Source organism: Crotalus tigris, unplaced genomic scaffold, assembly GCF_016545835.1.
Source record: "Crotalus tigris isolate CLP2741 ecotype Arizona unplaced genomic scaffold, ASM1654583v1 scf7180000018107.405212, whole genome shotgun sequence".
In the NCBI taxonomy this organism is placed as follows: domain Eukaryota; kingdom Metazoa; phylum Chordata; class Lepidosauria; order Squamata; family Viperidae; genus Crotalus; species Crotalus tigris.
The window spans coordinates 70,553-358,910 of NW_024096828.1; the positions used below are offsets into that span (position 1 = coordinate 70,553).

A 288,358-nucleotide genomic window follows, 5' to 3' on the forward strand; every position below is an offset into this window, starting at 1 on the left:
TTGTCAGCCTTATTTATTCCTTGATTCATATCCCATCCATCCTCTATGAAGTAAAATACTCCCTACTCCCAACAACAAGCCGGAGAGGTAACTTGGGTTGGGAGAGAGTTACTGGCCTAAAGGCATCCAGTGATCTTCCCTGGCAGAGGAGAGACTTAAACCTGAGTTTGTGGAAGGCATTTTTCTTGTTTTCTTTACTTCTACTAATAAAACTTTATTAAGCTGGACCACCAGTTAAGAAAATACACTTCTGTTACTTCAGTAAGAGGGATCTTAAAAAAACAAATTCTTGTCCTCATGTTTGGTTTATACAATAATTAATCCCCAACAAATCATATCTTTATTTTATCCATAGACCAACCAAGTAATGCATACACTGTACATGGTTAAACATGTTTAAGGAAGAAGATTTTAAACATAATGGCTTGCCTAAATGGGTGGATGTTTTTCTGCAGACACCCACATCAAACCGGGCCCCATTGTGAGAATGTTTGTCTTTTGATCCAGTAAGTGCCAGGTGACATAGAAATCATGCAAGCATCTCAGAAACTTTCCCAATAAGAGACACTCATTTCCTAAAGGAGATGAGGTCAAAGCGGCAATATAAAAATATGTGCCCCATGCTTTCTTTCATGCTTAAAGCACCCCTCACACGAATCCATGGCCAACTGGGGCTGTTTATTGAGCAATTCGGACTCTTCTCCACCACCAGCAGGACCCCTGATGCTAGCAATGGTCTGCCTGATGTGGAACCAGACAGAAAAATGGAACTGATCTGAAGTAATTTCAGCAGCAGCACAATTGGCATAGGGGAAATGTCAGAAAAGACCCCCAACCTTTGTCTCCCCTTTGTACCTAGTATCTCTCCACTTTCTAAAGAAGAAATTTCATGCTTTAACTGACAGATTGGCTGACTGCAATTGTCCCCTGCCCTTGTGCCCAGAATCAGAGGGACGGAGCAGAGAAACCTAAAAGTTATTTAACAGAGTACAGTATTTCGGAAGTATCTGAGGATATAGGCCCCAGGCTACTGCAAAGTTTAAAACAGCAATTTTCAAACTAAATCATTTAAGGAATTCCCAAAATTCCTCAGGCTTTAAGAATTCAGCAGGCATTACGATGGGTGACCTTCAACTTCTTGTCCTGCCTCAGATGCTTTGGAAAATAAATCACCCCTCTCTTCCCTGTGACAGCCCTTCAAGTATTGGAAGATGGCTATCATGTCACTCCTAAGCCTTCTGTTCATTAAGCTAAACACACCTAGTTCCATTACCATTCCTTCATACAATTTATTCTGAAGATTCTTTATCACCTTAGTTGCTCTTCTCTGCAATCTTTCTAGGGCCTCAGCTTCTTTTTTGTATCATAGCGACCAGAAATGGATGCAGTATTCCAAGTGTGGTCTCCCAGGGCACTGGAGGCTAAACCATATGATGAACAATTGCAGGAGGTAAATATGTCTAGTCTAATGAAGAAATGGATCAGGGGTGACACAGAACATAGAATAAGAAGATTGGAAAGGATTGTGGAGATCTTCTAGTCCATCCTCTAGCTCAAGAGAAGACCCTGTATCATTCTGGACAAAAGGCTGTCTAGTCTCTCTCTGAAAATTTCCAGCATTGGAGCACCCACAACTTCTGGAGGGAAGCCATTCTACAGATCAATTGTTCTCACTGTCGGAAAGGTCTCCTTATTTCTAAGTTGGATCTCTCTTTAATGATCTTCCATCTGTTACTTCTTGTCCTGCCCTCAGGGGCTTTGGCGAGTAGGTTGACTCCTCTCTTCTGTGTAACAACCCCTCAAATATTGGAAGACTGCTATCATGTCACCCCTTGCCCTTCTCTTTGTTAGAATTGGCATACCTCATTCCCTCAATCAACATATGGTTTAGCCTCCAGACTCATCATATTTGATGCTTTTCTCTGAACTCTTTCTAGAGTCTCTATATATTTTTTGGATCATGATTACTAGAACTGGACACAATATTTCAAATGTGGTCTCACTAGTGCATTATAAAGTGGTACTATCACTTCACATGATATAAATCGTTCCAATATTTTAGGACCTGCCAGAGAGAAGAGGGGTCAACCTGTTCTCCAAAGCATCTGAGGGCAGGACAAAAAGTAATGGATGGAAGATCATCAAAGAGAGATCCAACCTAAAATTAAGGATAAATTTCCTGACAGTGAGAGCAATTAACCAGTGGAACAGCTTGCCTCCAGAAGTTGTGGTGCTCCATCAATGGAGTTTCTCAAGAAGAGATTGGGCAGCCATTTGTCTGGAAAAGTCTCATGCTTGAGCAGGAGGTTGGCAAGAAAACCTCCAAGGTCCCTTTCAACTCTTTTATTCTGTTTCACCTTTCCCAAGGCTTCCAATGAAGCCATCTGTCCTTTGCTGAGACAATATTTTTTTGCATCTCAATTAGGGAGAAAGTTGGGTGCTGTCCAAGGTGCTGTCTGATGTTTACTGGTGATTGTTTTGACCTAATATTTTCCTGCTGGCAGATATACTGATCTAGGTGGTTACATCTTCCTTTCCTAACGTACTTAACTGAATCTGATTTATCAAAATTTGACCTACTTGCCTTGTCTTATCATAATATGATTATCAATTTATTTAAACATATCCATTGTCTTTTAGTTGAAAGAACTTCACAATATTTTATAATGTATTGTAAAAATATATCAGTTAGAAATAAGTTGCTTTTCACACTCAAGTTTTGGTAAAGTTAGATTTTTTTCTCCACCCCCTCAGAACATATTTAGGAGGTTTAACATTTTAATATGTTTCTTTATTAAATTTCATTATAAAATGAAAATAAAGAAAAAACAAAAGTTAGAAAACTAAGAGAAAGAAAAATTGCAAAGAGTGAGAGAGAAAACTAGTGTTGACTTCTGACATTTTTCAGTGTAGTAAAATAAAAAAAACCTCAACAGCTGGCTTTACCTTTCCCAAAATTTAAAGCCATTTCTATAACAACAAAGTCATTCTAGTCATCAAACCCCATAACCAAAGTTTCAATTTTTTTCAGTTTTGAGCAAAAAGTCCAGAAGTGGTTTCCAAGAAGAAATGAAAGTAGTAAGTTCTTGAATTAAAACACATCAATTTTGCCACTGTGCTTACTGCCTCACCTTCATCAGCCACTCTTCTATTGTGGGAATTAGTATTTCCATCTTTGTGCATATAAAATGGTTGCCTGTGCCAACATACACATGTGGTGCAGCCCATGTGGTCATTAGTATCTTTGTATAAGAAGCAGAGTATTTAAAGAATTGTGGAAACAAAAGAACAAAGAGTTTTGATTGAATTTTAAATTCTTATAATACTGTATCTCTTAGGGGGAGCCTGGAACCCCCACAGAGTGTGTCCCCGGGTGGCGGATGGGGGGGCTACCCCTTATGGCTTTATGCTGTAACTGCAGGTTGGAGGGAATACCTCCCGTAGACCAACAGGCCTGGTGATTGGCAGCTGGCTCTCCAGTATCAACTGAAGGCGGAGACCATATTGGTTGGAACGGATTCAGAAGAACAGCACATGGTGTGGTGGCAGCCACTTGAACAGCATGTGCACAGCGGTATAGAAGCAAAGGGAAGACTACTACACTATATATTTCCCAGGAAAATCATGTTAATGGCGGCAAAACCTAACAATGGCCCCGAATAATCCTCCAGGGAAAGATTGAGGGCAAACGAGATCCAGGCAGAAGAAGAACATCGTGGCTTCAAAATCTAAGGGACTGGTTTGGACAAAACTCAGCAGCACTTTGTCGTGCGGCTGCTGATAAAAACAGGATTGCCAACATGATCGCCAACGTCCGATAACGGATATGGCACAAGAATAATAATAAGAATACTGTATGTAACTTAGAAAAGTTCTAAGGCTCACTTACAAATCAATGGTGAAATACTTGGAACAAGGCAAAGGTTGCATCATTAAATTAATGCAGAATTTAGATGTGCAAATAGATGTGTAATAATGGGAATTTCAGTGGAAGAATAATATTAAATTTCTACCAAATATTAGAAAAATCAGTATATGATATTCTTTCTTGACTTTGACATTTCTTTGTTGTTATATTATCCCAGCCCTTATTGCTAAAAGCAATCATTTATTTTCTAAAATTTGCTGTAAATGCAGCAATTGGTCAGATTATGCTTTCATCTTCAATTGTAATATTATAAAGCTCAGAAATTTTGGAAAATGATTCATGTCAGAAAGAAACAAGTATAAAAGTTGAATTCCCATATCAACCTGCAATATTTTTTACTAAATGATAAAAAACATATTATATTAACTTTGTACATACTAATATGCCTTCACTGATTTCATTCCATTACTCACATTGACTGATCCTCTATCTGTTTGAAAAAATTGCAGGTCTTTACTGATAATCACAGTAAAGTTTGCAGTTACAATGGTGATGAAAAGTGTTGTTTTGCAACCATTTTCTGAAAGACAACCTTCACAGATCTATAAAACAAAGGAAGGAAGATCATATTATGCAAGCACAAGCAATAGAACACAGTCAAACTAGAGTCTTGGAGTTTAAGAGAGCTAATTTCAACAAACTTAGAAGAGAGCTTGGGAAGGATTCAATGGATGAGAATCCTTAAAGGGAAAGCAACTCAAGCTTGGGAAATTTTGAAAAATGAGATTATAAAAGCCCAGTCTAGCACAATACCAACAAAGAAGAAAAATAACAGCTCTCAAAAGAAACCAGCATGGCTGCATAAAGAACTCTCTGATAAATTGAAAGACAAAAAGGACAAGTATAAAAAGTGGAAAGAGGGACAGGGAGAAAGCAGAACTACTCAACTCATTTTTTGCATCCGTATTTACACAAAGGGAAAAAACAGACCAACCTATCAAAAACAGTACCATAAAAAACAGATTAGAAACACAGGTTACAGCAGATAGGCAAGAAAATGATAAGTGAGCACCTGTCCACCCTAGATGAGTTCAAATCATCAAGACCAGATGGACTACACCCCAAGGTTCTGAAGGAACTGGCAGATGTGATCTCAGAACCACTGAACTATATCTTTCAAAGATCCTGGAGCACTGGGGAACTACCAGAGACTGGGAAAGAGCTGATGTAGTTCCCATCTTCAAAAAAGGGAAAAATGGATCCACAAAACTACAGATCTATCAGGCTGACCTCAATACCTAGGAAGATCTTGGAAAAGATAACCAAGCAACGAATCAGCGAACACCTAGAGGCAAACAAAGTCATTACCAAACGCCAACATGGGTTTGTCAAAAACAGATCATGCCAGACAAATCTTACTGCATTCTTTGACCAGGTGACAAAATTAGTGGCCCAGAGGAATGCTGTGGATATAATTTACTTGGATTTCAGGAAGGCATTTGATAAAGTAGACCACAACCTACTACTTGATAAGATAGAAAAATGTGGGTTAGATAGCATCACCACTAGATGGATCCATAGCTGGCTGACCAGCCGTACTCAGCGTGTGGTCCTCAATGGAACCACATCTACATGGAGGGAAGTGTGTAGTGGGGTGCCCCAGCCTCTGTTCTAGGCTCAGTGCTCTTCAACATCTTCATCAATGATTTGGATGAGGGGATATCAAATTCGTTATCAAATTTGCAGATGACACTAAGCTGGCAGGAATAGCCAACACTCCAGAAGACAGGCTTAAGATACAGAAGGATCTTGACAAACTTGAACATTGGGCACTATCTAACAAAATGAAATTCAATGGTGAAAAAAGTAAGGTTCTACATTTAAGCAAGAAAAAACAAATGCACAGGTATAGTATAGGTGGTACCTTGCTCAATAGTAGCAGCTATGAGAAGGATCTCAGAGTCCTAGTGGACAATCACTTAAATATGAGCCAGCAGTATGCTGCAGCTACCAAAAAAGCCAACATAGTGCTAGGCTGCATTAACAGAGGGATAGACTCAAGATCACGTGAAGTATTAACACCACTTTACAATGCCTTGGTAAGGCCACACCTGGAATACTGCATCCAGTTTTGGTCACCACGATGTAAAAAAGATGTTGTTGTTGTTAATTGCGAAGTCGTGTCCGACCCATTGCGACCCCATGGACAACGTTCCTCCAGGTCTTCCTGTCCTCTACCATCTTCTGGAGTCCATTTAAGTTCACACCTACTGCTTCAGTGACTCCATCCAGCCATCTCATTCTCTGTCGTCCCCTTCTTCTATTGCCCTCAATCTTTCCCAGCATTAGGCCCTTCTCCAGTGAGTCCTTCCTTCTCATTAGGTGGCCAAAGTATTTGAGTTTCAACTTCAGGATCTGGCCTTCTAAAGAGCAGTCGGGGTTGATCTCTTCTAGGACTGACCGGTTTGAACGCCTTGCAGTCCAAGGGACTCGCAGGAGTCTTCTCCAGCACCATAGTTCAAAGGCCTCAATTCTTTTGCACTCAGCCTTTCTTATGGTCCAACTTTCACAGCCATACATTGCAACTGGGAAAACCATGGCCTGGACTATACGCACTTTTGTTGGCAGGGTGATGTCTCTGCTTTTTAGAATGCTGTCTAGATTTGCCATAGCTTTCCTCCCCAGGAGCAAGCGTCTTTTAATTTCTTGGCTGCAGTCCCCATCTGAGGTGATCTTGGAGCCCAGAAAAATAAAATCTGTCACTACCTCCATTTCTTCCCCATCTATTTGCCAGGAATTGAGAGGGCCGGATGCCATGATTTTGGTTTTCTTAATGTTGAGTTTCAAGCCAACTTTTGCACTCTCCTTCTTCACCCGCATCAAGAGGCTCTTTAGTTCCTCTTCACTTTCTGCCATTAGAGTGGTATCATCTGCATATCTTAGGTTGTTGATATTTCTCCCGGCAATCTTAATTCCAACTTTTGATTCATCTAGCTCTGCCTTTCTCATGATGTGCTCTGCATATAAGTTAAATAGGCAGGGCGACAGTATACAGCCTTGCCGGACTCCTTTTCCAATTTTGAACCAATCAGTGGTTCCATGTCCAGTTCTCACTGTTGCTTCTTGACCCGCATATAGGTTTCTCAAGAGACAAATAGATGGTCTGGTATCCCATCTCTTTAAGAACTTGCCACAATTTGTTGTGATCCACACAATCAAAGGCTTTAGCATAGTCAATGAAGCAGAAGTAGATGTTTTTCTGGAACTCCCTAGCTTTCTCCATGATCCAGCGTATGTTGGCAATTTGATCTCTAGTTCCTCTGCCTCTTCGAAATCCTGCCTGTACTTCTGGTAGTTCTCGATCTACATACTGCTGGAGTCTAGCTTGTAGGATTTTAAGCATAATGTTACTAGCATGTGAAATGAGTGCAATGGTGAGATAGTTTGAACATTCTTTGGCATTGCCTTTCTTTGGAATTGGAATGTAAACTGACCTTTTCCAATCCTGTGGCCACTGTTGAGTTTTCCAAATTTGCTGGCAAATTGAGTGTAGCACTTTTACTGCATCGTCTTTTAAGATTTTGAATAGCTCAGCTGGAATACTGTCACCTCCACTAGCTTTGTTGTTGCTCAGATTTTCTAAGGCCCATTTCACTTCACATTCTAGGATGTCTGGTTCGAGGTCAGTGACCATCTCATTGTGGTTATCTGGGATGTTAAGCTCATTCTTGTATAGTTCTTCTGTGTAGTTTTGCCATCTCTTCTTAATCTCTTCTGCCTCTGTTAGGTCTCTGCCATTTTGGTCCTTTATCATGCCCATCTTTGCATGAAACGTTCCCTTCATATCTCCAATTTTCTTGAAGAGATCTCTGGTCCTCCCTATTCTGTTGTTTTCTTCTATTTCTTTGCACTGTTCATTTAAGAAGGCATTCTTATCTCTTCTAGCTACTCTCTGGAATTCTACATTCAATTGGGTGTATCTTTCTCTTTCTCCTTTGCCTTTCGCTTCCCTTCTTTCCTCAGCTATTTGCAAAGCTTCCTCAGACAGCCATTTTGCTTTCTTGCATTTCTTTTTCTTTGGGATGGTTTTAGTTGCTACCTCTTGTACAATGTTGCGAACTTCCATCCATAGTTCTTCAGGCACTCTGTCTATCAGATCTAATTCCTTAAATCTATTTGTCATCTCTACTGTATATTCATTAGGAATATGATTTAGTTCATACCTGAGTGGCCTAGTGCTTTTCCCTACTTTTTTCAATTTAAGCCTAAATTTTGCAACGAGAAGCTCATGATCTGAGCCACAGTCAGCTCCTGGTCTTGTTCTTACTGACTGTATACAGCTTCTCCATCTTTGGCTGCAGAGCACATAGTCAATCTGATTTCTATGTTGATTTCTATGTTGAAGATGTTAAGATTCTAGAAAGAGTACTGAGAAGAGCAATAAAGATGATCAGGGGACTGGAGGCTAAAATATATAAGCAGCGGTTGCTAGAATTGTGTATGTCTAGTCCAGTGATGGCAAATCTTTTAGAGACCCAGTGCCCAAACTGCAACTCAAAACCCACTTATTTATCCTGGGTGCTGGGTGGGCATGGCTGCGGTGGTCATGGCAGGGGCCAGGGTGGCAGGGGCCAGTCCCTTGCCATCTCCGTGGCACAGCACACGTGCCCACAGAGAGGGCTCTGAGTGCCGCCTCTGGCACGCGTGCCATAGGTTCGCCACCACAGGAAGAGGACGAGGGGTGACATGATAGCAGTGTTCCAATATCTCAGGGGCTGCCACAAAGAAGCTATTTTCCAAAGCGCCTGAAGGCAGGACAAGAAGCAACGGATGGAAACTAATCAAGGAGAGAAGCAACCTAGAACTAAGGAGAAACTTCCTGACAGTTAGAACAATTAACCAATGGAACAACCTGCCTCCAGAAGTGGGTGAATGCTCCAACACTGCAAGTCTTTAAGAAGAGACTGAACAGCCATTTGTCTGAAATGGTGTAGGGTTTCCTGCCTGAGCAGGGGGTTGGACTAGATGACCTCCAAGATCCCTTCCAACTTTATTATTATTATCTTTTATTTATTAGACGTGAACCTCAGTTCACTCAAATTGGCTGGCGCTGATGGTTGACACGGGTTGCTACCAGCATCCTAGGTGTCAACCAGGTATCTCCTTAAAATATAAGATGTTCTGAGTAGCACAGTTTTTTGTAACATTGCTGGAGTTATAGCAGGAAGCTGCAGTTTCTTGATGTATTTTGCAATGTTTTTGGACATAGTTCCCAGTGCCCCGATGACAATGGGTACCACTGTTACACGTTTCATCCATAATCGCTCAGTTTTGATGGCCAGGTCGCGATATTTCGTAATTTTTTCCAGTTCTTTTTCTTCGACTCTGGCATCTCCTGGTATAACGATATCAATCAGCTGTACGCTTCGGTTCTCTACAACTGTGATATCCGGAGTATTGTGTTCCAAATGGCGATCTGTCTGTATTCGAAAGTCCCACAAGATCTTCACCCTCTCATTCTCAACTTTTTCCACCCTATGTTCCCACAACTTTTCAGACACAGGCAAGTCATATTTTTTACACAATGCCCAGTGGATTAATTTAGCAACTTGGTCATGTCTAGATTTGTAATCAGTTTGCGCGATTTTGCTGCACTCACAAATTAGGTGTGAAACAGTTTCAACTTTGTAATTGCAAAGTCGGCAATTTGGATTGTCAGTGGATTTTTGTATCTTCGCTTTTATGGCATTAGTTTGTCATGCTTGTTCTTGAGCAGCCAGTATTAGACCTTCTGTTTCTTTCTTGATGGTTCCCATCTTAAGCCATGCCCATGACAAGTAGTTATCACATTTTCCTTCAATGCTTTTCAGGATGATGATGATGATGATGATGATGATGATGATTATATCATATTCATAGTTTCATGTAACGATCATTTCATTTCATTTAAAAATCGAGCTGCTGGTCCCAGTTGTGGTTGCTAAACAAGGATTACCCATATAGTCTCATTTTATACTGGCTCGAATTTTCTTTTCTAAAACTCATGATCTGAGATAGTAATTCAAACAATGTAATGATTCTCAGGTAGAAAAACCAATAACTGAAGTGCTAAAAATAATAACTTCTCTTCTTTAATTTTCTTTTTTTTAAAATCAATGAATTGACTAGAATTTAATTGATTTAAATATAATTACAACAACAAATATAATTAAAACAAGGGACACATAACTAAGACAGAATATCAGCAGGTAGCCCGAATCTGCAAAAGATGAAGTCAAGAAAGCAAAGGCTCAGAATGAAAAAAGACTTGCAACAAAAATCAAAAATAATAATAATAAAATTAATATATAAATAACAAAAACTGTGTTAAGGAAACAGTTGGTCTACTAAAGAGAGAAGACAGCAAGGAAGTAACAGGCAGCAGAGAGAAAGCAGAGCTGCTTAACTCATTCTTTGCATCAGAAACATAACCCAACCTACCAAAAACCTAACTGTAAAAGACAGACTAAAAATAAAAATTAAAATAAGCAAGAAAATGATTAGAAAACACCTGTTTGATCTTGATGAATATAAGTCACCGGGACCTGACGGATTTCCTCCCACAGTTTTGAAGGAGTTGGAGATGTCATCTCAGAACCATTGTACCAGACCTTTCAAAAAATCTTGGAGCACCAGGGAACTGCCAGAGGATTGGGAAAGAGCTGATGTAGCTCCCATCTTCAAAAAAAAGGAGGGGAGGAAAAAAACAGACCCAGGAAACTTCAGATCAATCTGTCTATCAATACCTGAGAATATACTGGAAAAAATAATAAAAAACAGATTCTTTGACAAAGTAATTAAATTAGTGGACCAGCGAAATGCTGTGGATATAGTATCCTTAGATTTCAGCAAGGCATTCAACAAAGTAGACCACAGCCTACTTCTTGATAAACTAGAAAAGAAATAGAGGAAAGAAATACTCATGTGCATATGCTGTTTGTCGACTTCAGTTTGTCATTTAACACAATCATTCCCCAGCATCTAGTAGACAAACTGGGTCTTTTAGGCTTAAACACTCCTTTGGGCAACTGGATTCTTGATTTTCTTATTGACAGACCCCAGTATGTTCAAGCTGGAACAAATATTTCTAACACCATTTTCTTGAGTGCAGGTTCTCCTCAGGGCTACATCCTAGGTCCTGTTCATCCTGTTGACTCATGACTGTTGTGCTACGTTTGTCACCAACCATATTGTGAAGTATGCAAACAATACAACAATAGTAGGTCTTATTCAAGATGACAATGAGGGTGCTTACTGCAAGGTGGTTGAGGGTTTGGTGAACTGGTGTAAGAAAAACAGCCTGGTTTTAAATATTGGTAAAACCAAAGAGATCATTTTTAACAAACTCAGAGAGAACCTAGGAAAGATTCCATGGATGAAAATCCTAAAGAGGAAAACAACCCAAGAAGCGTGGGAAACTCTGAAAAATGAGATCATAAAAGCTCAAATCAGCACAATACCACTGAAAAAGAAAAACAAGAAATTCAAAAAGAAACCAGCATGGCCGCTGGTCTCTCTGACAAACTGAAAGACAAAAAGGACAAAAAAATGGAAAGAGGGGCACATAATTAAGGCCAATTATCAGCAGACAGCCAAAACATGAAAAGATGAAGTCAGGAAAGCAAGGGCTCAGAACGAACAAAGACTTGCAACAGAAATCAAGGATAATAAAAAAAAGTTTCTTCCAACATATTAACAAGAAAAAAAGTTGAGGAAACTGTAGGTCCACTAAAAAGAAAAGATGGCAAGGAAGTGAAAGGCAGTAGGGAGAAAGCAGAGCTGCTTAACTCATACTTTGCATCAGTCCTCACACAAAAAGAAACTATAGCCCAACATACCAAAAAAAAACCACTGCAAAAGACAAACTAGAAACAAAAATTAAAATAAGCAAGAAAATGGTAAGAGAACACCTATCCAACCGTGACGAATATAAATTACCAGGACCTGACAGATTACATCCCAGAGTTCTCTAGGAGCTGGCAGATATTATCTCAGAACCATTGCACCATATCTTTCAAAAATCCTGGAGCACCAGGAAAAAACGGACCCAGGAAACTACAGACCAATCAGTTTAACATCAATATCTGGGAAGATCCTAGAAAAGATAATTAAAAAACAGACCTGCGAACAACTAGAAGCAAACAGAGTTATAACTAATAGCCAGCATGGGTTTGTTAAAAACAGATCATGCCAAAGCAATCTTATTTCATTCTTAGATAAAGTGACTAAACTAGTAGACCAGCAAAATGCTGTGGACGTTTTATACTTAGATTTCAGTAAGGCATTTGATAAAGTAGACCACAACATACTCCTTGGTAAGCTAGACAAAGGTGGAATAGACAACATCACCACCAGATAGATCTGTAACTGGTTGACAAACCGTACTCAACGAGTATCCCTCAATGGCACTTACTTACTTAGTAGGGAGTGATGGGAAGGAAGAAAAACTCAGAAATAAAGTAGGAGATATAGGAAGCATAGCCAGGGTCAGCCACACAGGACTGAGATGCCCATACGCAAACACTCAAAGTTTGGGATCACTACATCTCTACAGAAATGCACAAAACCAAGAATGAAAGCCTCGTAGAATGCATATGGTCAATATAAAAGGAAAAAAGAATGACATTGCTATAGGCATATACTGCAAGTCACACAACCAAGCAGAAGAAATAGATGAACTTTTTGCTAAATCTATGTAGGAAACAGTAGTAATGGGAGACTTTAACTATCCTGATATCGAATGGGAAACAAATTCTGCAGCAAGTGGGAGATCGAACAGATTCCTGACCAACCTAGCTGACAACTCTGTCATCCAAAAGGTAGAGAAGGGAACCAGAGGAAAAGCTGTATTGGACCTAATTCTTACTAATAGAGAAAAAGTGACAGAGGGGGTTGAAGTTGCCGGAACTTTGGGCGAGAGTGACCATATTGGAAGACCTCCCAGTTCCCTTTCAAGTCTGTTATTCTGTTATTTCGGTGTTCTGGGTACCAAGGGTGGCATCACATCTCTTGGCCCCCGCCAGGTGACTTGGTTAAGTGATGAGGCTCATAGTGGCCAACCTGGTCAGGTCTCACCAGATGGACAGAGACAGCAAGGAACAGGCGGTCCGACCAAACCAATCCAGGCTCTGAACCATGAAAATTGCTAAATTGCCACACACTTGCATGAAAAGCATGACCACTCTGAGATTTTGTTTTTTTCTAAAGTTTTCTTGAGAATTGGATCTAAAACTAAATTAAAATTCCAAACTGCAATAATTTGGCCCACCTGTAAAATCAGAAAGATTTGTAAAATACTTACATAAAAGGTCAGGCTAGTTTGACCATATAAAACTTGATTTGGGCCATCCAACTCTCTCCATTATCAATCACCCAAAACATCCATCTTTGCTTGCTCAGCTGTAAAACTGGAGGAGTTCTTAATTCACATTGTCATTCCTCTGGCAATTTTTTAATTTCTAATTGTATAAATCTATTCCCCACTTCCCCCATCCTCGACAGCCAAAATATGTTTCTCATCAGAGCAAATGTGAGGATGAATTTCAGATAGCAATTGCAACCCCAGAATAATCCCCTAGAATTACACAAGGTTAGCTTCTTGAAAGGGGGGGATTCCTCCCCATTGTTGTTGGCAGAGGGTTGCCATCCTTTTCCTTGAATTTATTCTTTTATACTGAGACATCCAGAAATGTTGGCTTTTTGTTTTGTTCTGTTTTGTTTTCATCTGGCATGACTGTGATTGTATCAAGTCATTACTTATTTTAATCGCATTTTATAGTTTGTGGCTTTTATATTTCATTTCCAGATCAAATTTTTTTTTCTCAAACTGTTTTGCAAAAGAAATTTCAATGTTCTGCAACTTTGCATTTTAACTTGCCCCATTATCACTTTCTCTTTTTTCTTTTAAATAATTCTAAATGTAAAATTAAATATTAATTTATAATATTTATATTGGTTATATCAATTATATATTTTTCTTTTACCAAAAATTGGATTTGTACTGTGAATGTTAAAGATTTAAGCAGTATATCTAAGAAGAAAAAAATAAAATGAAATATCTAAAAAAACAAAAAATATAAAATTAAAGTATAAATTGAAGTTGTTGAAGCTTGCAGTTGCTTTTTGCAAGAAATTTCCAACAGTGTAATGCATGCTTGGCAAATTTATTCATTGTTTCTACAAATGCTGGAAGAGCCCCTTCTACACTGAGGACAGATTTACTTAGAACTGGCCTCAGAAGAGGGATATGTATATATTATAAAAGGAAACAACTTAGAATCACAGAGAGAAAAAGGAGATTGGAGATACTGCCACTTGCTCAGCAAGATGTAGGGTGAAGGACAAGAGAAATAGCAAGGAAAAAGTGACCCAAGGTCAGTAAAAAATGTATGCTAATTAAAATGACCGGCCATGGGGATAATATTCCCAGGTTTCAGAAGGGAAAGGAAAATATAGGAATAGTTTACCTGTTCTGAAGAAAGAAGAAGGAAGGAAGGAAGGAAGGAAGGAAGGAAGGAAGGAAGGAAGGAAGGAAGGAAGGAAGGAAGGAAGGAAGGAAGGAAGGAAGGAAGGAAGGAAGGAAGGAAGGAAAAGTAAGAAAGAAAGAAAGATTTAAATTTCTGATGGGTTAGAAAAATGTTATGCACAGAGGTATATTGTCACCCCCTCAGTTTTGGAGGCATGGCAAAGAGGCCATGATGTTACACTGAGTTGGATCTACAACCATCCTTGCAACTACTCATCAAATCAATCCAGCCCTTCCTTTTTATTCTCGTATAGTCATACTTTGATACTCAACTGCTTTAAAAATTTGTCGAGTTTGGTACTTGACGCATTTTGATGTGGAAATGTTGTCCTGGTCCTGGTTGTTTCTTGGGTGCTCCTGGTGCAAGCTAGGACTTGTTGGTGTCAGTTACCTGCTGACTCGCTACCCTTCCCTGCTGAAACAAAGGGTCACACCTTGAGTCAGGCAGTAGCTCTAGCCCTGTGCACATCACCTTGCAGTCTTGCCTTAGGTTCTGTGGTCATTTTGTGTATTTTTGCAGTTCTGTGAAAAAGTTGAAAAGCTGTTACTAATTTGAGTACCAGGTGAGCGTATCAGAAGCCACGATATGTGAAAAAACAAAGCCTCTCTTTGGAAAAACAAACTGGCACCAAGTGATGAGATTGCTAAAGTTTTTAAGGCCAACCACAGCTGGTTTCATAATTAAAAAAAAACTCATTTCAGGTAAAGTGAAGTTTTTTTTAGAAAGTATTAATTTTTAGTTTTATTTCTCATGTAATGATGTACAACCTTATCCTTTTACATACATGCATTGTCTTTGGTTTGGGAAAGCATTAAATTTATTTATGTCTTGTGGGAAAAGTTTGTTGGGTTCTTGTTTTTGGCACTGTGTTGCGTGTCTCCTGGAACCCATTAACGATGAATTCTGAGATACCACCGCACTTCCACTTGGCTTCTCATATGGGCAGAGTTATTTGCAGGACCAGCTCGGTCCACACAGACTGCTCTGCTTTTCAGCTCATCTGTGTGTCACCTTCAGCACAACAATTAATGCTCCTTTTTTCTATGGGCGCATCTATAATAAGGGATAAACAACCACTAGAATTTATAGTATAGTTATTTGAGGGTAAAATGAAAAAAATGCATGCCTTTTAGGTGCTCAATTGATCAATATTTATATATATATGTCACATATTCCTAAAGAGTCCGACAATCACCAATATTGTAAAAAGAACCTTTCTTCAAACTCCCAGCATCGTTAAGGAAAAAGATGCAGACACTTGGGCGATTTGCCCCTCAATGGATGCCAACCGTCATCGCCATCTGTGCCACCTTCTGGGTGTGTTTGCAGCCCAGATTTGACAGCTTTAAACAACAATGGCTGATGCCCAAAGGCACAAAACGGGTGACCTGAAAGGCTGAGCTAGCATTCCGTGCACAGGCTGACCCAGGTTTTGGGTCTCGCCCGTTTGGGGCCCGGGCGGGCAAGTCGGGACGTCGTTCCCCAGCTGCTCGGGGCGAGGGTTGGGGGGAGCAGCCAGGCGGGGGTGAAGGGCGGAGTCCGACCCGGCTCCTCGGGAGCGCCCGGAGGGGGCGGCCAGCGGCAAGGAAGGAAGGGCACCCGGGGGGGGGCGAAGGGGGCCAGAGAGACTTCCTCGGCCAAGGCGGGGGCCTCTGGGCGGCTGTGGGGACCGCGGAAAGGGGCGCCTCAGCTTCGGCGAGGGGGTGACCCCCACGGCACGCGGGCCTCCTTCTTGCCTGCTTGGCGGGAGGGGAACGCGAAGGTTTATTCCCAGGTCGGAACAAACGCGGCCCGCAGCCCAGAAACAGGCTCCGCGTTCTTCCCCTCTGCGCCGGGGACGGGGCTCGGCTGCCCTAACGCCTTTTGCGCGCCTAAGGCCCCCGCCCCGACGTCACCAGCGGCGCAGCCCCGCCTGAGGCCACCTTCGGCCTGCGCTTAGCCACCATCGAGGGACCGAGCCACGCTCAGCCGGCGTCTGCCCAACGCGCGGACCTTCGCACGAGGCTCCGCGCGCGGAGCAGCCGGACAGCCGCGCACCGCTGCGACCCCCCGACGGGCCCCCGGGCGGGGGCGGGGCGCGGGAGCCGCCCGAGCCTTGAGCGACAGCGCCGCCTAGTGCCCGAGCGGGCAACGGCACCCCGCCGGCGCTGCGTTGCCGGAGGGTCTCCGCCGCCCAACCCTGCGCCGTCCGGGCGGCTGCTGCCGGAGCTGCGGGCTCCCGGGGCCGCCACAGCCCGGACGCGCCTCTTCCCGCCGAAAAGAGCCGCCGGAGCCTCGCCGCGCCCTCGCTCCGACCCACCGCCCCGGCGTGGCTGATGGGGAGCTCAGTCCGCGGCGCCCGAGCCGGCTGCTGGGCAAGGGAGAAGCGCTTCGCCGCGCCCACGGACGGGGCCGCAGCGGCTCTCCGATGCCCCCCTCCAGCCACAGGGCGGTCTCGGGCAGAGGCCGGCCGGGCCCGCCCGACGGCGACCGTCCGCGCTCTTGCCCCCGAGCCCACCCCGAGCCCGGGAGCCGCGCCGCTCTGCTCTGCCCGCGCCGGGCAGCCGGGGCCGGGCGCGCCCTCCGCTCCCCCCCCCCCGGAGCCGCGGGGCCGGCCAAGGGCGGCGGTGGCGAGGTGGGGCTTGCTCGCAGTCGGCGCGCGGGGGGCGGGGGGCGGGCGCCCCGCGGATATAAGGGCCCCGCCGGCTGGGTGCGCCGGCCAGAGCGAGCGCCATGCCGGCCGCAGCCCGGGCGCCCCGTCGGCGGCCAGCCCGAGGAGAGCCGGCGCGGGCCGCCTGAGCGCCGCCTGCCGCCCCCGGCCGGCCGGGCCATGGCCGAGGTGGGGGGCTTCCTGGGCTCCCTGGACCTGCACGGCTTCTCGTCGTCGCTGGGCACCGCGCCGCTGGCCGACTCGCCGGGCTTCCTGACCGAGCGGCTGGGGCAGATCGAGGGACGGCTGCAGCGGGGCTCGCCCACCGACTTCGCCCACCTGAAGGGCATCCTGCGCCGGCGGCAGCTCTACTGTCGGATGGGCTTCCACCTGGAGCTCTTCCCCAACGGCACCGTGCGCGGCACCCGGCAGGACCACAGCCGCTTCGGTGAGCCCGGGGCCCGTCGGCGGGGGGGGGGACTCTGGGCCGGGAGTGGCCGGGGGAAGGAGCGGCGCCCGCGGTCTCTGCGCAGCCGCTGCGCTCCTTCGCCCGGCGTGGTCCCTTTTCCCGCCGCCTCCCGGACTGACCCCGCGTCCTCCTGGGAACCGCCGCCCCCCGGCAGGTGTCCCGGCTCCGCGTCCCCGGCCGCGCGCCCCGAGGGCCGAAAGGCGCCGCGACGGTCGGCCTCCTTCCCGGCGTTTGCGAGGCTTCGGCGGCTCCAGGCGATTTGCCGGCGCGGACCGGTTGGCCTCCCTTCCGCAAAGCCGGGAAGGAGCCGCTGCCCAGAACGGGAGGCCCGAGTGCCGGAGAAGCAGCAGGTGCTTCGGGGACGGACGGACGGGGCGGACGCCGAGCGTGGGCGCAGCGCAGCGCTTCTCTCGCCCGGGGCGTTTCGGAGTTCGCAGGCCCCGGGGAGGGGGCAAGGCGTAGCTCGGGGTCCCTTGGCCTCCGCGGGCGAGTCAGTTGCAGTGCTGGAAGCGCTGCGGGGCGGGGGGGTGCAGGTGTCCCGTTTCTGCCGCTGTCCGATGCCGTAGAGAGCCTGGGAACGGAGGTCCAGGCGGCTCTCGGCCCCTGTTCTGACCGGGCGCTCGGACTCCTCTCCCCGCCTCACGGTTTCTGGTTTGTTCTGCCTTCCTGCCTTGCAAGACGCCCCGTTTTATAACAGCTCCACGATTGTTTGCAACAAAGGGGACCCACGTACAGCTCAGTCTTGAGTTGACTGACTCAAAAGTAAGTTATGGAACAGAGTTTACCTCCTTATTAAGACTAGGTCGGCCTTGTTTGGGTTGTTTGAATTCTCTTTGAATGTTTTCAGCCCCTTCTTTTCTCCCGAATCAGTTTCTGAGCAGGAAACACGCACACACAAACACAGAGAGGGGGAGAGGGAGAGAGAGAGAGAGAGAGAGAGAGAGAGAGGTTTTAAACAAGCTTTTAGGGATGAAGAAAATGTTCCTGTCTGCAACCTGAAGCAAATTTAGCTAGAAAAGCAGGGGAGGGGGAATGGCTTTACCTCCCAGAACACGGAGTTACTACCTGGCAAGGCTACCAGCTCCTCTCCACTTTCCCTTCCCTTTTGTTAAAGGCAGCAGCCATGCCTTGGCAGGCCGGCCTCATCTGTTTTCCCACAGCCCTGAGTAGTTCAAAGGAAGTAGTATGAATTGCTGAAAGTCTCCAGGTGTTTGTTCTGGATTTCTTGTAAGCCAAGTGGGGAGAGACAAACCACAAGGCAGGACTTCAATAGATCTTAATTATATCTAAGATTAAGCGTGATTTCAGATAAAACAATGTTGTTGATAAAGTGTAAAGAACAGAGCCACAACTTTTAGGGGTCAGTGGGTGTGATTGGAACTTGGAGAGAATGTTATGAACACACTTACAAAATGGCAGCCTTGGTCAAAGTGCCAGTCAAAAGGGCACTTTTGCCAGAAGACAAGGGGAAGATTGGGCAGTCTCTCATTTTATTTTCCAAGAAAACTTTTCAAGGATCCCTGTTGGGAATCAAATGAATTATTAGAAATACAGTAATGCCTGAACCAGATGTTTTACACCTGGCTAACTTCCCCTTGACCCCAACCTGAAGGAGTTTCATATTTTGATGTAATGGTAGACAAAACAATTCAAAGAAGATTGGCTAAATCCTTGCCATCTGTCTTGCCTTGCCTGGATCCAGCCATCTGTTAAAAGAAGGAACTAGGTCAGGTGTTAGCATAGACAACGTGCCGCCTGTTTCTCCACGAGGGATCTGGGAAGGGACCCTTCAGCCAGAAAAGCAGGCTCAGAGACGCCAAGCCTGGTCTTTAGGCTTACTTGCTGCAGAGTTCTGGATTTGGATTCTTTGTGGAGAGGAACAGATGCTGCTTATAACTAAGTGGAAGAAGGAAGCAACCTGCAGGGAGTTGCCAATCAGGCTAGCAGGATAGAGTTGGATAGGCTGAGTCTGCACAGGTAGCTCTGCGGCCAGCTGCCCTTGACTGAAGGACCAAGCGGCACCATGTTGGACCAGGACTGGGAACTGCCTCCTGCCGTCTGGGCTTTCTGTGCAGAAGGAGAAGGCCTGCCAAGCCACAGCTGTGCCAGAGACGGCCTAGATAGAAGCTGCCCCATAGACCAGCATTTCTCAGCCTCAGCAGCTTCACTACTGGTGGATTTCAGCTCCCAGTATTTCCCAGCCAGAATGGAATTCTAGGAGCTGAAGGCTGCAATTCTTAAAGCACCCTGGCTGGAGAATTCTAGAATCTCAAGTCCAGAAATTTTGAGTTGAGGTTGAGTTAAAATTGCTGAGGTTGAGAAATTTTGCTGCAGACATTGGCTCTATATAACCATATACCATAAATGCCGGCGTATAAGACGACTTCCGCGAGCGCTGAAATCGGCGCCAAAGATGGGGGTCGTCTTATACGCCGAGTCGTCTTATACGCCGGAAATACTGGTAGTTTCCGGCATATAAGACGACGTTCTAGGAATGCGGCCCGGCTATAAAGATGGGGGTCGTCTTATTTATTTATTTATGAGACTTATATACCGCTTTAAGTGCAAGCACTCTCTAAGCGGTGTACACCAGTAAGCAATGTATGTATATATTTTACATTGCCCCCAACAATCTGGGTCCTCATTTTACCTACCCCGGAAGGATGGAAGGCTGAGTCAACCTTGAGCCGGTGAGATTTGAACCGCTGACCTGTTGAACACAGTCAGCTAAAGTGGCCTGCAGTACTGCACTCTAACTGCTGCGCCACCTCGGCTCATCTTATACGCCGGGTCGGTATATAGCTTTGATGTGTCTTTCAAGAGATCATTTATCACAGAGGATTGGTACATGGACTCACCCATTCACCTAGATGCATCATTGTTCCAACCAAGGGCTTATGTAGACTGGAAGGGTTGGACCTCAACCCCACCAATGCAGAAATCCATCAGCTGTCCCTCCCCAAGTCCTCCAATAAAGCAGAGTCTACCATTGTCTGAGGCAGTCTGTTCCATGGTTGAATAGCTTTAGTTTAGGAAAAGCTCATGTGGAACATTTGGATGAAACCAGCCCCCTTGTTTCTGGTCCTGTCTCCTGGAACAGCTCTGAACAATCCTGCCCTTTGTCTCCATCTCAGCCTTTCAGATCCTTGGCCATCCTGTCTCCCCAGCATCTACTCTTCTTCAAGCTGAGCCAACCTCTCTAACTGTTCCTCTTCAGTTTTCCATCCAGGCCCCATTTCGTCTTGGTTACTCTCCTCTGACATGCTCCAATGCGCTAACATATTTCCTTACAATATCCAGAAGTGCACACAGTGTTCTGGATGTGATCTGACTAATACTAACTTCCTCTCTTTTGGAGGGAAGATGGTGGCCAAGCTGTCTTATGGAGATTTTTTGCCATGATTTTATTTATTTATATCTCATCTTTATTATTTTTATAAATAACTCAAGGTGGTGAATATATCCAACACATCTTCCACCTCCTATTTCCCCCACAACAACCCTGTGAGGTGAGTTGGGCAAAGAGAGTGACCAGCCGAAGGTCACCTGGTCAGCTTTCATGGCCGAGGCTTGATGGCTTCTTGCTTTCTAGCCTTGTGCTTTAACCACTAGACCTGACTTTGATTTTCTCTGATTGATTTTCTTGAGAGGCATCTGGATATAGGTAGAAAACCACATCCTTAGGGGTTGAGGGGGAAAAGGAGTCTTGCAGAACGCTTTCTCAAGGGCAAGATCCAAATGGTGGAAAGGTCTACCAACCAAGCCCAATTCTTAATCTGTTCTCCCAGCAGCTGGAAACTCAAAGGAGTGGTGTTCAGGGAATATAGTCTTTCTGTACAACCCCCAACTATGTAGATGGCAGCGATGCCAACCCTGAACTGATTTAACACCAGTTGCAACTGTTGAAGATATTTCTCATGTTCAGGCACCATCATGCTGAGAGCTTTATTGCACTAAGATGAGTGTCTCTCTGATCTGGTCAGCAAGATAATATTATGTAGATGATTGCCATCCAGGTGTAAACTTGCTTTTTAAAATAGAACAGCCCCAGAACAGCTTGGGGAAAAATCTATTAATCATTATATCTAGCAATGGTCTTCAAAGTTGAGCTATCCAAGCAACCCTTCTCAGTATGAAGAGCTAGGGAGGAACCCATTAACGTATCTTCTCATGCAATGCAAAAGAACGTTACAGTTATGTTGCAGTAATGCATTTCGTACCCTTTGAAACAACTGTCGTGTTGAACCCCTGAATGATTCTCAAGGAACCCTTCACTTCCCAAGAACACCATTTGAACACTGTCAGTCTAGAGGAGGCCTTTGGGGGATGGCGCTGCTGCTGTGGAGTCCTTCGGCTGCAGCTGCCCAGCTGATCTCCCATTGCCTGTAGTGCCATTGGGACTCGGCATAGGTGGGGGCATTTCCTTGGGAGGCAGATAGGGCAGCGACCCTGAAAATTAGCAAGTGGGGAATACAAGGAACTGCCTAATAATCCTAAACAGTAACGGGTAGTCCTCAAGTTATGGCTGTAATGGAACCTGCCCATCATGGTCATAATTCATGAAGTTAAAAAATCAGGTGACTGACCCAATTTTATGGCCTTTTTGTGGTGCTTGTTAAACGAACACAGTGGTCATAAAGTAACTGAAACAGTTGTTAGGTAAACATCACATTAAATGCACCAGTGGTTTGCTCTGAGCTGGAAGTAAACAATGGTTTGGGGCAAAACTGTCATAAAACATGGTTCCATAATTGTGGGACGCTACAAATGGCTATAAATGCAGCCCAGTTGTCAAAGGCAACTGACTGGGTGTGTGTGTGACCATTGGAACTTCCAATCCAAGTCCTAAGTATCTCCAGGGAGGTTGTTTATAACTTTGAACACAGCTAAACGCCCTGTCATAAGTCGGGGACTATCTGTATTTTCGCCTCTGTCACTGCCTTGTCAGATCAGGGATGGTCAAAGCTCTCCAGGGATGCAGATACTGTTTCCCCAGCCCCTCCAAGAAGGCAGCCGTTGAACTTGAGTTCTGTGACCAATGAATCTTTTCCAGGGCCACTAAGCCACATTCTACTCCGGCCAGTCCCAGCTACTGCAGTGGGAGAGAGGAAGTATGTGCCATAATTGAGAACATGGCTGCTCTAAGCTGCCCTCTTTGAAAAGAGCTGGGGGAAACATGCCTTGCAGCCCTCTCTTTCGTTATATGCAGCCATTTCAAAGTTGGGGGATCTTTTAAAGGTCAACTTGCTACTCTTTTGAAGCAGTTTATCCTCCTGGTTCTTTTCTGTGTTTTAAACAGAAAGGTTCTGTTGTTAGTTTTTGTGCAATTGTTTTTTGTTTTTAACTGAATGCAGGACAGAGTGATAGTAATAGAAAACTAGGAAGAAGCGGTCCCCAAAATATAAATGACTGGCAGATCCTTGAAATGGGCAATTGTTGCTTGGACAGAAGACAGACTGAGAAGATAGAAGCTGGGGTGAAGCTGCCCTTCTATTGTGGCCTTTCTTTTGACTACCCTTGCCCCACTGTTGGAGGGCAGAGTTGGCTCTCCTGGAGGAGGAAGAGCAGGGGAGATCCCAAAACCCTAGTGGAAGCTTGGTTGTCTATGGGCAAGTCCTCTCAGGGAACATCAGCCAGTGGCGGTGGAAGCAGAAGCAGGGCAGATGGTTGGTAGCAGTCATATGTCTATGTGTTCTAACAGTACAACATATAGGTATACAACAATTCTGCAAGGCGGGCCAGGGTATGGTTCCATTCTGTGAGATAAAGGCTGAAGCTGAGGTCACCTGGAGACTTGACGACAGACATTAGCTTTGAGCAAGGAGGAGCATTTGCCAAGATGCGCTCTTTTGTGACTCAGCACAGAGGATAAAGACGAGGGGCTGAAGGTCCCCTCTGCCATGCCTTTCTCCTGGCAGACCTTCAAAGGCAGCAGGTGATCGAGGCGGCTGGCGAGGGACTTCAAAACATAAGAAGGCTTCTGGCAGAAGCAAACGTCTGGGAACACATTTGTGTGTCTGTGTGTGCGTATGTATACATGTTGCTCATGCTGCCTTGTACTTCTCATCCATGCGCAGAAAAGGGTTTGCACCAGCGCTGGCCTTGATTCCCCAGACTTGAGAAGGTGTCCTCCTTTTGCCCGAGAGAGCCCAATTCCTCACTTGGGACGAGAATTTCTGAGGCTGCTGCAGTCCTGATCCACAGGTGGTGGGGAGGCCTATGGGGCCGTTGTTTGAATTCCTCTTTTCTCCAGCAGCCCCTCTGCTGCTGGGAAGATTTCCTCCCCCCTACAATCCCTCCAGTGTTGACATGCAGCCCCTGTGCACCTGTTTCCAAGCAGCTGTTGAGTGGGGGTGGGTGTTGAAAGTTTAGATATGCAGATCCGAGTACAACATCCAGCTTGTTCAGAAACCCCACTGCCAGCGCCTCCCCCTCCGGGCTGGCCCGGCCTGGGACTCAGCTTGTACAAGGAGAGACAGGTGCAAGTGGCTGGCCGAAGTGGTCCTAGTGCCGGGACAATGACTGGCAGCTGTGGGGGAGGCTTTCTAGGCATCAGGAATCCTAGAAGCCAATCCAGAGAGGCTCCACAGAAGAAACAGAGCAGTGGATATACAGTAGTTGGCTGCAGGAGGAAAGAGCAAGAAGGGCTTGGGAAACAAACCCCATTTGGCCACTGAAACCATGAGAAAGTGGATTCTTGATCCTCTCCCAGTGGCCACGCCCAGAGCAGCAAAAGCAAGAGAACACAAGTTTAAAAGGCACCTAAGCTGACTTTGATTTGACTGTTGAATGTTGCAAACCCCTAGGAATCGGCCTTTCCCCCCAGGTTGGCTGCAGGGTGTAGTCAAAAAAGTCAAGATGGCAGCCATGGTGATCCTGTTGAAGCTCGGCCTGTTTTGATGTCCAACCAGGTGGAGAACTTCGATCATATCATCACAGTCACCATCTTGATTTTTGACCAGACCCTGTAGAGACTTCTGTTTCCCTTCTTGAATCTGAAGCCTGCTCTGGGTATGACATTATCCCATTGGGATCTGGAATCTTAATCACCAAGGTTAGCAATGAGTAAGGCTGCCTCAGACTATCCATGGATTTGTTTTAGGACCTTCAGAACCTCTCCCAAAACTCAGAGCAATATAGGCTGATTAGACCAACATTGCTCAGAATGATTTCAAAGAAAATAGAGAAGAAATTACCTGTACATATGTGATGTGTGTGTATGTGCTTGTATAAATTTATTGAAGAAAAGCTTTTCAGAAACAATATAAAAATGTTCCCAGCAATTGAAGTAGCAGACTGATGTTCCTTCTCTGGGCATCCTCCAATATGGGTTTAGGGTGCTGTTCGGTGACCCAAGAGCAGCGAGTTTGTTAAAAAATAGGGAAACATTCAGTTTTTTATTAGTTGGACTGCAGTGTTTCAGTTTCAGAAGCCAAAGAGTGCTTCAGAGTGTGAAGGAACAAAGGCTTCCCTATCCACAGCTCCTTAAAGCAGCTGCATCTTTTCCCAGGATCACATAGCTGCACACTACCACAGTGCCAGGAAAGGATTTCAAAACTGCCTTTCCAGATGGGCTTTCTTTGGACCGGGTGCAGAGGCTGTAAGAATGTCAGACAGGTGCTATGTGGGCATTTCCATGTGCCCCAAAGTATACCATTCTGTAAAGCCTTAGTAAGACCACACCTAGAATACTGCATCCAGTTTTGGTCACCACACTATAAAAAAAATGTTGAGACTCTAGAAAGAGTGCAGAGAAGAGCAACAAAGATGATTAGGGGCCTGGAGGCTAAAACATATGAAGAATGGCTGCAGGAACTGGGCATGGCTAGTCTAGTGAAGAAAAGGACCAGGGGAGACATGATAGCATTGTTCCAATATACGAGGGGCTGTCACAGAGTGGAGGGGGTCAACCTATTTTCCAAAACACCTAAAGGCCAGATAAGGAATAACGGATGGAAACTGATCAAGGAGAGATTCAACCTGGAAATAAGGAGAAATTTTCTGATAGTGGGAACAATCAACCAATGGAACAGATTGCATTCAGAAGTTGTGGGAGTTTCATCATTGGAAGCTTTCAAGAAGTGACTGGACTGCCATCTCTCAGAAATGGTGTAGGGTCTCCTGCTTGGATGGGGGGGGGGTTAGACTAGATGAGCTAAAAAGTGCCTTCCAACTCTGTTTTTCTGTTCTTTTGTGCCTTCAGAGGTGAAGTTCAGGTCTGCTTTCTAGTGTGCCTAGAAACACAAAAACTTTGATGCTTGTTGAAAGACAGGAGATCCCTCTCTGAAGCAAGGCAACTTGGGTATCGGAACTGTTCCGGGACAGTGAGGCAATGGCAGTCATGGTTTGAAGTCAAGAGGGTGCTTTGGAATGAGCTTATAATAATAGATTCCACCCCTGCAGGGGATTGGACGACGATTCACAAGGTCTCTTCCAGTCCTGATATCCTATGATTCTCTCACCTACCAAGGGTTCATTTAGCCCGGGGGTAGGCAACCTTGGCTCTTTTATGACTCATGGACTTCAACTCCCAGGAATTCTGGGAGTTGAAGTCCATGAGTCATAAAAGAGCCAAGGTTGTCTACCCCTGATTTAGCCTGATGATGTTTTTGTTTGCCCAAGGATTCTTGTGCCTGCCTCATGAATCTGAAAGCCTTGTTATATATCTCCTGAAATATATTGCATTAAGCCCTTCCAAATAGTACTCAAAAACCTTAGAGCTGCAAAAGGAAAGCAGTAGTGCACTCTAATGATGCTCTCAAGAATGGCTGGACATCCTAAAAACTCTGCAAATAAATTGGTGTTTCTTTATTTTACTGTTTGAATAAATACGACTTTTGCCAATTTTTCCTTAACTCAAAGTTTAGTAATTTCATTCTTACAAGTAGGAGATTCTGGGTTGAGGTCCTCCACAGTCTGTAAGGCTTTTTCAGAAGTCTACAAACAGGATTGGAGGAATAGGGGAGTAGTGGTGAACCGTAGATATTTCCTCCAGTGAAGAGAAGCATGCTTCATCGTTGTGTTTCGCCACTGAAAAGATATTAGGATAGACTCTTTCCTTGCTATCTAGTGCTCTGGGCAGGTACTAAGTCATTGCAATTCCTGACATTTATCAAAAACCAAGAAAAAACTATCAGGGATAGGGAGAGAGAATCTCTGGGCTTCTAGAAATTTTGTTCTTGTTAGTGATGGGATAGAGGATTTGCCTCTGCTCATCACACCCTTTACAAGAGCCAATATATAAAATGCCTGCTATATAACAGAGGGATAGAATCAAGATCACGTGAAGTATTAATACCACTCTTCAATGCCTTGGTAAGGCCACACTTGGAATACTGCATCCAGTTTTGGTCACCACGATGTAAAAAAGATGTTGAGACTCTAGAAAGAGTACAGAGAAGAGCAACAAAGATGATTAGGGGACTGGAGGCTAAAACATATAAGGAACGGTTGCGAGAATTGGGTATGTCTAGTTTAACGAAGAGAAGGACAAGGGGGGACATGATAGCAGTATTCCAATATCTCAGGGGCTGCCATAAAGAAGAGGGAATTAAGCTATTTTCCAAAGCACCTGAAGGCAGGACAAGAAGCAACGGGTGGAAACTCATCAAGGAGAGAAGCAACCTAGAACTAAGGAGAAACTTCCTGACAGTGAGAACAATTAATCAGTGGAACAGCTTGCCTCCAGAAGCAGTAAATGCTCCAACACTGGAAGTTTTTAAGAAGAGACTGGACAGCCATTTGTCCGAAATGGTGTAGGGTTTCCTGCCCGAGCAGGGGGTTGGACTAGATGACCTCCAAGGTCCCTTCCAACTTTACTACTATTACTATTACTATTACTTACAAAGAAGCTGAGAATTTTAGGTGCTGATACACACACCCTAAATTTGGTTTGGCTTATGTGGATGGGCTTAGTGTGTGTGTGTGTGTGTGTGTGTGTGTGTGTGTGTGTGTGTGTGTGTATGAAAATTTTCAAAATGAAAGGACTGTGCCTCACACCCTCGAGAAGATAGTAAGGCTGTACAATCTCCAAAGTGATATGGTTTGGGAAAGTTCATTGCTCAAGAAGAGTGAAGTTTTTTCTCCCTTTTTCATTCTTCAAGTAACTCTCTTTTTTATTATTTCTAAAAGGAATTTTGGAGTTTATAAGTTTGGCTGTAGGACTGGTTAGCATCCGTGGAGTGGATTCTGGCCTTTATCTTGGAATGAATGAGAGAGGGGAGCTGTATGGATCGGTAAGTGTGATTCCTACAACTTTCTGACTTACCAGAACTTGATGTTATTCAGAATGACCTCCCTTAAATAACCTGGATCTGTTGGGCATTTGAAGGAGTGCCTGGATTCTAAGTGATGGGACAGCTGGTGTGCTTATGGCCCTGGGAAGAGCCACGAGTTGCAGGCACCTTTTTCCTGAGGAGAAAGGGAATATGTAGCAAAAACCAAAATTAAAACTGCAAAAAGAATTCCAGATTAAATTGCAAAGGTCCAGAGCCACAATGGAGATGACGTAACTCCTTTTCCCCTCACCTTGTATGAAAGGCAGGACTTTGAGCCACATCCTCACATGAAAGTACTATGGGGAGAAGGGTGCTCATTGAGGGAGCTTCCTACTACAAGGAGGAACTTCCACAGGGACCTTCAGTGGCACACTGGGGATTCATGAGAGCATAAATGCCATTTTCAACATACCTCCAGGAAAAATATACATCTGAATTTCAGAGAAATGCATACAATATTTGAACTTGTATAGAACAGATTCACCAAATTAAGTGGGAGTTAAATTGGCTGTAAATAACTTAAATCCAGACAAATTGGAATGATTTATTGCTGTGTTTACAAATCTTAACATAGTGAAATATGGAATAGTCAACAGACACAGAGACATGTATCCAGATAACACAATAAACTATGTTAAATATCTGTCTGAAGTTACACCACCAGTAAATTCACAAATAGTTTAAGGGCTAAGTCATAAAACTACAATTTAGCCAAAAATTCTATAAGAGGGAACTCTCTTTGAGTAGCATTACTTTCTTCTTAAAAACTGAACCACCATCATAAATCAGTTCATTGTTTTGTTTTGTTTTGGAAAGTTTAGGGCAGGGGTAAGCAAACTTGGCTCTGATGGCAACCACTACCCCTGTGCCCCCTGGTGGGGCAGTAAAAGTCATGTGACTTCAAAACAAGAGAGGTTGCCCACCTCTGTTAATAACCCCAAGTCTGGCGACTTGTCCATTTAGCCCTTTGAATGCTACACCTCCCTCCTGCTCCTGGAGTATCTTTTGGCAGGAGAGATTAACGGTACCAAGTTGGAGGTGATGTCTGGGGAGGCTGATCCTCAGTCCTCCCCTTACCACAGGCTTACTCAATAGGGAAACCACCTAAGCTGCCTTTCCTCCTGGTGGTCCCAACAAGTGGTGGTTTGAGGTGGTTTCTCCAGATGAGATTTCCCGCTGATCTACCCAGGTCCCTTCCGTGTAAAGTTAAGTAACATGTAATATATTTCCCTGATGGAGGGGATGCCCACCCTCCCATTTTTGTTGGTGCCGTGTGGTCCTAGGAACACCACCCCAATGTCCAATACGAAACAAGTTGGAATAGAATAGAAACAATCACACAGATATAATGTAAATAAAATATAACATCAAACACTAAGTCTTTAAAATAAAGCTAAGACTAAATAATTAATTCAAATTGAATAATGTGAATACAAGGGCTCAGTTTCAATATTTTCACAAGCAACTAAGCAGTTATTCCTTTGGGACTTGGTGGACCTAGAGTAGTATTTAGAAACAACAGTGTCTTACAGTTTAATATTCACACAGCATAACTTGCTCCGTGGTGAAACAATTCTTATTTCTTTGATCCTGTCTCTGGATCACTTTAGTTACAACTTGCTTTTTAAATTTCTGTAATGGGAGTACAGCCCCCAAAGAGGAGGGCGAAGAAGCGACTTCCATCATCTCCAACAGAGGCACATTGCTGCCATTGATCGTTGACTGAGGAAGATGCCCGCTCCTAAGCCGTACCGACCACATTAGAAAGTTTCAGTAGGATCAAAGATCACGATAAGCCAAGGGATTTTAACCACAACTTGCTGTTTAAGCCACATTGGACTGGGCTGGCACAACATGCAAAGCCAGAAGTTTAGAAGCCATAGGAGATGTGTTGAACTTTGTGCCATGTAGGGTTTTGGGTCAGCTTCCATTCCTTTAGCATGATATTGGGACGGGCTAATTTTTTGCACAGAACTGCAATAATCGAACAATAATCGGCCCTAATACAAGAAGTTCTGGTGAACAAGAGAAAGAAACAATGTAATCTTCCATCTCGATCTTGGAAGGAGGGCAAGATAGAAATCACTCAATCATAGTTATTAGTCATCTTTGGGCTGAGTCAGTGCGATTTTTCCTTCCTTTATCAGGATTGTTTTTCATGTCTCTCTTTCTTTCCTTCCCACCTCCTGCTCACACAGAAGAAGCTCACACGGGAGTGTGTTTTCCGCGAGCAATTTGAAGAAAACTGGTATAATACCTATGCCTCGACCCTCTACAAGCACACTGATTCTGAGCGACAGTATTATATTGCCTTGAACAAAGATGGGTCTCCCCGAGAAGGATTCAGGACTAAGAGACATCAAAAATTTACTCATTTTTTACCTAGGCCAGTAGATCCTGCTAAGATGCCTGCAGTGTACAGAGACCTTCTCCGCTACAGGTGATACTCCCTGCAGCTTGAGAGCCTTATAGGGGTGTGAATGCACATGATGGTGTAGCATACACACCATTGGGTTTCCAAAGTTTTTGCTGGAGCACTACAAACCTATTCCTTTCACCCCTCCTGCAAGCCTAGTTAACGCATAGAGAAGCCCTTGCCTTGAATCCCTTCGTTTTCAAAGAAGGCTACAAGAAGGATGGATTGAGTCCCCAGGGAGCACAACAGGATGGGGCAGAGCTTGGAACCCTACATAGGATCGTTTTCCAATTACATGTACAATTTGGTGGGCTAAGAAGAGGAAGCCATTCACTCTGAGCAGAAGAGATTGTGTTTGACAACCACCACCAGCAGCATTGATCCTGAGCTATGCAACCGGGCACAGAAGAATTCAGAAATAATTTGCATTGTGCTCAAAAAGTTGGAAAGCTTGCTTGCTAAGCTGGTCCTTTGCGACTTGCCAGATATTGGTGATCCAAAATCTGAGAACTCATGGGCTTGCATGGTAATAAAAGTGGAGAATCTATTGGATGTTTGGCTCCTCAGGAAGATGTGCGTGAATGTGGCTTTATATGTCCAAGCGCACACTTTGATGTGCTTGTGTTTCCTTCCGTTGGAGTCTGATAGCAGAAAGGAGGAGGTGAGATCAAAGAACAAGCATTTTTAAGATGGAAACACAACACTGTTCGTAAGGACAAATCTATTTATAAAGTGTATAATATATTTATTTTATATATTTATTTATTTCAAATATATATATAAATATATATATATGTGTATTATTTTTTAAATGAGAGATATTATGACCCAACTTTCTTCAGAAAGAATAAGGTCCTACTGATGTAGGAAAAAGAGGAAGGGACTTTAAAGAGCTTTATCAGCAATAAAATGTCTTTATATATTGCAGGTGGCTTATTAATTTATTGTAATGATACTGATTCATAATTTAAGATTTAAAACCATGAATGTGGAAGAGACCTACAATTACAGAAAACATCCTATGGTAAGTGATGGAAAGAGGCAGAGATACACTTGGTGGATGGTTCTGTAGCTATTTCTGCAAAACTAGCCCCATTCAGTTGTTATACTATACTAAAAGAGATGAGTTTAGAATTGTAGCCAAATTTGAATTAAATTTGTGACAAATCCATTTCTCCCATGTAGGAAATCTTGTTTCTGAGCTGCCCAGAATTTGCTCCTCTAAGGAAAAAAAAAGTTAAAAAAAACAACAACAATTGGATCATTTTCACAACCTGGGAAATGACATGAGTGGGAAGCACAGAGCTTCCCCATATGGTATTGCATCATAGTTCCCAGCATGCTAACCTGGTGAAGTTACTGGGATTCTGGAGGGCAACCAGTTCCTGGTATCCTGCCCTAAAAGATGGCAGCCATCAAATCACAAGCCAGTGTGACATTTTCTATTAAGAATTTTTACCTCATATAACACATGTTACCAGGACATTTCTACTGCATTTGTACAACAGGTCCCACTTTATTTCAAAATGAAGAATTGAGAAAAGCCATAGATAAGTGTTTGGATCCAACTATCCCAGGTTTCTTCTTGCTACCGGTCTTAGACAAGGACAAACAGAAATTTCTCCCTAAACGCCATCATTGCATGGTTGGCGCATGGACTTCCTGCTCAGGATGCCTCTCTCATCCTGATAATTCTCCTCTGGCCATCATGTGGCTCAGGTTAGCTAGGAAAGAACCCTCTCCTAGACTGCCCTTGGCTGGGTTGGGGTGCTAAGTAGGATCCGACTTGCTTGGCATGGATTGGGAGGCCCTCCAGGGCAGGGCTTTTCAACCTTGGCAACTTTAAGATGTGTGGACTTTCATTTCAAGAATTCAGTTTGGGAGTTGAAGCCCTCACATCTTAATGATGCCAAGATTGAAAAATTCTGTTGTAGGGAAACACGGCTGTAGGCTAGACTGAGAAGGCAAAAACAAACCAGAAGAAGGCAAACTGCCATTGTGCCATTGCCAAGAAAACATGCCAGGAAAGATTTGTATAATCATTTTTAGAAGAGCTTTAGATTTCAATCCGTTTCCATTTGGTTCCTTCTCTGAGCCCCTGGCATGTAATTGTAACCGAATTATTAATCCCTACTTATTTTTTGACTGTAACAGAATTAAGTGGTTCAAATGTTGTATCCCAACTGACATTGTGGTCCTATCTTTTTTGACTGAGAGTCATTCAGATGGATTAGGGTTCTCTTTGCATCATCATAGCCTTCAGTCATACTTAGTAGAGAAAATAGGGGATTGAAATCTCACACATCTGGAAAATAACAACTAAGAAAACGACTGTTTTAATCTCTTGAACACAATCTAGAATTCTCCTTGTTTTCCACTTTGATGATTTCCCTAAAAAGGGCTCTGGGAATTCTAGGGCCAAGATGAAATCATGTTTTTTCATTGCCTAAAACATTATCTAGTGTCCTGTAAATAATTTGCTACATATGTGTTATTTTTTTACCTTTAAACTTCCACTTATTCCTCGGGGGGGGGGGGGATCTGCTGAGAAACACATCCAACTTTTATAAATGCTGAATTAAAGGTTTCAGTTGGAGTTTGGCCAGCCCTCCTGCGTTCTGACAATAATAGTCTTGCATAAGAGTATGCACTAAATTGTTTTGATCCTTTGTCATAATATGGATGCTCCCAGTGGACGTCCAACCATGATCTTTAATACATGAACCATGTCATTTCCCACCATTTTGAGATACGAAACACCCCAACACCCTAGTGAAGAAGAAAAGATCACTAAAATTCCTGGCTTTCCTCAAGAAACCTCCTGGCCACAGCAGGCCCGGGTGGTCAGGCCATCCAAGGAGATCCCAAGACTGGGTGGGTGGAGCAGATCTGTTCCCTGTAATCTTTCACCTCCCTTGTGCTCTGGAGCAGGCTCGGCGTCAAAGGAGGCGTAGGATGTGCTTGAACACAGCAATAAAACCAACCATTAGTATTTAGGTTCATGAAAAGGTTCCTGGCTTAGTAACTTGAGTGAAATGGCTTTGTTTCACTGTACCTTGTTTTTTAAAATTTAATCAATGTACATTTAATGATATATCAGGATGTGTCTGTCCCTTTTTCAGCTTGCTAGGGACTTTGCGAAAGTATACGAGATGTACAAAAAGGCTTTGGCACTGCAGCTCTGGAGCTGGCGAACGAGTCCTTCTGCAGCAGACACAGAAGGATTTCAGCTGGAACTCCCTGCCCTAAACTTACCTCCAAATTCCTCTTTAATCTTTTGTTAAATCCTAAAACTATTTCACATAAATGTAATTCTCACGCCCAGCAAATGCAACAGGCATCTATCTTGAAAATCTATAGGGGATTTATGGCAAATTTTAAATCCTTGATAGCTTTTTTTCAACTACACATCAGAGATGATCCTTACTTTTTTTATGTCTTGCTTCTAATTTGATCAAGTGGATAAATGTAATACAGGAGACATAAATGTAATACCAATAAAACTCTCAACTACTGTAAGACAATGTCATCCTTTTTCAATAAATAGTCTTCATTGTTGTATTATGGTTATGGTCATATGCTTATGGTTCATAAAACCATAAAATAAATATTCATGAATTTTTGTTTCATGAAAGAAAATAAGGAACTTCTGAGAGAACAAATGCAGGCAACCTATCAAAAGTAAATAAAGCCTTTCTGTCTACTAAATTGGAAAGAATTCCTTCTGTGCACCGATGTACAATATTAATTGAATGGCATAAATCAAAGTTACTATTAGTGAGCTACAGATACTATTGAATTATGAAAAAAGGAAAATCTCTTCATCCTGATGGCTATTCTTTTGCACAGCATAGAAAATTTTTTTAGCCTATATTGTTAGAGGTTTATATAATCATGCTTTTTTGAGTAAAATATTTCCAACTTCCTTTGTGAGGGTTACATAACCACAATTGTGAAAATTATTAGGCTTTCTGCCAACTGTACAATTTCATTCAATTTTCTTGTTAAACATGGAGAAAATTTGGAGAGCAATCTGTCCATCCAGCGCAATCTAGCTTCATTAAAAAAAAAAAAACGGGATTTCAGCAAAGCATTTGATACAGTTCCACATAGTGAACTCACAAGAGGCTACGATTTAACCTGTGGGTGGTTCAGAAGATAGGAAGTTGGTTCAGGGATAGATCCCAGTGTGTGATTGTTAATGGAGCACTGTCTGAACAGAGACAGTCTGAAGCCTCAGCCAATTGCTGGAAAACTGATCAATACTGAAGTCCAAGTATACTATGTTCACAGCATTTTACTGGTCCATTAATTTAATCACTTTGTCAAAGAAGGCAATAAGGTTTGTCTGGCATGATCTGCTTTTGACAAAGCCAGTAATAGCTTTGTTGTTTCTAGGTGTTCACAGATCCGTTGCTTGATTATTGGGCTGACCTTTTATTTAATCCCAAAGAGGCCGTTGGCATCAAAAGTCCTGAAAGGAAGAACATCTGCTTTCTCTCTGAAGCTCGTTGTGCCAAAGGAGGAGGAAGCAGACACCAACAGAGGCCAGCAAACCTTAGAAAGCCAACACCTCCCACGTATGACCATCAAAGTTCAGCTGTCCTAGGAATTGTCTGCTGGGATAGACATTTGGGAGAAGTTCAGTAATTTAGATAGCTTTTTCCAACCTTGAGCACTAAAATTATATGGAGGATACAATAGAGGATTTGGGGAGCTGAATCCCTGGTGACCCAAGTGATGCTGTTGCCGCCTTAAGAACAAATGCATATAAAGCCAGAATTGAGATGACAGCAACAAATAGCAAATGCCACCCCTGCAAAGAAACTGATAAAGTAGTGGATCACCTCGTTAGCTGTTGCAAGAAGATTGCACATACTGGCTACAAACAATGGCATGATAAAGTAGTAATGATGGTGCATTGGAAGATCTGCAAGAAATACCATTTACCTGCAAACAAGAACTGGTAGGACCATAAATTAGAGAAAATCATAGAAAATGAAGAAGCTGAAATGTTCTGGGAGTTTAGAATTCAAACCGATAAGACACCTGCCACATTATATCTGAGACTTAACAATTGCCAATAAGAAAAACAAAAAAATCTGGATAGTGGACATGGCAGTATCTAGAGAGAGCAAAAGAGAAAGACTTAGAAAAGATAACAAAATATGAAGAGCTGCAAATAGTACTAGAATGACTGTGATAAAAAAGCAAACATAGTATCAGTAGTAATAGGTGCCTTGGATACAATCCCAAAATAATTGGAGCACCACTTGAACACCACTGGCATTGACAAATTCACCATCAGTCAATTGCAAAAGGCAACTTGGAACACCTTACATCTTGTGATGATATCTGTAACACCATCAAACATCTACATCTGTCTATCCCACATTTTTGGGAAGGACTCATTTGTCAAACAAAAATGCCAAATCCAGTCTGAACACCTGGCTGACTGTGATGAACCATATCATCATCATCATCATCATCATTATTGATCGGTTGTACTTGCCAAGATCTCAGGGTGGCAGAGGACTCTTACAGGTGAAACAAACTGTGGAAGAGGAAAAACACGGCTTAAATGACTACATAAGTAAAGCAAAAGAGCCTCTGGTGAAGGACGTGAACAAGGGAAATTCCTTGAAAAAAACAAGATTGAAAGCAGAGTTTCGAAAGGAAACAACTGAACATCAAGTTTCTAACTGGTCAAAGAAGCCTATGCACAGTCAATACCTGAAGGACATTGAACGAAAGGTAGATACAAAGCTAACGTGGAGCTGGTTGAGATCAGGGGTGCTGAAGAAAGAAACTGAAGACTTCATTTTGACTGCTTTAAGAACAAGCCTTGCAGACCAATTCCATGAAAGAGATTTGGTACATCCGTGATGATTATTGATAGCTTTAAATTAAAAAAAAATAGCAGCATTAAAAGGAGCCAATGGACTAGAAGTAGGACAACCTTTGGAATTCTTTTATACCTTGAGCGAGGACCAGTTGGTTTTATACTTCAAATACCCATGCAGTTCTAAAATTTGTTTGTCAAACAGTAACTGAGCGGTACAGTATATGAAACTCAACCACTGATTTTAAACATGGTTTTGTATTCAAATGGAGTGGAAGGACGTGCATGAAGGCATGTCTTTGAGCCTTCATCTGCCTGTCATTCTGCTGCAAATTGGGATTTACTTGCAGCTCATATGCAGTCATCTGAATACTACTGAAATACTTTGCAAATATAGAATGTGTGTATGATATGCGGGAATGACCTTGGGAGACAGGCCAAAAAAGATGCTGCCAAGGGGATGCTCAGCTATCTGCATAATGGGAGGAGAAAGAGACCCAAAAGGGGACTCTCCTCCAAGTGATTGGACTGTACTGATGGCTGTAGTTGAGTAGACTGATCTGAAGAGCGATTAAATGCATCATCGGTTTAGGGTCATTGCAGTCACAAGAAATTGGAGTCTGCCCCCCTCCCCCGAATTCCATTGATCTTCATCTAGCAGCACTTTAGCTTGGACCATTAGTTTCTCAGATTCTTGTCTTTAAGTGCCAAGAATAAACTCTTAGTGCTTTGAACTTAACTACTGTTCTTGATTATTTGTGCCTGACAATGGCAGGAGAACTGCACTTTTACACTTGCAAGATTCTGTTAATATAGCCTTATAATAATGTAGAATTAGCTCATCTGGTGATGTTTCTTGTCTGGTCCACCTGGTAAGTTGCTACGTGACTACTCCTGATTTGGGCTACCCAAGACTAACAAAGCTGTTCTCCTCCCTCAGCATCCAGTATGTCTCTTGCTGATTCCATAGCTCCTCCGTGGAAAAGTCGGAGACTTAAACATGTAGCTCATTCTTCTAGTTCAGTCAAAAGCAGAAAGTCAAGAATTTAGTTCCCCCCAATCTGATTTCTTAACAGCATCAAATCTTTATTATAGTGACAGACCAGCATAAGGAGGGTGGGATGCACTTGATTAAAAAGCACAAAAGATACCTTAGTCTAAAGAAATATAAAAAGCTGGAAAATATAAATATGCATTAAAGCATATAAAAAAGCAAGACTAAAAATGGTGTGGGAGGGTTAGATGGGTACAGAGGAACCTAAGAGGTTAATATACAGAATGCCATCCATCAACTTACAGAGCACTAGTAGATGCTCACGGTTCAGTTTATGGCACAGGTTATCATCCAATGAATTTTGAGTGCTGCTGCACAGAACGGGCCACGCTGTATGTTGGTATCTGAAAGTGGCTGGACGTGTGATTCTGGGCCTCCTGGGCAGGGGTGCAGAAACGATGAGAGGCTAGTATGCGTGTCTCGGTAATACAGGCATTATTGGGGAAGCACATGCTCTGTGGCCCAGGTTGACGGGCCTTGACGATGTGCCAGAACATTAACCATATTTCTTAGTCAAAGTTAAATGAATCTTCTGTTGCATTGGCCTCAGGGAAACATTTTTATGCTTATCTTCTGCCAGTGAGATTCAGAAGAGGCGGTATCAACTAACTAGGCTGCACCCAGGATTGGGGGTGCAGGTGAGGTGAATCATACGATCAAGCCAATTGGATAATGCAAGAGCATTACAAGCAATTTCCCCCCCCCCCAGTAATACATTTTTTTTTAAAAGAGCAGTGCGGTGGCTCAGCGGTTAAGACACTGGACTTATCTGGAAAGTCGGCAGTCCAGGTTTGAGACCCGAGCGTCACACGACAGCCTGAGCTCCCGTTACTTGTAACAACCTAGCAATTTGAACGCAAGCAAATGTGAGTAGATAAATAGGCACCACTTTGGTGGGAAGGTAACAGCACTCCATGACATCACGTTGGCCACATGACTACGGAAATGTCGTTGGACAGCGCTGGCTCCATGGCCTTGAAACAGAGAGGAGCACCACACCCGAGAGTTGGCAACAACTAACGGAGTAAAATCCACAGGGACTGAATACAAATTTTAAAAACTGCAACGTCCTCCTAAAGTGCATTTCTCTATCGCTGGTGGAACCCAAGGGATCTTAAGAGCATCAGGCAGAGAAAATCCACTAGAGGTGTTTTACGGGGGCACCTGGAAAACACTTGTATTAATAAACTTCAAAATAACTGAAAAGTAAGCATGCTAACATCCTGCTTTCCAGGGGCCACAGATCCAATAAAACTATAGTGCTAATGCATCCAGTGATACATCTTGAACTCTGGTTCAAGATTTTAGTTTTACACAATATTAATGATTTGTTTGGGAGAATGAAAAGTTGTAAAAGTCTTATCTTCAAAGTTTTTGATTGCAAGAATGTTCAAATTGTGCTGGATGATGGTTTTTGTTTTTAAAGTGAGGTTCAAGCCAGGAAATTGTTTTATGTGCTGTTTCCTAATTTTTACAGGAGATTCACCAGGGAAAAATTCCTAGTAAGGAAAAATCAATTGCAAAACTGAGCTTTACAAAATCATAAGTCTTGTTCAGATTTGTGACCCAAGTTATGCTTCTTTTTTTAAAAAAATATCCTGATTGGGGAACTAGAATGGATGAGTTAATCCCTAGCTGAAACTGAAAATATTTGGGGCTATCTTTACAAGTATTAATTTAAACAAGACTGTTTAACATCTCAAGCAGTGTTTTCAGTTTATGAGCATCTGGGGGCAAACTGGGGCACAAAATTGGGAAAGGGATGCTGCTGTGCCTGAGAAACCTTTGTGGGGCTGCCAAAGGCATCTAGCTGGGTCACTACAGAAGCGGGGGAGGGGGGAGGTCCTGATTCAACAAGGAAGTTCCTATGTCTTGTGCCAGATAGGGCAGCAGCAGAACCAAAACAGTACAGTGAACATGGATGTATTTTGGTCACTTTATTAAATGAGATATTAAATATTTTAAGTTTCAACTACCAAACAGCACTTTGAATGGTGAAAACACAGATAGCATACTGTCTTACTTGAATGCTTTTCTTTAAAAACAATTTCCAGTCCATAATATATATTTTACAAAACAGCCTTATAGGAAGAAGTGACATCTTTTCTACAGTACTTTTATGATATTTAATACATAACTGAAAAAGCCATCTAAACAGAAATGAAGGCCAAATTTTCACAGCTGTATGATTCAGCAGCCAAAGCTGGTCAAGGAACTGAAACATTACTATACAACTGGGACAAAAACATGTACAGGATCACAATACTAAGCAAAAACGCTTTACATCCAAAGGAATAAACAGGTTACAAAATGTGGAGAATTTAGCAGGCAAAATTGTATTACAAGCAACATTTTATTCATCATCTTATATAAGCCATTTCAACTAGAGAAAACATCTAAAACAAATATAAAAATGAGTTTTTGTTTTCTGTCTTTAAATATTGATTAAAGCTTGATGTTATACTCAAAAGCACATTATTGTGCAGCTATAATGTTGTGAGAAATATGTAAGTGGTCCAAGTCTCGAAGACATCCTCATCCACATCGGGTATCTCCTTGTTGTGGGAAAAATAATGGGATTTTAAAATGTTGCCTAAATTTCATATTAAATCTTTAGAAATTCTCAACTCAGAAAATGTAGGAATGTTCTGGACAGATATATTTGCTTTCAAACAATTGTCTCAGAAAGTCTGTATTTTGTTTCTTCCGAAGTAAGCACAAATTTTGGAGCATTTCCTTTTTTACCAATTTAAAGTAAAGTAATAAATTAACTCCACTGGATGAAGTTGGGCTGAAGATTCACCCCACTATTTCACTATGAAAAGAGAACTAAAAATAACTCACAATTATTTTTTCCCGTAAAACAGATGTTCCAATCACCAATCAAGAAGTATCTAGTTAAAAATAAAAATGTTCTCCAAAATCAGTGCTGTCTAAATTCTAAGATTCAGGTAAGAGAAGAAAAAGGCATTGTTCCTCAAGAATGATATAGAAAGCCAAAAATTTAGACTCCCACAGATATTAGTAATTCTCACTTTTCATGGTCTGTAGTCAGTTCTTCCATCTGTACATTTTCTTCTTCTGACTCCAGTAGCACAAACACACCTGTCATTTTATTATCATGCTCGCATTCCAGAATTTCTTCTGTTTGAAAAAATCAGATGGACTAATGCATGAAAAAAGCTTTATGTTGCCAAAACAGAAAATAGATGACAATTCCATTTTTATGCTGAAAAGTAGCCGTTAATGCTGTAATTAATCGGACATTCTTTTTTCCTCCTAGGGTTGAAATTAAAAAAAAAATCTGTTTTTTTCTCCCTCACCTTCATATTCTTAAAAGAATGAAAACTAGGAAAGAAATGTGAGATAGCCAGAGATACCTATCTATAAAAGGAGGAATTGTTTCACCACTCCAGCAGTGCTGCAGGTTGTGAAAGCCCCTTCCTTCACACTCGGAGAGCGATGGCTCTGCCAGTTCAAAATTAAGGCTGGAGCTGGTCTCCCTCCCAAGGGCTCCTGCCCCTGCTTTAAACCACCAAGGTCCCTGGAATTCAGCACGCTTCCTCGCTCACCCTACTGACCGGCAACAGGATGGGACACCAGCACCAGGATAAAGGTGTCGGTAGAGATGTGCTTTGCATCAGAGTCGGTGCGAGATGAAAAAACATTGCTGAAGGATAAAAAGGTACTGGATGTCCCGTCCCCAAAGAGGAAACAGGAGTGGCAGAAGGCTAGAGAAAAGAGAGTTTCCTCAGCCATAACTTAAGGCTGCAAACAGTTTCCAGAAAACTGTAATTCAGACATTTTAGAGCGGTAGTTTTTTAAAAATATTGCACTGTCTCTAGATCATTTTCAGTTCCTATGCTTTATTTTTCCATCACGAATCATAAAGAGTGGAACAGACTTCTGGGTCAGTCTTGTGTGCCGCGTGGGAAGAAATAGAAAAGAGTCCCATCATCTGAGGAATCAATTCTAACCAAGAACTCAGCTGTGTACATGGAGGTGTGAGGACCGAAATATACAGATCTGGGTGAAGTTCTCAAGGCTCTTCTCGTCCGACGGCTGTTTTCATGGCAGTTGGGAGAGGAAGCCCGCAAAGCCCCTTCCTGGGACGGAAGGGGCTGTTTTCACTGAAAACAACTCCGTATCTCCTGTACTCAACACATGTAAGAAGATTCTCGCCAATGTCACTGACAAAGATTGGGACAGGATAGCACATCATATCAAAACAATATGAAAATAATAAAATAGAAGGTATGGCTAAGAGGAGGGGAACTATTTATACAGTTGAGTTCAGTTAAGCCACTGATTCCTAAAAAAATAAAAAAAAGTTCTCTCTCTCTCTCTCTCTCTCTCTCTCTCCGATTTTAACAATCCTTCAAGTGGCTAGTGCAAAATCACATCGGTTTCCCTTGGGAGGGTCCAGGGCTCTTGCCACCGATGGGGGGAGGCGCTCGCTGCAGGGGCGGGGGGTGCAGGGCGCCAGCAACCGACTGGTACATTCCTCTGAGGTCGATCTGCTGGAAGTTGGAGGGGTTCATCATCAGGCCGGGGGGCTTGGGCATCATCAGGTGGCTCATGGCTGCCTGCTGAGCCTGCTGGTAGGCGAGCTGCGGGTGCTGCGGCTGCTGTGGCTGCTGGTTGAATTGCTGCTGCAGCCGCCGATTCATCAGGATCCTCTGGACGCAGCTGATGAGCTGTGGGAGGAAAGGGCAGCTGTGAGCAGGCCGGAACGCACCTTCCTTTTCGGCCGGGCACCCGGGTGGAGGGTGGGCCCCCGCCTTGGTGAGCCGGGCAGGAAGCATGATCTGATGAGCTCATGCTACTTTATTGTAAAGCTGCATTAACAGAAGTATCTGTTCATATCTGCAGGACAAACTTCTCACCGCCACTTTTAACCATCTAAATCAACCAGGACAGGCCCTTGCTCAGTTCCTTCCTCTAACCCTGAAGCCTCTGGAGGCTCCCGCCCCTCTTCTCTGATCCTTTCCTAAGTAGCATTTCTTCCCCTCCTCCCTCAAGGTCATTCTCACATACCATTGCACTAAGGGATATCCCCCCCTCCAGACTGCCATCGCCATTGCTAACATGGGGGCATTGGCAAACTGGTGACTGGAGGGGTTGCTAGGTGATCCCAGTTCAGACCACGATTTTCTCTGCCAGTGGCCTTTATCCGAGTTGCCAGAGGAATGGGCAGCCTCCGTTTCGGTCAGCTGTCACCTTATGCTTGCTGTGCTTGGCTGACAGACTGCCGTGAGCTGTGGGGAGGGGGATGCTTGGGGAATTGAAAGTAGACACTCTCCCTCCTTGAGACACTGCTCCAAAGTCACCCAGATGGAAGGAGGAGGGAGCCCTCGACCAAGCTGCACTTGGACTGACGGTTATGAAAACATCTTGCATGGACTTGATTTGGGACAGTGGGGGGGGGGCAGCGAGGGACAATGGGGGGGGACTAGGTCTTAGGGATTTTGGTGCACAATTCTGAGTTCTGGCTGTGCAATACTGCAATACACTTGACCTCTAATACAATTATACCTTTCTCAACACATGGAGCCATGGACCGTTTATATTTAGAGGTTTTAGGTTGTGGCCAGTCTGACAGTTTCACAGAATGTCTCATCAGAAATGTCCAAGTGCAATCCTTTAACTACCAATCCGTTTTATTATGCATTAATTCCTTGAGAGGTGGCACTTTCTAGGGGGTAAAGCCCCACTGAAGCATAAAAAAGTCTGACCCCACACAGCTCCATTGTTGTCTTATCCCATTTTATATTTCAAAGGCTATTTCTAAAGGCATGCGATTTTCACTCAATTTAAACTTATAAATTAGATTGACTTTGAAGCATGGAAGGGAAAAAATGCAAGTGCGCATTCTCTTTACATCCATCTGAAATAGAAGACCAGGGCCAAAAATGGCACTGACCCCGGGCTACCATAAAATGCTATGCAAGGTTTACGTGCTGCTGTTCCTAGGTTGCTCAAGAGGAGACTTCCTGAGAAATCCTTCCAGGAACCTGACCACATTATTACCCCCATATCACTATAGCTGGTTGGTTTTAGAGGCTAGAAACTGAGAGACCCTGAGTTCTAGTCTTGTCCCAGGCACAAAATCATCCTCTCTCTCTAAGAAGGATGTCAGGGCAAGCCACTTCCAAAATCACACCCCACAAAACTCAATGGATCTGTCTACGTAGTCACCAGGAATCAATAATACTTGATGCTCCCCTCCCGCCCCAAAGGGAAAGGAGGTAAGAGCAAAGTCTTCCAATGTTCCCCATGAAGCATTTTTCTTAATACAAGCTTTCCAGCTACGTGGAAAGGGAAAATAATGATTTCACATTTTGGGCACTATGCCAGACTAGAGATCTTACACCTTAGTTCTCCCATCCAAACGTTGTCTGGGTGCTTCCAAATCAACTGGGAGACAACTCGGGATGGGAGCGATCCTACAAGGTCCATACAAAGAAGTCACTTTCTACATCCCTACACGAACCACCAAGACTGAGTTTTTTTCCTCACCATTTGCTGCTTGGTCAAGACATCGTTGTAAATAGCTTCCCGACGCTTCACATCCAGCTCCTGACTTGCCTGGCGGCTCAGAGCCAAAGCCTGGACCTGAGACTCTGTCAGGGTGAGGTTCTCCTTCCACTGCAAAAGAAAAGCATCACAAGGGCCTTCAGAGAGGTTCCCAAGAGGGGCCCTTTCTCTGTGAAAAGGGACGACTGATCGCCACGCATTCCAGCTGCTCTTCAAAGGAGAGCAAATCCTCACATTTTCCCCACACAAATACGGGTGATTCTCTCTGACAGAAGCAACCTGGGATCAGCAGTGAAATGCAGAGGGGAAACAGAGTTGCTGCCAATTCTGCCTCTCCAGGGATGGCGTCAGGAAGCACAGAAGCAGCAGGCCATCTGTGGCCTGGCCACGGGCAGGAATTCCCCTTCTCCTGCCAGACCTGGGGCCTTCCCGCCCAATACTGTAGCAGAGTCAGGCAGCTGCTTCCCCTGAAGGACTGCCCTGCCAAGATTTCGCATCCCCCCCCCTTGAACAGGCGTTGCCATGAGTGGGGAGCAGAGTAAGGAAGGGCCAATTGCAAAAGGGTCAGCACTACTGAAATTGGCTCAGGCTGGGCTTGAAGGCTCACTGAGGAAATATACATCATTGTCCTCTGTTCTCCTATGAAGTCAGCCATGTCCAGAGGAGTCTTCCTTCCACTCAGTCAATTGACAAAGAGAGTCTGATGCCATCCACAAATCAGATCACACACAAACTGAGCATCATCTGGTCAGGAACACCAGCTCCATATTACAAGTTATATCTTCATCTCTGCTTTCATCATTGATGCAACTCCCAGACTTTATTCTGGAGATTCCAAATAACTGGTTGTTGTTATTAATGAGAATCAGTGACATTTTTGAATAACAGTCTAACATATGCTCATTAACAATTATCTAATCTAGACAACTCCAAACAGTTGTCAACTGACTTCAGTGCCAAAATTTAAATCTTTCCCGACTGTATTAACAACTCCTCCTTCTCATTAGATTTTTACCCTGCCTTTTTATATAACATTACACTGCAAAAGAAATATGTGTTTTTAAAAGACCTGTTAAAAAATCAAAGTTTTGAAATAAAACTAGACAAAAGAAATAGCAATTTATCATCTAAAGTTTGAACATGACACAACAATTTGAAAAAAGTATACAATTTCAGAACAAAAATGGATGATCGCATTTTCTACCACACTTACTATAGAGGAAACAATGTCTTCAAGGGGTTGAATTCTTGCACCAGTAACACTGTTAGTTGCTTCCACAACTTTTTCTCTGCCTTGATTAATGAGGTCCTGGAAGGAATTTTGGAAGTCATCAAAACTGGTTGAACAGTCAGAAATTGAGGTGTTCTTAAAGATAATGAATTTTTGTATCCACATGTCTACATACGCTTTTATATATCTAAATCATGCAAAAACAGGGTCTCATTTCAAATCATGCTATGAGGCACTAGATTAGGGCTTTTCAATCTTTTCACCCATTGTACCACTTTTAGGATACAGCAACATCCAAGTACCACCAGTCGCTTAGCAAGCTGTCAAAAACTTGATCAAAAAAAAAAAAGGAAAAAAGTGATAAAGTACAGGTAGTCCTCGACTTACAACAGTTCGCTTAATGACTGTTCGAAGTTACAATGGAACTGAAAAAAGTGCCCCCCAAGCACAGTGGAGCAAGACACCTGCCTACCCACCTGGCCACGCTCTTCCTCCTCTCCGAGGTTTTCATTGTTGTGAGCATTTCTGTTGGGGATTGGCAGCGGAGGTGGGGTGGGGGGAGGGTGTTTGGTTTTTATTCCTCCCGTCTGCTGGATGGTTGCGCAAATCACAAGACCCTGGAGATGCTGCAACATTCTAGCTGATTGGTGCGTCTTCAGGGCTCAGCAGAAGTGCCAGGATCAGTGCTGCTTTCCAGCTGGAGCCTGGCGCTGATCCTGGCACTTCCACTGAGCCCTGACAGCCCCGAAGCGCCAATCAGCTGGAAAGCAGCACTGATCTTGGCGCTTCCGCTGAGCCCTGACAGCCCTGCAGCTCCAGCCGTCTCTCGCTCAGGCTTGTGCGGTGCTGCCACTGGTTCAGCTTATTTCCCTCCCCTGCTACCACTTTTCTAGGATGGTCGCGTACCACCTGCCAGGTGCCAATGTAGCACAAATGGTACCTGTACCACTGGTTGAAAAGCCCTGCACTAGATAGGAAAACAATTTACCCATCCTGGAGACAGATGTAAAAACATAAAACATTTTCACTTAGGAAAAGCTTTGCTTCACTTAGCAATGGAACATGGAATCAGCAGCTTTTATATTCAAACTAATTTTCCTGAAAACAATTAAGTGCTCATGATTTCGTCTTTAATAATACAACTCACAAATTCATACTGCACAAAAGTGTAACACTTTCAGTATGAAACAACAGTAAGACCGAACAAAGATATAAACTATGGAATTCTTTAAAAAATGCTATTATCTACATTTCATCAAGGGCCAGATAAAAAAATAATGCTCATATTACTCTAACAAATAACAAGCAAACAAGCAGATCAGACAGAGCCTATGATCTTGCCACCTACCTCCAGTTGCTGGTTGCTCATCGCAGACAAGGCTGCCAAGTTGAAAGGAATATATGGAGTCTGAGATGTGAAATTGGGGGGGAACATGTTTGGCCCCACTGGCATGTTGATGCGCATTGTCAGACCCTAAAAAACCAGAATGGCACTTTTGAGTATTCAAGCTGAAAGTCTGGCTACTGAGAAATAATGTTAACAGTTTAAGTCTCAAAATGATAATAAGGCCTAGCACAAGAAAGTGGAATTTGGTAAATTTATTTTGCCTGAAAATATGGATGCCTAGCCTAAATTCAGCTGATGAAAGTGGTACTTAGTTAGCATGTATTATCCAAGCCTTGGAATTTTTTTAAAAAAATAATAAACAGAACTGATTTCTCAAACTCAAAGAAGCTCCTATATCATCATAAATGAAGAAAAACACTGCCACTCTTGATCTGGAGAAATTATACAACAACTCTCTACCCTAATTTGTGAAAGCAAAACAAAAATGCTAATAGCATTCAAACAAAACAAAGGACACAAATATATGGTTGGCTTAAATGTCACCCTGCAGTTTTTAAAAAACACGTTCTGAAGCTTCCATTGCAACTATAAGCTGGCCCTGATGTTCTGCAATGATATCTGACAAGAGTTACAGCACTGAGAAAGAAGCCAACAGAACAGCACTAACTAATTAAATATAGGAAAGTCTGTTCAGGGGTCAATTCCAATGTTAGAGCTATTTGCAACCAAAATAAGGAAACGCAATTGGCCTAAAAAGACCAGGAATGCAGCTATCTTAACAGCTGGAAGGGAGGGGGAAAGCCAAGAGAATTCCTCCCAACCCAGCCCCATCTCAGAATAACAGAATAACCAAGTTGGAAGGGACCCTGGAGGTATTCTAATGCAATCTCCTGCTCAAGCAGGAAGCCCTATAGACCAGGGGTAGGCAACCTTGGCTCTTTTATGACTCATGGACTTCAACTCCCAGAATTCCTGAGCCAGCACAGCACAAGTCATAAAAGAGCCAAGGTTGCCTACCCCTGCCCTAGACCCTTTCAGACAAATGTTGCCCAATCTCTTCTTTAAAATCTCCAGTGTTGGAGCATCCACAACTAAAAAGAGAAAGACTGCAGGGAAAAACCTTTCCGTGCTGCTGTTTGCCCGTCACCCCGTTTATCCAATTGCAATGAGGAGAGAGACAAGTTCGTAAAAAAGTTTTCCTGGAAGTGTGGAGTCGTTCTTTTCTTCAAGTATTTTTCCTGAGCCTTCTAGTCAGTACTAGTTTTTTGGCCCAGGCAGCAGCTGTTGAATCCAGGGACAAGAGGCAGCTGCTTTGGGGGGTTGCACCCCTGTGTGCTCCAAAGTCCTTCTGGGGACTTGAACTCACAGTGCTGGGCACCCTTAGCGTTCACATGCTCATTTCAATAAACTCAAGCCACAATTATGAAGTGCTGCGGTTGATTTTTGGCCTCTGGTAAACTATGAGAAAAATGCTTTAATTTAATTTTGTCCCTGTGAAGACAGAATCAATGACTTGAGTTGGTATATAATTGTCACAGAGAGCTCAAGACGATTAATAGTATGAAAAAAAAGCAATTAAAAGTCAAAATAACTGCTCAGCCTGAAAATGCCTGGCTAAAGCAAGTTATCTTGTACAACAAACAGACCTCAGAAAGATCATATTCACAGGCAGAAAGCTCTTTCAGTGTCCTGTTTGCCTGTTGTAGTTTGCACAAATGGAAGCTTCTGGATCTCCCCCAAGGGTCAAGGGACATTGCTCAGAGTGCACGGCAATAATCAAGTCAGGATGCACCCAAAACAAGGATAACCATCAGCAAATCTGACCAGCTCTGGAACACCTGGACACATGCTCTCCTTGCAACCATCCTGACAGCTGAGGATCAAGTGCAATCCCAACTAGACCAGTTGAACCCCAGAGCCCAGTCCTCTGCTAACAAATTCCCATTTGTCTTTCTGAGATTTCTCAGAACACAATTGAAATGGGACATAAATGAACAGCCACAACTTCCTGTTCATATAAAAATCACAGGCAACTCTCTGGCCTCTGTTTGAACATGTCCCTCACCTTCCCTGGAAATTCAGTTCAGCCCCATCTGGCCTGGGATGAAGTTCAGAATTAGTTAAGGGAATCAGCTTGGAGTTAGATGCAAAAAAATTCATAGAACCCAGAGGTTTTCTCAGAACAACAAAACATGCATCACAGCTATTGCCATGGAATCCCTCCCCACTACATACATGCGTGCAACATCCTAAGGCAGTGGTGGTGAACCTATGGCACGGGTGCCAGAGGCAGCACTCAGAGCCCTCTCTGTGGACATGCACGTTGTTGCCCCAGCTCCGCCTCCCCCCACGGCCCCCTCCTCACCAGCAGCCCCCCTGGAGGAGAGTCGCCCCTGGGCAACAGGGACAAGACTCCGCCCTTGCACCCCCATAGCGTGCAGATGATGCTGCCGGGTGTGGGCAGAGGGCATGGCTGCCATGGTGCTGCAGGGCTGCCTGGCAATGTGCTGCAGCAGGCCACGGAGGGGGTGCATGGCCCTGCAGGCGGGTGGGGCAGGGGGTGGGTGGGGGCGGAGAAGGTAGGGTGGGAGGCGCAGTGGGGGAGGGGGGTGGTTTTTAGGGCAGCTGATCTCTAAAAGGTTCACCATCACTGTCCTAAGGCATGTACAAAAGGGGTGTAGTGTTGTGATGCACATTTTGGCACTCCCTCACCCTTTGATGGCCATGGGGATAGGGCAAAGAACAGAAAACTAGGCACGGTCTACATCTAGGACTGATAGTATTGCCCCCTTCCAGCTCCTTATTCCGAACACAGCTTGACAGAAAAGGTGGAAACTATTGCAAAACACCCAGCTAAGTCCCAGCCCTACAAATTGGTCCAGAAGAATAAAACTGCTAATGGTATCAAAAACTGTCAGGATATCTAAGAGAACTAGATGGCTGCATTCTCTCTAACCAGTTTTAAAAGTCACCCACCAAAGTAGCCAAAGAAATATCTCATCTGAAAATCTAACTAAAGGAAATAGGTCCAACTAATCAGTGTTTAGAGTTGGGAAGCTAACACTTCCTTAATCAACTTAAGAGTCAATAATGGTACATTGGAGTCCAGCTGCATTTCCAGCGTTTCTGAGTAAAGAGAAGATTTAATAATTTCTTGCTATCTTTTTGCACAGAGAGAGCGTGCCCCACCAAGAAACAAACTGAACTGTCTCCACAGAACCAATCCTCCCCTGACTTGATATAAATTGTCAGGAAGGGGATGATCAAAGAAGCACGTGGAAACATTACTTTTCTAGATGTAGGCAACCAGTGTGGTATATCGATTCATGTGTTGGACTGAACATGGAGAGACCCAAGTTCAAGCCCACCCTTAAACGAAGCAGCTTACTGGGTGACCTTGAATTAGCCAATCTCTCTCATGCCAAGTGACCTCACAGATAAAAGTTTTTAAAAGGTGGAGAAAGAAGTTATTATATTATGGCACTTTGAGCTCCTGAGAAAAGATCAGATATCTTGAAAGTTTCTAGGATCATAAAAATCACAGCAAAATAGAAGTTCATCACGTTTAATGGAATTCCACTGTAATTTCGTTAAAGACATCCTACAGTAGAAGACTATTCATGCTAGAAGCAATTCTTCTGTCTTTAGATAACTGAAAAAACAAGGATCGATGGCTTTCAAGAAGTTGTCAGAACTGCAGTTCCCATAAATTTTCATGATAAAGGATGATGCTATCATAAGCCAATTTTTAGACAGGTAGACAGGCAGGTTCCATATCTCTGATACAGAATACAGGCTTGGTTGTTCTAAAGTATACTACCTAGAACTTGATTGTTTAATACAGCCTACCTTCTTTTCAGCTTCATATTCAGCCCAAGCTGCCTTCCTTTCTTCTTCAGTCAATTCTTCTTCCTCTTTGTGGTCTAGAAGGGAATCGTGTTCATGATAACCCACTATATGTTCTTTCTGAATCTGTAGCAGTTCAGCTAGAACTGTGTCCTAGTAGAAAACAACAGAATATAGTTATGAGCCTATGAGAGCGCCTCTGGTAAAAGAAAACTCGTTTGCCTTAGCAAAGTCCTTTTTAGAAGTGGGCTTAGTAATGACTGACAAATGTTTTAAATTTAATAGGTCATTCAATCCTATTTGCAAAGCTGATTTCAAACCAGAATTCACACTTATGCAGTTCTGAGGCTGAAAAGCAATAAACTATGCCATTTGCACTTCCAAAAATGATCCTATGGCATTTTACATGTAGAAATACTTTTTTAAAAATGCATAAGTAGTCAATATTTTTGCTCCTTAAAATTCTGAGTCTTCGCCTTGACTATCTAATGCCACAGTTTGAAACTTGGGAATGGTCAAATGTGAACTATGTTTGTATGGATTGACTAATTGAAGGCAGACACTTTGGGAGATATTTTATTATGATGTTTTCAATCTGTCATGGAAGGACGGATATGGAAAACATGCACTCTATATGACTTTCTCTAGTTTGGAACTGAATGTGTTCTTTTATCTACAACAGAGGTCCCCAAACCCCGGTCCAAGGACCGGTAGCGGGCCGCAGCATGCCAGCAACCGGTCCGCACAAACAAGCAAAGCCCCATCCGTGGGATACAGGCAGCACACAAAACCACACCCCTCTGGTCTGCGGAAAAACCTGTAAAGGTAAAAGTGAATGGACGTGTGTGTGTAAAATATTCTAACTTATGAAGTGAGGGATGAGCAGCAAATAAAATAAAAACAATAAAACAGTTTTCTCATGCTTTCTCAAGAATCTCAAGCACAAGACCAAAGACATCAACCCAGAGAGACAGAAAACAGTTTAACAGCTCCAAAGCTCACTTATGTTAAATTGAAACTCTACTTTGGTATGAAGGTGGAAAACCATCAACCTCCCCAACCTATCAGGCTCCAAGATTTCCCAGAAATGCTTAAAATAAAGGTAGGATACAAGTCAAATCCATCAATAAATGTTTTTAAAAACTGCCTATGCTTATTACGAATTGCGGAGGTTGCATTCTAAATCAACAGCCCTGGAGGGTGCCACGTTTAGGGGAAGGCAATATAAGAAGTAAAACTGGGATATCTAAGACGGGGAGACAACTAGTAAAATAGAATTTGAGAATATGCCAACTAAAAAAAAGTCAGATCCAAAAGTTCAGTTAACATAGTTAAGATCTTGTTTGTCCTTTGTACAACAAAATTTAACTGACTGCAGAATTATTAAGACATACATGTACATTAGTTCCTATGGAAACAATACTATTGAGCACAGTGCAATTTAATCCATGCACACCATGCCAATATATTCAGAACAATATGGTTTAGATTATAGTCAACTGGATAAATCTGTATTGCTTTGTCTGAAACGCGATTTCTGTTCAGTATACATTAAGAAAAACAAGTAAAATTTCTACTTTCATGAAATCTTAGTCCAATACTCGCTCATTCAATTAAAAGTATATATTTCTGGCTGAAGATGCGAAGACTTATTTCAAAAACAATTCTGAACAAAATATAACAAACAGACTATTACATGATAATACAAATTGTCTCCTAAAATAATCTTTCTAATAGTATTATGTCCCAAAGAATTTGACAATGGACACCAAATGTGTAGAAAAACACAAAGAATGAATATATCTAATAAGTGAGGTTTTGTAAAAAATCAAATTAGGACACAACAGCTCATTGCTTTTTCTTTTTAGACATTTCCTATGCACAGAGCTGTTTATAGGAAGAATTTCATAGGTATTCAACTAATCCTCCCCAAATTTCAAGACATTTTTCATATCTTTTTGAGCATCTGATAAGGCAGAAATATTGACAACGTATTCAACTACTGCATTTTAGATAATACTCAACCTCTGAGTCTATGGAGATTCTCAGGCGTCCACGTCATGGTTGTTTTTAAAAGGCAACTGGACGTTTTGCTTCTCATCCAAGAAGCTTTATCAGTTCAGACTGGATGGTGGGGGAGAATGGAAGAATGTTTCTTCGCAGTCATCTGGTCTTTAGCACTCTCTCTGAGAGCTGCTGAGGCCACTTGAGGGTTTATGTGTCCTCAGGGTCACCTGAATAGTGCAAATGGGCATGGATCTTCTTGAAACTGCTGAAAAGACTGTATTTAGACAGGGGATAGAGGGTGTCCTTCCCTTCTGTTGAGGAAGGTCTATTCTTGAATTCTTGGGTTTAAAGTGTGCATGTATGTTGTGTTGATTGAAAATCCTCCTGAGCTTTTCAGATATTTCTATAACATATGGAATCACAATTTTGCTTCGTTTGTCACATACATATATGCATTCTTGCCGAGAAAACTAAAAAACCTGTTTGTTGTCACGTGCATACATTCACACTTTAAATCCAAGAATACACTAAGGCAAAAGCTTGTCCACCCCAAGGATAAAACACCCCGACACAAACTGAGCAATATGATATGTGCAATACAATGCAGCGAGACATGTGCCGTTGTTAAGTTGTTGGCTACCATTTGCTTGGGCTGTCCAGCCCTCGCCTTCTAAGTACTTGATAGGCAGGTGGTAAATCAGCACCCCTGTTGATTGATGAGGGGCCGGTTTCCCTGTCTTTAATCACGTCCCTGGCTGTTTTTGTGCCTGCTCGTCTAACAATCTTAGTAGTTGCAAAACTGAATGTGTGTCCTTGTTCATTGCAGTGTGAGGCTACCAATGAGTTTGGGTGTCAGTTCCAAGACGGTTCACCTTGGGGAAGTATAAACATCCTCACTCTAAAGCACCATAGCTCATGAGAGAAAAACCTCCCTTCCAAATCCCAGGGCACACACTTACACACTAGCACGCTTCCCACCCCAAATGCCCAACCCTCCTCCCCATTTCCATGGCAGCTGAGAGCAAGCAAGCTTCAAAGATACACTGGAGAGCTGGCTGACATTCAGCTCTCCTTCAACAGCGGCTTCCGTTGGTGTCACTCTCCAGGCCAGGAGGGGCTGGGAACTGATAGCTGCTGTCGGTTCTTTCTTGCCACAGCCGGGCAAGACCCCCAAGCAGCAAGACGTCCCTATTTATATAAAGTGAAAGAGGGCCATGTAATTAAAACAGATTAAAGCAATCCCCCAAAGTTGCCGGATCCCCAAAGTTCCAGCACTAGGGGTGAAGTTCAGGGGAGACCCTAAAACGTTGGGATTCTTCCTAGCGCAAGTGCGCAATTACATGCAGGAGTATGGGGGCAAATTGGGATCGGAGACTGTCAAGATGTGTGACCATGGTCCGTGAAGGATCGGCTGTGGAGTGGATGGTTTCCCTCCACAATGATAACGCCCCCCAACTGCAAAACGACAATCAGTTTATGGCAGCTCTCCACCAGTCATCTGAACCTTTAGCAGAGCGCAAAGCCCAAACCCGGATGAAAACCATCACCCAGGGCCGGTGTCGGTGGCAGAATACACCAGCTGTATTTTGTGAGCTGGCATGCCATTTAGCCATCCTGATCAAGTGTTTTACACCACACCTGTATCTCACTGGGGGGGGAGGGGGAACAAAATTTGCAACACTGGTATATCTTGGCAGACGAGGTAGAGATAGACCTAGCCCAGGGGTAGGCAACCCAAAACACTCAAAGAGCCACTTGGACCCGTTTCCCACCAAAAACAAAACACCGAGAGCCACAAAACCCTTTTGATATCTAAAATGAAGATAACACTGCATATATCCTTTTTTACCTTTATTATAGGTGTGTGTGTGTGTGTGTGTGTGTGTGTGTGTATGTATATGTGTATATATATATATGTATGTGTGTGTATATGTATGTATGTGTATATACACACAAACACACACACACACACATACATTAAAAATAAAAGTAAAAATATGACTCTTGGGAATATCCATACTATTAAAACAATGATCACCAAGAGAATGCTTTAAGAGAATAAAATTACATACACACAGGTAAAAAAAGGATATATGCAGTGTTATCTTCATTTTAGATCTCAAAAGGGTCTCTCTCTCTCTTTCTCTCTCTCCCTCCCTCCCTCTCTATCTGCCCTTGGTCTGCCACTCCTCTTCCCCCACTCTCTTTCTTTCTCTCTCTCTCTTTCCTCTCTCTCTCTCTCTCTCTCTCTCTTTCTCTCTCTCTCTTTCTCCCCCCCCCTATCTGCTGCTCACCTGGCAAGCTTCAAGCTGTTGTCCAACAAGATCAGGGGTAGACAACTTCGTCTCTTTTATGACTCATGGACTTCAACTCCCAGAATTCCTGAGTCAGCCTAGCTGGGCTAGCTAGCTCTCTCCTGCCCTTCCTGCTTCCTGCAGAGAGCAGCAAAGGGAGGAGCTCCGCCCACTAAGCTTCTCAGCTCCAAGGAGAACACTGTGAGTCCACTCTCTTTTACACACACACACACACACACACAGAGAGAGAGAGAGAGAGAGAGAGAGAGAGAGAGAGAGAGAGAGAGAGAGAAGCAGGGAAGCGCAATTGCCTCTCTCTGTCTCTGTCTCTCTCTGCAAAGGCAGAGGAGGCTGGGAGCCACAGGGGAAGGCCCAAAGAGCCGCATGCAGCTCCGGAGCCGCAGGTTGCCAACCTGTGACCTAGCCAGAGATGAACATCGGAGTAGCCAAGGCTGGAGCAAACCTCTGCCCCCTGCCCATAAAGAATCCCCAAAAGCTGCGAAGGGGGGGAGGTCTACAGCACGCTTCAAGTGAGGGAAGGAGGGGCACTGAGCAGCAGAATGCTGCTCCACCAAGCCCAGCCTAAAGTCTGCAACCACCGGGGGAAGAAAGGCTGAGAAGCTGCCCTCACGTTTTCGTGAAACAGCACTAAAGGGAGTGGAGGTTGTTGAGTTCGCCCTCCTCGCCAGATGGGGCTGGGAACTCCGAACCTTCCGGAGGAGAGTGACACCGAACCCCTGGTAAGTTAACGCGTAATCCCTGTGACCATCTTGGTGGAGCTAGTGCTGCCCTCGTCAGGCACCCAGAGGAAGATGTTGGATCTACTGGACTCGGGATGCACCAGGTGTGTGGTCAGTCCAGAGGTGGTGGAAATATTGGGTCTGAGACTAAAGGTGCCCATAGCTTTTTGCCAATTTGATGGGTCTGTGGTGGGGGGGCAGCCTATTTTATGACTGAGTCGGTGGAAATGAGAACGGGGAGTCACACAGAGTTTTATAGTGGTGCCCGGAATGGAGAGACCCCTCCTGCTTGGACTGACATGGCTTCACAAGTGGAACCCTCATGTAAACTGGAGGGGACTCTTAAAAATCTGACCCCAACCAGACGAAAAAAAAAATTGGGTGCCACTGTGCAGGAGTGCCCATGGGGATACCGGGATTTAAGGGACAAATTTAGTGAACGGGGCTCTGATGCACTGCCACCACATTGCTCCATGGACTGCAGCATAGAGATCCTCCCTGGAGCAAAGCTCCCCAAGCCTAGGATCTATTTGATGACCCCCCAAGAGCTAGACAAACTTCGCACCTTTATTGATAAGAATTTGAAACATGGATTTATCCAGCCAGCTAGACCTTGAATGGCAGCCCCAGTGTTGATCTGGGAGAAAAAAGATGAGACTCTTCATCTCTGCATTGATTATAAAGCAGACATGTCAAACACAAGGCCCAGGGGCTGGATGCGGCCTGTGAAGTGGTTTCATGTGGCCCGCGAAGCCATCCTGGAAACAGTGAGGGAACGGCCCCCTCTGCTTTGGCCCTGGCCCAAGCCAGCCGGGAGCCAATGTACAATTTTGTGGTGGCCATCTATGCTGAAACACATTTAGTGTTAGCTCCACAAGACTATCTAGAAACAGCGAGGAACGAGCCCCTGCCGTGTCGGCTCTGCCCCCTGGGTGCATGCTTTGTGAGGAATGAAGAAATGGACCATGCCTTGGTGCTTGCCCTGTCCCACCCCCTTCTACCAGAGACCCTCAGATCTGTCCCACTCCTGCCCAGGGCCCCACAGGCACCCTTGACGCGAACGATGTAGAGTTGACCATGCCCACTTAGTAGGCCACACTCACTCCATCCACACCCACCCAGTAGGCCACACCCACCCTGGCCACACCCACCCGGCCCCCCGAGGGCAACTGCAATGCTGATGCGGCCCTCAATGAAATTGAGTTTGACACTCCTGTTATAAAGGCTTAAATGCTGTGTGTTTGGAAAATGTCCCATGCTGGTGCACCTGGCAAGAGGGGAATTTTTTACTAAACTGGACCTGAGGGAAACTTATTACAGGGTCCGCATCAAGGAGGGTGATGAATGGAAAACTGCTTTTCACTGCCCTTTGGGTTGTTTCCAGGTCCGTGTGCTCCCTTTGGGGCTGCAGGGGGCTCCTGCTGTTTTCATGCAGTTAATCAAATTCGGTTCCCTAAGCTTTGATGGCTGTATTTTGTCGGTTGTAAGGTGTATTTTTGTATTGTTTTATTCTGTAGGGCTAAAGCAGCTTTAGAAGGAGGGGTGAATGTGAGCCGGATCTCCAGCGCATTCTTTGAATCTTGCGGGGTTTGGGCATTTGGGGTGGGAAGCGTGCTGGTGTGTGCCCTGGGATTTGGTGTGTAAGTGTGTAAGTGTGTGCCCTGGGATTTGGAAGGGAGGTTTTCTCTCATGAGCTATGGCATTTCAGGAGTGAGGATGTTTACACTTCCCCAAGACACTCCGGAGGGAAGAAACGCCTATAGAGAAGCTGTTCCAATAACATTTTCCTGGACGGCAACTGGACTCTCTGTGCTGGACCCTGGGGGGAGGGATTTGGATTGACTTTCAATTTGTACTTTTCTCATGGGTTTGCCTCAGATCTTGCCTTGCTTCAGCTGCTATCAGTTCTTTCTTAGTAAAAGTATCTCTTCTCTAAATTACTGGAGTTGGGGGTTTTGTTTCTTAAGGATTGAATGGAGGCAGTCATGACATCAGGTCTTCTCATCGCTCGCTTGTGTTCTTGCAATCTAATGGTTAGCTTCCTCCCCAACCGTCCTATATAGTCACAGGGGCAATCCATGCAGGGAACTCGGTAGATTACATTGGAAGTATCTCCCACCCCAAGTGATCTTTACAATGCATATTAAAGCATTTTAATTATCATGCAAAATCCAGAAAGAGTAATTTGGGTAACCTTCCCCCTTTCAATTACTGATAGGTATTATATTCTTTCAGCAGTATTTAAACAATAGAAAATGTAAATTTATGTGTGATTATTTAGAATGAAGATCCACGGAATTTAACGAGACTTACTCTCAGGGAAATATGAGGAGAAACAAGACCTATGTATCCTATTAGTGATCTATTAGTCACATACCAACTCGGGACTTCTAGAATTTTGTATTGCAAAAAACTGTCAACTTGAAAGGAATTATAAACCATAAATGATTTAATGTCCTCCTTGCAATTAAATTTTTATGAAGTGCTCACGAGGCCAAAATTTCATGGTTTCCATTTTTGCTCTTGTACAGAAATATAATTAACATGTTGGTACTTTAAACATTCTAATTCAGTATTAATGGCAACCCACCAGAAATCATGTGAATTCTGATATAAAAAGACATTTTATACAAGCTCAGGATACAAACAGTTAGCAGAGAATATAAAGCCTGTGAGCGAGCCAAAGGCTCTCTCTCTGAAAGGAATTTACAAACATGGAATAAGGATGAAACCATTTTAAATGGGTCTTTTGAACAGTGGAAATCAAAGGATTCAAGAGTTTGTATCCTTGGATGCCTGCAGTTAACATGCCTGGCTAATCTAATCCTGGACCTAGGGCTCAATGAAAAATGAAAATGAAATCTGGCAAGAGACAAGTTATAAAATCTAGGAAATTTATTTCATGCATACCAGAATATATTGTAGTGCTGTTAATAATAATAATTTGGATATCAGCCTCCCACAACTATGATAGGAGCCAACCCTTTACACTCTGGGTTGCTTGCTTGCTGTTGGATGGGAATGAATTGCAAAAATGAACAGAAGCAGAGTAGGTGAACAGCAGACAAGAGACAAGCAGGGGAACAATGTCTTCAGTTGATATTTTTGCAGATCATGCATGACCTGCCAATTCTGAAGATCAGATTTCTGGACTTAAAAATTTATAGTGCAGAAAGCATCATTTACATGGAAATATTTTAGAACTATTAAATTCTTTTCCACGTGTAACACTCAGTTTGCCAGAAGAATATTTGAAGTTTTTAAACATGGGAATTCAAAGGTGAGAAATCTTAAAAATAAGCCTTTAGGGTAAATCTGAGTTCAATTGTCCTTTGCTATCTGTATAAAATCCCATTACACCCATTTTGGTAAATAAACGCCCTTAATGACTAGAGGCTTTCTACTGATGCTCGTTTTAGTTCTTACTCAAATGCTCCTAACTATGAGAACACAGACTGGCCTTATAAGAACTCTCCAAGAATGCACCTTAGGAAATAATTTGGTCTGCTGCCAGAACATGGAAAAATAAAACAATCTCAAAAACAAAATAATTTGGATTCAAAAGTTTTAAAAACCATTACCAAGCACTAATTCCTCATGAAATAGTCTATGTGTCTCAATGTTATGCTTTAAAATAAAATTCTACAATGAAAGCCATAGTCTGCACTGGTTCTTTTTAAAAATATAAAAGGAACTTTCACTGACAATGTGAGAATAAGATATTTTATGTGATCTCAAAGTTTACTAAAACCACTGAAATGAGGTGCCTGAATTTCACCAGAGCTGCATGGGCAAATCCATCCGTCTTCAAGAAGGTCTTCAAAAGGTTTACAGTGTGCAGTTTTACTGAAAAAATTGAAATCCCTTCATGATAAGAACTGAGCTCTATAATTGGGTTCTATATTGGTTCTACAATCTCCCAGGACTTGAAATGGACCCCTAACATCAGAACAGTCATTAAAAAGACACAACAAAGAATGGTCTCCCTGCATCAACTCAGAAAGCTTAGACTGGCCAAGGAGATGCTGAAACAGTTCTACAGAGAAATTACTGAAACTGTAATCTATACTTCTATAATTGGTTTGGCACTACAACCAAACAGGACAGATTCAATGGATAGTTAGGACTGCAGAAAATACAAGTGCAACCAGCCTGCCTTCCACTGAGGACCAGAAAGGGGCTGAGAAGGTATCTATAGACCCCTCACATCCCGGACATAAACTGTTTCAACTTATTCCCTCGGGATGCTGCTATAGGGCACTGCAGGCTAAAACAATTAGACACAGAGACAGTTTTTTTCCTTGTGCCATCACTCTGCTGAACACCTAGTGCTCACAGTATTATCTTATATCTAAGTATATTTACCCATATAGTAGGACTGTATTATCATCATCATCATCTTCCCTACTACCCCCTCTTAATTGGTATCATTTTTATGATTAATATTACTCTGTTGCTTTGCATGCACACTGAGAGCTTCTGCACCAGAGACAAATTCCTTGTATGTCTAATCATACTTGGCCAATAAAGAATTCTAATTCTAACAAAAACTGATTTCCCACCAAATTCTTCTATTGAACTGCCATAATTTTTGCCTTAGCAAAAGGTGCCATCCAACAGTATACAGTGAGGGGAAAAATTGTTTGATCCCCTGCTGATTTTGTACGTTTACCCACTGACAAAAAAATGATTAGTCTATAATTTTAATGGTAGGTTTATTGTAACAGTGAGAGACAATATAACAACAAAAATCCAGAAAAACGCATTTCAAAAAAGTTATCAATGGATTTGCATTTTAATGAGTGAAAGAAGTATTTGACTGCTTCGCAAAACATGACTTAGTACTTGGTGGCAAAACCCTTGTTGGCAATCACAGAGGTCAGATGTTGCTTATAGTTGGCTACCAGGTTTGCACACATCTCAGGAGGGATTTTGTCCCACTCCTCTTTGCAGATCCTCTCCAAGTCATGAAGGTTTCGAGGCTGATGTTTGGCAGCTCGAACCTGCAGCTCCCTCCACAGATTTTCTATGGGATTAAGGTCTGGAGACTGGCTAGGCCACTCTAGGATCTTAATGTGCTCTTCTTGAGCCACTCCTTTGTTGCCTTGGCTGTGTGTTGTGGGTCATTGTCATGCTGGAATACCCATCCACGACCCATTTTCAATGCTCTGGCTGTGGGAAGGAGGTTCTCACCCAAGATTTGACGGTACATGGCCCCGTCCATCGCCCCTTTGATACGGTGAAGTTGTCCTGTCCCCTTACCAGAAAAACACCCTCAAAGCATAATGTTTCCACTTCCATGTTTGACGGTGGGGGTGGTGTTCTTGGGGTCATAGGCAACATTCCTCCTCCTCCAAACACAATGAGTTGAGTTGATGTCAAAGAGCTCAATTTTGGTCTTATCTGACCACAACACTTTCACCCAGTTCTCCTCTGAATCATTCAGATGTTCACTGGCAAACTTCAGATGGGCCTGTACAGGCCCTTTCTTGAGCAGAGGGACCTTGCAGGCGTTGCAGGATTTCAGTCCTTCACGCGTAGTGTGTTACAGTTGTTTTTTTGGTGACAATGGTCCCAGCTGCCTTGAGACCATTGACAAGATCCTCCCGTGTAGTTCTGGGCCATTGTCATGATCATTGAAACTCCACAAAGGGAGATCTTACATGGAGCCCCAGACTGAGGGAGATTGACCGTTATTTTGTGTTTCTTCCATTTGCGAATAATCTCACCAACTGTTGGTCAACTTCTCACCAAGCTGCTTGGCAATAGTCTTGTAGCCCATTCCATCCTTGTGTAGGTCTACAAACTTGTCCCTGACATCCTTGGACAGCTCTTTGGTCTTGGCCATGGTGGAGAGTTTGGAATCTGATTGACTACTTCTGTGGACAGGTGTCTTTTATACAGGTAACAAACTGAGATTAGGAGCACTCCTTTTAAGAGGATGCTCTTAATCACAGCTCGTTACCTGTATAAAAGACACCTGGGAGTCAGAAATCTTGCTTATTGATAGGGGATCAAATACTTATTTCACTCATTAAAATGCAAAATTAATTTATAACTTTTTTGAAAAGCATTTTTCTGGATTTTTTTGTTGTTATTGTGTCTCTCACTGTTAAAATAAACTTACCATTAAAATTATACACTGATCATTTTGTGTTTGTCAATGGGCAAACGTGCAAAATCAGGAGGGGATCAAATAATTTTTTCCCTCAACGTACAAAACAATATACAGGTAGAACTTGACTTACAACAGATCATTTAGTGATGTTCAAAGTTACAGAGGCACTGAAAAAAGTGAATTACAACTGTTTTTTACACTTACAAGCACTGCAGCATCCTCGTGGTCAAAATTCAGACGCTTGGCAACTGACTCATATTTATGATGGTTGCAGTGCCCCAGAGTCATGGGATCACCGTTTGCAACTTTCAGAGAAGCAAAGTCAATGGGGAAGCCAGATTCACTTAACAAGTAAGAAGAGGGAATTAAGCTATTTTCCAAAGCACCTGAAGGCAGGACAAGAAGCAACGGGTGGAAACTAATCAAGGAGAGAAGCAACCTAGAACTAAGGAGAAACTTCCTGACAGTGAGAACAATTAATCAGTGGAACAGCTTGCCTCCAGAAGCAGTAAATGCTCCAACACTGGAAGTTTTTAAGAAGAGACTAGACAGCCACGTGTCCGAAATGGTGTAGGGTTTCCTGCCCGAGCAGGGGGTTGGACTAGATGACCTCCAAGGTACCTTCCAACTTTACTAATATGAACATCTGTATTCATATTTGTATCTCATGCCATTATATTTGCTTTTAAAAGTTTTTTTAAAAAAATTAGTACTGAAACTTGGGCATTTATGAAGTCTGAATAGGTATTACTCCACCTTTGCACGAGGAGCTGCTGGGAGTAAGGAGCAGTGCAATGGTTCCCGTTCCCAGCCTTCCTTGGAGCGGGCAGGATTCTGCAGGAAAGCAGGGTCCAGGGAAAGATGTCTTCCCTTTTCATTCTGGCAACCCCGATAATGGCAAAAATAAACTAGGATCCTCACTGTTGGGAGAACAAAGTAATCCTGCCTCCGCCTTCCTCCATTTCTCCTTTTGTTCCCTCTGGTTGATCAGATGGCTTACATACAGCACAATTAGTTTATAGCAATTGGAAACAGGTGATATCTTTTTGTCAACCAAGTGATCAACTGGCTGGCAAACCTCAAAGATGATTCTAAAGGTTGGGCAAAAAGCAATGACCATCTATCCCAGGGGTTCTCAACCTTGGCAACTTTAAGACTTGTGGACTTCAATTCCCAGAATTCCTCAGCCAGCTTTGCTGGCTGAGGAATTCTGGGAGTTGAAGTCCACAAGTCTTAAAGTTGCCAAGGTTGAGAACCCCTGATCTATCCTGTCTTAAGCAAGCACTCATTTCAATATAGACCCTCGGAATAAAGCTAAATATGTTGAAAGTCTAGAATAGTATTATATTTTCACATACTTCTCAAATTGGAGCCAACGTTTTGTATAAAGTAAAAAACACATCCTCTGCATCAAAATAAGGAAGATGAATTATTAACCATAACTTGATTATCAAGTGACCAAAACAACAGGATCTTCGATGACAACAAAGAGAGGATATTATTCTTGGGCTTACAAATGTGGCCACCATAGCTAACTGGCTGTGGTCAGAAACAAACTAAAAGAGTAAGTAGCCCCCTGCCTTCACCCTCCTGGCTGTTCTGGTTTCCTTTTTCTAGCAAGGACAGAAGGCTTACGTATTTTGCAACTAAAGGTGATAATTGCATAGAGGAGCTTACTTTGGGTAACATGGGTGTGTCTCTTTTCTTCTTCTTTTCTGAATTGGGATCATCCAGTAAATCTGGTTCAAATGTGTAAAGTTCTGTGAGTTCATTCATTGTAAAATGGCGTTCAACCTGTTGCTGATCAACCACTCGGAAAGACAATGACTGTTTTGTTACCTGTCTATCATAGATCTTGTCTTCCATGGTTCCCTTTAAAAGAAAAATATATTAATGCAGGCAATGGTATTAGTATTTTGCTGTGCTTATTATTAGTTCCACCAAGCTCATAAACCCTTCAAGAATATTTAATCTCACTCACTCACGTAATATTGTAGTTATTCTGATTAGATGAATAGCCTTTCTTCAAGTGAGCATGCTTTTAAAGGCAGGTAGAAAGTTACTACAATTTTAAGATACCAACTTCATGCAGGGTGGCAGTAACAAGAATTATGCAAATGATATTATCATTTCCAGAAAACTAAAAGCAGAAATTTATCTTGACATAACACATGGCCAAAATCTAAGGGGTACCTGAAGATTTGCTTATGCTCTTTCAATCTACTCAGCCCCTCAAATTGGCAAACTAGAACCTATTCTCTGATAATGTCATTAGCAGACATCATTTGGCTGCCAGGAAACGGACCTTATCTTTGATGATATCAAAATTCTTGATCCTCCTCTTTAATCTTGGTCTAGCTCTGAAAACATGCTAAAATCAAGGCAAATCCCTTTTACAGAGAAGAACAGGCTACGCAGGGCTTTCGTTCCTCCTCCCACAGGAAAACCACCTGCAGCAGGAGTTCCCCTGGGCCGCAGCTTGTTCAGCACCAGGCCACGGAAACAGCAGGCTTGCATGGGACCCTCCCCTTCCCCCCCCCCAGTCCGCAAAGCCGGAATGGTTGGGGACTGCCAACCTACAGAATGGCACCTCAAGGGGCGGTTACCGTATTCAGTCTTTCAAACGCATAACAATATTATTGTACTTTATGCCATTTGAAATCTTTCAGAATGTGAGAGCGCCCCACTAGATCAGGCCTAAGGATTCGTGGTCCAGCATCTTCTCTCATTACATTTTCTACCTTGGTGTTTCTCAGCTTTAGCAACTTTAGGATGTATGGTCTTCAACTTCCAGAATTCTCCAACCAGTATGCTTTTTAGATTCTTATTTAAAAACTAAAACATATTGGGGCACCCAAGACTTGTCTTACTTTTTGAACCGGCACACTTAATTTCAAAGGCCATTTCAAAGAGGACAGAATATTTAGATCAGATTGGGGTCAACTAGATGGAGTGACAACTTAGTATGAACGTGTCCTATTGTTTTCTTTGTATTTGTATATTTGCACTAGTTTTATGCTTCTGATATGGTTAGATGACGAAATAAACTTTCTAGTCTATTCAAAAGAGAAATATATAGCATCTAACAGTTTGAAAATGTACCTGAATGAGATTTAAAAATAAAGATTATGCCTTTTGAAAAATAACTTCAAGCTACAATGAAATTAATAAATATGACAATATATTAGACAAGTGTCATCCTTGTGATCTCCTCTGTAGAATGTTAAAAATTTGAACTAGAAGAGGTGTTGTAATCAATGATTCCAAATATACTTGAAAAACAGACTTCAATTATATGGAAAAGATTCAGTTCTGACTTACCTGAGCTAAAAATCGGTACACATATACTGGTTTAGTTTGCCCAAAACGATACACTCTGAAGATACTCTGAATATCGTAAGATGGGTTCCAAGAAGCATCAAAAATAATTACTCTATTTGCTGCTACGAGATTTATCCCAAGGGAGCCTGCTTTAGTAGAAATAATAAACAAGCGACCTCTGCAAAAATAAAGAGTAAAATAAGGTATTAAATAGGTTAATAGGCTAAATTTAATAGGTTTTCTCCACACTAAGTGTGTTCACACAATAATGTTCTTTTTAAGGCTGAAAAAGTAGCATGAAATCTTTTTGAAATGATAATATTATGACTTGCATTGAGTTTGTGTCTTGTAAAAACTATTATGTCAGAGATAACGCATCTAGAATAGAAAAGTAAAGTATCAGCCTAATTCAGCCTACAGAATATTATCACAAATTATGTATAACTTATACTTCAACAAATGATTATTGAAGAAATAGAATTGAATGTTTTGTTCTTCAACTGCACACAACTCATGACTGAAGAGAAATCATTTCACTAGGACTATTAGTCCCTTCCTCTAAGAGCTTTTGTAAACTGACCCTCGTGTCCTGAACTACGATGAACAGCTTTTTGTACCAATTGCATATTTTCTTCAAGATGCTCTCTGTCCTCCTCTACTTCATCTGACAGAACAGTCTTTCTCTCCCGTAGCCCTTCCGTACCTATATTCACCACACTGTGAATCTGTGAGCCCAAGAAGAAGAAAAACTCAGTTTCTGCATCAACTGCTTCTCTAGTTATACTGGCTGGCATTGTCTTCTGAAGTTTTGTTCCTTAATATTTAAGCAGCAGGCCTATCCTGCGCTCTCTGCTTTCTTCTTTAACGAGTGATTCCTTAAGTGTTTCTCACTTTCAGCCATCAAAGAGCTATTATCAGCATCTCTCAGGCAGCAATTTTAACTCCACTTTCTCTTTTTTCTAATCCAGCACAATATATTCTGCATATACATTAAGCTTATTATATATTAAGAGCTATTATCCACAGCTTATTGTGTACAATCAAAAGCTGTTGTATGATCAGTAAAAGTAGGTAGCTTTTTGCAATTCCCTTTCTGTTTCCATCATCCATTGGATGTAAGGAATATGATTCTGAACGCCCCGTTTCTTCTGAACCAGCATGTACAGTGTATCTGGCAGTTCTTGATGCAAAGACTGTTGAAATCTAGCATTAACTTATTAGCACGATGTAAGACAGTTGTTTAATGTTTTAAACATTATTTAGCAATGCTCTTTTTTGGAATATAGATTGATGTTTTCCGGTCTTTTGCCCACTGCAGTATTCTTCATATGAGCATTTCAAGTTGCATAAAGCATTTAAGGGCATCATTTTGTATGATTTTAAACAGTTCTGCTGGTAATTCCTGCAGATTTCCTATTTCTAATTTAATATTCCAGAACATATGGTTCTGATTCAGTGGTCAAATTTAGAATCATTCTAGCATATTTGGGTTGTATACGAACACAGGCCTTAATGCTTTTTAGATATGGCATTTCTTCTATGATTTTCATATCCACAATCTTTCATATTGGCTTATAAATCTCATTTCAATGGTTGGAAAAAGAGGCAATTGATTAGACTGCCCCAAAGTCATGGGCTACTGGCCTACAGATAACCATTTTCTTCCTATGTTTTACTCTTAGAGTTAGAGTTAGATGATGCTGGGGGGAGGAATGTGCATGAAAGTTTAGTTAGACATAACAATACTGGACTTAGTGTGTGAACCAAGGTTATTGAAATAAGAGATGATAAGAATTGGTGGGCTGGAGAACTGGAGGGAAAGCCTGCATTTCAAACTAATTGGAGAATGTGATTTATGACGGTTAATTGGAGGAGGGAATTGTGCTTTGATACTGTGTACTCAGGGGAGGGGAATTCAGTTTTTGGCTTCATTATGTTAGTGCCGATGCTATGCTTCTTGAATAAAGATCCTTTAAGGTAAACAATGCCTCAAAGTTCTTTGAAGATTTTCATCTGTCGGAACCATGACACTCCCTTACATAGCCTTTCATTCTTACCTGATGTTGGTTACATCATTAAACTCTTCTGCCCACTTTTTTCTTGACTGAGCAGTAGTAGAACCATCCAACCGATAATAATCAATATTTCTGAACCATTTTCCTTCACCTAGGAGTTTAAAAAGCATGGGTTGAAGTGTATTTTACAAGAAAGCAAGTGTTTATCATCCTCTGATAGTTTCCATTTCTTTTTAAAATATTACTTATGAAATTCATGAAAGCTTCTAACTTTTAACTGACTCTGTCTGAAAGGTGCCACCGGACTCCTTCTAATGATTAGATTTGACATAATGGAGACATGTAGCAGACTTTTCCCAGATATCCACACATTTCTTGGGTGATGCACTCAAGAAATATATAAATAGTACGCTGTGTTTTCTCAGTGAAAAACTATATTCTTGCTTTAAAACGGTATTGTTTTTTTCTGCCCCTTATTTAAACGCCTATGAAATACAGAGAAAGAGGAGGCGTTAGTCATTATTTAACGCACAAAGGCATGTTTTATCATTCTTATAATAAATTCTATTTTTTATATCTAACAATAATTTAGAACCTAAAGTTAGGGTTAACATAGATCGTCACAGACTAAAACTAATGAACTGAAATGTAACTTACAGAATGTGATGTACTCAACTTCAATTGTGTTATTAAGCATATGGCTAATTTAAACAATTTGCATTACAACTTAAACAACTTCATTCTGAAGGATTTCAAATAAAATATTAGTTAAGTATAAATTTCGCAGAATTAATTAAACATATCTTTAAAGATGGTTGGTTGGATGGATGGGTGGCTAGATGGATGGAGGGATGGATGCTTGTTAACTGTATTTTATCACTGAAATTTTCATTTGAGGAAATTGTTTTCTGGTTTTTGTACTGATTGATTTGTCTCTTGGAAATTACATTTTGTAAGTAAATTTTAAAATTTAATGCTTAATCACTGTAGACAATATTTACAACAGCTAGTTGCTCTACTTTTTAAAAAATTTGCTTGCTATAGTCTCTGTAAGTGCCAAAAAGGATTTTAAAATATGGGTGATGAAAGCAACATCTATTTTTAACAACTTTGCTTTCAAAATAAAGCAATGTAGCTATCCTAGAAGTAGAGGATTTGTGTTGTTATTTCAGGGAGTCCTGAATGCTATAATTTTTCAAGAAAAAAAGGCCTTCCCACCCCACAGGATAGATAATCACTTAAACCAGAACTATTAATCAAACAAATTAATTCCATGGTTAGATTAGATCAGTGTTTCTCAACCACATTAATTGGCTGGGGAATTCTGGGAGTTGACATCCACCTATGTTAAATTTGACATAGTTGAGAAAAACTGAATTAGATTCTTCCTGAATTGCTGTGAGAATAGAGAAACCTCACATTTTTCTCCCAAATAAGAAAATCACTATTGATCTGTGAAAATATGAATACAAAGAGAGACTTTACAAAAAGCACTTCTTGCTCTGAGCATAATAGTATAGGCAATTCCTTATCTCTGCCTCTGAAAAAAGAAGAACGAATAGACTTATTGAAAGTACAAATAATAATTGAAGGGAAAACTGAAGATATAAAGGAAGAAAAAGGAAGATGACAAGAGCCTCACATTGCTTTTCCCACAGCTCGTGATGGGTGAAAGAGCCAGAGAAAGAGGTTTTAACCAGAAGATAAGGGTCTTGAAGACACCACTGCTCATAATGCTCTTTTATTTAACATGCCAGCTCAGAGATAGAATTTTTTTTCTCCCCCCCCCCCCAATCTTCACTTTCCTTAACTTCAAAGGGAGACGCTCTTCTACATTTCTGCTGGCTGGGTATTTTTTATAAAGTTCATCATAAGCTCATCAGGCAGGGAAAATGAGCCATCTATACAGTTGGGGCAAAAAGAACTCAAATGCCATAAATCTGTGCACAACTGCTCTCCAGAATTATAAAAGCTGCAGAAAGCCAAGGATGGAAGAAAAAGTATATATCAAAAGTTCAAATATTAAACCTAAGATCACAGCAGTGTGATTTGTAGTTTAGAGTCTGCCCCGAAGAGACTTCTGACTGAACAATTTCAACAGCAGCAGCTGCCGCTGCAGATCACACCTTAGTCCCAAAGGACAAAGAAATACTGGGTGACTGTGCCTCCTTGCACAGTGTTCCTGATAACAGAAAGGCACTTTCACAAAGCAAAAATATCTTTACTCACCTAGGAAAGGAAAAAATCAATCTCAGAAGACAGATAAAGGGATAAAGCACAAGGTTTTAAAGGCTGTGTGTTACGCTGCATTGTGAAAAGAATATAAAAATGGGAAATGTGGGTGTGGAAGATTTGCAGATCTCTAAGTGAGTATTTGCTTACTTACCTTTATATATTACTGGCTTTCCTTCTTCTTTGTCCCGGCTTGCTAACTCAAGAAAATCTTCTATCAAGTCAAGTGATATCAGAGATTGGCTGAACACTAAGCTGAAAATAGGAATTGGAAAAGATTATCAGTTTTCACACCTGTAATTAGCGTACCGATGTGTTGTGCTTGGTACCCTCAACTCAGTTTATAAACGGAAGGGGATATTAAAAAGCTTGTTTTTCTGGTCAGTGCAGAATGAGGATGGCAATTTTATGGGGAAAAGCCCACGCCACTGTTGAAGTCTTGTCCCCTTGGGTTTCTGGACTGCAGGTGTTCTATCACCTAAGAAGGGAATTTCATTGAGTTCAGGAAATGCAGGCTAACTGTTGCACTCATGTTACCCAGTAGAGCAATGAAACATCTCCAACACAAAACCAAACTCTCACGACACCAGCCATAAAACATACCAACCCTGAGCTGCATATATTTGCTACCATTGCAAAGAAGATTATAGAAATGTAAAGTACACAAACACAGATTGTTCTTGACTTACAACCAGTCATTTAGCAACAGTTCAAAGTTACAACAGAAACGCCCCCCAAGTTCCGACAGTCTTCCCCCGTGGTCACATGGTTGCATTTTGGTTGCTCAGCAACCAATCTAAATTTATGGCTGCTTGCAGCATCCTGTGGTCACATGAACACGATTTATAATATTTTTTGCTACGTTTTGGCCTTCCAGTTTCTGGCAAAAAGCACCCATAGCTGCCAATGGGTTTGCTTAATAACCACCCCCTTCACTTAATGACCATCATAAAAAAAGTTTTAAAATTGGGCATAGTAATAGTAATAGTAGTAAAGTTGGAAGGGACCTTGGAGGTCATCTAGTCCAACCCCCTGCTCGGGCAGGAAACCCTACACCATTTCGGACAAATGGCTGTCCAGTCTCTTCTTAAAAACTTCCAGTGTTGGAGCATTTACTGCTTCTGGAGGCAAGCTGTTCCACTGATTAATTGTTCTCACTGTCAGGAAGTTTCTCCTTAGTTCTAGGTTGCTTCTCTCCTTGATTAGTTTCCACCCGTTGCTTCTTGTCCTGCCTTCAGGTGCTTTGGAAAATAGCTTAATTCCCTCTTCTTTATGGCAGCCCCTGAGATATTGGAATACTGCTATCATGTCCCCCCTTGTCCTTCTCTTCGTTAAACTAGACATACCCAATTCTCGCAACCGTTCCTTATATGTTTTAGCCTCCAGTCCCCTAATCATCTTTGTTGCTCTTCTCTGTACTCTTTCTAGAGTCTCAACATCTTTTTTACATCGTGGTGACCAAAACTGGATGCAGTATTCCAAGTGTGGCCTTACCAAGGCATTGAAGAGTGGTATTAATACTTCACGTGATCTTGATTCTATCCCTCTGTTAATGCAGCCTAGCACTGTGTTGGCCTTTTTGGCAGCTGCAGCACACTGCTGGCTCATATTTAAGTGATTGTCTACTAGGACTCCGAGGTCCCTCTCACAGTTACTACTATTGAGCATGGTGCCACCTATGCTGTACTTGTGCATTTGGTTTTTCTTGCCTAAATGTAGAACCTTGCTTTTTTCACCATTGAATTTCATTTTGTTAGTTAGTGCCCAGTGTTCAAGTCTGTCCAGATCCTTCTGTATCTGAAGCCTGTCTTCTGGAGTGTTGGCTATTCCTGCCAGCTTGGTGTCGTCTGCAAATTTGATGAGTTCCCCATCTATCCCTTCATCCAAATCGTTGATGAAGATGTTGAAGAGTACTGGGCCCAGAACAGAGCCCTGGGGCACCCCACTACACACTTCCCTCCATATAGATGCAGTTCCATTGAGGACCACTCGCTGAGTACGGCCGGTCAGCCAGCTACGGATCCATCTGGTGGTGGTTCTGTCTACCCCACATTTTTCTATCTTGTCAAGTAGTAGGTTGTGATCTACTTTATCAAATGCCTTACTGAAGTCCAAGTAAATTATGTCCACAGCATTCCTCTGATCCACTAATTTTGTCACTTGGTCAAAGAATGCAATAAGATTTGTCTGGCATGATCTATTTTTGACAAACCCATGTTGGCTTTTAGTAATGACTTTGTTTGCCTCTAGGTGTTCGTTGATTCGTTGTTTGATTATCTTTTCCAGGATCTTCCCAGGTATTGAGGTCAGGCTGATAGGTCTGTAATTTCCTGGATCACATGGTCCATGTGCTTAACAACCAGCACAACGTATGACCGTAATTTTGGGCTCAATTATGGTCATAAAAAGGACTACCTGTATTGCAGCCTAAAACTGGAAGATTTTTTTTCTAATCACCAAGAGTCACTTACACTTTCTCTCCACGTTCTTCAGCCATGCGCAGGATTTCAAAGAGAAGCATCATCTTCCCCGAATGCTCCAGCACTTCAGCATCACCATCAACCACAAAACCCTTATACCAATCAGGGGCGGGGCTGCCTGGATTGGAGGAAGTCGTTTTACCTTAGAGAAGTTAAAGAAAAAAAAGTATCACTTAAAAAGGCAGAGCACAGGCTCTTCTCAGAGTGGTCAAACAAACCATGAAAGTACAGTTTCTTAGTTAAACTTACACTTTGATTATAATATCATAGTATTACAGCCTATCCTAAACCTAAGCTTTAATCCTTAGGTTTAGGGAGAGAAGGGGAAAATATCGCTTCCTCGCCAGGGAAGGAGTAGCTAAACAGCTAAAATATCTATTTGCACAGTTTATCTCTGTAATCTCTACACAGTATTTCCTTTCCCTACGTAGGATTGACCTCTGGACTGGCACCTGGCCCTGCGACCCTTTCCTTGTCTTCCTGAAGCTCCTGCTGTGGAGGATGACTTTTTTTTACACCCAGCTCTTCCTGTGGCTGGTTCTGACCTTCACGGCTCTCTAAGGAAGCTCCACCCAGGCTCCCACCCAAGTCTGGCCGTTCGCCTCCGATCCAGAGTGAAGTCTGGACACACTGCTGGACTGAGCTACCTACACTGGTGATGAGGGCCATTATCTTTCGATGACCCCACCAAAAGACAACTCTCTTAGGGAGGGGTTGACTTGAATCTGTACTGTGGTTTTTAAAGCATAAACTACGGAATTCTCCAATTGCTTAAGCATTTATAAATCCTGATTCATTTTAAATAGCTTAAACCGATCATTGGTTGTGATCACATATTGTGTATGCATATTTAAGCTTATTCAATCGAATGAAATTCCCTATGCAATTATTAAAATGATATACAATCTGACTTTAGTAAATTAACCAGGCTAAACAAATAAATCTGCAGCCAGTTATTAAGATTTGTTTAGGAAATAAAAACAAATTTTTTTAGCTAAAATCCTGGTACTAAAGTCTATCAAATAGCTATAAATAGTAAATTTTTATACCTCAGTTAATGTAATATCTACCTTGGCTCAGCTGGATTTCAACAAATGGGATATTATCTGAAAATTTACATTTCCAGGAAATACCTTGAATTGCAAAATACTCTATTCCTTTGTAACTAAAAATATATATTCTGTCTATATTGGTGCTATTTAAATAGACTGTTTTATTGCACATTTCAAATTTAACTTATTTTTGCTTCATTTCTCACTGAATGGCATGAAGCATCCCCATATCATTTAGTGCACTATTGTAGTTCATTAAATATACGATTCCACAGAGTTGAAAATATTTAAGTATTAATTTTTAAGACTCTCTATAAATGTATGTCATTTGTGCAATATATTTACCATTAGCTTAAACAGATAAAGAATTACCAATCTATTTGTATGAAGAAATTCTACTAGATACAGGCAAATTACCAATATAAATTTTGTCCTTCAGGAGCCCGCATGGCATTTTTAGTACTGGAAAATGCTATAGGATACTACAGTGGTAGTATGCAATAGCTTTACACATGCTTCAGGCCCTAGACATGATTATGATGGTTTTCTTTCAGAAAAGCAAAGTATTCTGGAACGTATAGCTCTATGTAGCCCTAACTAGAGAGCAGGTATCAATGTGTTGGAGTGTCTGGCAGTTATTGGGTTAAATGCCAGGTATGTGGATGGGTCAGTGGGAGGAGTTCCAAAGAGTCATTGGGAGACTTCCTGGACACAAGCCACATGGGAATCTCTTTGTCTGTAAGAAGCATGGGCCATGGAAGATCACACAATAAGCCTGAGTCGTTATAAAGATGGTATGGAAGAGCATCATACTTTTACCTAAAGAGATGGTCTAAAGAAATGGACAAAGGATGTATTTTCCAGGAGTATCAACCACAGCGTGAATGCAAGCAATCTTTCTAATAAATATATTTTTTGTTTATTATAAGATCTTTTCTTTTGAGTTATCTATCTGACCGGATTTAAAAGAAGGCGCTTTTTATTTCTGAGTCAGAATACAAAGGCCAAGCTAGGATATACCACTACTGAATAGGAAGAAGACCCTTGGTTAGAGAAGGCTGGCATACATAATAGCATCTACAGTCTTACAACATTCTGCTGGATTCCAATGTTATCTTTATTTATGTCACTTACATTCTTTAGACAGACTAGGTCTGTGGCTTTAATCTTCATTTCATTATATATATATTATATAGAGAATGATTTATTTTAAATACAGAACAAACTTTCCTCCTTTTGGAACTTCAATTTTACTATTAATTACAGCATTTATTTCCATGGAATTTTCTTCTTGTACTATTTTACAGGTGTTACCACATACAGAACACAAATTTGCTGAGTGCAGTATCTATTGAGGAAGTGAACATTTAAACAAATGACCCATCATCTTACAATAATATACTTCAGAACAAGAAAATACATGTTTACATCTTTTGCTTTGGTAGAAAAAGTTAAATAGAGGTGAGATCACATTTTCATTTTGCTAGCATGAGCAGAGTAAACTGACAGTGCTGCATTCAACTCTCCGTCTAAAACTGTGTTCAAAAAGCCAACAAGAGAAACTGTTTTAACTCAGGCATTTACCAACTGCAGTTTCCAAACTGCCTTCAAGGGTTTTTTCTTTGTTGCCACCATTCAATCACTCCTGGCCCTGGTTCTCCCATGCAAACGTTGATGTCCAGCTTCCAGAATGAGTCCCGCCCCCCTGTTCAAGTGCAGCTTCTCGCTACCTTCATGCCTCCAGTCCCTTAGAATCTGGTGGACATCAATCCTGCGATGTTAAATCCTGAGCTTGCTGAAAAATAACAGTACACTTTCACTACACTTCCTGTCATTTATCCTGATTTTTTTCTCACTATCTTCATGCTTTTAAAGTCTGGTACCACATTAACCTTGGGATATGAAATTCTGAGCTTTCAGAAAAATAGCAGTACATTTTCACTATTTCTCCTGTTAATTATCCCAATTTTGGGACTTCCTCCCAAGAAACCTTGTATTGGGCGGATTAAAAATTATAGTTTACAAATTCACTGTTTTAATTTTTTTTAAAAAAAAAAAATTGAAAACTACCTTGGGATCCATTGGGACTTGAGAATATAGAAAAATTTAAAAATAAAAGCCACATTTTCACATCAAATATATTACACACAGTTCATTTTTGAGTCTTTAAAGTAGGGATTTTTAACCTTTTTGTGCCATGACTTCTTTTTCATGTATGGTGAAGCCTCCCCATTCTTTCCCAGAAAGATGTGTTTAAACATCCATGTAAACTATCTTATAAAAGGAAGCCAACCATGTTCAAAGAATTATTAGCACTTGGTGCTTGCAGATGTTTCATTACCCACCTAGATGACTGTACTGTCTACAATAATATGTGGCTTTCATTATTAATCCACTAAAGCAGGGGTGCCGGCAATGGCAAAACAGTCCCGTGACGTCACATGACGTCGCGAGTTTGACATGTCTGCATTAAAGCAAAACCAAGATAAACTAAATGTCTGTTAGAGATTAGTGAAAATAAATTTGTCTTTTTTTCCCATCCACAGACCCCCTGAAATCTAACCCCAGCTCTCAAAGATCTGCAGTCCCCAGGTTCAGCACCCCTGGGACCAGGAAAAGGAGCAGAAGCAGCACTGGGCACAAAACCCTTATCACTACACGGGAGGCGGAGTGGTGGACTTAGTTGCCCTTGACCGCCCACTACAAAAAGCCCTCCACATCCATTAAAAATCTTACTTACCTTCATCTTCTGCCTTTAAAATGACTGGAGGGTTGCTTATTGGCTCTTCCACAGCTCCTTCTCTACCTCCCCGAGATCTTGAATTCCAGACTTTAATCACTTCAACGTCGTTGTCACTCCCACTTCCACTGGAACTGCTGTCTTTCTTAGATTTCTTGCCCTTTGTTTTCTTCTTTCTAAAAATATATTTCAACATGAAAACTCTTCAGTCGCACTAATTTTATTCCCAACTGCTTTAACATGCAATTCCATCAATAAATTGATTTATTATTTCAGAGGAACAATTCAACTTACTTAGTATATTCATCAGAGCTTAAGCTCACTGACGTTTCTTCAGAATCAGAAACTATGAAATCATCAAGACTGTCTTCATCAAAATAGCCCTGAAAAATAAGGCCACATCCATCCTTTTTTCAAACTTTCAGAACACAAATTAAAACATACAGAAACAGAAAAAAGTATGGAACCAGTTATCAAAAAATGAAACTCTCTAGAATTTGGCATATCTCACTTCAGAGCTGCTATGAGAGACACAAAGACAGAGAGATGATTACCTTGTTTTCCTTGCTAATATAATCCAGCTGCAAACACCAAGGATGAGTCCAAATTCTGCTTAGCATCTGGAAATCTTGGAAGAGTTTAGCTCCAGCTTTGCCTCTTCCACCTTCACCACTGTTGCTGACACCTGACAATGGAGTTCAATTACATACTTGAAATAAATTAACCAAACTGTAGGTTTAGCAAAATCAACTCACTTTTGTACAATGCACCAGGGATTCACTCTCTTTTTCCTAGTCACTTATAAGAGAGGGTTCTCCCATTGGTGCAACACTGCTACCAGAAATCAGATAATTCAAGCAACTGAATTAGTATTTTCTTTCTTTCTTAAAATTGCTAAAAATTCATCATTCATCTTGTTTTACAGCTTTGACAGTCTATATTATTTATAGGCATATGTTATTTACATATGCAAACAGCATTTTTAATTTATTTATATGTTATAAATCCCATTTTTTTAAAAAAATCACAATATTTTCCTATTAAGGCCTTAATAGTTATTGCAAATCATACTTTAATATCTTTTTATATGCAATACTAAAAACAGACAACTGCAGAAACTTAACTTTTTAAGTGAAGTTCTCTCATTCAGCCTCAGTCCCATAACATTAAAATAGTCGAGGAAATTCAAAACCATTAAAATTTCCAAAATTTAAGCATATTTGACAAATTAAATTTTTATCTAATACTTAGTATACCTGTCATACAGGAATTTATCCAATCCCCTTTTAAAATCATGGAAGCCAGTGTCCATCACCATGTCTTATGGTAATGAACTGTATAGATCTGTGTGAAATGCTCCTTTTTGTCTGTTGCAATGTCTCCTCCCAATCAGCTTCAACGGATGGCCCGGGAATATTTGGAGAAAGGGAGGTGGCTTTCCTTTCTCTGTGCCATGCATAATTTCCATCCATCTCCTCTCAAAAACCCTTTTCCAAGATATGCCCCAACCTTTTCTTGTAAGGAAGATGGTCAAGCTCTACAGCTGTTCTCTCTTTTAAACTTTTTCCAGCTCTGCTAGAGACTTTGTAAAATGCAGCAACCAACACTCTAGTTGCAAACGTACCGCCAAGCGGTATAGGAAGACCCCCATTCTCTCTGAATACCAAGCCAACAAGATCATCTTCATCTAGGTAAAAAAAGTAATTAACTCCACAGTGCAGTTTGGCTTTGCCTACCCCATATGCAAATATCCGCTGGTTCTTTTCTTTTCTTTTTGACAACAATTAAACAGTGAACTATCCTTACCTGTTAGGTGATCCAAGTAGTATTGGTACAGTTTACACTGAATGGGAGTCATTCTGACAGCTAAGACATACTCATATTTTGGTGGCAGGAACTTTGTTAATGCTGTATAATCTTTCCTCTACAATTAGATCAAAAAAAGAGAAGCTAGAATAGTGCTAAGATGTCATTCGAACATCAAAGTACCAATCCTGATTCAATAAACTTTGTAACTTAAAATACAAAGAACAACTAAACTGCTAAGGAAAAAAAATTACAATTCTAAATAGTGAGACTGTTCAGCGAGACCAGGGTGCACAGAAATCTCTCTGTACAGCGAAAGGACCCTGGGACAGAGGTAAGGTAGATGCATTGCCTGATTCAGATCTAGGGCTAAGCGGAAGTGGCTTTGGGGTTCCATAGGGATAAGTTTCAAAATGTTCACCATTTTTTTTTAATTAACTTGTGCTATTGGTTATTTTAAATATAGCTTTAAGACACAAGCCAACTTTATGAACATGGTCTGTTTCAAATGAACATTTGAAGATGAGTCTAATTACAGTTTAAGCAAGTTAGGACCCATAACTATACACTCTTCTGCTCTGGAGAAGAAAAGGAAAAGCTGACAACCCCACTTCGGCAGCTGAAATGCAACTATAGTAATGCGCCTTACACGGCCTGTCTACAACTGACATGTACAATTAAGTTACCACCATTTTTTGCAAACGATTTTTAAACGGGGCAGGAAGGAGAAAGTAGAAACACAAATAAACAAGGAGAAAAAAATTAAAAGGTTAAGAGACTCCCATGTCATAGCTTGGGGTGAAATGTGGGTCACAAGTCTAAAAAGATTAAAAGTTCTGCCCCAAATTATCTTCCTTAGATATTATCCAGTAATTGCAGGCCACCCTGAGTGCCCGTGCCTGGTGGGGTTTACATTTTAAAATAAAAGAAAAATAATCAAATGGCTGTGGGCAAATCAAAGCTTTTAAAATATTTTCTTTCTTGTTAATCAGCAATAATGGATTGCTTGTTAAGAGAAAGGTACAACTTCAGTTGACAGGAGAGCAGCAAATCAAAACACAAAAGTTTCAGTTTCAGAGGTAAGGAATTTTTAATTTTCACAATGGAGCAAAATAGCACAAATCAAAATCCACGCACCTGAACACATCCAGCTAGCATTTCGTATAAGATATGTGCCCGCTTTTTCATCACCCTCACATCTACTAGAGTGGAATCAGCACACTGGCCATTCTGAATTGGATTTATAAATCGATTTCGGAACTCCTTAATCGATCCAAGTAAATTCTCCTTGATGAAATTAACCATGCAGTGATCTGAGGAAGGGAAAATTTAATTTTTAGTTCCTTTAATCGGAGTAATCTTGTTACAAGTCTTTAATAAAGATGGACCAGTATATATTCATTGCGGCCTTCTCTAGGTGGGTGGCCTTGATCCAGAAAGGCAACTTATAAATATTTAAATAAAATAATGTTTGGAAACAGGTTCGGGCTATTCTCTGTTTTAAAAGAAAGGGACCATTAGTTCAAACTGGGGATTGGGCTGGTGCTTTGCACCCAATCTGTACAATAATGTGCCAAGTGCACGAAGCACAGCCCTTTCCAGCATCCTGCAATTCAGCATGCCATTTTCAGCCAGGCAAAGCCTCCTGATGCCTTGCTATCCTGGATGCAGTGTTTTGAGATGCAAGATACTCTCTTCCAGAAGAAGCAGCAGAACTGGTGAACAACTGCGCCAGGTTTCTGACTGCTTTTTAAAAAAACACTGATGCAAGACAAGACAGCTGCCATCGCTGAAGGCACAGGTTTGCAGTCCTAGCAGTCAGAGACTAGGCCAATCCTTGTATGAGGTTTTTTTTTTTTAACACAATCATATGAAAATTGTCACGCTACATTACATAAATTACAGGGAGGGAAAAAAATTCAAGGAGAGCCCCAGCAAAAATATCTTTAATAAGTGTGGAAACTGTGTGTATAGATTTACAATAATAAATGCAGATGTTTGTTGAATAATCAAACTATGACTATATTTAAGGATCACAAGTGGGGAGAAAACCAAAGATGCATGGAGCATATTATTCCAAGTTAGCAGAACTATTTTATTTTCATTTGAAACTGCAAGCAGATATAAAACATATGTTTGGCTCCCTCTTAAAACGTACTTACATTCTATGAGATTGTTTTGCAAAGGGGTTCCTGTAAGAATTATCCTTCTCCTGGATCTGATAGAATTCATAGCTTTAGAAACAGCAGAAGCTTCATTTTTTAGTATATGTCCTTCATCACAGATAACAAAATCTGGGCCTGAAATTACAGAAGTAGCATCTCACAGATGTCTGTGAAGTATGGAACATTGCTTAAATGCCAAGTCATGAAGGAGCTAAGTGTATTAACTCCAAATAAGCATTTTCTGCCAAGGTTTACCTGACAATTTACTCTAAACTGATATTCATAGCCCTATGTACAATATAAATGCATGTGCACCCTGTGCTGCTGGCCTGCTCATAAATGCTGTGTGGGATCTTACAAAGGGTTTTCCGTGAGAAAAAATTATTCTGTACATGTAGCATTTTTACTGGACCTACTCTTTTGGATGGATTCTCTCAAAAGTAGCCAGACAGGGCTTTGCCGTTACTTTGGATTTACTTTGGAAGAGATGATTCAGGGAATACAAAGTAGCAGAATTTCCACATCTGTTTGAAATTTATTGAAGTAATTACAGCACAGCACTTTTAGGAAAATGATGCAGCCGCTTTAAAAAGTTGCAAACCAATGTTGAGTCTGCATTCTCATAATATCTTAAACCTCTTCCAAACTGAACACTCTTTTACCAATAGAAGAGAATATGTGTAGCTCATATGGAGGTTTTGGTGCTCTCTGAAACTGATTGTTTTCTTGTAGACATTTCATTATCAAACTAGGTAACATCATCAAAGGGGGCTTTGCTGGGTAATGAAACGTCTACAATAAAACAACCAAGAATCCCACAATACTACTTGTTTACTTGTCATCAAGGACTATGCACTTTCTGTATTTTAAAAACTAATTTAGTATCAGAAATGCAGAGTCATAGGGCACTGAACAATTCCCTAGAATTTAAGAAGCCAAACAACTACTTCATTAGACATATGCAAGAAACAAATTATTTGATACATGATAAAATATTCTGTTAATACTTAAGAAAATGCCTCACTAAGAAAATATACACACAAGATTTCTCAAGTAATATTTTTCAACATTTTTTATAAGCACAGATCACAGCACCATCTTCTGGTAAACTGAAAATAAAGTCAAAGTTGAGTATGAACGTATGGAAACGATGCTCCATTACTGATTGACAGCAATGCACAAGAAAGTTATCACGATGGCAACAATCACTATCAACTGGCCAGCCCTGCAATTAGCTTTTTTCTCTTTTGGCTGATTAAAAGAAAATATATCTGTTATCTTCATGATCTTCTTTAAATAAGAAGTTGGGTAACAAACTTCACTAATGTTTGAAAAGGAACCATTAAAGCAGGGGGCCCCAACCTCCGGTCCGTGCATTGGCCCCAGTCCGTGGCATGCCAACAACCAGGCAGCGCAAACAAGCGAAGCCCCATCCGCAGGATGCAGGCAGCATATGAAACCAGGCCCCCTCCGCACCGCAGAAAAACCTCTCTCCACGGAACCGGTCCCTCATGACCCAAAAGGTTGGAAGCCACTGCATTAAAGGACCATTAAAAGGGGAAAGACTGCCTACGCAATAAGCATCCATTATACAAATAGACCTTTAAGGGAACAATGTAAATAGATAGTTCTCGTGTCATAATGGTATCTGGGACTGAAATCTCTACTCTTAACTGATGTGGTTATAAAGCAGGATGTCATTTGACTGCCTCATTTAGCAATGGCAATCATGGCAGTCCCAGATGCAATCGTTGACTGAATCCCACAGGTCATTAAGTGAGGATCCACCCTGACCCAAGTCATTCCTAGCTTGGTCCCTCCCTTCCCTGAGCCTTGGTAAGGTAAGGGATTGCCTCTGCTTCAGCTCCCATCCCACCCGCAAGTCTGCCCCCAAGCGCCATCTTCTGCTTCTCAATTCCCCCTCCCCGACTTTCACTCTCTCCCGCCTGCTGCTGACCGAGTGCGCCTGGCCTGGCCCTATATAAGGGAACTGATGGCTGCTCCAGGCCTTTCTCCCGAGGCTGCTCATAACGTTCTCCAAAAAGTGTGTCCCTTTCTTGGGATGCTTCGGAAAGCCTTTGGAAAGCTCCTGAGAACTTCTGAAGCATCACGAAAACAACACGCGGAATATTTCAGAAGGCCTCGGGGGACTTCCAAAGCATTGCGAGAAGGGCTCAGGCTATCCATGGCTGTGTGGAGTGGCTAAAAGGGCAGAGACGGCGGGAGACATGCAGGTGCAAGGACTTGAAACGCCCCTGCAGTCCTAAGTATAGGTGAGCTACCAAGTACCCAAATTTTGATCACATGATCGCAAGGGGACTGTTAACAGCCATAACATCAGGGATCATTAAGTACCATTTGCTCAGTTGTGTCACCATAACTTTGAATGCTTGATGAACAAATGGTCATTAAGCAAGAACTATCTGATTAAAAGATAAAGCCATCAAATAGATCCACAAGTATAACTTCTCAGAAAACAGACTGCTGAAAAAAACACAGAAAGAAACAAGAAACGAGTCTTATACAAAAGGTTTACAGTAGGTGATCTGAAGGCTGCCCCCAAAGCTGAAGTATATGCGCACGCACGCACACACACACACACACACTTTCTACCAGTTGTTTTCAATGTAACAGGGTGGACTTCATATTATGTTAATTTAACTTTTTTCTTCCTGACTACATTCTGAAGCACAATCTCTGCCAGGTGCTACCCCAAGGCAAAGCATGGTTCTCAGCCCAGAAAAGGCTGTGCAGGTCTGGAAGGACAGATTACAATGGGGGTGTTTCATCATCTCCATATTGTAAATGGGAAGGGGGTAGGAGAAATTGCTTGGAATGCCCCTTGTCTACAGCCCATACAGGTTTGATGGGAGTTTTCATTTGCTTACTCACAAATTTCCCAGAATTCTTGCTCAAGTGTTCAAATGGACATGCAGGATGACTTCAACTGACTGCTTAAGCAGTCCTGCCTTTATTCTCTGCAGCCTCTACAAATTCAGCTGGATAGTTGCAACTACACCTAGGGAAGCTAGACATAATTGACTATACAGTCCAGACTTATCAATCATGCACGGATTCACACAAATAGAAAAACAACACATCCTCTCTTCAAGAGGTCATAGTTGGACCTAATTATTTTGATAATTTCCATTCTATCCCCCACTCTTCCCTTGTTAGGGAAGATTGTTGAGATAGTGGTAGGCAAACAGCTTCAGAGGCTGTGTCAGATTATCTAGACCTATTCAGTCAGGATTTATAGAGAGCTACAGTATCAAGACAGCATTGGTTACATGTCCCCCCGACCCTCTGGGGTCTCTTTATGGCATTTGATACCATTAACTATCCTATCCTTCCAGGCCAGCTTTATGGGTTCAGAGTGGGGGATCCATTTTGCAGTGGTTCTCCTGCCTTTATGACCAGTCTCAATCAGGGTTGGGATGAGAGATCCAGTTGTATGCCCCTTAAATAGGAGGGGTGAGAGATTCAAGTCCTGAGCATCATCTATAAAAGGTGGTGCCTCAAGACTTGGCTCTCTCACCTCTCCTATTTAACATCTACATGAAACTGCTGGGTCAAGTCATTTAGTGGCATGGAGTCTAGTACACTAATGATATTCAATTGTACATCTCTCTCCAATGTCAGGCAGATGATCCTGTCCAGTGCTTACCCAGTGCCTGGAAACTCTAAGGACCCGGATAAGGAGGAACTGGCTGCTACTCAACCCTAGCAGGATGGAATGGTTGGGGGTTTTTGCCTCCCAGGTCAGGAGAGACATTATCCTGGACTTGTAGCGCTTGCTGGAAGAACAAATGGCAAATGTGGCTGGGGTGGGATGGGGCTTTGCACAAATTCCATCTTGCATCAGTTGTGCCCATTTCTGGACTGGAGCCCTTGCTTACTGTCACTCACACCTTAAGTCATTTCCTGATTAGACTATGCAACATGCTCTATGAGGAGCCACCTTGGAAGACCATTTGGAAGCAGCAGGGAGTGCAGTTCTGGGCAGTTTGCAGTTCACTTGTATTATATTTTTGTTTCATGACCTGTACTAGCTTCCAACTATCTTTAAAGCACTATCTGGCACAAGGTATCTGCGGGATCACCTCTCCTAGAGGCTATCTGCCCAACCCACTAGGTTCCATCGAATGTTGTCAAATAGTGGGACCTCAGGTGTGCTTTCTCAGTAGCAACTCTGGCCCTTTGGAATAGCCCCCTCCCCCCAACTGAGAACTAGAGAAGCCCTACTTTTTTAGCCTTCTGGAAAACTGACTGTTCCCCCAAACACTGAGTAAAATGAGGTTGATTCGGGGGTCAGTAGTATAGATGGTTCTGATGGTTGATAGGAAGGCTACGGTGTGTTTTATGTTGTTTTTACTGGCTGCTGTGAGCCACCTACAATCGATGTGTGAGTTAAGAGGCCATGTACGTTTTTTAAATAAAACAAATAAAAAGACAGTACAAGTGCCATGCTATTTCATTAAGCCAGATGTTACAAAAACAGAGAATGCAAACTTTTTTCTGCAAGCTTTATTCAATTTAACTGGATTGTTATTTCTCTTGTGATGTATCAATGCTTTCCAACATCCTAATGTTTATCAAAAATAAAAATAGAAATTTGGAGGATCTTATCTTTAGACCACACAGGGAATCACAATAGTTTGGAAGCTCCAAATATGTTGTTTTCAGACTGGCTTTCAGAATTTCTCTTCTGAACTTTGTTAAAATGATTAACTAGAGTTTTTGACTTACAGCAACTACCAAATACTACTTTTCTTTCCTTTCTTTTTGGGTGGCTTTTTTTGGAGACGGCATATACTAACTACATAATTAATCATCTGGATTTTTAAAAATGTAAATCTGGATCTCATGTCTTGAGAAATCCAACAGTATTCCAAAGCATGTCCAGTTTTACCATTCACCAATCAAGTTATCTGACATATACCTTCAGAAAGATTACATTCTGGTTACTGCTGTTACTTTCTCCAGTTTGAAGAGTGATAATGCCTTAACCTGCATTCTGCTACACATTGCTTTGTATATAGAATGTGATATCTATCTACTCAAGAACATCCTCTCCTCTACATGACTTGCTTACTTGTCACAGAAGGAATTATCTGCAGTGTTCTGGCTTACCAGGATCAACCAATGCTTTGTTAAATATTTCTTTCAGTTTTCTGCTCTTCACATTTCTCCCTTGTGCAAGGTTGCGATACATTTCATAGCCAATGATCATGACACCTCCTTCATCCTGCCACCTTTGCAACATATAGCTCCTCTCTTGAGGGCGTTTCACTGTTGCTAGTTCAGAGACCTTGGGAAAGCAAGGAAATAAATGATTTTTATTTTTTTAAGTCAACATTTGTTATGTGCTTTCAACATATAAATGTGGATCACATACTGAAAATCAAGAAGTTCATAATTCTAAACATCAATTTACTATTCCTGAATGCAGATACACTCCACCTATCCATATTACACATTAAATACCTCAAGTTTCTCATCATCTTCTAGGCCTTCTTGCCATTTTTCAAATTCATTCATCCAGTTGAGGGCTGTATTCAATGGACACACAACAAGAGCAGTTCTGAAATCCAGTTTGTCGCAAAGCAAAATAGCGTGAAGGAAACTAACTACCTTCAAAAGAAAGGCAAGAAAATCAGCATTAGAACAAAACTACACCTGGAAAAAACCTTTTTTTTAAATAAACAAAAAATGGGAAACAGAACATGAATGATTTTTTAAACAGAAAAAGAATATATATTTTTAACAATATTTTATTGAGTTTATATACATAAGGAAAAAATAGGAACAATACGGGTATGGTAAGGAAAGGGGATGGGGAGAAGAGAATAGGGGATTTAGGATAAAATAAGAATAGGTACAATCACGTATTTTAACGAACAAGCTACTGTCCGGATCATAATAATGAGTAAATATCATAAAGCATTTTTAAAATAAGCTTAGTTATAGCCATATTACCAACAATTATTAAACATATAAATTCATCTATTTGAATAAACACGAATAATAAAATCTCAAGAAATCCTGTCTATCAACATTAACGGATAAGAATCACTAAATCACTAAAAATAAAAATGTCATCAACCTATTAATTAAAACTCGGTTAAAAATCAATCATCTACTCTAAAATATTAAATCCTTTTCAAATTCTAACGTGTCTCTAACCATTGATAAAAATTTTCCCAAGTTATAAAGTAAACTGAGTCATCTTTTTCTTTCATTTCCAATGTTAATCTATCCATTTCTGCACACTCTAAGATTTTAGTTAATTATAGCCTGATCAGATGGTAGATTCTCATTTTTCCAAAATTGGGCAAATACTATCCTCGTGGCTGTTAAAACATGCAATATCAAATAATCATTCTCTTTACCATAATTAGGTCTTAATATTCCTAACAAAAAAAATTCCGGTTTAAATTCTATCTGTATTTTCATCATCTTTTCCAACCATCTATGAATCTTAGACCAATATTTCTTAGCATTAGGGCATATCCACCAGGCATGGTAATAAGTGCCTGGCTGTTGTTTACATTTTCAGCAAGTATCCGAAACATTTTGAACATTTTCGCTAAACGAACTGGTGTCATATGCCATCTAAAGAGCCGAGGTGGCGCAGCAGTTAGAGTGCAGTACTGCAGGCCACTTTAGCTGACTGTGTTCAGCAGGTCAGCGGTTCCAATCTCACCGGCTCAAGGTTGACTCAGCCTTCCATCCTTCCGGGGTAGGTAAAATGAGGACCCAGATTGTTGGGGGCAATGTAAATATATATATACATTGCTTACTGGTGTACACCGCTTAGAGAGTGCTTGCACTTAAAGCGGTATATAAGTCTCATAAATAAATAAATAAATAAATCTATAAAACATCTTGTATACGTTTTCTTTATATGGTACTGCTTTTGTAAGCTTAATATTTTTATCCCAAAGTTTTTGCCAATCTTCTAAATCTATAGAATATCCAAAATTCTTTGCCCATACTATCATTGTTTCTTTCACTTGTTCTTCTTCCATCTTCCAGTTTAAAAGAAATTTATAGAGTTTCTTAATCAAATTCTCATCTGTTTTTAACAAAATTTTATCTAATGGAGTCTGTTCTTTATAAAATCCTATTGATTTTATATCTTTTTCGTGTCTTGTTTGAATTTGCAAATAGGACCACCATGTCAAGTCAATACATTGTTGTTGAAGAGTTTGCCTGTCCTTAAGTTTTCCCTTTGTCCAAAATGTCTTTATAACTAACCAGTTTATCATAGTTAATCAGGTTTGGATAAGCAAATGCTTTCATTGTTGAAAGCCACTCAGGTATTTTCATATATATTTTATGTTTGATTTTCTCCCATTCTGAAAGTAGTACGTTTGCTTACTGCATGATTTTGAAAATATTTATGTGCTTTAGTTTTCTCATACCATATAAAAGCATGCCAACCTAGTTGAAGATCATGTTCCTCTAAATAAAGCAATCTTTTATTTCTCAATACAATCCATTCTTTAAGCCAAAGCAGAATAGCTGCTTGATAGTAAAGTCTCCAATCTGGAAGTCCAAAGCCCCCTCTATCCTTAGATTCTTGTAACAATTTACATTTGATTCTAGCTTTCTTTCTTCCGGTGACATCTTTGGTTGTAGACCCTGGGACACGAACTCTCCGTGCCCAGGGTCCGAATTTCTGTCACTGGCGGGCCGAGCAGGGCTGAATGCCACCCTGGAGGGGTGGCCACCAAGAGGTGAACTCTTTGAGGAAAGGGAGCCGCTGCCGGCTCTCCAAACTCAAAATAGCCTCTGGAATCAGCGAGAGAAAAGCAGAGAGCTTCGCGTTTGCCGCCATCTTCAACAGATCATCGGAGACAGGAGTCAGCTGTTTCAGGAAACAAGCAACTGGTCCGGGTGAGATGATATCAGTTTTTGTTGCAAAGTGGACCTTTGAGAAAATTGCCTGCCATTAAAGTTAAGCTGGAAGCCTAATGGGAGGAGGAGGAGGGGATTTTTGCTTCTCCCCCCTCCCGAAAAGCAGCGGTTTCAGCGTTTTAAAACTTTTGAAAATTTTTTGAATTGAAGCTACATTGTAGTATAATAGACAGATGGTCTGACCAGCACTATGGAGTCAAATGTTCAAATTCAAGCCCATCCAGAGTCAACTCAGCGACCTGATGTGTCATTCTTTCAACTTATCTCACAGAGTTCTTCTGAGAACTGAATTCCAGTCCTACAGATGAAGTAGCTGAATTCCTGAAGAAAGTGTAGTAAAGGTGCCTAAACTATTCATTCTTCTCTCCAGGAATTATATATAACAGCAATTGGAATATGCATTAGGTAACTTGGAAAAGTTTCACAAGTTTTCACAAGACGTGGTCATGTATCTTTTACTGGAAGAAGCTGGAGGGAGCAAAGCCCGTCCGAACCACAGATTCTCAAACATACCTGCAAAGTCTTTCCCAGACCCATACAGTGAGCCAGAATGCATCCAGAGCCTGAAGATTTCTTGGTTTTTCTCACAGATTCACAACAGCAATCCCACATAAACTGAACACCTAGAAGCAATGTTTTTAAAAAGATCCTTTAAAATTTAACAGTGGACAATTAAGCGCTTATTTTTGGCTCTGAAGTGCAATAGCTATTACAGAAGACAGACGTTTCATTGCCAAACGAGGTAACACAATCCCTCTCTGATGGTATTACCTAGTTTAGTAATGAAACGTCTGCAAGAAAACCACCAAGCTCAGAGAGTACCAAGGACCCCACAGAACACTCCAATGTGGCTTTAACCCAATTGATTCAAAACATAAATCTCCTAAATCTAGCATTTTTAAATACAAAAATTATTGTGTCAGCTTACCATCTACTTGATGAGGTTTAAGTTTTGTCACCATGTTTTGATGAACTTGCACTATTGGTTCTTTGGTTTCTTCATCTTCATCTAAAACCAGCTTAGTTGTAATTGGACATTTCAAAGGTGTATCTTCTAGTTCTATCACCTGGAAAGATTTTTTGGGATGTGTGCATTTAATTCAAGATACTTAACTCTCAAGCTACACAAGGCACGTATACATTGAGTGCTACAACCAAACAAGGTTTTTTTTTCAGATCCCATTTAAGTCGGAGAAGAACTATAAACCAATTCAATGGGACAATGGTTCTCTCTTTTAAATTAACAGTGGGGATTGCATTGTATTTTCTGCATATTTCGAGGTGCTAAACACATTTATAACAAATATATATATTTTAAGTCCATGCACATGTGATGATTTAAGATAGAAAGAAACATTTTTCTTTATTTGCCAAAAATCTGACAGGCCAGAATAAAATATGTGCCTTAGAAAACTGTAACAAAATATGCTTGATTAGTGGGCAAATCACAGATAAAATCTTATGTGCATGTATCTGTCCTTATTGGACATTTAGAAATCTATTTGTTAATTATTTCTATTTTCTATTTCTCAATTATTTCTGTTTGTTTGGGGTTTTTTTTGAGAATTTCATTTTAATGTGTGCTGGTGTGCCCACAGTAAAAAATGACAATAAAGGTTATCTTATCTTTTTACTAGCTTCAAAGTGAAGTGCTATAGAATGTTGCAGAAACAATTCTGAGAACATATGGAATATTATTAACTTTAGAAGGATATTGCTGAACCCAAATAGCAGACAGCATCATGCCCAATGCATAGCACAGAGCCTGGTTTGACATAGGGTGTGCCATGGTCTGGGGAGGGGAAGGATGGGGTACTTATTCAAAGCTATGAAGTAAACAAAGCCTCATGTTCCAGAAGTTCTCAAGGGACTGTTCTGGAGGCGGTGTGTGGAATTATAAAATTCTAGAAATTCTAAGAAAAGGGCAAAGGCTCAGAAAGAAAATTAAGAATTAACTGTCCAAATGATAAAAGAAGAAAACATATTCTTTGTATTCTGGCACTTTATTTTATCTGCTTTCAATAAAGATTCCTCTGTGGATCTGCTGCTCCCAAACAATGGGTTAAATATTTTGGTGCTTTATTTAGTGATAATAGAGTATCTTTATTGTCATTGTGTAACTCACAACGAAATTAAGTAATGCTGTCAACATAGGATATTTGCTTTGAAAAACATTTGTTCCTGAATCTCTTAACATTTTCATCTTAAAAATAAAGGCTGCTTGGGGGCAAGGGATTTAATTCCAACAGAATTACAGCTATCCAATATTGGTGAACTTCAGTATTCACAACTGGCACATATTTATGACGTAGCACATTTGTGAAATTCACAGCTGGCTTCCAATAAGCAAAGTCAATGGAGAAGCTGGCAGTAAAATTGCAAGTCATGGTCATGTGGTATGTCACTTAACAACCACAGGTGATTCACTTAACAACTGCAGCAGAACCAACATTGTAAGTCTGATGTTTCACTTAATATACACAATGCTTAGCAACAAAGTTGCCAGTCCCAATTAAGGTTGCTGCCTGTAGTAAATACGCTAGCATGTTATCAGTCTAACCAAGAAGTCTAATGTGCATTGCAACCTTTTATACTTTTTCTCATACTAGCAGAATGGATGCTTCAAGTTACGGGTAATCCTCATTTAGTGATGACAACTAGGATCAGCAACTCAGTCATAAAGTGAAGTGATTGTTAACTGAAACCAGGAATTTGCTTATGATCTTATTTCAGCTTTCTTTGAATTACAGACCTATGAAAGTCGCAAATGCAAGGACTGGTCGTAAAGTTCCTTTCTTTTTCATCACTGCTATAGCCATGAAAGATCCCTAAATGAGGACTTCCTGTAGTTAGAAATTTTGGCTAATTTGGTGATTTTTATCAACCTCTACTATTATCATTATCTGATTCTTATATCATTTCTTAAAAAGCTACACTGTCACCTGATTAGTTCTTAAAAGCAGCATATGAGCATACCTATTTCAACTAATATAGTCTTTTTTCAAAAGTGACAACTTTAAGATGTGTGAACTTCAACTCCCAGAATTCTCCAGTCAACCGTGCTGGCTGGGGAATTCTGAGAACAGAGACGTAATGTAACTTTTAAAAACGACTTTTAAAAATTATCTTTGACAAAATAAAAGATAAAAAAAGAATAATATAATGTAATCCTCATGTATCCAAATGGTATAAAAAGGCTTTAAAAGCTTTTAAGCTCAGGGTAATTATTCACATGCTTTCGGCTAAATCCAGCCACAGCTTTTTGAAGGGTGGACCTTGCCTTTCATTCCAACCACAATAGTCAAGACAATTTACTGCTGTTAAAACGACACTAATAAAAGCAAAAAAATAAGTATTAAAATATGAAAGCAGGGCAAGAATCCCAAATGATTACATCCGGTAAGAGAAGGGGCGTTGTCCTACCTGAACGCCTTTTCTCAGCATGAGGAATGTAGACTCCAAGGATGGGTTGATTTAGTCTTCTAGCCCAATCAGACCAAACAATCAAAGTTGCCACGCCTCTGCAGGGTCTGACCATGCCCCAGTTTCGAAAGGGCGAAGCGAATGATTGTGTGACGAGATGGCTCCGAACTGCTGACACTAACCTAGCTGCTAGTAATAATCAGGGAGGGGGTGGAGTCTACATTCCTCATGCTGAGAAAAGGCGTTCAGGTAAGACAACACCCCTTCTCCAGCATGTAGAGGAATGTAGACTCCAAGGATGGGACATAGCAAAGCCCCTATGATCCCTCGGGTGGGAAGCAGGTTGGTTAAGTGTCGGTGCTGAAATGGACCACTTGTTGTAAAACCCGACGGCCAAAAGCAGCCTCCGCAGAAGCAAACTTGTCGAGTTTGTAGTGGTGAATGAATGGTGAAGGGGACGACCACGTAGCCGCCTTACAGATGTCCTCTATGGACGCCTGAGTCTGCCACGCCGCCGATGTGGAAGCGCTACGAGTAGAGTGCGCTGTTAGGTGGCTTGGGACAGGTAAAGAGTAAGCCTGGTAAGATTGAGCGATCCACCTGGCTATAGTAGAGGAGGAAACCTTCTGTCCCTTGGAAGTTGAGTGGAAAGAGACAAACAATGCCTCCAATTTGCGAAAGGAAGCTGTCCTCTTAATGTAATGACGTAATGCCCTACGTACATCTAGGTAATGCCACTGCTTTTCTAGTGTGTGAGAAGGATTGGGACAAAAGTTTGGTAGTACAATGTCCTGAGCTCGGTGAAACAGGGTATTCACCTTGGGAATGAATGAGGGATCTAACCTCAGCACCACTCTGTCCTGATAGAAGGTACACAGGTCTTCCCTAACTGAAAGAGCAGCCAGCTCTGACACGCGTCTCGCTGACGTGATGGCTACTAGGAAAGCCACCTTGTGGGACAAAATGTGAAGAGGACAAGACCTTATAGGTTCAAAGGGAGACCTAGTGAGTGTCTGCAGAACACGAGGTAGTTCCCAAGATGGATACCTGTGTACTACCGGAGGTCTGGTGTTGGAGACTCCTTTCATAAAGGATCGGACCCTGGGATGATGGGACAATGGAGTGGCGTTGGCACAGGTGAACACCATGGAAAGAGCGGCCACCTGTCTACGCAAGGTGTTGGGCGCTAAGTCTTTATCCACTCCATCCATGAGGTATTCAAGAATCACTGGAATAGTGACAGAAAAGATAGACAAACCCTTACAGGTACACCAGTCACAGAAGTTCTTCCAAGTGGCATCATAGATTCGGTTCGTCGCCGGCCGTCTGGAAGCTTGGATCATAGCTATCACCTTGAAGAGTAAGATCCGCACATCAGGAACTGGCGCTCAAATGCCAGACGGCTAGTTGTAGCCACTGTGGGTCCGGATGGCATATGGCCCCCTGTGGTAGAATTATCCTCTCTGGAGGGATTTGCCAAGGGGGGGCTACGGCGAGGTTCACGAGATCCGCGAACCATGGACGCCTCGGCCAATACGGGGCCACAAGGATTAGCTCCGCCTGTTCCTGTAACAGCTTCCTGATGACAGCCGGGATCAAGGGAAGGGGTGGAAATGCATATAGAAGGCCCGCCGGCCAAGGGCTGCGGAGGGCATCTGCTCCTTCCGAACCCTGGGATGGGTACCGAGATAGAAACCGGGGAAGCTGGGTGTTCTTCGGGGATGCAAACAGGTCGACTTTGGGCCGACTGAAACGGTGAGTTATCTCCTGAAAGAGACGGGGATGTAGACGCCACTCTGAATGATCTATCGTAGATTGACTCAGAAAATCTGCCTGGTCGTTTTCCACCCCTGAAATGTGTTCCGCCTTTAGGGACAACAGATTCTGTTCCGCCCATGACCCCAGACACTGGGCCTCGGACATTAGAATCCGTGATCGAGTGCCGCCCTGCCTGTTGACATGGGCCTTTGCCGCCACGTTGTCTGTCAGAACCAACACGTGGCGGCCCGCCAACTTCTTGTGGAAATGGCGAAGTGCTAGGTGTATGGCTCTGAGCTCTAACCAATTGATATTTTTCTTGAGATCCCGTTGAGACCACCATCCCTAGGCAAATTGGGATTGCAGATGTGCCCCCCATCCAAACAGACTGCGTCTGTGGTCAAGATTACCCGAGTCAGTTCTCTGAACAGGGATCCTTTGGACAGTGCTGGGGACAACCACCAGATGAGGGACGTGAGTGTCTGTGGTGGGACTCGCACCCTCTGTGGAAAACATGCTACACCCCGTTTCTGGTAAGGGAGTAGAAACCACTGTAGTTGTCTCGTATGAAGCCTGGCCCAAGGCACTATGGCAATACATGAGATCAGTTTCCCTAACAGCTGTGACAGTAGGAGCAGGGTTACACGTTTCTCCTTGCGCACCCTGGTGACCATCGTACGTATGCTGAGCTGACGCTCCTGAGACAGGAAAACTCTGGCACTGGCTGGTGTCTATTATTGCGCCTAGGTGGAGCAAACGGTTTGTTGGGATCAGATGGCTCTTTGGGAAGTTGATCATAAATCCATGATCCTGGAGTGTCTTGATCGTCAGTGCCACGTCTGAACGGGCGTTCAGTGCCGAGGACGACTGGATTAGGATATCGTCCAAGTAGCACTGAACGCGAACTGGTACTAACCTGAGCTGTGCGGCGAGAACCGCCAGGATTTTGGTGAAAACCCTTGGAACTGACGATAGGCCGAATGGCAGGGCCCTGTACTGATAGTGATGGTTGGAATACCTGAATCTGAGGAAACGCCTGTCATTTGGATGTATGGGAATGTGCAGGTAAGCTTCTGTCAGATCTATGGATGTAAGAAAATCCCCCGGCCGAATACTGCTCAGAATAGAATGAAGAGTTTGCATCTTGAATTTTTGGTAAATTAGGTACTGATTTAGAGCCTTGAGGTCTAGGATCGCCCTCCATCTTCCTGAGGGTTTTGGTACCACAAACAGGATGGAGTAGAAACCCAGTCCCCATTGATCTGGGGGTACCCGCTCTATTGCCTCTATGCTTAACAGATGACAAATGGCCTCCTCCATGAGACCTTGTTTCATGGGATTTCTGGATAGGGGGCAGGAGATGAAGTGCCAAGGGGGGAGTTTGAGGAACTCCAGAGACAGTCCATCTCTGATAGTGGTTAGAACCCAATTGTCCATGGTGGTACTTTCCCATTTGTGGAAATATAGTGCCAGTCTTCCGCCAATGGGAGGAATCCGCCTCAAGTCACTTTGACTTTCGAAAAGGACGAGCTCCTCTGCCGTGAAAGGGCCGCTTAGCCTGGAATTGTGGCTTTGGCTTGTCTCTGTAGCCGGACCGGTCCGATGAGCGGTCCGGCCCTGCTTGAAAGGGCCGATACCTGCTCCATGTAGTTCGGTCTGAGCCAGACTTCAACGACGGACGCCGGTTTTATGGAGAAAAACATCTGCCCGTTTTTTTGACAACTTGAGCTAGTACTTTCAACTTTTCTTTGTTTTCAGTCAGGTAAGGAGTGAGAGCCTCTCCAAAAAGGCGACCCTTTTGATATGGTGCCACAGCTACTCTCCATTTGTGCCTGGTATCGGCCTTCCAATTTTTTAGCCAGAACTGGCGTGCGGCCACGTTGGAAGCTATGGCCCGAGACGAATATTTGGCCGACTGCAGAGACACATCCGCCATGTATTCCAGTGCGGCCCTTAGTTTAGTGACATCCTGGTGAACCCTTACTTCGTCTGGGGATAATCTGGCCTGTAATTCCCTGAGCCAGATTAATGCAATTCTGGCGAAAAAGGAGTTAGATGTTGAGGCTCTTATAGCCCAAGCCGATGCCTGATGGGTCCTTTTGAGGGAAATCTCAGACTTCTTGTCCTCAGCCTTAAGGGCCTCCGACATATCTCCTGGGATTTTGGTCTGACAGTATGGGGGCAAGAGCCTCGTCTACACTCGGAACTTCGAGGACATCGTTGAGGGAAGGGACCGTATCTAAGAGCTTATGATCTAATCCCCCAAGAGCAGAGAAACTTCCAGGAGATCCCCACTGATCCTGAATGGATTTGAGAAACATGGAGGGGCAAGGTATCTGTAGGTTCTTCTTGACCGGTTCCAGAAACAGTGGGTCAGAACTCTGTCCAGAATCCTGATCGGTCGTCTGTGGTTTCACGGGTTCAATTTTTCCGGTGACATAGGCCTTTTGTAAAAGAGAATAGAAAGAATTTGGATTAAACACCCCTACATAGGAGTGGCCTCTGCCTGAATGTCTTCCCCGTCTGACCACATGCCTTCTTCCGGAATCTGAGCGGAAAAATCCGATATCTCGCTCCCTTCAGATTGAGGTGGAGAACCGTGATCCGAGATCACATACTCCCTGGGATGCATAGTTTCCGTGGGTGTAGGGGGGGTTGACGGTCCTTGGACCGGAATGGCCCTCCCTGAAGCCGCCATTGCCTGAGCCACCGCCTGTGAGATCATGGCTTGGAGCTGGACAGTAAATGAAAGATGTTCGGGGCCCCAAAGACCCGCCGCCGTCGGCATGAAAGATGCTGACGGGATTGGGGGAGGGACGACTGTAGTAACCTCCCCCTGAGACCCACAGGACACTGAGGAAGGTCCTGGCTCAGCAGCTGGAATTGAATCTTGGACCTGTAATCTCAATTCTCGGTCAAAGAGGGACAGATGGTCCCATTCATATCCCAGCAAAGAACCCTGGTCCAGGATCTGCTCGGGAGACCAAGCCCGTGTAAAGGGGGAAGGTCGATGCTCCACTGATGTGGATGCAAGGGGAGGTGAGGGGATAAGCTGCGTCTCTCCTGTCTGCCCCTGGGCTTTGGAGAATTGTCGCTCCAGCGCCTATGTCTGCTATCTGTTTGCTTGTCATCGGCCTTAGAGGTCCGTTTGACCTTGGCCTTGGCTTTTGCAGGTGTACCCAGACTGGATGGCTTGCGTTTTATATTTCCACTGGAGGTGGAAGCCTGTGAAACGGTGTTATCCGCCATATTGAAATAAACAATAGGAAATAAACAACAGGTGTTCACCAGGAGATCCCTGGATCTGGCCTGTACTACAGTAGAAGAAAAGACAGGTTTTCACCAGGAGATCCCTGGATCGACCCTTGGTCTGCAGGAGAAAGGAAGGCCACGGCCCACCTGGGTGGTACAGGCCTGCACAAGGGTTTGTGAGGTCCGGCCCGCCGTTAAGCACGGAGTCACTACGCGATATAAGCCGCGCTACGCTCAGGGGCTGTCCTCCCCGTTCAATTTTTCAGGTCCACTGTAATAGAGACAATTTGGCCGAAAAGGTATCAAATATCAATTAAAGAAGTCTATATATGAATATAGATATATATCTTGTTTATTTTAATTCTGTTTTATTTTAATTTATTTTTATTTATTTTTTATTTTATTTTATTTATTTTTATTTTTTGACCCTCATGTCTCACTTAGTGACGATTAGGACAGTAAGTGCCGACCACTATGCAGACAGCGGAAAACAGGCAAGGCAAGCAGCCGTCCACTGGATATTTAAAAGGTACTGGTAAGTCACACAGTCTGGAATATTACCAGATAAAATGGAGTGAGAGACTCAAGATATTTTCCCTATGTCCAGTAGGTAACCTGAGATGGTACTTATTAAGCAGCTGAAGCACGAAATAATGAAGATCTAATGGAATGTAATTAGAACTCCTATTCCCCCCCCCCACTTAGGGAGAATCACCAAATAAGTAAGTTACTTTGTGACTGAGAAGACTGTAATTAGGACAAAGCAGTCAATTTAATGTGTGCAATCGGGCGGAGCCCAAAATGGCGGCCAGGATGATCTAATGAGAGATAAAACAAGCTGAGAGAAAAGATCCTCTCCTGCAAGTAATCTGGTAATAAGCTCTTTTAGTCAAACAGTTCACCTGCGGGTTTTTTTGGGTAATTTACAGCTGACAATCAACAGTAACAAGGAAGTACTTGAGTAGTGTGAGGATCGAGCCTTCTAGAAGCTCAAAATGGCGCCCGCAGGTTGTTTGAATTGGTAATGAACCCAGGAAGGTGATTTCAGTTTTCAGCCGAAAATTAGTAGTTTAAAGCTTCGCATTCACAGCGAAGTTCCTGGGAGGGGGTGGGGGAGGTGGATTGTAATGAGGAGGCAGCAATCTACGATCAGCTGTCTGCCTCTGAAAAACTCACGGAGAAGGGACTTGATTAAGAGAAGAAATGGTGCAGCATTGAGCTCAGAGCTGAACCAATCCCCCCCCCCCCAAAGAAGGGAAAAAAGGATAGAGAAACCACGAATGGCAATAACTACCTTTCTGAATCTAAATTAGGAGCCAAATTCTCATGTGTCTTCAGGGCTGAGATCAAACGAAACTGGGGCATGGTCAGACCCTGCAGAGGCGTGGCAACTTTGATTGTTTGGTCTGATTGGGCTAGAAGACTAAATCAACCCATCCTTGGAGTCTACATTCCTCTACATGCTGGAGAAAATCAGGGTTCTGCATGTATGTCTTATATGTCAATTTAAGAAAAGCAATTCTATTTTCAAACATCTTGGAAAGTATTTTTGCAATGAAAACACTTAAAAGAATCATGTTCAAGAAAAATGCTTCAGTATAATCAATTGTTAGTCAGGTGGAGTTTAGATCAGAAGGTTGGTATTACTTTAGATGACGTGAATCTGGTAAAACAGATTAAAGATCAAACTCAAGCCCATATAAAGAGAATTTATAATGTTTTAATAGAATTGGATTCTGAAACGGAGTTAGTTAAAGATTATATGGTAAAATGGGCACAAAATATTCAAGAGCCGATTCTATTGGACCCATGGGAGACAATTTGGGTTAGAAATGTAAAATTTACTAAAGCTCAAAATTTAAGAGAAAATTTTTATAAAATGTTTTATAGGTGGCATTTGGATCCTCAAAAGCTGTCTTATATGTATCCTAATTTACAGCCCAAATGTTCGAGATGTGGAAGCTTAGATGCAACTTATTTTCATATTTGGTAGATGTGTAGAAATATAAAAGCTTTTTGGATTAAGATTTGGTGGAACATTCAAAAGATTTTTAAGAGAAAGATAAAGTTTACGCCACAATTATTTTTGTTAGGTGTTATTGTAGATTTTGATGTTAAAGAGATTAATTTGATGTTGAATCTTATAACAGCAGCAAGATTATTGGTGGGGCAATATTGGAAGAAAGATTCTTTGCCAGTATGGAAGAATGGATACTCAAGGTGTCTAATTTAGCAGAAATGGCAAAGATTTCCGTTTATTTGAAGGACTACTCACAAGAAAGATATATTTCGGTTTGGAAAAGATGGATAGATTATATTCAGAATAAATATGAGACTAAAAAGTATTATCTAGCTTATGAGTAAATTTTAGATTTTTATTAATAGTTTAATATGATTGAACTTATATTAGTTTTAGTATTATGTTTAATTAATAATGACTTGTTTATATTATTATTTTTGTTTTTAATTTGCTAATATTTTGAAAGGGAGTTAAAGTACGTTATGGATTTGATTGTTTGTATAGTTGGGTAATGTTAGTTAGATTATGATTGTTTATTTGTAACCCTGTAATCAGCTCTGGGAAGTGGGGGACGGGGGAGGGATTTGGGATATATATTGTATAAAATTTTTAAAACTTTTAATAAAAAAAAAGAAAAATGCTTTCAAAGTAAAATTACATAAACAAAGCACTGACTATCAGATATATTTCTATTAAAATTCTCTTTTAGCAGTTTTAGAGTTTTGCCTTTCCTCAAAATGCTTGTTTAAAAATCCTGGTAATATCCCAATTAAAAAAATATAAATACTTCTCTGAGTTTCTCTCTTTCACGCTCCCTTTCTGCAATTCGTTTTCTTCTCTCCTCTTCTTCTTTCAATGCATTGTGCGTTTCTGTTCTGAGTTTATCATCTTTAATAATCTTCCTTATTTTTTTCCTGCCTTTTCCAGGAGATTTAGAATCATCATTATCGTCATCTTCAGTATTACTCTGTAAAAATTCAAAAAAGATATATTCTCAACATGATTTCAAATAAAACACAAAACACTCTTTCAACAAGCTTAACAATTAACTGTTATTGCCTTTTATTGTTTAATAATTTCAAATACTAATACTGGCTAACCAAACTGCATAATGCAACTTTTGTAGGCGGGGCGTATAGGTTATCACTTGCACTGAGATAGTACAGTAAGCATTTCCCATGTGTATAAATTAAGATCTCAAAGACTAATTTCTATTTCCTTTCCATTATATCTCAACTGGATTTGAGATTTCCTGTATTTCCAAAGCCCTTTACTGTATTATAAATCACACAGGAGCAAAGTACAAAAACAATAGGTGTAAATTTTTAAATTTAATTTTAAAAATGCCATGATTGTCACACAATGAAGTGAGATTTGGTGTGATTTTGGAATAATTTGTCCAATCCAAAGTAAACCTATTGAGAATGAGTATGCTAACATCAGAGAATAGGATGTAACAGTTTTGTATGATATAAAAGCTTACTCAGAGTTTAGTACTATTTAGAACTGTTTCATATTTAAACAGCAAACACAGAACCTCAACATTTAGCCATTGTGTCCAAATTTAAGCATTCCTGACTGATACATTATTCAGTTGCCCCTTGAGTATATCTAGTGAAGGGAAGCCCATCTTCACTTTAAAGAAAAAAAACACAATCAGGGAGTTTTTCCCTTAGATAACCTTCTTAAAAACTAAGTTCCTTTATTCTATCAGGACATAGTGTATAAGCGTTGCTTGAGCAGGGTCCGTAAGATTGTCTGGGATGCTACACATCCTCTTCATGACCTGTTTTCTTTGTTACCTTCTGGAAAGAGGGGCTTCGTGGTATCCGAAGCAGAACATCAGTCATTGTTTTGTGCCATATCGTATTAACCTTGTGAACTCTAAAGCTTCTGCCTTCCGTTATGTATTCAAGATGGACAGTGATTAATATTTATATGTTGCTTATATGTAAGGGTGTAGGTCTATACATATGTTGTATATAGTATGTTTAAATGTGTGTTATGTATGTGTACACTTTGAGAGCAAGCAAATAAATTTCATTTTTAATATGTGCCATTGTACCCAAAGTAAAAAATACAATAAAGGTTATCTATCTATCTATCTATCTATCTATCTATCTGTCTGTCTGTCTGTCTGTCTGTCTGTCTGTCTGTCTGTCTGTCTGTCTGTCTGTCTGCCTGCCTGCCTGCCTGCCTGCCTACAGTACCTACCTACCTACCTACCACATGCACTCTGGGCTGACAAAGATGAGGCGTTGGTCTCCTTTTAAAGAATGCAATCATTTCCCTATCACTCATTTTTCTCAAAACTAAGCTCCTAGCTGCTCTTTCCAAGGAGTCTTAATTTATACTTCCCTGATCAATCTTATTATTCTTCTCTAAATCTATTCCAATTTTGTGAATAGAATTGGCCATAATACTTGAGTTGGAATTAAACTAGAACATCTATCCTTATGATGGGATGGTATGTGGGAATGACCTTGGGAAATAGTCCCACAGATAGGGGAACACCCTGGCAGCCTAGCCCATAGAAAGATATGGGTATAGGAAACATCACAGACAGTAAGTAAAGGTGATGTAGTAAAGATTTACTAAGCAGTAAATGTGATGGGGGAGAAATGTATTTTCAGATTTGCAAGATTCTATTAATATAAGCTTACAATAAAGTATATTTAGTTCATCTGGGCATGCTTCCTGTCTGCGCTATCTTGCAAGGTTGACAGTTGCTATATCAAAGTTGTTTGGAAAGTTTCTTTAGTTTCAGAAACATCTCATTGTAGTTGGGAAGGTATTTGTAAAGGATTTTTAAAATCATGGAAATTTGAAGACAAAAACAAAACAAAAACAAAAAAGTGCTGGCCTAACCAGGCAATACCTTGCTGTTTTCACTAGATGAATCTTCTTGGACCTTTATGCGTCGCCTTTTCTTCTTCTGTTTATAACTCCTCTGATTTTCTTCTAATTCTGCTTTCTTGGCGGATCTAAAAAATGGAAGAGGTACTGTTCTAAAAAAAATTATTCAGTTTATTTATGATTTTATTTATTTATAATTTTTTAAAAATATTTTTTAAATATTTTATTTATTTATGATTCAGTTCACTCTTGTTTCTTCTGCATTGATATTTTAGAATGAAGGAACGCAGTTGGGGGATTTCACATTGGGTTGAGTTAGGAATTTAATGATGGTTTATTGCTTGATTGGCTGATCTGCATAACTAGCATAAAGCATGATTTACAAACCATATTGTAACACCCCAAGCCAAAAACAAAACAAACCACACTGCTCCATGCTTTGTGAAATATGTGAAACCAGGAAAAACCACAGAAGTATCCCAGATGCTTATATTTTTTTAATAAAAACAAAAATAAAAAATGTCTGGATTTTAGGAAACCGGATTTGTAGAAAAAACATGATAATTCCAAAGCATTCCAGATAGTAAACAGATTTTTTGTTTCTTTCTCTTCAAAAAGCAGATTATAAATCTGAATTTGGTGTTCAGGTTTTAATGGCTAAAGCAAGATTTAAAAAAACTTGAAATGAAATTTCTGGGTTGGGAATTGCTTTGTAATTTTATCTCTACTGATCTCTGCAGAGGTCTTTCTGCAAAATTATTAACGTTAACAAAATATGACCTAGGACAGTGGTGGCAAACCTATGGCATGGGTGCCAGATGCGGCACTTGGAGCCCTCTCTTTGGGCACACGTACCATTACCCCAGCCTTGCCTCCCCCGACCCCCCCCTCTCCAGCAGCCCCCCTGAAGGAGAGTTCCCCCCCCCCGAGCGTGGCCCACACGGAGCAGCGCAGCCAAGGACACGGCAGCCAGGCAGCGTAGACAAGACTCTGCCCTCACACCCCCTCATGCAGTTGATGCTGCAGGGCGCAGACAGAGGGTGTGGCCACCATAGCACTGCTGGACTACCTGGGCAATCTGCGGCGGGTCCTGGAGGCGATGAGTGGTCCTGTGGGCAGGCAGGGCAGGGGGGTAGAACGGGGGCGGGACCAGTTTTGGGGCACTCGGTCTCTAAAAGGTTCGCCATCACTGACCTAGGACCTTCCGTCAAAAAACATATGCTACCTTGTTCTAGGACGTTGATCATCTTCAGATTCACTCACTTCTTCACTAATTCCAGATTCACTGGCTTCTGAATTACCCGAATCCTCACTGCTGACTTTAAGATTAAATAATTAAAATGTATCAAGAAATTGTACATTTTCAAAGTTAGCACAATTAGTTAAATAGAAACCCAAAGTAACAGCAAGATAGCAAGAAACTATGAAATGAATGAAAACTATCTCCTATCATGTAAGAAATGCAAACCTGTCATAAAAAACTGCCTAGTAAAACAAATATTATTTAAATAATTATATTATTTGTAAATTTTATTTGCAATAATTATGTGCCATCAAGTTGTTGTTGACTTTTAGCAACCACACAGATTTTCTTTATGATGATCTGTCCCTAACTTGGTCTCTCAGGTCTTCCAACAGTAATGAGTAATGAGAGAAGCAACCTAGAACTAAGGAGAAACTTCCTAACAGTTAGAACAATTAACCAATGGAACAACCTGCCTCCAGAAGCGGTGAATGCGCCAACAATGGAAGTTTTTAAGAAGAGACTGGACAGCCTGAGCAGGGGGTTGGACTCCAAGGTCCCTTCCAACTTTATTATTATTATTATTATTATTATTATTATTATTATTATTATTATTATTATTATTATTATTAACATGTAGTAAAACAATATAAGTGAAAAACTAGGCAAAAATTGATATACAATTGTGATTTGCATGATGATTTGAATGTAAAATTTCTAGGTTTGAAAACTACTCCAATCCAGCTCAGTGTTGCAACTGTTTGATTAATCCCAGAAGCATTCTGAATCCAATATTTCTCATTTAAATGCTTCTAGAGTTTTTAGAAGAGCAGTGTGATGCTTCTGGTAAAGTGGGACAGCTCATTTCAAGTTTGACACAGAAACTGAAATGTTTGCATCTGAAATGTCTTGCAGTTTTGATATACAATGTTGTCTGAGAACTATTATTAATGAGTGCTAATATTAATACTTTTTAAAAATATACCGATAAAATGAAAGATTGGTAATTTTTATGAAGGTTTGTTTCCATTTTAGCCATCCAACAATGGATTCTATCTTCTAACTCTTCCAAAATGAAAAGTCCCAATATTTTAAATCTGTTTTCCAATATTAAAGTCCTAGTAGTGCCTCTCTCCAATTCTGTCCCAAGAGCTAAGATAAGGCTATTCTGAAACTGAGGATCCCAACAGAAGGAGAGAAAAGTGACTACCTGACTATGAGTAAAAGAGATCTGCTTTCTTAAGACAAAAAAACCCTCATCCTTTGGGCATGCTCTTGGATACTTATTCACACAAGGATAACAATATAGGTGGAAAGACATGGGAGCCAACAATCAGAGAGAGTCTGATACTATCTTTGCAGACTGGCAAATCTTACAACAAAGCATTAGCTTTTGTGAGTTGCATCAGATGTGAGCTGTTGTGCATGAAAGCTTGTCTGTGAATCTGTAAGGACAAGAACAACAAATCTTTTTGGTATTGTAGAGAGGCACCCAATGAAGTTAGGTAATCAAACTGAATGGTTGGAAATAATTAGCCCAATTCCCAAGTGGCAAGAAAAATCTGCAGTAATACATTTCTTCCAAATGCCTTCTCAGACGCATTTAAAAACAATTTATAACGTGCTCTCTATCTTGGCTTATTAAAAGGGCTAAAGAAGAAAAAAAGAATAAACCTTTTATTCTAATGAAAAAAATAATTAACTAACTTTATAGATAAAAGGGAAAAGATGATGGTATATTTGGTCAGGTATGGAGAAAACTTCAGATTCTGCAACATTCCATCTGTCAGAATCCAATTATATTTCATCTTTAAATTATCAAATATAGAAACTCCCAATTCTGCCTTCTCTGGATTCTGCCATAAGAGGGAGAGAAGGGGGAGAACAAAGGGGCTTTATGGCCCTCACTTCCTTCTTTACACTTCAAAGAGCTAAATGCTGAATGTGTGTTTATTGTAACCTCGAAGTGTTAGCATACCAAAGGAGAGTAATTGCCTTTCATGTAGTTATCTGAAGTCTCCATCCAGACGGAAGAAAGAAGAAAGGGAGTGGAATTGTGATACTTGAAACTATCACTGGAAGGGGGGTTGATTGGGTGGGACTACTGGGGAACCCCTTAAAACCTTGAATGGGAGAGCTTGGACCCCAAGTCCTGTCTAGCATGCCTGCAACCATTTTCTCTTAATAAAGGATTCCTGTTGGAAGAATTATTCCAAGAGTTCTGTCTTCTTAAGATGCAAAGTGGGGTGGGTCCTTACACCATCTCTGTACCCAACCCCATTACTCTGGCAGTTTTCAAACTCTAGACTCTAGTTTGAAATATTTTTCCTGCTTTAAAAGAGGAATTTCTCTAAAACTATTAGCCCACCTCCAGAATAGCCAAATTGGCATAGTCCTTAGGAGAAACTGAACATTCTGGATTTCTTCAGAATATTTTGTTCCTGGAATATTTTTTGCTCACAGGTAGATAAGAAAGAGAATCACTGACTGAAAGGACTGATACTTTTGATACCCTTCTTACAGAGTTGATTGCTATTAATAACCCCTTCTACAAGTCATTATGGTTTATTTCTTAGTGATGCAGAAAGAGGAAGGCAAGGTCTTGGAAACAGCATAGATTCCAAATGTGGATGTTATGTATTATTAGAAGACTGAGAAGAGGACAAAATATATCTTAGACAGAATCTTTGACTTAGGATGATGCCTACCTATGCTTCATGCTGGCTTTGATCAGATTTACTTGAGAAAAAAAAGCCTCCCTGAGCCTTGTCTATATATAAATATAACTATTCTGTCTAAACTATTAAGCGTGCAAGTTGGAGCAGCCAAAATGGAATTGGTGTCACAAGATCTGTCTGTTGCAATTTTGCTCATCAGAATTCCCTGAGCCTCTCATGGGGGGGGGGAGGAAGAAGATCAGCTGGAGGAGGCAGGGAAGCCATAAGGGAAGAGAGGGGGGGAGAGGGGACTGCAGTTGTAAATCTGGGCAGGCTGCCCAAAACCCAAATGTTGGCACATGACTCTAGGGGTGCTGCAATGGCCATAACTTTGAGGACTATCTATCGTTAACTACCATTTGATCAGTGCGATTGTATCTTCAAATGGTCACTGAATGAATAGTCACGAAGTGAGGACCACATGTAAGCTATCCACTTCACATAAGAGTGTTTTTTTAATGAAATAGGAAAACAAGGATAGGATTCAGCGATTAAAGAAATTGTTTTAGACATATCCCAACGCCTTGGGCCACATTTAAAGCAGCTGTGAAAAAGTGAGGGGGATTTTATTATGCATCATTAACAGTAAATGTGTAATAAAATAATTAAGCCAACAGAGTTCTTGTTAGTCTGCACACACATCAATATAAACAGACTTAATACCCTTCCTCCTATTTCTGCGTTTAACTTCTTTTGCCTCTTTAGATTTTCCCTTTTTCTCTTCCTGGGACTCTCCATCACTCATTGTTAATTTGTGTCTTAACAAACGGTGCCTGTATCTAGGTTTCTTGGCCTCTTCAGCATCTGAATCCGAGTCAAAGTCATCTTCTTGCTCATTCTCTCCTGTTGCAGGAAAACAAAAAACATAAGACTTACATGCACAAATTTTTCAAGCTTATATCAATATCAGATTTATATCAATATAATAATGAATTAACTGCATTATAGCAGTCTCTGGAACAAGTACCAAACAAATCATTATTTTTACTAATGTTATTAAATAAGCAAGTTATATTTAAGTGGTAAAATAGCTTTTTAGTTACCCTTCTCCAACCACCTCTCAATCCAGCAGCTGGACATTTGGGCTCCATCCATTCAGGGAGGGATACTCTTAAAAACTAGAAAAATGCTGCTGAGGCAACATTGAATCCAAAGATTTAATTTTCAGATAAATAAAAATCCTCAGGGCAAGGTTTGAGTGGCCTGTTCAGAACCTGAGGAGTGCCACATGGGTGAGAATGCTGCTCTATCTAGTCCAGCAGTCTGGCCAACCAGTTCATTTCCAGGCAGAGAGGCTTCAGAGGCCGTCCCGCTGACTCCCATGATTTTTATGAATTCCTCCAAGCCTTTTATGAAGCCAGCCAAGCTAGTAATCACCCCCGCATCTTGGAACTAACCTAATAAAGGATTCAACATCATTTACCATTTAAGGTTTAGCTGGTTATATTTAGTAGCAAATAGTATGTTATTGTAGTGGTAGAGGTAGTAACAGATTTTATTTTTCTGGGCTCCAAGATCACCTCAGATAGGGACTGCAGCCAAGAAATTAAAAGACGCTTGCTCCTGGGGAGGAAAGCTATGGCAAATCTAGACAGCATACTAAAAAGCAGAGACATCACCCTGCCAACAAAAGTGCGTATAGTCCAGGCCATGGTTTTCCCAGTTGCAATGTATGGCTGTGAAAGTTGGACCATAAGAAAGGCTGAGCGCCAAAGAATTGAGGCCTTTGAACTATGGTGCTGGAGAAGACTCCTGCGAGTCCCTTGGACTGCAAGGCGTTCAAACCGGCCAGTCCTAGAAGAGATCAACCCCGACTGCTCTTTAGAAGGCCAGATCCTGAAGTTGAAACTCAAATACTTTGGCCACCTAATGAGAAGGAAGGACTCACTGGAGAAGGGCCTAATGCTGGGAAAGATTGAGGGCAATAGAAGAAGGGGACGACAGAGAATGAGATGGCTGGATGGAGTCACTGAAGCAGTAGGTGTGAACTTAAATGGACTCCAGAAGATGGTAGAGGACAGGAAGACCTGGAGGAACGTTGTCCATGGGGTTGCGATGGGTCGGACACGACTTCGCAATTAACAACAACAACAAGTATGTTATTGAGGAACTGTTACAATGCTCTTTGATGTGAAAATGCATTTTTTTTTTCTACCAAGTGCTTACCACTGTTATTTATGTTTTTTGCTCGCTTTCCTTTCTTTTTCTTCCCATCGTTGGATTCTTCATCAGAAGAAGCATCCTCCTCTGAGGAAATATTGGCTTTGATTTCATCTAAAAGCATTTTCTTGGCAATTCTTTGAAGTAAAACAAAAAAGGTGTATTCCATTGGTTCACCAATAACAAACAATAAATATAAATGTAATTATGCAACTATATTAAGCAGATCAAGCATTATTTAAAAAAATGAGCAAGATTAATGGATGGCCATCAGCAATGGAATTTGTGGAAGCATGAGTTGTTAAACATTTTCAAATTCTATCAACTGATCAATTTGTTATAGAAGTAGTCCTTGACTTACAACCATTTGTTTAGTGACTGTTCAAAGTTACAAGTCACTGAAAAAAGTGACTTATGACCATTTTTCACACTTCTGACCACTGCAGCATCCCCATGGCCACATTATCAATATTCAAACGCTTGGCAATCAGCATGTATTCATTATGACAGTTGCAGTGTCCCAGAGTCATGGGATCACGTGTTGCAACCTTCTAACAAACAAAATGAACGGCGAAGGTAGATTCACTTAACAATCACGTTACTAACCTAACAAATGCAGTGATTCATTTAACAACTGTAGCAAGGAAGATCATAAAAGGGGGCAAAATTCACTTAACAACTGTCTTGTTTTACAATGGAAATGTTGGGCTCAATTGTGATCATAAGTCAAGGACTAGCTATAATTTCTGTGGCTGTTGTTAATACAACCACAGTGCTAATTTCCATTTTCTGCTCCCTTCAGTATTGTGCTAACAATCTTTATACTACAGCAATTTTAGCTGAATATCAGGATCCTGTATCAGGCATATTTCAATATGAAATATCATTTTAAAGAGAAAGTTTAAAAGCCATTTCTTGAGTGCTAATTTTTAGAATTGTACAAGATAACAAACCTTGAAGCCCTGGCTAGGAACTTGAAGGAGATTAAGCCTAGTCATATCTTGTGATATACCTTATAATGGACAGAGAATCAGTGGTCCATCAACACTGCCCAAAGGAAGCGCATATATATATTACTCATCCTAAGCACTAGACTGGCTTTCCTGGCTTAAGAGTACTTGTAGACTGTCAACTCCTTTTGTTTTAATCATAGTACAAAAAGCACAAACACCAGTGGGACCTCTGCAAAGGAATCTCACTTCCCCCTCATACCAAGGCAAGCCAGGCAGTTCAAAACAGACGGCAGTAACCCAATAATGATAAAGGCAAACTTGGTCCTTTCCTTCTCGTGGGCAGAAGATACAGAAGACACAGAAAAGACCAACTGCAAAAGCCTTAAATTGAAGGCAACCATACTAGAACCTAAGACTGTGCTGATGGGTCCAAGTGGTACAATTTAAAATAGAAGCAGTCCATCTCATCCTGAGGTGGAATAGTAGTAGTAGTAGCAGTAGTAGTAATAATAATAATAATAATGATGATGGTGATGATGTTTTCCAGATTCTCGGCCCACATTCAACACAATAACTGGTTTTCAGTGACAGAAATTAGAGCAAACTGAGCGGGCTTGCCCATAGTTTTCAAAGAATCTCAGCTGAATGTTTTCCCAGATATATGTAAGTAATAACCAGAGGTAAGAAAAACAGGTGTCTCTCAAAAGCCTATTGAATAAAACTATAAGCAGTTTTCGCTAATCTCTGAAATGTTTACGTGCACCCAGTTTCAAATATGCACCCAGATGTTTATGAATTGGTTTAGTACGAATGCCCTCACCATACAGACTGGTTTGAAAAATACCCTTCGACCTTCCTCAAGTTTCATCAGTCTTTTTCAGTCTAACGTATTTCTGGACTAAAACGGATCCAAAGAGCAAGATTGGTATCTACCATTGTATTGGTTTCCCTTAATAAAACCAAAAACAAAGAAAATGCCAATCTAATATAAATCTTCAGGGAGCACTTTTTTTCTGCAATGAAATTGAATGGTAAGGAGAAATTTAACACAAAAGAAAACAACTATTTAACCATGGCCATCCTTTTCTCCAGTGCTGTATCAACAATATTTGGATTTCTCCAAATCAATGAATTAAACTTATAAGCAAACTAGAACAGCAGCAAGGTAAATCTGAAGAAACTCTGCTAGCAAGAAACCAAAGGGATTGCAACAAGGAGAGCTTCAAGTGGAAGGCTTACTTACTTCAACTTTTGACATAGGTTGTGATTCAAAGTTCACCAAACCCTATAAAAATATGCTTTTTCTGATAAAGGAGAATATTTGTAGCTCAGGGTTGTGTTCTCTGAGCTTGGCTGTTTTCTTGCAAACATTTCATTACCCAAACTAGGCAACATCATCAGTGCTGTTGAAGTGACCTAATTAGTGTTAACATACATTTTCCATACCTAGCTTTTATCAAGTGGAACAAAGAAGCAAACCATCTCAAATTATGCTTAGGTTTCAAAACATGTAATATCGAATAGTTGGACTTCCAAAAGGAGACACATATTCTAAGTCATACTGATAGTAAAATGTTTTGGTGTTTCAAATAAAGTCCATTTTAACTGCTGTGAAGACATAACATGACATTCAGAAAATGCTAATTAACTAGGTAAGGAGATGCAGACATGGGAATGAACTTCAGAGAAGCTGAACTCTCTGTTCATTAAATCTTTATTTAGTAAACACAAGTACTATTGACAAATACTAGCGTATTTACTCGCGTTTATCATCCAGCCTTCCCATACTGTGATATAAAGAATGTGAAGCATATGCTCATCACAATATAAACTATTTTAAAATGCCTTTAAAAAGCAACATTATGAATTAAATCCAAAATACATTAGTCACAACTAATACAGTTGATTGATTGTCAATGAAGCTAAATCTTTGCTGATGTTTTCTGGATTCGACCATCTTAAAATGACTTAAAATGACAGCCAAGATGGTAGTTATCTGCAGGCCCCATTATCAAAGCTAATACTGTCTTATTTTTCTTCAACAAGATTGTTGGTGACATCATCAAATGTTTATTCAATTTATAGTGCTGAGGTGAGAATAGTTTTTACTCCTTTTCAATTCTACTGTATCCTGATCTATCACAGTTTCAACTGCAAGACTAAATGCACATATATTTGCAGAGCCACATATGTATGTTCTATCCCCCCCCCTCAATTTTTGATATCAGCTCTGGACATGGTCTACTGTACCCACAACTGCATGAAAGGTGAGTGTTAAGCAATTTGGAAGGGCATCATGCAGATGGTAAGAGTTCCAAATTCATGTACGTGTTTTCTGAGATGTCTTACCAACTACCATACCAAGTATGTTTACAATTACATATTTGACATATTCTGAGTATGAGAGTAAATTAAAAATATTACATACTTTAATTCAGTTTAGTTGGTATAACATGACTAAATAGTGTTAAAATTTGAAACTTCAAAGAATGGTAAGCTGCATATTATGAGGACAATATAAATGACAATAGCTAAATAAATTGTTTCCTATTATATCTTAGTAGAAAAAATGTGTTTCTTAAATTAAATGCTTGGACGAGAAACATGTTTTACAAAAATTTATTGCATCCATCAAATACTTCAAAGGCATTGTGCATGAATACACTATCTCTTAATGAACAAAATAACTCCAAACATATTAAAACAGCACTATTTAAAAATTCAGACAAACCAATAATAAACAAATACACGCCACAATGAAAATACAGCACTGTCTGTTATATTAAGACTCACTAAAATATTGCAAATTGGCAAAGTTGATTTTAACATTTTTAACAAGAGGCATGTTAAAATAGTTTCTTCAGAAAAAGAAAGTTGTAAATACAACCGTCTAAATTGTAACAATACTACAGATCTCTAACATCTTTCTTTGGCCTGGTAGAACTGTTTCATCCATTAAGCAAAAGCAAGCAACAGTCAAATTGCAAGCCTAAGCACATTTCCTTGAAAGTTTGGATTGATAGATCACAGTGCAACTCCCAATGGCAGATCCCACATGCAGGCCAAATCAGTTCAGCTTGCAAATGGAAGCAGGGATGATAACCACAGCTGCATTTTTGTGCTGCAAGAGCTGCTCTTCAGAGTGTGGGATTGAAGATACCACAACAGAGAGGAGAAGCAGAAGAGTCCCCATGCTCGGGGGTCTTTCTGCATACAACTCTTGGGACACTTTAATTGCAGCTTCCTGATTCTGAAGCAAAATGATGTATTTCAATACATGTTAACCAACATGCATCTTGGTTAAGATTATTTGTCTATGAACACCAACTCCATGTAAGAGAGGTAGATCAATTTTATTCCTGGATAATACAGTATTCTGGGATTTTCCCACATTAAAGCAATTCCAGGAATTTTATGAGTAAAATTATATTTGATGATTAAAAATATGATTTAAGATATATCTACTAAACATTGCAGATTTTTTGAAAAATCCAGCTTTTGATTTTCTATATAATTTTTCTACTAGAAATTATTTTTTTAAACTTAACAAGGAAATAAGGAACTCTATTTTGACTCTTTGAAAGTCTTAACAGAATGTTTGAACAATTTCCTTACCACTGTTTCTTATAGTAATCCCTAAACAAATATTAAAGTTCATTTTCAAACATTTTTAAACATTGTATATGAAAAGCAAGTAATAACCTAGAATAGCAGCATTTTATCTGTACCCAGGTCCACATTGGAGAACAAGTGTTAAAACTCATTTCAGGTACAAAAAAATAGGTTTTGTTTTCTCTAGGTAAAAACCAGTTAGTTTACTTAGTAACAAACAATTCTAAGCCCCACAAAGCCAAATGCATATCTATCACTCCCAAAATATTCTATTCAGTTTGCTGAAACAGCTCCCACAAAGAAACTGCTTGATAACCAACATTAGGCATAGATGCCTTAACAAAAACATGTTGTCAATTCTGTAACAGTGCAATCCTCTGCATATTTTCTTAGTTTTAAGTTCCCCTGTGTTCACTGAGGCTTCATGCCCTGTTAAGTTACTAAAGATTGCAACCTGTTCTATTAATTTAAAAAATTCCTTCTATTCTATTGTTTCCTGGTTTACATCAGTTACAGAATTCATGTACTATGAACTTTATAAGGCCTACAAAGCTAAATCCTTAACTACAGTGATATTTTAACATTAAATGTTAACAAATAAACATGTATGCACATGTTCAATTTAACATGCGACTGTCGTCTAAACAAAGCCAATAAAATTTCAAATGATTAAAGCAATTCAAATCATCATATCACTACTACCAAGTATTCAAATTTTGAAATTATAGAAATTTGTAATTCAGGATACTGGGAAATGAATTTCTCCAAAAGCATGTTCTACTTCTGGCCAGTTATAATCAAGTTTTTGTAAGAGCTAATTTATACTCTGGTTGAAAAGGCATTCAACTGCCATCAAAATGCTATCAGTATTGAATAACTGCTCATCTCCCATTCCTGTGGAGAGCTGTAATTATCATTTTTTTAAAAGAGTGAGTTGTACAATTTACACAAAATTCACATTATACATGGAAACTTAAAATGGACAGTGCTGCATTTATAACGCACCCTATGCAAGGTGTGTGACTTAACACTTAAATCGTATTTTCTTTTCATTTCTGGATTGGGGGGTTTGTTTTCTGGCCTCTCGTTCAAGCTGGCGGGAAGCCTGTGAGCGAGTCTGTACAAGGCAGGCACTTCTGGTTTTTACAACCTGCTTGCTGTTCCGTTGCTCTGGCTTGCGCCCACGCCTAGGGTGTGTTATAATCTTTTTAAAGTCCTTACGGATGGAATCATACCTATTCTCGGGATCATCATCGTCATCTTCCTCTTCTTCCATTGGCACAGCTGCAGATTTGTGCTCCCCTTCATCTCCTTTAGAAGAAAAAAGGGGAGACATATTTGGCACAAAGAGAAAAACGTCTGCTATCACTGCTATGAGATACCATCTCCCCTATTTGGGGAATAGATGTGTACAGCCACCCAAATCCCATGCGCTATAGAAGAGTTTCTGCATTTCAACCTCGTGAAGAGGAAGAATTATACAGACTTACAACTATTTTTCTAACATCAGAAAGACAATAGGGGATTAGCATCTACAGATCTTACATTTTGGCACTGGTCATTTTATATACTTAGTCCATTCAAACATATGGCAGAGGACTGTCATCCTGTACTAGATTTATTTACTTATTCATTTATTTACTTTATTCGTTTATTTATATCCCGCCTTCATTATTTTCAAAATTACTCAAGTATCCAACATACTTTCTTCCTATTTTCCTCACAACAACCCTGTGAAGTGGGCTAGGCTGAGAGAGACTGACTGGCCCAAGGTCAATTTCAGTCTATTCTATATATTAAAGCAAATATAAATGGAATTAACACCATGTATACCACTTTTCAAAAAGAGCACACTACAAATATAATGAACTATCTGGCTAAAGCTACATATCTACTCAAGACAATGCACAGAACTCAAATGACAGTCACCCAATAACTGTTCCTGGTACAATTTGACAAAGAATTCCTAACAAATTCTAAAAAAAATAGACCTCCATAAAATTGGGAGTACAATTTACCATGGGCATAATACTGCACTTCTTCCAACAACATCAATAAACAGATACTACATTACAAAGTTTTCTCATTTGCATATGTTCAATCACTTTTCTCTAGGATGAATTCCTCTCCATCCACTTCATTTAAACACTATATCAATATCAGGAATGATCATGATTTCTAAACCTAGTTTAGGCCATTCCTCATCTTTATATGATTTGCGTACGAACTCAAAGGCATTGTAGACAGAAAGCCAGGTTCGTCTGTGCTAGGCAAAAATCAGGGGGAGTCTGGAAGCACCTTTTCCAACGCAAGAGTTTTATTAAAAGGCCTAAACTTTCATGCACTGCAAAGTATTTCATCTCTATCTAATGAAGTGAACTGCAGCGCATGAAAACGTAGGCCTTTTAATAAAAATTTAGTTGGAAGAGTACTATCAATAGCACTATGCTGATTTTTGGCAAATTCAGTGTAGAAGCAATGTAAGAACTATTAAAGTCTAATTCTCATTCTACAAGGCACCCCTTGGATCTAGCTTGGAGTGCTGATAGTTCGGGGCAAATGTTCCTTGCAGTGTGAAATTTGAAGGAGATCAGTATCAAGGCAACCACTTAAGTGTTGGGTGGCTAGTTGATAAGCAATCTGGCAGGAAGCAATACAATACTTAGAAATGGTCAGCCGTTGGGATCAATATTATGTTTCTTCTCCTAGTTACAGAAACCTGGGCAACTTCTCAATTTCATGGGCATAGGAAACATTTATGAATTGAAAATTTTAAAAGAACATATTAAAAAATTCTAGTGGTTCTAGTAAAAGCCCCACTTGTAGCAACTATTGTAAGTAAATCTGCATATAGGAAGTCATATAACATCCAAATGATTCAAATACACAAAGTCTACCAAAGAAAAAGCAACAAGGCCAAGTAACACACAGCTGGTCTCTTAAAACTGAGGGCTTTAAAGGTGTTCTCAAAACCCAGCCCAAAGCTCAGGGGTTACATTCTTGCATCCGAGGGGGCTAATCCATTGCTCAGGTGTTCTATTTTTCAGTAGACCTACCTATGCTTCCTAGTGCTGATTCCACATAAGAGGGAGGACAAATAGGGCTTTCTCTTAAGGGTTTTAGAGTCCCCTGTCCTTCATCAGGGTCTCCTGGAGTATCTTGCTGCCCACAAGCTCACAATAAGTTTTAGAGGTTCTTCTGAAGAGGATTTGGGCAGGGGAGGAAAAGAAGGTACTGTATGTCAGAAGCATATCCTCTAAAAGCTTCTGCAAAATCAGTCTATACCAGAATCAAAAATCCCAAAGTGAAGTTAAATTTTAGACCACAAATCACCAAGAAGTTGGAAAAAAATGCTGTAGCTCATAAAAGTGTGAAAAAGTATCAGACACCTCTTAGTGGAATAATAAATCTGTCTCCCCCTTTCAATGTTTTAGAAAAAGTATAGAGGACATGAATACTTTCATTTCTCTTCAATGTGTATTTTCCAGTGAGAAAGAGAAAGGGCCTGGATTCCAGAGACTCTGCCATTTCCTCCTTATAAAAGCCATCTTGCTCCAGTTAATCCAGGCCATTTATGAGCCGCAGAGCACTCAGGAATGTCTTGGACTTGCTCAGGGCCAAGCTTAACTTTTCCAACGTTAACATTTGAGAGCATCACTAACTAAATTCTATTGCCTTAAGACTGTGCTATGAAAACACCCTCATAAATGAAATTACACAGGCTCGGTATTTTTGTGGGCATCTTTTTCTTTGTTTCAACCACATTACTTTCTTTATTCAAAAGGAATTCAAAATTTTAAATCAAGTGAATATGTTGATCTTTTTTAAGCCAAAAAACAAACCTAGCTCAAAAGAATTACTGGAGACAAGACCAAGAAATCTAATATTTAGATTTATTTAGATTTATCTATATATTTAGATATTTAGAACAGAAACAAGGAATTTTTTAGCATGGCATAATCCCTACACTGTTTCAAGCTAATCACAAAGTATACAAAAAGCAACTGGAAAGCATAAGGATATAATTACACTAATTATAAAATATTAAAAGCATTTTTAAAAAGAAGCATATGGCAAATAAAAAATATTATTATTACTATAAAGAAAAATATATCAAATTATATCCATTTTTTCCAAATACTGTTAACAATATTAGAATTCAACATTATAGAAGCACAAGGAATAGAACACAGTCAAACTAGAGTCTTGGACTTCAAAAGAGCTAATTTCAATAAACTTAGAGAGGGCTTGGGAAGGATTCCATGGATGAGAATCCTCAAGGGGAAAACAAGAAGCTTGGGAAATTTTGAAAAATGAGATAATAAAAGCACAGTCTAGCACAATACCAACAAAGAGGAAAAACAACAGCTCTCAAAAGAAACCAGCATGGCTGCATAAAGAACTCTTTGACAAATTGAAAGATAAAAAGGACAAGTATAGAAAGTGGAAAGAGGGGAACATAACTAAGTCAGAATATCAGCAAATAGCCCGAGCCTGCAAAGATGAAGTGAAGAAAGCCAAGGCTCAAAATGAACTAAGGCTTGCAACCAAAGTCAAAAATAACAAAAAAAGCTTCTTTCAACATGTAAAAAACAAGAAAAAAGTGAAGGAAATGATTGGTCCATTAGTGGGTGGAAGTGGCAAGAAGGTGACAAGCAACAGGGAGAAAGCAGAACTATTTAACTCGTTTTTTGCATCTGTCTTTACACAAAGGGAAAAAACAGACCAACCTATCAAAAATAGTGCCATAAAAAACAAAATAGAAACACAAGATAAGATAGGCAAGAAAATGGTAAATGAGCACCTGTCCAGCCTAGATGAGTTCAAATCGCCAGGACCAGATGGATTACACCCCAGAGTTCTCAAGGAACTGGCAGATGTGATATCGGAACCACTGAACTATATTTTTCAAAGATCCTGGAGCACAGGGTAACTTTCAGAGGACTGGAAAAGAGCTGATGTAGTTCCCATCCTCAAAAAAGGAAAAAAAATGGATCCAGGAAATTACAGACCTATCAGCCTGACCTCAATACCTGGGAAGATCCTGGAAAAGATAATCAAACAACGAATCAACGAACACCTAGAGGCAAACAAAGTCATTACTAAAAGCCAACATGGGTTTGTCAAAAATAGATCATGCCAGACAAATCTTATTGCATTCTTTGACCAAGTGACAAAATTAGTGGATCAGAGGAATGCTGTGGACATAATTTACTTGGACTTCAGTAAGGCATTTGATAAAGTAGATCACAACCTACTACTTGATAAGATAGAAAAATGTGGGGTAGACAGAATCACCACCAGATGGATCCGTAGCTGGCTGACGGCCGTACTCAGCGAGTGGTCCTCAATGGAACTGCATCTATATGGAGGGAAGTGTGTAGTGGGGTGCCCCAGGGCTCTGTTCTGGGCCCAGTGCTCTTCAACATCTTCATCAACGATTTGGACGAAGGGATAGATGGGGAACTCATCAAATTTGCAGACGACACCAAGTTGGCAGGAATAGCCAACACTCCAGAAGACAGGCTTAAGATACAGAAGGATCTGGACAGACTTGAACACTGGGCACTAACTAACAAAATGAAATTCAATGGTGAAAAAAGCAAGGGTCTACATTTAGGCAAGAAAAACCAAATGCACAAGTACAGCATAGGTGGCACCATGCTCAATAGTAGTAACTGTGAGAGGGACCTCGGAGTCCTAGTAGACAAGCACCTAAATATGAGCCAGCAGCAAAATGGCCAACACAGTGCTAGGCTGCATTAACAGAGGGATAGAATCAAGATCACGTGAAGTATTAATATCACTCTTCAATGCCTTGGTAAGGCCACACTTGGAATACTGCATCCAGTTTTGGTCACCACGATGTAAAAAAGATGTTGAGATTCTAGAAAGAGTACAGAGAAGAGCAACAAAGATGATTAGGGGACTGGAGGCTAAAACATATAAGGAACGGCTGCTAGAATTGGGTATGTCTAGTTTAACGAAGAGAAGGACAAGGGGGGACATGATAGCAGTATTCCAATATCTCAGGGGCTGCCATAAAGAAGAGGGAATTAAGCTATTTTCCAAAGCACCTGAAGGCAGGACAAGAAGCAACGGGTGAAACTAATCAAGGAGAGAAGCAACCTAGAACCAAGGAGAAACTTCCTGACAATGAGAACAATTAATCAGTGGAACAGCCTGCCTCCAGAAGCAGTAAATGCTCCAACACTGGAAGTTTTTAAGAAGAGACTGGACAGCCATTTGTCCGAAATGGTGTAGGGTTTCCTGCCCGAGCAGGGGGTTGGACTAGATGACCTCCAAGGTCCCTTCCAACTTTACTACTATTACTAATTATTTGGAATTTAGCAGAGATTTTACTTGTCACATATGTCACAAAATATGGGTAAACCATTTGTAGCATTTTTAACTAATATGTGACAGTTGTATGTTGTTGGTATATTCTTCCTTTAGCAGCACTGTTGCCATATATAAATTAGAAGGACAGCAAATCCTGTTCATTATTTTTTTTTTTAAAAAAAATCCAGTGCTGGGAATGATCATCCTTTAATGCAGTGTAAATGTCAATATGACCAATAAACATTATGCTATATTTTTGTTAAATAAATTATTAAGATAGTTTGAAACGGAAGATATACTGGTTGTCTTGCTGGAGTTAAATAAGGTTAATCTAATGGACAACAGCTGATTCTACCTCTGATTAGAATCTAATCGATGTTTAATACTGAAATATAAAAAAGTAAGATTTTACTGATTTAAAAGTAGGTTTTGATTTGATCCCCAATCATTATTTAGGATCAAATGTGCTACTATTCTTGTGAATAACTTTTCCTTTGAAATACTATCAAACAATGTTAGTAAAAATTAGATGAAAAAATTATGCCCATCTTATAGCAGTTTTGGTTACTGGAGAAAACCAGCATAGCTGTTTATTAGCCCCAATGCATTAAATATAAATAATTAAAAATGTTATAATTAAATATTTATAAATTTTATTAATACAAAATTAAAAACACATTGGACATAGATATGACGTCACTGGTTCCATACATCTTCCGTCACTTTACAGAAATATTAGTACTCATATAGACATATAGTTCTTGAGTTTGCTCGCTATTTATAATATAATATTTTTTAAAATGTTATAATTAAAATAGGCATGTCATTATAAAAGTGCTTCTTCTTTGGCTCTACAAATTTTGACTGCAATTGTTAGATTACATTTTCCTAAATTTACCTCTCATATATTACTTTAGCTAACCTGCTGCTTAATTAATGGCTTGTTTTTTCTCCAATGATATTAGAGATGGCATGTTTGAAGTCAAATACCGTATATGCCGGCGTATTAGGCGACCCGGCGTATAAGACGACCCCTGTCTTTATAGCCGGGCAGCATTCCTAGAACGTCGTCTTATACGCCGGAAACTACCAGTATTTCCGGCGTATAAGACGACTCGGCGTATAAGACGACCCCCGTCTTTGGCGCCGATTTCAGCGCTCGCGGAAGTCGTCTTACACGCCGGCATTTACGGTATTTTAACCAAGAGTTACTGAATATTATTTTAATAATTTAGTAGGGTAAACATATCAATTTATATTGAGTGATAATTTATCAATCTATGGTTAATAAAAAGTACAAACTAAATATGTTCATTATCAAAATCAGGCAGTAATTAAGGTTCCAGGAACTGAGTGCATATTATGACCCAAGCAGCTCCAGCCTAACACAGCCAAGCAAGATTAGTAATAGTAATAGTAGTAAAGTTGGAAGGTCATCTAGTCCAACCCCCTGCTCAGGCAGGAAACCCTACACCATTTCAGACAAATGGCTGTCCAGTCTCTTCTTAAAAACTTCCAGTATTGGAGCATTTACTGCTTCTGAAGGCAGGTGGTTCCACTGGCTAATTGTTCTCACTGTCAGGAAGTTTCTCCTTAGTTCTAGGTTGCTTATTGTTTGGCAAACCTAGAAAGAAAAGGAAGATTAAGGAAACTCGCTTGGTTTTGGTTTTGCTGCTGCAATCAAATCTGGCCAAAGAAAAAAGTGACAGAGCTGAGCCAGGTACTGTTGTAATCAACACTACAGAGGTAAAAAAAATGCTCTGTGGTCATTTTGAAAGTCAATAAAATAAGTCACAAGTCATCATTACTTGGTTCAGAGGAAACAGGTTTTAATTCTGATGGGTCTCCCTAAAATCAGTAAGAAACTATGGAGGAGCACTGAAAATATTTGACAGCTACAGAGTGGAGTTCCAACTCCCTTTGGTATACAGTATATAAAGTGCTAAAGTTTGTAGACAGCCAGCAAATCCATTAGTACAATAAGTGAGGAACAGTGGGACAAAACACCATGCTATTAAGAATGGTTTACTTATGCTAAATTTGATTACAGAAACCATGTTCACTGACTAGACTCAGAAACGCTTGTAACAGAAAATGAACTAAAAGGCACTAATTTTAGTTGATTAAAATTAACTATAAGCCTTGGAGTTATAGAAAAAGAATTAGCATAAAGCACAATACTATTTTACCTTTCTTATGATTTTGGCAAATATTCATTGAGATCATTTACTTTTTTTCAAAGCATTTATAAAGTAAATGAGCAGAGATAAAACATAGAGGGCTTTCCTGTGAATTGCCTGATTACCACATCTAACTTGGAAGAAATCTATTACAAACGGTCCTTCATGGTTATAACTTAAGGAATTTTATACTGCATTTTTTCTTCTTGATGAGGACTGACTTCACAATTTAAGTAAATTCAAATAAATCTTCATGTGAATGGCACTCTGTACTTCTGTAGAGAAATTATTTTAGTATATTGTTTAATGAAATACTCCAAGAAAACTGAAAATATTACAAGTTCTTATTCAGCAATACTATTGAATATATCAATCCTAATGCTGATGAAAATGCCTTAAAACTATGCCTATTGTATTTTACATACAGTGAGGGGAAAAATTATTTGATCCCCTCCTGATTTTGTATGCTTGCCCACTGACAAAGAAATGATCAGTCTATAATTTTAATGGTAGGTTTATTTTAACAGTAAGAGACAGAATAACAACAACAACAAAAATCCAGAAAAACGCATTTCAAAAAAGTTATCAATTGATTTGCATTTTAATGAGTGAAATAAATATTTGATCCTCTATCAATCAGCAAGATTTCTGGCTCCCAGGTGTCTGTTTAATACAGGCAATGAGCTGAGATTAGAAGTACCCTCTTAAAGGGAGTGCTCCTAATCTCGGTTTGTTACCTGTATAAAAAACATCTGTCCACAGAAGCAATCAATCAATCAATCAGATTCCAAACTCTCCACCATGGCCAAGACCAAAGAGCTGTCCAAGGATGTCAGGGACAAGATTGTAGACCTACACAAGGATGGAATGGGCTACAGGACTATTGCCAAGCAGCTTGGTGAGAAGTTGACCAACAGTTGGTGAGATTATTCGCAAATGGAAGAAACACAAAATAACGGTCAATCTCCCTCAGTCTGGGGCTCCATGCAAGATCTCACTTTGTGGAGTTTCAATGATCATGACAATGGCCCAGAACTACACGGGAGGATCTTGTCAATGGTCTCAAGGCAGCTGGGACCATTGTCACCAAAAAAACAACTGTAACACACTACGCCGTGAAGGACTGAAATCCTGCAACGCCTGCAAGGTCCCCCTGCTCAAGAAAGCACATATACAGGCCCATCTGAAGTTTGTCAGTGAACGTCTGAATGATTCAGAGGAGAACTGGGTGAAAGTGTTGTGGTCAGGGGACTTCCGGCTGTGACGTCATCGTGGAGCGGGTGAAAGAACAGACCTCTGTTCCTAAATCTTGAAAAATCTTCGCTAAGAGCCCAGCGAGGGCTTTGCCGATCCCGGAGAGATTGGTAAATTAAAGAGGAAGCTTCAGAGAAGCCGGGTGGAAAGCAAACACCCGAGCAGAAAGGAGCAGCACTTTTAAAATTGGCAAAGAAGAAACCGGTCTTTAAGGCTGGCCTGGAGCGATGGCAGCAGTCTGAGAGGGAGTGAAAAGTAGAACTGACAGCTTCGTAACGGAGACGAGGAAAACCCCTGAAGGAGGTGAGAACATTTGGCTGAGAGAAGACGCAGAAAAAGCAAAGCTACAAGAAGAGAGACACAGCGGCAACTGAGTTGGAATAGAGCGGAGAAGGGAGCAACAGAGCAGAACGAGAGCAACGTGAAGAAGCAGAGAGCTCACAGTAAAGTTTATAAAATGTGAGAGACTGGAATTTAAGAACTGCAAGAAGTAGAGACTGAAACCAGAGAAAGGACTGGAGAAAGGACGGTTGGAGGCAGTAAAGGGTAATTAAGAAAGAGTTTGAAAACTTAACATAAGAATTAAAAGGTGAAGTGAGACAACGGAGAAATTTAATACTACTTAGTGGAACCTATTTTTGAAGAACAAATAGCACTGAAATTTGGACTTTAACTGACATATATCTGGGTAAAGTGACGAGCGGACGTTTTGGAAATATTGGATATATAGAAGAAGAAAGAAGAGGTGACATTTGGTGGAACGTTGGATACATTAAATTGAGACAGAGAGAAAAAAGGATGATGCAATATTGTAGCACTCATATACAAGCAGTGACTAAGCTACAAGTAGAAAAGGGGCATCAGGCAATGTATTAAAAGTAATGAAGTAAATGAATTGTATTAACGAAATAGAAATAAGCGTAATAGTGTAATTGAACTAAATAGAAGTGAGAAAGTAATTATAGCATTGTAAAGAAATATAGACAGGTGATTATTCAAATAAGAGCGATAGTGAATGAAATTAAGAGTGGTGATAATACTTAGAGAATAGTATATGTATATGCAGCGTGTGTAGTGCTACAGAAATATATATAAGAGGTGTTTAGAGTATTATAAATTGCACTAGATAATACTGGGATAAGGAAAGGTACAACTCTACTTGTAATTTTACTTTTCAACCTTAATCCTAAGAATAACGTTCTAGAAAATTTGCAAGAAGATCTGAGAGAAGTGGTGGCCAAAGATATTGCTCCCATTTTGGGATGTGAACCGGAGAAAATACTGAGAGAGATTGAAAAAATATTTAGGGTTAATTCATGGATTGCGAGACAGAGAAATTTACCTAGAGATGTGGTCATTTATTTTTCTAGAAGATCATTTCGCAATGAAATTATTCAGGCTTTTTATAAACAAAGATTTCAAATTGCTGCCCAAGATGTTATAATTTTAAAGGAAATACCTCCAAAAATTCTTAGAAAAAGAAAAGATTTTGCCTTTTTGTCTGAGGAGCTTAAACATCGACAAATTCAGTTTAGATGGGAAATACCTGTTGGAATAGTGGTGAATTATACTGGAACACGCTATAGACCTAACACAATTTTAAAAGCAAAAGATTTCTATACTTCAGTTTTGAAAGCAGGTTCTCCCCCATTTCCATGAATTAAGAAAACAGAAGGGAGGACAGAAGAACAATTACCTGAAGGTGCAACCTCATTGGCTGATGGAGACTTACAGATTGAACCTATTGAACAGATTTTGGAGGTAAAAGATGACCCAAAGGAACAAAGGATGACTCTTGCTGTGCATAGACGTAAAGAAAAGGAACAGAAGCAGAAGGTTGGCATGGGAATAACAGAAGGTTTGGTTACTACAGAGCCTGTGTGAGGGGCAAGACCGAAGAGATCTTCAACAGTTGATCTCCAAGTCATGTTTCAGAGGCTTCAGGCCAGTAAGAATGTAAGTTTCTGACATGGAATGTTAATGGCCTGAATTCACCACAGAAAAGAAAAAAAGTATTTCACTATTTGAAACAACATAAAAATGACATTGTTTGCTTGCAGGAGACTCATATAGCTTCGAAGGACTTGAAGTATTTGATAAATCTTCGTTTGGGATCGCATTTTATAGCTTCTGCTCCAGGAAAAAAAGGGGGAATAGTAATTTATGTGAGAAAGGACTTATCGGCTAAATTAATTGATTCTGATATACAAGGAAGATACGTTATTATTGATTTAGTATTACAAGGCAAGAAATTCCTCATTGTTGGATTATATGCTCCTAATCAACAACAAAAACAATTTTATAAGCTATTACAAAAGAAATTAATTCAATTGAATTATAAATCTGTTATCTTGATGGAGATTGGAATGGTGTTCTGGACTCAAGGAAGGATAAGAAGGGTTCTTTTAAAACTTTTAATCATGCTAAATTACCTAAAGGTTTTTTTTTTTTTTTGATATGAAAGATGATTTGAAACTTAGTGACATTTGGTGAGAACGGAATAAAGATGACAAAGATTTTACTTTTTTTCGGACAGACATCAATTGTTTTCTAGAATTGATTTTTTTAAATTACTTCTGATCTTTTTTCTAGGGTCAAGAATGTTAACATTTTTCCTAGAATACTGTCTGATCGTAGTCCTGTATGGTTGGAGTTATTTGCGGAAGATGGGAATAAAAACCCTGGAGACTGAATGAAAATGTCAGAATCCAATTATATTTCATCTCTAGTTATCAACTATAGAAAACCACATTTCTGCCTTCTATGGATTCTGTCATATGATGACGGGAAGGGGGTGAACAAAGGGGCTTTATAGCTTCCTTCAGTACACTTCAAAGGGACTGGATGTGGATATCATCAAAAGGACTAACCATAACAATGGGGCTATTACCTTTCATGTAGTTCTCTCTGAAGTCTCCATCCAGCCGGCAGTAAAGAAAAGGGGGTGGGAGTGTAATGCCTGAGACTGTTCCTGGAAGAAGGGGGTCACTGGGTGGAGCTACTGGGGAACCCCTTAAAACCTTGAATAAGAGAGCTTGGACCCCAATTCCTGTCTAGAACGCCTGCAACCATTTTCTCTTAATAAAGGATGCCTGTTGGAAGAACTATTTCAAGAGTTCTGTCTTATTAAGATGCAAAGTGAGGTGGGTCCTTACATTAGACAGGACTTGCAAAATTAATCCACCTGGAAGGGAGACCCTTGCCGGGGGATTTTGCAAAAGATTACCATGTCAGACAATGGAGCAAGAAAGGGGGAAAACTGCCCAGGAAGAGAGATGCTGCCCCGACTGGAACCTTGCCGGATGTCGGGATCCGAGAGGTCAGATTCCTCAGGAGAAGAAGTGATGGAGACACGGGACCACAAGCCTCGCTGGTCAATGGGCGTTGGAAAGAAAAGCGAATGGGGAAAGGAATCAAGAAAGGTGACCCTGAGACGGGGGACCAAGCAACCAGAATGGAAGCAGGAGATGGAGAAATCCCTGCACGCAAGTGAAGAGGGAGAAAGCTAGGCACCGTACTCGGACTGGATCCTAGAGAAAGCTATTGACCTGATGAAGAGAACTCTCAGCTCCCTAGGAGAGGAGAATCCTGAGCCCTACGGCCGCCCCAGCTCCTGGAGCCGCAAAGAGAGAGACACCGAGGGGGAAGTGGAACCTGCAGCCCTGGGGACATCTGCTGATCCAGTAGTCCCCACCCCGCCGAACCAAAGATGGCGATCTGGACGGAAGACACTACCACCAACAACGGAGGCACCGATCCATTCCAAGACGTCCGCCGTTGGAGGTGAAATTCAAAGGGGAGCCAACATGCTTGGGGTTTTTCCTAACCCAAGTTCTCAGCTACATGGAGGAATAAGGGCGGGACATCCCCAGCGACAAAGCCCACATCCGGAGCGTGCAATCTGCCCTGGATGGACCGGCTGCAGATTGGGTGGTGAACTTGCACGACTCCAATGAGTTTCTTGGATGTATACGCACAGGGATTATAGGGCCAGGAATACAATCAGTGAAAGCAACCTATACCCTCTGCCCCTCATGAAAGACATGCTGTCACACCTCTCAAAAGGGACATTTTTTTCCAAACTAGACCTAAGGGAAGCTTTCTATCGCGTGAGAATTAAGGAAGGGGACGAATGGAAGACCGCATTTAACTGCCCCATGGGGTGCTATCAATTCAAAGTCTTGCCATTTGGGTTACAAGGGGGCCCTGCAGTATTTATGCAATTAATCAATGACGTTCGAAGGGCACCTGTTTAAGGGGTCCTTGTTTACTTGGACAACATTCTTATCTTCATCGAAACAAAAGAGGAACATGTCATGTTGCTTTTTCTATTCTTGATTCTATTCTTACAATACTTACAATCAATACATTTTCCTAGATTTTCAAATGGACAACAAAATGAGATGAATTGTTTAATTACTTTGGAGATTATTTTTGCAATTAAGCAGTTAAAGGCGGGGAAGGCATCGGGTACAGATGGATTAACGGCAATTTATTAAAAAATGTTATTTGAAGGAATGATAGAGCCATTAAAGGAACTTTTTAATAGTATTTTGTTGGGAGCCCCGGTACCTCCCTCTTGGAGAATGGCTTTTATATCATTGATTCCAAAGGAGGATCAAGATCTTATTCAGGCTAAGAATTACAGACCTATATCTCTTTTAAATACAGATTATAAGATTTTTACAAAAATACTGGCAAATAGATTAATGCATGTTATGAAGCAATTAATTCATAGTGATCAGTCTGGATTTATAACTGGAAGATATATGAAATATAATGTGAGACAAATTCTTAATTTAATTGAGTATCTGGAAAAGAATAATCAAATCTCAGCTGCTTTTATATTTTTGGATGCTGAGAAATCTTTTGATCAATTAGATTGGCAATTTTTACTGACAGTTATAGATAAAATGAATTTTGGTGATAAATTCTTATATGCTCTTAAAGCCATATATAAACAACAATCGGCACAAATTATAATTAATGGGGGGTTAACAGAAGCTTTCAAAATTGAAAAGGATACACGACAAGGATGTTCATTATCTCCATTGTTATTTGTTTTAACAATGGAGATTTTATTAATTCAGATTCGTGAGTCAACTATAATAAAGGGAATAAAAAAAAATAAGAATGATTATAGGTTGAGCCCCTTTATGGATTACTGCCTTGTCGTGGCGAAGGGGCTTGCGTAACTCAATGAAGCTATAAGCTATGCCATGCAGGGCCACCCAAGATGGACAGGTTATAGCAGAGAGTTCTGACAAAATGTGATCCACTGGAGAAGGAAATGGCAAACCACTCCAGTATCTTTGCCATGAAAACCCCATGGACAGTACTAAAAGGCAAAAAGATATGACGCTGGAAGATGAGCCCCTCAGGTCGGAAGGTGTCCAATATGCTACTGGGGAAGAGCAGAGGGCTAGTACTAGTAGCGCCAGAAAGAATGAAGCGACTGGGCCAAAGCCGAAAGGACGCTCAGCTGTGGATATATCTGGTGGTGAAAGGAAAGTCCGATGCTGTAAAGATTTTTTCTCCATAGGAACCTGGAATGTAAGATCCATGAATCAAGGCAAGCTAGACGTAGTCAAAAAGGAGATGACAAGACTGAACATCGACATCTTAGGAATCAGTGAACTAAAATGGACAGGAATGGGTGAATTTAACTCAGATGACCATCAGGTATACTACTGTGGGCAAGAATCCCTCAGAAGAAATGGAGTAGCCTTCATAGTCAATAAAAGAATAGGAAAAGCAATACTGGGATACAATCCCCAAATGACAGAATGATCTCAATTCGAATCCAAGGCAAACCATTCAATATCACAATAATCCAAATCTATGCCCCAACCACTGATGCTGAAGAGGATGAAATTGACCGGTTCTATGAAGCCCTACAGCACCTTATAGAATTAACACCAAAAAATGATGCCCTTATCATCATGGGGGATTGGAATGCTAAGGTAGGAAGCCAAAAGATAATCGGAATAACAGGCAAGTTTGGCCTTGGAGTACAAAATGAAGAAGGGCACAGGCTGATAGAATTTTGTCAAGAGAATACGATGGTTATAACAAACACTCTTTTCCAACAACCCAAGAGACGGCTCTACACATGGACATCACCAGACGGTCAACATAGAAATCAGACTGACTATGTGCTCTGCAACCAAAGATGGAGAAGCTCTATATAGTCAGTAAAAACAAGACCAGGAGCTGACTGTGGCTCAGATCATGAGCTTCTCGTTGCAAAATTTAGGCTTAAATTTAAAAAAGTAGGGAAAAGCACTAGGCCACTCAGGTATGAACTAAATCATATTCCTAATGAATATACAGTAGAGGTGACAAATAGATTTAAGGAATTAGATCTGATAGACAGAGTGCCTGAAGAACTATGGATTGAAGTTCGCAACATTGTACAAGAGGTAGCAACTAAAACCATCCCAAAGAAAAAGAAATGCAAGAAAGCAAAATGGCTGTCTGAGGAAGCTTTGCAAATAGCTGAGGAAAGAAGGGAAGCGAAAGGCAAAGGAGAAAGAGAAAGATATACCCAATTAAGAATGCCTTCTTAAATGAACAGTGCAAAGAAATAGAAGAAAACAACAGAATAGGGAGGACCAGAGATCTCTTCAAGAAAATTGGAGATATGAAGGGAACGTTTCATGCAAAGATGGGCATGATAAAGGACCAAAATGGAAGGGACCTAACAGAGGCAGAAGAGATTAAGAAGAGATGGCAAAACTACACAGAAGAACTATACAAGAATGAGCTTAAAGTCCCAGATAACCACAATGAGATGGTCACTGACCTCGAACCAGACATCCTAGAATGTGAAGTGAAATGGGCCTTAGAAAATCTGAGCAACAACAAAGCTAGTGGAGGTGACAGTATTCCAGATGAGCTATTCAAAATCTTAAAAGACGATGCAGTAAAAGTGCTATACTCAATTTGCCAGCAAATTTGTAAAACTTAACAGTGGCCACAGGATTGGAAAAGGTCAGTTTACATTCCAATTCCAAAGAAAGGCAATGCCAAAGAATGTTCAAACTATCGCACTATTGCACTCATTTCACATGCTAGTAAAGTTATGCTTAAAATCCTACAAGCTAGACTCCAGCAGTATGTAGATCGAGAACTACCAAAAGTACAGGCAGGATTTCGAAGAGGCAGAGGAACTAGAGATCAAATTGCCAACATACGCTGGATCATGGAGAAAGCTAGGGAGTTCCCGAAAAACATCTACTTCTGCTTCATTGACTATGCAAAAGCCTTTGATTGTGTGGATCACAACAAATTGTGGCAAGTTCTTAAAGAGATGGGAGTACCAGACCATCTCATTTGTCTCTTGAGAAACCTATATGCGGGTCAAGAAGCAACAGTGAGAACTTGACACGGAACCACTGATTGGTTCAAAATTGGAAAAGGAGTCCGGCAAGGCTGTATACTGTCGCCCTGCCTATTTAACTTATATGCAGAGCACATCATGAGAAAGGCAGGGCTAGATGAATCAAAAGTTGGAATTAAGATTGCCGTGAGAAATATCAACAACCTAAGATATGCAGATGATACCACTCTAATGGCAGAAAGTGAAGAGGAACTAAAGAGCCTCTTGATGCGGGTGAAGAAGGAGAGTGCAAAAGTTGGCTTGAAACTCAACATTAAGAAAACCAAAATCATGGCATCCAGCCCTCTCAATTCCTGGCAAATAGATGGGTAAGAAATGGAGGTAGTGACAGATTTTATTTTTCTGGGCTCAAAGATCACCTCAGATGGGGACTGCAGCCAAGAAATTAAAAGACCCTTGCTCCTGGGGAGGAAAGCTATGGCAAATCTAGACAGCATACTAAAAAGCAGAGACATCACCCTGCCAACAAAAGTGCGTATAGTCCAGGCCATGGTTTTCCCAGTTGCAATGTAGGCTTTGAAAGTTGGACCATAAGAAAGGCTGAGCGCAAAAGAATTGAGGCCTTTGAACTATGGTGCTGGAGAAGACTCCTGCGAGTCCCTTGGACTGCAAGGCGTTCAAACCGGTCAGTCCTAGAAGAGATCAACCGTGACTGCTCTTTAGAAGGCCAGATCCTGAAGTTGAAACTCAAATACTTTGGCCACCTAATGAGAAGGAAAGACTCACTGGAAAAGGGCCTAATGCTGGGAAAGATTGAGGGCAATAGAAGAAGGGGATGACAGAGAATGAGATGGCTGGATGGAATCACTGAAGCAGTAGGTGAGAACTTAAATGGACTCCAGAAGATGGTAGAAGACAGGAAGACCCGGAGGAACATTGTCCATGGGGTCGCGATGGGTCGGACACGACTTCGCAATTAACAACAACAACAACAATAGGTTGAGAGCTTTCGCTGATGACTTGGTTGTGACACTATCTCAACTGATTCAATCAGTCAGTCATCTGGTTGAAATTATAACTCATTATGGGAAAGTTTCTAGTTTTAAGGTAAATAATAATAAGACTAAAATATTATCGAAAAATATGACTATGAAGGAAAAGGAACTGTTAGCTAAACTTACTGGCTTTGAAATAGTGAAAAAGGTTAAATATTTGGGAGTATATATAACAGCTTCTAATGGAAAATTGTATAAAAATAATTACGAGATATTACGGGCTAAAATACAAAAGAATTTAAATGATTGGAAAAAAGTACAATTATCTTTGTTGGAGAGAATTTCAGCTGTAAAAATTAATGTTCTATCAAAGTTTCTTTTCTTGTTTCAAATGATACCCATTTTGAAAAAAGATGCTAATTTAGATCAATGGCAGAAGGATATCAATAAATTTATATGGGCTGGGAAAAAACCAAGGGTCAAATTTAAGATCTTACAAGATGCTCGAGAAAGAGGTGGACTTAAAGTGCCTAACTTGAAATTATATTATGATGCGGCTGCTCTAACGATGATTAGTGATTGGGTTAATTTAACAAATAAAAATATACTTTCTCTTGAGGGGTGGGATTTATTATATGGATGGCATGCATATCTAATTTATAATAAAAAAAGTAGATCAGGCCTTAAGTTGCATATTTTAAGAATTGCTTTATTCCGTGTCTGGAAAAAGTATTATTATCGGTTAAATTATAAAATACCAATTTGGGGGATTCCTGGACATGCGATAGAGGGGATATCTAGGGGTGTGAATTTTGATAGGATTTTTATAAAGAATTACTTAGACCGTTAGGCAGCGATTGGCAATTAAAATCTTTAGTTAAGGCAAGAAAGTATTGTACAGTCTTGGTTCCAGTATAATCAATTAGTGGCTAGGTGGAGTATAGATCAAAAGGTTGGTATTACTTTAATGGATGAGATTTTGGTAATACAGATTAAAGATCAAAATCGAGCGCATATAAAGAGAATTTATAATGCTTTAATAGAATTGGATTCGGAAACGGATTTAGTTAAAGATTGTATGATAAAATAGGCTCAAAATATTCAGGAACCAATTCTGTTGGATACATGGGAGATAATTTGGGTTAGAAATGTAAAATTTACACAGGCTCAAAATTTAAGGGAAAATTTTTATAAAATGTTTTATAGGTGGCACTTGGACCCTAAAAAGTTGTCTTGTATGTATCCTAATCTACAGCCTAAATGTTGGAGATGTGGTGGTTTAGATGCAACTTATTTCCATATTTGGTGGACTTGTAGAAATATAAAAGCTTTTTGGATTATGATTTGGTGGAACATTCAAAAGATTTTTAAAAGAAAGATAAAGTTTACTCCTCAATTATTTTTGTTGGGTGTTATTGTAGATCTTGATGTTAAAGAAACTAACCTGATGTTGAATTTAATAACAGCGGCAAGATTATTGGTAGGTCAATATTGGAAGAAAGATTCCTTGCCTACTATAGAAGAATGGACGCTTAAGGTTTCTAATCTAGCAGAAATGGCAGAAAATTTCTGCTTATTTCAAGGATCATACACAAGAAAGGTATATTTTAGTATGGAGAAGATGGATAGATTATATTCAGAATAAATATGGGACTAAAAAGTTCCATTTATTTTATGAGTAAATTTTAGAGTATTATTTTTATTAACAGTATATTATAGTGAAATTATTATTAGTTTTATTATTGTTTTTAGTATTAGTATAGTTTAATAACTTGGATATTGTTTAATAATATGGAATTGTCTATATTATTATGTTTATTTTACTTGTCTGTATTTATGTTAAAGGGGAGTTAAAGTATACTATGAATTTGATTATTTTATAGTTGGTTAATGTTATTTAGAGTTTGATTATTATATTTGTAATAACCTTGTATTCAGCTCTGGGAAGTGGGGGAGGGGGAGGGGGTTAGGGTGGGGGGGGGTTGCGGTGTAATTTTTTTATAAAACTTTTTAATAAAAAAAAGAATAACGTTCTGTAAAGGTATTATAGTCATATATATTGATACATAATTAGAAATATTATATATATGTATATGTGTATATATATATATATATGTATGTATGTATATTCTTTACTATCTATATTATATATATATTTGCATATTTAAGCTTATAGATTGAAAACCAACTTGATCAACAAAAACTTGCCATAAATTGGTATATGCAAAAGTGGAGAAATATTATTCAAATAATAAAAATGACAAGTACCACCACAACAACTAAAGTTGGCAAAAAACAGTTACAAATCCCACACCTATAATGGCCTCACCTACAGGTCAAAGAATGATAGTGACCATGTTGGGGAAAGAAAAAGAAAAAGCAGAATCGGCAATGAACCCACAGAGCATGCAGATAACACTACAAACGATTCAAGAAACAATGATGATGACCCAAGAGGCAATAGCAAACAATCATGAAGAAACGAAAATATATCACAAAGAAATTAAGAATGATATTGGAGAAATGAGAGATGAAATTAAAAACATGAATGATAAGATATACAACAAACAATGATGGAAAATGAGCAAAGAATCCAAAAAGTTGAAACAAAAATGGAGCATGTTGATAGCAAAATAGAAAGGATGGTACAGAAATCTGAGCAGGTAAATAGGGTGTTGACTGAATCTATTGCCTTTTTGGAAATGAATAAAGCTTTGTTCTTTCTAAATTTCCAAAATATATTGGAGGAAAAGGAAGAAGATTTGGGAGAGAAGATGGCGGAGATGTTGGCGGAGATATTAGGCAAGGAAAAACAGGAAGTAAGAAGAGACATAGACGAAATATATAGAGTATATACAAATTATGCACGAAGGCATAGATTGGTGAGAGAGGTCCATATAAGGTTTACTAGAAGATCAATAAAGGATGAAATATATAAAAAAACAAGAGACGAACCAATAATATATAAGGGTAAAGAAATAATTGTATTAAAACAATTACCACGTAGTATACAAAATCAGAGACGAGAATACCAATTTCTAACGACCCAATTAATTAAATATAAAGTTATGTTTCGATGGTTAATACCTGAAGGCATGTTTCTAACTTGGCAGGAAAAAAAATATAAGATAGATACACTTGAAAAAGTGCAGGACTTTTATGAATGTTACTTTACACAGGGAGAAGAACAAGAAAGTAGGGAAGAGTCGGAGAATAAAAGTCAGGCTGAAGAAGTATTAGAGGAAGTCGAACGAGAGAGAGAAATACAAAAGATACAAGAAAGAGAAAGGTTAGAAAGAGAAGGAGCAAAAGGAAGAATAATAGAGACAAGAAGCATAAAAAAAACAGATCAAGTAAAAAATGGGAGACGTAATTAAGCTCTTCTCTGTAAACATTAATGGATTAAATATACCAAGAAAAAGAGCACAAACGTTTAACAAATTAAGGAAATTGGATGCAGATGTAATATGTCTTCAGGAAGTTCATATAAAAAAGGATTATAGAAAATTACTAGAGAATGTAAAATTACGAACACTATACACAACATTAGCACAAAACAAGAAAGGAAGAATTGTTATATATGTCAAAGAAAAAATAAAATCAAAATCAATATACTCGGATGAAGAGGGGAGAATTTTAATGTTGGAAATAGAATTAGAGCAAAAACAAATCTTATTAACAGCAGTACCATATATGCACCAAATAATAATCAACAAGAATTTTTTAAAAAGGTACATAAGAAACTAGTGGATCTGGACTACGAAAATATTTGTATGATTGGGGATTTAAATGCAATAGTTGATGTTAAGAAAGATTATAATAGTAGTAAAAAGAACAAAAAGAAGAAAAATATTACCAAAATCGTTCTTTCACATAGATCAGACAAACAATATACGTTCCATTCGTATCCACATCAGTCTTGGTCTAGGATCGATATGGCCTGGGCAACAACAGACGTACAAAAAGGGATAGAGGAAATTGAAATAGGGCTTAATGATTGGGCGGATCACAACCCAATAATAAAATGGAGCGGCCAGAAACAGGGAAAAAGATGGTCAATGAATCAAAGACTGTATAAAGATAAACAATATATACAGATGCTAGAAAAGGAGTTGACATTATTTTTTCAGGTAAATAAAAAGGAAGAGACATCAACACAAAATTTGTGGGATACTACAAAAGTTTACATTCGGGGATTGACAATTGCATACAACTCTAAGAAAAACAAAGATAGGAGACTTCAACAAGGAAAATTACAAGAAGAATTAAAAAAAAATAGAAGGTGATCTACAGAAGGACCCACAAAATAAAAAGATAAAAGAAAAATGGAATATTATAAAACACAAGATTAACCTGACAACACAAAAAGAAATGGCACAGAAAATCAGGATGGCGAAACAAAATTACTTTAAAAATGCGAATAAAACTGGTCAATGGTTGGCCTATAAATTAAAAAAAGAAAAAAGCAAAAGAACAATACACCAACTACAAGATGAAAGTGGAACAGTACAATATAGACGGGAAGAAAAAAAGAAAATAATACAAAATTTCTTTTCAAAGCTATACCATCAGGAAGATATACCAGATGATAAAGTCAAACAATATACAGAGGCAGCAAAAATGAGCAAAATTACTGAAGAACAAAAGGAAATGTTGAATAGACCAATAACTGCAATAGAATTAGAAACATCATTGAAAAAACAAAAAAAACAACAACAAATCACCAAGCCCAGATAGAATTCCGGTTGAGTTTTATAAAAATACACGAGTTACTACAATGGATAATGTTGGAGATTTACAATGAGGTGTTGGAAGACGCGAAGATACCGACAACTTGGACTGAAGCAATCATCACCCTCATTCCTAAGGAAGGCTCAGACCTAAATTCAAAATTATAGACCGATTTCTTTACTGAATACAGATTATAAGACATTTACAACAATAATAGCAGAAAGGATAAAAAAATTTGAATTACATCCACCCAGATCAAAATGGATTTTTACCAGGATGACAAATAAAAAATAACATGAGGATAATACTGAACACTTTAGAATTTTACCAAGTCCATCCTGAAAGACAAGCTACACTGGTTTTTCTTGATGCCCAGAAGGCGTTTGATAATCTGAATTGGATTTTTATTATAACACAATTAATACTATATGGATTTTGGGACAAAATTTGGAAAGATGGTTGAGAAAATATATACTAAACAAACAGCTAGGGTAATTATAAATGAGGAAATGACAGAAAAATTGATATAACCAAAGGGGTAAGACAAGGATGCCCACTTTCCCCTCTTTTATTTATTTTATCATTAGAAATACTCCTTACAAAAATCAGAGGGGACCAAGAAATAAAGGGTTTAAAAATTAAAAGGGAAGACTATAAGGTCCAAGCCTTTGCTGATGATTTGGTATTTATTTTGGAAGATCCATTAGAAACCGGCTTTAAATTGATTCAAAAAAATAGAAGAATTTGGTGAGGTAGCCAGACTTAAGATTAATAAGAATAAATCCAAATTAATAACAAAAAATCTTACAAAGGTACAAGAAAGGGAATTGGAAGATAAAACAAAGATAAGTATAACCAAGAAAATACAATATTTAGGGATCTGGCTTACAGCGAAATGCTCCTCGATTAAGGAGGACAATTATGATAAAATATTAATATGGAACAGAAATAAAATTAATTAGCAATTTATACAAATACCTATTGAGATATAAAATGGAAGATGAGGTTGTCAAAGACACAATGATTAGATGGGCAAAAAATTTTGGATATAATATAGAATTGGAGAAATGGGAAAAAATATGGGAAATAAATATAAAATTGACTATATCGGCAGCATTCAAGGAAAACCAGATGAAGATGTTTTATAGATAGCATCTTCCACCAGCAAAGCTTGCCAAGATGTTCCAGAACAATTCATCAACATGCTGGAAATGTAAAAAAGTACATGGAACATATTATCATTTATGGTGGACATGCCCAGTTGCAAAAAAATACTGGTCTACAATAAGAAAATGGATCAAAGAAATAATAGACCAACCCGTAGATTGGAAACCAGAGATCTTTTTGTTGGGTATTTTAAACAGAAAATATAGTAAAGAAATATGGTACTTAATTTTACATATAATAATGGCGGTAAGAATAGCATATGCACAGTGCTGGAAAAATGAGAATATACCATCTGAGGAAGAAGTAATAAGAAAAATCCTGGACTGTGCTGAGATGAACAAATTAACAAAAGAGATAAAAGAAAAGGAAGACACAGAGTACTATATAACATGGAACAAGTTGTATGTCTGGTTGGAGACTAGAAATAATAGAGGAGAATAAATATGGAAAGGTCAAAAATGAAAATATGTGTATAATAATGTATAATAATAATAATATGAATTATTCTTAGTAAGAAGTAGAACATGAAAAAATAAAAATGTAAATAAGAAATAACGGGGCTATAAGGACAAATATTCTAAAGAAGAATAAGGGGGGAAATGTAAATAATAGATTACCGTTACGCAATTGCTGTAAAAAAAGGAGGAGTATATATATATTGTGTGTGTACGTATGTTATGTTTTGCTTTGTTTTGTCTTGTTGATTAAAAATAAAAAAAAAGAAAGTGTTGTGGTTAGATGAGACCAAAATCGAACTCCTTCTCTCAGCCAGGACATTGAAAATGGGTCATGGATGGGTATTCCACATGGCCAAGGCAACAAAGGAGTGGCTCAAGGAGAAGCACATTAAAGTCTTGGAGTGGCCTAGCTAATCTCCAGATTAGCCCCCTAGAAAATCTGTGGAGGGAGCTGGAGGTTCGAGCTGCCAAACTTCAATCTCAAAAACTTAATGATTTGAAGAGGTTCTGCAGTGGGACAAAATCCCTCCTGAGATGTGTGCAAACCTGGTAGCCAACTACGAGCAACATCTGACCTCTGTGATTGCCAACAAGGGTTTTGCCACCAAGTACTAAGTCATGTTTTGCGAAGCAGTCAAATACTTCTTTCACTCATTAAAATGCAAATCCATTGATAACTTTTTTGAAATGCGTTTTTCTGGATTTTTTTGTTGTTATATTGTCTTTCACTGCTACAATAAACCTACCATTAAAATTATAGACTGATCATTTCTTTGTCAGTGGGCAAACATACAAAATCAGCAGGGGATCAAACAATTTTTTTCCCTCCCTGTATTCTATCCCAATAAATGCAGATCCTACTGAGGCTGGATAATAGCAAAGTTTCCAAGGGAATTGCTTACAAAAACTACCACAAAATTCTTCAATAGAAGTAACACCTATTCAAATCCACTGCCCCAATTCTCAAGAAATCTTACTGAACGCTAAAGCAGTCCGTTTCAATATTTATTCAGAGTTCTTGCAATGCAAGCCTTCAGCAATTTTAGAACAGGATATGTTCTTACAAAATTAAAGTTGCCACAATATATAGCATCAATGCACAGCAGATGATACAACAGTCATTAGTCTCAAGACAATGATAAGTCTGCATACAGACAGGAGGTTGAACAACTGACCCTGTGGTGCAGCCAGAACAACTGACCCTGTGGTGCAGCCAGAACAATCTGGAGTTGAATACACTTAAAATTACGACCTCTTACAATATTAGACAACATAATATCAACAGTTGAGAGCTTCATGTTTCTGGGTTGTATAATCTCTGAGGACGTGAAATGGACACCTACCATTAGAAACATTAAAAAGTCTTATTATTATTAACCTTAAAGCCAGAGACTTGCCCATACTGAGCTATAATCTGTAATAAATCTAAAACCGAATGAATCGGTTGTGATAAAGTAACAACCAAATCATCAGCAAAAGCTCTCAACCTATAATCCTTATTTATTATTATTCCCTTTATTATAGTTGACTCCCAATTTTTTATTAATAAAATTTCTAATGTTAAAACAAAGGATAAGGGAGACACCCCTGTCTTGTATTATTGTATTCTCTTATACCTGCCCTGGAGGAGTGCTGAGGGAAGAATGTTAAATCTGGCTCTGAACCCTCAAGATGCCATTATAGGGCATTGCATGCCAAAACAACAAGACACAGGGACAGTTTCTTCCCTGGTGCCATCACTCTGCTCAACACCTAATTCCCACAGCACTGTCTTATGTCTTAGCCACGTAGTAGGCTTGTATTATTATTAACCTTCTCATCTTTCCTTTTACCTTCTACTGTTGGTATCTTACGATTATATTATTTTGTTGTTTGCATGTACACTGAGAGCTTATGCACCGGAGACAGTCTTTGTGTGCCCAATCAAACTTGGCCAATAAATATTTCTATCTGGAGAATGAGTTTTATATGACCATTCTATAACTGTTTCCCAATGTGATACATATGCAACTGTATTTTTCCCTTTTTATCATATTAAAACCTTCAGTTTCCTACTATACAATCCTAGTTTTTATTAATTAAATGCAAGCCAATTTAGCATTTGAGGGTGGGTTTTTTTCTTACATTCAATTGTATCTGATTCTGGGAAACTGCCTCGACAGGTCCGTTTTCTTGGCACGGTTTTTCCTAAGTGGCTTGTCATTACCTCCTTCCTAAGGCTGAAAGTGACTGGCTCAAGGTCAACCAGCTGGCTTTGTGCCTAAGGCGGGAGTGGAACACAATGTTGCCAAAGTTCTGGCCCAGTGATGGCAAACCTTTTAGAGACCGAGTGCCCAAAAACTGGCCCCGCCCCTGCCCCACTCCACTCCCTGCCCTGCCACCACTCTGTCCCACCCTGCCTGCCCACAGGGCTACTCACCGCCTCCAGGGCCAGCCGCTGATCGCCTAGGCAGCCCAGCAGCGCCATGGCAGCCATGCCCTCTGCCCACGCCCCGCAGCATCAACTGTGCATGTTGGGGCGTGAGGGCAGTCTTGTCTACGCTGCCTGGCTGCCATGGTCCTTGGCTGTGCTGCTCCATGTGGGCCACGCTTGGGGGGCGACTCTCCTCCAGAGAGGTTGCTGGTGAGGAGGGGGTCGCGTGCGGAGGCAAGGCTGGGGCAACGGCACATGTGCCCACAGAGAGGGCTCCGAGTGCTGCCTCTGGCACCCGTGTCATAGGTTCACCACCATTATTCTAGCCTGATGTCTTAACCACTACATCAAACTGTTTCTCTTCTCTAAATATGTTAATGTGTTTTAAACAAACAAAACTTGAATAAATAGTGAATTTTGAAATACTTGAGTATGTAACTTCAAAACTGTACAGCTGTTTTACAGCTTTCAAAGCTTGTCCTCCAGCCTCCAGCCCATGTTTTGATCCATTTAGCACCCAACTGACCTACAAAATGCACTTCTAAAAGCTGTTTGGATGACTAGCAACTTAAATGCCTTTAAAATATAATAATCTATAGTTGTACGTTTCTGGTAGGATGAGCAATAAAAATAATCATTATTATTATTCACACTATAACAAATTACTAGCCCTTATATTAAGTAATCAGGATATACACATTAATGTTAGAATATTAATTCTGCCTGAGGCCCAGCATATATTCACATCAGTGGGAAGGGTCTAATATAAGATTTTAAGAGAGATTTCCCCACTGAGAGCTATGCAGTTATGGAATTTCTTCCCTTATAACTTAATAAATGGATCTGAAATCTAGATTTCTCTATAGTCCATATTTCAATTTTAGAAGACATCTACATTAGAACAAAATTTGGACAACATGAATTAAATTTACTGTAGCATATAATCTCACTCAGTGATTTTTATCCTGCTGACCTGGTTTTTGATATTCATGTTTAATTTAGAATTTAATATCACCTCCTAAAACTTTTTAAATGATGTACTATATTTAGTCATTCATAATTAACTAATGATATATTGGAAAATAAATCTGCATATTTTTAAGTCCATTTTTTCTTCAACTGTTACTTTATTAACTTTTCTTGATTGTTTTCAGACTTTCTAATAAAATACAAACATTTTAAGTGTTTGTGTGTATATGTATTGTAATTGTGTGCATGCGTGTGCACTTGACGTGCAGTGGCTCAGCGGTTAAAGACACTGAGCTTGTCAGCTGAGGAGCTGACAGCCCGGGTTCAAGACCCGAGTGCCGCGCAACAGGGTGAACTCCTATTATTCACCCCAGCTCCTGCCCACCTAGCAGTTTGAAAGCATGCAAATGCGAGTAGATTAATAGGTACCATTTTGGTGGGAAGGTAAAAGTGTTTCATGTGTGTGTGTGTGTCTGTGTGTATCCTTCCTCCGCCCAGAGGAAAAATAAGTAGCCCTATGCTGTGGCATTTCATTGTCAACTGGCTCTGAACTTTTGCCTTAAATGCACTTGTCTCCATGTGCATGCCATTATGTGCTTCATTTATAGAAAATCTAGCCAACTTTTCATGAAACATAATCTTAAATTGTGATATAACTATAGCTTTATACCTGATTGTTTTAACTGTTCTGTTTTGCAACTGTTGAATAATAATTTTATATTTTCACTGTAGCCTTGAGCAATTTTGGGAAGAAAGACATTAAAAACTCTGAATTACTGCCTCTACCAATAAACTGAATCAAAAAGCTCATATATATATATATATATATATATATATATATATATATATATATATATATATATATATAATATATATATATATATATTATATATATATATATATATGTTTCTGAGGTTTTCGCGGGTGTTTGTATGTAGGTCTTTGGTTATTCGGGTTTTCTCCCATGTAAAATTGGAAGTGTCTTGGCGACGTTTCGACGAAGTCTCATTCGTCATCTTCAGGCTGGTGCTTTCGGCTTTGTGCTTCTAGGAGCACGAAGCCGAAAGCACCAGCCTGAAGATGACGAATGAGACTTCGTCGAAACGTCACCAAGACACTTCCAATTTTACGTGGGAGAAAACCCGAATAACCAAAGACCTACACATAATATATATGAACTGGTATAGCTATTTCGAGTTCCGTTAACTCTCTTCAGCCAGACTTACTCTTCTGAAATTCGAACCTGGGCTTATCTGCATGTTAGGCAGTTGTTATAACCTCTAAGCCACAGGCTCTCTCCCACTCTGTTAGCTATCAGGAGAGAGACAGGGGGAGGAGATTTTTATATATAATACTAAAAATAGAAGCATGATTCCTGGGTGTGTGCATATTGTGAATAAAATTTGATCACCAGGAAAAGTTAAAACGTTAAAAGTTTTAATATAAAACAAAAGTTTTAAGTATAAAACGTTAAAAGTTTTAAAAAATTAGCAACCTAGCTTTCATTGGCTCCTGCCAACTTCATCAGGGAGTACATAAATCAATGGGAGTAAACATTTATATGTGAGTTAACGCCTGCGCTCAGCTTCTGGGGGAAACGACTTGGTGGTGGGGATGACATCTCAAGTTGGAATAAGATTGAGGATCCTCCTAGACCACGGATATGGATGAGTGGAGAGTCGGAAGCTTGTTTTAACTTTGATGAGGGACGCGTGATACAAGTAGATGAGTCACTCAATTATGCAGCAATCACAACTAATGCTATGATTGGCCGACCTGGGCCCATTATGCGGTCCAGAAGCCGAGCGCAGGTGTTAACTCACATATAAATGTTTACTCCCATTGATTTATGTACGCCTTGATGAAGTTGGCAGGAGCCAACGAAAGCTAGGTTGCTAATTTTTTAAAACTTTTAACATTTTATACTTAAAACTTTTGTTTTATATTAAAACTTTTAACATTTTAACTTTTCCTGGTGAGTATTTTTCATTTTTCTTTCTCCCTTTTTATGATGGTAGATATACATCAAGGCAAAGTTTAGCAGAAAACAAACATTGAAAGAGAAAAGACAAAGCAACTATGAAATAGCATTGTTCGAGGTGAATTTTCTCACCCTGGTATTCCTCCATGTACCTAAATGTATCTATCTGTGTACCTAAATTACAGCTTTCAGAATTTGTAGTCAGCAATGTTAGTGGCGTACTAAAAATGCTAGAAACTTTAAATTTAAATGCAATTATATTTTGAACAGTTCATCCTCCTAAGAAGGCACCTGGTTAACTATTATACTGAATTTCTTCTTTTTAACAGTCGTATCAACAAAACCAGCAATTCAGCAATGATCCAAATAACATCCTTGAAACCTAAATGCAAAGCACCCTAAAAATGAAAATTTTCCAAGAAATTAGTAAAATGTATGGATTAGGCTCAAAAACGTATAGGTTATTTTTTTTGTCTAAAGAACTAATTAACAAAGGTTTAAATTTAATTATCTGCACACCTGAAGACTGAAAAAATCCCAGTTTTGTATCCACCAACAAACTTTCTGTTACTGGCTTTATTTTCTGCTCATCACTGCTTTCCTCGCCTGCTGAATTCAAATTTTCATTTTCGGCTTCGTTTGATGACGATGAGGTGGCCCCACTGACAGACGCGTCCTTGGCTTTTTTAAACTCAGTTTTCCCTGTTTCTTTACGGCCAGCTTTGCTATTTCCCTTCTTGGCTGTCCCTCTCTTTTTGTTCTTTTTCTCCTCATAGAAGTCTTCATCAGAAGAAGACAGTAACTCGCCTCTTGGTTTTTTTGAATTCCTCCTTTTAGGGCTTTTCTTTTTTTCTTTAGCCTTCTCTCCCTTTTTATTTAAATTGTCTTCCAAAGGGTCACCGCCCACTTTGTTTGAGGGAGACTTCTCAGCATCTGAAACATTATCTTGGAGTTTCTTAGAAATTCTCTCTCTTAAGTTCCTTCCTATTTTTCCTTCAGGTGTTTTTTGGTTTTTACTGATACTTCCAGAAGCACTACAGCTTTCTTTGCCAGGAGAAGACTTCTCAATTTCAGAACAGGAATCACTTTGCCTCCTTTCAGAGGTCTTTCTCTCATTTATGCTTTCTTTTTCTTTTTTGGCTTTCTTCATCTCATCTGAGGACTCACTGCTTTGTTCTTGCTTTGGGGACCGTCCTGCATCATCAGAAGATAAATCCCGTAATTTCCCCCATAGTTTGCTTTGCTGGCCTGATGTGCTGCTGTTGTCTTTTCTTGATGAAACATTCTGTTTTCCTTTCAAGGAGCTCTCTTTGAAATCTTGCATTTGCTTTTCTTTAACAGATGCCTCTTTACCAGGTGTATCTGCCAAAGAACTGCCTGCCTTCTCCATATTTGAAATTAAAAGTTCTTCATCAACTTCACTGGGCAATTGATTTTGCTGCTTCTGGTTTGATTCTCTCGTTTCTTTTTCAGGTAGTTCCTCTTCCATAGAAACGTAATTCTCTCTCTTTGGAGTTTCTTTTGTAGTTTTCCTTGTTTGCTCTGTTTTCTTTGTATTTTCTCTTTCCAACTCAGAATCATTATTAGAAGAATCTGAACAGTTCTGGCGTTTCTTTTTAGCAGTAGCTAAATCTTTATTTGAATTACCTTTCTTAGCATCAAAATCTGAACCAGAGCTAGAACTTTTCCTTTTCCGTTTTCCATTCTCCTCCTTCACCGTTCGCTTCTTTAATGTATTTAGCACATCCTTGGGTATTTCATTGCTGCTATCAAGATCTGAAGAATTATGGCTCATCATGGCTACCTCTTGGAGAACAGCGGGTATTTCATCAGAATCAGAACTCTGGTCTATAGTAAGCCCTTTGCTTGACTGAGGACTACAAATAGTGCCACTCGGAGAACTCGGCTTTTCTTTTTTCCTTTTGGACTTGCCATACTTTTCACCATATGGTTCATTGCTATCTTCTTCAGAATTAGAAGTTAAGGTATTTATGTCTGTTGGACGCCTTAAAGGTGTAGTTTTAACTCGTGGAGACCTTCTGAGATCATGATCTTCTACCTGTGGAACGAAATCTTTTTCTGGTATACATTCAGTATTACAATTTTCTTTTCCATCTTCTTTGTCCTCTCCCTTTTCCAGTTTTTCATCTGGGTCCTCAGATTTTACAGAAGAACAAGAGAAGGAAACTGGTGTCAATTTTACAACCAATTCCTTCTTAACTTTGGGAGAATGTATCAACTTAGTCCCACCTTTACTATCTTTAGATTTATTAGTATTTACTGAACCAGGTTCTGTTCTGTTTACAGTACTTTGTACACCTGCTTTCTGCACATCCATACAGGACTCAAAAATATCCTCAGGAACAGATGAGGGAACAGAAACAATATCCATATCTGTTGCTTCAATGTTATTAGGGTTATATTGAAGGTCTTCACTTTTGCCAGACTTTTTATCTTTACAGTTCATTTTTTTGTTTCCCGTCCGTTCTGTTACTGGCACACTCTGATCACTGGAATGCTCACTGATTTCTGATACAATCTTAGTTTCTTTGAATTCTTTTCCTTCTGTTCTTTTCATTTCACTGTTACTCGTTTTAATTTCTGTTTCTTTCTCTTTGCTATGTTTCTGTTTGAATTTAGCACCGAGATTTTGAATCTCCAGGTTCAGACTTTCCTCCAATGCTGCATGAGCCTTTTTTATGTCATTTAATACAGATTTAAAAGCCTTCAACTGACGTATATGTACTGTTCTGTTTATTTCAGAATTTTCAGTTGCCTCCTTGAGAAACTTTACAAAACTAGCATTCATGTTAGTTGTGGTTTCAACAAGCTTTTTTGTTTTTTTCAACAGTACTTTTGGCACCATTAATGCTTTATAAGAATAAGTGAGAGCACCAGAATATGGATGATCTAATTTCTTTTCTTCTCCATTACAATTTGAACTATTTTTCTTTGAAGAATATTTAAGGGAATTGTCATATATTTTACTTTTATCACTGTCGACTCTGATTCTCTTCTTATTTTGCTGTAATAATTGTTCCAAATTTTCAAATACACTATCACAAGCAGTGACCAAGTCCAATAAAGGTTCTGGTTGACAGATATAGCAATGCCATTGATTATTTTCATCCATTATGGTTGACAGCTCCTTTCGGCCTAAATTGCGCAATATACATTTTTTGCAGAATGCGTTATGGCAAAAGTCACAGCAAATTAAGTTTCCACCTTCAGCACACCATCTGAAATTAAAGTTTTAACATTTTTAAAATATGCTCCCATGAACAAATGACAGAAGTTTTTCATTAATATATAATAAAACTGGGATACAAGGAGCTATATTATTTTCAAAAGATAAGTCTATCTCCATTTTCTATTATAGGAAATCAAGCCAAATTAGCATTAACCCAGATACCTTGGAGGGCAGCCAATAATGCATGAGGCTGAAAATTCAGAGCTGTTCTCAAAGCATGAGTTCAATGGGACTGATGCACTTGTCTCACACTATAAAAGGCTTGGCATCCCATAACTCATTAACTTCCCTTCAATTGTTCTCCAGTTACTTCTGATTTAAATGCAAGTTAAATCATACAGATTATAAAAATAAAAGGCAAGATGAATGAGGTGAACTATTTCTCCTATTTAAAGATCAATTAACAACTTTTGTAGGAACATGTTTTCACTAACTCTAATACATCAAATCCATATAGGCATATTAACAAAACTTTAATATTGACAAAAATCCCTATGGGGGTAAATAATTAGTTGCATTATTCTCCAAAAGAAGATAAAGCAATCTGCTTTCTGATCACTTTCAACAATGCGAGATAATTTCTATTCAACTTATCAAGTTTAATTAAATGATGGCACTTTTATACACTTACCTACACTGTTCATCCATTCCATCTGCATCACGGCTGATGTCATCACTCATATAATATTTGAAGCAAGTCTATCAAGAAAAACATTTTTTTTTAAGAACGCTTGAGTTGCTGGGTTATATTGCTTAACACCATTATTACTTATCTATAAACAAATTTGCTTTTTTTAGGACATTGAGGTCTTTTTTTTAATTTCATCCTTGCAAATATAAAACACAAATTTTGCTCCAAAGTAATTTACAATATTATTTCTCCACTAATACTAGGCAGAACTTAGCTGAAACTGAGTCAAGCTTTTTTATTTATGAAATGTATACACTGCTTCAGTCAAATTGGTCTCTAGATACTTCATATCCCCATCCTGCCATACTATATATAGTATGTACCAAAGTTATGTTCCATAGACAATTTATTATTTAAAATTACATTAAATGTTTGAATTATCATTTTCTTCATTTCTTTATTTGATGCATGCCTAAATACAGAAGACCTTGCTCAGTAGCTGCTTTGGGCAACAACTGTGTGAAAAAATAACTTTGTGACCAATGTTCACATTTATGACTTTCATGCATCTCTGTGTCTCTCAGTCATCAGTTTGCCATAACAGTCAGTTAGTACAGTCTCAAATTGCAATCTCTCCCTGGCCTGCTTTTCTCTGCAGTGCAGCATTTCCCCAAAAAGAGCAATGCAAGTTAAGAAGCTCAGCTCTGTGACCTTAATTAACCAACTGACAGCTGCTACCTGTAACTGAGAAGACTTTGTTTCCTTCCTAACCAGCTTAGGGTTGGAGCGCCAAGCACACTATGCAAATAGCCAGCACCAGCGCATTGCTTTCAGTGTTTGCTCCCCATTGTGTTTCTGCTTAATTTCTTTTAATCTCCAATGAATGTAAATACAAACATTAATTCCCTTCTTGCTAATTATCCCAATGCCAAGCTTTCCAAAGGCAGGGGAGTAAGGAAAAAGTGCTATAAGATTTGCCCTTTAATCTGGCTTCTTTGTGAACTGAGCCCCAGAAACAACGACCACTGTTGGGCCTCACCTAGCTGTTTGGCATCATATCCTTCTGACGCTGTAAATCAAAGGAAAGCTAAAGTAAAACCGTAAGCACAATCAGTCATGTGATTTTCCACTTAGTGACTGTGTCACTTAGCAACCGACTTACTGGTCCTAATTATGGTTGCTAAACAAAGACTACATAGTAAATAGTAAATGTATAGTAACATTTTCTCTCACAAAATTTAAAATTAATAAAGCATATTGTGATTGGCCTATAGGCCCTGACTTTGGGTACGTGGGTTCTTCCTTGGTGGATGCATCAGGTCTCCTTTGACATGAGATGGATTAATTATTGATATTTTCTTGGTTCAAAAGTATTTTTGTCTTATTCCAAAATCCGTATCTTCATGAGACAAGAGATGGTGCTTTTTTATAGACCGCAGAAGACAAAAATCGGTGCATGAGTGCAAACAAGCGCAAAATGGATTTCATCAATACATTTATCTTCAGCCTATTGATACATTCATGAGAATGCTGGTACATAGAGATAGAAAGAGAATATAGATATATAGATATAGATGTATATATATATATATATACCTTACATATAAGAACCTTCAATGTAGGATGTCTGTAGATAGAATCTTTTTGAAAGTGATTCACCTGCTGACCACAAGCTGTGCAGCTAACAATTCCATGAAGCCCTTCCTCTGAGAGAGAGAGAGACAGAGGGGGGGGGAGGGAGGGAGAGAATGTATTAGAAACTCTTCATTTTTTCTGTAAAATATTATTTTAACACATTTTATCCAGTATAGTTTGAAAAAAGATTCTTGATGGCACCATTTGTTTCATATTATCAAGCACAAATGGAAGACCCTGAATTGGAGGTTATTATAAGGTATGTAGAAAAATATTATTAAACAAATAAATTATTACAAGATAAAAATTATTAGCTTCCATTTCAAGACATTCACCTACACTTAAATTAATTTTATAGTTATAATTCAGTATCATAAAATGAATAAGATTTCTAAGTAGATATCAACTATATCTTTTAAATTATAATTTATAATTAATATAAATAAACGTTGTAAAAATTACATATAAATACTATATGACTTATAAAGACAACAGGATTAACAAGCTTTCAAGGAAGATCCCAAATTGAACAAAAAAGAAGCTTCAACTTCTAAGTAAAACTGTATTTCACATTTTCAAAATAATTAATATTTATATATCAAAATTTCAAGCCTACATACAGTTCTGCTGATTTACCTGATTTCCATTAGCACGGGAATTGTGCATCAGTCTCACAATTGTTTTTGCAATTCACAAAACATTTTTAATTTACCAACAACTTTCTCAAGTTGCAGATTCTACACACCCCTAAGCCATATTATAGGACAATAACAAAGATTTGTGGCAGTTGGTTCTTCCTTTAAGTAGCAAGAGCAAACAATTAGTGAGCAACTATGCTCAATTTGTTTAGTACATCACATATACAGGAACTGCTTCTCCAAGAAACATTTTGCACGCCATTAAAATCTTCTATATGGCATGAATAAGAAACTACATCATCCAATACACACTTCCTAACAGCAATTAGCTCACTAAAAGTTCATTAAGCGGTTGGTAAAATAGTTCTCTTTTCTTGATAGCTTTTTCTGAACCAACACCTGATACACTAAGCTTCTGCACACTGAGATTTCTTTTGGGTTTTAAAATGACACAGAATGGGAGATGATGTATCAGAAAGGTGGACAGAGACAGGATTTTTTTTAACTTGAGTTGTTAATTTGGGGAAACTAGACGATCTTGCTTTTTAAATTATTTTAGATTACTTTACCTTTTTGTGTTCTTCTCACCTCAAAATGTAAAGGAAGTTTGATGCTGATTTCTAGCAGCTATGAATGGCAGGGCAGCTGGTGCCACAGGAAAAGAGTTTGTGGTCTTCTTATATCTCTGGGCTATCAGATTGCCCACCCTAACTCCCAATTGCCAGTTGGCAATACAAGTAATGTAACTCTTATTAACCTATCTTGTCTATTAAGAGATCAGAAGACATTGAAATCAAACATACAATATGCACAAAGTAATGACCAATGCGGAACATTTTAAAGATGGAATTTAACGTAATTCATAATGCATTTACCTCCTCGCTTCTTCTGAGCTTCTAGTTTTAGTTTAGCAGTATTTCTGTTCCTAAATTCAGGTCCTTTAAAGTCATCTTTGTCTTCATTAAGTACTGGCTCTGGTTGTACAACAATAGTTCCTAGGAAAATTATAGTTAAAAATTATAATAAAATTTATAGAAATCAGAAAGAGTTATTGGGCTCTGAGAATTAGCCACTTTATCTAACCTTTGTGTTGACTCTAAAGCAGGGCTTTTCAACCAGTGGTACGGGTACCATCTGTGGTACATTGGCACCTGGCAGGTGTTATGTGACCATCCTAGAAAAGTGGTAGCGGGGGAAGGGAATGAGCTGAACCGGTGGCAGCACCGCACAAGCCTGAGCGTGAGATGGCTGGAGCTGTAAGGCTGTCAGAACTCAGCAGAAGCACCAGGATCAGCGCTTCTTCGGGGCTGTCAGGGCTCAGCGGAAGCGCCAGGATCAGCGCCAGGCTCCAGCTTGCTAGGCGACTAGTGGTACTCGGATATTGCCATATCCTAAAAGTGGTACAATGGGTGAAAAGGTTGAAAAGCCCTGTTCTAAAGGACTATAATTCCAAAGGTTTTTTTAAAAAAAACCTTCAATAGAAGGCTTTGCCAATCCTAGTTTGGCAGTCTTTTTCAAGTCTCCTGATATTTTCATTGGGTGCCAATTTCTCATCCACATTCTGGGAATCATATCTAATGATTATAAGATAATAACTGATTTTTTCCATATGCAACATGTGCTGGAATATTCCTGGGTAAACCTTTCCACCTTTTTGGCCTGCTCTGAATGAATTTCACATACTTCATCTTTCCCATGTGTACATTCACACTAATACAGGGCACAAATAGTGTCATTGTAGTAAGGTATTAATGATTAGCATTATATATTGGTGATAAAATACTGACATTAATATATGGATTATATAGTTCACTAATAAATGTGATAATACATGATTAAGGTACTCAAATATAGTGCAATATAATTTATATGTGATCTGCAACATCCAGTGTTGCTATACTTCAGTATACCAATATTAGTTATATTATGATTTATTTATATATGATCCACAAAGTGACAGAATTTTAAAATACAGTATACTATTAATACAAGTATTAACAGTACATACATATATAAAAGAGAAAACTGTATAAAATTATCAATATACATATACAATGCACCAAACAGTTTCTGTAAGCTAAGGCTATAAATAAAACTGTTGCAACTGCCTTCAAAAATCTGAGTATTGGTTATTTAATAAGAATACATCAATCGTCTACCAGGAGTGGAGTGGAATTATCAGTCAAGAGAGATCTATTAACTCTGCCAATGCAAGCACAGTGGGCACTATAAAAGGATACTTATGCTGGATTATACTAAAGAAATCATATCAATCACTTTTTTAAAAAGGTATTTTAAATTCCTTTTTTAATAGTATTAAATTATCTAACTGAATGTACATTAAATCTACAATTCCCTGCTGTTAAACTCTCCTACTAAACTGTTTTTTCTATACAGATGTACTATTTAATCATTTCCACATATGGATTATCTATGTATTATCTCCCTAATACAGGTACGTGAAGATTTATCTGATTAAAATTCTTTAGCTTCCCAAATAGTAGATTCTCTTTCAATTTATCAATTATGTGCCTTTAATTTGTTTGCTATTCTGATCATCTTTATCCAGTTGCTTTCCCTCAGAACAACCCCTCTCATAGGTTATTGTTGTGGGAAAAATAAGTGGCAGGAGTATAGGTTAGGGGTCCCCAACCCCGCCCCCCCCCACCAGCCCTGACCTAATACCAGGCAGTGAGCCGCTTGGAACCTGGCCATGGAAACGGCAGGAGAGCGTGCATATCCCCAACTGTGCAAGTGGCTCGCATGGAACCATCCCTTCTCCCCTCCCCCACCTGTCCGCAAAGCCGGAAAAGTTGGAGACCTCTGGTACAGGGAGTCTTCAACGTACAATTGGTTGCTTAGCGACCATTCAAAGTTACAGCAGCCACCCCCAAAAGCTATTGATGACTTAGTTTGAAGTTACCGGCACTGAAATACCTCGCTTATCCCAATCCATCCCACCACCACCATGGGCCTGCTTCCCACCCCACTGGGCCCCACACCTGAATCACCCAATCACTCTTGCTTACTTAACCCTGTTTGCTTAATTGGGGCATTTTAAAAAAGTTAAAAAGAAATGTTACAAATATATTCTTTTAATTCCTCCAAAACTTTAATTTGTTACATTTGTATGCAATTTGCTGTAATATACATTTAAATTAAGGAACTGCTTATCCCCACTTCTTTATATCCTGAAATTAACTACTGCTACTTGAACAAGAATCCATTATTTTTATCAGTAGCAGCCAGCATTTTCAAAGTGGAAGAGAAATGAAAAAATAGGGAAGCTTATTCAATGATTAAGAAAATATTCTAATATTGATAGTAGATCTGAACTAATAGATTAATTACCTTTTGGCAAACTTTTCATATCAACTTCATTTTCCGAGTTTTCATTTGAAATATCTTGAGTCATGGTTTCATCTAAAGTTTGTTCTTCATCTGAACCAACATATTTTGTTACAACTGTGGGTTTTCTGAATGAGCAGCAAAGACAAATGTTATGTCATGTGTACATATTTTAACAAAATTACAAAACTTCAGCAAACTCCAATTTTGCACAGAATTACTGCCTGAAATTATATTTTTATGTGAATCTAACACAATTTATGAAGAATTTAAACAATCAACTAAAATAATTGTAATTGATAATAATATATAATTCCATATTGTCAATTCTGTGCAACTGGATTTCAGATCTGAGAATATTTGTATTCAATGGGTAAATTAATATGAATTATTTTAAAATTGCAAAAAAATATTCTCCATCAAGTGCCCCATAATATTTCTGTCAAATCACCTCTGAGCATAATTATAAATTTTTATAGTCAATCAATTCAGACAACAAGCCGGCAAATTAAAAATTTAAAAACACACCAACTGACCTTTTGGAGCGTGATGATCCTAATGATTTGGATCTTTCAGAAGAGCTACTACCCTATAAATGAAAAAATGCAAACCTCTTATACAGAATCTAAAGAGCATTATTCCTCTGTCTGTGCATATCATCTCAGATATTACTTTGAATGCAAATTACTTCTGTATTTCAATCCTTAAGACACCATAAAAAGTTTAGCTATAAATATATTAATTCATTACTACATAAAGGTATGCTCCAATTACTGGATGTGTTAAAAAAACTCGGAAAGGCAAAATATGTGTAAGTAAATATTTGCCTTGAACAGGGAAAAATATTTATAAATAATAAATAAATGTGTCTAATTTGTATGCTGGATATTACTAGAATCATTGTATAAAATAAGCAAAAACTGTGGGTAAAATTATTGAAAAGAATCAAGCTAGTTTCAGTCACAAAGAAAAAGAATTTTGTGTCAAACTAAATATTTCACAAGAATATATCAACAAACCAAATATTAGCAGTCCCCCAGTGGATGGGGATCTTGGTCACCGGGTGATACAGATATAAAGCGCAATGTCATGTGATCACACTAACTTAGGATGGCACATCCAGCAGTCCCTGTTGCTGTCTTTAGGCAAATTCCATGCAGTCGCAGCATCACTATTTATTACCACCTGCCAGCTTTCCCATTGATTCTGCTTATCAGAAGCTAGCAGTGGAAGTCACAAATGGTGATCATGGGACTGCAAGATGTTGCAACAGACACAACTGAGAATTCCATTGTAAGTACCCCTCATTCAACACTATCATATTGGTTTCAAATATTTCAAATATTGGTTACTGAAAGAGTAGACATTCAACAAGGACTACATATAGAACTTATATCCACAGTCAGCTAGAATAGTTTCGCACATCAGAAAGCTGAAAAGCATGGAGTACAGTGAACTCACATGAAATGGATATTTGATGTATGGAAGCACAGTGCCTAACTGCTATTATGACTCCCCTGAATGTCTCTGCACCCAATGCCTAGCAACATACAGTGTTCAAGACAAACATTCTTAGGCTACTAAAGTCCTTGATAACCCCTCAAAATTGGAAATGAGTACTGCATGTACATGAAGTATGTAAGGACCCACCCCACTTTGCATCTTAAGAAGACAGAACTCTTGGAATAATTCTTCCAACAGGAATCCTTTATTAAGAGAAAATGGTTGCAGGCGTTCTAGACAGGACTTGGGGTCCAAGCTCTCCCATTCAAGGTTTTAAGGGGTTTCCCAGTAGCCCCACCCAATCCCCCCCTACTTCCAGCAACAGTCTCAGGCATTACATTTCCCACCCCTTTTCCTTTCTGCCGGCTGGATGGAGACTTCAGAGAAAACTACATGAAAGGTAATAGCCTCCTTTGTTATGATAAGGCCTTTTGGTGCTATCCACATTCAATCCCTTTGAAGTTGTACCGAAGGAAGTGAGGGCCATAAAGCCCCTTTGTTCACCCCCTTCCCTTCCTTGTATGACAGAATCCAGAGAAGGCAGAAATGGGGTTTTCTATAATTGATAACTAGAGATGAAGTATAATTGGATTCTGACATCCGGCCCCCTCAAAAATAAGAGAGATCCACCTGAAAGAAAACAAAACAGGTGTAAAAGTTAGTCAGGCTTGTTAGGATACTCGGTGTGAAACTTCTTTAATAGCTTCGGGGCTCTGACATGACGTTTATGGACCCACTCATTTTGTGAGGGAGGGAGGTGTTTCCAGGCAACTAGGTACTGAGTCGCTCCATAATATCTCCTAGAGTCTAGGATTTCCTTTATTTCAAAGTGTTGTTCGCCCTCTACCATGATTAGAGGTGGGGGGGGGATTTTTGGTCGGAAATCTGACTGATGCTCTCTTCAGCAAGCTGCAATGAAAAATTGGGTGTATTTGCCTGAGATTTTTGGGTAATTCTAATTCTACTGTTACTGGGTTTATGATCCTTTTAATTGGAAAAGGCCCTATATATTTTGCTCCAAGTTTTATACAGGGTTGTAGGGACTTTAGGTATTTTCTAGATAAGTACACCATTTCACCTATAACAGTGGTTCTCAACCTTTCTAATGCCGCGACCCCATAATACAGTTCCCCATGTTGTGGTGACCCCCAACCACTTATACATCACCGGGTGCCAGGGGCGTGGCCAAAGAAAAGGGGAAAAAATGGTGGACAGCCTTGTTTGGCGAACCCCGTGAAATGGTCATTCGACCCCAAATGGGGTCCCGACCCACAGGTTGAGAACCACTGACCTATAATGAATGGTGTAGGCTCAATCCTTTTTTTATCGGCTTGTGCTTTGTATGCCTGCCTAGCTTCATCTAGTGCTTTTCTAACTATTGGCCAGGTGTTTTGTAGTTTTTCCATCCATTCTTTCAGTGATGGGATTGTTGGTTCGTTTGGGGTTAATTCTGGCATGGGGTTGAAACTTTGACCGGTGGCTATTTGAAAAGGAGTGTAACCTGTGCTGGAGTGGACTGCATTATTGTAGGCAACTTCTGCAAAAGGGAGTAAGTCCGCCCACTCGGTCTGCTGGAAACTAAGAAGACATCTTAAATATTGCTTAAGTACGGAGTTCATTTTTTCAGCGGCCCCATTTCCTTGTGGGTGGTGGCTAGATGTCAGTCCCTGAGTGGTTCCTAAGAGGGATAAAATTTCCTTCCAAAATGCAGACGTAAATTGCACTCCCCTATCAGAGATGATGCATTGGGGTGCCCCATGCAATCTGTAAATGTGCTGGACAAAACGTTTTGCTAAGGCTTTTGCAGTGGGAATCTTTTGGCAAGGGATAAAGTGCACCTGTTTGGAAAACAAATCCGTGACCGTCCAGACAACAGTATTCCCATTGCTTTCTGGCAATTCCACTATAAAATCCATGGCTATTTCTCTCCAGGGGGCTGAGGGACTTGTCACTGTTTGTAATAGTCCTGGTGATTTCCCTTGCAACCTCTTTGCAGTGGCACATTTTGGACAACTGGCTATATAACTTTCAATGTCCTTTTTCATGGATGGCCACCAAAATTGCCGTTTAATTAAGTGTAAACTTTATACAAATCCAAAATGCCCTCCTGATTTTGTATCATGGCAAAGGTGCATAACTTTTCCCCTACCCAAGGCAACCCGTCTCTCATTGTGCACACATTTTTGTTTTTTGGGAACCATTCATCTGTTTCCAAACTTTTTCTGAATTCAATTCCAGTTTGGCTATCCAGTTGTGGTTTTAATTTGGCTTGGGTTCTTGTGGTTACTGGTGCTGCCAGTTGTGACTCTGCCATTATTTGTTTAGAGTCTGTGGTTCGTGCGCTGTTATATTGAGGCATGCGAGTTCTTTTTCCCTGGTAAATGTTTGAACTTAAATTGGAACTAGTGAAAATGCTGGGACCAGCGGGCTTGTTTGGGATTGAGTTTCCTGGGCATTTTCAGGGCTTCCAAATTTTTGTGGTCAGTCCACACCTGGAAGGGGATTTTGTTGCCTTCCAGGAACTGTCGCCACGTGAGTAATGCCCAACGTATCCCATATGCCTCCTTCTCCCATACGGGCCAGCGCTGTTCTGTTTCCGTAAGTTTCTTGGATGTATATGCACAGGGTTGCAATACTCCATCATCATTTTCCTGTAATAGAACAGCCCCCACTGCCACATCACTTGCATCTGCCTGTATCACGAAGGGCTTGTCCATGTCTGGGTGTCTTAGTACTGGTTCGGCAGAAAAAAGTCTCTTTAGTCTCTCAAACGCTGCTTGGCACTCCATTGTCCATGTTAGTGGCTGGCTAGGTTTTACTGAGGATGCTCCCTTCGTTTTTAGTAAGTTAGTGAGGGGCAAGGCTATCTGGGCAAATGAGGGGATGAATTGGCGGTAAAAGTTTACAAAGCCCAGGAAACTTTGTAGTTGCTTTCTTGTGCGGGGTGGTGCCCAATCTAATACTGCTCTGACCTTCTCTGTGTCCATCTCAATGCCCTGGGGGGATATGCGATAACCTAGGTAGTCTATCCTTTCCTGGTGGAATTCGCATTTTGAGAGTTTGGCATATAGGTGGGCGGCTCGCAGCTTCTTTAAAACCGCTCTGACAAGGTTGACATGTTCCTCTTTTCTTTCGGTGAAGATAAGAATGTCGTCCAAGTAAACAAGGACCCCCTTAAACAGGTGCTCCCTTAGAACGTCATTGATTAATTGCATAAAGACTGCAGAGCCCCCTTGTAATCCAAATGGCAAGACTTTGAATTGATAGCACCCCATGGGGCAGTTAAATGCAGTCTTCCATTCGTCCCCTTCCTTAATTCTCACGCGATAGTAAGCTTCCCTTAGGTCTAGTTTAGAAAAAAAAAATTCCCTTTCAATAGGTGTGACAGCATGTCTTTCATGAGGGGTAGAGGGTATAGGTTGCTTTCACTGATTGTATTCAGGGCCCTATAATCCACGCATAAGAGTAAAGAGCCATTCTTCTTCTCTCTAAAAAGGACCGGGGCAGCCAATTTAGGCTTGGCTGGCTCAATGAAACCTCTCTCCAGGTTTTTTTTTATGAATCTTTCCATTTCCTCCTTCTCCTTTGGGCTCATGGAGTATAATCTGGGCTTCGGGAGTTTTGCCCCAGGCTTGAATTCAATGGCACAGTCTGTGGGTCAGTGGGGGTGCAGCTCATTCGCCCTCTCCTCACTGAAAACTTCAGCAAGGTCTCTGTGTTCCTCTGGTATTTCTGTTAGTCTCTTTTCCTCTCCTATGGATGCTTTTCCTATTCTTGATTCTGGTAGCCCCCCTTGGGATTTTAAGTCCATTGGGGCCCCCTTCGGGAATTTGATTTCTGTCATCCTCCAATTTACCCAGGGGTTCCATTTTTTTTACCATTCCATCCCTAGGATCATTGGGCATTCCATGCCTGGGGTCACCACAAACGTTATGTCCTCCTCATGTTTGCCCAGGGAGAGGTGTATTGGTAGAGTGGCTAGGGTAGCTGGCACCTGGTTGTTCCAGTCTCCCCGACGGGATGCCCAGATTCCCCACTAGTGTTGGGCTAATGAGGCAGCGGGTGCAGCCAGAGTCTATTAAGGCTTTCACCTTCACAGCTTCAGGCATGGGGGGAATTAATATAGTCACTGTCTTGAGGATGGGTGTGATGTGTCCACTTACCAGGGGTTCACCCTTCGAGCTGTCTTCTGAGGCGTCCAACGGACCTGTGGTGCAGGCTGGAGTTCTTTCCCCTTGGTGAGTAGACGTGGGAGGTTCCGCAATTTCCATCATTCTCATGGCAGTTTCTTTTGGCTTAGCTGAAGACTTTCCGGATTTGCCGATTGGGGATCTGTCTGGGTTGTGCTGGGGGGCTTTGGAGCGGCATTCTACAGCTCGATGCCCTTCTCTTCCGCACTTGAAACATCCCATTTGCTTCTTGGCTGTAGCCGGTGGTTTCACTGGTTCGTATGTCAACTCAGGCGGGGAGCGGCTCCATTGTTTTCCTCAGTGGTGTCTTTTCAATATGTCGATCTCTGCTTCCTCTGCCAAGATGTACCATTCCTCAAGTTGGTGTGGATCCCCTCGGGGCAGGCAAGCGTCATATAGATCATAACTTAGTCCGTCTTTGAAATGGCTAAGGAGGATGTCTTCTGGCCAATTCAGTTTGCTGGCAATGGCCCAGAATTCTTTTGTATATTCAGCCACTGGGCGTTTGCCTTGCCTCATCGTTTTTATCCTTTCACGGGCTTTGCGATCAGCCAGGGGGTCTTCAAATCGTCTTCTCAGAGAGGACATGAAACGGTTGAAGTTGCTGAGTTCTGGGGCATTGGAGTCATGCAAGTTCACCACCCAATCTGCAGCTGGTCCATCCAGGGCAGATTGCACGATCCAGATGAGGGCTTTGTCGCTGGGGATGTCTTGCCCATATTCCTCCATGTAGCTGAAGACTTGGGTTAGGAAAAACCCCAAGCGTGTTGGCTCCCCTTTAAATTTCACCTCCAACGGCGGACGTCTTGGAATGGATCGGTGCCTCCGTTGTTGGTGGTAGTGTCTTCCGTCCAGATCGCCATCTGTGGTCCGGTAGGGGGTGGGAACTACTGGATCAGCAGATGTCCCCAGGGTTGCAGGTTCCACTTCCCCCTCGGTGTCTCTCCCTTTGCGGCTCCAGGAACTGGGGCGGCCGTAGGGCTCAGGATTCTCCTCTCCTAGGGAGCTGAGAGTTCTCTTCATCAGGTCAATAGCTTTCTCTAGGATCCAGTCTCAGTACGGTGCCCAGCTTTCTCCCTCTTCACTTGCGTGCAGGGATTTCTCCATCTCCTGCTTCCATTCTGGTTGCTTGGGCCCCCGTCTCAGGGTCACCTTTCTTGATTCCTTTCTCCACTCACTTTTCTTTCCAACGCCCATTGACCAGGGAGGCTTGTGGTTCCATGTCTCCACCACTTCTTCTCCGGAGGAATCTGACCTCTCGGATCCCAACATCTGGCAAGGTTCCAATTGGGTCACCGGCTCTCTTTCCAGGGAGTTTTCCCCCTTTCTTGCTCCATTGTCTGACATGGTAATTTTTTGCAAAATCCCCCGGCAAGGGTCTCCCTTCCAGGTGGATTAATTTTGCAAGCAGATCTCAAAGAGACAGTCTTATTGAACATAAGATAGCAACATACTATAGTTATGGTATTGGAGTCCAAATGGGAAGGCCGAGGTTCCAGTCCACCCTCAGCTACAGAGCCGCTCTCTCTCAACTCAACATACCTCACAGAGTTTTTGTGGTAGCAATAAAATAGAAGGAAGGAACATTACATATATCTTCTTGAACTCCTGATTTAAAGGTAGAATAGAAATTTAAGAAATAAGTGCAATTCAAAACTGTCTTTATCCCCAGATAACAGAGGAATGAAAGAAATTGTATTCCATCATACCTAGAGAATGCTCAGCAGTAAATCTGACCCAGCCATACTCTCACTTCTGTGACATCAAGTCACAGCTTAGCCAAATCAATTGAAAGATACAGAAAATACATGCCCATAACATGCTTAGCCCAGTTAGAGGGTTTTTTGTATTGCACAAACCTAACTTGTTTTGTTAGCCACTTGGACTGTGTAGAATCAGAAACTTGTTAATTTAATAACTGAAATTAATCTTGTGTTATGTAATGACGGCACTCAGAGCCCTCTCTGTGGGCACGTGCATCGTCATACAAGCCCTGCCACCCCCTCAGCAGCCCCCCAGAGGAGTCACCCCCGGGCGCGGAGCAGCACAACCAAGCACATGGCAGCTGGGCAGCAGGGACAAGACTCCACCCTCGCGCCCAGCACACGCAGATGATGCTGTGGGGCGTGGATGGAGGGCGTGTCCACCATGGCACTGCAGGGCCACCTGAGCGATCTGTGGAGGTGATAGGTGGCCTGGCAGGTGGGGCGGGGTGGAGTGGGCTCAGTGGAGGGGTTGGGCACTCTGTCTCTAAAAGGTTCGCCATCCCTGCCCTAGACTGAATCCAATTTGAAAGTAGCTTCTTATTCACTACCTTTGTCACAAATGGCTCTGAATTGCTCCTGTGGACAAGAAAAATATCAGGAAAAATATGTTTTGCTATCTTTGCAAATTTATTCATTTAAATATATACAGAGACAGATATATAGGTATATGGAAATATAGATTATGGAGAGAGATAAAGAAATGCAAGCACACAAAGAAAGGGCACTTCTTTGTCTGGAGTTGGAAGCTAAGCAAGATCAAGCCTAGTTAGTTATTTCAGGGCAACTAGACTAGATTGGGAAGTTGAAAAAACAACTCTGAATAAGAACATGGTAAACCATGTCCATAATGGTGCCAAACAAATTACATCATTGTGTCCACAAAGTCATTAGAGTTCAAAGACAGCTTGATTGGAAAGAGAATCTAGTATACATAGTATTAGAGTACTTCAAAACTGACTCAGAAGAATTGCTTTGGACTTCTTACAATAACAATCCCTTCCTAAACTTTTGAAGGCTACCAAGTGACCTGAAAACCAAAGGTACAACTTTTCATATTTCTGCTCTTAGTCGTTTTTAAATACTTGATTATAGGTTTAAGGCAGACATTCATCCTAATTTCCAAAGGTAGTATTACTATAAAATATGTTCATACCAGATTTAAATTACAAACACAATAGTAATAAATAGGGATGCACAATGTTTAACATTTGAAATGTCTCACTTCAATCATTTACAAGTGTTTCATGCCTAAAAACAAAGATGGACAAAAAGTCTGTTTTGCATTTAAGGTGAGCTGTTTGGTACTTAGAATAGAGTGTTTAAAACTTAAAAGACGTATTTGGGATACACAATGTACACAATTTGAACATATTTAATAAAAGTAATCTGAAAGATCTGAACTATCAAATAATTTCCTATGTATTATTATATCAATACAATTACTACCTTCTATTCTTACCTCTTCCTTGTTGTTTTCCACTGGAGCTGGAAGATTTCCAGGCATTTTGTCACAATCTACAAAAAACATACAAACGTCATAACATTTAAAAAATTGTAATTATTGTTCAAAATACTCAAATGATCTTATATTTATAAGGCTATTCACTATTACACCATGTTGATGGGGGGGGGTGCATAAAGCCATGCAGAGGAGGTAGGGGCAAGGAACACCAGCCTTGCACTAACCACCATCTAACACCCCACTAGGTGGTTTGGGGGGGGGGAAGAATCAAACTGTAGTACAACTAACATGATTACCAATAGAAGAAAATACTTGTAACTCAGGGTTGAATTGTAGAGTCCTTGATACTCTCTGAGCTTTCTTGCAGACATTTCATTACCAAACTAGGTAACATCATCAGTGCTAGAAGGGAGTGGGATCTGCTCTTATTTCTATATACTAGTGGCTTGCCCTGTCAGTGTTGATGGGTGTGTTCTTAGTAGTTTCTTGATTAGACTGTTGTTTACTGTTGGCTTGTTTGTCTACCTTGGTAGTTCTTTGGTTACAGTTGTTTACTTCTTAAGATTGTTGTGCTAGCATTAATCTTGGTGTTAATCTCTAGTCATACAGGTGTTGATTGTTAATGAGGTGGTATTCTGGTCTTCTGATTTCCTTTTGGGCTTTCTGACTGACTCTTTTGAATGGTATAGATGATTTTTAGCACTATGTACCTGTTGATGGCCAATCTGCCTCAGTGCCAAATCTCCAGGAATTTTCTGGGTTTTTTGGACTTGGCTTGATCTAGGATGTTCAGTTTCCCAGTTGAAACTATGGTCAAGTCTATCTATGTATTGTGAAATTAAGAAGTTTTATTTATGTCTTCTGTCTGCTAATTGGTGTTCATGGATGCACTGCACTAGTCTTCTGCCTCTTTGTCTTACAATAGTGTCTGTTACAGTCCTTACACTGTATGTTTTAGATTACTCTTGTATTTTTGTCTGGGGCTGCTGGTTCTTCCCATAAAATGGATAATCACGTAACTTTATCAAAAAGTGCCTGATCTGAGACTTCCAGTTTTGTGTGGTAGCAACCAGTCGCGGGCTTGCAGATTCTCCGCACCCACACAGCTAATTTCACCCTGCCAGGGGACCCTAAATGGGTCTAAGTCGCCCCAGAGAGGCGGCGAAGAAAGAAGGGTGCTCTGGCGATTCTGGAACAGCAGCCATTTGACTTGGGGAAAGCCTTCTAACCCGACAGGAGAAAGGCTGGCCGTATTTCATCGACCAGCCCAAGCTACTTGCAACCGAAGTCCAAAAGTACTGACCAGCACAACTGTGAACAGCGTGCTTGAAACTGGGTGAGGAATGTGATCTTCTCTTTCCTATTCTGTATTTAATTTCCTGGAAAAGATCACCAAGAAGCAAAATACCTTTGAAAGAGAAGGATGGGGATTTCCGCCCCTTCCTTATACTAACAGAAGCGGCGAATTAATCTTTTTATGGAGGATCAAAATATATGGAAGCGAAATAAATATAAAACCTGAAATTTAAAACTTAAATCTCTCATTCTAAAGATAATTGTTCATTTTGGAAATTGAAAAACAAATAGATGCTGATACCTAGTGGTGGATGAAGACTATGATAGCTATGACTTTAATAAGACTTGGCAAAACCTGTGAAAAGTTAATCTCTGCTTGTGACCTTCAAAGTTTTAACAACAAAGAACAGCTGTGACAAAAAAAAGATAAAAATCTGTGTCAACGCTGTTAATATAGGATATTATTGCTTTGACAAGATATACAGAACTGTCTGGTATTTTTAGAGTTAATTCAGATGACAGAGAAAGGGAGGAGATTTATAAGAAAAGCCCGGGAAAAGGAACGGAAGTGAATCTTTGCCCTCCGGGCTAATTAGAAGATGTGACTTATGACTGCAAAATAAGGGAGGGGTTTAGCAAGAAAAGTTAGACGCAAGCAAGAGAAATTCAGATTCTGTCATCCATTCAATATGTGCCGATAATGTATCCATGATTACAGACTTTTTCAGAATAAATACGCCTGCAATTTCCTTGAAGTGTTCCATTCGTCGGAACGTTGACATCATGCCAGAATCTAAAACCTTTTCAAACAACTGGGGATACATTACCTCCACCTCTTTCTCCTAGGCTGGAGTGAGAGTAACAGAGTTCAGGAGGAGGACAATCTGTCATGATAAACGGGAGTTTGTTGAATACAGCCCGGCAGCTGCTGATAACCCAGAGGGGGAAGTAACAGACAGCATGCTGTGGGAAAATGAATTTTGGCAGACAAATGCAAATCGGTGGACGGAGAATGGACAAACTGCCACTCAAAGCCTGGGTGAGTTACTGGAAATATTTCAAACCCCAGAGGAGAGAGACAGAAATCTACTCCTGCGGAGGGAAGCTTGCAGCCCCTCAATTGCAGATCAGAAAGCCTTTCAGATCCTGTCTTCCCCTGCCAGGGACTCCAGCCCTGAAGGCCTCTGCAGCAATGGGGAGATTGGCAAACCCAGCAGGTAGATGGTCCACAATCTCTGAACTTGACACAGCTAATAGAGGCCTTGCAACAGCTTGGGGTGGTACAGAAGCAAGGATGGGGCCAGGAGCAAGGAGATTGGTCACAGCTCCCAAACGTGCAACCCCTGGGCATAAATCTGCAGCCAGGATGGGGCCAGCAGCAACAGCCACCGTGGGGGCCCCAACAGCCTATAATTGCACCACTTTTCAGACCTGCGTAAAAATCAGTTGATCTGCGCTTTGTTTGTGCGGGGGGGGGGAATACCAGAGCCTTGTGATGCCTGGGGCGAGGAACTGTCTGCCATTGCAGTCTAGATAATCCGGGTAGGAGATATCCAGAAGTGGGGGAACCCAAACACGCAGATCTAGTTGTCAGAGATGGAAAACGATCCTTGCTCTGAACAACAGCAATGGCAAAAAAACAGCCAGACAGTTCCCTAGAACTGCCTGTCTAGGCCTTGTGGCACAGTGCCACAGACTAATTGGAATAGGTGGTTCTGAAATAAAATTCGCCTTCACTCAACTCACACAAGTAATGAAGGATATGTAACCTGAACCTCAATGAGTAGTTAGAACAATAATACAAATACAATGAGGCGATCACTCCTGTGATTCTCCTGATAACGCACCAAGTTATCCTGAAATGATGTTGATGTTGATGCTTTCCCCCGGTACAGGGCTGACACAGCAGTCCAAGGCAATAATAAAAGCAGGCCCCATTAAAGCTCAGAGGAACATGAGGTCCCTACAAAATGGCGTCCGCACCTAATACGCGCTCAAAATGGCATCCGCGCCCTGAACATGCATTCAAAATGGCGGCTGTGCCTGTTCAGTGCCTCCTAAAAATGGCGACCGCGCTGAAAATGGGGAAGAAAAATCAACAAAGTCCCCTGCTAGGGAAAAGCTTTAAGAATCAGGCAAACTAAATAAAGCCCTCTTCCCCCCGTTCGCAAAAGGCACTTGCTGTTGGTCACGCAGCCTCTGCTGCGATCCAAATTCGTTTGCTGCCGAGGGAAGCCTCGTGGCCTCGACGAAAGTTGGAAAGGGAAGCCCTCCGGTCTGCCTGAGCTCCAAAAAAACTCCGTTCGCCCTCGGATCCGCTCGATCAGAACTAAAAGCCCCACTTGAGATCGGCCTGCAGCCTTCTCCACAGGAGCCTGTTAGGCTCAAAGCCAAAAGGCCTAAGTAATATTCCAATGCCAAATTTTGTCAATTTGAGTGCAAATTTAAATAAGGAAGATTTAGAGACTGTAGAATGAAATAAATTCAATTAGATAATCAATTAACCTAGTCTAACTGAGGAGTCAAAAGATTTGCACCCTACTGAGCTGAGACTAAGTCAATAACTGGGAAGACACACCCAGAGGGAGGCATGGCTAAAGTTCTGACTTAGTCTCATCTGAGCAGGAAGGCTGAGATTACCCACCGGTGGATTCTATATTCATCATGCTGGAGAATAGCTTTCCAAACCTATGAGGTTTGAGCAAGCCGATGGCTCCCTGATGGGAGGGACTCGTCACACAATTAACTGAGCCCTTACGCTTAGAAATAGATGTGCACTGGGAGTTTATTCATTTCTTAGTGGCTCCAAAAATGACTGAGACTGTGACCCTAGGGCTAGCCTGGTTGGACAAATGGAAGCCGTTTATTTGGTGTGAGAAAGAAATGAGAACTGTGAGACTACCTATAGGAGCTAAACCTCCTATAGGTAGTGAGTGATTCACCGCCAAGTGAACCACTCATCCCCTCTGTCTTAATGCTCTCAAACACAGCCATGATGTAAAACAGGCTGGACACTTTGGATATTTGAAAACCCTACATCTCTCCCGCCGGCAATTTTGGTGGCCGGGGCTGAAACGGGATGTGGAAAACTATGTAAAAAGTTGTACTGTATGTGCCACAATGAAAAGAATCCCAGGGAAAACCCCCGGGTTACTGCAGCCAGTGGTAGACCCTTTTCAACCCTGGGAAGAAATAGCTATGGACTTTATAGTAGACCTACCTGAAAGTAGAGGAAATACTGTCATCTGGACTGTGATAGACCTGTTCTCGAAGCAGGCTCATTTCATTGCCTGCAAAGGACTCCCATCTGCCCAACGACTGACCAAATTGTTCTTGAAACATATCTACCGGCTGCATGGCGCCCCTAAGCGAATAATTTTGAACAGGGGGGTGCAATTCACAGTGAAGTTTTGGAGGAGTTTTCTTAAATTAATTGGATCATCTCAAAGTTTATCATCTGCTTTTCATCCGGCCACCAATGGGGCTGCAGAATCCGCTAACAAAATGGTGGAGCAATATCTTAGATGCTACGTTTCTTACCAACAGACGAACTGGACTGATCTCCCTTTTGTGGAGGTGGCATACAATAATTCTGTTCACAGCAGTACCGGCTACATGCCTTTCAGAGTGGCCACACAAAAAGAGTTCAGCCCAATACCTGAATACCCTCAGGTGCCCTCTGCTTCCCAGACACTTGAGCAATAGGTGAGGGGGTGGGAAGAAGTTTGGAGAAACACAAAAATTGCTTTAAAAAACACTTTTGAAACCTATAAAAAGCAGGCTAATAGAAAGAGGGGTCCCCAAAGGGCCCCTTGTAGTTGCGGGACAGACCCACTATGAAGTGAAACGTATTCTTGACTCTAGAATTTTTAAAGGGAAATTGCAGTACCTAGTACAGTGATGGCGAACCTTTTAGAGACAGAGTGCCCCAAAACTGCCCCCCCACTCCACCCCCTGCCCCGCCCCCCCGCCTGCCCTCAGGGCCACTCACTGCCTCCAGGGCCCACCGCAGATCACCCAGTCAGCCCAGCAGCGCCATTGCGGCCACGCCCTCTGCCCGCGCCCCACAGCATCAACTGTGCACGATGGGGTGTGAGGGCAGACTCGTTTACGCTGCCTGGCTGCCATGTCCTTGGCTGTGCTGCTCCGCAGGGGCCACGCTCGGGGGCGACTCTCCTTCAGGGGAGCTGCTGGTGAGGAGGGGGTCACGGGGGGAGGTGAGGCTGGGGCAACGGCACGTGTGCCCACAGAGAGGGTTCCGAGTGCCACCACTGACCTAGTACAATGGAAGGGATACCCATTGTCTGAAGCCACCTTGGTGAAATCTAGTGAGGTGAAAGGTGACAGGCTCGTCAAAAGGTTTCATGCGAAATACCCCAACAAACCGAAAACCAGTCATTAACATATGCTTTTATTTACATTACAGGATCTGTCCTGTAAGGGGGGGCCGGATGTCAACGCTGTTAATATAGGATATTATTGCTTTGACAAGATATACAGAACTGAATGGTATTTTTAGAGATAATTCAGATGACAGAGAAAGGGAGATTTATAAGGAAAGCCCAGGAAAAGGAACGGAAGTGAATCTTTGCCCTCCGGGCTAATTAGAAGATGTGACTTATGACTGCAAAATAAAGGAGGGGTTTAGCAAGAAAAGTTAGACGCAAGCAAGAGAAATTCAGATTCTGTCATCCATTCAATATGTGCCGATAATGTATCCATGATTACAGACTTTTTCAGAATAAATATGCCTGGAATTTCCTTGAAGTGTTCCATTAGTCGGAACGTTGACAATCTGGGCTGTAGACAAAGAGAATTATAAATTTCAGGAAAAAAATTTTTTTTTGAACTATTTGGATTACAAATATCTATTTAATCGGGACTCTAAAGCTATTTGCAGAGAAAAGAAAAGAAGAGAAAAACTCAAATTCTTGGCCATCACGGATCAGAGACATGTAGAAAGAAAAGATACATACTCTACAGGAGGAGATATATAGTATACTGCAACTAATTCAAACAACAATGACTTTAAACCACAAAGAAATCCAAAATAACTTTGAAAATATAAATCAATCTGTTTCCAAGTTTACAACAAGGAAAATCCCAGAAAACAACAATAGAGAAGGAGCAGATAAAACAGATAAATGGATACAAAATTGAGAATAGAGACTTAAAGATGGAACTTAACAAAACAAGGAAACACAATTTAATCCTAGTGGAAAAAAATTCCAAAATAAATCTGAGGACAAGAAAACAGATTGGATAAAATGGACTGTAGAGATGTCAGGAACATCAGAGAGAAAGGAAATGATAAGAGAAGCGGAGAGAAAGAAAAAGATTTTCAACAAACATGTAAAGGAAGAACCCCCTTACAAAGACACTTCATCTGATTTACTTTTTATATCTACAGTACATTTACAAACATATGGAAAAACCTTTTGACTCAGCAAAATACATTGATTAAGAAAGATATTGGGCAAAGGAAAAAGACCAAAGTGAAAATCAAGAAAATAGATGATGGGACTTACCAGAGAGAATACTTAAAAAAGCAGTTGTTTGAATATGGTTAAAGAAATAGAAAGGATTTAGAATATAAATGTCATTCTAAGAGGGGTGAATCCCCTAAATAATATAGTATGCTTTTTTCCCTTTTTATTCTCTTTCTTGATATGAGTAAAAAATAAAAAAGTTGAAAAGATTTAGATCAGTGCTTCTCAACGTTTGTGTGACGGCGACCCCCGTCACACAAACGTTCTGTGCATGCGCCGGGCCGCGCGCATGGGGGCGGGGCCCCCACGCGCGGCGCGCATGCGCGGCGGTGGCCCCACGCGCGGCGCGCATGCGCGACGGCCTCCCCACACGCGACACGTATGCGTGACGGCCCCCCACACGCGGTGCGCGTGCACGGTGCCGCCCCCATGCGCGACGCGCGTGCACGGCGCTCCCCCCATACGCGACGCGCATGCACGGCGGCGCCCCATGCGTGGCGCGTGTGCGCGGCGGCACCCCCATGTGCGGCGCGCGTGCACGGCACCGCGAAAAATGGCGGATCGTCACCTTTGGCGACCCCCGAAAAATGGGCGATCGACCCCAAATGGGGTCGCGACCCATAGGTTGAGAACCGCTGATTTAGATACAGGAAATGTTTTAGATGTTTAAATGTGATTGAATTTAAGAAAATTATAATGGATAAAAATGTTTTGAATAAAGATTAAAGGACTAGATGTGTTAAATGGAATATTTAAAGATTAAACATATTTTTAATTATAGTTAAAAAAAATAAGAAATCCTGGAAACAAATATATATTAGCTCAGGAGGGATATATATTTTAAGTAGTATGTTATTTTTTATGTTTCTTTACTTTTGCTTTCCTTTCTTTTTTTTCACTGTTTTATCTATTCCTTAAGAAATGTAAAAGTGCTGAGATGGTTTATATTTTTAAATGTAATTAATTTTTTTGAGAAAATCTTAACCAGTAAGAATACTCAGAATTTTGTGGGAGAAACAAATTTAAATAAGGACTATAACAGGATCTATGATAAGGCAACCAGAATGATTGGATAGAAAAGAAATATTATATTGATGTGATTATTATTTTTAGGAATATTGGGAAAAATTATATATTTGTTATCTATCAAAACAAAAAGAATTGTACTAACTCAATGTTTGCAAAAGAGGATATTTTGGGGAAAAGAAGAAATCAACTAAAACTATTATGTGGATTATGGATTATAGAAATCAATTGCTAGTGATTGTTTTACAAATGTAAACCCATTAATTCACCAATTATTAAGTGATTTATGATTAAAAAAATCAATAAAATATATTACAAAAAAGTGCCTGATCACTCAACCTACCATTGCTCAACCAATACAAGCTTTGAAAAGGATGTCATACATAAAAAAAAAAAAAAATCTCAGAAACCACCAACACTCTATTACAACCACATGGCATCAACCATGGCACACAAACCAACTGAAGCTCTGCAAAACTTCCTAAATAAATCAAAAGAACCGGCAGCCCCAGAAAAAAGGGGCGTTGTCTTACCTGAACGCCTTTTCTCAGCACGGAGATGGAGAATTCACCGATGGGTTGAGACTGTATTCCTGCCCAATCAGATCAGTCAGCCAAAGTTGCCACGCCCGTCCCAGACCACGAGATCCCAGTCTTGACGCGAGCGAAGCCATTGATTGACAGCAAGACGTTGTGGCTCACAGAATTACTAACCCTAGAGTTATATGACCTATAAGGGTGGGTGTGGATTCTCCATCTCCATGCTGAGAAAAGGCGTTCAGGTAAGATAACGCCCCTTCTCCAGCACTGCAGATGGAGAATCCACCGATGGGACATACCAAAGCCTATTGTCCCTGAGGGTGGGAAATAGACTGGTCCCGTGTGGAACTTTGGTTTAAAACCTACTGAAGAACCCTCCTACCAAAGGAGGCCTCTGCAGAGGAAAATCTATCGATTTTATAGTGACGGATGAACGGGGAAGGCGAGGCCCATGTGGCCGTTCTGCACACTTCCTCGATGGAAGCTTTTGTGGCCCATGCCGCAGAAGGGGCTGCACTGCTTGTAGAGTGTGCCGTAACCTGTCTGGGGATCAGCAAGGTCTCCGCCTGATATGCCCCGGCGATGCATGCTCTGATCCACCTACCAATAGTGGAAGAAGAGACCTTCCTGCCCCTGGAAGAGGAGTGGAAGGATATAAAGAGAGCTTCTGAACTGCGGAATTCCGCTGTCCGTGAAATATAGTACCTCAGAGCCCTACGGACGTCTAATGTATGTGTTGCTCCAGGTCGTGTGCTGGAGTTGGACAAAAATCCGGTAAGACTATCACCTGTGACCTGTGAAATAAGGAATTGACTTTTGGAATGAAAGTAGGGTTTATTCGCAGGACTATTCGATCCCTGTGGAAGCAACACAGATCGTCCCATATCGAGAGCGCAGCTAATTCAGAGATATGACAAGCCGATGTAATTGCTACCAAGAATGCTACCTTGTGGGTTAGGTGGCGGGTGTCACGTTTTCAGGGGCTCAAAAGGTGCCTTGGTAAGTGCCCGTAGGACCCGTGGTAGATCCCATGAAGGGTACCTGTGAATGGTGGGGGGCCTGATATTTGCGGCCCCTTTGAGGAATGAACAAAGGATGATGACCCAGAGACTTCCCAGAGTTACAAGACAAAACCGTGGAGAGGGCGGCGATCTGTCTGAGTAGTGTGTTTGGAGCCAGACCCCTCTCCAGGCCGCCTAACAAGAAATCCAAGATGTTGGGGACCGTAAGTTCCCCGATGGTGAGGTGCCGGTAGGAGCACCATAACTGAAAGTATTTCCACATGGCTTTGTATATACGGTTTGTGGAAGGACGGCAAGAAGCCTGAATTACCCTGATGACCCCTTGTGAGCAGAGTCCCTTTGTCAGGATCGAGCTCTCAAGTGCCAAACGGCTAATTGTACCATTGGGGCTCTGGATGGAGGATCACCCCCTGGCTGAGTGAGACCTGGTCCGGGGGGATCCGCCAAGGGTCTGCGATGGAGAGGCTCCTTAGGTCGGCGAACCAAGGTCTCCTTGGCCAAAATGGGGCTACCAGGAGAATCTCGGCTCGCTCCTGTAGGAGCTTTCGTATTACCACCGGGAGGAGAGGCAGAGGTGGAAAGGCATAGAGCAGACCCTGTGGCAATGGGCTCCGGAGTGCATCTGTCTGTTCCGCTCCCGTAGATGGGAACCGGGAGAAGAAGCGGGTCAACTGGGCGTTGGACGGTGATGTGAAGAGATCCACGAGTGGGCGGCCGAATCGGTGACAGATTTCCTTGAAGACCCTCGGGTGAAGTCGCCATTCCGAGTGATCTACTGTTATCCTGCTCAGTAGGTCGGCCTGAGTGGTTCGCTTCCCTTGATATGTGGTCGGCCTTGATTGAGGCCAGGTTCTGTTCCACCCAGGAACCCAGCAGGAGGGCCTCAGACCATAGGGAGCGGGATCGAGTGCCCCCCTGATGATTTATGTGGGCCTTGGCTGCCATATTGTCCGTTAGGACTAATGTGTCGCCATGCCAACGAGTTTTGGAAGTGCCGTAGGGCTAGGTGGATGGCCTGTAGTTCGAGCCAGTTTATGTTGTGCCGGAGGTCCAATGTGGACCAACGGCCTTGTGTCCACTGCGACCGGAGGTGTGCTCCCCAACCGAACAGGCTTGCGTCGGTCATGAGTACTAACCTGTCCGGTTCCTTGAAGTATAAGCCTCTGAGCATGGCTGGAGATATCCACCACGTGAGGGAATGCCGCACTCAGAGTGGGAGACTCACCGTTTGGCGAGATGCGCTGAGGTTCTGTCTCTGGAAGGGAAGCATAAACCATTGGAGTTCCCAGGAGTGAAGTCTGGACCAGGGAACAATTGCTATTGTTGAGATCATCTTTCCAAACAGTTGCGAGAGACTGGCTAGAGTTACTGACCGGTCTCTTCGTATTTGTAGAACAGCTTCTCTTATGCTGCTCCAGTGTTCTTGGGATAAGTATACCCAGCACTCCAATGTGTCTATGATGGCCCCAAGATGTAATAGTCTTATCGCGGGGGCCAGGTGACTCTTGTGGAAGTTTACTGAAAATCCGTGGTCCTGGAGCAGTTTGACCACCTGTTCGGTGTCCCGCCGAGCGGTCTGTTTGGACGACGATTGAATTAGTATGTCGTCCAGATAACATTGGACTCTGACTGGTATCAATCTAGATGGGCTACCAGGACCGCCAGGATTTTTGTAAACACCCGGGGGGCCGATGAGGCCGAATGGGAGCGCCCTGTATTGGAAGTGGTGCCCCCTGTACGCGAACTGTAGGAACCGGCGGTGGGCCAGAGATATAGGGATGTGAAGATACGCCTACGTGAAGTCGATAGACGTCAAGAAGTCCCCTTTTCTTACGCTTCCCAAGATGGAGCGGAGCATTTGCATTTTGAATTTGCGATATGCCAAATAGAAATTCAGACCCTTGAGATCTAGAATGGCTCTCCATCCCCCTGATGTCTTGGGGACGACAAAGCGTATGGAGTAAAATCCCTGACTTCACTGGCCCAGACTTCTATGGTCCGTATACTTAGTAGATGTTGAACGGCCTCATTCATGAGTCTTTTCTTGGTTCGATTCCTGGGGTATGGGCAAGATAGGAACCGATTTGGGGGGCTGGAGAGGAATTCTAGGGATAGGCCGTGACGGACGGTGTTGATCACCCATGCATCCGTGGTAGTGGCTTCCCACTGGTGGGCAAACCGGGAGTCTGCCCCCTATGGGAATTGCTGATGAGGAGTCATCTGGAACGGCAGAATGGCCTGCGTTCCCGCGAAAGGGCCGCTTGCCTTACGCTTGCTGTCTGGGCCTGGAAGTTTGTCTATCTACCTGTCTCTCCTGCCTATCTTGCCTGGCCTGAAAGGGTTGCGATGGCTGGGAGTAGCCATACCTAGCTCCTGCGCGAAAGGACTGTCTCCTTGAGTAGTGACCGGGACGTCTGTCCGGTTTCTTAAGGAGATGATTGAGGACCCTGCGCTTGTCCTTGTTCTCTGTTAGATAAGGATTTAGCGCATCCCCAAATAGCTTGCCTCCCTGGTATGGTGCGGCTGCCAGCTTCCATTTGGATTTGGCATCGGCTTGCCAGTGTTTTTACTAGAGCATGCGCTGGCCAGTGATGTTGGAAGCTATGGCTCTGGCTGAGAACCTGGCCGCTTGGAGTGTTGCGTCTGACGCATACTCCGTGGCCGCTACCATCTTACTGAGGACCTGGTGTGTGCGGGTGTCCTCCGCTGGGATCTGGGTCTGTAATTGGCGAAGCCAACGGAGTGCAGCTCTGTTGAAAAAGAAGGCGGATGTTGCGGCCCTGATTGCCCATGCAGTTGTTTGGTGTGTTCTGCGGTAGGTAGACTCGCATTTCCGGTCCTCGGCCTTAAGGGCCTCAGAGAAATCCCCGGATATCGCGGTGGATGATACTAGGGGCCCTAAGGGCTCGTCCACTGTTGGTACTTCCAATGCTTCCTCAAGTTCTTTGGCTACACTGTATAGCCTTTTGTCGGTGTTACCTGGGAGAGGAAGAGAGGCCGGGGAGACCCATTGTTTCCGGACCGTGTTCAAGAACAAAGAAGGGCAGGGGATACGGTGCTAAGCTGTCACCGGTTCGACGAAGATCGGGTCAGCCTCCACATCAGGAGAACAGGAACCGGTTCTGCTGGGGTTCCCGGTCAGAGGTGAGCTGTAGATATGGCTTTGCACAGTAGGGTAACAAAGAAGGAAGGGTTAAAGAGACCGCTGAAGGAGGGCACCTCAGGTGGAATGTCCTCCTCCTCAGACATTTGAACCTCCTGCTCTATGACCGCCTGGTCAAGGTAGGAATCCTCAGAAACAGATGATCCTGATGGAAAAGAGGAATATTGCTGAGTCTCTGACCCCCGTTTTCTTGCGGAATGTGAAGGGGCCATTCCTAATTTTGGAGCCTGAGCCCTAGCCTCAAGGGCCCAGTCTACTGCTTGTGCGATTAATATCGCTAAGCGGTCCTCCGAGGGTAAGGGTGCTGCCTCGCTGGGGCGTAGCCCTGCTGCTGTGGGTGTGAATGTAGCCTTGGGAACCCCATGGGACACCCGCGGTGAAGGGGATTGGGAGAGAGAAGAGAACTCCCCTGTCCCGCATCGTGTCGGGGACTGCAAGGATTCCCCCGTTGACCAGATTCCCCGGGGTGAAGTTTGGGGTCCCAAAGGCAATTCGGGAACTAAGCTTCCAGCCTGCAGTCTTTCTAGCCTGGTCCTCATTTGTGCCCTGGAGAACTCCTTTTCTAGGGCTTGGTGTCTCCTGCTGGCCAGTTTGTCAGTCTTTCTAGATGATTTCTTAGTAAACCTAGGCTTAGGGGCCACCGTCTTATCAATGCCTTCTGGACCAGGTAAGCCTGATGAGGATGGCAGGGCTCCTGTCGAGGGAATGATGTCATCCTCACGGTAAGGGGCCCCTGGTATCTGGAGAGTATACACGCTGGGTAAGGACAGACGTACTACTGGAGACGCCTGGAACCCAGGTACAGTCTCTACGTGGATGATAGAAGGTGCACTGGGGGGCGCCTGAATCTCACAATGGCTGTGCACGGATAAGGACAGACACACTACTGGGGGTGCCTAGAATCCGGCCTGGTATGCTGTGGATAAGGACAGACACACGACTGGGGGGACCTGGAATCCACGCAGTTGTTAACCGAATAAGGACAGACACACTACAAGGGGTACATGGAATCCGGTTTGGAGCCAACCTGAAATTTGACAGAGTAGGAGCGAGGAGACACCAGGGCCTGAAAATGAGGTATTGGTATTGACTATACTATGACTAGTAGTTCAAGATGGTTAATCAGCTTATTTATCCTGTATTTATTTCACACTAATTACTAGTTGCTTATTAAATCAACATTAATTAATTATCCCTATTTATTTATCCTTATTTGAGGCTAGACCTCGATCTGCCTTAAGTGGCTAGTCCCTATAAAGTAACCGGCAGACTGGATTTGAGTCTGTGCCTGCCTAGTTTAAATGTGGTGCTTTGTCCTCTGCTGCCACCTGCTGGGCTTTGGCTGCAGGCTCTTCTCCCCGCGGTGGTGTGAGAGGCCTATTGTATTATATGGGACTCACGGGGAATGTAGGCCGCGCATGCGCGAAAAGACGGCCGCGCATGCGCAGTGGTTGCGTCCTTAGCCTGTCCAAGCCACATGCGAAGAACAAAGGAGTTGCGCATGCGTCAAGCGACTCCAAAAATGGCGGCCCGCGTGGGGAAGGCTGCTCGCTCGGAGCCCGCGGAGCTAAGTTTAGAGGAGGAAGGGTTCCCCGGTGGCCGCCTGTCAGCTGGTCCGCGCTGTTCCGTGTGTTGTTTTGCGCGAACACACCTCCCCGCTGGTTGGTCCACACTCCTCTGAAGAGCACCCCTCTTCGAATTCTTTTTGTGGGTCCGGAGCGGCCCACAAACAGCTGGCTGAGTTGGGGACTTTCCTACAAGCGAACTCTTCAGCGGAGCTGCAGCCGCAAGCTCCACTCCCGAATGCGATTATTTTGGCTGGACTAACAGCGTTAGTCCAAGCCGCTCGTTAAAGGGTCCCTTCTTGGGGTAATGGGAGGAGATGTGGGGAGGGGGATGGGAACCCTGTCCCCAATGAGGCCTGATACCTCCCAGATGAAAGGATTTAGATATCTCTAGCTTTTACTTGAAAGAAATTTAGAATTTGCAATGATCTAGTTTAAATTAAATAATCCAATTAACTAAACTACTGGAAGGGAAATCTACCAATGGTAGACTGTACTGGCCTAAGAGCCAAGCTTGCACGTCTGTCCCATGGGCGAGATCAGTCAAGACTGGGATCTCGTGGTCGGGGACGGGCGTGGCAACTTTGCTGACTGATCTGACTGGGCTGGAATACAGTCTCAACCCATCGGTGGATTCTCCATCTCCACTGCTGGAGAAACAGGAGTTATCTACAACAGGACTTTTCAACCTTTTCATCGACTGTACCACTTTTAGGATAAGGCAATATTTGAGTACCACCAGTCGCCTAGCAAGGTGTCAAAAACTTGGTGACCAAAAAAAAAGGAATAAAATGATAAAAAGTACAGGCAGTTCTCGACTTACAATAGTTTGCACTGAAAAAAGTGACATGACCATTTTTCACACTTATGACCATTGCAGCATCCCCAGGGTCATGTGATTTACATTCAGATGCTTGGCAATTGATTCATATTTCTGATGGTCACAGTGTCCCAGGGTCATGTGATCCCCTTTTGCAACCTTTTGAAAAGCGAAGCCAATGGTTGGGGGATGCTTGTGGGGGGCATAGTCCATCAGAGGAGCCTCACTGTCCCTCTTGAGCTGCGCGTGGGACTCCCAGACAATGGTGTGGGCTGCCCAAATCCCTGGGCAGTGGAGGGCAAGCACCCAGCCCGGCCCTCAAGTTCCCAGAGCACTAGGACCCTGCAGCCCAACCCAGACCAGCCCCACTTCCCTGAGGGGGCACCTGGCTTACCTCCTTGGCCAGGTTGCTCATAGTGGGTGCAGTGGGTGCGTGGGTCAGAGGGAGGCACACTCCCTCTCCATGCAAGGAGACCTGGCTTTGTTACCAAAGCATCCTTTGCAATAGACCACCAGAAGAGATCAGGAGGAGGGGACAAGGGGATGGCAAAAGGGCAGCATGGCTGCTGGTGCCAAGTGCTAAGGCAGGACTTCCCTCAGAGCCTCCCTTCCTCTCATTATAATCTCCTTCCTTCCTTTCTTCCCTCTTCATTCTCCTTTCTTTTTTCTTCCTTTTCCTCTTTCCTTCTTTTTCCTTCCTTGCTCTCTTCCCCTCTTTCCTTCTTTTTCTTTGTCTTTCCTCTTCCCCTTTCTCCTTTCCTGTCCCTTCTTGGATGCTCAAATGCAAAAGGGGAAACATTTCTCGATGCCTCCTTGCCTTGTGATCAAATGCCACTTTTGCTACTAGTTTGTGGCTACTTAAAAGATTGAGAAAAACCAGGCTCAGTTTATCCCATGCTTCCATTTAGCGGGGTCGTCCACACACAGAACAGTACAGGAAAACTGTCAGAATGGTGGCTGTGATAGATCAGAGCTCCTCTGTTTTTCTATGTGCAACAGCTTTAGCGTTCCTCTGTTTTTGTATGTGCAACAGCTTTAGCGTTTAGGAACAGAGATAGTTTACTTGCTTTTCTATTAATACATAATCCTAATACATAGCCTTGGTCTAATTCGGACTGGAAATATAGCAAAGGAAAATATTTTCCCCACTGGAAATGGCTGTTAGGAAAGCTAAGAGCTCACAATTCAAGAATACCAATGTTAACTTGGATTGCCAACAAAGTTCTGTCTGTAACAAAACAGAACACAAAATTGCTTTCTCCTTTGAACTTCCAACCAAATTGCCTCTCCCTCCCTCCCCTTTTTAAAAAAAAACTGCCAGAGGCTCTGGGCAGAGGTGGCAACAGGCAGGCAGATCAACACAAAAATGGGCAAAGGCTTTACATTTTGACCCCTCTCCCGTCATTGCCTCTGCGTGGCTCTCAGCTCATCTCACCCAGACTTCTGTGTGTGTGTGTGTGTGTGTGTGTGTGTGTGTGTGTGTGTATGTATGTGCGCGCACGTGTGCGGTCTCACCCCTTACAGCCCCACGCCCTCAACAGAGACCTTCTGCGATGGCAGGCTGCAACTAATGAAAGCTGTTTTTGGGAGTACTTGTTTCTTTTTCTCAATATGCTGCTGATCACATCGTGCTCTGCCCCCCCTCAGCTCCCACCCCCAGCCCCATCAAAGGCTGCAAGAAGCTCCCATTGCAGCTTCTCTTACCTCTCCCGTTCTTTTCCTCCCCAATGTCACAGCCTGAGGCTGCAAGGAGACCCCCGCCTGCCCGCACTTGCGCGCGCGCGCGCACACACACACATACACACACATGCATGGGTCTGGGACAGGTGAGCTGAGAGCCATGCAGAGGCCCTTCAGGCACAGAGGGAATGATGAGGGAGAGGTCAAAATGGGAAACCTCCTGCCCAAAGCCTCTGGCAGCTAAAAAAAATAAACCTGAGAAGTAGTCAGAAGGCAGTCCCTTTCCCAGCTCCCTCCCTCCTTCCTTCCTTCCTTCCTTCCTTCCTTCCTTCCTTCCTTCCTTCCTTCCTTCCTTCCTTCCTCCGTGCTCAGGAAGAGATGATGGGAGGGGGAGAGATTGCCAGTGCTGCCAGTGGCCATGCTGCCGCCAGCCGTCACTATCCAACGCAGGCTGTGGCAGTTCCAGTGAAAGGGAAGCCTGCTGGCTGCAAGGCTAGGTCAGCAAGCAGGCGTGGTGTTGATCTACTGGTAGGGGCCATCAAAGCCAGAGTACACTCAGCCTTAGATCCATAGGGCAGCCTTGCCCTCTGGGGGTGCATGGAGAAGGCAGCGAGTGCACGAGTGCTGGCGTCCTGGGGGAAAAGGAAGCACTTCACTTACCTTTTTCTCTTTCTCAGCGGTCAGCAGGGATGCCAGGCACTCATCGCCTCCTCTTCACGCGCCCAGGGCGCAGGGCGGGGACAGCCCCTTGTTGGCCCTTTCCCGCCAAAAACTCCTTTTATATCCTCTCCCCCCCCTTCTCTTCAGCACACCTCCAGCTTCTGGAAGCATCGATCAGCTGGCTCTGATCCTGGTGCTTCTGCCGAGCCCCGATAGCCCTGCAGCTCCAGCTATCTCTCCCTCAGGCTTGTGCGGTGCTCTCACCGCTTCAGCTCATTCCTCTCCACCCCGCTACTTCTCTAGGACGGTCATGTACCACCTGCCAGATACCAAACTATCACCAGTGGTACACGTACCACCGGTTGAAAAGCCCTGATCTACAACACATAGTGTAAAGACTATAAAGACTATAACCCCACTCTCTTCTAGCACTAATGGTATTACCTAGTTTGGTAATGAAATATCTGCAAGAAACTCACCAAGCACAACCAACATGATTACATTTTATTGCAACATGATCCAAACTTTTTGGCTTATCTAGGAGTCAATACATTTCTTGCTAGCATGAAACAAAAATGTTTACCCTTCTGTACCACCCTTTTTTTTGATATTATATGAGTTTTAAAATAGCTGCTATATTTTTAAAAAGAAAATTAAATACACTGGATATGCAGTGTATGAGAAACCAACGCCCACATGCAAGTAACCCATATTTTGATCCATATCAACAAAGTTGTTGAGATTGACAGCTGGGTAGTAATATTAATAAAAAAAATCATTGCTACAGAGTGTGAAGTATACATATAGTTCTCCAAATCTATTCAAGTGCCAGAATTCCAATTCTACATTCTCTGCAGCTATTTGTTTCATGATGCTAATGCTGTGGAGATCAAGCTAGTTCCTGCTTTATTAGTTTTTTATAAATTTCTGAACTATTTCAGAGTTCTTTCTATTTTCAGGGTTTGCATAGTTGATGTGATTGTATTTTTCTATATAAGCTGCCAAAAATTTTGATTTTTGCTGCACAGAAATAAAAGTAATAAGAAAGTAAATAAAGAAAGAAGAAATTGACATAAGCAAAAATAATTGAAAATAAATTGGCAGAAAAACAATGCAGCACATTATGAAATTCAAAGAGACAATGGAAATACCAATAAAATTAGTCAAAAACATTTCCTCTTTCCCAAATATTATAAAGTTATTTCAGTTATAAGTTTATTTATTATATTTATTAAAACAAGACAGCAATAACTCTGTCATGCTGCAACAGTATTTCCTAGCTATAGAATTCTGTGTGATGTCAGAAAATACATATTTCAAAAACTACAACTCTTAACAGCTTTACAATGGTGAGTTTTACCTGTATTTTTACTCATAGATAATCTTGGAGGAGAATTTGCATCCTCCGATTCTTCTGATGAGTGAGCCAAGAAGTCATGAAGCTTCTGCACCAATGTATTCAACTTGCTTTCACTGTTAAAAAAAGATGCACCATTGAATATATCCCTTTTGGTATTACAGAATGAAGCAAGAGCTCTGTATCTCAACCAACCAAAACAAATCTGATATGCATAAAATAGGGGGAAATGGGTTGTTCTGAGATTGAAAAAAAATGGTCCCCTTCAAAATGTCCTTGTGGAAGTTTAGAATATTCTATGTTATGGCAAAACAAAACTCAAAATGTTTCTATTGTTCTACCAAGGAACAATGGAAACTTAAAGTAAGCTTTTGTTCCCATATTATTCAGTCCATGACCCCAGAAATACAGTAAACGAGGGGACAGATGACATTAAATATTACCTGTTACTGAATCTACAAAAGAATTATTTGCTACGTTTCACTTTAGCCAAGGTAATGACTTTTTAAAATAAATGTTAAACAATGTCCAGGCTGCAAAAGTATGCTTGTTTCTATTTAACTATCACTTCCATTGCTTGCAATTAGGTTCCAATATTATTCTATTGGCACATATTTTTATACAATAATCAGCGAATAACATTTAGCATGAATTATCACACTTATTTTACATACTTCTTAGTGTGCAAAATGAGAAATTAAGCTTGCGAGTTACCATTCTTTGTGGTAGAACATGCAAAATAAAATGTCCCACATTGTCCTTATCTGTGGAATGTTTTATTTCAAATTCAGAACCCTCAAGGTATCCAAGTTGATAATGTTTTCTATTTTTCTAGTAGAAACGATTATTTATGCACCTCTATCTGTCAAAATCTACATATCTGATCAGGCACTTACATATTGATTTTATTTAAACAATTTGTATGAATAATTATTTATGCAAACAATTTGTATGGTAACCCATCTTGAATACAATTCTGATCAGTTAACAACAATAACAGCCATAAAACCAAAAGTTCTGACATCTCAGAATATAGAATAACAGAATTGGAAGGAAACGTGAAGATCTTTGTCTTTACCCTTTGCCCAAGCAAGGGATCCTCTATAATTCTGGACAAATAGCTGTTCAATTTATTAAAAATATTCACTGATGGGACTTCTGAAAGCAGGCTGTTCCACTGATCAATTATTCTGTCAGGAACTTTCTCTAGGTTCTAGGTTGGATCGCTTTCATAAGTTAACATCCATTACTTGTCTTACTCTCAAGTTCTCTGGAAAATAGGCTGCCCCCCCCTTCTTTCTGAAAGATTGCTTGGGCAAGGACTGGATTAAAAGGAAAACAGAAAACAGTTTCTAACCTTCCTTTCTTAGGGAAGGCGATGGAGAAGGTGATTACTTGGCAACTTCAGAGCGTCCTGTATGAAATGGATTATCCTTCCAGTCAGAAACAGCATTGGTTGTACTTATTTATTTATTTGTTAAATTTATTGACAATCTATCTCCCCATGCGGCTATTCTAGGTGGCTTAAAAAGGAAAAAATAAAAAAATGTAAAACAGAAGTAAAATAATAGTACAATAAAATAAACATAAAAAACAACAAGAATACAGTACATCAATATCATAACAAAAGATATGGATCACTCTAGCCGTAAAGACTGCATTTGCTGCTGCAGTCTGAACCAGCTGCTTCCAAATAGATTTCAAGGTAGCCCCATGTAGAGCACATTGCAGTAGTCCAGGCAAGAGATGACTAGGGCTTCAGTGACTGAGCACAGAAAGTCATGATCTAGGAAAAACTACAACTGGTGCAAAAATCAGAGCTGTGCAAAGACTCTTCTAATCACATCCACTTCCTGCTCTTTGATCCAGAGACATGAGTCCAGGAGAATTCCTAAGTTGCAAACAGGGTCTGAACAGGGTAGCACGATCCTGTCTAGAACTAAGGATGATAAAAACCTGGATCCTGAGTCTCCATGCATTCAAAGCTACTCAGTCTTCCCAGGATTCAATCAATATCTGTTGTCCCTACAGCCGTGGTGGCGAACCTATGGCACACGTGCCACAGGTGGCACACAGAGCCCTCTCTGTGAGCGCACATGCCATCGCCCCAGTCCTAGGCCTTCAGCTGGGTTTTATAAACCTTTTCACTTTAGGCCTCCGCTGCCGTGTGCAGAAAAAAAAAAGGTTCAATTAATCAATTTCAACTTCTCACGGAAAAAAAAAAAGATCTCGCAAAGTTGGAATTGATCGATCGAACTTTTTAATCCCACCCAGTCTGCCGTTACCACTGTAGCCACGTCCACCCAAAGGGCCACACCCACCCGGCACCCAACAATACATAAGTGGGTTTTGGGTTGCAGTTTGGGCACTAGATCTCTAAAAGGTTTGCCATCACAGCCTCCAGGCGTCATGAGAGAGCAGAGACAACATCACTTGGGTCACCAGGTATACAGATGTAAAGCTGAATATCATCAGCATATTGATATCTTAACCCATGATGATGTATGATGTCACTCAACAGCCTCGTGTATGTTAAATAGGAGGAAAGAGTACCAAATCCTGCAGAACAGTGCAAATGAAAAGTTGGGAGCTGGACTTCTCACTCTCTATTAACCGATTGGGACCAGCCTTGGAGAAAAGTAAGATAAAATAAAATAAACTATATTAAATGGTGGGTAGGGTAGGGGTTTTATATTCATTTTTTAAAAAAACAAGTTTTATTGATTTTTTTATTTTTACAACAAGGTGCTTAAGAAACAACGTGGTGATGGAATAATCAATCATCCAAAAACAAAATCATACAATTTGAGATTCAATCTGTGATTCAGAGATGTCATCTTTAATGTTTCTCCAGGATTTCATATATACTGTTGCTTCCAAAATTGCTTCTAATATAAGTTCATAATAAAGCTGTGGATGAAATTCCTTCATTTCAGTGGTGAGATAGTCTTTTACTTTTTTACAGGAGACTATATTTACTAACAATCAACACATACAAACAGTCAGCACTTATCCACCTCCACAATTACTAGTAAGCAACTTCACCACCCAGCTGTTTTAAATCCTTTATCTTTTCACTTTTATCATCATTTGAAGGTCAAACCAACCTCAAAAAACAAAGAGGAAATGTAGTTGCAGTAATAGTTTTCGCCACAAGATGCCCTCAGTAGGCTGTGAAATCTCTTTTCCGGATTCCAATAAAGTTTTTTTTTTCAAACAATAAAGATTTATCCCTTTAAAAAAATAAATCCAAGAAATAGGAAAACAATATTCTCCAACTTAGAAAATAGATATAATAATAAAGTTCTATGATAGGGCTTTTTCCAGGGCCCCAAAGTGACCAAAAATAAAAATAGTCAATAAAAAGTTAACTTTTTTTTCCTTTTGTTAAAGCTCTTTTTCCCAGATAGACAGAGGCAGCTCTTTCAAAGCAGGGAAATAGATCCAGAAGGCTTTTAACAGGAGAGTAGTTAGGGCAAAGAGAGAGGGAGAAAGGTCTCACTCAGATCATCCACGGTGGTTTCTTGACACTTAGATGTTCTTTTGACTTTCAGCTGGTGCAGCTAAATGATTGGTCATGTTATTGGCCGATCTTTTCTCCGTCGGCCCTGAGGAGCTGCCTTGGACCGCGGAAGGAGCTGCCGCCTCCCCCCGTGGTTGACGAGAATCCTCATCGGTAGTCACCCCTCCAGTGCGACTTTTTGACCCGATTAAGGGTCTACCAGCAGAGGGAAAGTAGCCAGCGAAGAATCTGTCTGCGCGACTGCATACCCCGCAGCCCAGAACCGGAAGTCACATACTATTCATTTTTAATGTTGTAAGCTGCCCAGCATCATTGTGAATTGAGCGACCATATAAATTTGTTTAATAAATAAATAGATTCTTTAAAATTAAAAAAAACCCTACTATTAGTTCCTAAAGATATTTGTTATTAATAAATCAATTGATAAGCTGCTAAGAAATGAGTGAAATAAAGAATTAGCATTTCCTGTACGACCTAGACCAAAGGTCGGCAACCTGTGACCCGGAACTGCATGCGGCTCTTTGAGCCTTCGCCTGTGGCTCCCAGCCTCCTCTGCCATTTGCAGAGAGAGACAGAGTGTGTGTGTGTGTGTGTGTGTGTGTGTGTGTGTGTGTGTGTGTAAAAAAGAAAATAGCCTCACCCTGTTCCAACGAGCTGACAAGCTTATTGGGCGGGGGTCCTCCCTTTGCTGCGTCTCTGCAGGAAGCAGGAAGGGCAGGAGAGAGCTAGCTAGCCCAGCTATGCTGACTCAAGAATTTTGGGAGTTGAAGTCCATGAATCATAAAAGAGCCAAGGTTGCCTACCCGAGCTAGCCCAATAAGAATGTGTGTCAGCTTGTTGGAGAAGGGGCAGTGTCTTACCTGAACGCCTTTTCTCAGCATGAGGAATGCAGAATCCACGAATGGGTTTAAGAAGTCCTCTAGCCCAATCAGACCAAACAATCAAAGTTGCCACGCCCCTGCAGGATCTGACCATGCCCCAGTTTCGAAAAAGGGCGAAGCCAATGATTGTGTGACGTGATGGCTCCCGAACTGCTGACACTGACCTGACTGCTAAATGAACAGGGAGGGAGTGGATTCTACATTCCTCATGCTGAGAAAAGGCGTTCAGGTAAGACAACGCCCCTTCTCCAGCATGTAAGGAATGTAGAATCCACGAATGGGACATACCAAGCCCATATGATCCCATGGGTGGGAAGCAGGCTGGTTAAGTGTCGGCGCTGAAATGGACCACTTGCTGTAAAACCTGACGGCCAAAAGCGGCCTCTGCAGAAGCAAACTTGTCGAGCTTGTAATGGCGAATGAATGGTGAAGGGGACGACCACGTCGCCGCCCTACAGATGTCAGCTATGGAAGCCTGAGTTTGCCACGCCACAGATGTGGAAGCTCTACAAATAGTGTGTGCTGTCAGGTGACTTGGAACTGGTAAAGAGTAAGCCTGGTAAGATTGAGCGATACAGGCCTTGATCCACCTGGCAATAGTAGAGGAGGAAACCTTCTGCCCCTTGGAACCTGTGTGGAAAGAGACAAAGAGTGGCTCCGATTTACGAAAAGGAGCGGTCCTCTTAAGGTAATGACGCAGTGCTCTGCATACATCCAGGAAATGCCACTGCCTCTCTAGTGCGTGAGGATTGGGACAAAAGTTTGGTAGCACAATTTCCTGGGCCCAGTGAAACAGTGTATTCACCTTGGGGATGAATGAGGGATCTAACCTCAGCACCACTTTGTCATTGTGGAAAGCACACAGGTCTTCCCTAACCGAAAGAGCAGCCAGCTCTGACACGTGCCTTGCCGACGTGATGGCCACCAGGAAGGCCACCTTATAGGACAAAAGGTGAAGAGGGCAAGCCCTGATAGGTTCAAAGGAAGATCCTGTGAGAGCCTGTAGAACTCAGGGGAGCTCCCAAGAGGGATACCGGTGTACCACCGGAGGTCTGGTATTGGTGACTCCTTTCATAAAGGACCGAACCCTCAGATGATGAGACAATGGAGTGGAGTTGGCACAGGTGAACACCATAGAAAGAGCAGCCACCTGCCTACGTATAGTGTTGGGCGCTAAACCCTTATCCACTCCATCCATGAGGTATTCAAGAATCCTCGGAATAGTGACGGAAGAGGGAGACAGACCCTTGTGCCTACACCAGTCACAGAAGTTTCTCCAGGTGGCCTCGTAAATCCGGTTCGTTACTGGCCTCCTTGAAGCCTGGATCATAGATATCACTCTTGGAGAGTAAAATCCCTGCACCAGGAACTGGCTTTCAGATGCCAGATGGCTAATTGGAGCCACTGCGGATCCGGGTGCCATATAGCCCCTTACGTTAGAATTATCCGCTCTGGAGGAATCTTCCATGGGGGAACTACAGCGAGGTTCATGAGATCCGCGAACCATAGTCACCTCGGCCAGAGTGGGGCCACAAAAATCAGCTCCGCTCGTTCCTGTAACAGCTTCCTCATGATAGCCGGAATCAAGGGAAGAGGTGGGAAAGCATATAGTAGGCCCGCCGGCCAAGGACTGCGGAGGGCATCTGCTCCCTCCGAACCCTGAGATGAATACCGAGAAAGAAACCGGGGAAGCTGGGCGTTCGCTGGGGATGCAAACAGGTCGACGTTGGTCCAACCAAACCAGTGAGTAATCTCCCGGAAGAGGCGGGGATGCAGACACCACTCTGAATGATCTACCGTAGATTGACTCAGAAAGTCTGCCTGGTGGTTCTCCACCCGATATGTGTTCCGCCTTTAGGGACAAAAGATTCCTCTCCGCCCATGACCCCAGTCGCTGGGCGTCGGACATTAGAGTCCGAGATTGAGTACCGCCCTGCCTGTTGACATGGGCCTTTACCGCCACATTGTCTGTCAGAACCAGCATGTGGCAGCCCGCCACCGTCTTGTGGAAATGGCGAAGTGCCAGGTGTATGGCTCTGAGTTCTAACCAATTGATATTTTGCTTGAGATCCCATTGAGACCACCACCCCTGGGCGAATTGAAGTTGCAGATGTGCCCCCCATCCAAACAGACTGGCATCCGTGGTCAAGGTTACCCGAATCGGTTCTCTGAACAGGGATCCCTTGGACAATGCCAGGGATAGCCACCAGAGAAGGGACGTGAGTGTCTGTGCTGGGACTCGCACTTTCTGTGGAAAACAGGCTACACCTCGCCTCTGGTAAGGGAGTAGGAACTACTGGAGCTGTCTTGTGTGAAGCCTGGCCCAAGGCACTATGGCAATGCAGGAAATTAATTTTCCCAACAGCTGTGAAAGCAGAAGTAGGGTCACTCGTTTTTCCCTGTGCACCTTGATGACCAGCGTGCATATACCGACCTGACGCTCTTGAGATATCTTGAGATACAGGTTGGTATCTATTATTGCGCCCAAGTGTAGCAGCCGGTTGGTTGGGGTCAAGTGGCTCTTTTGAAAGTTGATCATAAAGCCATGATCTTGGAGCGTCCTGATCGTCAGTGCCACGTCTGATCGAGCATTCAGTGCCGAGGACGACTGGATTAGGATATCGTCCAACTAGCACTGAACGCGGACTGGTACCAACCTGAGCTGGGTGGCGAGAACCGCCAGGATTTTGGTGAAAAACCTGGGAGCTGATGATAGGCCGAATGGTAAGGCCTTGTATGGATAGTGATGGTTGAAATACCTGAGAAACCGCCTGTGACCCGAATGTATGGGTAAGGTAAGCTTCTGTCAAGTCTATGGATGTGAGGAAATCCCCCGGCCAAATGCTGCCTAAGATGGAATAGTTTGCATCTTGAATTTGTGATACACTAGGAACGAATTTAGGGCCTTGAGATCGAGGATCGCCCTCCATCCCCCCGAGGCTTTGGGCACCACAAAGAGGATGGAGTAGAAACCTAGTCCCCATTGATCCAGTTGTACCTGCTCTATTGCCTCTATGGTTAGCAGATGATGAATGGCCTCCTTCATGAGACCTTGTTTTACGGGATTTCGTGATAGGGGGCAGGTGATGAAGCGCCGGGGGGGAAGAGCCAGGAACTCCAGAGACAGACTGTCTCTGATGGTGGTGAGAACCCAGGTGTCCGTGGTGGTGCTTTCCCATTTGTGGAAGTAAAGTGCCAGTCTGCCACCGATGGGAGGGGTTCGCCCCAAGTCACTTTGTCTTTCAGAAAGGACGACCTCCCCTGCCACGAAAGGGCCACTTAGCCTGGAATTGTGGCTTTGGCCTGTCTCTGTAGCCAGACCGGATCGAAAAGAGCGGTCCAGCCCTGCTTGAAAGGGCTGATACCCACTCCAGGAGATTCGGTCTGAACCAGACTTAAATGATGGGCATTGATTATATGGACAAAAGCATCTGCCCGTCTTTTTGGAGAGGTGAGAGAGTAGTCTCATCTTTTCTTTATTCTCAATCAAGTAAGGAATGAGACCCTCCCAAAGAGGCGACCCCTTTGATACGGTGCAGCAGCCACCCTCCATTTGGGTCTGGTGTCGGCCCGCCAATTTTTAAGCCAGAACAACCGATGTGCAGCCACATTGGAAGCTATGGCTCGAGCCAAATATCTGGCCGATTGCAGAGACACATCCACCATGTATTCTAGTGCAGCCCTCAACTTAGTGACGTCCTGGTGCACCCTCACCTCATCTGGGGATATCCTAGCCTGTAGTTCCCGGAGCCAGATTAGTGAGATTCTGGTGAAGAAAGAGTTAGATGTTGAGGCTCTTGTTGCCCATGCCGATGCCTGGTGAGTCCTGCAGAAAGAAATCTCAGATTTCTTGTCCTCAGCCTTGAGGGCCTCCGACATATCCCCTGGAATCTTGGAGTCTGACAGTATGGGAGCGAGAGACTCGTCTACTCCTGGAACCTCAAGAACATCATTGAGGGAAGGGACCATATCCAAGAGTTTACGGTCTGTTGGTTCTTTGTGACCGGTTCCAAGAACAGTGGATCCGAACTCTGTCCAGAGTCCTGATTGGCCGTTTGTGGTTTCACCGGTTCAATCTTTCCAGTGGCGCAGGCCTTGCGCAAGAGGGAAGAAAAGGAATCCGACCAGAGGAGTGGTCTCCATTTGAATGTCTTCCTTGTCTGACCACAGCCCTTCCTCGAGGACCTGGGCAGAATATTCAGATACCTCGCTCCCCTCAGATTGCCTGCTGTCTCCTTGCTTGTCGACCATCTTAGAGGTCCATTTGACCTTGGCCTTGACCTTTGCGGGTGTTTCCTGGTTGGGTGACTTTCGTTTTGCATTTCCACTGGAGGTGGAAGCCTGTGGAACGGTGTTATCCACCATATTGAACAACAAATGACAGGACTTTACCAGGAGATCCCTGGATCCGTCCTGGTCTGCAGGAGACAAGGCTACGGCCTACACGGGGGTCTGTGAGGTACGTCCCATCGTTAAGCGCAGAGTCACACTGCACGATATAAGCCGTGCTGCACCCAGGGAGCTGTCCTCTCCCCGTCAATCGTTCAGGCCCATTTGTGATACTGAGACAACTGGGCCAATATTATATCAATGCCAATTAATGTTGAAATTTTTTTGGGGGGGATGTCTCACTTAGTGGCGGCTAGGACAGTAACTGCCAATCCACTAGATGCAGACAGCGGAACAGGCAAGGCAAGCAGCAGCCCAATCTATTGTCACTGAATGTTTATGAGGAACAGGCAAGCAGAACCATGTGGTATTTAATACTGTAGAATCAAGAAATGAGACTCAATAATAGCTTCCCGCTGTAGAAGTTAATTGAGGAAATAAACGCTGGAGGAGTGACTCAAGGGATTCTCCCTGCCAGCCACGAGGTTGCCTAAAATGGCGTCTTGCCAGGAGGAGGGGGGAGGGAGAAGAAAGGAAGAAGGTCCTGACTCAACGGGGGGAAATAGGAGCCCCTATGCCCCCCACGCGAGGTTATCCCTCAATAAATCAATTAGTGTAGAGAGAAGGAGCCCCCCCTCAAGAACTGGGAAGCAGTCAGGCAAGCTATTTAGAGAGGTGCAATCGCGCGGAGGCTCAAAATGGCGGCTGCAACGATCCGATCAAGTAAGAAACTTGAGGAATGAAATGAAGAAGTTATCTTGTGTAAGGAACCCAGCAGAGTGAGGCCAGGAAGGCTACCTTATGGAATCTGATCAATTTGAAAATTGAAGGAGTAACTGGCAAGAATCAAGGTATGTGTCTTAGAGGAAAGTGTGATCGTGCGGAGAGGCTAAAAATGACGGCTGCGACGATCTGAGTAAGTAATAAATCCAGGGATGGCATTACAAAGTTTCCTTGGAAAGGAAACCAGCAATTTGAGGAATTTTGATCAATTGCTTGAAGAAGCTGTGACAAATGTGGGGGCGGGGGGCAATCGCCGCGTTGCGTGGAAGGCAGCGATCATTACCATCAGCTGGCTGTCGGCTAAAGGCTTGCCTGAGAAGGAAATTAAATTGAAATAGGAGAACTAGTGCAGCGCTGAGCCCAGAGCTCAACTATTCCCCCCCCAAAAGGGTGAAGAATCCACAAATGGAAATTACTACCTGTCTCAAAGCTAAATCGGGAGCCAAATTTTCACGTCTCTTCAGGGCTGAGACCAAACAAAACTAGGGCATGGTCAGACCCTGCAGGGGTGTGGCAACTTTGATTGTTTGGTCTGATTGGGCTAGAGGACTTCTTAAACCCATTCGTGGATTCTACATTCACTACATGCTGGAGAACAGCTTGAAGCCAGCTTGCCAGGTGAGCAGAAGATCGGAGAGAGGAAGAGAGGGGAAAGAGAGAGAGAGAGAGGGGGGGGGGGGGAGGGAGGGAGGGAGGGAGGGAGGGAGAGGGAGAAAGAGAGGGGGAGAGGAAAGAGGGAAAGAGGAAAGGGAGAGAGAGAGACAGAAAGAGAGGGAGAGGGAGAGAGAGGGAGGGAGAGAGAGGAAAGAGAGAGAGAGAGACTCTTTTGACATCTAAAATGAAGATAACACTGCATATAGCCTTTTTTACCTATCATAAAGGTAAAAAAGGATATATGCAGTGTTATCTTCATTTTAGATATCAAAAGGGATTTGCGGCTCCCAGTGTTTTGTTTTCGGTGGGAAATGGGTCCAAGTGGCTCTTTGAGTGTTTTGGGTTGCCTACCCCTGACCTAGACCAAGAGTGAGCAATTAAATTTTCCTAAGCAGCCATATGTTGTGATGCCATCACCCTGCCCCCCAACACCACTGTCCTACACCACCACCCCCAAAACTGACATCCAAAATGCCACTGGCCACACACAGGAACAACTGAAGGATTGGATATGGCCTGAGCATCATAAAATGCCCAGGTCTGGCCTAGATAATGGGCAAATATCTTAACTTATATATCAATGGATCTCAAATTATGACTAATGCAACAAAAATAATTTGGAATTCATTGAACTCTATTATGTTTGTATAAAAAAGGACTCTCAAAAACAATATTTTGTTGGAGATGTAATAAACATAATGCTTCTTTTAAAACACATGCTTTTACATGTTTCACACTTTCTAAGTTTTAGGAGAAACTACTGAATTATGCAGACTTATAATACAGGTAGTCCTTACTTATGACCATAATTGACTGCAAAATTTCCATTGCTAAACAAATAATTACTAAAATGGGAATACAGAAGAAAAATCAGAAAGAGGACTTGGACTTGGAACTGCTTCAACAAGACATTCTGGATGATGCTTTTTTATGAGATTTACAAAGTAGGCTGGTGAAAGCTTTTTAAAAGATTCTTTTTAAATGTTAGAAAGTGATACAATGTCAACTCTTATAATGCCGCAAGAATGATTTAAAGGTTAAGACTGTGCAGAGAAGAAATATAAAGTTGGAGCATTTGACCAGAACAGGTTGTCCTCAACTTACAACTGGTTGCTGAACAACCATTTAAAGTTATGACACCCACAGAACAAATTACTTACAACTGCACTACCTGCTGCACCACCCTTGCAATCATGTGATTGCGCTTTCTGATATTTTTTGCCATTTTCCAACAAAAAATATCCATTGATAAAATAGGTTTGCATTTAGTGACCATCATAAAAACGGTCATAAAATCAAGATCAAATTTTGGACTCAACTGTAGTCTTAAGTTGAGGACTACCATGTACTAGTGCAGGGGTGTCAAACTGCTGGCCCACAGGCCGGATGCGTCATGCAGAAACCACATCCACTCCATTGGCAGCAATGGAAAAAGTCATGATACGTCGCGACACATCACGTGACGTTGCAAGTTTGATACTCCTGTACTAGTGTATTTTATAGTAGTGTATACTTTTACACTATCATATGACTAAATTGAAGAATGGCAGCTCTGGTCTCAGACACAAATAACCTTTAACAAACCTGATTCCGTATTTAAATAACTACATATATTCACAGAAAAGACAATAACCTGTATATTCTCATTAATCAGGCTACTTCTGAACATGTCACCTGAACATATTGCTTCTAAAACTTTATACTAATATTATAAATAAGGAACCATTTCACTGTTTTGCAAGGAGTTCCATATTCGTGTAAGATGACAACAATCTGTCAGAAATGTTGTGAATTTTTAGGGAGTAGCAAACTATGCAGTTTAATATTGATACTTTGAAAAATTTAGAGCAAATGATAAAAATAGTGATTTGTAGCATGTGAAAAACAACACAAATGGGTTCCAGTTTGGCGTTGCAGTGTGATGGACGCAGGAAGACGTAGATTATGCAAAAACAAAATGGGTGCTCCATACTTAGCCACAAATGGTAAAAAAAACATCTTTAACATTTTGTCTCCGAAGCCTCCAGCTTGATATACTAGCAAGAAAATGTTAATTGGATTGATTTCAACATAGAAAGAATTGAATCTCAAAAAGAAATTCTTTCTATGTTGAAATCAATCCAAGAGACAATTGTTTTATTTCATGATGGGACTAAAAATAAGGCAAATGAGATAAAAGAACAATTTTTTAACCTAAACTTACAAATCCAGACAATGACTACAAAAAAGGAATTAGTAACCCAGAAAACAGAAGGAAAATTAGAAGAAACAGATCCAAAGATGGAGGACCTAAAGGAAGGAATTAACAGATACAGACAAATGAAAAATTAGAAGATGCAGTGATAACATCGGAAATGGAAAAGATATCTTAATTGTCAAGATCTCAGAACATATTTAAGGATGAGGAAGAAGAGCTGATTGAATGGATGATAAAGCTGTTAGGAGAAATGCTGAATATTAACAAAAACTGAAAAACTGAAGAAGGATGGAGGCTGTTTAATGAATATAAATAGGTTGAGCGTTCTTCCAAAAATACTTCAATCAAATTCTTTTCCTCATTCTAAACAATATATACAAAAACAGAGGAAGAATTACTTGATGATTCAAATGCACTAACTTGGAAAAGTTATTTGCAAAGGAAGAAAGCTAGTGTAAGAATGAAGAAAATAGAGGTTTTGACCTATTAGATGGGATATTATACTATTAAACAGATGTTTGAATATAGTTAAGAAAATAGATGTTAAATAAGTATTATTATAATTAGAAGGATAGGATTTGTAACTAGAATATTATACTTTGTTATGAGATGGGAAATACGAAAATTTAAATGGGTTTATAATAATAATAATAATAATAATAGTAGTAGTAAAGTTGGAAGGGACCTTGGAGGTCATCTAGTCCAACCCCCTGCTCGGGCAGGAAACCCTACACCATTTCGGACAAATGGCTGTCCAGTCTCTTCTTAAAAACTTCCAGTGTTGGAGCATTTACTGCTTCTGGAGGCAAGCTGTTCCACTGATTAATTGTTCTCACTGTCAGGAAGTTTCTCCTTAGTTCTAGGTTGCTTCTCTCCTTGATTAGTTTCCACCCGTTGCTTCTTGTCCTGCCTTCAGGTGCTTTGGAAAATAGCTTAATTCCCTCTTCTTTATGGCAGCCCCTGAGATATTGGAATACTGCTATCATGTCCCCCCTTGTCCTTCTCTTCGTTAAACTATACATACCCAATTCTAGCAACCGTTCCTTATATGTTTTAGCCTCCAGTCCCCTAATCATCTTTGTTGCTCTTCTCTGTACTCTTTCTAGAGTCTCAACATCTTTTTTACATCGTGGTGACCAAAACTGGATGCAGTATTCCAAGTGTGGCCTTACCAAGGCATTGAAGAGTGGTATTAATACTTCACGTGATCTTGATTCTATCCCTCTGTTAATGCAGCCTAGCACTGTGTTGGCCTTTTTGGCAGCTGCAGCACACTGCTGGCTCATATTTAAGTGATTGTCTACTAGGACTCCGAGGTCCCTCTCACAGCTACTACTATTGAGCATGGTGCCACCTATGCTGTACTTGTGCATTTGGTTTTTCTTGCCTAAATGTAGAACCTTGCTTTTTTCACCATTGAATTTCATTTTGTTAGTTAGTGCCCAGTGTTCAAGTCTGTCCAGATCCTTCTGTATCTGAGCCTGTCTTCTGGAGTGTTGGCTATTCCTGCCAGCTTGGTGTCGTCTGCAAATTTGATGAGTTCCCCATCTATCCCTTCATCCAAGTCATTGATGAAGATGTTGAAGAGTACTGGGCCCAGAACAGAGCCCTGGGGCACCCCACTACACACTTCCCTCCATATAGATGCAGTTCCATTGAGGACCACTCGCTGAGTACGGCCGGTCAGCCAGCTACGGATCCATCTGGTGGTGGTTCTGTCTACCCCACATTTTTCTATCTTGTCAAGTAGTAGGTTGTGATCTACTTTATCAAATGCCTTACTGAAGTCCAAGTAAATTATGTCCACAGCATTCCTCTGATCCACTAATTTTGTCACTTGGTCAAAGAATGCAATAAGATTTGTCTGGCATGATCTATTTTTGACAAATATTTTTGAATAAGGGAAGTTTTTGGTTATCCAAATATAATTTATTATGAGAAAATTATAAGTGATAAGAGATATTTTGAACAATGATGGGAAATTAAAATTTTAAAAAGGCAGGAAAAACAGAAATTGATTGAACAAATAGATTTTAAATGCAAATACAATTGAGATATGTTCTGGCTAGAAAAAACATTATAATCTGACACTATCGATATTATGTATAATACCAGAAAAATATGATGAAAATGTCTATATTTAATTGTAACAGTAACAAGAATTGTATTTGCCCACTGTGGAAAAATGCATACCACTGGAAGAAGAGAGGACCAAGGAAGCACTGGATGTGTATCTCATAGTATTGGAACTAGACTGAGAAAGTTAATATGTACCACTGAATTAGCAATGGACCCAGACAACATATTGTTTATTAAGTACTCATGATTGTAAAATTAGAAAATTAATAAAATATTTATATTAAAAAAACCAACACAAATGATTATTAGAAATCAGCATATATCTGTCAAGAACAAGTCTTTTTGATTAGGCAACTTTCTCAATAAAAATAATGTTGTACACCAAGAGGTAAAAATGATATAAAATATAAAATTTGAGGAAGATATTAAGTCAGATGCCACAATGTCCAGAACCTCCTAAATCCAGCACTGTTCAACATTTTCAATAATAATTCAGATGGAGGGAATGTTTACCAAATTTTTACATGACACAAAACTGGGTGAAACAAATACCAGGCGTATGTGGCAAGGGATCCTGGCCATTACGGATTATAAGGTGGTCCATCGCAATGCAAAGACGACACAGACTTCCTAAACAAACTGAATGTTTTGGTAGATTTGAGGCAACAAATAGCACTCCTGCTAGGAAAGCTGTGGCCCATCCTGATGAGCAAGTGTCAAGCTTTGATGTCACCTCTGTCCGGAAAACACTACAGACAGTTAACATTCAGAAAGCAGCCGGCCCAGATAACATCCCTGGACGTGTCATCAGGGAACGTGCAGAGGAGCTGGCTTGTGTTCTCACAGATATTTTTAACTTCTCATTACAGCAGGCAGTGCTCCCATCGTGTTTTAAGATGGCCATCATCTTGCCAGTGCCAAAAAGGTCCACAATTACAGGCCTCAATGATTACCGTCCGGTTGCAGACATCCACCATCATGAAATGCTTTGAGAAGCTGATAAAGGACATTATTGTATCTAGCCTCCCAACAGCATTTGACCCGCTTCAGTTTGCCTACCGACCAAATTGCTCTACAGAGGATGCTATTTCTTCCGTTCTCCATCTGAGCTTGAAGCACTTAAAGGAAAGAAATACTTATATGCTTTTGTTGTTCGGTGTTTAACACAATCATTCCCCAGCATCTAGTAGACAAACTGGGCCTTTTAGGATTAAACACTCCTTTGTGCAACTGGATTCTTGATTTCCTTACCAACAGGCCCCAGTATGTGTGAGTTGGAACAAATACCTCTAATACCATTTTCTTGAGCACAGGTTCTCTTCAGGCTGTGTCTTAAGTCCGCTGCTGTTCACCCTGTTGACCCATGACTGTTGTGCTAGGTTTGCCACCAACCATATTGTGAAGTTCGCAGATGATACAACAGCAGTGGGCCTTATTCAGGATGACAAGGTGGAAGCTTACCTCAAGGAGGTTGGGGGGCTGGTGAACTGGTGTAAGGAAAACAGTCTAGTTTTAAATATCAGAAAAACCAGAGAGATCATTGTTGATTTCAGAAAAGGCAGGCACAGCCACACTTCTCTGTGCATTAATGATTCACCTGTAGAGATGGTTACCAGCATCAAATTCCTGGGTGTGCAGCTAATGAGTAGGCTGACTTGGTCGCTCAACAGTAAGAAACTGGCGAAGCGGGCACAGCAGCACCTGCATTTTCTGCGTCACATGAGAAAAGCACATCTTCTGTACTGGATAAGGATGGAAAACTTAAAGACAGACAAGTTCTTCAACAACAAGGTATTGATTTAACATGGTGGTCGTATTTGCAAATTCAAACAAGATATGAAAAAGATGTAAATTTAACGGGGTTTTATAAAGAACAGATATCAATTTATAAAATACTCCTAACAACAGATGAAAATTTGATTTAAAAACTTTATAAATTTCTGTTAAGTTGGAAGATGGAAGAAGAAAAAGTAAAAGAAACAATGATAGTGTGGGCAAAGAACTTTGAACATTCTATAAACTTAGAAGATTGGCAAAAACTCTGGGATAGAAATATTAAACTTACTAAAGCAGCCTCATATAAAGAAAACTTATAAAAAATGTTTTATAGATGGCATATGACACCAGTTAGATTAGCGAAAATGTTTAAAAACGTATCGAATATTTGCTGGAAATGTAAACAAAAAACAGATACCGTACCTACTACCATGCCTGGTGGACATACCCTAAAGCAAATAAATTTTGGTTTAATATCTGTGGATGGCTGGAAAAATGACTAAAATACAAATAGAATTTAAGCCAAAATTGTTTTTGTTAGGATTATTAGGAACTAATTACGGAAAAGAGAATGAATATTTAATATTACATGTATTGACAGCGGCGAGAATTTTGGAAAAATGAAGATTTACCATTGATCAGACTATAATTACTAAAATTTTAGAATGTGCAGAAATGGATAGATTAACTTTAGAGATCAAAGAGAAAGAAGACTATCTACTTTAAAACATGGGAAAAAATTTATCAATAGCTAGCAATAAGATAGAATGAGAAAAGATTTTGAAATTAATTTGGATGAATGTGATTTTAAGCATTAGTGATTATAACTAATTAATATCTTATTAATTATGGTTATTTAGTAAGATGAATATTTATTTACTATTTTTTATTCTTATGATTATTGTTAACCCAGTTTATTATAATTGTTTAGTATTATATAAGTGATGTTTATTTGATTTTGGTACCCGGACGGTAACTTGCTTGTTAAGCGTGGATTTTTTGCTGTACCCATCACTGTACCCATCCCCAATTCCCTTACGTTTACCCTTTCCTATACCCTTACTGATCCCATCCCTTTCCTATCCTTATAAAACCCAATAAAATATTTATAAAAAAAGAAAAAAGAAAAGCACATCTTCCTTCCCCTGTCTTGACCCCTTTCTACAGAGGGACAATCGAGAGCATCCTGTCATACAGCATCACAGTCTGGTTTGGAAGCATCCCTGCTTCAGACAGGAAGGTGGTGCAGAGAGTGGTGAGAATGGCCAAAAAGATCATTGGCAGTTCCCTCCCTTCCATCCAGGACATGGCACAGAAGCGCTGCTTGAGCAGGGTCCGCAAGATTATCTGGGACACTTACACATCCTCTTCACAACCTGTTATCCTTGTTACCTTCTGGGAGGAGGCTTCGTGGTATCCATAGCAGAACATCCAGATTCAGCCATAGTTTCATTCCATACAGCATTAATCTTGTGAACTCTCAAGCTTCCTCCTTCCGCTATATATTCAAGATGGACAGTATTTAATATTTATTTGCTACGTATATGTAGAGGTGTGGGTCTATACATATATTGTTCATAGTATGTTTAGGTGTGTGTCGTGTATGTGTTTCACTTTGAGAGCGGGCAACTAAATTTCATTTTTGATGTGTGCCGTTGTGCCCACAGTAAAAAAACGACAATAAAGGTTATCTTATCTTATGTTTAATAACATAGAAAAACAGAAAACAAAATGAAGTTTAACAGTCAAATGCAAAATTCTTACCAACATACAAAGTGCAATGATATAAAGTGGAGAAAACAAAGTTTGGTGATAGTATAGCTGAAAAAAAATCTTGAAGTTGTTCAAGCTAAATATGAATCAGCAGTGCAACTAAAAGGGTAATTGCAGTTTTAGGTTGCATTAACGTAATTATAGCTTTCAAATCAATAGAAAAATGTTCTATTAAATTCCATCTTGATCAGATCCCATCACAAATAAAATGCCCAGTTTTTGGAACTACAATTTAAGAAATATTCAGAAAAACTAGTGCAGTTCAGGGATTGAAACCTGCCATGAGAAATGATTGAATAAATTCTGTTTGCCCTTGGGGAAAAAAACCTGAAGGCACACATCACCATTTTTCAAGTACCTAAAGTGATATGAGTCAGAAAAGTGACATCTTCCACAAGTCAGAGAATATTCTTCTCAAGGTAGAGGAAGGTATTTGAATTTTAGCGCAAGCTTCCTAAAAAAAATTGAGCAGTGAAGTAGCAAACTCCCTTTGCTGGATGTGTTCAGATGAAGGATGGATAGGCATCCGTTAAGGATGCTCTAACTAGGATTCCTGCACTAAGTAAAAGATTGGGTTACTTGAACAAAATGTCAGCTTCCAACTTTATGATTTTTTAAAAATGTCTTATTGTTAACAAAAACATTCAGGAACTAAGGACCTTTCACAGCTCCTTAATCACTCAAGCAATTTGTATGATATTCCTTCTTTTGCATAATGCTTACTCCCTTACTTTTTAATTACCTGAAGTCCTGCTTGCACCGTTCAGTAAAAAAAAATTCTGATGAAAGACAACTAGAAACTTGGAAGGGTAATTATTAAACTGTTTAGTAATCTGTAATGACCACTGAAGGGCAGGGAAAAATCAATGCAAGAACATAAAAGTGTAAAAAGTTAGAAATCATTTGCATTTTCTTCAAACTTTTTCAGAGTAGTAATACAAAAGCACTATTGAACTGTTTCATAAATGAAAATGGAGACAAGGCAAGAGTCTTATTCCTCCAAGAGAGTAAGAGTACAGTCAATATAGACTACATATTTCACTGATTGAAATAAATGAGTGAAGGACTACATTTGGCAGTATTCTCTTTAAAGTTTTTCCTTCATAAATTTTAAATCACTGGTTCTGCCCATTATCATGAGATTCTCCTATTCAAAGATCATTTGTCAAATGTATGATTACCAAATGAAACATTTGAAGAAATATTCTATAATGTTACCAGAATGGAAGATAAATCCTTTTTGTATAAGGATAGTAGACAAGGAAAACTGTTGATAGTATAAAATAAGAACTCACCAACTTGATTTGCAGAAAAAGGCAAATTAAAATATGATTAGAGGACCAGTATAACATTCAAATTTAGACCAAGAGGTAAAGTGATTAAAGAGGAGCAATCATATTTTATCCATGGTTTGCTTAATCATGATAACTTGTGTAAACACAAATGGTTCATGGAAATCATAAACTATGATCTACAAACCACAACTGGAGATTTCATATATCCTGAATCAACAATATATGTTTTAACAAAGTGTGAATTCTGTTGTTGAAGAAGCACAAAACAATCCCTGCTGTTAAGAAACACAGAGACACTTAACTTAACCCTGTGTCATAACAAAGGCTATATTCACACAGCAATCTAATCCAATGTTTCTCAAACTGGGAAGCATGAAGATGTGCGGACTTCAATCCACAGAATTCTGGGAGTTGTAGTTCACACATATTGAAGCTGCCAAGGTTGACAAACACTGGTCTAATTTTCAACCAAACCACAATTGTCTCAATTTTAACCCCCGTGATGGATCTACAGAACAGACTAAGCCATAAATAAAACTGACTGCGTTTACACAAAGGACGAACCCACAAAGAGCTACTACCAAGCGTCGGGGGTGATTCCATCCTTTATTTGAGGTCCCAGCAATCCCCATCTAGATACCGGATGTCTCCGCTAGAAGCCATTAAACGCCAGGATTATGATCGGAAGTCAATCCCGATTTCCACCATCGCCGCCAAGGACAAGGCTCACGGGGCAACATCGCCACAAACACACCGGGCACAGGACTGCGAAAAGCTCCTTCCATATGCCTAAAGATGGGCAGGTAACTATGCACCTGTGCAGCGGCCATCCTTCTCGGTCACATCATGCTGCACGACCGGAGCCGCGGAGCGAGGCCCAAAAAAAAAAATAGGTGGCAAAGACCACGCCCCCAAGTGGGGAGGGCAAGTGCGGGTGCCCGCCCGGGGGTGCCCAGGAGCAGACAGCCCGTCCCGCCCCCACTGCGCATGCGCATAGGCGGGAAGCGCGAGGGGGGGAGGGCCCGTCCCGTCCCCCAACCCTACCTCTAACATCGTCGGATAACCCGCAACACGGTGTTCGCGCAACAGCCAGCGGGAAGGAGGCTCCCGCTTTCAGTTAGGCGTGCGGCGAGAGTGCCGGCATCGGGGGTTTTCCCGCCGCCGCCCCCGCCTTTTCTCCGCCCCTCACCCGGCTGAACTGCCTCACAAGAAGGCACGCGCACCCGACTGCCGCTCCCGCCGCCTACCTCGCGGGCTCCGTGGTCATGTCTCCGTCGCTGTCCCTCGCTCCCGGGCCGGGGGCGGCCAGCTTCAAGCGCTGAGAAGAAACAAAGCCGTTGGCGCCATCAACCCCACCACAGTCGCCACTGCCGCCATCTTGTCGGCGAGGAGGGAAGGCACCTCCTCTCCCCCGCCTTCCCTCTTTCGCTCCGCGTCCCGCCATTGGCTCTAGGGGGCTGGCATCTTTTTTTCGATTGGGCAGGTCGCGCCGGCGCTGTTGCTAGGGCGGTTGGCGTCATCGCTCCTCTCTACCGCTTCCGATTGGCTACTATGATGGCTGTCGTCGGCTGTTATCACGCCGTATGACGTCACTGAAATAGATCGGATTGCAGGGCCCCAAGTCTCTCCTGCCGTTCGACCAAGTGCAAAACGCTGCTTCTGCCTCGTTCAAGGCAGGCAACGGGGACGCTTTTGACGTCCCAGCCGCAACAGACTGTGTTGCACACCTAGTTTGCCACAGAGCTTAACGCATCTATTTTTCTCTGTTATTCTAAAACACATTGTATGACTTTATAAAGTTTTTTACATTTAACATTACTGTTAAGAAAGCATTCTACCTTCAGCATGGAATCCATAGCTAATCATCTCCTCTATGCTTCAAGGACAAGATGTAAGAAATTCTCCAGACAAATTAGATCGGAACTTAAGCAATTGAAGTCGCTTGTCTGAAATGGTCAGTGCCGTGGGCCGGTTTCATCGTACCGAAGCTGCGCCCACCCCATTGCCGGCAATGCAAAAAGAGTCACGTCACGTGGTGTGGCGAGTTTGACAGCCGTGGCACAGGTTCTTCTGCAGTGCAGTTTCAGAACCATAAGCTCTCTGAAGTCCCTGGGGATAACGCTGGATGGATGATTAACCTTCTGGCAACTCCTGGAAAAAAATCTGCAAAATTGAAAAGCTGCAACAATTTACTGCACAGACTGGCTGGAACATCCCGGGGTGCTGATGCTAATACCCAAGAACAACAGCTTTGGCTTTGGCTTATTTCACAGCTGAATATTGTGCCGGCGCCCACACCCAAATGATCAACGTTCAACTCCACCGGACAACGTGTATCATCTCTGTTACATTGCATCCCACTCCTTAGCACTGGTTGCCAGTACTTAGCAGCACTTCTAATGCCCTGCATTAGAAGACAACAAGCTCTCGTTCAGCTATGGTCAAGCATGCTGAACAACAGGGCCCTCCCTGTCCACCAGGACAACGCGCAGCCCATCACAAGATTGAAATCTTGCATAAGGCCAGCTTAGAAAACAGCCATTCCCTTAACCCCTACCCAGTTGAATCCCAAGAACCCCTGGAGAGAGCAATGGTCCAAGATTGTGGCCTGACCATTAGCGCTCTACCAAACCACCTGGTTTTGACCTATCTTAAGTTGAACAGGATTAGGTGTGATACTAGAAGAAGGGCCTTGGCCCCGTGTCAGTGGGGATGGAGATTCCCTTCCTTGTGATTGTGATGTTGATGTGCAAACTATTAAACATATTGTGCAAGACTGCCCATGCCATGCGTTCTCTGGTTCCTTAGAACAGGGGTCTTCAACCCCCAGGCCGTGGCCCACTATCAAGCCGTGGTCTATTTGGAATTGGGCCATGCAAGTGGTGGCTGGAGCGTGCAGAGCTCAACTTGTGTGGCGGGCTGGTAGGCACTCACACGTGTGCACGCCAGCCTGCTGTTCATGTGGCCAGTTCTCCCCCCCCCCAACTGAGCCGCAAAGGTTGGGGACCACTGCCTTAGAAGATCTGCATGAAGCAACACCAGAGGTGAGTGCCTGGATAGCTGAATTGGACATCCAGTTATGAGGCCATACGCATATACAAGTTTTACTTGTAATTACATAGACTGTGTATATATGTTTACTTCTCTTCTGCCTTAAGCTAAATAATAACTTAATAAAACCAAAATTGGCTGCATTCTATCATTAATCTCTAACTTGTGATTTATAAAGCTGAATAGGTTCACATCAACAAAATCATCATAGCCTTTATTTCTGTGTTATCATAGTTAATAATTACAATTATTGTAATCTTGACAATCACAGTTTATAAATTTAGTGCAACATGTTCAGGAGTCAAAATATATGTAACAAATAGGATTTCTTATAAGGAACTACTTAGATTGGTAGGGAATGATTGGCAATTAAAACCGTTAGTTGAGTTAAAGAAAATATTGTACGATCTTGGTTTCAGTATAATCAATTGTTGGCTAGGTGGAAGTTAGATCAAAAGGTTGGTATTACTTCAATGGATGAGAATTTGGTAAAACAGATTAAAGATCAAAACCTAGCGCATATAAAGAGAATTTATAATGCTTTAATAGAATTGGATTCAGCAATGGATTTAGTTAAAGATTGTATGGTAAATTGGGCCCAAAATATTCAAGAACCAATTCCATTGGATATATGGGAGGTAATTTGGGTTAGAAATGTAAAATTTACCCAGGCCCAAAATTTAAGAGAAAATTTTTATAAAATGTTTTATAGATGGCATCTGGATCCTAAAAACTTGTCTTGTATGTAACCTAATTTACAGCCCAAATGTTGGAGATGTGGTAGTTTGGATGCTACTTGTTTTCATATCTGGTGGACTTGCAGAAATATAAAAGCTTTTTAGATTAAGATTTGGTGGAACATTCAAAACATTTTTAGGAGAAAGATAAAGTTTACTCCACAATTATTTTATTGGGTGTTATTGTAGATTGTGATGCTAAAGAAACTAATTTGATGTTGAATTTGATAACAGCTGCAAGGTTATTGGTAGGGCAATATTGGAAGAAGGATTGTTTGCCTACTATAGAAGAATGGACCCTTAAAGTCTCAAATTTAGCAGAAATGGCTAAGATTTCTGCTTATTTGAAGGATCATTCACAAGAAAGATACATTTTGGTTTGGAGAAGATGGATAGATTATATTCGGAATAAATATGGGACTAAAAAGGTCCATTTACTTTATGAGTAAATTTTAGAGTATTATTATTATTAATAGTTTACTATAATGGAATTTTTATTAGTTTTATTATTATTTTTAATATTAATATTGTTTAACAATTTGGATATTGTGTTGTTCAAGAATTAGAATATTAACTTGTTTATGTTTAATTTGTTTATTTTTATGTTAAAGGGGAGTTAAAGTGCATTATGGACTTGGTTATTTACATAGTTGGTTAATGTTAGTTAGAGTATGATTATTATATTTGTTACCCTGTACTCAGTTCTGGGAAGTGGGGGAGGGAGAGGGGGGGTTTAGGGTGGGTGGGTTTGGGGGTATATATTGTAACTTTTATAAAATTTTTCAATAAAAAAATATATATGTAACAATGAGCCAAAGTAAAACTAGAATAGAATAGAGCTGGAAGGGACCTTGGAGGTCTTCTAGTCCAGCCCCCCGCTCAAGCAGGAGAATCTATACTGTCTCAGGTGAATGTCCAGTCTCTTCTTAAAAACCTCCAGCAATGGAGCGCCCGTGATTTCTGGAGGTAACCTGTTCCGCTAACTAAAATGAATGATATTCAAAATACTTATATCAAGATGAAGATATTTTAAAAGAAAAAATATACATTGCCCACCTCACATCTAACCAATTCCTGGTGATTTTCTTAGACAATTTTCTTGGCAACAATAGCTTTTTCTTAGAACCAGTCAATTCCAATATTATAGTAAGAAATTATTTCATTAGACTGGGTGTTACTGATAAATTTGTTTTCAGAATTTGATTTTCTATGACAGGCTATGGACAGCAAGAGGGAAAACTAAACATTTAGTTAATTAAATTAATTAAATGTTGAGGCCATCTGATTCCAAAATGGCTCTCGTTGGGCTTAAAGAAACAAGAGAGGCAGTTTGGTGTAGTGATGAAGTTGCAGGCCTAAAAACCAGGAGACTTGAGTTCTAGTCCTGCCTTAGGCACAAAAGCTGGTGGAGTTTGGGCCAATCACCAGAAAATGATTGCTAGTCTTGCCTTAGGCATGAAAGCTCGCTGGGTGACCTTGGGCCGGTCACCCCTCTCAGCTCAGCCCAGTCCACAGAGTTGTGGGGAGAATAGAAGTATCCACCGCTTTGAGTTATTTATAAAGTAATAAAATAAAATCTAAATTTAAAAATATAAGAAAAATAACTAGAATTCAGAGGAGACACACCTTGTTTTTCCAATAACGAGACATTAATTATGGAGCCTAATAGCAGAAGTGCTCTCCAAAGAAACCAAATTAAGAAGCATCCTTCAGTTTTGAATGGGATTTCTAAGTGACAGTTCCATATTTTAGTACTGTTTTTGTTGCTGGATTGTTTTAAATATTGCTGTACTCCATCTGCATACAATATGCAGAAAATGAAATTTATTAATAAATATTAAGTAAAATGTAGAATTCAGTCAATTCAACAAATAGACCAATCTATATTTTAAAAAAGATCCTGTATCAACTGACATACAATCCATTTTTTTATTGTTTTTCTGAAGAACAGCTTCTGCAAATATATGGGGAATCTGTAAATATTCTTGGAAATAAGGCTTGACACAAAACACCAATTTTGTAATTAAAAGCATCTAAATCAGAGTTCCCCAACATTTCTGGCTTTGCAGACTGGTGGGGGGGGGACACAGGAAATAGATCTGGTGAGTGGCCGGTCACGCAAATGGGGCACGCTCACCCACTGCTTGCGTAAGTGAGGATGCCCGTGCGCATGCTGGCCAGCCATTTCCGTAGCCCAGTGGCAAGCCCCTCATCTAAATGAATGGAATCCCAATGGTGCCAATATTGAAGCTGACTGAAAGGCAGCTGCTCAGCTACCTCCTCCCCACAATGAAGGGGGGAACGATGTGCAGGAGAACATCTTTGTGTAGTGAGGTTTTCCAGATGCAGTCAAGTTCGCAAAAAATTGCTGATTCAGGCTAAGAAATTGTTTATTGAAAGCTGACAAATATCCATAATAGTCATTTCAATATCCATGCTACAAGTTGGATGCTCTCAATCATATAAAAAGATATTTTTCAAACATTGTTGGAATCAAATACTGAAAAATTGTCTAATGTTGTTAAGGCACTTGGAAAGTAATTGAATATAGGAAACCTGTGTAAGAGAAAACTAAACAGCTGAGTTACAATTGTAGCTACTTCAAGAAATACATTTTTCTTGATCTTCCACAGCCCTTATTACACCCTGCCCAAAGTAAACCAATGCTACCAAACCCTCCTCCTATAGAGAATCTGGGCCTTAGCATAAAAACCAACCAGGACACAGAGAAAAAGGGAGAATTATTCAAACGGCACACAACTCTCTCTCTCTCTCGCCTGAAGAAAACTAGCGATCACTGTCTCTACTTATTTTGGGATTCTCTCTTTCCTCTCTAAAAGGTCTTGGAAGTAGAAAAAAAGTCCACTGAATAGTATGTCTCCATTGCCATAGGTAGACAGGTTACCATGTCTAATATCTGTCAGGATTCAGAATGGGAAATGTTTCAACTTAAGTGGTTTCCCCCCCCCCCCATCAGCTACTTTTCCAATGAGATCACCCTTTGATTTTGGTACAAATGCCAGGGTTATATACAAAGCACTGACACAAGAGATAAAGAGGAGATTCTGCTTCTGTGTTCATCCTCTCAATTGCTCAATTATGAAAAGAATTTTAAGAATGCCAGTGGTATATTTTGGGAACATAGTGGAGGACTGGATATTTAGTCCTACCCACCACAAATAATGTCCATTATCAAAGCTGAGCAGGTAGCTATGTTTGATAAAGATCAGCACAATAATAGAACTTAATTGCAAAGCTAAATCTACATGGTGATGCAGATCTCAAAACTGTCCACATATGATGAAAGGGCAGCATATAATTTTAGGAAATTCTGTACAGAAAGAGGAGACCAAGTAAATAGCAATAGAAATGGCCTCACACATTGCATCATTCTTCATTTCTCTTTGAAGAAAAGTCCCAAGGAAGCCACTTTATCAAACAAATGTTTAGGAGGTTCCCCCCCTTCAGTGTTTAGCTGTCGGTTCTACTCTTTAGGCGAAAGCAAATCACCTACTGCACAGGACCAAAACACCAAAATCTGACTCTCTTCCTCTGTCAAGGGATAGCACGCCTAGGTCTTGCAAGAGTTCTCCCCAGTAAGACATCTTGCTGAAAAATAAAATCCCTGCAGGTGCTAGAAAAATGGCCATAATGGGGGCTTACCTATTAAAGAAGCATCCTTGTCTGAAAAAGCCCATCAACCCAGATAAGCCACTTCTGAAGGTCTTGCAGTGTGTAGAACTACAAACAGAACATTCCTGTACACACATGTAACGCATAAGGTGCAGGAGATGCACCGAATTAAGCTTTCGGGACTGTGGCCTGAGAATTAAGGCTCCTTTGCTTTCAGGAAAAGGAGCAATCAGATGAATGGGAAAGAGTAACGGGCTGTAATATGCATCCTGACATTTAGGGCAGTTTGTCTTGCCAAGGCACCAGGTATCTTTGGTTAGGTGTGCAATGATTTCGTTCATTTCAAAGAGAGGTAGCACGATCTGGATCTTGGATGCCAGCGCTCCGCTTTGGCGAATCGCAACACAGCAACATTCTTAATTCATCAGAAAGCTGAAAAGAAATACACATGAACAGACATATATATTTCTGAATGCACCATTATCTAATAAAAAGTGATTCTTTCCTAATCCTAATGACACCAACCAAAAACAAATGTATTTGCAGCATTCCATATGTGAATGTCAAGCATTACTTCAAAAGAGGATAAAAATATACCAAATGCCAGATAATAGAAAGCAGAGCGGGAAGGACAATGTGGCTTTTCAGTGAGTGGGGTTCTCTACCTATTAAGAAATTAGGACAACTCAAACTATGCCCATATTGGGTGTACCATGTATTGGGAAGTTGGCTGCTGCATGTCATCCTTCTATTAAGAATCTATTTCTTGGAGCAGAGTAATTTAAGATAGAAAACACACCTACCTGTATGGGTAGCCATGGTACTTGGATCTAAATATTGAGAGGAGCCAGCTGAAGAACAGCACCACGAGGCCAATGCCAGCCACGCACATTACTATGGAAGAGCAGAGAAGACTGGTTCGTGCTACCCAAAAATTATTGGGAGATGAAATGTAAAGAACAGGAGTCAGCAAAGCACTGGAAAGGGGAGGGGCTGTTTTGCAAAATGTGAAGACAGCCACTGCCTTGATTTCATTTACACAACAAACAACTTGCTGTGGACCCCACCGGAGGGAGCAGCTGCAGCAGCTGGAGGAGAGACAGCCCAAAGTCCTGCAAAGATGCCTTTCTAATGACTGGCGCTACTTTGTGCAGCAATGCTCCAGGAAGGCAAGTCTGTGAGAAAAACTTTCAGGAACACTAAAAAGGGTCCTAAACCCTTTAATTAAAAGGGATGGCAAACATATTTTATACTGGCAACGGATTTATCCTAAGAAATGCTGTGCAACTGTTTAAACACTCCCTCTCTTCCCCACATGCGTTCTAAACATGTAATCCAATGAAAGTGTTTTGCTGTCTATTTTGATACTTACTTTTTCTCTTCCCCACTTCCAAGTCAGATGTAGCAGCTTCATAAAGAAGCACAATCCCCAGAGTGACACCTGCATCTGTGAGAAGGCAGGTTAAGGCTATAGCCATGAACAGAACAAAGCCTTTAATCTTTGAGAGAAATTGAGAACGTTCCCATCTTACATAATTATTGCAAAAATTCAGATTTCTACATTAACTAAAGCAGTGGTTAACAAAACATCTGCCCATAGTTTAGTGTGTCATTTGAACATAACATAGAATGACAATTCCAACTAGGGTGCAGGGGTATGTTTACAGCTATTCCTCATTTAGTGACCACAACTGGGACTGGCTACTTAATCACTAAACACCATAGTTGCTAAGTGGAACATCATCTGGCTGCAATGGACTCATAAACTCATTTCCTCTTTGGTTGTTAAGTGAATCACAATTATTAAGTAAGACATCACATTATTTCCGCTTTCTCCATTAACTCGGATTGTCAGAAGCCAATGATGAAGTGCAGAAATGGAGACCCCATGACAAGGAGACACGACAATGGTTGTAAATGCAAGGCTTACTTGAAAATATGTTTTTTTACACCACTGTAACTTCAATGAATGGGAAACAAGGCAGTCAGTAAGCAAGGCCTACTTGAAGTAACTCAAGATAGCAATGTTGCATTTACAACACTGAAACCAGTTGCAACTACAACAGAATAAGCCACCTTCAGACAAATGTGTTTATCTCTTACCTGCTCCTACAGATAAAATAGAATACCGTAAATGCCGGCGTATAAGACGACTTCCGCGAGCGCTGAAATCGGCACCAAAGACGGGGGTCGTCTTATACGCCGAGTCGTCTTATACGCCGGAAATACTGGTAGTTTCCGGCGTATAAGACGACGTTCTAGGAATGCGGCCTGGCTATAAAGACGGGGGTCATCTTATACGCCGGGTCGCCTAATACGGCGGCATATATGGTAGAATATTTTATTTGGCCAAGTGTGATTAGAAACACTAGGAATTTGTCTCGTGCAGACGCTCTGAGTGTACTTACAGAGCGACAGAATAATAATCATCATCATCATAATACCAGTAAGACGGGGATAAGATACAAATAATAATACTACAAAGTTACCACATGGGTAAATATCTTTAGGCATAAGACAGTACGGTGGGGATTAGGTGTTGAGCAGAGGGATGGCATTAGGGGAAGAAACTGTCCCTGTGTTTAGTTGTCTTGGCACGCAGAGCGCTATAGTGGCGGTGAGGGGTCTGTAGATTCATCCCGGTGATCTCCTGCCCAGACTTGTATGACTACATTTGCAGCACATTCCCCCTCAGCCCAATGCATGCAACTTTCTAAATTGTAAAATCATCACACAGCAGGACAAGGCTGAGAAACACTATTTCTGATTGTACTTTTGCATATTCTGTTTATCGTCAAGGATACTAAACAGTAAAACAATATGTGTTTCAGCAACAAATTGTGCTTGACTGCTCCCATGGATATAGTTCTAGAAAATAAAGAGATCAAAACATGAAATTACTTCAGTGGGACAAAACTCCAAACCTGCATTTGCCTGTGAACAGAAAATCCCCCCAGACCAGTTTTTTAGAAAGTGAGGTTGAGCTCAGAACAATTTGATGGCAAGTTCTGGCAATTAATGCTCTCAGCAGCACTACCCCTCCACCCCCCCCACTGGCCACTAAATGTGAAAATTTCCCAGCAGATGAGGGCCTGAAGCCAAGGAAAATGAGCTCCAGTTTCAAGGAAAAATTAACTCACCATTTGACCTGTATGAGGATTCTTATGAGCGTATGGTGGCCCTCTAATGTGATTCCACATCTGCCCTGATGTCATAGCCAGAACAAAGCACTAAAAATGAAGAGAGTAAATTAGCTGCCGTGTGTACCACCAACAAATCTACTAAAGGAACATGGCTATATATCAACTAACCTCAAATAGGGCTTTTTTCACACTTTCGGTTATTTCAAATGTTTATTTTTAAGATAAACCTCAAAATGGGCATTTACAAACTATTCACACATTAATTAAACAATAGTATGATTTAATCAGGTATAATTTATATCCTATCAATAATAAATTTATTCTCAAAGGAACTGAAGTAGTCTAAAATGTTGATTTCATCTGCCTGTTTCCTGCAAAAAAAACCTCCCAAATAGGAATACAGAAACTTTCTTTCCTATATATGTCAAGTTCTCTCTTTAAAAAAAGGGAAAAAGAATGCACAACGCAACTTCTTAGTTCATGTTATGGGCCTGTGTGATTGAGCAGATCAAGGAGTCAAAAGAGGTCTTTGAAATGTCAGATTGCTTACCAAAGCAGCAAAAGCCCAGCCTGTCTTGTTATAGAGAAATTCTAGGTTGCTTCTTCTTAAATAGACGAGGCCACCAATGACAGCCAGCAGCAGCCCCAACATCAAGGGTCCAGCGTAGTTTGGTGGTCTTATCACCCGGATCTGTGACAAAGGCAGGTTGCAATTGTCATCTCGAATCCACTTGCCCTGAGAGTTACTTCACTGTCATCAATGGAATGTAACTTTTCAGCATTCGGATCATTAAAATGCTACCTAATTAGATGTCTCCCACATGGCTTCTAAAATGTTTGCATGATTTATGGAAAGTGAGCACATCAAATTCTTTGGCATGGGGGTCCTTGGCAAGGTGCTACATGGGATGACTGATTCACCATATGATCCACACATTTTAAAACAAAGATTATGTTGTGCCTTGTTTATTAATATGTGTGTTTGTACCTTTTGAGGGACAGAACAGAAATAATTAAAATAAGTAATAAATACTATAATGTCTACAATAAAAATAGTTGCCACTTATTTCACTGCTCTCCTAATGTGATGATGGAGGAGAATCTTTACAAAGCAGGTCTCCAGATCAATTTTCCACCAAAAAAAAAATTATACTGAGAAAGGTAATAATTTTTTTAAAGTATTAGAAATGATCCATGGAGAAAAATGCTGGTTAACTTCTAAAGTTAGATATTCAAGCCACTTTCATATTTTAATTACAATTACAATAAATAATTTGATTATTGAAATATATCCAAGCTATTTTACAAAAAATGTTCATTCAAAAAGCAAATATTCTAAAGAGGCTCAATTATAAATCAGTGGGACGAGCACTGAATTGCATCATTGCACATACTAGCACACTCCTAAGTTGTAAGACAAATACTAAACCCATAATAAAAAGCTTATTTTTATAAAGCATTGCCATGATGGCTTTGGCAGCTGAGCACGAAAACTAGAAAACTCTAGAGATGTTTTTTTAAAAAATATCTGACCCCTCAACCACTATGCTTTCCACTTTGGGAATTAAAAAAATATTATTTTCATGTTTTCAATTGGTTCATGCAAGCTATATGGGTCCAGTTAGACCAGCGGCTCCCAATTTTTTTTTTACACCCTGCACCCCTAGAGCGCTTCTGATACATTCTCGCACCCCATACAAAAGTTTGAAATAAAGGCAACAAATTATGCATATACATTATAATTTTGAAAACCCAAGTTTTCGCACCCCCTGGAATATCATCTTGCACCCCCAGGGCAGCACCCCTGGTTGGGACCCTGATTTAGACCATGGTTTTATTAAACAACTTTTAGGTGGCGCAGCAGTTAGAGTGCAGTACTGCAGGCCACTTTAGCTGACTGTGTTCAGCAAGTCAGCGGTTCAAATCTCACCGGCTCAAGGTTGACTCAGCCTTCCATCCTTCCGGGGTAGGTAAAATGAGGACCCAGATTGTTGGGGGCAATGTAAATATATATATATATATATATATATATATATATATATACATTGCTTACTGGTGTACACCGCTTAGAGAGTGCTTGCACTTAAAGCGGTATGTAAGTCTCATAAATAAATAAATAAATAAATTTACTGAATAAGTTACAATGTGAAGACACGTGAAGACAAATTGTGGTTTACAATATTGTCCAAACTGTGGTCCCAATATTTTAAGACATAATGTAGTTTTAGCTTTAGCTTGTGGTATTGTACTGAATCCAGCAGATAAGATGGAAGTTGGTTCTATTTTTGACCAACTAAGCTAACTGTTCAGTCTCTTTGCATAGCAGTCCTACTCTCTGAAGTTAAAGGAGATACCCTGGAGTTCAGCAGTGGTTCCCCAAAGCAACAACAGGATAAGAGACCATCTCTTTAAAAGCATCGCATCAGAGGCAAAATCTGGTGTTTACTTACATTGACATCTGTTCTATCAGCCACCCAGCGGGCAAGCTGCTCAGCAGCAAAACCTCGTACTTGCAGCTCATACGTGTCTCCTCTTTTTGGCTTCCCTTTTGGTGGGAAATTAATGAAGGTTGGAGCAGAATTCATGTTGAGCTTTATTTTTCAGCAAAATATACAAAAATATGTAATTGAAAATTTAGTCTATAGTGCCAAAGTTTAAATCCATGCTGTCAGAAAAACCCAGATTCTCAACTTATGGGAGCAATATTTAGTTTATAACTGATATTAAGTTCTTCTGCCATTAGGCTATACAAGTAGTCAATTTAAACCAGGGGTGTCAAACTGCTGGCCCGCGGGCCGGGTGCGTCATGCCAAAAACGCGCCCACCCCATTGCCGGGAATGGAAAGACATGACAGGTCTTCATGCTTATGACCATTGCAGCATCCCATGGTCACATGATCAAAATTTGGCTGCTTAGCAAGCAGCATGCATTTACAACAGTTCCAGCATCAAAAATCATGTGATATTTTTTTTTGAGACCTTCACAACATGCTTCAGACAAGCAAAGCCAATGGGGGAAGCCAGACTCACTTAACAATTACACAATTTGCTTAACAACTGCGACTCACTTAACAATGGCCTTGCTTAGCAACCGAACTTCCCGTCCCAACAATTTTGGTTGTAAGTTAAGGAATACCTGTACGAGGATGGGAAAAGCCTTTTGTCCACTGGAGTTCCCACCTTCCAGCTACTCTAGACCAGCGATTCTCAATCTTGGCACAATCTGTCTACTGCAGAACTCTATTCTTCAGCTCTTCAAAAGAGCTTCTCCACCTTGGCAACTTGTGAGATGTTGGCTGGGGGAAGTCTGGGAACATCTTAAAGTTGCTAAGGTTGAGAAACACGAGTCAAGACAAGCAACCTGCAGCTCATCTTCTTACGATCTTAATCTTTACCTCTATTGGCCTTTGGACAATCCAAAATATTTTTAATGAAGAGAAACAATATTTTTGAATAAAAATTATTTTGAATAAAAAATAATTGTTTTCTAAATATCTTAAGATTTCTAAAAAATAAAAGTAATATTTGTCATACAAAACCCCCTATAAGCCATTCCTATAAGCTCCGTACTTTAAGTCACCAGAAACTCCTCACCATCTGAAATACATCAGCACCTTCGTCAAAATCCACCATGGCAAAAAAGATCCGGTTGGTAAATGCACTTGAGAATCGCCAGGAGTTTGCCAGAATCTGGTACTCCTCATCAGCTTGCCTGTCACAAATGAAAGAAAGCATTGATGAAAACAAGATCAGATTTGATGAAAGTAAGCCCAGTCGTGTACCCTGGCATCAGTGCTACAAACGTTGCACCCGCATTAGCAATTGTCAGAAAGGGTGTTGCTAGCCTTATCTGGATCCGCTAAGGCTTTAGATTAGCAGCACCAAGAGCCCTTCCAAACTTCGCCATCAAATACACATAAGGAAATGTACAGAAATCCACCTAAGTGTGCTTATTTAGTTCAAATTTATATTTGATTTTAAAATGAACTTAATCAAATTTAGCTTTTTTTTCCACCACTGTCTCTATCCTGGACCTGACTGCAGTTTGAAATGTGACTGCCAAAATACTCAAGGCCAATTCTATAAAGATCCCATAAAGGGGGTACATTGTTGTTTGGTGAAACTTCACTAAAACTAAAGCTCTTGCAACTCCTTACGTTGGATTCCTCAAGCCCGTGCCACATCTGTGAATATACTTCGACTCACACACACAGGAGGACAAATGTGCTTCGGACCTGAGAAGCTAGAATTTAATTTCAGAATGGTGTGGAAAGAATTGTTACTGCCTTCTATATGTTCATATCAAGGTCAGCGATGGCTGCTGAATATCTGTGCCTTTGCTTCGCAGTTTAGTGTAAAGTCAACCCATCTTGATTGTCAAACCACTTGATACATGCTACAACTGCTCCCTCATGACATAATTCCACCTAGAACTGCTACCGTGTTTCCCCGAAAATAAGACCTAGTCTTATATATTTTTTGCCTCCAAAAGAGGCACTAAAACTTTTGGGGGATGTCTTATTTTTTCCCCAGACACTCTCCTCTCCTCACGGCAGCGGCAACAACTAGCCCACCCAGCAGGAATATGCGTGGCTGCTGGCCCACTTCTGCGGCTGCTTGCAGGCGCTTGCAGCAAGAGGCCACGTAGCCCGCTGCACTGTCGCCACAAGGAGAGGCAGGTGGGAGAGAGGGTGGAGCTGCCCCAAGTGCCCCATAGGCACCCAAATACTTTTTGCCTGGATGGAGAAATGATGGAGACTGGAAGCTTCGTCTGTTTGCAAATGAGGCGGTTGGAAACGGAGCGAATCCCTCGGTTTCCAACTGTCACATTTGCAAACAGACAAAGATCCCATCTCCCGCTGGACAAAAACAGTGTGTGGCGTGTTCGGATCGTCTGCTTCCCCCATGCCTCTGCCTCCATGCTGGGCTTACCTGCACTGCTCCAAGGTGCTGGCAGGCTGCAGCTGCTGCCAGACATCCTTGGCCCCCGCGTGTTCACCGCTGCTTGTGCTGGCCATGCCCACCCCCTCAGGCTTGTTTTGGGGTAGAGCTTATAGTAGGCCCACCCCCCAAAATCAGGCTACAGCTTATTTTTGGGATGGGCCTTATTTTCGGGAAAGCATGGTGTATCAATTTACAGACTGTAAACTGCAACTTCCTCAAAGATAATGGGTGTGTTTAAAATCCTCTCCTTTAAAAGTTGGATAAGGATCAAGCATTGCTTGATTGACATTCACACCATCAAAGTCTAAGTACCCTGTATGGCAAATGTCTTCTGTGTCTTTCTGAACCAAGAGATACTAGGAGCCCCAGTCTGCACTCCTGAGAGTGGCAGAACAGCTCTTTGGCAATGATCAGAGGTATACATGTGCATGTAGCCCTCAACTTACAACCAGTGTAATATACGAACAATGGTCCCTTAACAACCAAAGTTTGACATGAAGATTACTATCAGTCCTCAAAGTTATGACAGTCACTTCATCCTCTCAGTCATGTGACTGCGCTTCAGGGCTTAACAACTGGATCACATTTAGGACCACTTACAGCAGGAGTGTCAAACTGCCGGCCCATGAGCCGGATGCGTCATGTCAAAACTGCGCCCACCCTATTGCCAGCAATGGGAAAAAAGTCATGATACGTCGTGATACATCATGTGACGTTGCAAGTTTGACACCCCTTACAGTGTCCCTCAGTCATGTGATTGCGTTTTGCAACTTTTTTTGTTTGTTTTTTGGGAAAAAATGTTCATTGAATAAAATGGGTTGGCACTTACAACCATGTGCTTTATTTAACAACCAGGGTGACTCACTTAAAGACCATCACATAAATGATTGCAAACCTGAGACTGGTCGTGAGGTGCCTTGACTTATAATGGCAATGATTTATGACAAAAATTCTGATCCCATATGTGGTTATAAGTCAAGGACTACCTTAGCTGTCTTCAATCTCTGTTCGTTGATCATCTCTGATACTCTACGTTCTTAACAGCAGACCAGTGACTTTTCTCTCTTGCTACCTTTAACAATTACTGGATCCTCTCCAAAGATTAGGATGTTTATAAGGGACATGTTTTTTTTCTACCCAAATCAGTTTAAGTGTCAGTTTTTACCAACTGATCAGTTAAACATGAACTAAACAGTAGTTTCTAAAATCATTTGCTTTTGGAAATTTAGGAACCTTATACAAATTGTTCAAGGAAATGCTGTTCATAACCTGCAATTATAGCAGGTGCAGCATAATATTCATCCCCATACACGAGCTCATTTTAAGAGGAATATTTCTAAATTATCACTTCACAATGGCTAGTTAATCAACATCTAACAAGCATAATCCTAGCATAAAAATTCTTAAAATGCATTAATTAGTACATTCTTCTGGTAATATTGCAAATTTCTAAATTAAAATTCTTACTTGCACACAATGCATTGTCTGTGAGGCTGAAGAGCAGTGAACATTATTATCACAGAGTAGTTTCTTGGTGGTGCCTTTATGAGACGTCGAAATTTGTCCCCATTCAGTCGAATAACTGATCTTTTGCTAGTCCATTCCATCAACTGGCTTACTTTTTCTGAAAGCACCATCTAGGTAAGAAAGAAATTCTGCAATGTGAAATGCATGCCATTTTTCAGCCCCCTACATGGTCACATCTTAAATGTTAATTTATTTCACTTGAATACACATCAGTGGTTATCATGCACAGTGCCAGTTCCCACTAATTTATCATGATGTGGTAAATCTGGAATACTACAGGATTACATGATTCTCTCTTCACATGAAATTCCACAATTTCCACCCTTTTTCCCCTTTCGTTCTCAAATTCATCTGCAAGAAATTCACATCCTTGGCAAGACTGAAAGAAGCCCAACAATACATGAATATTCAATATTTTTAACCCTCTATGAAAAACAAGGTCTGCAAATTGAAAAGAATAAACCCAGGCAAGGTCTAGTCCTGCCTTAGGTATGAAGAACCAGCTGGGTGACTTTGGAACAGTCTCTCTCTCTCAGCCCAACCCACCTTGCAGGGTTGTGGTTGTGGGGAAAATAGGTGAAGGAGTATTAGCTATGATCATCGCGCTGAGTTATTTATAAAAATAATAAAGACAGAATTTAAAAAAAAACCATATTGCCTAACCATGCTGTTGCGTGCCAGGGCTCCATCCCCCCCCCCCAGCAACCACCCTCCGAGGGGGATTAGGCTGAGATCAACACCAGTGTTGCATTTGTCAACTCCGGATACCTCTTCTGCAAAGGCAGCCGCATCTTCCCCCGGCCTGTTCGGCAAGCGCAAGGCAGGAAGGCCTTACTACAGACGGTCTGCAGGGCCTAGGCAAAGAAACGGCGGAACCCCGACTGGGGGACGGACGTGGCGCTCCTCGGAAGCCCGGCCGGGGCGGACGGCACACCGCGCGGCCCAGGGAGAAGCTTCGAGCGGCGTCCAGGACCGCGCTGGGAAGCTTTCCCTGCCGAGCATCGGGTTGGATCGGCTCGCCTTCAGACGAGGCGGCCGTGGAGCCCGAGGCAGGCACGGAGGAGCCGGGAGGGTCCAGCCCGCTTCCCAGCGAGGCTGCTCAGGCGTCTGAAGCGCTTCTTCCCGCGCCGCGTTGCCCCTGGCCAGGCGGAGGGAAGAAGCGCGAGACCCGGCGCGGCTTCCAAAAGGCGGCCGCCAACGGCTGGGAAGGGGCGCCGGGCTTCGGGCGGCAGCGATCCCGGCTTCCGCGCGTCAGCCCTGCGGGCCTCGGCTCAGGCTCTTTGCGCATGCTCAGCGGAGCCCTCTCGACCCTCTTACCCGCGGCCGCCGCGCCGCTCACCTCTTTTTTCTTCTGCCCCTCCGCTCCGGGGCCGCCCCAGCCGACCAGCAGCACCAGCCCGCCCAGCGTCAAGGCCCGCAGGAGCAGCAGCCGCGGCGCCGCCATGGCCGCCAGACTCTCTTCGCTCGGAGAGACGGCCGACGCCGGCAACCCGCCTACCATTGGTCGGACGGGGAGTCGGGCCAGCTTCTGATTGGTCAAGCTGCTATTCCGCCGCCTGCCATTGGTCCATGGCCTTTCCTGTTCCGCTCAGCCCCCGACCTTCTACCTTTGGGCGGGGAAAGGGTCCAAGAGGCGCTCTGCAACGCGTGAGAAGGGGGCGATCTGGTGCGACGTGATTGGAGGGCGGAGGCGGAGCTGCCGTCCAAATCGCTGTGGCCCCGCCCCCAGCTCTCTAGCGGGACTGGCTGCGGCGGATGCCAGTGGGAGGAGGAAGCGAGCCCTGGCTGAGGGAGGAGGGCGCCGCCTGAGGGCCAGAGGGCGGCCGCACTCGAGAGTCCGTTAGCGAGCTTGATAAAATCGGCCTCTATTAAAATAAAGTTAAGAATAAAACTTCCCGTCAGCCTTCACCAGTCTCCAAAATGAAGGTCTTGGAATTAGAGAAGCTGGTCAAAGGAATTGTCGAGGCAGAAAGTTAACTCTCTTAATCGTAACTGTATAAAAAAGTCTGTATTTGTGTATTGTTGACTCCCTTTTGCTGAAGTACTTCAATAAAAGTTCCTCGAACCACCTCTGGTGCCTGGTTCTGATTGGCATCTGTGCCAGCTTAAATCCAGTTTGCAGACAACAAAAATAGATGAAAGAATGAACAGTCTATAATACTAAAACTCTTGTTCCCATAATTTTTATTTGGGTGAACAGTGCAATATAGCAATGCGATAATTTTTGAACCAAAGTACCTCAAATGGGCTAACTTTCACAATTGCATCCAAAATCCGGGACCCATGAATCCTGAAGGAGTGAAATTCAGCAAATGCTATAAAATGCTTTATGACATAAAAATTATGATAAAGCATTTGTATTGCATAATACAAAGTCATAACTTTTTTGTGTTATACAGTTTAACCAGGGGTATTTTCAAGGCAGATATATCTGAATGCATCCAAACATTTCCTGTGAAGGCAGTACATTAGAAGTTCTGCCATGGTTGAAGGGACTGAGAATCTGTTAAGAAAATATCTCTGAAAAGGTAACACACCAGGTTATGTGTTGTATATTTAAAATGACAAAGTGAAAATAAACCCCGTGAAATATTAACACTTTTTAATGTGCTTGGGAAGTTCTTTTTAAAATGTCTTTGCTACTTAAAATAACAATTTTGTGTAAATCCAACCAAATAAATGAACAGTGGGAATAGCATCATTCTACCACTGAATTTTAACAAAGTGATCTTATATATCATTAGGATATTCCACTGTATTTAAAGAGCCATAGCCCAATCCCATTTAAGTGATTAATGGATAAAAATAATAAATGATAATTACATAAGAACACCATAATCCTTAAGTCCATTATTCACTATGGTACAGTTTTGCTGAAAACCAGAAATGCCTGTTTTTGGCAAAACTGTCATAAAATGCAGTCAGATGATTGTGGAACTCTGCAAACAGCCATAAAACTGCTCAAAGTGGACTTAACTATCAGAACTTCGGATCCTACCCTTTTTCAGGTAGGTCATAACTTTGAACAAACAAGTACTGTAACTTTGAGAGGGACCTTGGAGTCCTAGTGGACAATTGCTTAAATATGAGCCAATCATGTGCAGTGGCAGTCAAAAAAGTTAATGCAATCCTTGGTTACATAAACAGGCATAGAGTCAAGACCACATGAAGTATTAGTACCACTTTATACAACCTTAGTAAAACCGTATTTGGAATACTGCATCCAGTTTTGGTCACCATATTATTAAAAAGGTTGACACTTTGGAAAGAATGCAGAGAAGAACAACTAAGATAATTAAGGACCTGGAGACTAAAACATATTAAGAACAGTTGCAGGATTGGTTTTGTCTAGTCTAGTGAAAAGGATTAGAAAGTGACATAATGACAATGTTCCAATATTTGAGGGGCTGCCAAAAAGAAAAGGGGGGTCAACTTATTCTCCAAAGCACCAGAGAGCAGGACAAGAAACAATGGATGGAAACTAATCAAGGTTGGAGCGCCCAGGATGTCTGAAGGCAAAGCATATACGGTAAAAAGAAACTTCCTAACAGTGAGGACAATTAACCAGTGGAACAGCTTTGCCTTCAGACATCCTGGGCGCTCCATCACTGGAAGCTGGGCAGCCACTTGTCTGAAATGGTATTCATGGGGGGGGGGGGACTTGAGCAGGGGTGGGACTAAGAAGATCTCCAAGACCTCCCTTCCAATTATTTTGTATTCTGTATTCAATCACTAAGTGACAGTCACAGACCACCTTTATTACTCAACTGTTACTTGTGCTTGTATGATACTGTCAAAAGATTATTTGGGGTTCTGAGCCTGGACTGCAATTAAAATGAAATCGCAACATGCTGTTTGAAAGTGAAAAAAATTATTCGGGAGCATAAAGATAACTCTCATAAGTAGGTACAAATGAGGATAGGCAGACTAGAAATAAATATAGGGAAGGAAGTATTTGTGAGAGTGTAGGGTATGAGTGTGTACAGATTATCTCTGATGTTTAATTTGGTGAACGTGTAACTCCAAACCAGAATTGAAAAACGCTACTTTAGCATATATTAAAAAATTCTTTGTTAAAAAATTCTATTAATTTCACAGAAGCGATCAACTTGCTCAGGAGGCAGGTTCTTCCCTGTCTGGACCGAGGCTGAGCGGCAGCCGGCGGGGTTCGGGCGCGCCAAGCCCCCTTCAGGAGCGGCCGCGGCGCTCTTCCTCGGCGGCGGCCGGAGGGAACCGGAGAAGTGGCCGGCAGCTCCCGGGCGAGGCGGTCTCGGGGGGGGGGGCGCCCGGGGAAAGAAAGAAGCTTGCGTTCATCCCGCGGCAGGGAGCGACGCCTCGAGAGAGGGGAAGCCCCTCCGCCCGGCCCCGCCGGGCCTTGGGGCGCCTGCGCGTCTTTCGCCTCTGGCACAGTTGATTTTGCGCTCTGCTGCCAAAAACGCTCTTTCCGCGGGACGGCCTTTCCACCGCCCCGCACCGCTTGCAGCGTCGGCGGCGTCTTCGCAGCCTCTCCGCCGCGCCATTTGCTGCGGCTGAACGTTCCCGAAGCCGACCCCAAAACGAAGCCTGTCGGAGGTGGGATTCGAACCCACGCCTCCATTCGGAGACCTGAACGCCCCACCTTCCGAGAAGGCTCTCCGCCTTGAGTCTGGCGCCTTAGACGGCTCGGCCATCCTGACGACGCGGGGAAAGGGCGCTGGCGGGGACCTTGAAGACTCCGCCAGGGATGCGCGGCGGAGAGACGCGACGTTGACGGGCGACGCGTCTCTTCTGAGCCGGGCCCGAAACGTGCGCCGTTCGGAGCCCCCTCAGGCGCCGCGGTTCGCTTCCCTGTGCGATTGCGGCGCCCCGCGCCCCCTTTTTCTTGCCAAACTACATCTCCCAGGATGCACCGCTGCCCGCCCCGCGGAGGGCGCGAGAGTGTGGCGTCCAACGCAGCGGCCATTTCGTTCTTCTCTTGCCCGGTGAGGTGACCGGAGAAGCGCGTTGGGCTTTCGAGATGTTTCCTTTGGCGCGAAGAGCTTTGGGCCTTTCGGGTGAGTGTGCTCTCCTCGGCAGGCCTGATGGAGGTGGGCGAAACATCTCCGACGCATGGGGAGGGAGGGGTGCGCCTCAATGAGGACTAGTTGCATGCTGTGCCTGTGCCACCCTCGTTCTTATTTGCAGCCTACCGCTGCCTTTGCCGTCTCCTCGGCATCCGACTGGCTCTTGCAGCGAAAAAGAAGCTAATTTTTAGCTTACGGCCCCTATTAAACCGCCCGGTTTGGTTGGGAAGTCAGCCGCCCTGGGGGGCCTCGGAGAAGCGCAGGCGCCGAGCGGCTCCTCTGCGAGCCTCTGAGGCCGAGTCAGCCGGTTCCCACGTAACGGGCAGCCCGACCCGGGAGATGATAAAGGCCTTCCCCTTTTATGCCCCTCGACCTTGGGCAGCTGCCCACAACCCAGAGCTTTGCAGCAGGACCCGCGAGGGCAGGGCGGCGATGGCCCAGCGCCAGTGGGGGGCCCTGCAGGCTCTTCCCTGCCCCCCCCGGCCCGCGGAGGGGCCCAGCTGGGCCCTGGGGGAGCCGTTTCCCGGGGGGGGCAGGGCGGGCACGCTTCGGGGGTCCCGATGGGTGACCCCGTTGGATCAGTGGAACCCGCCTGCGGCAGCCCCTCCGCTCGCCAGGCCCCGCACCGGGGAGGGCTTTTTCCACGGGCAGAAGCAGTCCCCGTGCCTGCCCGTTCCTGTCCGTGCCGCTGGATTCTGGCCCGCCTGAGTGGTCTTTGAGGGCAACCCCACGTAGGGCATGTTGCAGTAGTCAAGCTGCGAGGTGCACGAGTGAAGGCGCTCTCTCCCCTGCCTAGGAGAAGAGCTGCAGATGGAGTCGTGTCTTCCTGGGCACAACTGACCTGTTTTTCAAGCAGGAGCAGCCAGTCCTCCCCCTCCCCCATTACATCCCAGCTTTGAAGGGAGAAGGATTACCCCATCCAAGGTCAAAGATGGAATATCCCCAGATCTGGACCTTCACTCTGGTGCTTCAGCCTGCAGATATTCCATGTTGGGTCTCCTAAGCCCCTTCTCACCACAGCTCAGTCCATTCATTACATGGTCGAAAAAGGTGCAGAGCTTTCAGGACCAGCTGTGGGCTGTGCCTGCCTAGCCTGCTCAATTCAAGAAGACCTGGGCACCCCCTCTCCCTTCCCTGGCACCTGCTCCTTATGAAGCAGTCCAGGCTCCAAATGGATGCCAGGCGGAAGCTTAGAAGCTGGTCTTGGGTCCTTCCTCCTGATACGGCTGACCATAAAAATCAGGCATTTCTTTTCTTGAAGAAAACACAGATTTTCCACTGAAATGTTTAATAAAAATAGGTTTGCATAAATATGTATGTTAAGGGTTCATGCACAAATATTGTGAACATGCCTGTCACAGTAGCAAATCAGCTAACCTTATAAATGTTGAACTCGGCTTCAAAATTAGAAAATATAAAAAGCAGCCAGCCTCAATTAAAAAATGCCAGAGAAGGAGGAGAGTAGTCCAGTCCTGCTGTGACTGCCCATTAATTGTATTTCAGAGCTTAGTATAGTCAGCAGCAAAAGCAGGATAACAATAATATGTGCTTCATGTCAGTTTGCTTAGTTGATTGGTGAGCTGTTTTCAACACAGACAGCTTTGTATTCCAGCCCGTGGCATTCAACATACTGTGAGGAGACAGGCTCACCGCAAACTTGAACCTGATTTCCATGACAAGTATGGCAACCTCGTTCTCATTTCTGGGGTGGCGTTTGCTGTTGGCACTTGGGCTTATGTAAGTATTTGGTAGACTTCAGGGCAGTTTTAAGAACTCTATCCTTCCTTCAGTTGTTGGGTTTGCTTAATTGTGTCAGTTCAAGCACTTGGGCTGAGTCATCAGCTGTGGGTAAATATGTGTGAACAGAATTGCTGCAATGATTATGGTTAATTTCTGATCACTCTTGCAGGCTTGCATCCAGCTTCCAATTGCATGGAATTTCTCTCCAGTTGGTCGACTTACTCCAAAAGAATGGAGAGAAGACTAGGAGTGACTTCATGACCCTTCTGGGAATAGCGAAGTAATCTGAGCTGTATTTGTGTCACCCTCATCTGGCACTCTTCTGTGCTATGTGTGATATAATAAAAGTATTGAAAATAGATAATTTGGAATCATAATGTTATATATACTCTTGTAATGCAAAATTGGTAGCCAACTAAGTTGGGTTTTTGGCAGGATGTTACGTGTACATGCATTATCATACATGTGTGATGGAATGTGGTTCAGATTCCCAGAGGGGATGGGAGGTCATTCTGGAGGAGCAAGGAACAACTCCATTCAGAGAGTTTATGTGAGAGAAAGAGGGTGAAGACGGCCCTTCCTGAATAGTTCTGAGAGGAAATGCTGGGGGGGGGGGGGCAGCATGCTTTAGTTTTCAAGATTTTTGAGGTAAGAACAATAAAAAAATCTGCTTGGAAAAAACATAGTGTGTCTTTTTTTTTGATTTTGGAAACCTGACATCATTTCCCAAAAGACTGAATGGAAAGCAGACCTAAGAAAAGATTACAAATGCATCTTGATTAGTGCAATTAATTACACAAAAAGTTCACATTATTTGGATTTGCACTATTTGAAGTAATATTTCTATGGAAAATAAGGTAATGGTTTTAGCTTAATGGAAAGACAGTTAAAATTTTAACCATACATTTTTAACAAAATACTGTATTACAGTAAAAAGATAAGTCCATATTCAAAGCATATCTGTTCTCCTATTTTCTCAAAAAAAGCCTCTGCTGGGCCTTCCTCACATGGAACATTTTGCACAAACAATTGCATGTGCTTATCTCAACTGCCCATGTGCACTAACTGACATTTGATTCGAGCATTACCTGGTATCCATTTACAAATAGCACTAAATCAAATTTTGCACTCATTGTGACCTACCTGAACTGCTCAGAACAGAGCAAAAAAAAGGGGAAATATATGGAATAGGGCTAATTGGAAGAATAAAAAAGGGACACTTGGTGGAAGCACGCAGGAAAGGAGGTTGTGGGTGAGGAAAACACACACAAGGCTGAGACGAGATTGAAGCTACCATAATCTAAAGATGAAGCAAGCATAGAAGCAGAAATGACAAAATGCCAGAAATTTGTCTAAAAGATTCCTTTAGGAAAGTAGATTAGAACGAAACAAGTCATGAAAAGAATTCTATGTCCTGTCACATTTCGCAACTGGCTGGTTCACTACAACTCTAAAACCCAATGATACAATTTTCATAGTAAATTAAAATTCAAATTAAGTTAAAGTAAAATTACTGAATATTTCAATGGGAGGGAGGAATAGAAGAGGTCAAATCCCATTGGATGAAGCAGTCACAAAAGTGCCTATATGTCAGTCACGTTAAAACCAGCACTTTGAACGATGCCCGATACTTCTTGGCAACAGTGGAGGGCCTAATGTCCAGTCCTTGCACCACACAGCATTTGGGATCATTAGAGGGAATTCTACGGTTAAGGCATCCAGTGTGAGGCTTGGATGTTCAGAAAAGAAAGACCCTTGACTGCATTTGTAGTAAAAGGCATAACTTTTACTGAAGCCAAGTGGTTACAGCTTAGCAAAGCCAGATCCGAATGTGCCCACGTAAACCCAGTGTTTTTCGCTTCTCCCAGGCCTTCCCCCCCCCCCCGGGTCTTTTTGTAAATGTCCAAAGGAGTTCAAACAAGGTGTTTTGGTAACAGTCCTAAAGTTTGGCACCTCTTTCACATTCTGTTCTCATGCTTCAGTCCTTGGATCTGCCAGGTTCTGTTCCCGGCTGGCACTTCTGGTCCCCCCTCATCCTGTTATTCCCCCCCATATCTCCTTCCTCCTCCCCCCCCTTTTGTGGCAGGATGCCATCGAAGCGAAGCAGGGCTGAAGCGATGTAGTGGCAGACCCGACACCCAGCTAGAAACCAAGAGACAGTGAGTTCTAATCCTGCCTTAGGTAAGAAAGATGGCTGGGTGACCTCGGACCAGCCACTCTCAGTCCAACCTACTCACACTTGTCGTGGGAAAAATAAGAGGAAGGAGTGTTACGTTCACAACCCTGAGTTATTTTTACAAAAGAATAAAGGTGGAATAAAATAATTTGACTTTCCAAATGGTCTTGAAAAGCAGCCCCACAAAACAATTTTTCTTTGCTTACCACTGACTCAAGATCAAGTAGAAGATATTTACATAGGCTTTGACTGTTAAGAAATACTGTGTTCCATAAAGTCAGTAGTCTGGTACCACTTTTTCTAACAAAACAGGCCTTAATATTTAATGCTAAAGTTCCTGTCTTTCAATAAGATATGTGAAAATGCTTCCCTGATTGCTACAAGCTCTGCCATGCGGTCAGGACCCTGGTGAATCTGAGCAACTATATCAGCAAACTGGAGCATCAGTTCTGCTGGAACTTAGATTGGCTTTAGAAAGGGTCCGAAAGCTTGGCAGTGCCATCCTGCCTGTGGACCCAGCTACATTAGTAGTAAATTGGATTTCACTCCTGCAGATTATTTTTTAAATAGTTTGATAATCCCAAACCCCATGAAAACCCCTTGTTTTTAATGTGTTCCCATTGTATTTATGATATAACTTTTGCTACATTTTTGTGTTTGAATTTTGTGAACTGCCCAGTGAGGGAAGTTAGCCCAGAGAAAGAAATATTAAAAAGGGCAGAAAAATATATTTTTCCTCAAAAGGACTTTTTAAAACCAAACCTGGCCCCAAATCTATCTCTCTGCCCCAAGCAAGACTTTAGCCCCATACAAATGCAGATGTAAAACCATCAGAAAGCTGGAGCCAGAGCAATCAAGAAGACAAAGAGAAGATCTGCATACCCCACCCAAACTCTAGGAGTCATTAGCCCCATCACCTGGGAAGCAGGATATAATAGAATTAAACCATAGATATCAAGGCCTAGACAAACACAGGAACAGCCTCAAGGTTCATGCCACAGGAACAGGAAACTATTCCAAACAAGGCTAGAGAGGGTATAAAAAAAACCTACTGCCCATGTGTTCTCTCTCTTTCCTCTCCTTTGCTCCTTCCCGCAAGGACCATCTTTCTGCTTCTTCAATAAACTGTAACCTTCTTCCCAAAGCAGTCTCCATGTTGCCTATTTATTCCCGGCTTGGATGAACCAGGATGAAGACTTACTTCTCACACCAGAATCATGATTGTGTAATGGACAACTATATATATATATTGAAGAAACAAACAGCTGCACCGTAACATCACTGTTATGGTGATGAGGTAGGGGATCTCCCTTGTCTTGCCTCTATAAAAGGACACTTGTCTCTCTAAGCAAGTTGCTTTGGCCGACAACCTGATGAGGCAACCACAGAGCAGAAGCAGCAGCCTCTACCCTGAGCTCATTCCCAAGTTGGGCAGTTTTGATTCTTGTCTTCCTTGGTTTCCATTGTTTTATCTCCCCAAACTCCTCAGAACAATTGGGATAAAAGCTATCTTGATGAGGGCCCAGGTGCTTCGGATATTAGATGGCAAGCAGCGCAGATGGTTCCCCTGCCTTTGGGTTCCTCAAGAGCCTGGGGTAGGTTCTGTGAGTGTATGGAAATGTTGGATTCCCTCATTCTATTTTGCATTATGGCATGCCAAAGCCGCAATTCTCAATCCCAGTCTTTAAGATATGTAGACTTCAAGTCTCAGAATTATGGAAGTTTAAGTCTAAACGTCTTAAAAGATGCAAAGTTTGAGACACTCTGATCTACAGTATGATTTTTATTATGTTTTTTGTGCAGTTAGCCAGATTTTTAGACTGGATTTAGTTTTATCCACCTATGACAGCGGTTCTCAACCTGTGGGTCATGACACCATTTGGGGTCGAACGACCATTTCACGGGGGTCGCCAAACAATGCAGTCCGCCATTTTCCCCCTTTTCCTTAGCTGTGCTACTCCCTTTTATTCTATTGGCTTTTGAAAGCCAATAGAATAGACTCTCTTGAACAGAGTCTAATTCTATTGGCTTTCAAAAGCCAATAGGAATTGTCCAGGCTGTCTTTGCCCTGCTGAGCCCGCCAAAAGTCCCATTCTGCAAACGGTGCTGCAAGTTGTCTGCAGTGAAGACGAGCTGTCTGGAAGTTTCCACCCTTCCCTGCTGAGCAACTACTAAAAATGTAAGTAAAAGAGGGCCGGAGGTGGGAGGCCGGCGGGCGCAGGGAGGGATCGTGGCGCCCGGCGGGTGCCTTATCTCCCTTGGCCTGGGCCAGCTGGTGGCCCAGCCGGTGGTAGGCCTGCTCCGTCTCTGCCGCTTGCCAGCTACACCTCGGCTGGCGCAGGGGGCGGCACCACGCATGCGCAGCACTCCCGGGCAGGGAAAGTCCTCAACTTACGACCGGTTGGGTAGTCCTCCACTTACAACCAGTTGGGTAGTCATCAACTTACAACCAGTTGGGGGTCGCGGCATTAAAAAGGTTGAGAACCACTGACCTATGAAGTCCTTTCCAAGGAACAAGGATAGATGTTCTGTTAGATGGGTGTTAAAGATACTGTTGCAGGATGTAAGCTGATCCAAGTAAAGCTGCTTTTTACGATTGACTGATGGTGATTTTGTCAATGCTGATGGTGTTCAAGTGCCTTAGTTGTATTGGGATTGCACCCAAGGCATCTATTACTATTGTTGCTATCTTTGCTTTCTTTTGCCACAATTGTTCTGCTTTTATTTGCAGGTCTTTGTATTTTGTTATTTTCTCCAGCTCTTTCTCTTCTATTCTGCTCTCTCCAGCTATTGCAACATCCGCTATCCAGATTTTTTTGTCTTTCTTATTAACAGTTGTTAAGTCTTATGTAGTAAGTGCTTATATGTTTCAATTATAAAGTCCCACAGAATTTTAGCTTCTTCATTCTCTATTACTTTCTCAGTTTTATGTTCCCAACAGTTCTTGCTTGCAGGCAAATGGTATTTCTTGCAGATCTTTCAATGCACCATTGTTGCTACTTTGCCATGCCTTTTTGCTTGTGATTAATCTGTGTGATTTTCTTGCAGCAACTAATCAGATAGTCCACTGTTTCTTCAGCTTTTTTTCAGAGGCAGCATTTGTTGTCTGTTACTGTCTGAGATCAGAAGGCATGTAACACATGGAAGAACTGCAATATCTGGCACGAATAACATCTGGAAGAGTAGAGACATCAGCCTCACAACCTAATGCAGATTAGTTAACACAATTTTTCCAATTGCTACTTATGGCTGTGAAACTTAGGACTCTGAAAAAGGCAGATAGGAGAAGGATGGACACCTTTGAAATCTGGTACAGAGGCAACTATTATGCATCTCATAATAGCAAAAATAACAAAGCAAAAATATCACTTGAAGCCAAGATTGCCTAACAATGGGTGTCATACTTTGGTCATGTCATGAGAGCTGACTCACTTGAAAAGTCAATTATGCTGGGAGTGTCAGCAGAAAAAGGAGAAGGGGCCACCTTAGTCCCCACTGGCTGGACACTGTAACAGATGACACTGGGATGACCATGGTGGATCTCAAGGAGGCAATGCAGGACAGAGGGGCATGGAAACTGCTGATCCATAGAGTGACTTAGGGTCAGGCACGACTCAGTGCCTGACGAGGAAGTCATCTTCTCAATTCTGGCTTGGTATGCATTTGATCTTAAGGCTTGAATACGTGCAGGCAAAACTAATCCCTTTGATGCATTTTTCTTAGGATTCAAATACATATCTTGCAAGACCTCAAGCAACTCTGGCCCCTCTGCCCCCTCAATTTTAGTTTAAAGCCCTTCTGATGAGTCAGTCATTTTCCAAATATATTCTTTCCAGCTCTTGTAAGGTTCACTCCATCCCTTGCCAGTAGACCATCAGATAGGTAATGCAGACCATGGCCTAGGAACCCAAAGTTCTTTTGATGACACCAGCTTTTGAGGCAGTGGTTCATTTCTAAAATCCTTTGCTCCCTCATTGGATGTTGACCTTTCATTGGAAGTGTAGAGCTCCTAATTCTTCAACTTTCTTCCCTTGCTGTTCGTAATCTTGTTAGTTTTTAGATTCGTTGTTGTGTCATCGGTCCCCATGTATAGAAGAAAGGGGTAGTAATCCACAGGGTTATTTTAGTAAGCTTCTCAGTTACATCTTTGATTTGCTCCAGGGAGACAACATGCCTCTCTAGATTGACTAGATTCGGTCTGCAAAGTATAGTTTCTGTTCTCCGAAGAACCGAATCTCCTATCACCAATATTCACCTATTTTTCCCTAGGGACGTCTGGGATGCTATTCTTCCTCTCACAGGAATGTTGGGATGTGTCCCCTTTTCAGAAACTATTGATGACGGCTCTTGGATAGCTGTCTGCACATTTCCTTCCAGCAATTGGGCTCCAGGGGGGCCTCATTGGAGTGGGCTGGGATGGGTAGTAGGGGCTTTGGTCTTCGTTGCTGTTTTCTTCTAAAAGCGACGTGCCGCCACCGGCCTTCCTCTTTCGGGGGCGGCCACGAGGAGGGGGACGGCTGTAGGTTACACCCGCCCTACCCGCAGCCCCCACCCGGCTGGCGTCACGTGACCCAGGCGGCCCGTTCCCCGTCACCTGACTCCCTTCCCCGCCACGTGACACCGCTCCCTTCCGCTTGCCTGGGGCGGCGTGTAGAGCGTAGCAACCGTCGCGCGGAGGGCGTGGCCGCGAGGGAGGGGCGTGGCTGAGCCGGCGGAGCCGCTCGGCAGAGAAGGAGGGGAAAGTCCGGCGGCGGATGGGCCGCGGCTGAGGTAGCGCGCGGTGGCGGCGGCCTGGCGGGGCAGAGGCTCTTCCCGGGCGGCCTCCCGCGGCCGGGGTTGGGGGAAGGCGAGCGGGGCTCCTGCGCGGGGAAGAGCCTCGCTTCTTGCGGGAACTTTGGTGGGGTCTTCAGTCCGACGGGCCGTAAGGGGGGAGGGAGCCCTGTCGGGTGGGGCCGGCGGTGCCTCCCTGGCGAGGGAAGAGAGAAGCGCGCCTCTTCCAGAGGAGGGGACGGCAACTCCCAGAATTCCCCAGGCAGGCTGCGGAGTCTGGGCGTTGCAGTCCGCCCGTCTTAAAGCGGTCCGAGTCTCCCGGGCCGGGGGGGGGGGAGGGCCGGGACCTCTGATGTTCAGACTTGTCATCCCAAGTGGCAAATGGTTGGCCGTATTTGGAGGGCGTTTTCAAAGTAGTTGGAGATAAGAAGTCCCCTATTTCACGGGGAAGGAAGAAAATACCTCTGGACTTGCTTGATTATTGCTTTTCTAATCCTGCCCTTTGTACTGGGATCCTTTTGCAGACCATGCCCTGTTCTTCCCGTTGCGGCAGCTTTTTACCTTCCTTGCATTTCCTAAATGCAAACCTTGGCTTGGTTGAATGTTGCTTCCTTCCTTCCGTCCGTGTTTCTTTTTTTAAGACTACATGGATGCAGCAATAGGTAGAAAAGTGCTTTGAAATACATGAAGTATTAAACAATTTTTAAAGCATGCATTTAATTTAGGAAGGCAATCTGCATTCATGTGCAAAGGAAGACCAGGAAACATCTTTTTTCCTTCTTTACACTTGCATGAAGAGAAACTTTGAAGGCACTTTTTACTTCTTTTTTTCGATGTAATATTGCATCATATTTGATAAACCAGGCTCTGCAAAAACAGCATCAGAGGTTATTAAAGTTTATTAGAGGAGCATCTTTTTAATTTTATTTGAGCAAATTTCTAGATTATATTGTCTGTCGCAAAGCAATTTGGTAGATAGGCCTTGCCGTTTTTATTTAAATATGGTACCAGTATATAAGCATTAATGAAATGTAGTCCTACTATGGTAATTAAGTTACAACTGCTTAGCTCAGCTGCTTTTTTCTGTGGGTTTTTTTTGTATCTTTTTATTTTAATTAGAGAAATCTTTTAACCTGCTCTTACATTCTCATCTGCTGTCTCACTTTATGCTCATTTCTTGATGTTCTTTGAATTCAGTCATTTTCCTTTTTATGTTTTTGCTAAAAAGCCAAGCTTGACATGTTAAGCACTGTTAACTGCTTAACAGAGTCCTTCTCCAGAAAAATTTAAAAAATTATCCAGGAAGAAGAGAAATTCTCAGGATGGATCTGGTTGAATTTAATGTGGCTGGGGAATTCTGGAAATTGAAGTTGATCTTAAAGTTGATAAAGCTGAGAAACACTGAACTACTTGGGTATCTCCTCCAATAGCTCCACTCAGTGGACAAAGCAATTCTTCCTTTGGTTCCACCCTTTCACTTTCTTGGAGGGATGCTCCTGTGACTTCTTGACATTGAATTGATGTCAAATCAGTTCATACTGGGAGAGTGCTGCCTGGCTTTGGCCCTGAGGTTATGCTGAGGCTGGGAATCTCAAGGACCCCCTCCCAGAAGGTAGGATCCAGATGGAGATCTAAAATGACTAAATAAATGGCCTTGCTGAGTGAAGAGAGGAGATTGAGGCAGAATGTCCTCTGGGCTTATTATCACTTCCCTGTCAGAAAATTACTTTTGTATTAAAAAAATCCAACCTTTCAAACCTTTGTTTTAAGATAGTTTTACTAATAGAATAGAATAGAATAGAACAGAATAGAACAGAACAACAGAACAGAACAGAATAGAACAGAACAACAGAACAGAACAGAACAGAACTGGAAGGGACCTTGGAGGTGTTCTAGTCCAGCCCCCTGCTCAAGCAGGAGGACCTATACCTATACAATACTATACTTCTGTGATTTGGTTTATTGTGCATTTATTATTCTATTTTAAAGGCTTTCTGTTGTAAATCATCTTAAGTTATAAATTGGATTATAAAAGCTGGAAATAGTGTGGTACAGTTGGAAATTAGGTTAAATACCTCATTTTCTTTACATTTATGGGGAAAGGCAATCAGATGTTGGTTTAGCTGGAAATAAGACTTACCTATGTTTTCCTGTTTTTGTAGAGTATTTCTTACGTGAATCATAAACAAGCAGTAGGATTTGTAATGTAATGCATTTTTACAAAACCTTAGCAAAAAGTTGGAGTGCAAATGCAGATTTGGAATTCAGAATCCTTGAAAGTTGCTACTTTTGAATGTTTTATGCAGTTTTCGTGTATGCAATATTGCAAGGAGGAATACAGCCTGTTTCAGTTGTAGACTCGTGTCGCATCAGAATAGAGCTGGAAGAGACCTGGGAGGTCTTTTGTCCAGCAATCCCCAACCTTTGCAGTTTGGTGGCCTGGCTTGAGGGGGGAGGGGAACTGGGCTGTACCAACAGCAGGCTGGCACTCACACCCGTGATTGCCCACCAGCCCGCCGCTCACACTGAGTTCTGGGGGGTTGGCTATTTTTGCCAGCTTAGTGTCATTTGATGAGTTCTCCTTCTGTTCCCTCATCTAAGTCATGTATGAAGATATTGAAGAGTACTGGACCGAAAACAGAACCACGTGCTACCCCACTGCTTACTTCTCTCCATGTAGATGTAGTACCAATTAAGGACTACTCGTCAGTAGGGTTCTAGTGACGATGCTGTCTGTCTCCCATTTGTCTAGCTTACTAAGAAGTAGGTTGTGGTCTACTTTGTTATGAATGCCTTGCTGAAGCCTAAGCATTCTATGTCCACCAAATTTCGCTGGTCTACTAATTTAGTCACTTTGTCAAAGAATGAAATAAGATTGGTTTGGCATGACGTGTTTTTAACAAACCCATGCTGGCTTCTAGTTATAACTTTGTTTCTAGTTGTACACAGATCTATTTTTTGATTATTTTTTCCAGTATCTTCTCAGGTATTGATGTTAGGCTGATTAGACTAAGATGGCCATTTCGAGCTCATTCTGCTCTCTTCAGTTAGCCGCACCCTTTATGGGATTCGAACCTGGGCAGTTTACATACTAGGCAGTGATTTAACCACCAAGCCACAGGCTCTCCTCCCTCTTTGCCAGCTGAGTCAAGGGAGTATATGCAGACATATACTCAATTAGACATCTGTCTGAAAAACTTCCTGCATATATATATATATTTGTTTTCTGAGGTTTTCGCGGGTGTTTGTATGTAGGTCTTTGGTTGTTCGAGTTTTCTCCCGCGTAAAATTGGAAGTGTCTTGGCGACGTTTCGACGAAGTCCCATTCGTCATTTTCAGGCTGGTGTTTTCAGCTTCGTGCTTCGAGCAGCAATCTAGCTTTTGGGGCCATTTGGGCCCACACCTGGCACCTGAGTTGCATTTTATCTATTTTTATTGTCTTTTTGTACTTAGCTGCCAAGAGTCTTGAGATTGCATCTGCATAGACCTATGAGAAATAAAAGAGCTGCCGTAAACTGGGCATAGAAGGAGCTGTTAATCCAGGAGGACACCCAAGGCAGTCACATTTCAAGAGATGCCTTCAACAAAGGAGAGTGCATTCAAGGACAATGGCCTCGTGCCCTCAGGTAAGGCAGCATTAATATCTCCTAAATCAAAGCACTAATCCCCCCCCCACAAACACATTTTCCATGTTTTTCTAATCCAAGATTGGGAGTGGGAGTTTCCACCATATTCATGGCTAGTAAGGAGACAAGTCTCTCACTTCTTTTTTTTCCTGGATTTTGTTTTTCTGTATGTACTTTTGTATTCATACATGGTAGCAAACGTGTGATTTTGACATATTAATTTTGGGAACCCCTTAAGGAATATTGAATGTTGGGTATAATAGATATTGACTTTTGTTAATATTTGTTCTCCTCCATATTAGCAGAGACAAATGTCTGGGGAGGGACTTCATCTTCCATCTGTCCTTGCAGATGTCCATGGCAAAAATACTGCTGACCCCATTTTAAAAGAAATTAGCATTTTCCCACCTTGGGATTCCTCTTGTTCACCCAAAATTTTACAAAGTATAGCTCAACCCTGTGTTCTCTAATGCTTTCTCTTCCTTGCTTCTACCTGCACATCTTGCTATAACCACAAATGTGTTGGGGATGTAACGTTGAACTTTATATTAACAGGTGTCCATGCGACTCATATCTGACTTGTAGAAAAAATAAATAATAAAAGTCACCACACTTGTGAAGCCACAAAAACTCATTCTCTTGCTCTGAAAAACTATTTTGTCTAATTCTGTTGTGCAACAATACCAAACACACAGCCAAGGGCTGATGTCAGGAGGGCTTTTGCACAATATGGTTGTGCTCACTCCTAGATTGGGAAGTCATTGAAAAAAATTACTCACGTCCAGTGGCCCAGGGGGTGACGGGAGCACCACAATACCCTCATCTGTCACCAGTGCTCTGCAAGCTGCTTTGGTTACCAGTTGGCTTCTGGGTGCAATTCAAGCTGTTGGTTACCACCTGTGAAGCAGCACAGGACCTGCTTATCCAAGGGATCATTTTTCTCATGTGGTTTCTGTCTGCCCAGTAGAATCGGCACGCTCCAGGGCCTGCCAAGGACCTCACCTTTTGGGACCTAAGAAGTCTTCTTTCTCCAGACTTGTCCTTTGGTGACGCAGGTCCCCAGAGATCTGGATGACTTTCACCTGATATCAGGCGTGAAACCTGGCTTTATTCCCAGCCCTGGGATTAGAGGTCCTACCGTGTTTCCCCGAAAGTAAGGCCTACCCCAAAAATAAGACCTAGCTTGATTTTGGGGGCTGGACCTAATAAAAGCCCTACTCCCAAAATAAGCCCTAGTTTTGGGGCGAGGCACACACCTAGAAAATCAAGCAAGGGTGAGAGGTGGAGCGGCCCCACGTGCCCCACCCCAGGCCTCTTTCGCCGGCCCACTTCTGCGGGGTCCCCAATCTTGCATTTTGCAGTCGGACCTTTCCGGAAGGCCACTGCAGCGGAGAGCCAAGCTATGGATTCAATCCGTAGCTCAATTCTGCAAGAACTACTCGGCTGCAGTGGCCTTCTGGAAAGGCTGACTGCAAAATGCAGGCCGGAATGCAGCTGCAGAATGAAGATTTAAAAGATTTACATGGCCACTCATTTAAGCAACTCTGGGCAGTATATAACAACAATAAAACTAATAAGTATAAAAAAATCATAAAACAGTAAACAAAGTGATAAAAACGAAAACCCTGTGTCTTAATCATCATTTTGGGATGCCTCACAGCAAGCTCCAATTGCTAAATTTTCTAGCATGTTGGGTTTGTTTCCTCTGGATAAACACGTTTGTTTTCCTCTTTATTGTTTCTAAGTTTTGAAATGTAATATAAATTTGCACAATCAATTTATAAGTATATTAAATGGGTCAGTGTCCTACTTGTAGGTTTCTGCAGGCATTTATCTGCTGTGCAAGAAAAGATGCTAGAATGTAGGAAATCAGATATTTTGCCTTTTTAAGCTAATCATATCCCTACTGACAATCCAAGGGTTCTCCAGGGTTTTTCCCCGTGTAAAACAGTTGCTTGCCCTGAAAGGGTTCTGCTTAATTTAAAGTTATTCCATCTAGATTATCACTAAGTTACAACCAAATTGGGACTGGAATTTTGGTTGTTGAGCAAAGTGATTGTTAAGCAAGAGTACATGTGACTGCTTTGCTCAGTGACTGCGATCCTGGCTCTCCCAGTTGCAATTGTTAAGTGATCGTGTGGATTTTTAAGGAGGAACATGGAGTACCCTGGTGGGGGAGGCCAGTTGCCTACCGGTCTGCCGTGGGGCCGCTGCAACTTTGGGCAGGGGTCTTAACTCCCTTTGTTCAGCACTCTGATAATTTCAAACAGTTGCTGAACGAACAGTCATAAGACAAGGACTACTTGTATTAAAAATCCAACAAAAATAGTTCTTTCTTATCAATCTAATTATTACTGTTAACATCATTAACAGCACATTGGGTTAACCAAGTGACCTAGAAATTTAGGGTTTTATAACCTTACGTATATTCTTGCTATACTCCTTGAAACCTGAAAATATTATATGCAATATAATTATACACACACACACAAACACGCACATATATACATACAGATGTACATGGGGTGAAATTGGGATAATGTTAAATTTTTGTTGAGTTTTTGGGGTTTTGGTTATTGCACCATAACATTTAGTCCCTTTTTTATCTAGATGAGGTCTTCTTGAAAGTAAGTTGAATATGATTCTAGGATGATAGCAAAACAGGAAGTAAAGCAGAGGGTCTTTGCTGGAATATTATTTGAGCAGGTCTAAATTGAAGAAATTCTGATTTACTCCCTGTGTTATTTAAAGGGCTCAGTTAGATTTGACTCTGTTGTGAAAATTGTGATCACTTTTCTCCAGAGAGTTCTGAAAATATGTGCACGGTCCCTGGTTAAGTTCAGTGAATTATGTATAATTACGTTGTACCTAACATTCCTCAAGTCATGGAAATACTCAAACAATTCTTATAGTTTTATCTCTAGCTTGCCTTTGTTTGTATCAGCTACCCAGGCCTTTTGAACTTTTGAAAAAGGAACCTGGCTCTGTGTAGAGCAAAGTTTCTGAACCTTGGCAACTTTACGGTGTGCTGTCTAGCGCTGGGGAATTCTGGGAGTCAGAGCCCAGGCACCTTAAGGCAAGCGGGATGGGAATGACGTCTACACATATTAAAGCTGCCGAGAGTTTCTCTTGAGTGGAGCTGAAGACAAAAGATCTGGTGCTGCTGTGTCAGTAGTTCTCGATTTATGACTGCAATTGAGCCCCAAATTTCCAGTGCCAAGCGAGACAGTTGATAAGTGAGTTTTGCCCTATCTTACGACCTTTCTTGCCATAGTTGTTAAGTGGGTTGCTGCAGTTGCTAAGTTAGCAACATGGTTGTAAAGTCAATCAGCCTTCCCTATTGACTTTGCTTGTCAGAAGGTAGCAAAAGGGGATCACGCGACCCTGGGACATGGCGACCGTCATGAATGCATACCAGTTAACTAAGCGTCCAGATTTTGATCATGTGAGCACCAGAATGCTGCAATGGTTGTATCAGTCACTTTTTCCAGCACCATTGTAACTTCGACAATCACTAAACGAATAGTTTAGGGGTAGGCAACCCTGGCTCTTTTATGACTCGTGGACTTCAACTCCCAGAATTCCTGAGCCAGCCTGGCTCAGCTTGGAAATCTCTCCCTTTCCTCTCAGCATGGCTGGCTCAGGAATTCTGGGAGTTGAAGTCCACGAGTCATAAAAGAGCCAAGGTTGCCTTCCTCTGGGCTAGGCCTAGGCCTCTTTATGGCTCGTGGACTTCAACTCCCAGAATTCCTGAGCCAGCCTGGCTCAGCTTGGAAACCTCTCCCTTTCCCCTCAGCATGGCTGGCTCAGGAATTCTGGGAGTTGAAGTCCACGAGTCGTAAAAGAGCCAAGGCTGCCTACCCCTGGCCTAAGTCGACTATGCAGCCTCCCTTTTGATAGGCAGTCGGGCCCATCCAAATTATGCTTGTCTAGTCACCTCATGAAAGGAGTTTATTTGCAGAGGCTCCTTATGCAATGTCACTTTTGGGGGCCAAACCTGTGATAATGCTTAATGAGAGGCAGTTCCAGCTGTCCCAGCAGCACCGCTGTGCTCGGGATCCCATGGCAACCAGACCATATCTCCAACTGCCACAGGATCATGATTTACAGTCTTCCCTGCCAGCGTCCCACAAACCTAATCAGTTTTGTGATTAGGTTTGTGGAAGTCAGGGGAGGCCTTGGCTTAATGACCTAATAATGGCAACAGCGACTGCCATCGCTAAGGGGCCGGTCATAGGAGATCAGGCTTGATGACCACATCACTTAAGGACAGGAATTCCTGTCCCAGTTAGTTTCGTTAAGTCAGAACTACCTATACTAGGTTTGTATCTAAATATTTCATTTCAGATACCACCTGCGGCCCACTCTCTGCTTCTTTTCCTCCTAACAAGAATCCTTACTGGCTGGGCCAAAAGAGGGTTCTGATCCGTGCCAGTCCAACAGGTTAGCCCTAACACGTCACTCTCATTGTTTTGAATATAGTGTGCGCAAAAAAAAATCCAGCCAGGGTGCAGTTTAGTTGGACTTTTTTCCCAGTTAGATTTATTTATATGGAAACTTCCTTTGTTAAAGCTTCATTTGCACCTGCTACTTAATTGCCTAGCTAAAATTCTAAATCTGTAATTGCTTTTAAAATGGGCTTAAAACTTTTGGAGTCGTTGTTATGCAATAACATGCAATTCAGTAAACTATAAACAGCAGGTGAAGGGGAAACACTTAAGAAACTTTGTCTTAGAGATATTTGTGCTTAACTAAGAAAAATTAACATTGAAAGACACACAATTATTTAGATCATTATTGAGATGGCTAATCCAGAATAGGAATAACCTTTTTTTCTGCTATCATTTCTGTGTTCTGCTGAACCATGTTGAGAGAGTTTGGGGTATACTACTAATTACCAAGCTAATTTTAGAAACCAGACATAGATTAGTAGGAAAATTGATTTCAGTAATTTTATAATGTGTACTATTAAATATCTAGGTAATATTCAGTCTTTATTTACTGAATCAGAACCATATTTGGGGATTTAGAGAGAACAACTCTTGATGCTCCTGCCTACTTTTTGTTTAGCAAAGGAAAGTTGGAGTATCTTTATCTGCTTCCTAATGGAGCGGAATTAAAAGCCTGCCCCAATATCACATCCACATTTAGTTATGGATCTGATTTTATTCAAACTAGGTTATGTCTGTCAGACCTGCCCAAGACAGTCATTTCAGGAAAGCAGACTCTCAATTCCAGTTGATTGAAGTGAACAGAAGTTTTACTAAAGATGTTGATTGCAGGAAGGTGAGGCGGGAACTGAAATTCCTGCTCACCAGTACAAAGAGCCAAACCCAACATTCCACATCTCACCCCCCAATGTCTGGTCTGTTGCCGCCCAATCCAGGATCGCCGAGATATTGTGGGAAACTGTGGGTTGTTTAGGCTGCTGGAATTTCATACCAGGGCAAGCGGCCTTGAAGATGCCCAGCATAACCGGTAGGAACAGCTGTGGTCTTCTTCATATGTCAGCTCCCCCTCCCCATTTCCCACCATTAGGCACAATGGTGTGGATTGCCCCATATGCCTCCCCCCCCTCCCCTTTGATGGTAGGACATCAGCAAGGCGCCAGGCCAACGATGGAGATCCTGACAGTGACTTCCACTGTGTTGGTTCCTAAGGTGGTTTGCAGTGAATTATACCCAAACACACCTAGACAGGTATGCACCTCAAGCACACATTATGCTATCTAGAATCCCCAATTATTTGCTTGAACAATAAGCATGGAGTAGGTCTGGCTTCACTTCTGCAGATCACAGGAAGTGTGCTAAGCAAAATGTGGATAAAAATCTTTACACATTCTGGATGATCGAGTACTGTCACTTTGAGAATTAATGTAAACAAGGGTTTAGTCATATAGCGTAATTGCATGTTCCACATTTGTTATTTGGGTCACTCCTCTAAGGGTTTTCCACATACCAGTGAGAATAAACTTGTCAGCCTTGCATCTTATTCTTCTTGCTTCTTTTGAGCAACCTCAGCTATTAGCATTTGTAATGCCTTACTTTTGGAAATAGATGGTGTAATTTACACTCCCCTTGCCACACCCTTTGCTTTGCTTATTTATATATTCATTTAACTTCTGTTCTGCCTCTTTCTGTGCTCCAAGCAGCTCAAGGCAATGAACACCCCCTTTTCCTTCTGTTTTCCAACAGCCCCGTGAGTCAAGCTAGGCAGAGAATTGACGTCTGACCTAATATCTGGTCTCCATTGTTCCTGGGGGTTTTTTTGTAGATGTTCTGTCATTTCAGTGTAAATGGATCTGATTTGTATCTTTCTTTGATTTGTGCCATTATCTTTTTCTTTCTAATTTTCAGGCAGGCAAAAAGATAAAAGAATGGATCCATCCTCAGGGGCCAGATCAATTGTTGTTCGTGTGGAGGGAATGACATGCAGTTCTTGCGTACAGACAATTGAGCAACATGTTGGGAAACTAAATGGAGTTCATGTCATTAAAGTAAGTAATTTTGTTTTTATTACAGACTGGAGGCTGGATGGGATGCAGCAGTGGAGGTCTGCTTTGCATGCAGCTTAGCAGAATAATCTTGACAGGTTTCCACTTTAGATTCAGTATTCTTAAGAGGGGGGTGGGGGAGACGGTGCAATTCAGAGAGCCTGAATTTGGTTATCTTCCATATAATTGGCAATAAATCAATCCATGATACTATAGCTAAAGGCAGAAGAAACAAACTACAATATTTTAAAATGATTACATTTGTGTAATTAGATTACGTGGGAGTTCTAGGCTGTGTTTTGCCTATGGCAAATGGGAAATTTGCTGTTAATTCAATGGGCTTTCCAGTAATGTCCATTTGCCCTTTTAGAAATTGAAGCAGCAGGATATGTTGACAGTCTGCTGAAAAACAAAACAGATTTTAGATATTATAAGAGAGTTTCTGATGTTAGTAAATCTGTGAGGGCTAAAAGTTCAGAGAAAAAGTTCCTCCTACTTGTTGCAATCTTTGTATCTCTGTGGAATCCTGACTTTTGCCAAAGAATCAGGGCCCGTGTCCCCACTTATCGATGCTGCATATTTTACAATAGTGAAGAGGCTAAGAAGAGTAGAGGTGCTTGTTCCACTAGAAGAAGCTCTCAGGATCAGCCTGTTTTAATCACAGCCAGGCATTCCACCCAGCAGAGGAAGAGGGAGAGTCTTTTTCTGCTGCTTGTTCCCTGCAGAACTCAGGTTTGGATGGAGAAATCACTGGTGTGGAAGGAACCTCGGGATGCTAAATGGAAATTTTAGTTCAGCAGCAGTTCAGCAGAGTCTAAACTTAGATTGGGAAAGCCTGTATCCCATTGTACTTCCCTCGTGGAACCTAGCCTAGAGCTTGTATGTGTGCCTCGGCATGTGTTATTCCCTTACAGTATCTATGGCACATAAAATAACATTCATTTAAGTTTCTAAAATAGCTGCAATATTCTGAAATTATCAAATGTCACAAGATGCGAGAGTTTGCCAATGTGTTCTGGGATTTGGCAGAAGATTGAGGCCTTTTTAAAAACATTTTGATTTTGGTGTCCAGAGCTCCTGCGGCACTTTCCTGGTACACCTGTGGTCTCCGGACTAGAGGTCGGAACTGTTGTTCTCTGCTTAAGACTCAAACTGTCATAGCCTCTTTTGGTATGGATTAATGGAAGAAAAGCAGGGTAATAATAAGGTTGTTTTAGGAGGAGTCCTGCAAGGGAAGCTACGCAGGGCTTTGATTATCCACCTCCCTGACCCGATTTCTTTTGCCTTTGGACACTTGGCGTGGGACCCATCCTGAGCTTTCCACCTGAGTGGAACCCTTCACTCAGCTGCCCCAGATTCCAGAATAATCAGTCAAGCTGTTTAGGTTAGCTCCTTTAGTTTCTCCTGCAGGCTTGATCACCATCACCTTTCCATTTTTGCATGTACAGTACATTTCTGACTTGCCATATCATCCAGACAGTGTTTAGTTCTTTATTTCTGGTGTGTTTGTAACTTTTTATTAAAACGTTAACCTATTTTACATTAAACTTATCATTAACGTACTAACTTTAAACTCCATGGCAGTTTGTGTCATGCCTGAAAGAGCAGTAAAGATCCATTTAACTGATGTCCAGGGATATTCCCAGCTAAGTTAGCACCTGCTAGGAGTAGATATGGGTGAATAGAACCCGGGGGGGGGGGAGGGACTTAGTCTACTTGTGGCTATGTAGAGATTCCTGGCTCTCTCTCTCTTTAACTCCATCCCCAGATTCTGCTACTTCCCTTAAAGTTTGCTTTCCTTGTTTTCAATGTGTGTGAAATTTCAAAGCTCATTTTCCTAGTTAAATACTCACCAGTTATATGCCACAGAATACTTTTAAAAATTGAGGAGGGGGATTGTTCTGTTCATCCCAACCTATGACACAGCCCTCCACAAGTCAATGTAGTATTAAATGTAACATGTTCCATATCAGCCACCTATTTTACTTTCTGGGCATGACAGTTGGAGATTAGGCTAATCTTTATCTGTCATTACTGTACTGTATATAGATTGTAATGTATACTTAAGGCACTGTAGAAAGTTCACCTGAGAAATGTATACTGTATTATTGTGTGAGAGATTTCTGAAATCGTTTTCCTGCTTTTATTGTAGTTCACCCTGTAGCTAGTCGTCTTGTCTTACAAATAAATCCGAGTTAATTTATGGTTTCATAGGTACCGCCTTACACTTCCTTCTCAGGTGAGTGAAATTGCCATTCAGGGTGTCAGTGCAATAAGCCAAAGCTGCTTGACATGTTAATGCCAGTTTAAGACGATCTTAATCTTGCTTAGCTCAGTTGCCTTTTCTCTTTCTCTGCAAGGTTTCTCTGGATGATAAGAATGCCACCATTATTTACAACCCCAAAGAGCAAATCCCAGAGTCGCTCCAGGAAGCCATTGAAGACGTGGGCTTTGATGCTGTTCTTGACGAGGCTAACTCACAGTTCGTTCCGCATGACACCACTTTTCTTACAGTTCCCACCCAGGCAGCTCTAACCTGTGAACAGATTCGTATCGACCTCCTAAAGATCAAAGGCATCCTGGATGTGAAAATCTCTTCTGACAAAACAACTCTAGTTGTAACATTTATTTCTTCTATTCTAAATAGCAAGCAGATTAATCAAATAGTACCAGGATTAATTTTGGATAATGTAATACAAGATAAGAGTCAAGGAACGTGTGAAGATGTAAATTTAAACCAAATAAGTGATGTGGTGCTAAGAATGAAAATAGAGGGAATGACCTGCCATTCCTGTACTAGCACCATTGAAGGAAAAATTGGCAAATTGCAAGGGGTCAAGCGAATTAAAGGTAATTAAAAATAGAGCACTTTTACAGCTTTTGTCCTTTTAAACCATTTTCATCAATTCTCCAGTATAACCTAAATATGCAAGTTAACTTCCAAGAGGTACAAAATATGGATGACAGTTCTGTTTATGGAGAAATTTACCTGTAGGTCCCTCATAAAGCCACCATTCAAAAAGTACAGTATTTCTAAAAGGTAACATCCAACCTTTTGTATTCTAAAACAGAACTGAGAAACAGAACCTATGCTGAAAACATACAGATTTGAAATAACCCCCCCTCCTCATTCTACTAAATCACTAGGAATAGGGAGAACTGGATGGTGGTTCTTTCAAAACTGGAAAAAGTTTTTCTAGTAGGCAGAGACTCATCCAGCCTTCCTAGCATGATGTAACTGCTGCAGATCCTGGCACTTCCACTCCAAAAGCTAAATTCCACCTCTTTCCTCTGTGATTTATTTCTGTTGCCTGCTGTCACAGCAGTGCTATAGTCTGCAAGTTCCTCCAGACTCTTCGAGCTGAACAAATGGATGCTTTCCAGGTAAAGCTGCGCAAAATGCTCCATTACTGAATAGTCTAACCCCAAAACGGCCTGTGTCAAGTACTCTGGAAGTTACCTGTTTGAAAGGCGTTTCAGAACACTCACCGCTACTTCTGGACTGCTTGGGAGTATCAGCATGCAAACTGTTCCAGCTGGTTTTAGGTGGCCCATACCTGAGCTGCTATCGAGCTTTTTCAATCATGTTCAGAATGAAATAGCTGTTGAGCTTTTTTCCAGGCAGGGAATGAACAAGTGTAGCAAAGGCCTCTAAGACATTAATTCTCAACTCTAGCAACTTTAAGATGTGAGGACTTCAATTCCAGAATTCCTCAGCTCGCCATTCTGGCTGGAAAATTCTGTGAATTGAAGTCCCCACGTCTTAGAGTTACCAAGGTTAAGAAGCCCTGCCCAGGGATGTCAGTAATGGATATCAGAGGGAGGAGCAGAGGAGGATCAGAAAGACTGGAAAGGAAGACCAAAGGGCTGGCTGCTTGGTGGGGCATGCTGAGAGCTGCGGAGGGGAGAGAGGAACAGACTGCACATTTTTTCTCCTTGTGGGCCCACCTCTACTCGGGACCACCCACTCCCAGAAAACAGCAGTCTCTGGGCTATGCTTTGAGTACCCTGATTTCCAGCGCCTCGAGTGGACTAGACCATTAACCTACAGAAAATCTTTTCATGGAAAAATACTGTATGGAATATCAAAAGAGAATCACGCAAACCCTTTTTCATTTGTCTTCTAGTTTCTCTGGATAATCGGGAAGCCACAGTCACCTATCAGCCTCACATCATTACATCCGAAGAAATAAAGAAGCAAATAGAAGCGGCAGGGTTCATCGCCTCCATAAAGAAAATGGCTAAACCCCTCCCCTTCGGTTCTATTGACATAGAGCGGCTCAAGAATAGCCGGAGCAAAGGCTCGGAAGGGACACCACAGGACAATTCAGAAGACAAGCTGAATGTGAAGACCGTCACCTTCCGGGTGGACGGCATGCATTGTAATTCGTGTGTGTTCAATATTCAGAGTAGCCTATTGGCACTTCCTTCGGTGACCAGCATCACGGTGTCTTTGCAAGAGAAGTCGGCCACTGTCCAGTATAACCCCAGCCTCATCAGTGTCGGTGCGCTCAGAAGAGCAATTGAAGTTGTCTCCCCGGGAACCTTCAAGGTCTGTGTTTTGGACGCACACGAAAATGGCGAGTGTCTGAACAACTCCAAATCTCCCTTGAAGCCTTCTTTTCCAGGAGCTCTTCACAGCATCGGGCCTCGTCCCCTGACGCTGGTGACCATCATCCGTATAGAAGGAATGACTTGCAATTCGTGCGTGCAGTCAATTGAGGGACTCATTTCACAAAAACCTGGTGTGAAGTCAGTCTGTGTGTCGTTGCGGGATCATAATGGGACAATTGAATATGACCCAACACTGACTTCTCCAGCCGATTTAAAAAACTCCATTGAAGACATGGGCTTTGATGCTTCCCTAGCTGGTAAGTTATTCCTTAGATTCCAGGTAGTCTTGAGAAGACAACCACAGCCATTTCTTTAGGAGAAAGATTTCTTGGAGGGGAGGCATTATGGGGACAATATGGCAGTTTCCTTCACAGGACTGGCTTAAGTGGGCGGCAGTGCCGGGCTGCTCCCCCCCCCCCAATCCTTCAGGTCAGTCAGTCCACCCAGAAGCTCATCTAACCAAGGGCAGGATCAGGCCAGGAAGGACGGTAATCCTTGTGCCTACTGCCAATAGCTTAGCTTAGTTCGCTTTTGCTTTGCTTTTTGCTTTTTCCTTGTTTCATTTGGTGTAGTTTGTTTCACAACTTTTGTTGCAATCGCCTTGCAGGAGAAATGCTAGAGAGGGCCCTACAACATAGTGTTGTCCTGACTCCGCCCATTTAACCTGAATTTTCCATAAAACAGATGAAAGATCAACATGGCACGTTACAACTTTCTGAGTAGCAAGTGGCTGTTTCTTTTCTTTCCTGAGCAGCCAATTTGTCATCTTGTTCCTCTGTAGGGAAATCACTCTTGGTGCCGTTGGGGGAGGCGGGATAGGAGAGGCGCAGGGTCAGGCACAGGATCCTTCTGGTTGTGCTGTCCTCTTGTCCAGAAAATGACTTGGATCCCCATGACTTGCTCTGCTCTGCGTGCCGTGCCTTACGATTATAGGTGGGGAATGGTGATTGGTAACCTCCTTTCAGCTATCTTAGAGCCCCTGGTCATACTAGATTTTTTGGGGGAAAATACAGAAATTCTCTGTATTTCAGTATCTTCTGACAAAACTCACGGGAAACAAAAGGAACGTAGGCGCAAGTCCAGTTTCCTTGCTGTTGGCAGTTTTCTTTTGAACCCAGGCAAAACCTAACCTTCCCAGGCAGCATTTGCCTGGAGCTTTTTCATTCTACGGGCCGCACTTAAGGCAGTAGCAAGGGGCCCTGGGTAGAGATGTGCATCTTTTGGGCTCATGGGACACGTTTGGAGTTTGGGGAGATTCCTGAGACAAATCAATGTGGTGTTGCAAAAAAAATAAATAAATCATGGCTTAAGACTGGTGAGTCCCAGATTGAACTCCTCCTGTGCCAAGGAACCTTCCTGGCTGATTTCTGCTAGTCTAGTTGCGCTCTCTCGCTCCAACCTGCCTAACTGGGTTGGTGCTTTGGGAGAAAATTGGAGAAAGGAGGGCTGTGGGAGAGGCCTTGAGTTTCTGGAGGAAAGGCAGCAGGGCACCTAACTGATAAATATAAAGGACTCTTTCACAACATGACAACATGACAACTGGCTGGCCAGTTTCAAGTCACCCGGTGCTTTCTTTCCTAATCCTGCAGGGTGCCCGTTTATGAGGTACCCAGCCGCACCCCTGGAAAGAAAGTAGGAGCATATCCGTTGCATTGTTTATTTCTACCTACTCTATTAAGATGGGGCACAATGACCCAGTGGTTAAAGAAGCTGAGCTTGTCAGCTGGAGAGCGGACAGCCCAGATTCGAGACCTCAGCTCTCTGTAAAGAGGGGAGTTCCCATTACTTGCCCCGGCTTCTGCCAGCCAGCCTAGCAGTTTGAAAGCTGGCAAATGCAAGTAGATTAATAGGCACCACTTTGATGGGAAGGTAACAGCATTCTGTGCATCTTTGGTGTCTAGCCATCCTGGCCACATGACCATAGAAATTGTCTTGGGACAATGCTGGCTCCCTCGGCCAAGAGTCGGACACGACTGATGGGAAAACCTTTATCTTTCCTGTATTAAGAAGGGCACGAAGGCTCAGCGGTCAAAGACACCGTGGTTGTCACCTGGAAAGCCGAGAGCCCCGGTTCGAGACCCAAGCTCTGCACTATGGAGTGAGCTCCCATCCTTGCTCCTGCCCAGTTCAAAAGCATGCAGATGCGAGTAAATAAATAGGTGCCACTTTGGTGGGACTGTAACAGCGTTCCAAGTGCCCTGGGTTATAGTCAAGCTGGCCACGTGACCATGGAAATGTCTTTGGATAACACTGCCTCCCTCGGGACAGGGGCAGTCTGTATCTACTGTGTGAGTTTTACTTTTTAATTGAAAGAAAAATTCCTTAAAAACTAAAGTCAGGTGAGGCAGGGAGCTTAAGCATCCAGAAAGATCAGCATATCTACTCCCGTCGTGAGACTGTAGTTTGAAGAGCTGGAACAGCGTTTTCTGATGTTCGTTTTCTGCCGCCAGTACCGCCGAGCCCAGAGCCCGTGGTGCTGATCACTGAGCCTTCCCAGGAGAGGCTGGCTAAAACTCAAGAAAGCAAAGCGCCCAAAACAGTCGCCCATCCCAGCCTGTGGCCAGTTCCCAACAGACCGGGCCCGAAGGCACCGTCAAAATGCTACATTCAGATCACTGGCATGACCTGCGCTTCCTGCGTGGCAAACATTGAGAGGAATCTGAAGAGAGAAGATGGTAAGAAACCCTCCCCTAAGGCTGATCAATATTTGCTGTCACAGATGCAGCAATTTATGACTCGGGTAAAGGCAGAAGGAGGGCTAGTCTGAGTTGAGCTCCTGCCCAAGGATGAGGCCAGGGCCCCTGTGGTGCAAGGAGAGGAAGTGTCACGCCCCCCCTCCATCCCCCCCCCCAGGCAGCTTTTAACATTTGGTCTTTGAGTGAGGAATCTTATCTGATTCACTTGGACCATAAGTCACCCTTTTTTTCCTGAAGGTTGTCATGGAATGTTCGGAATTTACACTGCTAGAGTTTTTCCAAATTTTGTTTTCCATATTTGTGGAGAATAAAAGGGATCACTTGTAAAAGGAACCCCACAAATCAAGGTGTTGGGGAGCAACAGCACCACATCACACCCTGGTCCTGGGCCATGAGATGTCTTAAGAAAATCAAGTTTTACACTGACGAAAACAGCAGTGTGGTGTGTTTACTCAGGACACTTGATTGTACAGCATACTGATTATTTTTTCAGTGTTTTCCCCATGCCATCACTCTGCTAAACAACTAATTCCTACAAAACTATTCAAACCACTTAGTAAAGCTCCTCATCTTTCCTATTACCTATTTCCTTATCTTCTTATAACTATAACTCGGTGGCTTGTATCTTATGATTTATATTGTTTTATTTAGTATCCTAGTATGATGTATGTTGTTTGCTTATTTAGTATCCTATTACTATCATTAAGTGTTGCATCTTATGATTTATGATGAATGTATTTTTATGTTGACTATGATCATGATTTATTACTGTTGCTTATATGTAAACTGATAATAAACGTGATTTATTACTGTTGCTTATATGTAAACTGAGAATTTACGCACTGGAGACAAATTCCGTATGTGTCCAACCCCCACTTGACCAATAAAGAATTCTATTCTATTCTATTCTATTCTATTCTATTCTATTCTATTCTATTCTATTCCCTGTTTCTAGGAATATGCTCTGTGCTCGTTGCCCTGATGGCCGGGAAGGCTGAAGTGAGATACGACCCTTCCGTCATCCAGCCCCCGACTGTAGCAGAGAGGATTAGAGAACTGGGGTTTGGTGCTCTGGTGCTGGAGGATTATGATGAAGGCGATGGCATCTTGGAGCTGGTTGTAAGAAGATTGTTTCAGTATCAACACATGTGCAGTTTTTATACCACGTATGAAAAGGATGGAAGCACTTGAGTAGCTGCAGCATAGGAGGGCTTCTTTAAAACGTGGAAGTCCTGCTGTTTGTTATGTCTAAGTGAGACCATATTGAAGTGGTAGAACCAGCCCTCCAACTCCACTTTTACTTCTTGTTCCTCTTTAGGAAATCTTTTCCTATCTAAACATGTTTAGGTGGAAATGTCCTTGAATATAGTGGTCTTTCCCTCTCAAAATTATAACAAAAAACCATTTCATTTTGCTGTCATATCTATTTTTGCCTGGATACCAAAAAGTTTGGGCATGTTTCTGTTGCTGTTTCCAAGTTTCTAGCCTTAGTGGGAGATCTTTTCTTCTTTCCTCCAACAGAAGTGTGTTTCTGTATACCGTATATTCCGGAGTATAAGACGACTTTCTAAACACTTAAAATCTTTGCAAAAGTGGGGGGTCGTCTTATACGCCGGAAAAATATTACTCAGCAAGTTTTCTCTTCTCCCCCCCCTCTCTCTCACTCAAAAAGAGTCCTAGGGTTATTATTAAAACCAGCCGATCAACTAAAGATATCTCTGAGAGTACGATAGGCATTATCTGGCTGTTGTGACGGTAAGATTTCCTGGAGGTTTAATCCCCATTCTATAATGCTACATTGCAAACCGTCTCCTCTCTTCTTCCCTCCCTTTTGCATCCCAATTCCTTGCCCACCCCTCCAGAACTGCGGATTGGTAGTGGCCATCCCCTGATTAATTCATTCAAAGGAAGTAGAAAGGAATGGCCCATGTAATGGGGAAGGGGGGAAAAGAATTGTAAGGTGTTTTTTTATATATAATGAAAACAAACCTAAGCATCTGCGTCCATTCGAGGCACTTCTCAGTGCTTCTTCATGCAAGCTTTTCAGCGTTTACCTCTCACTGCCGGTGAGAGTAGCTTGGGGGAGGCGGAGCTTATGGGTCTGGAAGGGGAGGGGTGTCAGCTAAATTCCTCTCGGATTCATGAAGCAGGAATGGAGTGGGAACAGAAAACAGCTACACAATCCTTTTGCCTGTCGACTTCCACCGAGCTTATGCAAGCAGTTTCTCCCCCCCCCTAAATAAACTTGCATGGTGCATTTGTGATGTTATTTATGACAGATCCTGGCTGGTCAATCTGGCTCCCATCTATAAGTACTGTAGTGCACTGAGTTTTAATAACAAATTAAAAGGAAAGCATTTACTCCCCCCCCCCCATTACCTGAAAAGGGGGCAACTTATCACATTTATGGAAATGCAAGTTTTCGAAGGGCGAATGCCTTTCTTACTTAGCTTATTAACTGCTTCCTTTCCTTCTTCCCTAAACATTCTGGCTGTCTCCAATTTCATTCTTGGTAGTGTTGCTTTAAAAAACTGCTGAGAAGTCCTTTTGCAGGCAGGGCAATTTTCATCAAGGTGTGTGTGCGATTGACAAGGCAGAGCCTTTGACAAACAGGCAGGCTTTCTGCTCACTCAGCTTGGAGGGTGGAAGACTGAATGGAGGAGATCCCTGCGTGCAGCCTGCTTGCTCCAAGCCAAAGCTTGCTACTGGGGGGAGAGCAATGGAAGGGACCCAGGGAGTCACACGCATGCCTACACGTGCACGCACACACCCTGAGCTACTCATTTGGACTTACAGGTGGCCAATGAGAACTCAGAAACTGTGCTCCCTTTCCCCCTCCCTCATGGAATTAGCTTGTCCATTTTTTCCCTAGGGCCTATACAGGAGTAGGCAACCTTGGCTCTTTTATGACTCATGGACTTCAACTCCCAGAATTCCTGAGCCAGCATAGCTGGCTCAGGAATTCTGGAAGTTGAAGTCCATGAGTCATAAAAGAGCCAAGGTTGCCTACCCCTGGCCTATAAGATGACAGGAAGGGTTGGGCAGGCAGGGAGAGCTGATCCACCCAATCCAAGCAGGCTTTGTATACAACAACCAGCCAAGGTTCATCACTTGCTGTGATTGGCTGGTTGTTGTATACTGGGTACATACAGTACAGCACCAGTATCTGTACCAGTTCATACAGTACAGCACCAATACATACAGTACAGTATACAAATGTCCAATAGTCAAGACCCCATCATGGCTCCACCAGCAAGAAGAAAGAAATATGAAGCCAGTTTCAAACTTAAAGTTGTAAACTTTGCCATGGAACATAATAACTGCGCTGCTGCAAGACAATATGGAGTTTTTCTGCTAAGTACCTTTATGTCATAAGCATTTGAATTAAAATTACCATATTGAAATCAAATCTGATGTTTTTTAATTTTTATTTGGTGTGCGTTGAAAGAGGGGTAGTCTTATACGGCGAGTATAGCCCAAACTCTATATTTTAACTGGAAAAGTTGGGGGTCGTCTTATACGCCCAGTCGTCTTATACGCCGGAATATACGGTACTTGCTTTTTTCTTAGTGTCCATGTCAGTTTTTCCCCTGTTGGTCAGGAAGGCAAAGAGTGCACTTTGCAGGGTAGGGTAGGGCTGTATGCAGACTGGGAAACACAACTGCTAACTGAGAGAACGGGTGGGTGTTGAAATGCAGAGAAAAAAGCTGACTGTCTCAACTCCCCTAGAGTTTTACTCTTCAGTGGATGGTTAAAATTCTTAATCATAACTATTTATCTGTGTCTAGTTTCCATTCTGCAGGGGGAAAAGGAGTGATTTGTTCGTTTGTTTTGCTTGTTTCCCACCTTTATAATTTTTTTACAAACAATTCAAGGCAGCGAACATATCCAACATACTTTCCTCCTCCTATTGTCCCCACAACAGGTGAGTTAGACTGAGAGAGTGTGACTGGCCCAGGTCACCCAGGTGGCTTCCGTGGCTAAGGCTGGACTCACAGTCTCCTGGTTTCTCACCTGGTGCCTTAACCACCACGCCAACCGACTCTATTTACCAGTTTGAAGAGCGGAACTATTACAGAAGCAGAACAAGAGTAGTGATGAGCTAGGAGAAATCTTAGGTTAGGTTTTTTTTAGGGAATTCTATCACCTTTCATCACAGTTTCCTCTGATTCATTATTTATGAATCAGGCAGGTAAAATTACTCCTTAAAAGACAATATTCTACAAACAAAGGCTTTTCTCTCACAGGTAAGAGGGATGACTTGTGCCTCGTGTGTCCATAAAATAGAATCCACCCTTATGAAAACGAAAGGGGTTCTGTACAGCTCGGTGGCTCTTGCAACCAACAAAGCACACGTCAAGTATGATCCGGAGATGGTTGGCCCTCGAGATATTATACAGATTATTCAGGTAAGTATTTTTGTCAGTACAGTTTTGCTGTTTGCAAGCTTGCTGTATTTCGTTTTATTTACTAGATTTATTTTTTCCATAAAAGTCATTGTAACTAAGTAGAGGAGAACGCATTGAAAAAGATACTGCATATGGAAGCTGGTTTGAAGTTAGAATTTTGTGATCCCACTTTGTAGATATAATAACATGCTTAGGACAGAAACTTAGGTTCTCCCGGTTTGGTTTATGTTCTTATTCTCCCAACTCCCGTTATATTTTCTTATTTCTCATGTCTGTTTATTTACACTATAAGCTGTTGCTAGGGTTCTATCGTTGTTAATTTTATACCCTTCATTCTAAAGCACCCTGTTTTGGGGCAGTGGTTGTTGTTAAATAATATGCAGAAATGTCTAAACTTATAAAACACTCTGACGAAGAGTCAGTCTCCCTTTGCTGGTAGTATATATGTCTTCCTGATTTTAGCTAAGATCTGTGTGGAAATGTGCATATTCACATTATGTCTCTTTCTAGAATCTAGGATTTAATGCTACATTGGTAAAGAAAGACCGATCTGCTAGCCACTTAGACCACAAGCAGGAAATTAGACAGTAAGTCCCTTTTTGTGTTTATTTATAGCTTTGCACGTTTCTTGGAACATGATTTTTTCCCCATGACAGTATACTATATACTGTCTTTTGAAGTTTTACCTAACTTCTTGTTATGGTTTATTCTAATATTATCTTGTCCGCTTATTATTTAGGTGGAAACGGTCCTTTCTTGTAAGCCTCATTTTCTGCATCCCTGTAATGGGGCTCATGATTTACATGATGGTGATGGACAGCCGCATGTCGGCCATGTACCAGGCTTCTAACCTGACTCAAGAAGAAATAGAAGCTCATCACCCATCAATGTTTCTGGAGCAGCAAATTCTTCCCGGGGTGTCAGTTATGAATTTGCTCTCCTTTTTATTGTGTGTTCCTGTTCAGGCAAGTAGAAAGATATGTCGGTCATTCATATGGTAGGACATAAATGTCATGCCCAAATTCCTTTAAGGGCTAATTGCAATACTTAATCTTGAAACACTGACTAGTCTCTTTGGGAGAGCAAGAGTGCCTGTAGAGCTTAGGTGGAGCACCTGGTTATGTGGATTGTGACTAGAAAGTACAAAATGCCCAGTAGGCGTTGGCCTTTAAAGTTCACATTTGACCACACTCTTCCACTGCGCCCACCAAAAAACTAATCCAGGGGTAAACTTTATTTATTAAAATAGTTTTCCTTTTCTACTCTTTGAAAGAAAGCCAAAAGTAATTTTTTTTATCATGGCATTTCAAGCATCTCTGTCAAAGTTTTTGTTTTTTTCAGTATCATTTTCCCTTGATATATAGTGGGAGACTTTGCTTCCTGGTGAAAAACTCCTAGAACTCCTAAACAAAATACATTTCACAGTTATTCTGAATTTTCTTCCTAAACCGAACATTTGGGGGTGGGGGGTGGGGGGTAAAGGAAAGGACAGAAGAAGCAAGGAGAAGATGGGAAATAACGGCAGCCGCACAAGAAGAGCTTCCCCTAGATCTCCCGGCTTGCTCTGTCATCTGCCTCTTGGGAATCTGCCGCCAAGCCCAGGGCAGGCTGGAGGTATCATCTTGAGATGCCCAGGCTCAAGACTCGCAAAGAGGGAAGAAGCATCTGTGCATTTTCTCCTGAAATTTGACAATGAACGATCATTTTGCTACCTGATTTCTCTGTTTCAGTGTAAATGTCCTGCTGATATTTGCTCTTCTTACAGTTCTTTGGAGGCTGGTACTTCTACATTCAAGCCTACAAAGCACTGAAGCACAAAACAGCCAATATGGACGTGCTGATTGTTCTAGCCACGACCATCGCCTTCGTCTACTCCTGTGCCGTTCTTCTGGTTGCAATGGCTGAGCGGGCAACGGCCAATCCAGTGACTTTCTTTGACACCCCTCCCATGCTCTTTGTGTTCATTGCGCTGGGGCGCTGGCTGGAGCACGTGGCTAAGGTCAGGGGAGAAGGGCTCTTCCTCCTCCGGGTCAGAGGGGCGGGCGGAGGGAGGCCGTGGAAACACTTTCACGTTAGCTGCCGTGTTCCGTGTTTACCTGCGTTTAACTCCGATCTGGGTGTTATTAAAAAACATGTTTCAATGAAAGGGAATGCATATAACAATATGGTAGTAGGCGCACGCGCACACACGCACACACACATGAACATCACACAAATGCTGGCTGCATCCCTCTCCTGCACCCTTTCTGCCTGGGAGGGAGTTCAGGGGCATCTGTGTGCATTCGAGGGACCCCCCCCCCCCGGCGCTTCCTCAAGAAGGATGTGGAGGAAAGGAGAGCGGCAGGGAGGGGAGGGGAGGGCTCCGGCCATCGCACGGGGTGCCACCTTCCAGGGACTTTAGTCCTCACATTTACTCAAGCTGGAGGCTAATGAATTTTTTTTTAATCTACCAGTAACTGGCATTGTAAACAGTTACTAAGCAAATGTATTTCGAATAAATGTCACACTCCTAAAAACAGATGCCAAATGAAAGAAAAGGTTATGTTTTCCTTGGAACTTACTTAGATTTTCTCTTTCCTTGCTAGCTTGTGAGGAAAGTCTCTCGGCTAAAGACTTCTTGTTTAACCCGTGATTTTGATGCTTGCAGTGAATTTCTTTGGTGCCTTGTATGTAAACACTTTTTAATCTTTTTAGGGTAAAACATCAGAGGCCCTTGCGAAGCTAATTTCACTACAAGCAACAGAAGCAACTATTGTTACTTTAGGTCCAGATAATATCCTCATGAGGTATTTCCAGTTCTGTGATGGTTTTTTAATGAAATGTTTATATGCTACAGTGGTTCGTCCCCTGTAATTACCTTGTAGTCTTTGTTTCTGTCTTGCACATTGAAGGTAACATTCTGCCTATGAAGCTCAGTGTAAATTATAAATGTTTGTAAATGAGACAAGAGTAGCAACGCAACATGAATTTGCATATAAACTCCCCAAAACATATTTTCAGCTGGGGATGTCTTTACATTACTGTAGTCTCCTGCAGATGAAGAAGACTTTGAACAGGAATTTAAGAGAAAAGGGCATTTTGTTGTGCAGGATTTAACAATCGGAAATGCTACATCACTTCCATTGCTAAGTTTGAATGTTCTGACTTCTCTGCAGTGAGGAGCAAGTTGATGTTGAACTAGTTCAGCGGGGTGACATTGTGAAGGTGGTCCCAGGTGGCAAGTTTCCCGTGGATGGCCGAGTGATTGAAGGACACTCTATGGTAGACGAATCGCTCATCACAGGCAAGCTGGAGGGGGTTTTCATGGGCCCTGGACTCTGGGCTGGGGAGAGGGAAATTGTCAAAGAGTACCCTCCGTTTTTTTTAATTTCTGATATACATAGGTGAAGCAATGCCTGTGACCAAAAAACCCGGCAGTTCAGTCATAGCAGGTTCAATTAATCAAAATGGATCCCTGTTGATCTCTGCAACCCATGTTGGGTCTGACACTACCCTCTGCCAGATTGTAAAGCTTGTGGAAGAAGCTCAGACATCAAAGGTATTTAGACTAATACGTTTAGGTTTTGCTCCTGTCGATGGCCATGATTCAAGACAGCAAGTTGATAACTTAAAGTCTGCAGAATTCTGCCTCCCCTTTTTCTTGGCCCTGCCAATAATTATAGCATCAGCAAAGTATAAGTTAAATATCTTTCTCACTAAAAATCATAACTAATCAAGATATCAGTTATGCACATGTATATTATTTATTACAAATCTGCAGGCTAAAAGCCAAACCAGCTCAGCTTCAAAAAAGAATTAATGTTGACTTAATGTTGCTTCTTTTTCTCTCCTTCTCTTGCTTTAGGCACCAATTCAGCAGTTTGCTGACAAACTGAGTGGCTATTTTGTTCCTTTCATTGTTGGTGTTTCTGTCATCACACTTCTTGCTTGGATTGTGATTGGCTTTGTCAATTTTCAAGTTGTGGAAACCTATTTTCCTGTAAGTCTCTTTCCTTTGGTTTTTAATTTTTGTGAAGAAATGACCTGCACAAAGTTCCTTCTTAGGCCCAGGACTCTTACAATGTTATGGGTTTCTTCTGAATAGTAAACAACCACTTTTTGCTGATTTAGACAACACACTTCCTAAAATGTCATCGTATAAATCATGGTGGGCCATCTATTGGGGGGGGGGGAGAAGGTGGTCAAAAATGTCAATATGGTGCCAACAACTATGTAATTGATGCCCCACATTGTAAGGACCCGCTTCAAAACCTCATCCCAAGAAAGCAGGACTCTTGGAACACTTCCATTCCAAAAGGAACTTTTCTTAGGAGAAGCTGACAGCAGGCAAAGAAGGCAGGATCTGAGGGGTTCCCGCTCAGATCAATAGGTTAAAAAAGCATCAAGCAAACCCTACCCCAATAGTTTATCCAGTCAGTTCAAACTAGCCAATCCCCAAGTGTTAGGTCCGCTGTGGGAACGGAGCTACCCCAGATTGACATCAAGGGGAAACAGTTCAAAGAGCAAGCGGATAGAAACAGCAAAGAGGATACATTTTAGCAAAGCAAAAGGAGAAATAGTGCGTTCCCTGGAGCCTCCCCCCCTCCCCACAGGAGAATGATAGAACCCACAGAAAGAACCCAAAAGGAACAGAACCAACCCCTTCCCCAACCCCATGCACATGTTTTTTTTTAAAAAGGGGTGGTGCTTTGATCATGAGTCACATCTGTCCTTTTGACATTTTGCCCCCCCCCCCAACGCCTGCAGGAATACATTCTCAAATTGGTTGAAGGCTGATCAACACCCCCAGTATGACTTGTTCTTAAGGGTACTCTTCAATATCTTCATAAATGACTTAGATGAGGGAGTTGAAGGGGAATTCATCAAATTTGCAGATGACACTAAGCTGGCAGGAGTAGCCAACATCCCAAAAGACAAGCTCAGGATCCAAAAACATCTTGACAAACTTGAACAATGGGCCCTGTCCAACAAAATGAGTTTCATTGTGGAGAAAAGCAAAGTTTTACATTTAGGCAGGAAAAATCAAAGGTAAAAGTACAGATTAGGTGAGACCTGGCTCAAAAACAGTAACTGAGGGGGACTTTGGAGTCCTGGTGGATGATCACTTGACCGTGAGCCAGCAGTGTGCAGCAGCAGCCAAAAAAGCTAATACAATCCTGGGTTGTATAAACAGGCATAGAATCAAGATCACATGAAGTATTAGTTTATAATACTTTATAAAACCCTATTAAGACCACACTGGAATACTGCCAATTTTGGTCACCATATCACAAAAAAAGACATTGAGAGTTTAAAAAAAATTCATAGGAGAGCAACTAAAATGATCAAACTTAGACTAAAACATACGAAGAATGGCTGCGGGATTTGAGTTTGGCTGATCTAAAGAAAAGAAGAAATAGGGGAGACATGATAGCAGTATTCCAGTATTTGAAGGGCTGCCACAAGGAAGAGGGGGTAACGTTATTCACCAAAGCTCCAGAGGGAAAGACAAGAAACAATGGTTGGAAACTGATCAAAGAGAGAAGCAACCTGGAATTACCGTAAATGCCGGCGTATAAGACGACTTCCGCGAGCGCTGAAATCGGTGCCAAAGACGGGGGTCATCTTATACACCGAGTCGTCTTATATGCCGGAAATACTGGTAGTTTCCGGCGTATAAGACGACGTTCTAGGAATGCAGCCCGGCTATAAAGACGGGGGTCGTCTTATATGCTGGGTCGCCTAATACGCCGGCATATACGGCAAGAAGAAACTTCCTAACAGTGAGGACAGTTAAGCAGTGGAACAGCTTGCCTCCAGAAATCGTGGGCTGTAAGGACCCACCCCACTTTGCATCTTAAGAAGACAGAACTCTTGGAATAATTCTTCCAACAGGAATCCTTTATTAAGAGAAAATGGTTGCAGGCATGCTAGACAGGACTTGGGGTCCAAGCTCTCCCATTCAAGGTTTTAAGGGGTTCCCCAGTAGTCCCACCCAATCAACCCCCCTTCCCGTGATAGTTTCAAGTATCACAATTCCACCCCGTTTCTTCTTTCTTCCGTCTGGATGGAGACTTCAGATAACTACATGAAAGGCAAATACTCTTCTTTGTTAATGCTAATGGTCTCTGTTGCTAACGCTTTGAGGTTACAATAGGTTACAATAAACACACATTCAGCATTCAGCTCTTTGAAGTCTACTGAAGGAAGTGAGGGCCATAAAGCCCCTTTGTTCTCCCCCTTCTCTCCCTCTTAGGGCAGAATCCAAAGAAGGCAGAATTGGGAGTTTCTATATTTGATAATTAAAGATGAAATATGATTGGATTCTGACATCCGGCCCCTCTTAACAATAAGAGAGATCCACCTGAAAGAAAACACAAGTAAAAAATTTAGTTATGCTTGTTAGGATACTCTGTGTGAAACTTCTTCAATAGCTTCGGGGCTCTGACGTGACGTTTATGGACCCACTCATTTTGTGAGGCAGGGAGGTGTTTCCAGGCAACTAGGTACTGAGTTGTTCCATGATATCTCCTAGAGTCAAGGATCTCTTGTATTTCGAAGTGTTGTTCCCCCTCCACCAGGATTGGAGGTGGTGGGGGGGGGATTTTTGGCCGTAGAGGTGACTGATGCTCTCTTTTCAGCAAGCTGCAATGAAAAATTGGGTGTATTTGCCTGATGTTTTTGGGTAATTCTAATTCTACTGTTACTGGATTTATGATCCTTTTAATTGGAAAAGGTCCTATATATTTTGGTCCAAGTTTTTTACAGGGCTGTATGGACTTTAGGTATTTTGTAGATAAGTACACCATTTCTCCTATAATGAATGGTGTAGGCTCAACCCTTTTTTTATCGGCTTGTGCTTTGTATGCCCGCCTAGCTTCATCTAGTGATTTTCTGCCTATTGGCCAGGTGTTTTGTAGGTTTTCCATCCATTCTTTCAGTGAAGGGATCGTTGGTTCTTTTGGGGTTAACTCTGGCATAGGGTTGAAACTTTGGCCGTTGGCTATTTGAAAAGGAGTGTAGCCTGTGCTGGAGTGGACTGCATTATTGTAGGCAACTTCTGCAAAAGGAAGTAAGTCCGTCCAATCACTCTGTTGGAAATTTAAAAGCATCTCAAATATGCTCAAGTCCGACTGGCACCGTTCCGCTTGAACATCTCCGTGAGGGATGGTGGCTATATTCAATCCCTGAGTGGTCCCCTAAAAGGATAAAATTCCTTCAAATGCGACGTAAATGCACTCCCCTATCAGAAGATGATGCGTTGGGTGTGCCCCGTGCAATCTGTAACAATGGTGCTGGATGAAAGTTTTTTGCTAGAGCCTTTGGCAGTGGAATTTTTTGGCAAGGATAAGTGCACCTGTTTGGAAAATAGGTCCGTTGACTGTCCAGATAAAGTATTCCCATTTGCTTTCGGCAATTCCACTAGTAAAATCCTGGCTATTTCCCTCCAGGGGGCTGATGGACCTTTGCCACTGGTTGCAATAGTCCTGGCAATGTCCCTTGCAACCTCTTTGCTGTGGCACATTTTGGACAACTGGCTATATAACTTTCGATGTCCTTTTTCATGGATGGCCACCAAAATTGCCGTTTAATTAATGTAAAGTTTTTACAAATCCAAAATGCCCTGCTGATTTTGTGTCATGGCAAAGGTGCATGAAAGTTACTCTTTGAGTTGTTGGTATATATAACTTTTCCCCTATCCAAGGCAACCCGTCTTTCATTGTGCACACATTTTTGTTTTTCTGGAACCAATCATCTGTTTCCAAACTTTTTTCTGAATTCAATTCCAGTTTGGCTGTCCAGTTGTTGGTTTTTTGGCTTGTGTTCTTGTGGTTACGGCGCTGCCAGTTTGTGACTCTGCCAGTATTTGGTCTAAGAGTCTGTAGGTTCGTGCGCTGTTATATTGGGGCATGCGAGATAGTGCATCTGCCATGAAGTTCTTTCTTCCTGGTAAATGTTTGAGCTTAAATTGGAATTGGTGAAAATGCTGGGACCAGCGGGCTTGTTTGGGATTGAGTTTCCTGGGAGTTTTCAGGGCTTCTAAATTTTTGTGATCAGGCCATACCTGGAAGGGGATTTTGTTGCCTTCCAGGAACTGTCGCCACGTGAGTAATGCCCAACGTATCCCTAATGCCTCCCTCTCCCATCTGGGCCAGCCCTGTTCTGTTTCCGTGAGTTTCTTGATGTATATGCACAGGGTTGTAATACTCCATCATTTTCTTGTAATAAAACAGCCTCCACTGCCACATCACTTGCATCTGCCTTGTATTATGAGGGGCTTGTCCCATGTCTGGGTGCCTTAGTACTGGTTTCGGCAGAAAAAATCTCCTTTAGTCTCTCAACGCTGCTTTGCACTCCTTGTCCATGTTAGTGGCGGGCTAGGTTTTACTGAGGATGTTCCCTTCGTTTTTAGTAAGTTAGTGAGGGCAAGGCTATCTGTGCAAATGAGGGGATGAATTGGCGGTAAAAATTTTGCAAAGCCCAGGAAACTTTGTAGTTGTTTTCTTGTGCGGGGTGGTGCCCAATTTAGTACTGCTTTGACCTTCTCCGGGTCCATTTCAATGCCCTGTGGGGATATGCGATAGCCTAGGTAGTCTATCCTTTCCTGGTGGAATTCGAGAGTTTGGCATATAGGTGAGCGGCTCGCAGCTTCTTTAAAACCGCTCTGACAAGTTTGAGGTGTTCTTCTTTTGTTTCAGTAAAGATAAGAATGTCGTCCAAGTAAACAAGGACCCCCTTAAATAGGTGCTCCCTTAGAACGTCATTGATTAATTGCATAAAGACTGCAGGCCCCCCTTGTAATCCAAATGGCAAGACTTTGAATTGATAGCACCCCATGGGGCAGTTAAATGCAGTCTTCCATTCGTCCCCTTCCTTGATTCTCACGCGATAGTTAAAGCTTATCCTCCGCGTAAGATCTAGTTTAGAAAAAAATGTCCCTTTCGATAGGTGTGACAGCATGTCTTTCATGAGGGGCAGCGGGTATAGGTTGCTTTCACTGATTGTATTCAGGGCCCTATAATCCACGCATAAACGTAAAGAGCCATCCTTCTTCTCTCTAAAAAGGACCGGGGCAGCCACTTTAGGCTTAGCTGGTTCAATGAAACCTCTCTCCAGTTTTTTTTTTATAAATCTTTCCATTTCCTCCTTCTCCTTTGGGCTCATGGAGTATAATCTGGGTTTCGGGAGTTTTGCCCCAGGCTTGGATTCAATGGTACAGTCTGTGGGTCGGTGGGGGGGAAGCTCATTCGCCCTCTCCTCACTGAAGACTTCAGCAAGGTCCCTATATTCCTCTGGTATTTCTGTTAATCAGCTGTGGGTGACACACCTCTCCTATGGAGTGCTTTTTCTTTCTTGATTCCTGGTATGCCTCGCTGGGGTTTTAAGTCCATAGGGTCCCTCGCTTACGGGAATTTATTCCTGCGTACCCTCCAGATTTTTACTCCAGGGGTTCATTTTTTTCACCATTCCATCCCTAGAATCATTGGCATTCCCACCTGGGTCACCACAAACGTTAAGGTCCTCTTCATGGTTGCAGAAGGCACTCCGTGGAGAGTGGGTATGCAGAGTGGCTAGGTAAGCTGGCACCCCCTCCCCTGCTATGGATCCATCTAACTGGCCAACTGAGATTGGTTGTTCCAGTCTCCTTGATGGGATGCCCAGATTCCCCACTAGTGTTAGGCTAATGAGGCAGCGGGTGCAGCCAGAGTCTATTAAGGCTTTCACCTTCACAGCTTCGGGCATGGGGGGGATTAATATAGTCACTGTTTTGAAGATGGGTGTGATGCGTCCACTTACCAGGGGTTCGCCTTCCGAGCTGTCATCTGAGGCCTCCACCGTCCCTGTGGTGTAGGCTGGAGTTCTTTCCCCTTGGTGAGCAGAGGTGGGGTTTTCTGCAATTTCCATCATTTTCATGGCTGTTTCTTTTGGCTTAGCTGAATACCCTCTGGGTTTGTTGATTGGGGATCTGTCTGGGTTGTGCTGGGGGGCCTTTTAGCGGCATTCTACAGCTCGATGCCCTTCTCTTCCGCACTTGAAACACCCCATCTGCTTCTTGGCTGTATCCGATGATTTCACCGGTTGGTGTGTCAGCTCAGGCGGTGGGCGGCTCCATTGTTTTCCTCGGCGATGCCTCTTCAATATGTCGATCTCTGCTTCCTCTGCCAAGACGTACCATTCCTCAAGTCGATGTGGGTCTCCTCGGGGCAGGCAAGCATCATAGAGATCATAGTTTAGTCCGTCTTTGAAACGGCCAAGGAGGATGTCTTCTGGCCAATTCAGTTTGCTGGCAATGGCTCGGAATTCTTGTGTATACTCAGCCACTGGGCGTTTGCCCTGCCTCATCGTTGTTATTCTTTCACGGGCTTTGCGATCAGCCAGGGGGTCTTCAAATAGTCTTCTCAAAGAGGACATGAAACGGTTGAAGTTACTGAGTTCTGGGGCATTGGAGTCATGCAGGTTCACCACCCAATCTGCAGCTGGTCCATCCAGGGCAGATTGCACGATCCGGATGCGGGCTTTGTCTCTGGGGATGTCCTGCCCATATTCCTCCATGTAGCTGAGGACTTGGGTTAGGAAAAACCCCAAGCGTGTTGGCTCCCCTTTGAATTTCACCTCCAACGGTGGGCGTCTTGGAATGGATCGGTGCCTCCATTGTGGGTGGTAGTGTCTTCCGTCCAGATTTCCATCTTGGGTCCGGTAGGGGGTGGGAGCTCCTGGATCAGTAAATGTCCCTGGGGTTGCAGGTTCCACGTCCCCCTCGGTGTCTCTCCCTTTGTGGCTCCAGGAACTTGGGCGGGCGTAGGGCTCAGGAATCTCCTCTCCTAGGGAGCTGAGAGTTCTCTTCATCAGGTCAATAGCTCTCTCTAGGATCCAGTCTGAGTACGGCATACAGCTTCCTCCCTCTTCACTTGCGTGCAGGGATTTCTCCATCTCCTGCTTCCATTCTGGTTGCTTGGTCCCCCGTCTCAGGGTCGCTTTTCTTGATTCCTTTCCCCACTCGCTTTTCTTTCCAACGCCCATCGACCAGCGAGGCTTGTGGTCCTGTGTCTCCACCACTTCTTCTTCTGAGAACTCTGGCCTCTCGGATCCCAACATCTGGCAAGGTTCCAACTGGGTCAGCGGCTCTCTTTCCAGGGAGTTTTCTCCCTCTCTTGCTTCGTTGTCTGACATGGTAAATTTTTGCAAAATCCCCCGGCAAGGGTCTACCTTCCAGGTGTATTAATTTTGCAAGTCCTGTCTAATGTAAGGACCCACCCCACTTTGCATCTTAAGAAGACAGAACTCTTGGAATAGCTCTTCCAACAGGAATCCTTTATTAAGGAGAAATGGTTGCAGGCATGCTAGACAAGGACTGGGGTCCAAGCTCTCCCCAATTCAAGGTTTTAAGGGGTTCCCCAGTAGTCCATCCCAATCAACCCCCCTCCCAGTGAAGTTTCAAGTATCACAATTGCCACCCCGTTTCTTTCTTTCTTCCGTCTGGATGGAGACTTCAGATAACTACATGAAAGGCAAATACTCTTCTTTGTTTATGCTAATGTTCTCTGGTGCTAACACTTTGAGGTTACAATAGGTTACAATAAACACACATTCAGCATTCAGCTCTTTGAAGTCTACTGAAGGAAGTGAGGGCCATAAAGCCCCTTTTTTCTCCCCCTTCTCTCCCTCTTATGGCAGAATCCAAAGAAGGCAGAATTGGGAGTTTCTATATTTGATAATTAAAGATGAAATATGATTGGATTCTGACAGTATCTGTCAATGGATGGTCCCACCAGTCGGGATATTTCTTGAATTTTTCAGCTGCTAGAAATTCCTCTCCAGAGGCCATATTGCTCTTCAGACCTTTTATAATGAATTTGATCATGAGAATTTTAGGGTAAAAAATAGTTGATATATTGCCTAAGGATATTTGTAGATTTTAATAAAATGGTTTATTGATGTAGTATCCCTAATGGTTCATATACCATATATCCCATAGACTTTTTAAAAAACCTGGATTTGTTCATGATTGAGGATATCCTTATTTGGGTCAAGACTAGAAAAAATGTGAATTTCCATCAGCACCCACATTCCTATTGTACAGAAGATCCTTTGATTGGACAGCAGAGCCGCTCCTCACCTTCACAGTCTGTGAAGCAGAAGCACAAGCAGAAGCCCTAAGAAGCAGTTTGGAATGATGTCATGAAAAGACAGGTCTCTTTTGATCCTTGATTCTTCCCAACTGTATATCCCAATCCTTATTTATAACACTTACAAATGCCATGGTGAAACAATTATTTGCAGAAGAGCCAGTTCTTAAAAACCCTGATCCTGAGGAACCTTTCATCATCCAAGCTGATGCTAGTGATGTTGCAGTGGGGACAGGCCTCCTACAGAAAATCCTTAGGGGGGATCTGCAGCCCTATACCTACACTTCACGAAAGCTTTTGGAAACAGAGAGGAGATGGGCTGTTTGAGAAAAGGAGGCTTTTGTGGTAAGATGGGCATTATTAACGTGGCACCATTTCTTGGAAGGGAGTAAAGTGCCTTTCGAAGTATAGACTGATCATTATTATTATTCAAAATAATTCCATACAGAAGACAAGGATAGATCTATCACTTACACACCAACACCCCACTCATTTTACAGAAAGGGAAGGACAAACACAAACCTGTGGGACTTTGTAGATGCCTGCTAATGTTGACATCTGGATGGAGATGTCTCTGCTAGCTCCATCAACAAGAGCCAAAAGCTTGTCTTTCCTTCCAAAGCTGTAGTTGGGAACATTGGCTTCTCCAGTAGAGAGCATGTCCAGCAAGGCATCTGAAGTGCCAAGGGTGTTATCATAGTTGTCATGGATGTTGTAGCTGAGTGTGAGATTGTGCAGCAGCTGGGGATTCTCCCTCACCAGTTCAATATTGAAAATCATGCGTAGTATATTTTCCTTTCCATAGGATAAACTAGTGTAAAACCATGATCATGTTAATATTAGCATCATCAACAACGACAATACATTTTTTTTTCCTTTTAATCATCTTTTATCTCTACAAACTAGCTGAAACATAAGCCAATATTGATCCAAAACTAGAGGCAAATGATAGTCACCCATCACCCTTTAATATTGTTAGTGTTGAGGATGGGGATAGTCCTCAAAAAGATTTAACAAATATAAAATTATTTTTAGCAATAATAATATTTGTAGCACAGAATAATTCAGTCATTAAAGAAGAACCACCATTAAAGGAAGGAGATTTTTGATCAGTAACTCAGAGAAGCTGTTCTAAAAACAAGTCATCTTCTATTCCTTTAAAAATCAGACATTGCATATCAATCGGTTATAAAAATAGGGAAATGGTTGGGCAGAGGAAATTAGAACCATTTCAATCATTACTTTCAACCAAAGTCAGTATTCCAGTCATGAATTTAGGATTGAACACAGAGAGGAAAATAATGTGGACTTCTTTCAGGTTTCATTTCCCTCATGTTTCTACTCTCAGAAAATAAGACAAAAGAGAGAGGCTGTGTTAATCAAAAGGATTCAAAATAATTATCAGATCCTGCAATATAAGAGTAAGTAAAACAAGAAGGAAAAAAGAAGAATGTTAGAATTGCAAATGGAGGGAATGAAACTCCATTGCATGACTTACAGCCGAAACTGACTAGAAGGAGCCATGTTGAAAGGTAAAGTTGCGGGTGTTATATTTGATGCAGAGAAGACTATACCAATGAGAAGATCTCCTGGCCTATAATAGCTCCATGGCTTTTCCCCATCCTGTTTGTCCAAAGTCAGTGGGCACTTCATCGTCATCTTCCCAGAGAGTGGCTGGGACACCAGTAGCATCAGAAGCAGCAGCAGAAGCAGGAGGTCCATAATTCATGGGGCAGAATCAATTTCCTTCCTCCTTCTTAAAAAAAAATAGAATTCAAAGTACTCTGACAGGGTGGAATATCCAGTGGCTTTCCTGATTCAAAGAGAGAAAGAGAGAGAAAATATATTCAAGAGCACAGCTCCTGTTTGTCCTGTAATGTGAGCCATAAAAAGCTTAACTGTGATATTTATCCTTTTCTGAGGCAAGATCCCTTCCATGTTGCTTCTGTCTGATATTTACGTCAAAGGCAGTCACTGGAGACCTAGGAGAAGAGGTCTCAGAGACAGGATGGTGATGATTGCAGGGAGAAGGAGCTTCTGCTCTTGGGACCCTGAACTTCTTCCATGTAAGGAGGGTAGCTGGAGAAAAACATATTAGAGAAAAATTACAAATAGACCCCTTGGGGCAGTGTTCTCTAGTGGTCTTCCTGTTAGGACATGTCCAGAAAGTCATGCTGGATGGAGATAGTTCAACAGCCAGGAAAGTGACTTCTGCTGTCCTTCAATGGGGTCTCTTGCCTCCAGAGGCTGCTAGGGATGGTCACCCAGAGTTATGGAGTTTGGTGCCACTCTAGGTTGGTGACCCTTAACTCTAGTGCTGCCTGTGCTTTATCTCCATGGAAGCACTCAGTATCCTTGAACCCAGCCTAATGTTAAGAGTTTGGGATTTTTTTTTCAAGGAGATCTCCATGTATCCATCCAAATTTGGAGCTGATTTTATGATTCCTTGTAACTGAAGTGAAATTTCATTTGCCATCTGTTCTAGAAACATCATTTTTTTCCATGAAAGCTGGCTAAGAGGCAGGAAAGTGACAGCCTGGGAGAACACCATTTGCACACAGAGAGAAAATTGTAGAGTGGGTAGAAGTTTTAGTTTCCTCGACACTTTCTGAGTTGTCTTTCCATACTGATACAATGAGAGCCATTAAATTTTGACATTTCTTGGTTTAAATAAAACAATTGTGCTGTTAGGTCTGCAGTTGAGATGGTGACAGCACCCACCGTGCATTGGATGGTGTGAGCTGATTTCTTGCCACACACACCCAGAAGTTGGTTTAGGTGGCTGTTCCTCTGGTTGTGTAGATGCACTTGGTGTTCTGGATCCTGTGACATTCCCATCTCTGAGGCTTTCTTTTTCCTTCCTAGAAGCTTCCATGTGCTTATAGTTCAGAGTCCCTGTGTTCTGGTTTATCTTGGTCGATTGTTGATTATTTTTCTTACCTGGAGGGGGGACGTTAATATATACAGTTTGGCCTGCAAGGGAGAACTGGGGGTTTGAGTGAGAGGGGGAGCTGATGGGATGGGCAGGTCTTTCATTTTCTCCTAAAAGACAGAAGATTTTGCCTTCAACTCCTCCAGTTCTGAGCCAAGACAAAAGCCCCGCCCCTCTCTCTCCCTAGTGGGTGCCTCTAGTCCTGGCCTGCCCCTGTCGTCGTGGCAACCCAGCAGCAGCCAGTCAGGCAGGAGGGGAGAGACAAGGGTTGCCTGGGAGCTCAGCCACCAATCAGACTCCTGGAGAAGAGGCTGAAGGAGCAAAGACAAAGGAAAACGTCCAATAAGGAGAGAGAATTAGAGAGTTTTTCCTGGGATGAGAAAGAGGCAGAAACTGCCAGAGATGCAGAGGGAGGGGAGGCCGGAGTCCTGGAAGGGCATTTCCCCCCCCCAGAAATCCCTGCAATGGAGGGCTTCTCCTCCGGGGGGGCTTGGGCAAGGGGGGGGCAGGGGCTACCCAGGAGAGCCCGGCCGGAGGGACTTTGGGGGCCAGGAGGGACCCCCAGGATGCCCCTTCCTCAGAGCCCCAGAGGGCCCCTCCAGGGAGACCCCCCGGCCTTTCCCTCCCCAGCAAAGCCGGATCCCCCTTGGGAGACCCAGGCCCTGCATGGCTTCTCCCCCCAGGAACCTTTCCTGGAAAGACATGAAGGGGAACCGGAGCCTCACAAACCCCCCTTGGCTGCCTCTCCCCCTGAAATGCAACTCCAAAGCCCATCATCCACACTAGCCTCTTCCCAGAATGGGTGGAGTGAAGGTTCCCCCAGTTCCCCTCCTCCTTCCTGAGCCTTTTCTAGGGGCAACGTGACACGTCTGGGCTTTGCTTCCCCCCCTCAGGGCCCCCTGTGTGGAAGGGAGTGGCAGTGGAACATGGGTCCTTCCCCTTCCTCTCTTCCTTACATGGGCTGAAAGACATCCTTTATTTCTCTCATTTCTCTCTCTCATTCTCTGTACCTGGATGTGATTCTTTTTAACTATCTCATGTCCTGATGACTAGTTTTTAACTAGAAGATTTATTTTGTTTTATCCTGGTCTCACTATTGCATCAGTCTTTTTATTTTCAGCATTAACTTTCAAAATAAAGTAAACTTTGTTTTTAACTCAGTAGGAAGCTATTCCAGTTCCGTGATATGTTCAGGCATGAAGTCGTCCCCGGGGTTTTCTCTTTAACCGCTGTGCCCACAAATATCAGCTTTCTTTTTCTTCAGCCACAGGTGCCGTGTATTCCCTCTGGGGTCAATTTCAAGCATGGAGCTTCCCAACCTCTCAATTCTTGCTGAAAGATTTAATTCTAGCTCTGCCCTCTCATTTTGAGTCCTCTGGGGATTATTCCCCTTCCATTCCTCTCCAGAGAAGGGCCCAACAAACTCTGAGTCCCAGAACTAGTGGAATTAGCCGGGATCTCTGGTGAGAGGGAGAATAATAATAATAATAATAATAATAATAATAATAATAATAATAATAATAATAATAATAATAATAATTATTATTATTATTATTCTCAAAGTTTCCGCTATGCTCTTTGGCCGAATCCTGCAGGGAGACTTTGGGCAGAGACAGATGGAACCAGCTGCAGTTCTCTGCTTCTCTCTCTGACCCGGGAGGCCCAAAATGGAAATCTTTCCTGGGGGAGAACTTGGCTTTAGGCAAAAAGCCCCACTGGGAGATTTCAGACTTGGGACTTCCCTCCCCACTCAGGATCAGGGCTGTCTGTCTTCCTTCACACCAAAGTGGGCCACCCTGGGGGAAATAAGAGCTGAATGCCAATGCAGCCATGTTGCTGCCTGCTGGGGTCACCCCCCCAAAAGACCCCCCCTTTTCCATCTCCTTTCCCCAAATGGGATCTCTTTCTTCAGCCCCTCCTTGACTCCCTTGTGCCCCCACCAAGCCCCTCTTTAACGTACAGAAGAGTTGGGGGTCCTGCGGCCTTCCAGATGTGGCTGGGTAACATCTTCCCCTCTGGCTGGAAGCCTCTCCCCCTTCGATCCTGCCCCAAGGGGACCCTGCAGTGCTTGGGCCTGATCCTCAGACCTGCCGGAAGTGGCCTCCATTTTGAATACTCCGAGGAGTCCTTGTAGAAATGGCGGCTGCTTTTGGAGCTTCCCACCCTGATCCTCAGGCTGTTGGGAGACTGCAAAGCTCTCCTGGCTCTTGCTGGGCTTGGGAAACCAGACCCTGCATGATGATGGGGCAGCTTCAGAGGAGCTTCCTGAAACTTTTTCCTGGCTTTGACCCCCCCTCACTCCCCCAAACCCCCCATTTCCTCAATAAAGAACACAAAAAAAGCTGGAAGAGAATAACTTTTTCATTTTGCACTGCCCCGTCCCCCAAATTAGGTGCTAAAACTAAACTCCCCACCTCTGCCCTCAAATCTCTATTCCCATTAACACTTTGCTAAATATACTGCATGCCTGAAACAGAAGAGCAGAGCTGAAAGGGACCTTGGAGGTCTTCTAGTCTAACCCCCGGCTTAAAGAGGAAACCTCACCATTTACCATTTCAGTCAAATGGTTGTCCAATCTCTCCTTAAAACCTCCAGTGTTGAAGCACCCACAACTTCTAGAGGCAAGTCGTTTCACTGATTGTTTTTTCAGGAAATTTCTCCTTAGTTCTAGGTTGGTTCAAAATCTGTAAATTATTTACTTTGACTCTAGAGAGTCAAAGAATGGAAAGAAGGAAGGAAGCAAGCAAAGAAAATTTTTGCTGACTGATGTTAGTGATGCTCAACAGCCGCCCCATATGTGAGGAGGGCCCCTCCCTCAGAAGAGAGGTTTCTGATCCCACCCAAGGCTGCCCTGACTGGATTGGGTTGGGGGCTCTGCCTTCCCTTCTCTCTTCCAGAGCCCCCTCCTTGCCCTTGCCAGGAAGGCCCACAGGCATCCTACAGCCTCTCATCATTCCTGGTTGCTAGTCTGATGCCTTGACCACTACACCAGACTACATCTGGTCATAGCCATACAACCAGTGGTGGGATTCAGCCAGTTTGCATCAGTTTGGCAGAACTGGTAGCTATGTTTTTGTTGCCCAGACCCAGAATTGACTTCTGGAAGTGGCATCCATACAAAGAACCAGTTGTTCACATATTTGAATCCCACCACTGCATACAATCCACTTAACCTGCTCACTTCACCAATGGCTGCATTCACACTTGCAACATTTAACCATGGTTGAACCTGGGTGTGGCTGTTATCTTCTAGTAAGGGCCACATTCACACAAAATACTTCAGCAGGCTGAGGAAATTTTCTTGCAACCCCCTGAGACAAAAGAAAGCTTTAGGTGCAACCTGTTTAGGGCCTATAATACACCATGGATGACCACAGCCAACCCACCTCCACTTCCCCGGACTCTCACCTGAGGCAAACCCACAAAGCATGTGTCCACATTTGAAACTGAGGAGAGGTTTCCTCCCCTCTGGGCACAACTAGGCTTCAGGGAGACAGGGCAGGTAACATCATGGACAAGAGAAACCATGTTACACATCCACCTGGCATTCAGAAAGAAGAGCCGGTACCTGGAGCCACCAAAGATCTGGTAGGCAGGCACTGAGAGTGGAAGCTGAGGACAATACAGTGGGAGAACTTTCAAATGATGGACCTGGGATATTGGTCACCCTGTGCTCCTCATTGTAAGGGTGGACCTGCCCATCCCATCAGCTCCCCCTGTCACTAAATCCCCCACTTCTCCCTTCTAGGCCAAGCTGTATATATTAACGTCCCCCCTCCGGTAAGAAACATAATCTATCAACAATCAACCAAGGTAAACCAGAACACAGGGACTCCAACCTATAAGCATATGGAAGTCTTCTAGGGAGGACAAAGAAAGCCTCAGAGATGGGAATGTCACAGGAGTCGCAAAACACCAAGTGCATCTACACAACCAGAGGAACTGCCACCAGGTCCCCTTAAACCAACCTCCGGGTGGTTGTGGCAAGAAATCAGGTCACATCATCCACTGCACTGTGGGCACTGCCACCATCTTAATTGCAGACATAATAGCACAATTGTTTTATTTAAACCAAGAAATGTCAAAATTTAATGGCTCTCATTGTATCATTGTGGAAAGACAAGACAGAAAGTGTCAAGGAAACTAAAATTCTACCCTACAATTTTCTCTCTCTGTGCCCATGGTGCTATCTCAGGCTGTCACTTTCCTGCCTCTTGGCCAGCTCTCATGCAAAAAATGATGTTTCTAGAACAGATGGCAAATGAAATTTTATTTCAGTTACAAGGAATTATAAAATCAGCTCCAAGTTAGGATTAATACATGGAGATCTCATTGAAAAGAAAATCCCAAACTCTTAACATAAGGCTGGGTTCAAGGATACTGAGGGCTTCCATGGGGATAAAGCACAGGTGGCATAGAGTTAAGGGTCACCAACCTAGAGTGGCACCAAACTCCATAACTCTGGGTGACCTTCCCTAGCAGCCTCTGGAGGCAAGAGACCCCATTGAAGGACAGCAGAAGTCACTTTCCTGGATGTTGAACTTTCTCCATCCAGCATGACTTTCTGGACATGTCCTAACAGGAAGGACTAAGACCACTAGAGAACACTGCCCCAAGGGGTCTATCTGTGATTTTTCTCTAACGTGCTTTTCTCCAGCTACCCCTCCTTACATGGAAGAAGTTCAGGGTCCCAAGAGCAGAAGTTCCTTCTCACCGCAATCATCACCCTCCCTGTCTCTGAGACCTCTTCTCCTAGGTCTCCAGTGACTGCCTGTGATGTAAACATCAGATTGAGGCAACATGGAAGGGATCTTGCATCAGAAAAGGATAAATATCACAGATTATGCTTTTTGTGGCTCATATTACAGGACAGACAGGAGCTGTGCTCTTGAATCTGTCTTTCAGGTAAATCTTGGTTTCTCTGTTTGAATCAGGAAAGTTATTGGATATTCCACCCTGTCAGAGTGCTTTGAATTCTTCTAATTCTTTTTTAGAAAGAGGAAGGAGATTGATTCCACTCCATGAAATATGGACCTACTGCTTCTCCTTCTGATGCTGCTGGGGTCCCAGACACTCTCTGGGAAGCTGAGGATGAAGTGCCCACTGAATTTGGACCACCAGGATGGAGAAAAGCCATGGAGCTATTATAGGCCAGGAGATCTTCTCATTGGTATAGTCATCTCTGCATCAGAAATAACACCTGTAACATTCCCTTTCAACATGGCTCCTTCTAGTCAGATTTGGCTGTAAGTCATGCGATAGAGTTTCATTCCCTCTATTTGCAGTTCTAACACTCTTCTTTTTTTTCTTCCTGTTTTACTTACTTTTATATTCTGACAAATTTTTTGAATCCTTTTGATTAACACAGCCTCTCCCTTTTGCCTTATTTTCTGAAAGCAGAACATGAGGCAAATGAAACCTGAAAGAAGTCCACATTATTTTCCTCTCTGTGTTCATTCTTAAATTTATGACTAGAATACTGACTTTGGTTGAAAGTAATGATCGAAATGGTTCTAATTTCCTCTGCCCGACCATTTTCTTATTTTTATAACCAATTGATATGCAATGTCTGATTTTTAAAGGAATAGAAGATGACTTGTTTTTAGAACAGCTTCTCTGGGTCACTTATCAAAAATCTCATTCCTTTAATGGTGGTTCTTCTTTAATGATGATTATTCTGGGCTATGAATATTAGTAGTGCTAAAAATAATTGTATGTTTCTGTTAAACCTTTTTGAGGACTATCCCCATCCTCAATACTAACAATATTAAAAGGTGATGGCTGATTATCAATTGCCTCTAGTTTTGGATCAATATTAGCTTATGTTTCAGCTAGTTTGTAGACAAAAAAGATGATTAAATGGAGAAAAAGTATTTTTGTTGTTGTTGTTGTTTTTGATGATGTTAATATTAACATGATCATGGCTTTATACTAGTTTATCTAATGGAAAGTTACTACATACAATTTGCAATATTGAATTGCTGAAGGAGAATCTGCAGCTCCTGCACAATCTCACACTTGGCTACAACATCCATGACAACTATGATAACATCCTCGGCACTTCAGATGCCTTGCTGGACATGCTCTCTACTGGAGAAACCAATGTTCCCAACTACAGCTGTGGAAGGAGGGACAAGCTTTTGGCTCTTGTTGATGCGGCTGCCAGAGAGAGCTCCATCCAGATGTCAACATTAGCAGGCACCTACAAAGTCCCCCAGGTTTGTGTTAGTCCTTCCCTTTCTGTAAAGTGACTGAGGTGTTGGCGTGTAAGCGATAGATCCAACCATGTCTCCTCTATGGAATTCAAGATTATTTTGAATAATAATATCAGTCTATACTTCGAAACTCACTTTACTCCCTTCCAAGAAGTGGCACCAAGTTAATAATGCAAATCTCACTGCAAAAGCCTCTTTCTCCCAAACAGCCCATCTCCTCTCTGTTTCCAAAAGTGAAGTGTAGGCGCAGGGCTGTAGATCCCCCCTGAGGTTTTTTTGTTGGAGGACTGTCCCCACCGCAACATCACTAGCATCAGCTTGGATGAAGAAAGGTTCATCAAGATCAGGGTTTTTAACGAACTGGTTCTGCTGGAAATAATCTTTTCACCATGGCATTATTAAGTGTTATAAATAAGGATTGGGATATACAGTCGGGAGGAAGCAAGGATCAAAAGAGACCTGTCTTTTCATGACATCATTCCAACTGCTTAGAGGCTTCTGCTTGTGCTTCTGCTTCACAGACTTGTGAAGGTGAGGAGAGGCTCTGTGTCCAATCAAAGGATCTTCTGTACAATAGGAATGTGGAGTGCTGATGGAAATCTCACATTTTTTATATGGTCTTGACCAAAATAAGTATATCCTCAATCATGAACAAATCTCAGGTTTTTTAAAAAAGTCCTATGGGATATATGTGTATTATGAACCATTAGGGGATACTAACATCAATCAACCATTTTATTAAAAATCTACAAATATCTTAGGCAATATATCAACTATTTTTTACCCTAAAATTCTCATGATCAAATTCATTATAAAAGGTCTGAAGAGCAATATGGCCTCTGGAGAGGAATTTCTAGCAGCTGAAAAATTCAAGAAATATCCCGACTGGTGGGACCATCCATTGACAGATACTGTCAGAATCCAATCATATTTCATCTTTAATTATCAAATATAGAAACTCCCAATTCTGCCTTCTTTGGATTCTGCCATAAGAGGGAGAGAAGGGGGAGAACAAAAGGGCTTTATGGCCCTCACTTCCTTCAGTAGACTTCAAAGAGCTGAATGCTGAATGTGTGTTTATTGTAACCTATTGTAACCTCAAAGCGTTAACACCAGAGAACATTAGCATTAACAAAGAAGAGTATTTGCCTTTCATGTAGTTATCTGAAGTCTCCATCCAGACGGAAGAAAGAAGAAACGGGGTGGAATTGTGATACTTGAAACTATCACTGGGAAGGGGGGTTGATTGGGTGGGACTACTGGGGAACCCCTTAAAACCTTGAATGGGAGAGCTTGGACCCCAAGTCCTGTCTAGCATGCCTGCAACCATTTTCTCTTAATAAAGGATTCCTGTTGGAAGAATATTCCAAGAGTTCTGTCTTCTTAAGATGCAAAGTGGGGTGGGTCCTTACATTAGACAGGACTTGCAAAATTAATCCACCTGGAAGGTAGACCCTTGCCGGGGGATTTTGCAAAAATTTACCATGTCAGACAACGAAGCAAGAGAGGGAGAAAACTCCCTGGAAAGAGAGCCGCTGACCCAGTTGGAACCTTGCCAGATGTTGGGATCCGAGAGGCCAGATTTCTCAGAAGAAGAAGTGGTGGAGACACAGGACCACAAGCCTCACTGGTCGATGGGCGTTGGAAAAAAAAGCGAGTGGGGAAAGGAATCAAGAAAAGCGACCCTGAGACGGGGGACCAAGCAACCAGAATGGAAGCAGGAGATGGAGAAATCCCTGCACGCAAGTGAAGAGGGAGGAAGCTGTATGCCGTACTCAGACTGGATCCTAGAGAAAGCTATTGACCTGATGAAGAGAACTCTCAGCTCCCTAGGAGAGGAGATTCCTGAGCCCTACGCCCGCCCCAGTTCCTGGAGCCACAAAGGGAGAGACACCGAGGGGGACGTGGAACCTGCAACCCCAGGGACATTTACTGATCCAGGAGCTCCCACCCCCTACCGGACCCAAGATGGAAATCTGGACGGAAGACACTACCACCCACAATGGAGGCACCGATCCATTCCAAGACGTCCACCGTTGGAGGTGAAATTCAAAGGGGAGCCAACACGCTTGGGGTTTTTCCTAACCCAAGTCCTCAGCTACATGGAGGAATATGGGCAGGACATCCCCAGCGACAAAGCCCGCATCCGGATCGTGCAATCTGCCCTGGATGGACCAGCTGCAGATTGGGTGGTGAACCTGCATGACTCCAATGCCCCAGAACTCAGTAACTTCAACCGTTTCATGTCCTCTTTGAGAAGACGATTTGAAGACCCCCTGGCTGATCGCAAAGCCCGTGAAAGAATAACAACGATGAGGCAGGGCAAACGCCCAGTGGCTGAGTATACACAAGAATTCCGAGCCATTGCCAGCAAACTGAATTGGCCAGAAGACATCCTCCTTGGCCGTTTCAAAGACGGACTAAACTATGATCTATATGATGCTTGCCTGCCCCGAGGAGACCCACATCGACTTGAGGAATGGTACGTCTTGGCAGAGGAAGCAGAGATCGACATATTGAAGAGGCATCGCCGAGGAAAACAATGGAGCCGCCCCCCGCCTGAGCTGACACACCAACCGGTGAAATCAGCGGATACAGCCAAGAAGCAGATGGGGTGTTTCAAGTGCGGAAGAGAAGGGCATCGAGCTGTAGAATGCCGCTCAAAGGCCCCCCAGCACAACCCAGACAGATCCCCAATCAACAAACCCAGAGGGTATTCAGCTAAGCCAAAAGAAACAGCCATGAAAATGATGGAAATTGCAGAAAACCCCACCTCTGCTCACCAAGGGGAAAGAACTCCAGCCTACACCACAGGGACGGTGGATGCCTCAGATGACAGCTCGGAAGGCGAACCCCTGGTAAGTGGACGCATCACACCCATCTTCAAAACAGTGACTATATTAATCCCCCCCATGCCCGAAGCTGTGAAGGTGAAAGCCTTAATAGACTCTGGCTGCACCCGCTGCCTCATTAGCCCAACACTAGTGGGGAATCTGGGCATCCCATCCAGGAGACTGGAACAACCAATCTCATTTGGCCAGCTAGATGGATCCATAGCAGGGGGGGTGCCAGCTACCCTAGCCACTCTGCCAATACACCTCTCCCTGGGCAACCATGAAGAGGACTTAACGTTTGTGGTGACCCCAGGTATGGAATGCCCAATGATTCTAGGGATGGAATGGTTGAAAAAATGGAACCCCTGGGTAAATTGGAGGACGACAGAAATCAAATTCCCGAAGGGGGACCCTATGGACTTAAAACCCCAAGGGAGGCTACCAGAATCAAGAATAGAAAAAGCATCCATAGGAGAGGAAAAAAGATTAACAGAAATACCAGAGGAATATAGGGACCTTGCTGAAGTCTTCAGTGAGGAGAGGGCGAATGAGCTTCCCCCCCACCGACCCACAGACTGTACCATTGAATTCAAGCCTGGGGCAAAACTCCCGAAACCCAGATTATACTCCATGAGCCCAAAGGAGAAGGAGGAAATGGAAAGATTTATAAAAAAAAAACCTGGAGAGAGGTTTCATTGAACCAGCTAAGCCTAAAGTGGCTGCCCCGGTCCTTTTTAGAGAGAAGAAGGATGGCTCTTTACGTTTATGCGTGGATTATAGGGCCCTGAACACAATCAGTGAAAGCAACCTATACCCGCTGCCCCTCATGAAAGACATGCTGTCACACCTATCGAAAGGGAAAATTTTTTTCTAAACTAGACTTAAGGGAAGCTTACTATCGCGTGAGAATCAAGGAAGGGGACGAATGGAAGACTGCATTTAACTGCCCCATGGGGTGCTATCAATTCAAAGTCTTGCCATTTGGATTACAAGGGGGCCCTGCAGTCTTTATGCAATTAATCAATGACGTTCTAAGGGAGCACCTGTTTAAGGGGGTCCTTGTTTACTTGGACGACATTCTTATCTTTACCGAAACAAAAGAAGAACACGTCAAACTTGTCAGAGCGGTTTTAAAGAAGCTGCGAGCCGCTCACCTATATGCCAAACTCTCAAAATGCGAATTCCACCAGGAAAGGATAGACTACCTAGGCTATCGCATATCCCCACAGGGCATTGAAATGGACCCAGAGAAGGTCAGAGCAGTATTAGAATGGGCACCACCCCGCACAAGAAAGCAACTACAAAGTTTCCTGGGCTTTGCAAATTTTTACCGCCAATTCATCCCCTCATTTGCACAGATAGCCTTGCCCCTCACCAACTTACTAAAAACGAAGGGAACATCCTCAGTAAAACCTAGCCAGCCACTAACATGGACAATGGAGTGCCAAGCAGCGTTTGAGAGACTAAAGAGACTTTTTTCTGCCGAACCAGTACTAAGGCACCCAGACATGGACAAGCCCTTCATAATACAGGCAGATGCAAGTGATGTGGCAGTGGGGGCTGTGCTATTACAAGAAAATGATGATGCAGTATTGCAACCCTGTGCATATACATCCAAGAAACTCACGGAAACAGAACAGCGCTGGCCCGTATGGGAGAAGGAGGCTTATGGGATACGTTGGGCATTACTCACATGGCGACAGTTCCTGGAAGGCAACAAAATCCCCTTCCAGGTGTGGACTGATCACAAAAATTTGGAAGCCCTGAAAACTTCCAGGAAACTCAATCCCAAACAAGCCCGCTGGTCCCAGCATTTTCACCAATTCCAATTTAAGCTCAAACATTTACCAGGAAGAAAGAACTTCCTGGCAGATGCACTATCTCGCATGCCCCAATATAACAGCGCACGAACCACAGACTCTAGACCAATAATGGCAGAGTCACAACTGGCAGCACCAGTAACCACAAGAACCCAAGCCAAATTAAAACCACAACTGGACAGCCAAACTGGAATTGAATTCAGAAAAAGTTTGGAAACAGATGATTGGTTCCAGAAAAACAAAAATGTGTGCACAATGAGAGACGGGTTGCCTTGGATAGGGGAAAAGTTATATATACCAACAACTCAAAGAGTAATTTTCATGCACCTTTGCCATGACACAAAATCAGCAGGGCATTTTGGATTTGTAAAAACTTTACATTTAATTAAACGGCAATTTTGGTGGCCATCCATGAAAAAGGACATTGAAAGTTATATAGCCAGTTGTCCAAAATGTGCCACGGCAAAGAGGTTGCAAGGGAAAGTGCCAGGACTATTGCAAACAGTGGCAAGTCCCTCAGCCCCCTGGAGAGAAATAGCCATGGATTTTATAGTGGAATTGCCAGAAAGCAATGGGAATACTGTGGTCTGGACGGTCACGGACTTGTTTTCCAAACAGGTGCACTTTATCCCTTGCCAAAAGATTCCCACTGCAAAAGCCTTAGCAAAACTTTTCATCCAACACATTTACAGATTGCATGGGGCACCCCAACGCATCATCTCTGACAGGGGGGTGCAATTTACGTCTGCATTTTGGAAGGAATTTTTATCCCTCTTAGGAACCACTCAGGGACTGACATCTAGCCACCACCCTCAAGGAAATGGGGGGGCTGAAAAAATGAACTCAGTACTTAAGCAATATTTAAGATGTTTTCTTAGTTTCCAGCAGACCGAGTGGGCGGACTTACTCCCCTTTGCAGAAGTTGCCTACAATAATGCAGTCCACTCCAGCACAGGTTACACTCCTTTTCAAATAGCCACCGGTCAAAGTTTCAACCCCATGCCAGAATTAACCCCAAACGAACCAACGATCCCCTCGCTGAAAGAATGGATGGAAAAATTACAAAACACCTGGCCAATAGTCAGAAAAGCACTAGATGAAGCTAGGCAGGCTTACAAAACACAAGCCGATAAAAAAAGGGTTGAGCCTACACCATTCATTATAGGAGAAATGGTGTACTTATCTACAAAATACCTAAAGTCCCTACAGCCCTGTAAAAAACTTGGACCAAAATACATAGGACCTTTTCCAATTAAAAGAATCATAAATCCAGTAACAGTAGAATTAGAATTACCCAAAAATCTCAGGCAAATACACCCAATTTTTCATTGCAGCTTGCTGAAAAGAGAGCATCAGTCACCTCTACGGCCAAAAATCCCCCCCCCCACCACCTCCAATCATGGTGGAGGGTGAACAACACTTCGAAATAAAGGAAGTCCTTGACTCTAGGAGATATCATGGAGCAACTCAGTACCTAGTTGCCTGGAAACACCTCCCTCCCTCACAAAATGAGTGGGTCCATAAACGTCATGTCAGAGCCCCGAAGCTATTGAAGAAGTTTCACACAGAGTATCCTAACAAGCCTGACTAAATTTTATACTTGTATTTTCTTTCAGGTGGATCTCTCTTATTTTTAAGAGGGGCCGGATGTCAGAATCCAATCATATTTCATCTTTAATTATCAAATATAGAAACTCCCAATTCTGCCTTCTTTGGATTCTGCCATAAGAGGGAGAGAAGGGGGAGAACAAAAGGGCTTTATGGCCCTCACTTCCTTCAGTAGACTTCAAAGAGCTGAATGCTGAATGTGTGTTTATTGTAACCTATTGTAACCTCAAAGCGTTAACACCAGAGAACATTAGCATTAACAAAGAAGAGTATTTGCCTTTCATGTAGTTATCTGAAGTCTCCATCCAGACGGAAGAAAGAAGAAACGGGGTGGAATTGTGATACTTGAAACTATCACTGGGAAGGGGGGTTGATTGGGTGGGACTACTGGGGAACCCCTTAAAACCTTGAATGGGAGAGCTTGGACCCCAAGTCCTGTCTAGCATGCCTGCAACCATTTTCTCTTAATAAAGGATTCCTTTTGGAAGAACTATTCCAAGAGTTCTGTCTTCTTAAGATGCAAAGTGGGGTGGGTCCTTACAGATACATTTACACATATGAATAATATCCGCCATGCCCATTTGGGTCAAAGATGGCAAATGTAATTCCTATATATAAAAAAGGAATAAAAAGGACGTTAGCAATTCCAGGCCCATTTCTCTAACAGATACTGTGTCTAAAATATATGCAAACGTCCACTTGAAAAGAATTGATAGTAGGTGGATGAAAAGTGCATTCCTTGTAGAAGAACCAGCAGTCTTTAGGCAGAAGTGATCCACTATTGACAATTCTTTTCTCTTGAATCATCTAATTATAAAAATATGTCAGAGGAAATAATGTTTTGCTGCCTTTATAGTATTTGACACAGTGAACAAAGAAATATTATGGAAGAAATTGACTGCCCTACAAATGGAGCTCAGGATGTTGACCCTGCTCAAAGCCCTTTCTACAAGCACTGATTGTGAGAGCAATTAATCAGTGCAACAGCTTGCCTCATAAAGTTGTGGATGTTCCATGAATGGAGATTTTCAAAAAAAAGCCTGGACATTGATTTGGTCTGGATCTCTTTCTATGGGCAGGGGGTTTGTGTAGAAAACCTCCTTGGCCTCTTCCATCCTATTTTTGTTCATTTGTTTGAGAGTGTGTTTGGGGCTCAATGGAGCCATGAGCAGTAGGATTGATATGTACCAAAACTGAAGACAAAGGTGTTTCTGATATGACATTTGGGTTGCATGTGCTGTTAAGAGGACTTGGCTCCTATTCTCACAATAATTATCTGATTATGGACAAATCAAAGTCAAAAGTGATGGTCTTTGGGAAATGACAGAATTGCCCTATAGGGCTAATCAATGAGAAGGCAACAGAGCAAGTTCACACCTTTCCTTACCTGGGGGAATTTTCTCTGGGACTGGATCTGGGCTCCCTCAACATCAAAGGAGCTCATTTAGAAGGCACAAGTGAATGCACTGTTAATTTTTTTAAAAAAATCATAGGTATGATAGACTGAATTATTAAATACAAAATACCAACGTTACCATTATGCACTTAAGTGGAGCTGAACTTTGGGAGGCAGGTGGTTCCACTGGTTAATTGTTCTCACTGTCGGGAAATTTCTCCTTAGTTCTAGGTTGCTTCTCTCTTTGGTTAGTCGCCATCTGTTGCATCTTGTCCTGCCTTCAGGTGCTTTGGAGAATAGCTTGACTTTCTCTTCTATGTGGCAGCCCTTGAGATTTTGGAAGACTGCTATCATGTCCCCACTTGTCCTTCTCTTCATTAAACTAAACATACCCAATTCCAGCAACCGTTCCTTCTATTTTCACTCTTTATGCTTATTCTATTATACTTATTTTTCTAAATTCTGTTTTTACATACAATCTTGTTAATGTACTGTGGTTTATATTCTGTATCTTGATGTGGCCTAATGACTAATCAACAGGAAATGTTCTAATATGTGCATGAGAAAAAATATTGGATTTATTAAAAGCTAAAAATTGGGACTTGGTAGGACCCCAAATATAACACAAAATTGCTTTTTTCAGGTTAGTGAGAGAATTGCTTCAGAGGCTCTGAGTGATAAAAGTCAATTCCCTTTTTTCCATCCGATGCTCCCCAAAGAAGGGATCCAGTACCCAGGAATTATCCAAATTCTCCTCCATTTTGGATGGACCCTGATTGGTCTCTTTGCTCTAGACACAGAGAAGGGAGAGAATTTCATGAGAACTTTTACTCCTATGCTTGTCAAGAATAGAATTTGTGTTGTTATATCACAACGATTCTCAATGACTGGACATACAGCATTTTTCAGGGATGCCCTTTCTCAGTGGAGACAAGTCAACGTCTTTGTTCACTTCATGGAATTTGATTCCCTTTGGGACAGAATTCTTCCCTTCCATTCAGCACTTGAAGGTTTGCCAGGACCCATTGAAGGGAAAGTCTGGATCATGACAGTGCTTGGAGCATTTTCAATGAAAAAGGATTGGCGTCTCAAGCACATCCATAGTATTTGGAGCTTTACCGTTCAATTTAAAAAGAGTTGGAGAAACGATAATGTCTTTAAAACAGATTTCTTTGTGGAGCCTCAATTTCAAGCTGAGTATTTTCACTGTTCTGTTTCAAAACGCACCTTTTCTGTCAAAGGCCGGAGAAGATGCACCCAGAAAGCACCAGTGGAGATCAGAAAGAAAAAGAATAGGATGCAGGTCATAAATGATGGTGCTACCTATAGCATCATTAAGATTCTGGTCCACGCCTTAAGTGCTGCATCCCAACCCCAGAGGAGAAGGAAGAAGGGAGAAGAGAGGTTGGGGACTCCGAGGCTGCAGCCATGGAAGGTATGTGGACCTCAAAAGGATCCATCAAACTAAATTCTGCTCTCTGGGCTTGGTGGTTTAAGATCTTAAGCTTCTGCAAAACATCTCCTACTTATCAGAAGAATGCTGCATCCTCCCTTCAACAACCAAGATCTTGTATATATTCGGAGAAAAGTTCCCAGACTTTTTCAGATTTGAAGCTCCAGTAAACTAGGACAAGAAACAATGGTTGGAAACTGATCAAAGAGAGAAGCAACCTGGAACGAAGGAGAAACCTCCTAACAGTGAGGACAATTAACCACTGGAACAGCTTGCCTTCAGAAATTGTGGGCGCTCCATTACTGGAGATTTTAAAGAAGAGACTAGACAGTCACTTGTCTGAGATTGTATAGGTTCTCCTGCTTGAGCAGGGGGCTGGACTAGAAGACCTCCAAGGTCCCTTCCAGCTCTATTCTATTCTATTCTATTCTATTCTATTCTATTCTATTCTATTCTATTCTATTCTATTCTATTCTATTCTCTATTCCATTCCATTCCATTCCATTCCATTCTATTCTATTCTATTCTATTCTATTCTATTCTATTCTATTCTATTCTATTCTACTCTATTCATTCATTCCATTCCATTCCAACATGGCTCTTCTGCTTGATGTCTTTCCTCAAGGCTTAAAGCAACTCCTTTGATCTCTTCCTCCCCTTCTTTGCCCTTGACTAAAGCTGATGGAAATTTTGTGCAGTGTCTTCTCCAAGTGTGGTGCCTGCAAGAGGACCTGGTATCATCCTGACAGGGATCTACAGGGACCTGAGATAAGCTGGGAATTTTTAAAGGAGACCAAAATAACTTTCTCCAAGTGTTGTTATAATTTTTCCATCACAAAATCATGATTTATCTACTTCCTTTATTAATGAAAATATAGAAGAAACAATCACCAAGGTCTAATTGTTTTTTGTAACTCCCCAATTTTATCAGTAATATTAATATTTATTTGAGTACAATTTTTGAGACAGTTATATCCACTTAATTATCTCATACCTTCCAGCACTCAATTGACTAGATCTCCATTCATCACATTATGAAGCATCTTGTTAATTCTTTCTTAAAAATAAGTTATACCACCATCATTCACATAATCTGTTAAGGAGGATCAGAGAAAGGGATGCAAGGAAGGATCAGATAAGATGGTTTGTGAGGGGGAACCCACAGCTGCGTAACAGGCAGAGAAAGAAACTCAGAAAAAGTCCTCCCTAAATTTTTTAACTGTCAAAAGAGATGGTGAAAGATTTGTAGTTTCACATTGCAAAATTTTGTTAATATAACCTTACAATAAAGTAAAATTACTTCATCTGGTCATTTTTCCTATCTCCTCTACCTGAATGAAGATTAGCCTTGCAACTTTCTTCATAACAAATCCTTGCTTTCTGGTAATCACCCTATTGTTTGCAAGGAGTTCATGAATACTATTTATTTGTGTATTTTATTTAATTGGTTGGTGACCTTTACTAGATTGTTATATATGATTGACCATTTTTGTCAATTGCATTTTGTCAATATACATTGTATCATTATACTACATGATTTAGAAATATTGCTGAATCTTTGTACTTCAATTTTGAAGATAATGTTAACACTTGTTCTCCCAACTCATAATATTTGCAACTTAAACAACCATAGAAGAAAGATTCAAATGTAAAAAGTGATAAGAGATAAGAAACCAAGATTTCTGCTTTTAAATTCCTGGATGTTTCCATTCTAGTTCCATCCATTTCTAAAGAAGAAGGAATTGTACAATCTTTCCCTGATTAAACTGTACTTGGATCAGAATAGAGACATAGCAGCAGATCTGGATATTATTAGTATCGTGGTTCTCCCCAAGGAGGATCCCATCAAGAAGCGATTGGGGAGCTTTGAAAGACAAAGACTTACAATCAACCAAGATGCTTTGTCACAGTTAAAGTTCCTCAAGAAGGTGAGGAAAATATTGATGTCTTTTCTCTTTTTTCCAAAGCTGTTTCAAGTGGGCTAAACCCAGTCAACAAAGTGGGTAACCTTCACTGAGAATTGAATGTGTGGAGTAAAACCTCTATAATTTTCTTAGGCAGATAAGCATGCTTCAGTTCTATTGACCAAGGTTTTTTTCTTGATGCTGTCATGCTGAACCCTGTTATAAGATGATCCAAAATGAGAGATGGGGTGATTATTATTTTGGACACAAATCATTGCCGTTTAGTGTCCTTTCAACAGTTTAGCATCACCATAAAACTGGTGAGACAGGGACTTATATGCTGGAGATTTTGGTGTTAATAGCTTCAGGTTCACTAGTTTTTTGTCTTCAAATATCAAAGGTGAAGGCAATTCTGTTGACCAGTCCTTGAGTTCAGATTTGGACTGAATCTGAGGAAAGGGAATCCAGAGTGGATGGAGGTCTTGTTGGTCCAATTTGGAAATAAGGTTCATATTTTTCCTGGTTGGAGTCAAGGGTCTCCCAAAATTGCAGGTTCATAGTCTGGGATGTTTCTAATCAGCTGAGAACATGCTTATACCTGCCTCTCTTTGGGTGTTGGATTGTAAGAGTGCACTTCATCTGAAAATCCCTTGAATGCAATTGGTTATCTTGATTGTTAGGTGCCTTAGTACACACTGAGAAGCTACAAATAATAAATATAATAATAAATAAATGTAAGTAATAATAAATAAATATAAGTGTGTATTTACCTGTCACATTGTGTCAACTAATGGTATTCTTTCAACAGAAAGGACTTTGTTGAATATCCCTTCCACACAGGGCTCACACTCATGACCCTTGTGGTGCACCTAAAGATGCCTGACTCACCCTTTTTGAGGGACAAATTCTTATGATCTCATCTCCACCTCACCTCACTATAGTTTTAGAAACTAGTCAGACAGTTTTAGTTTTAGTTCACCAGCATGACAGCCATATAAACTGAAGAAATATATATATACTGTACGAAGAATATCTTTAAGATTGACAGCCCTTCTCTGTAAGGAAATTTCCCTTTTTATTTTAACTAGGAGATAATTTTGGACTGCTTTCAAATGGAAGCAGCTTTGCAATGTTTTGTGTACTCCAGAAGAAACCTTTCCAGATCCTACTGATCAAAAGTTTCTTTCTTCATGACAGTTTTATTCTATTTCAATAAGTCCAATGAAATGAAAATTGAATAAATCTTTTACAATAAAGTTTATTCTAAAATTTAGTATTCTAGATATTATATTTAAAAATCAAGCATATATGAAGAATGGAGGAATGCATGTTAATTCCACTATGAGGAGGGAAACACTGGTTATCACTCAATGCTTAAATGTTTTATCAATTTCATCCCTCCAAACTTTATTAAGTAGAAAGTTACTGTATTGTAATCTAATGTCAGAAGAAAAAGGGAGGAGCCGAATGAGGCATCTGCCTGCAATTGTATCTCCTGCAACTATTTGGAAGTGGTCAGAGATTTCATATTTGCCTACGTGAAGCCCAGAGACGACTTGGCTGATGTTCATGTCTACCTCCATCTTATATGGATGGTGAGTCCTGACATATTTTCTTTGACATTTCTTCTTTTTTTGTTTAGTCTTTGCCTCAATCTAAATGTGTGGAAAAATGCCATCCTGGATTTGTCAAGCAGGCTCGAGAAGGAGAGCCATTTTGCTGCTACGACTGCGTTCCTTGTCCAGAGGGGACCATCTCCACTCAGGAAGGTGGGTGACACCATAGGGAAACCTTGATCAATATGCATGTTAAAGACACATGTAAGTTTGATTGTTTAGTTTTTAATTCTAATGGTGTCAGATTTCTTCTATAATGGGAAGAATAAGAAAAATATCTTGAAGGATGAGGTAAGAACAAGGATATTGTATATTGCATGGGAAATCTCTCTTTCATTTGCCAGTTTGGATGTTTCTGTCCATATTTATCTTTCTTAGAAATATCTGTATTCTTTGTAACTTTAGGAATCATTTTAGATCAATGGGTTTGTTTAGCTAAACCAATTTTACATTACAGCCTGATAGATACATCGATCAATCATTCATTTAATCATTTAATCTTTAGTAAGATGATATATCCTTATACGTTGCAATATCTAATTGGGAAGAACAATAGAGGTAGAGATGTTGGGTTAAAGGAACAATGAAAACGAAACAGAGAATTTGGGATTCACCTGGAATTTACAAATAGTTCAGAATGCAAAGGCAGGCACAGTGTTGAGTTTCCATGTGTTCTTCCATAAGACACCCCTACTGTGCAGGCTCCACAGAATCCCAGTTTCTTTCCAGGTGCAATTAAATTCAACTTTCAAACCCTCCATGAGACAGAACCAGGGTATCTGCAGTGTTTCCTCTCCTTGAGGATATCTGCTTGTCCCACCAGAGCGTATGTATTGGGGATTTTTTTGCTGTTGTAGTGTAAGTATATTCCATTTACTGAGACTTTTCTGTCTCTCTGTTTTACATGTTATCCAAAGTTTTTCTTGAAATTTGAAAGACTACAAAGGAAATATTACTTTCTTTTCTCAGATACCACAAAATGCACCAAGTGCCCAGATGATCAATATCCAACCGAGAACCAAATCCAGTGTATCCGCAAAAGAATAACCTTCCTGTCCTATGAAGAACATCTCAGCATCATCCTCATCTCCTTTGCTCTACTCTTGTTCCTAAACACAGGCTTTGTTTTAGTCATATTCATTAAATACTTTGAAACTCCTATTGTCAAAGCCAACAACCGGAATCTCTCCTTCATCCTCCTGGTCTCCCTCCTGCTTTGCTTCTTATCTTCCTTGTTTTTCATTGGCCGACCAAGGAAAGCCACCTGCCTTCTCCGACAAACAGTGTTCAGCATTGTCTTCTCAGTAGCCGTGTCTTCTGTGTTGGCCAAAACGATCATAGTAGTGCTGGCATTCCTAGCCTCAAAACCAGGCAATAAAGTGAAAAAATGGTTGGGGAAGAGCTTGGCCAACTCCATCATCCTTTCTTGTTCTGCTGTCCAAATTCTCATCTGTGCCATGTGGTTGGGAGTTTCTCCCCCATTTTCTGACTCTGATCTCCACTCCCAGCCTGAAGAGATTATCCTTCAATGCAACGAAGGCTCTGTCATCATGTTTTATGTTGTTCTTGGCTATATGGGCTTCCTTGCTGCAATTTGCTTCACTGTGGCTTTCCTGGCCAGGAACCTGCCTGGAGCTTTCAATGAAACCAAGCTGATCACCTTCAGCATGCTGGTCTTCTGCAGTATCTGGGTTTCCTTCCTCCCCACCTACCTGAGTACTAAAGGAAAATATATGGTGGCTGTGCAGGTCTTCTCCATTTTGGCCTCTGGTGCTGGACTATTGAGCTGCATCTTCTTCCCCAAGTGCTACATTATTATCCTGAGAGCAGATCTAAACACCAAGGAACATCTAATGGCCAAAGCAGGGCAATGATTGTGAAATTGTTTCTTAGGCTGGTAATGTCTAATTATCCATTATTATTGGTTATATGTTCTTCCTTTGGATTTACTTGACAACTTATGTTTATTAAAACTGAAGGAAATAAAAATGTGAAGTTTGTTAGTTAGATGAAGACTAAAGATGATCATCAAATACATTAATAATAAACAAGTTAAAAACAAACAAATGAATAAATATTATATTTTTTAAACTATTAGTTTTCATCCTTTTCCTCAGCACAGATGTCAATATTTGGCTTAAGCAACTCTTCAAGACAAGAGATACAGTATATGAGTCATTTCCTGGGCTTTATAGTGGTGTAAGCTTGACAGGTATCTTCAAAGCTAATTAGTGAGGTCTGAATCTCCTCTCTTTCGTGGTTCTTTATGAATTTGTATTTCCATTCCCCCAAGTTATGGGTTCTCCTGGGGATAAGAGAGTAAGTGAAGATGACATGGTGTTGCAACTCTCTCACCAGTTTTGGTGATCCTTCTCTTTCTCCTGAGGTGCTCTTTCTTAGCAATCTTCCTTCATTTCAGCTCCAGAACAAGTTCCATCTTCTTCATGGCTTCCTCTTTCACAGCCTCCAGTTCTAGCTTCTCTGGGCTGAGGTGCTGAACAGACTTTCTGACTTCTGGTGAGGAATTTCCAGTAGCAGACATTTATTTATAGCCTGTAACTTCCTGACAGGTTTGGCATATTAAGTCAATGTGACTGAAGAGGATTGAAGATAAAATTCATCCTGGTCTGGTTTGAGGAGTCAGTAATTCAATCAATCTAAGGCAGCTACAGAAAGGCCATGGGTCAACTCCCAGACTGAAATGAAAATCAACTTTACTAAAAGTGTCAAAAGAAAATACTCTAAGAATAGAATAAAACAGAACAGAATAGGACAGGACGGGACAGGACAGGGCAGGATGGGATAGGACAGAACAGAACATGTTGGAATTGAATCGAATCGAATAGAGCAGAGCAGAACAGAACAGAACGGAACAGAATAGAATTGGATGGGACCTTAGAGGTCTTCAAGTCCAGCCCCCTGCTCGAGCAGGAGAACCTATACCATTTCAGACAAGCAACTGTTTAGTCTCCTCTTAAAAACCTCCAGTGATGGAGTGCCCACAACTTCTGGTGGCAAGCTGGTCCACTGGTTAATTGTCCTCACTGTCAGGAAGTTTCGCCTTAGTTCCAGGTTGCTTCTCTCTTTGGTCAGTTTCCAACTGTTGTTTCTCGCCTGCCCTCTGCTGCTTTGGAGAATAATTTAACCTCACTCCCTCTTTCTTGTGGCACTTCCTCAAATACTGGAATGCTGCTATTATGTCTCCCCTATTTCTTTTTTCCTTGAGACTGGCCACATCCAAGAAAGGGAGACTGTTTGAGAATCAGTGCTGGGCTGCATTAACAGAGGGATAGAATCAAGATCACATGAAGTATTAATACCACTTTATAATGCCACACTTGGAATACTGCATCCAGTTTTGGTCACTGCGATGTAAAAAAGATGTTGAGACTCTAGAAAGAGTACAGAGAAGAGCAACAAAGATGATTAGAGGACTGGAAGCTAAACCATATAAGGAAAAGCTGCTGGAATTGGGTATGTCTAATCTAAAAAAAGAGAAGGGCGAGGGTGGACATGATAGTAATGTTCCAATATCTCAGGGGCTGCCACAAAGAAGAGTCAAGCTATTTTCCAAGGCGCCTGAAGGCAGGACAAGAAGGAACGGATGGAAACTCATCAAGGAGAGAAGCAACCTAGAACTAAGGAGAAACTTCCTGACAGTTAGAACAATTAACCAGTGGAACAACCTGCCTCCAGAAGTGGTGAATGCTCCAACACTGGAAGTTTTTAAGAAGAGACTGGACAGCCATTTGTCTGAAATGGTGTAGGGTTTCCTGCCTGAGCAGAGAGTTGGACTAGATGGCCTCCAGAGTCTCTTCCAACTATATCATCATCATCATCATCATTATTATTATTACTACTACTACTACTATTAAATCATTCATGGGCAGGGCCCCCAAAGAAGTGCCCACTCCTCTGCGGAGTTGGCATGAAATACTCCCCCTCAAAGCCCCCCCACCCCAGAAAGAAAATATCCCCCCTGCCACTTTCTCCGCTTCTCGCTCTGCTCGGAACTATTCCCTCCATCGGGCGAAGTCAAGGGAGACTCTGCCCGGAGACCAATGACGCTGCAGAAGGGAGGATTCTCATTGATGCTTCCACTTTTCTGAGCCCTCCCAATTACGAAGTCCTATAAAAATGCCCCTTCCCCCCACACAGGCCCCCCCCGATCCCACCTCTGGGGCTGGGAGACTCCGCATCTTCCTCCCCTCTCTTTGGGGGCGCTTGTGGGGCAGCATCCATGGCCCCCCTTGATGCTGCTGCTGATCGGGGCACTGGCCTGGATCTCTGGAAGCCAAGGGGGGAAGGAGACCCCCGGTAAGGAAGGGGCCGGGAGGAGGAGGAAAGGGGCTGGGGGAGGATATGGTTGGGAAGCACCCCTGATACTAGTGGGGTGAGGGAGGGATGAAAGCTGCTGGATCTCCAGACGTGACTTTGGGAAACAGATCAAGGTAAAGAGTGGTGGGACTCTGCAACAGCCTATATCTCTGTGTGGTCTCCTCCCCTTTCTCCCCACACACCCCCCCAGGACGATGCAGAGGGACCTGCTCTTTCCCGATTATAGCCGAGGTGGGGAGTTGCAGCTGAGCCCGTCTCTCGCTCCCCTCCCCCCCCCAGAGATCTATAGGGACCTGAGAGAAGCTGGGAATTTTTAAAGGAGACCAAAATAACTTTGTCCAAG

General features: G+C 41.9%; 5 protein-coding genes across 9 annotated transcripts; 3 read left to right on the plus strand and 2 right to left on the minus strand.

Annotated features, from left to right (window-relative positions):
• Positions 1-17,148: 17,148 nt before the first annotated feature.
• FGF16 (fibroblast growth factor 16) lies at positions 17,149-33,743 on the plus strand. The gene is made up of 3 exons (XM_039348021.1): positions 17,149-17,510; positions 27,663-27,766; positions 30,007-33,743. Exons 1-3 carry the CDS (start codon positions 17,243-17,245, stop codon positions 30,250-30,252), a joined length of 618 nt encoding a protein of 205 aa, XP_039203955.1. The 5' UTR covers positions 17,149-17,242; the 3' UTR covers positions 30,253-33,743.
• A 5,299-nt stretch (positions 33,744-39,042) lies between these two features.
• On the minus strand, positions 39,043-198,650 carry ATRX (ATRX chromatin remodeler). The gene is made up of 35 exons (XM_039348022.1): positions 198,439-198,650; positions 177,845-177,957; positions 159,222-159,277; positions 150,840-150,892; positions 150,307-150,431; positions 147,831-147,950; positions 146,279-146,388; positions 144,683-144,750; positions 141,321-144,040; positions 112,205-112,280; positions 106,411-106,541; positions 104,908-105,087; positions 101,510-101,603; positions 100,307-100,412; positions 98,216-98,395; positions 87,904-88,042; positions 87,489-87,598; positions 84,540-84,686; positions 84,186-84,363; positions 79,050-79,187; positions 78,025-78,200; positions 76,888-77,005; positions 75,636-75,766; positions 75,376-75,464; positions 75,082-75,257; positions 71,281-71,431; positions 68,964-69,064; positions 66,620-66,728; positions 64,563-64,740; positions 62,919-63,113; positions 50,086-50,235; positions 46,237-46,362; positions 44,871-44,966; positions 43,640-43,768; positions 39,043-41,817 (listed from the first exon to the last, which is right to left on the minus strand). Exons 1-35 carry the CDS (start codon positions 198,633-198,635, stop codon positions 41,518-41,520), a joined length of 7,266 nt encoding a protein of 2,421 aa, XP_039203956.1. The 5' UTR covers positions 198,636-198,650; the 3' UTR covers positions 39,043-41,517.
• Positions 198,651-203,351: 4,701 nt separating this feature from the next.
• Positions 203,352-215,724, minus strand: MAGT1 (magnesium transporter 1). Of its 2 annotated transcripts, none has more exons than XM_039348023.1 (10): positions 215,566-215,724; positions 214,167-214,336; positions 211,350-211,467; positions 210,206-210,346; positions 208,306-208,446; positions 207,753-207,842; positions 207,417-207,480; positions 205,985-206,059; positions 205,416-205,536; positions 203,352-205,044 (listed from the first exon to the last, which is right to left on the minus strand). In XM_039348023.1, the coding sequence occupies exons 1-10, from the start codon at positions 215,668-215,670 to the stop codon at positions 205,029-205,031; spliced, it is 1,041 nt and encodes a 346-aa protein (XP_039203957.1). In that variant the 5' UTR covers positions 215,671-215,724; the 3' UTR covers positions 203,352-205,028. The 2 variants fall into 2 exon arrangements, with proteins under 2 accessions (XP_039203957.1, XP_039203958.1); XM_039348024.1 differs by having other exon boundaries at positions 205,416-205,506; positions 215,566-215,721.
• Positions 215,725-218,686: 2,962 nt separating this feature from the next.
• Positions 218,687-221,372, plus strand: LOC120310068 (cytochrome c oxidase subunit 7B, mitochondrial). The gene is made up of 3 exons (XM_039348025.1): positions 218,687-219,259; positions 220,881-221,005; positions 221,178-221,372. The coding sequence occupies exons 1-3, from the start codon at positions 219,223-219,225 to the stop codon at positions 221,253-221,255; spliced, it is 240 nt and encodes a 79-aa protein (XP_039203959.1). The 5' UTR covers positions 218,687-219,222; the 3' UTR covers positions 221,256-221,372.
• Positions 221,373-227,868: 6,496 nt separating this feature from the next.
• On the plus strand, positions 227,869-253,923 carry ATP7A (ATPase copper transporting alpha). 4 transcript variants are annotated; one of them, XM_039348026.1, is made up of 16 exons: positions 227,869-227,954; positions 231,408-231,580; positions 235,928-236,023; positions 237,937-238,076; positions 240,434-240,923; positions 242,201-242,944; positions 245,138-245,362; positions 246,339-246,502; positions 249,631-249,792; positions 250,303-250,379; positions 250,532-250,757; positions 251,558-251,791; positions 252,487-252,578; positions 252,948-253,075; positions 253,176-253,330; positions 253,637-253,923. In XM_039348026.1, exons 2-16 carry the CDS (start codon positions 231,529-231,531, stop codon positions 253,874-253,876), a joined length of 3,225 nt encoding a protein of 1,074 aa, XP_039203960.1. In that variant the 5' UTR covers positions 227,869-227,954; positions 231,408-231,528; the 3' UTR covers positions 253,877-253,923. The 4 variants fall into 4 exon arrangements, with proteins under 4 accessions (XP_039203960.1, XP_039203962.1, XP_039203961.1 ...); XM_039348027.1 differs by lacking the exon at positions 227,869-227,954 and adding an exon at positions 228,324-229,566; XM_039348028.1 differs by lacking the exon at positions 235,928-236,023.
• The last annotated feature ends 34,435 nt before the right edge of the window (positions 253,924-288,358 follow it).

Excerpts from the sequence above, each read along its gene's own strand:
- ATRX (XM_039348022.1), bottom strand. The coding sequence starts at position 198,635 with ATGGCGGGACGCGGAGCGAAAGAGGGAAGGCGGGGGAGAGGAGGTGCC. Across the intron at positions 144,751-146,278 it reads TGAAGGTTCTTATATGTAAG|ACTTGCTTCAAATATTATAT; the intron begins GTATATATATAT and ends TTTTCTTGATAG. Across the intron at positions 88,043-98,215 it reads AAAGAGAGAAACTCAGAGAA|GTGATAGAACTAGAAGATAC; the intron begins GTATTTATATTT and ends AAATCTTTCCAG.
- MAGT1 (XM_039348023.1), bottom strand. The coding sequence starts at position 215,670 with ATGGCGGCGCCGCGGCTGCTGCTCCTGCGGGCCTTGACGCTGGGCGGG. Across the intron at positions 214,337-215,565 it reads AGGGGCAGAAGAAAAAAGAG|ATGGTGCTTTCAGAAAAAGT; the intron begins GTGAGCGGCGCG and ends TTTCTTACCTAG. Across the intron at positions 210,347-211,349 it reads GTGCTGATGTATTTCAGATG|CTCAACATGAATTCTGCTCC; the intron begins GTGAGGAGTTTC and ends TGAAAAATAAAG.
- FGF16 (XM_039348021.1), top strand. The coding sequence starts at position 17,243 with ATGGCCGAGGTGGGGGGCTTCCTGGGCTCCCTGGACCTGCACGGCTTC. Across the intron at positions 17,511-27,662 it reads GCAGGACCACAGCCGCTTCG|GAATTTTGGAGTTTATAAGT; the intron begins GTGAGCCCGGGG and ends TATTTCTAAAAG. Across the intron at positions 27,767-30,006 it reads GAGGGGAGCTGTATGGATCG|AAGAAGCTCACACGGGAGTG; the intron begins GTAAGTGTGATT and ends CTGCTCACACAG.
- LOC120310068 (XM_039348025.1), top strand. The coding sequence starts at position 219,223 with ATGTTTCCTTTGGCGCGAAGAGCTTTGGGCCTTTCGG. Across the intron at positions 219,260-220,880 it reads AAGAGCTTTGGGCCTTTCGG|CCCGTGGCATTCAACATACT; the intron begins GTGAGTGTGCTC and ends TTTGTATTCCAG. Across the intron at positions 221,006-221,177 it reads CTGTTGGCACTTGGGCTTAT|GCTTGCATCCAGCTTCCAAT; the intron begins GTAAGTATTTGG and ends TCACTCTTGCAG.
- ATP7A (XM_039348026.1), top strand. The coding sequence starts at position 231,529 with ATGCCTTCAACAAAGGAGAGTGCATTCAAGGACAATGGCCTCGTGCCC. Across the intron at positions 245,363-246,338 it reads GAATCTGAAGAGAGAAGATG|GAATATGCTCTGTGCTCGTT; the intron begins GTAAGAAACCCT and ends CCCTGTTTCTAG. Across the intron at positions 250,758-251,557 it reads TATTGTGTGTTCCTGTTCAG|TTCTTTGGAGGCTGGTACTT; the intron begins GCAAGTAGAAAG and ends CTCTTCTTACAG.